Source organism: Leopardus geoffroyi, chromosome D4, assembly GCF_018350155.1.
Source record: "Leopardus geoffroyi isolate Oge1 chromosome D4, O.geoffroyi_Oge1_pat1.0, whole genome shotgun sequence".
Lineage (NCBI taxonomy): Eukaryota > Metazoa > Chordata > Mammalia > Carnivora > Felidae > Leopardus > Leopardus geoffroyi.
Genome location: NC_059342.1, coordinates 86,681,361 through 86,952,600, shown reverse-complemented (window position 1 = coordinate 86,952,600; position 271,240 = coordinate 86,681,361). Strand labels below are relative to the sequence as shown.

Sequence of the window (271,240 nt, the reverse complement as noted above, 5' to 3'; positions counted from 1 at the left end):
TGGTCATGGCTGTCTCACTCAATCTTACAGAGGAGGAAACTGAGGCTTGGAAAGAGATGGGTCTCCTTCAAGGTCACAGTATCCTGACCTGGAGTTCCACTTGGCCTTATTGCTTTCTTCTACTCTAGGTTCTGATACTAATTCATGGCGGCATGCCCCTGCCCGCCTTTGGGTTTCAGTTTCTCTGTTTCTAGAAGGAGAAAGAACATTAATTCAACAAATATTTATTGAACACCTACCAAAGGCCAGTCCCTGTTGTAGGCAGTAGAGATACAGCAATAAACAAGACCAACAATGTCTCCACCCTTACAGATCTTACGTTGGGTGCTGGAGACAGACAGCAAATGAATAACCAGGTGAATGAAATGGTAATAGTGAAAATAGTTTAGACCAATAGTGATGGAAGAAATAAACAGGATGTGAAGAGAGGTACCTGTGTTGGGTGCGCAGGTCTACTTAGCCTGGGAGGAGTTGGGTGGTTCTCTGAAAAGGTGACATTTGAGAAGAGACCTAGATGATGAGAAGGAGCCAGCCACAGGCAGATCAGGAGGGGAGAGCAGGCCAAACTGAATGAACAGCAAGTATAAGGGCCCTGATCCTTGCAAGGCCTTCTTCCGAGAGTGGGGACTTCTTGTCCTAGAGAGTGTCAGACTTTGCCCCAACCCATCAGGGTGCTGGTAAAATTTGGATTTGAATCCAGGACTCCTATCTATCTACCCTATCTATCCCTTTCACACGGAGAGACCAGGGGCCGCAGGCTTAGCCATTCACCTCTGCATTTAAGAAACCTCATTTGGACAGCCCACAAAGAGTCTAGGGAAGAGAGGTCAGCATACCCTGTGCTGCTGGGCATCAGCAGGTCACCCTGTATGTGAATGTGAGGGGTGGGGGTGGGGGCCACTGCTGGGAGGGCAGCGGCCTGGGAATCAGAGACTGTCATTCATTCACCCATTTAATGCCTATTAACTGAGCCAGGGGCTATGCTAGACCCCAGAGATAAAGCAGTAGGCAAAATGAACAAAGTCCTTACCCATATGTGGAAAAAGAGAGACAAAGTATACACAAGCCAATGAATATGACTCTGTCAGATCGTGATGGGTGCTTTAGAAAGTAAGAAAGCTGGGGAAAGTCAGGGGCAGGGGAGTGTTTTTTAGGGTGATGAGCATAAGATTCTGGTACAAATGTAAGCAGAGACCTGAAGGAAGTAAGGAAACGACCCGCGTGGACATCTAGGTGTGGGGGGTGGGGTAGGGGTGGGGGTGGGGGTTCCAGGCAAGCAGAGGAAACTGATCAGACCTTGCCCCAGGAGTCTGGCCTGGGCTTTAGTCAAGCTGTGTGATTCAGGTGCTCACATGCCTCTGGGCCTCAGTTATCTAATCTGGGTAATGGGGATAATGAGAGAATAGAATCCCTGTGAGAGCCTGGCCCTGGCCTGATGCTCAGGAGAACGTTATTAAACCAGTGCTTTGAGCCCTTCTGGCAGCTGGAGCTTCAGCTACCCATGATGCTCATCTTGAACAGCTGCTTAGAGCCAGCCACTTTATGATGTTCTGAGAACCAGAGAGGGCGGAGAGGAAGCCTGGAGTGGGGAGCCATTAGTTTGGGGAGAGGGTGCAGTTTACAGATGTCTGCCCGGAGGGGCACCGTCATGGCTGGGTTGTTTTCCCTAATTACAGTAGTGAAACTTACTGTAAAAGACTTTGCCAAATATTTGAAAGCTTCTGGTCATCCTCCCACCCACAGATAACTGTTATTTATAGTTTTAATTATTATTATTTTACACGGGGGAGAGAGGGGCAGAGGCAGAGAGAGAGAGAGAGACAGAGAGAGAGAGACAGAGGGAATCTCAAGCAGTCTCCCCACTCAGTGCAGAGCCCAGTTTGGGGCTTGATCCCACAACGCTGAAATCATGACCTGAGCTGAAATCAAGAGTTGGATGCTTAACTGACTGAGCCACCCGGGGGGCCCTTATAATTTTTATAGTGTTTATTCTGTGGGTTTTTCCATATATATTCATTTTATTTGACTTTGTTTTTACAGAAATGGGATCATACTATAGGTCTGGTACTGCTGTATCACTGATGCAGCAAGACCAGCTGCTTGGGCATCACCTGGGGTTTGTCAGAAATGTGGAATCTCAGGCTCTACTCATGATCTGTTGGGTCATAACCTGCGACTAACAAGAACCAAGAGCCCGAAAAGATTCCCATTCCTTCCCCAGATACCCTATTCCTTCAACTCCTATTGAAGTTGGGGAAACTCTGATATATATTATTATATGCACCTTGGGATCGGGTGGGGAGTTGGGGGAGGGTTTTAACAAAATCATTCTATGATTTACCTGGAAAAAAGATGTTATATGATTGGGAATTTGGCAAGACATTTTTTTTTTTTTTTTTTTTTTTGTAAAGCATGACAGTGTTGGGGGCTATGTGCTATGGAGGCATTAAAATATATTCCAAAACTGTAATAATTACATTATATGGTAGCATCATGGGGAGAGATGGGTAGATTCCTGGAGCAGAATAGGTCTAGACATAGATCTTTGTGAGTATAAGAGTTCATTACATAATAAAGGTGCAGCTCGAATTAGAGGCAAGAAAGAGGCCTCCAGGTGATGGTACAGCCTCAGACTTCATTTCAGATGCAAGGAGATGGGGTTTCTCTTTTGCCTCAGAGTCTAGTCCACTGGGGGGCTTTGTCAGCAAGGTATTGGTTAAAAGCAATTAACACGAGTCTAGTGCTGAACAGGGTCCCCAGTGAGTTACCAGCCATTATCTTGTCTGGTCTTCAAGGAGTCAGCACAGAGTCGGATACATTTTTAAAAATTCACTCCCTTCCCATGATAAACTCATCCAAACCCATCACAGTAAAGTAGAAAAAAGAAAAGTGAAAGTGCCCCACTACACACATATATTTATTTTTTCCAAAACCAGGATCATAATTGTGTATACGGTTGTGCAACCTGCTGAGTTCACTTCACATCATATTGTTGAGTGTTTACATACCCTTTGAAACATAATTTTTCAAACCAAGTATATATATTTATTTATTTTCAGGAATAGAATTTAGTGATTCATCACTTACACATAACACCCAGTGCTCATCTCAACCAGGTTCCTCCTTAATGCCCCTCATCCCTTTACCCCTTCCTCCCATCTAACACCCCGCTAGCAACCCTCAGTTTGTTCTCTGTATTTAAGAGTCTTATGGTCTGTCTCCCTCTCTGTTTTTATATTATTTTTGCTTCCCTTCCCTTAGTTTCATCTGTGTTTTAAAATTTTTTTAAATGTTTATTCATTTTTGAAAGACAGAGAGAGACAGAGCACAAGCAGGGGTGGGGCAGAGAGGGGAACACAGAATCCGAAGCAGGATCCAGGCTCCAACCTGCCAGCACAGAGCCCAATGTGGGGCTCGAACTCACGAACAGTGAGATCATGACCTGAGCTGAAGCCGGACGCTCAAACGACTGAGCCACCCAGGTGCCCCATATGTTCATCTGTTTTTATCTCCACATCTGAGTGAAATCATATGATATTTGTCTTTCTTGACTGACTTATTTTGCCTAGCATAATACACTCTAGTTCCACCCACGTTGTTGCAAATGGCAAGATTTCATTCTTTTTGATCGTCAAATAATATTCTATTGAATATATATACCACATCTTCTTTATCCATTCATCAGTTGATGGACATTTGGGCTCTGAAAGCATAATTTCTTTTTTTTCAAATTTTAATGTTTATTCATTTTTGAGAGGCAGAGAGCAAGCAGGGGAGGGGCTGAGAGAGAGAGAGAGAGAGAGAGAGAGAGAGAGAAAGAGAGAGAGAGAGAGGAATACAGAATCAGAAGCAGGCTCCAGGCTCTGAGCTGTCAGCACAGAACCAATGTGGGCGGAACCCATGAACAGTGAGATCATGACCGGAGCCAAAGTCCCACACTCAACCGACTGAGCCACCCAGCCGCCCCTGAAAGCATAATTTCTCATGGCTGTATGCCTGCCACTCCTTAAGAGGCAGACCCCATGATTTACCTAGCTGTTCCCCTAAAGTTGATTACTTTCCAGACAGCTATTATCAGTAATGTTTCCATGAATGACCTACTGGCTTTAAAAAGTCTTGTTTCTGATTAGTTTCTTGGGCAAGTTTCCTGCAAGAGGGGTTACCAGGTCAAAGGGCAGAACACGTTCAATAGTCTTGATGGAGAATTTACAGTAGATTTTCAGAAAGATGAATCAACACAGGATCACCAGCATGAACATTATTTTTAGTGTTTTGTTTGTTTTTACTCTGGCAGTTTCTAAACTCACACTGTGTCAAGTGCCAGTATTAAGCATTACATGATATTATCCTCACACCCACCCTGGATGGGAAGAAGAAACGGGCTCAAAGAGGACTCCCCTGTCAATCCGGGTCACCTAACCAGAAGGTAGTGAAGCCCCGATTCAATTTCTCCAACTTCTGCTGGCACTCAGACCAGGTGTCAGCGTGCTTGGACCTGGGTGGAAACCTAAGCGATCTTGACTCGGTTCCTTCTCTCCCTCCCCATTGCCTCTGTCTCGGTTCTCACCAGAGTGAGTTTTCTAATCCAGGCGGATGCGATGCCGTCATACCCTAGCGCTCTCTGCCCTGCGGGGATAAAGCCCAAGGCCAGGCCTTCAAAGCTCCCATGCTCCAGGCTGCCCTTCCACCCAAGGGCGCAACGTCCTGCTAACTCAAGCCACTTTCGCGTCTCTAAATCCAGGCCGAATTAGGCACCTGTGCTGCTGCCTGGGGCTGCAGTGGAGCCGGTCCAGAGCTCTAGGACAGAGCTTGTCACACGACTGCAGGGATTGGCTGACACTCAGGTCTCCGCGCCTAGGCGCGCGGGGCCGGCCTCCAGTCTGTGCGCCTCTAGCGCCACCGTGCGCGGTGTCCGCGCAGAATTGGCGCTTAATGCAAAAGAAGAGGATTGCCCCCGGCGGTTACCTGCATTGACGATTTAGGTAATAGAAAAGCGAAAAAGGATCGCTACTTAGTAACCGCCGGTTGTTTGGCTCAGTGACTCCACGTGGGGATGAGGGAGAGGGGCGTCGGGATGCGGGACTGAGTCGTAATTAAAGGGTCCTTGGGGCAGGACAATTTCAGGATCAGGATGAACGCCGTTTTTAATAATTGAACTCGGCCCTCCTCACCCCCTCCCGAGTCAAATCGAATAAACACCTCCAGACGGACCTCGCCACCCCGTTTTAGGGCAAATTCTTCTGTCCGCTGTGCTGGTCACCCTCTCGCCCGGTCTAGGTCCCCGAATGTGCCGCTGCCGGCTGCACGGCCCCTCCCACCTCAGCCCCGCGCGGGGCCCCAGGATCGCGGGACAGTGGCGGCCGCGGGGAGGTCGGTTGGGGACGGTCCTCCTCGAAGTAGCCCGCGATGTCCCCACCAGACGACAGACCCCTCCGGGCGACAGACGGGCCTCGGGGTCGGAGCCGCGGGTTCCCGGTGCGGAGGATGCGGGGCGGAGGGCCTGAGCCGCCTCGGGCCCCCTCGCTGCTCCGAGCGGCTCCAGCCGCAGCCGAGGCGCCGGGTAAGCGGGTGCCGCCCCCGCAGCGGGACGCGAGCTCAGCGCAGGATCTTGCGCCACGGGCCGCTGCGCCGAGTCCTCCGGTCCCCCAGAGGGCGCTGCTGTGGCCCGGTCAGGCCCCAGCGAAGCGGAGCGCTCGGGCCGCCCCGCCCGTTCTGCCGGTGGGGGCTGCGCGATTGCGGCGGGGGTGAGGGGAAGTGAGGTGCGCGGGCCGAGCGCCGCTTGGGGACGCACGGAAGGGTTTAGGGGCCATCTGGATGGAGGCTGAGGGCGTCGCGCGCAGGTGGGGTAACCGGATTTGATGTGTAAGGCTGGCTCGATCGGCAGAAGAAGGGGTTAACAGAATGGGGAGGGAAGCCTTCCTCCTACTTTGTTCAGAGGCCAAAGCGAATGGTTGGGGGTGCTGTTATTGACACAAAGTAGGCGCGAGGAAGAGGGTGGGGTTGTCGTGGAGGGGGGCTGGCATCGGGACGCGGTGGCGCGAGAAAGGCTGGAGGCGGGGTGGAGGTGCATTTGGGTAGGACGCCCCGGGAAGGACAGAGCCGTGGGAGTAGGGGAGATGGCAGGCGGGGTTGGGCATTTGAGGGAGGGACTGTCGACAGGATTTACGGGAAAGTGGAGGGAGGCGGGGGTTATTGAAAGCGTGAGGGTGCAAATGCGGCGTGCTCTTGGCAGGACTGGGGTGTAGGCAGGCCTGGGGTGTAGCGGTGAAGCTCAGCGGGCAGGTATTTGAGGGCCGTGGGCGGGGGAGGAGGGAAGGAGGGGTCCCGCCTTACTCCGCGCCCTCCCTTCAGCCACCATGTTCAACCAGCAGCAGCAGCTCCAGCAGCTCCAGCAGCAGCAGCTGCAGCAGCAGCAGCTGCTCCAGCTCCAGCAGCTGCTCCAGCAGTCCCCACCGCAGCCCCCCCTGCCCATGGCCGTCAGCAGGTGAGTTCCCCTCTGGAGGGGTGGGCGGCTTCAGTCGCGCCGCTCAGATCCCTGTGGCGGAGACCCCATCCCAGTCCTTTCGCCCGGGGTCGTCCCTGTTTCAGTCCTGGGAGCCATCATCAGTTCCCACCCTAAGAGGTTCCTCTGTCTGCCGTAGAGAGGGGGCAGAGGATGGAGGTGAGGGAAGAGGGAGGGTCCGACTCTCCCGAAGCCCTCTGACAGCCCCTCCCAACACACAGGGGGCTGCCCCAACAGCAGCCACAGCAGCAGCTCCTGAACCTCCAAGGCGCCAGCCCCGCCTCCCTCCTCAACGGCTCTGTGCTACAGAGAGCTTTGCTTCTGCAGCAGTTGCAAGGTATAGCTACTGGCCCCTTCTCACTGCATCTTAGTGGTGGTGCCCTAGCATCCCCCTTTTGCGCTAAATCTCCCCCAGATCCACACGCTAACTCTGAGAGAGAGCTACTCTCAGCGTCCTCGTTTGCCGGTGAGGACACTGAGGCTCCAGGAGGTGGAAGTCCCAAAGTTGCTCAGCTGGATGCGATCACCGAGGTGTGCCCTTGGCCATGGTGCTGACTCTGTGGGCTGTCCTCAGCACCCCTCACTCACATTCAGATTAGAGGAAATGATGGGTGAAAAGGTCTATTTTGACACCCCGCCCCCTGCCCCCACGGCCCATTTGATAGATGAGGAAGTGGAGGTCCAGAGATGGGGGAAGTCATTTGTGCTGGATCACACAGCTAGATTAAAGCCTGAGGCTCCTGACCCCCTGGGTCTCTGAATGGGCGTCTCTAGCCCTGTGTATTAAGCCGGTGCCTTGTCTCAGTTTCCCCATGTGGAGAGCAGTCTCTCAGCTCTTCCTTCTAAGATGCTGCTTCAGATACTTCAGCTCCTTTGGGAGTAATCTTAGGAGCCCAGTGACCTGCGGCCAGCTCAGGTTCAGACCCAGCCCCTCCCAGATGGAAGCTGTGGCTTGCTGGGTGGTCCTTCTGGGCGGGGCACTGTGCTGAGACCTTTACATACACAATTCCTTGACTCTGCTGACAACCCTGGGAGGGAGATACCATGATCCCATTTTACAGATGAAAAAACTGAGACCTAGAGAGGCATCATGTGCCCATGGTCACCCAGGGAGTAGATGTGGATTAGAGGGAGAATTAGAGCCCAGAGCCATGTTCTTAGACACCAGGCTATCCTGCCATCCAGCTGGGTATGCTGCCAGGTCAGAAGATGTGGTGGCTGTCACTCTTCAGCCCTGCCACGTAGGCGGGGATGGTCCTGGAGTTGATTGACAAAGGATCAATGGATAGTTGGAGAGAGAAAACCACACACAGGGACCCACGATGTATACATATGTATGTATCCCCCCTTTTCTTTCCCATTTAAAAAGTCACACTCTTCAAAGAAGAGTGAAAACAAATTTTTGAGAGGACAAGAAAACCCAAATTGTCATAGATAGACTCACTCACCTCCTGAAGGAAAACAACAATAGCAACAACAATAAAAAACACCCGTGAAGATTTTGGTGTATTTCCTCCCAATTTTTTTCTAGGCACAAACTTGGGAATTTGTATATGATTGTGGTTGGTTATTGATGTAAGTGAAAAGCCATATCTTGTTTCTTTTTCATGGAGTAGAATGACTTGGTCATTTACCAGATGATTTGACAGTCTCTGTAAAGATTATTTTTTAACAGCTGTTTTGTTTTGCTCTTGCGTACCTACACTCAGCTGCTTCCTTTTTTTTCCTCTTTTTTCCTTTTTTTTCCCGTATTCTTTTTTTTTTTTTTTTTTTTTTTTTCTGTTTTAAATAACCCTGGGATGAATATCACGTTTGAGACTATTTTCTTAGAGTGGATTCCCAAAAGTGGATGACTGGGTCGGGGGATGGATGTTTTATGGCTCTTGATAAGTATTGCCAACTTGCTTTCCCCAAGGACTGGACCAGTTTGCAATGCCACCAGCCACGTCTGACAGTGTCGGTCTCACCATGCCCACGGCAACCTTGGGTATTATATGCTTTTTATATATATATATATATGTATACACGCATACAACTTACTAACTTGGTTGGCAAAAAAGCTATATCATTAATCTTTCAGTTTACATTTCTTGGCGTGTTAGTGTAGCCAAACGTTTTATATTTGTCTGTTTCAACATTCATATTTCTTTTTGTGACTTGTCCATGTCCTTTGTCCATTTTTCTTTTAGATCTTTTAGATCTCTTGATCTTACTGTTTTTAAGAGCCGGTTGGCTCTCTCCACATATGTGTACATGTATTTGTTTTAATGTTAGGTGAACGCTGACTCTATACCAGGCACACTCGCATATGTCATTGAATCCTCGCAAAACAGTGAATCAGGCACTATTATTATCCCATTGTACAGATGAGGGAACTGAGGCTAAGAAGAGGGAAATGATTTGCTCTAGGCCACAGAACTTGGGCTGTAGGACTCGAACTAGCTCTTACAGCACATCTGACCCACGCTTTCAATCCTGTGCTTCCTGTCCCAGCTTTAGGGCAAGGATTTGAACTGTCTTTTATGGCTCAAACACTTCCTGAGCACTGGGCCTCTGAGTTAGATGAGGTGCCTGCCCTTAAGGAGTTCCCAGTGTGGTTGGGTGGTGGGCAATGGGAAGCAGACAAGGAAATTGTGCAGCTGGTTCTAGAACAGGGAAGGAAGTCTGCCTCTGGGGACACAGGGAAAATGTGGGAAGGTCTCCCAGAGGATAAACACCTAAAGGGAGGCCTGAAGGATGACCAGGAGGTAGTGGGCACTGAACAGCTCAGGCAGAAGGAATGGCATGTGCAAAGGCCCAGAGGCGGGAAGAAACCAGGCTTGTTGAGGTAATGCACAGAAGCCTGTGGCTGAAATGTAGTGGGTACGTGTGGGGGGGAGGAGGGCAAGAAAGGAGGTCTGGGAGGAGGGCAGGGCCAGACCCTGCAAGGTGAGGAATGGGCTTCTCTCCAAGCAGCAGGGAGCTACAGAAGGGTTTAGGCAGCATGGGGAGGGGCAAAGGCAGAATGTGCAGAGATCTTGGGCAAGTTACATCTCTGCTTTGCATCTGTTTTGTCATTAGTAGAGATCTTAATACCTACCCTGATGGTGGCTGGGCCCAGTGACGGAGGCCGCGCATGCAAAGTGCTTAGCAAGTGCCTGGTTCCCAGTAGACTTTTGATGAAGGGGTAGAGGGATGGGGGTAGGAGAGTATTTTATTATTCCAGGGACCAGTCAGTCAACTTGCTGGTTCTCCCTATGGGTCCTGTGCTGGGTCTGTCGCATACCTTAAGGTGTACCCTAAAGCATGCCTGCGGATGAGTGGGGTTGCTGGGAATGCACTGGGAGCATGACCAGGGAGGCAGCCAGGGACCAGGGAGGCATCTGGAGAGGGAGAAGGCAGTGCCTCTCCCCTCCTCAGCTGGAGCAGAAAACCAGCCCTAAGGCCCCCTCACCATTAATGCCCAAGGTGGGGGTGGGCCTCTGGCTCTCATCTCCCTCCCCTGGCTGCCCTTGTATGGGAAGGGTTCCCTTTCAAGTGATCTGTGCTGTTTCCGTGATGCTTTGGGGGGCTGATGCCTGACCCTGGCCTCTACCGTCCAACCATGTTGTTAACCTCTTCTCCCCTCTTCCTGCCTGCAGGTAACCTCCGGGGCTACAACCTGCCAACCCCGAACCTGACAGGCCCCAGCCTCACGGTCCCCCAGCTGGCCACCCCAAATCTACAGCAGTTCTTTCCCCAGGCCACTCGGCAGTCCTTGCTGGGGGCCCCTCCTGTTGGGGTCCCCATAAACCCCTCCCAGATCAACCTTTCAGGGCGGACTCCCCAGAAACAGGCCCGCACCCCCTCCTCCACCACCCCCAATCGCAAGGTGAGTGATGGCTGGGGCGCAGCAGGTGGGGATGGGTGTGGGAAGGTCATACCTGGTATCAGCCTAACTCCAGCCACTCTGGCACACACTGGGCCTTTGGGCAGGTCACATCCCTTTTTGTCCTCGGTTTCCCCATCTGTAAAAAGGGGGAAGGGGTTAGTGAGTTGGACTTGTCTAGTGTTTCCCAAATTTCAGATCTTTGTGACTCTCTGATGGGACTTTTGCCATGTCCAAATGCCACCAATCCTGTTGTTTACCTGATACTTCTCTCTTTGTAAACACACGGAGATACAAATGACCCATAACACTGTATTTGTTTTAGGTGTCCTGTCACAGTTCTTGGTGAACCAGCGCCACCCTATAGAAATAAAACATGAGGCATAAATGGAATTTAAACTTCTTTAGCCATCACATTAACAAAGTAAAAAGAAACCAGTGAGATGAATTTCGGTAACAGATTTGAGTTAACTTCATACGTAAAAAACATGACAACTTCAACCTTCAATCAATATTTTAAGACGCGAATGAGGCGTTTTGCATTCCTTTTTATTTTGTACTGAGTCTCCAAATTCTGGCATGTATCTCCATTTGGCTTGCTACCTTTGGAAAACTCAAAAGCCAGGCTCCCGCGGCCAGGGGTTACTAACTGTAGTAGCTGAGCTTTAAATGAATTCGCTTCTCCTCAGTTACATTTATTTAACAAGGAAACATTATGTCACTACCTGAAATTTCAAAAACAGTCCAAAAGAATTGCTGTACACAGAAGTGAAAGAAAGCAAAGGGTAAAACAACATTACAGGACCCTAAACTCTACAGTGTTGTCATTGGAAGGTTCTGGAGCTGCACTGCCACCTCCTTGGGCCTTGAAGAGGGTGCAAGGCATTAGGAGGAGGCTCACCCTGACATAAGCAGAGTCAGTCCTTGACAGAAGCAGAAAGAGTCGAGGGAATAGCTTCTCTGGGACTGTCGTGTCCCTGAATGTCCCGGCAGCCCCTCACATATGGCACCCTTCTGAGAGCATTCCAGGGGCAGGGATGACACTGCCCTTTCTGGGCTGCTCTCAGGCCAGCCCACATCTGGAAGTGAGGCATTTCCCTCCAGAGAGCGGTCCTGGCCTCCAACCTGCCCATTGGGCCCCTCCTAACATGGTCTGGTCCGGTTTTTACATATGGGAAAACCCATTTTACATATGGGAAAGCTGAGGCTCAGGGAGTATGGTGGAGGCTGCCCCATGCTGCACAGCTGTCAAGACAGACCCAGAGCCTTACAGGACAGTAGGGCCCATGTCATGCAGGGTGAGAGGCAGGTAGTTCTGAAGGGCATGGAGTCCTGATGGGATGCATGTTTCCACTCAGCGCTGGTTCCTCGGGCTTAGGAGGAGGGACAGAGGCTGTGGGCAGGCTCCTGGGACTAACTGGAGTGCCCAGGACCAGCCAGAGCTGTGCATTTATTTAGCAAACATCTGTAAGTCTGGTAGGAGCCCCAGTGGTACAGATGGTGTGACTGGCCTGACCCTCCTTGGAGGTCTTAGCCTGGGGAGGAGGGTATTAGCAGTGGTAAGACGTTAATGCAAATAATGTTCCCACCAGTTAATTCACATTGTGGCAAATGCCACAAAAAGGAAGCCCAAGGTCCTCTGGGCCTGTGTTAAGGGTCTATCTACTCTGGGGTCAGGAGAGCTTCCCGCAAGAAGTGCCTTTGAGGCTCTGGGTGAAGCCCTGGGGCAGGGAGAGACCTAGGACCTTGGGGAACCAGAGAGAAGGCCAGGATGGACGTAGAGAGGGCGAGGAGGCTAGTGGGGAGTTGGCTGGAGGTGGGGGCGTAGGGGCAGAGGGCAGATTGGGTCGGCTTGGGTGAGGAAGGAATACTCTAGAGTCGGAGGACTCACAGGAGGGTTTCAGCCTGAAAGAGACAAAAGACATGATCAGGTGTGCGTGTTAGAAGGACCCTTCCGGCTGCTTTGTGGAGAAGGTGGTTGGGAAGTCAGGCAGCACCATGGGCCCGCCGGGAGGGGGCTCTGTATCCCCCAAATCTGGGTTAACAGCCAGGTAGCCTACACAGGATTCCTGGGGTGCTGAGGATCGTCTCTGGGCAGCTCTTCATCCCCTGCGGGACTGTTGAAGCTGCTCTTGGGCCAGGGGGTTGCTTACGAGGGTGGGTGGCTGGTGTCAAAAACAGTTTCTGAAAGGAAGCAGGATTCTTCTTCTCAGACGGTGCCCGTGGAAGACAAGTCAGACCCCCCAGAGGGGTCTGAGGAAGTTGTCGAGTCCCGAACAGATACACCAGAAGGTAAGGGAGGGAGGCTGCTAGCCCTCTGGGTGGGACACAGGTTGGGGCAGGCAGGTGCAGGGGTCGGTGATGGAGGCAGACCTGGGAGGCAGGGATCTTGGTGTGGGGCGAGCCCAGGCCCCACCTTGAGGGGGGAGCTCCTAGTTTGTGCTGCTCACGGCATTGGCGGTCACTCATCTGCCCTCCGTTCCAGACCAAGATTCCCCACCCTGCCCAGATGGCATCGCTAAAGAGAAACGCACTGTAGCACCTGAGCCCGAGTCTTGTGAGGCATCGGAGCCACCGGCTAAGAGGTCAAAGAGGTAACCGATGCTGAAAACCTTCCCTGGGCCCAGGGGCCCTGTACTCTCATTCTTGCAAAGCCCGGGGGTGGGTGTAGCTGGCGGCCAGGACCCTTTATAGAGAGCTGGAACAAGAAAAGGGCCTTGACCTTTGGCTTGGAGGAAGGTCAAACCCAATTCTGCATCTTACTTGGGAAGACCCCAGGCCAGAGAGTCTCCGGTATCTTCACTGGGCCTGAGTCACCTGGTGGCCAGTTCGGAGAGGTGAACATGTGCATCTGGGACCTCAGAGTGGGCAGAGGATGGGCGGCTTTGCAGGGCCTTGGATACATAATAGCAGGTGGTGGGAGGCGGGGCGAGTGATCCTGCCCATTTATTTAGGTACAACTGGGGCCTGGAGAGCCGGAGGGGCTCGGCCACATGCCCGGCTCGGGCTCGCACGTGCTATAACTAGGACTGAACTTGGGTCTTGGCCTTTTTGAGGAGCCCCTGGGGCCAACTGGGAGACATCGGAAGATCTCTTTCAATCCTCCCTAGCTCGGAGTTGCCCACAGAGAAGGGGGCCCCCGGGCAACTGCAGGCGAAAGTCCAGCCTCAGGCCCGGACCACGGCCCCGAAGCAGACCCAGACGCCTGAGCTGCTGCCTGAGCCGCCGGAAGCCCGAGTGCTGCCACGATTCCAGCCGCGGGTTCTGCAGATCCAGGCCCAAGTGCAGCCGCAGACGCAGACGCAGCTGCAGCCGCAGCCGCAGCCGCAGCCGCCGCCACCCCTGCCTCCAGGGGACACCCAGGCACGGCCCAAACTGCAGAAACAGGCACAGACGCAGACCTCTCCAGACCACTTGGTGCCGCAGCAGGTGCAGAAGGAGGCAGAGCCACAGAAACAGGTGCAGCGCCAGGCACATGCCCAGCCCCCTGGGCAGGTGCAGCCGCAGCAGCTGGCACAGACGCAGACATATCCTCAGGTCCAGCCACCAGAGCAGCCACCAGGACAGCCTCCCGTGCAGCCCCCTGACCGGACTGAGGGGCAGCCTCAGACCTGGCCGCAGGTGTCCATGCCAGCATCGGAGCAAGCACCAGTTCCGGTGCGTTCCACGGTGCCGGAGACACCACCAGATCTGAGAGATGCCGGAGCAGGTAAGTGAGCACTGGCTCCCAGTTGCCCCGTGATGGGACAGTTCTGCCTGGACCCTTTGCCCTTCCCCTGGCATTGTCTCCACCAGAGGCTTCAAGGTCCTGGCTGTGGGTAGAAACGGTAGCTCTCAGGCCCGGATCGCTTTGGGCCTGGGTGGGAGATGGACCCCTCTGTCATTTCAGGCCTGAAGGAGGCCTCGCCAGAGCCAGGAGGCTCCCAGGTCAGCGTGGAGAGCCAGGAGGAGTTGACCAGCGGTCTGGATGTGGGAGAATGTGAAAAAAGGGCAAGAGAGATGCTAGGGGTGGGTAGATACGCTACCGTGGCTGTGTGCTTACCGCGGGGCCCGGCGGCGGGAGGACCCCTTGTGTTTCCCCACCCGTGAAAGGTGACAGCCGCCCTCTGCTGGGGCCGTGGGTTTGATGGAGGGTCGTCAAGCTCCTGTGCTGGTGTGCTGCCTTCACATGCCTTTGCTCTGAAGAACTAGAGGTACTTTTGGTGACAAGTCCCTTCTAACCTGTTCATCCCTGGAATAGAGCCCTTGGTCCCTGACGGGGGAGCATTGCTCTAGTGGAGAGAACACAGAGGGCAGGCCTATGCATGCCATCTGGGTCCCAGCTCTACCTCCTGGTGTGATCGTGGCCAAACCCGTTCCCTTCCTGGTGTCTCCATGTCTCCGTCTGTCATGTGAGGGTGGGGTGGGGTGGACTTCACAGTTGGGTGGGCTTAGGTTTGAGTCCCGGCTGTAGTACTCCTTAGCTCTGTGAGTCTGGGCAGTCACCTGCCAGCTCAGTGCCTCGGTGTCCCCATCTGTGAAGCGGGCTGTCAGGAGGGCCCAGTAAGACCCTGCTCGCGGGTGTTTAGCACAGGGCCGGGCCCGCCGTAGGTGCCCAGCTGGTGGTAGCTCTGCCCCTGTTCCCGGTGCAGGTGTGGGGTGCCGGGGGCTCCCTGAAGGTCACCATCCTGCAGAGCAGTGACAGCCGGGCCTTCAGCACAGTCCCCCTCACACCCGTGCCCCGCGCGGGTGACTCTACCTCCGCCACCCCTGCCTCCGCCAGCACACCCTCGAAGCAGACCCTCCAGTTCTTCTGCTACCTTTGCAAGGCCAGCTGCAGCAGCCAGCAGGTACCTGCCAGCCAGGCCCCGGTACGGGGGGGAGGGCCGGTGGGCAGAGTGGAGGGTGTCTCTGGCGGATGCCCAGGCCTCCCCGAGGCGCCTGAGTGGCCACAAGGGCCCCGTGAGCACCATCCAGGGCAGCTGTGCGTTTGCCCTGAAAACGGTTCTTGACCAGCCAAGAAGTTAGGAATTTAGAGTCTGGCAGACCCGGTATAAATCAGCCCTGACTAGCCGCGTAGACCTCAGAAGGTGAATTCTCCTCTTTGTGACTCCCATTTCCTCATGCATCAGATGAAGAAACGCTTAGAACCCACCTCACCCGGAGGTTCCAAGGATTCAGGGACTTGACATTGAAATCATGAGCCCCAAGCGCCCCCTGGAGCGAGCAGCACGTTAATAACAGCCTTAGGCTCGTAATAATAACAATAATTATTATTACCCTTGCTATTGCTACCTCTGTCATCCGGAGCAGAGCCGTGGGATCCGGAGGTTAATCGGACTGCTCCCTGACTTTGAGGGGCCCACACAGTCTCTGGAAGGAGCAGAAGCTCCGGCTGCTCTGTGCCCACTTGGTGTCTCGGTTCACCATCCTTCTGTGGCCCCCACGGGGCTGTTGTAAGAGAGACGGCTTCGGCAGCGGCAGGGTGGCCATGAAGCCGAGGTTGGAGGCCTCCTCCTCCACCCTTGCCCGCTGTTCCGGGGCTCATTCTTCAGGCCCATCCTTCGCTCTGCTGGCTACAGGAGTTCCAGGACCACATGGCGGGGGCCCAGCACCAGCAGCGTCTGGGGGAGATCCAGCACATGAGCCAAGCCTGCCTCCTGTCCCTGCTGCCCGTGCCCCGGGATGTCCTGGAGAGAGAGGACGAGTGAGTGGGGGATCTCGGAGGCTCCGTACTGGGGGGTAGACAGTCTTGCAGGCCAGGCGAGGCTGGGAAGGGCCCTGAGTCTGCCACCTTCAAGGTCCGCCTTTGGGTTAAGCAATGCCCTCTGCCAGAGGCCTCTCCGCACCATTAATGGTTTAGCCTCGGGCCTCAGTTTTTCTCATCTGTAAAATGGCCTGGTGAAGGATGCAATGTAAGAATTCAAGAACTAGATGGTCTCTTAAGGCTCCATCCAGGCAGGAACAGTGGGACCACCCACATGGGAAGGAAGTGGGTTGTGGCACAGAGCCCTGCTTCTCCGGCATATGTGCTGACCCCAGCTGGGGGGGTGGGGTGGGGGCACACAATGGTGAGGATCGTCACCTTGTGGCCTGAGGTTACAGCTACACTGTGTCACCCCTTTTTCATTGCCATAGGGGCTTCATTGACCCAAAATATGTGCCCTCCTGGAGTCCAAAACTAGCTCTTGGGCTAAGAAGGCCTGGTGGAAGGTACAAGACCTTTCAACACCCTGTGGGCAGTCATGGAGGCCTGCTGGGGGGCTGGGGGGGCGGGGGGGGGGAAAGCAGGTAGGCACTGCCTCGGGCCATGGTGGGGGACATGGGCTCTGTCACAGGAACAGCTGCCCCACAGCTCCAGGTCTCCTAATTGTTCCAGAGAATCTAGAAACCCAGCTTTGTATGTGAAATCTCCCAATTTCAAAATGTTAGCAGCTAGCTCAGAATCAAGATGAAACAAAGCCTATGGAGGCCGAACCAAACTCCTTCACAGGCTGGACAGTCCCCGAGGCAGTGGTTGGGGACTCAGCCTCGAGCGCTTACAGAGGGTCACAGCTTGGAGCTCCCTGTCCGCACGCTCTGGGTGACGGAACCCTCTCTCCAGAGGCAGCGGTGTCTCTGTTAGGTGCTTCTTTGAGAAGAACTTCCCTACATGGTTGTGCAGTATGTTCTTGACCTTTAAACTTCCCCCTGCTTGCGGACCTAGGAATTATACTTAGGTGAAATAATCATAAATACAGGAGGAAGATGACTCACAAAGATGTTCTTTGCAGAGTAATGTAATGGTGACAGATTTTAATTGGAAACTTTCTAGAGTATCGAAACCTGCGGGATTAGTTAGATCAGGCTTGTCCACTTGGTGGAGTGCTTCTAATAAACAGGACAACGGCAGGGAATTCATGAGAACGAGGAAGCAGGTATGATACAACATCAGGTTAGAACAGGTTCAAAACTGCCACGTGCAGAATGAGCCTGGGATCTCGTGGCACAAGAAAAGCAGAAGGATGTGGCCCATCTGTTAACAGGCTTTAGGTGCGGGAGATTCACTGAACTGTCTCCTGATGACGTCATCCCTTGAATCCTGACCTGGCCCCCTGAGGCCAGTCCTTCAGACTGGCTGCCTCTCCTTCCTCCTTGGTTATTATTCTTGTTTAAGGATTCTTCCAGATGAATCTCAGAACCGTTGATAAGTTTCTAAAAAAGCTCCTGTTGGAACTGCATTACATTTATGGGGAGCACCTTGGGAGAGCGGCTGTCTTTCCAACAAGGACAGCATCCCACTGTATATACTCGTTTTGGTTCCGTCACTCAGAGAGCCCCCGCCGAGGCGTTGGTGTAACACCTGCCAGGTCTACTACATGGGGGACCTGATCCAGCACCGCAGGACTCAGGACCACAAGGTATGAGGGCCTGTGTGCTGCGAAGGTACGCACACATCTATCTCCAAGCCCAGGGTTGGGAAGGAGGGAGCTGAGGTTGGGGACGGAAAGACAATTGCACTCTTTATCTCTGGATGGTCATAACTCAGAAGCGTGGCTTCTCGATGTTTCCTCTTTGGGCTTCAGTTTCTCCATTTTTCCAAGTGGGTGAAGCACCATCTCATCCTGTCATTCAGCCACGGGGCTGGTGGGGTCCTCTTGGCGGCTACTCTCTCTCCCCGGCTCGTCTTCTCTCTGTCCTGTTGCCATCTGCCATCCCGTCTTGTAGCCAACAGCACAGGGAGTGGATATGTTTGCCCATGTTCTGGTAAAGGAGCGGGGCACAGCCAGCTGGTTACAGATGTGGTAGTCTGCGGGTGGGAGATGAGATCTCACTGGGCACAGCCTGGCTGCACCCGGGGACACTGCCTGCCACCCACTCGGCCTGCCCTCCTTTCCCCAGATTGCCAAGCAATCCCTGCGACCTTTCTGCACTGTTTGCAACCGCTATTTCAAGACCCCCCGCAAGTTTGTGGAGCACGTGAAGTCCCAGGGGCATAAGGACAAAGCCAAGGAGGTAACCCCAGCTCCCTCACAGGACATGGGCCCAGAGAGGTACAGAGCCTTGGCCAGGGCCACACAGCAAGTTGAGGTTTTTCCCAGCCTGAACTCATACCAGGTCTGGAGGGATTGGGACGCTCAGAGTTGTGGGGTGGGTGGGGTGTGGCGCTTAGGCTGCCCAGAGCTGACCTGAGCCCTGGCCCACTCTCCTGGGCAGCTGAAGATGCTTGAGAAGGAGATCGCCGGTCAAGATGAGGACCACTTCATCACGGTGGACGCTGTGGGCTGCTTTGAGGGCGATGAAGAAGAGGAGGAGGAGGAGGAGGATGAAGAAGAAGAGATCGAGGTTGAGGAAGAATTCTGCAAGCAGGTACTTGGGGGGCGAGGTGGGGTGGGAGGCAGGCTGGAGGCTGGGCTCCCAGCCCAGGCGGGACCTCGCCCCACCTCCTGGGGCCAGGGGGCACAGTGCTGACGTTTGTAGGCACTAACGGGTGCCAAAATTTAGTACAAATAGGACTGTATTCCGTATGGCTAGGTATAAATACACATCACGATGACTGCAGGGCGGCCGGTTACATGGGTGAGGACCTCAAAATCTGGCTGAAATTTTGACCTGCATTGAGGAAGGGAAAGGGCATCTTAGGCCAATAAGGGCACGGAGGGAACTATGCAGGGGACACAGAAGAGTCAGCATAAGGTGATGATGACGATGACACCCATAGCGGACGACACTTTTTGAGCAGTTACCGTGTGCCAGTTATGTACCAAGCACTTTCCTGGCAGAGACGCACCCACTTGGATGTTGGGAAGTGAGATGCCAGAGCCCGTGCTCCTAACACCGCAGCTCCTCTGAGCCACGCCCTGGTGCTTGATGTGGGGATACGTGGGGATTAAGGCCTGGCCCTGCCCTCCCAGAGCTTGCCCCTGTAGTCCGGGGGTGGTGGGGGGGTGGGGAGCCAGGCAAAGGGGCATCGTGAAGGGGCTGTGGATGGAGTGTTGCAAGGGTGGCCTCCAGCCCTATGCAGGTTTGATGTGAGATCGCTTTGTTACTCAGCAGTTGGCCGTGGTATGACCTCAGGCAAGCCCCTCGCCTTCTATGAGCCCCCCCCCCCCCCCCCCCCCCCCCCCCCCCCCCCCCCCCCCCCCCCCCCCGTTTCCTCTGCTTAGAACTAAGAGTCCCAACTCAGGCTCTAAGGAAGGGCCGAAGCCCGGCCTGAGGCGGGGGTGGCAAATGGGAGTGGTTGTCACTCCTGGAAGGCACATTTGTTTGCTTGGTAAGTGGAGGAGGGCGCTACTAAGCATGGTGGGGCTGCTGTGGCTGGAATCAGGCGGCCCCGTCTGGAAGGGGCTCATGTCCGGTAGGTAGGAGGAGGGGTCCTTAGTCATCTGAGCAGGTCACTGCAACATCAGATAGGAATTCAGGAAGCTGGCAGGGGGCTCGTGGTTAGAAATGTCACGAGGGCCTGGGGCCCACCAGGGTTGAATACGCTGCTCCTCCGTAAACCCTGGGCCAGTGAGTTACTGTGCCTGGACCTGTTTCCTCTTCTGTAAAATGAGCGAAGTGTAGAAGGTTGTTATGGAGTTCAGAGACGACACTTGTGATGTGTCGGGCACACCTGGCATGGATTATGGAGGGCTTCCTGGAGGAGGGGACTGATGGAGCTGAACCCAAAAAAGTATAGGTTGGGAAGGGCTCTCTGGCAGGATAGGCATGTGCAAAGGCTCAGAGAATGCCACCCGCAACCTCCTGGGGATCATCCTCCTGGGTATCAAGGGAGTGGTGTCGAAGAGCTCAGGGAAATCGGAACTGAGGCCCACACTTGCCTATTTCCAGGTGAGGTCCAGAGATATATCCATAGAGGAGTGGAAAGGCTCAGAGACCTATAGCCCCAGTACTGCATACGGTAAGACCCAAGCCCTGACCCCGCCTCCCCTTGTCCCACTCAGAGGCTGGGTGAGCAAATGGGCCCCCAGGGAGGGCAGGACACGGGTTGGCCTGGAGGGACGAGTGCACAGATGCTGCCGTCCTACAGGTGTGGACTTCCTGGTGCCCGTGATGGGGTACATTTGCCGCATCTGCCACAAGTTCTACCACAGCAACTCGGGGGCACAGCTCTCCCACTGCAAGTCCTTGGCCCACTTCGAGAACCTGCAGGTGAGCCAGGCTTCCTGCCCCACCTGCCCTGGCTGATGGGTAAGGCCTCAGCCCTGGGGCACAACCCCCCAACAGAAGGCCCTGCCCACAGAGGGAATCAGAACAGGGGTAGTGCCCAGCTCTTTCTGCTGTCCTGGCGGGGGGCGTGGTGGCGGGGGTGGGGGTGGGGGGCGATGCCGAGGGCCAGGCTGTTAGCTCCAGAGCTCTGGCATGGAGAGGCTGAGGACATCTCATAGCATCACACAGTGTGTCCGGTGCAGCATCAGCCGGGCTGGGGAGGCAGCCGCTGGCAGGGAGCGTACCTAATGGGGAGGCAGCCCTGCCTCATCTGCACCCTCTGTGTCCAGAAATACAAGAAGGCCAAGAACCCCAGCCCTACCAGCAGGCCCGTGAGCCGCCGGTGTGCAATCAACGCCCGGAACGCCCTGACTGCTTTGTTCACTTCTGGTGGCCGCGTGCCCACCCAGCCCAGCACCCAGGACACAGCTAAAACCCCCAGCAAGGTGACAGCCCAACCCCCTCCTCCCCCACTTCCCCGGCGTTCAACCCGCCTCAAAACCTGATAGAGGGAGCTCCTCATGCCCATCCCGTCTGGGTCTAGGTCTGCTTTGCTTTTTAGAAGTCTGTGTGGAAATTTTGACATGGTTGGTGTTTTTACTGAAAATCTAATAAAAGAAGGTAGTTTGGCTGTACAGGGCCCACCAGCCTTTCTGTCTGGGTGGACAGGGTGAGGGGGCAACCGTGCCAGCTCTCAGCCAGAACCCACCCTCTTTGGGCACGGTGTGGTGGCCGAGCTGGAAGGCCAAAGACGGGCTCCCTAACCAGGGACTCTGAGGTCACAAGGCACTTCACCTCCCCCAGAGTCTGCTTCCCTCTTGATGAGGTGGTCAGGGCTAGGGAAAGCACCTTCAACTTAGATCTGCCTCAGCCTTCAGAGTCTGGACCCTAGGGGGCAGGTCTTCTTGTTATCTCCAAATTACAAGTGAAGAAACAGGTGAAGAGGCCTAGCAAGGTCAAGTGACTTGCTGAAGGTCATACAACTGGTCCTGGGCCTGAGCTCTGGCTCTGTGCTGGCCTCTCTGTCCACCTGAACCCTGTGGGAGCTTAAGTGCAGGAGTGGGGACCCTCCCCACTCCTCTGGTTCCCCCCCTTGTCAGGCGACCCTAAGATGAATCATCTGTGAACGGGGCCGAGGCTGAGCTGGCTCTTTCCATGGGCTATTTCCCCATTTGGAATGACCCTTAGAGATAGACAGCCAGACCAACCCTGTTATTGGCCAGTGGAGAAGACTGAGGCCAGGAGCAAGAGGATGATGGCCAAGGTTACACAGCATGAATTGCTGTTGGCTGGCTGAGTGAAAGGCCCTAGTACCCAGAGAAGCTGAGTGTATCATATTGGGTCACACAGCGTGTCTGATGGGCTGGGCTGAGGAGGCAGCTGCTGGCCAGGAGTGCACCAGGTGGCGAGGAAGCCCTGCCTCACCTGTACCCTCTGTGTCCAGAAATACAAGAAAGCCAAGAACCCCAGGCCTACCAGCAGGCCCGTGAGCCATCAGTGTATGATCAGTGCCTGGAATGCCTCCACTGACCTGTTCACCGCTAGTGGCCAGTGGGGTCCTCACCCCAGGATACAGAGGAGAGGCACAGTGATGTTGGAGACCCATTTAATGTGGATGCTCAAGGCCTGGGCAAAGTGGGGAGTGTCCTGGAATTGGGCAGGCTGGCAAGGTGGGTGGGTCGCAGGCCCACACCTGACCCCAGGAGGGGACGTCAGGAGTTGGGGGCTGGCCCAGGCATGCCAAAGGAAGTACCAGAAGGGTGGCCTAGGCAGGCAGACCTACTAGAGGGACCTGCAGACCCGCCCTTAAGAAGGTATCTAAGCCAGGTGGTGAGTGCCCAGGCCACAGCCTAGCCCAGGAAGACAGGGTTGGGGCTGGTTGGAGGCTCCCAGAGCCTAGGGACTGGCATCGCTAGGAGCCTCCCCGAGCTGCTGCTGGAACTCAAGGCGTGTCTGCCGGTTGGACTCAAGCAGCTCCTGGAGGCGGGCGTGGAGGTGGTCGTTCTTCTCCTCCAAATGGTCCAAACAGGAGTTGATCTGGTCCAACATGGAGTTGATGGCAGCATATTCTGGGAGCAAGGCAAAAGAGAGCCAAGGTTCTGTGTCTCCTCGGGGCTCACAAACATCCCCACCCACACTGTGTCCCAACCTGGGGGACAAAAGGGCTTTGGGCAAGTCCCTATTCCTTCCTGAGCCTCGGTGTCACCATCAGGAAAATGGGTGGATGCCAAAAGTGAAAGGCTTTGGGGACATAATACCTTAGTGCACCATCCTTTTTTCTATGGTTAGGGTGGTCGGGGGGAGGTCTGCCAGACATTGTCCTGCCAATGCCAGTTTTCTCTCCACTTCCTACATCAGCTGCCTGGAGGTCAGGGCCCACCTTCCCGAGTCGGGCAATCAAAGCCCCAGTCCCCAGGCAGGCTCTACTCTCCAGCCCTTCTGAGGCTCCCTCTGCCCTGAGGGAAAAGAACCTCCCAAGCCCCAAGGCCCCTCCCCCTCCCTAGCCCCGTCTCCCATACCCTTTCCTTTCCTCACCCTTTCCTCACCCGCTTTTGCCCACCTCGGGGCCCCTAAAACATGCTGCTGTTGCCTCTGCCTGCAGGGCGTCCTTCTCCTGTCTTGCTTCCCTCCCCCTCTCCTCCTTCAAGTCTTAGCATGGGTGTTGCCACAGAGAGACCTCCCAATGCCCCAGACGGGATCAAGCCTCTATGTCTGAACTCCTTGCCCTCCACATGCCTCCACTGCCCTCCTTCACCTCTGGCCTGACTGCTACGTGTGCTGCTGTGTCTCCCCGACCAGACTGCAGAACTCTTGAGAGGGGGAATGCTCTTGTGTTCACTGCTGTTCCCCTGACGCCCTCATTGCCACACTATAAGCACTTGTTGAATGAATGAATGCATGAATGAATGAAGCCTCTGACTTTCTAGCCTTTCTGCCTTTGCTCACCTGTCTCTGCCACTCAGAATGCCTCAACCACAACACCTATTCAAGGACCAGCTCAAAACGCCTCTTCTAAGAAGCCTTCCCTGGTGTCCACCAGAAACCATCACTCCCTCCTCCATGGCCACTCCTGACCTGCCTCTCAGCAACACAATGTCCCTTAGGATCCAAGGGCTGGGCCTGTGCCCACTGCGGACCCAGTTCTGAGCCAGCCCATGACTCAGATACACTCAGGTGCCAGCTTGGGACAGAGGGGAAGCAGCTGGCAGTGTTTGGAAAAGGCCAGGGCTGGAGGAGTGTGTCTGGAATATGGGTGCAAGTGTGTCTGCATTCGGGGGGTGGGGGGATGGGGAACCACCATCACCCAGAGCTGGCACACCTCCCAGAGGACAGAGTCCTGGAAAGTCTCTGCTGGATCTTAAGAGTCCAACCCCCTTGTGGTACAGATGGGGAAACCGAGGCCCAAGAAGGAAGGGACCTACCCAGGATCCTCCAGCTGGTTGGTGGCATAGCCAAGATTTAGAGCAGGGGCACACGGGTTTCATCCCGAGCTCTGCTCTGCCCCAGCAAGTGACTGCATCTTTTGGGAAGGGAATAAGGACTGGGTTGTTGTAAGGATTCAAATACATTAAGAACTCAGACAGGGTCTGGCCGCGACAAATACTTAGTCGATGATTATTATCAACACTGCACATTTTGTGTCATGAGACACAGGCCCGAAGCAGGATGGGGGAGGTGTTTCCACACCACTGGGGCCAGGCTTTATCCATGTCAAGGGCACTTCCTAGTTCTAGGCTTTGCCATCTGCCTGGGACAGCCTCCTCCCCACTGCACCAAGTCCTGTGAACCTGCCAACATCTACTCATTGTGACACTTAAGTGGCTTTTCCAGATCACTCCCACCACTGCAGTGGGCTCCATTTGACACATCTGGCCACTGTTGACCTGCGGTGCCTAGGGAAAACTGGCCAGTCCACCATTTGCCACCCTGTGGGAGGCCCTCTACCTTTTTATTAAATGCAGACCCTGGGTGATCAAAGTGTTCTAAAACTATCGTGATGGATGTACAACTCTGAATATCCTAAAACCCACTGACATGTAAAATTTAAATGGATACATTATATAGTATGTGAATTATAGCTCAATAAAGCTGCTATCCAAACAAAACAAAAAGCAGACTCCATACTTATCTCACATTTACTAGGTCCTGTCTTCCGACTTGAGAAACCTATCTTTATTACACTAAAGAGAATAATAACTGCTCACTTGCCTGCTTCGAACCTACTATTTTCCATTTGTTTTTTCATTTAATCCTGACACCTCTCAATGCAGGAGACACATTACTTTACAGATGGGGAAACTGAGGCTCCCAAAGATGAGAGGGGAGCTGATGCTTCTCTCTCCACCACCCATCCGCCCCCTCCCCCGCAGCGCTGTGTAGGTAACAGGCTGCTCGGTAAGCAGGTCGCATTCGCCAAGACTCCAGATCACAGCAAAGGTGGCTGGGGATGCTGACTCAGCAGGGCGGGTTTGCCCACCCAGACAGCCCCTCCCGCTAAGCCAAAACGGCCCACCCGCCCAGCCCCTTCAGGAACTTCCCTCGCCACAGGGGCTGGAGGAAGCGGCTGGAGCAGATGCCAAAAGGGCGAGTGACCCTGAAGCGGTCTCAGTTTCCCCATCTGTAAAACGGGGCCGGTTGCCCGCAGTTCTCCAGTGCTGCGGTTTCCAGGGACCCACTCACTGATGCTCGCCCTGAACCTCCAGCCAGCGCCCGCAGCTGCAACCCACCCAGGAGCGAGGGGTGGGAGGGCTCTGCGGTCCCTTCCATGTCCCCAGTCCGACCCCGATTCTCCTTTCCAGGAGGCAGCCCTGAGAAAGCAAAGGTCGCTTCAGCAGCCCCCCTGGGTCACCTGCTTCCCCGAAGCCGTCATCCTCGCCTTCCACGCCCGCCTCCGCCGGCATGCCCAGGTCCCCGTTGGGGCCCGACATTGCGGGCTCCGGCGCCGCGAGGGCAGCACGACGACGGAACGGGGCGACCGTCGCGCCGAGAGCCGGCGCCGGGCGGAAGGTGGCGGCGCCGGATGGAACGCTGGGCCGGAAGAGTGGCACGGCGCGGCGGAACGGGGCCCGGCACCCGCGGCCCCGCCCCCAAGGCCGGAACCGCGCGGCCCGAGCTCCGCCCCCGCCCCGCCCCGCCGCCAGAACTCCTCCCCTGCCCGCCGTCAGACTCCGCCCTCGCGTCCCGCCCACACTCTGCCTCACAGTCGCGCTCTGAGCCCCGCCCCTCTCCAGGCCGCCGGGCGTGGCTATCCGGGCTGCTGGCTGAGGAGCCTAGGTGGTGGGGGCGCAGGCTCTCAGCTAGGGCGAGCGAGCCCGGCCGAGGGGTGGGGGCAGCCTCCACTGTGCCCTTCCTGCCGGTAGGGACCTGCGAGTTCCTGAGCCGGAGCCTCCGCGTGGGCAAAATCTGAGACGCGTGACTTCTAAGGCTCCCTATGGCTTCGGAAGATAAACGTTCACAGCCTCAGCGAGAGTCAGGGTCTGGGTTGGCACAAGGCTGCGTGCGGCTTCGGGATAAGGTTGGCCATCATCCCCCACCCCTTTTTTACCAGCTGAGAAAGGGAGGCATGCCGAAAGTCACCCACCAAGCAACTGTCGCTCCTGAGCTGGGCCCAGCTCAGCTGGACCCAGTGTGATCCTGGCCAGGGGTCCAGCTGAGCCAGACCCGTGTTCCAGGCGAGAGGGGACTGGGACTCTGCCAGGAGGCCCTATGGAAGCAGCAGCCCGGTCCTGGGCTCACACCGGTAGTTCCTGTGGGCAGGACATCTTGGGATAGGAGTTAGGCTTGTCCATCTGGAGCCTCCACCTTCAGCCTGGCGCTGGCTGTCGGAGCAACCGGACTGTCACTGCTTTCCATTGTTGAGCCTGCGATGTCGGGCCCCAACGGGGACCTGGATATGTCCCAAATGATGACAACGGAGAGGGATCTTCTCTGTCCCAGAAGCTGCCCGGTCATTTCACCTGAGGAAGGTAGAGGTGAGGTTGAGTCCACTGCCTGCAATCAGAGCCACCACGGACTTGCACTCTTGGCAGCCTTGCCTTCTCCCTGAACCGGCTTGAGTGGAGGTGAGGCCTGCATTCAACCAGCGGGCAGGGCTGAGAAAGAGGGCTGGGCATCCGCCTTTGGCTGAGGGGTTAGAGGTCCCCCTTAGGATCAAGCATTTCACCGACCAAGAGAGCGGAGCCCCAAGTGCCCTGCCTGGCATAGAAACACCTGTACCTTCATGTGGCACGCAGGTCTGCAGAGACATGGCAGAAACACAGATCACACACATGGACATGCTGACATAATCCAAACACATTTATCCTTGTAAGCATGACACAGCCAAAGAAAACCACGGGCACATGTTTTTCTCTCAGTTTGAAACCACGCCTGGGATCACAGGCCTTGACTCTATGTGTGAGCCCACAGACCAGGGAGAAGCATGCTGAATCCAGGGCACATGGGATGGGCTAAAAAACCCGGAGAGACAGGCAGTTTCTGAGAAACACGCCAAGGCACGCGCAGGTACACCTACTACGCGGATGCAGCAGGTGGGTGTAAATGCGCATGCGTGGAGCCTGCACAGGGTCGCGTGAGGCCCCAGTCCACCCACCTCCAAGGGCAAGTGAGGGCTCCTGGTTGGAGGCTGCTGTGGTGCCAGGGAGGGCCTGTTCCTTTGCCCACTTCACTCCTGTGGTTAAGGCCCATAAACCGGACCACAGGACAAAACAGCCGCCAGCTCCCGCCAGCGCCGATGGGGGAACGCCGTGTGCCGGGGTGCTGCCCTGCTTCTGGGGTCCCTGTTCACCTCTGTCTCCCTAGCCCACAAGCCCTGCCATCATTCCCTCTCTAAGCCCACTGTGGTGGTCCACCCTCAAAGGTACCTGGATCTTAATCCTGAGAACCTGAGAGCAGTACCTTATGTGGAAAAAGGGCCTGTACAGATGTGATCACATGAAGCGTTTTTATTTATTTATTTATTTATTTATTTAATTTTTTAAGTTTATTTACTTTGAGAGAGAGCATGAGCCAGGGAGGGGCAGAGAGAGAGAGAGAGAGACAGAGACAGAGACAGACAAGCCCAAGGAGGCTCCACTCTGCCAGTGCAGAGCCCAATGTGGGGCTCGAACCCATGTACTGTGAGATCATGACCTGAACTGACCACCAAGAGTTGGGCGTTTAACCGACCGAGCCACCCAGGTGCCCCTACATGACGTGTTTTGAGAGGCGGAGATTACCCTGCATTAGCCAGGTGGGCCCAAAATGTAATCATAAGTGTCCCTATAAAGAGGGAGTCCGAGGGAAATTTGTCTGCAGACAAGAGAGAAGGCCATGTGATGACATCACCAGAGAGAGCGAGAGAGATTTGGAGATGCCACACTGCTGTCTTTAAGGAAGAAAGACCCCCAAGTTAAAGAAGGAGATTCTCCCCAGAGCCTCTGGAGGAAGTGCCGCCCCGCTGAGGCTTTGATTTTAGCTAGTGAAAGTGATTTCAGACTTGGGACCTCTAGAACTGTAACAGAACAAATGCGTGTTGTCTTGAGCTGCCAGTGTGTGATAACTTATAGCAGCAATAGGAAACCAATAAAATCCAGTGACTCCAGGAAGAAACACAAAGCCCATTTGCGTCCTAAGAATTTGATCCTGGAAGACCCAGGAGGCCCCGGGTGGTGGCAGGAAGCTGTAGGCTTGGGCCAAGGCAAAGAAACTGGCTGTTGCCCAAAGTGGAGCCCAAATCCCGGGCGTGCTGGGTGTACCTGCCGCCCCCTCGGCCAGCTAGTGGCGTTCTAGCCAGCAGTCCCTTGGGTGCCCTTCTGTGTCTCTGGACTTGGGCAGAGCCTCCATCCATCCCTCAACCCAGGCTGCAGCAAGCTGGTCTCTTCCTGGATCTGACCCAGACCCCTGAGGCTGTAGCAGTCAACCCTGTCCTGCCCCCTGGAGGCTGAGGCCAGCACTGCTCAGAGCTCTAGTTATCTCCCCACTCCCCCAACCCAAGGGTGAAGGGGTAAGGATGCAAGTCTGTGGGGTGGATAAGCCTGGCTTTCTTCAGAGCCTCGCCCCCTCCAGCCTCTGACCTTGCAAGGGGAGAAGAGACCAGGGAGGGGGTTCAAACGTGTGATGTAGACACAGAGGGGTGGACAGGGGCTGGTCAGGCCCCAGACACAGGCCCGGCCAAATGAGGGGTATAATGCTGGAACCCTTGAGTCTTCTAGAATCTGGATTCCTGGCAGCATATTCATTTTCATCCTTGCCTCCCCTGGCCTTGCCCCAGGTTCTCCAGAGGTCCTCATGGTGGAGGGATGTGGGTGAGGGGCAGCACTCAGAATGTGGTTGGCATGGACACTGACACCCAGCAGTGGGCCCATAGGGGGCTGGCAGAGGGAAAGGGACCACCTCTGGTGACACTCTGTGTCTGGCATGGTATCCAGCTGGGCAACCTTCTGCCTCACCCACTGTGCACCCCTCTATTGCAATCTTCCAACATCCACGGGGTCCTGATAAGGTAGGGGTGACAGCACCTCAGCCCTCCAACCCTCTCCAGCTCCCTGGCCCTGGGCCTCTGCCATTGGACCTGCTTCAGGTGGCTGGACATGAGTGTGAGATGTGCCCCCTCAGTGTGCTGGGAGGCAGGGGCAAGTGAGGGCAGCTGCTGGTCTGGGGCCGGGCCTGGGGTTGGAGCCAGGAGTGTTTAGTCAGAGCTGGACTCTGCTTCTGTGGCCTTCATCCCTTCCAGGGGACCACAATTCCTGGGAGGGATGCTAATAGGAGCCTGCCTTTTGCTCTTTATCCCCCTCAAAGGGCCCAGAAGTCAAGGAGCACAGACTTGGGACCGGGGGGCATGTGTTTATTAGCAACAAGGAGGGGTTCTGGGAATAGGGCAGCCTGGGAAGCAGCTGGTGAGCTGTGCAGTGGGAAGGGTCCCCTGGCTCTCTCACTGGTGTCCAGGCTGGTGGGGGACAGCTGGGCGGTGCCCTGGGCAGAGATTGGTGAGAAGGGGATGGGGTGGAGAGAGCCTGAGGGCACCTGAGAGGGCGTCAAGGGAATAGAGAGGGCAGCAGTGCTGGGCAGGTGGGACAAAGGCAGACCTGGAACCCCCTCCCAGCTGCACCCTGGCTCCCATCAGCCCCCTCTGTAGCCATACTTACCACACACTTGCTCACTTATATATGCACTCATCTGTGGGGGACAGAGTGGTCAGCATGGGCAGGGGTGTGTGTGGGATCCCTGACCTCCAGGACCCCTGCACTGCCCCTGGGCTACCCTGGGCCTCAGCCTGGTCCAGCCACAGAAGCTCTGGGGCTCCTTTCATAGATGGTACAGAAGAGGGTTGGAAGATGGGGCAGGGGACTGGAGGAGAGGCCTGAGGACAAGCAGACCTGGGTGACACACGTTCTCCAAAGGAGGCAGGTGAGGCCCAGCCACACTCCTGTTTGGGCACCAAGCCTTCTGCCTGTTTACCTGCTGAGTCCTGACAGACCCTCAGGCTTTGGGAGGCACCTGCCCAGGCCAGGCTGCCTGAAGACAAGGGTACCTCCTAAGTCAGTGGTGAGCCAGTCCCAGGGCAAAGGGGGAGGTGGCCAGGCAAGGAGACAGAAAGCTTCGCCCCATGCCTGCAATTCTCATGTGGGCAGGCCCGAGCTAGGGTGAGGGAGGAACACTAGGGGCCCAGAACCCTGATTGTGGCAGGGTCTTCCTGAACCTGAAGTGGCTTCTGGGCCTCCAGTGACCACAGCAGGGGCCTTCATCCCTCCTCTCCCCCCTTCCCTACTGAGGCAACATCAGGCCTGGACAGTCCCCATGTGCTCTTCTCTCCCCAGCTGGTGATTACCGATGGGGATTGGGAAGATGATGTGGTCATCGGTGAGGCCCAGGGATTTGGCGAAGCTGATGAAGTTTTCCTTCAGCTCCTGGGTCAGCTCCTTGGTCCTCCCTGTGGCCAAGATGGCTGGTGAGTGGCTGGCGAAAGCTCCATAAATATTGTGGAACCCATGAATGATGCCTCAGACCCCTCCCTCCTGAGGGGTCTGTGGAAAGACCTCTCTCCCGCCTCCCAGGGCTCAGAGTGAAGGGGACCTTGGGGGCTGGGTGTCGTGGGCCTCTTCTCCCCCAGCACAAACAAGAGCCGGGTCCCAGGGGGTAAGACCCACCGTAGAGGGTGACCATGAAGAACTCCCGGTTTTTGTTTTTTTGTTTTTTTTTTTTTTTTTTTTTCAACGTTTATTTATTTTTGGGACAGAGAGAGACAGAGCATGAACGGGGGAGGGGCAGAGAGAGAGGGAGACACAGAATCGGAAACAGGCTCCAGGCTCTGAGCCATCAGCCCAGAGCCTGACGCGGGGCTCGAACTCCCGGACCGCGAGATCGTGACCTGGCTGAAGTCGGACGCTTAACCGACTGCGCCACCCAGGCGCCCCAGAACTCCCGGTTTTTGTAAACTTTCTTGAAGAACACCGTGGCAACCTGGTTGTAGTCTGTGGCCACCACTTGTACAGTGTAACTCTGGATTCCAGGGTAACCTGCATGGTGGACAGTGAGGGATCAGCCCTCCCGGCAGAGGGAGCTGTTGGTTCCTCCCCTGGTACCACAGGATGGTGTCTGTGTGGAGGGGCAGGGAGGTCCTTGCCCCCGGAGACCGACTCCACTCAGGACTCACGCTCAATGTTGCCCAGGTTGAATTGGCCTGGCTGGAAACTTGGGATGAAAGTTGTGATCCAGTGGTCACAGCGCTGTATCCTGTGGAAGCAAGAGATGAGGGGGTAAGAGGGTGACACCCCACCCTGCCACAGCAGGAGGCCCGCACGCCACCCCTCAGGTGGGCCTGTCTCTTCCCCGCTGAGCCCATCCCTGCCTGTCCCTGCCTACTCTGCCCTGAGCCACCTGAGCTGCTCAGACTCTCCCTCTGCATCTACTGTCTTCCTTCTTCGAGGCTGTTTCCCCTTGGTGGCCTTCCCTCCATACTGTCCCCTTCACCCGCAGCATTTGTCTCCTAATTTTTTTTAAATTTTTAAAATGTTCATTAATTTTTGAGACAGAGAGAGAGACAGAGAGAGAGAGAGAGAGAGAGAGAGAGAGCGAGCCTGAGTGGGAGAGGGGGGGAGAGAGAGAGGGAGACACAGAATGCAAACCAGGCTCCAGGCTGTGAACTGTCAGCACAGAGCCCTACACAGGGCTCAAACTCAAAACTGTGAGATCATAACCTGAGACAAAGTCAGAGGCTTACCCGACTGAGCCACCCAGGGGTCCCCTATGCCCTATGCCTATCTTATGGCTTCCTGCTATAACCTCTCCTGGGGGAATCAACAGAGGCTCCAGTCTGCTGGATGCCAAAGACTCCCTTAGCTGCTGGGCCAACCCTGACCTCTCACCTGCAGCCCGTCTGGTCCCCTGGGAACCCAAAGCCGATCTCCCCACACCTGCCCTTCTGCTCCTTCCATGACAGATGCTCTAGCCCCATCCCCAAGTGCCAGAGCCAGAAGCCCAGGGGCGCTGCGGAATCCTTGGCTCTCCTCTCTAGGTCCTAATCTGCCCCTTCTCTGGTCATCTCCCACCTATGACTGATCAGCCTCCTGGGCTGCACACCATCATTCCTCTCTCTGCTACAGCCACACCTGCTCTTCACCAGTACCTGAGGCTCCTGCCAGGGTGGCCACCCCCCCACCCTCCAGACTGCTCATCAGCTCCTGCTCAGGGCGGCCATGAGATGGCTTGCTATTTCTTGAAGAAGTGGCTCTCTCTGACTCAGTCCAGCAGCCCTGCCATAAAGGTCCCAGGTCTCCTGACGCAAGTTGGTTTCTCAAGGCCCAGCCCACAGACCACCTCCCTGAAAGCCCTGGACAAAGCTCAAGGTGGGATTCCAGGCTGGATCCACCGACCCTCCTCCCATTCTAGGACACTCCGAGCTCTCTTTGTCTTGTCACTGATGACCGCTTTTGTCCAACCCCAGTACTGTTTTGTGTCTGTGCTGAAATGACCAAGAAATGTTGATTTAGTAAATGAAAGAAGGAATAAATATAGGGATCCAGTACCCAGCGGTAGGATGAATTATCATCTTTCAGCTATGGCCAGCCCTCGGCTATGACATCAGTCTGCCTCTTAGACCCCCACGGCAGCCCTCTGGGCCCCCCATTTCCCCTAGGAGGTGATGGATCTCACCAGGGCAGGACAAAGGTGACATTGTAGCTGTTGTCTTCGTTCAGCTCATAGGTGATGGTGTACATCTTCAATTGGCTGTGTTTTTCTTTATGAATTTCCTTCCCTGCCAGTCCCAAGATGTACCATTTCCCCTGGAACTACAATGGGGGCTGATGATAGGCAGAGCCAGGAGCAGCCCCAGGGGGCCCTCCTGCTGCATCCCTGCAGGCACCTCTAGGCAGCCTGGGCCTCAACCAGAAGCCCCTCTAACTAGGCTGCTGGGACCCAGCTGGCCACACAGGCTGGGCTGATGAGCCTGGCAGGAGCTGGAGACTATCAGGCCAGGCGGGAGCCCTGAGTGTGTCAGGGACAGGGTGACACTTGGCAAGTGGCCATCTGGCTTCCCTGAGCCTCAGTTTCCTCATCATGTAGAGGGCCTGAAGATGTTCCCCCCTTGCAAGGACTGCAGGGATTATGGAAGAGAGTGTAGACCAGGGGAGTCTGCTCAGCTGACCCTCTTGTCAGCAAGGTTGGGTGGGGATGGGAGCATGGGGTGTGCCTTCCATCAGGGCACCCGAGAGCAGATGGAGCTAAAGCCTGAGCCCATCCTGCCTCTCCTCCCCTCTGTTTACACTCTTCCCAGGGCCTCCCTGCACCCAGACCTCCCAGGCCCCTTACCAGCTCATTTTGGAAGTCAGGTTGCAGAGGGACCCTGTGCAGAGGCGGGGTTGGGATCAGGTTTGGGGTGGAATCCTGGGCCTGGGTCTGCAGGGCCCCTAGCAGGACAAGGCCCAGCCACAGGAGACCTAGGGCCATGACTTCAGGGCTGAGGAAGCTGGCACCACTCCAGATATTCCCTGAAAGAGGAGATGAATGAAGAGCCTTCTGGGGGATGCTATTTATGGTCTCTGTGGCCAATGGCTCAGCCCAGGGTGGAGCGACTTATCCTTTGCCAAATCCTGGAAGGGTGAGACAATTGCCAGCAACTCATGCTGAAGATCATGGCAAGCTCTCTGCTCTTTCCTCCAGGTCAGCATTATGCAAGATGAGGGGCCGTAAGGTCTGGGAGGTGAGAGGGTGCATTCCCCATATCTCCACATCTCTGGCGGGGACTCTCTTCACAGTCTCTTCCCCCTGGTTATCACTGTGTGTGGTCATGGGTCTCTGATCTGGACCAGCTGTCATCTCTGACCTCTAGAAGCCTCTCAGCTGGGGCCTAGGGGCCTGGTGGATTAACTGTGGTAGGGCCCCCTTCCTGCACCTGATGAAAACAGAGAATGCCTCGCATCAACAGAGCCCATGCTGCTTGTGGTTCTCCAAAGGGAAGGGAAGGGAAGGGAAGGGTAGGGAATGGGAGATAGTTGAAAGAGGACATTCCTGGTAGGGAAGGACAGAGTGTGCCCTGTGCTGCTCATGGAGCCCAGATCCTGGCCCTCCCAGGTACCCACCCCAGGCCCTGGCACCCTTCCCCTCCCCTCCCCAGAGAAGGCCTGCTGGGGAGTGCTCCTGATGAGGGAGCATAAGGCAAGCTGAGGGCAGAGCACATGCTAACATGCTCCCCGAGCCAGAGGTGGGATCTGTGTGACATTCCTCAGGCACTCCTGGCTGCCCAAGAACAAAGGAAAGGAAAGAAAACAAAGAGTTAAGTGATAGAAATTACAGTCCTCCATCAGTTTACCTATATCCTAGAAAATTAGGAGGAAAAGGTGATCTTATCAATAGCCTAATCTCTAGCATCCTATACTCAGTTTCCTGGAGCCCAAATATCACCTACCTCCATAGTGATATGGGGAACAAAGGCAAGAAGGAAAAGTCAGATGGCATTAAATTTCATTATGACCTGCAGCCCATTGACAAATACTTGAAGTGCATATTGAGTATAACATTTCTCCAGGAATTCCCTATAGTCTGAATGTTAATGCTTTGCTAGAGGAGAAAACAACCTTAGCTTGACAACAGCTAGACCTCCAGTAATGTGGGAGTCTACTTGAGCATATAAAAAATCCCTTTAGAAAATTCCTCTTGACTTTATCTCCCCCAACCCCATGGTATATAACCAGTCACTCTTCACAACCCCAGTGCAGCTCTTTCTGCCCAAAAGTCCTGTCCCTGTGAATTAACAAAATCATCTTTTTTGCACCAAAGATGCCTCTAGAATTCATTCTTGGTTGTGAGCTCTGAACCCCACCATTCCAAAGCCCCATCATTCCCGTCTTGAGTCAGCCCCTCCCCCTCATCCATGCCCCATTGGCAGGGTGGGCCCAGACCTCAGCTGGCCCCTCAGGAACTTGGCCCCTCCTGTGGGCCCAGTGGTCAGAAACCCGAAGCTGGGCATGCCAGCCACAAATGAGACAGCTTGACATAGCAGAGCTCTGAGGCTACGGTCTCAGCTTCATCCTGGTGGGGGACAATGGGGGACATGCATCCTCACTGTGTGAAAAGGGGTCAGGGGCTAGGGCCCAAGGGGGGCTCTCTACCCTGCTGCTTTGTACACTGAGTAATTTGGGTCACAGTGAATGCAAGGACTCAGCCTCATTCTTGAGAGATCACGGATACCATCAGCTCTCTCTGGCCAGTCTTGGGGTGTGGAGTCCAGGGGCCTAGGCCTGGGCCCCCAGAAGTGTTCCTGCCATGGCTGATCCCAGCTTTGTCATGGAGGGAAGTAGTTTCTTCATGGAGGCTTGGCTGTCCGTGGGAGGCAGTGATGGGTCCCAGCCCTCTGGTGGTGTCTCCTAGGTGTCACCACATGGGCCAGGGCTGACAAAATGCCTGACCTGAGGCTGTCCTGAGGCCTCACTGGCTGCAGATGAGACTCCTGGAGACCTCACGGGCTTTCCACCTGCTACAGGGGAACCAGCTCCCCTAGCCTGGGCTTTGGGTGGTGGGCCCTGAGAGAGAGACTCTGGGTGAAGAGGGAGCATAAGGCAAGCTGAAGGCAATGTACAAGCTAGAACCTCCCCCCTCCCCACAAAAAGGTGGGATACGTGTGATATTCCTCTGGCTGCCCAAGAACAAAGGAAAGGAAAGAAAATAAATGGTTAATGATAGTGATCACAGTCATGCAGGACATGAGTCTCCATCGGTTTACAAATATCTTAGTAAATTATAAGAAAAAGGCAATCTTATCAATAGTCTAGTCTCCAGAAGCCTATAGACTCAGTTTCCTGGAGCCCCTATTAAGACCCTAACCTCCATGGTGATGTGGGGAAGAAAGGCAAGAAAGAAATCGCAGATAAAATTAAATTTCTGATACCCTGCAGACCAGTGACAAATCCTTGAGGCAAATACCAAGTACAACAATGTCTCCAGGAACCCCTACCATTCCTAATATTAATGCCTTACTAGAGGTAAAACAACCTTAGCTTGACAATAGCAAGGCCTCAGGTAGATTAGGAGTCCTCTTTAGCATATCAAAGTCCTTCTGGAGGCCTCCCTTCCTTTTGACTTTACTTCCCCAAACTTCCTAGTATATAACCAGTCACTCTTCACAAAACCAATGCAACTCCTACTGCCCACAGGTCCTGTCCCCGCGATTTAATGAAATCACTTATTTTGCATCAAAGATGTCTTCAAGAATTCTTTCTTGGCTGTCAGCTCTATAATATGCAACCCCCCCCCCCCCCCCCCCCCCGTCCCCTGCCCAGCCTCATCATTTGGCGCCTATATGGGGTTGTGAGTCTTTTCATCTGGACTCTGAGCTTCAGTGCAAATGTGGTGAGTGTTTCTTTTTTCTTCCTTTACTCATATTTCAGAGGCTTTTCAAGGAGAGGAGTCTGGCCTTATTAGAACACTTTCCTGTCTATTGCTCAGGCTGTACTCCTGTAGCCCGTGGCTACTCTATGGGGAGGAGAAAGCCTGCCTTTTGGCTGGAAGTGAGTCCCCAGGCAGGAATGGTAAAAATACCCAGAAACTTGTGCCCTCTCTTTCTTCCTGTCCTTATATATTGTTGTCTGTCGTGGGCATGGAACAGACATCTATATGACTAGCATGGATTCCAATCTTTAGAATATGGCAGAAGTTTCCTCCTCATTGGTCTAACGTGATCCCCTCCACATCCATGGTCTAGTCACTTATGGCTGCGGGACCTCTTCTGTTGCTGGTGAAACCAGTACCTGATTGAATTAAAATGTTCCCCAGCCGGGAACCATTTCCTAGGAAGTTGGAATGTAAAGACTATATGTGTTGGAATGTCACTTGGATCATGATGGGTTTCTGTCTTCACTGTTTTGGGTCAATGTCTTCTGCTAACTATTACTTAAATTACAAAATTGGGCAATTCCCCCTTGTAAAACTTTCCCAGTATTTTCCATGGGTTAAACATGGTGTTTTCTTCAGCCTTCTCAGCAAGGCAAAGTAGGTCCATCTGCTTGCACCTATTTGTAGCCTAGGATACCATGGGAAATCGGAGGGATGCCAGCATCCCTCCCACAGAGGCCCTTAGGGGCTGGTTGGTGATCATAGCAATTTTGTTTGAAGTTTGCCTCAGGTCACTTTGACACCTCAGGGACCTCTGATATATCCTGCGTGTGGGACACCACCTGGGAGTTGGGGGGGGGGATTTTCATGGTAATGGACTTTTTCTACTTTTCTCTCTCTAGGAGGAGGATGGGACCTTCTTCTCAGTCCCCAAGGACCCTCCCTTGGGATGCCTCTTCAACCTGCTAGAAACAATTTGGATTGCAAAATTTAGGAAAGAGGTGATGTCATGTAACACTGCGTGGCCTTAGTAAGTTCTAGCAGTTAGATCTCTTCTGCAGGAAACAGGGTCTATGGATGGAGGCACCCTAGGTCTAGGCCTTCACAGCTCTAAGTGAGGACCTGGGCCAAAAGGCCTGTTGCAGAATGTATTTGCTCTACTGTGTTTGGCTAGTAAACTCCCTCCTGACATAGCGGATGTCCTAACAGGCCTCCTCCTGATGGAACACAGTTGCTAGAGGAAACATAGGCCATCCCTGACAAAGGGGATGCTGACTCTTTCTCTCTGTTCCTCCTCCTAATAGATGTGGGGACCTCTCCCTCATTCATTTCCTGTGTTAATGGCTTTAATTGGAGCCAACTGTGGGTAGTATACCTTGGCACATGGACTTTAAGGAATATCCCCAAACTCCATTTGCTTCAAGGGAAATTCCCTGTCTTCTCTAGCCTGACATAGACTCCTTATTTCCACTTTGGTGGAAAACAAACAAACAAACAAACAAACAAACATGGGGTTTCCTCTTTCCCGGTGACAAGGTTTAGAACCAGGAATCCTTTCTGCCTTCTGGCACTTCCATTCTTCTGCCTGCTTCTCCCCCTCCTCCTGTTTCTGCATCATCTTCCATGCAACCTACATAACTGGCTTCTAGACCATCCTCCACCCTTGATGTCAAGGAGTGATGAGCACCCCCTTGAATCGCCCACTTCAGATTCCCCCATTGGTGTCCCAGGTAAAATTTGACGATGGGGAACAAATTGATCATCCTTTAAGTGAATGCAGGTGGAACATGTTTGGTGTTTAAGCTTATTTAAGTTTGTTGGTTTAACTATGACAGACATGTATTTGGAGTTTTCAGCATTAAATATGAAACTTTTATTCTATCAAGGTTTCCTAAAGGTCAAAGAAGCTCATGTTGTCTCTGTTGCAATTTGTTAGCAAAAAGATGACTTAAAAAAATGGTTAATTTTGTGTACCTCAAAGTTTTCACAGATAATTCTTAAGATAGCTTTCAAAGTATTTCATAATCTGAAACTTGGATAAATGGGATTGAATTTATTGCATATCTAGGTCTTTTCCAAATAGATTGATTACTGAAGCATTGATTACTGAATATAGGTTTGTGCTTTTGACTCCTTATTGCAGAGAAACTAAGAAAATCTGGGTCTATTGGAAAACATGGTTTGTGATTCATTGATTCATGATTTTGCCATCTAAAGAATTCTGGTGTAACAGTTTATGATTGGTTACTAAGTTTTTATTAGAGACTAAGTTTTCTAAGAGTTAAAATTCTGCTAAGTGTACTTAAAATGGATGGAAATAAGGAAAGCAACTCTGTATGTAGGAAAGTGGGAGATATGTAAGAAAGATAAAGAATGGAAATACATTTTTTGTTGTTGAGGGTACAAGAAAGTAATTTTGTCCCAAATGAGACTGGTTGTTTCAAGAAAAATGGTTTGGGCCAAAATTTGAAGGCAAAGGAAAGTTGTAGAAGGTTCATGAAAAGAATCTTTGGAAAGGAATTTTTTTAAATGTTTTTTTTTAAATTTTATTTTATTTTTGAGACAGAGAGAGACAGAGCACGAGCAGGGGAGGGGCAGAGAGAGAGCGAGACACAGAATCTGAAGCAGGCTCCAGGCTCTGAGCTGTCAGCACAGAGCCTGACGCGGGCCTCAAACTCACGAACTGCGAGATCATGACCTGAGCTGAAGTCGGACGCTGAACCAACTGAGCCACCCAGGCGCCCCTGGAGAGGAATTTTATGCGTGGTCAGGATGGACTAAGGTTGAGATGAATGGATTTTATTTTTTTATTTATTAAAAAAATTTTTTTAATGTTTATTTATATTTGAGAGAGAAAGCACAAGCAGGGGAGGGGCAGAGAGAGAGGGAGACACGGAATCCAAAACAGGTTCCAGGCTCTGAGCTATCAGCACAGAGCCTGATGCGGGGCTCAAACTCACAAACTGTAAGATCATGACCTGAGCTGAAGTTGGACGCTTAACCAACTGAGCCACCCAGCTGCCCAGAGATGAATGGATTTTAAAAGTACATGGGCCTAAGGTTGAAATGCTGCTTTTCTCTGTTTTCAAAAGACAAAGTTTTCTGGCATTGTTGATCTGCTCTTGATAAGAAAATGTAAACAAATGTTTTTTTCTCTTTGTCTACTGGGAAGACGAAAGCTTTAGGTTTCCTCTTGATCGAGTCTTTGATTACTTAAGGTTAAAACTTCTCAATGGTAAAGGAGCTAGGTTTTGCTAACAACTATACAGTGCTACATATTTGCCTTTGGAATCTCTTATTGCCATCTTGGTTAAATAAATAAAGTTTTAAAATTTGTAATGATCTATAATCCTATTTAGAATGTGCTGTATAACTTTCTAAGGTTTTAAAATCTTTCCCAAGATTTTGACCAATTAGACCTTTTTATTTGGTATGCTAAGTTACTTGGAAAAGCACTGTCAAATAATGGTAAACCTTAGTTGTATTGCATGGCTAAATGCTGTAACTGCTCAAATATATATACAATTCCTAAAGTTTTAATGTTTTGGTATAAGGTCCTCCCTTGATATCTGATTATTGAAGTGTTATGGGTTACAAAAATAACTGTTTCCTTGTCAATCGCATCATCATGAACTCTCATCAGATCTTTAACAATGTCCATTTCTGAGATCTTGTCATTTTTAATTGTTCTTGTTCTCCCACAAAACGTATTTCATCTTCAAGGAGGTTCATAAAAAGGACTTTTAGGAGAAATACAGGTATTCGACATCTTTAAGATTAAGCTAAAACGGGAAAGAATTTCCAGAACTAAAAAGCTTCGTTCAAACTGAACAAGCATTAGGAACATGGCACTAAATAAACTGAGGAAGATTATAGTTTTTGTGACTCTTGTTTGAAATATTGCTGGTTCTGTGATGTTTCCTCTTCCGGATCAAGGGGATTTTCTCTTAAGATATCTATAATGTACAGAGATGTCATGAAGTTTTCGTTTGTAAACTGAAACATTTAACTTTTCTCTCTCCCTAAACCCTCTGAAATTCAACCACTCTCAGTGAGTCTTCTTTCTTTCATGGCAATTGCAGATATTTGCATAAGTACAGTAAGATTCTTCTTGTAACAGGACACATTTGGAAATACTGGTTGTTTTGCCAAGGCTTTGACTGGAATGTCCTATTTGAGAGAAATGCATAGACCCTGATATGACCAAATGGCTTTAGGGAACTAAGGTTGACTTTATGAAACATGGAGCCATAAAACCCCTTGAAAATGTTGGCCAGGGGCAGCTGGGTGGCTCAGTCAGTTGGACGTCCGACTTGGGCTCAGGTCATGATCTCGCGGTCCATGAGTTCGAGCCCCGTGTTGGGCTCTGTGCTGACAGCTCAGAGCCTGGAGCCTGTTTCGGATTCTGTGTCTCCCTCTCTCTCTGACCTTCCCCCATTCATGCTCTGTCTCTGTCTCAAAAATGAATAAACGTTAAGAAAATTAAAAAAAAAAAAAAAGAAGAGAAAACGTTGGTCAGATACCTTGCTCAGAGAATTCCCAGCAGCTTTACTTCGTGAGTAAAGAATGCCACTTCTGGGCAGGTGCAGGGAACTCAGGATATCTTGGGGACCTTGTGGAGAGAAATTTGCCCAAATCTACAAGTATTGCAAGCCTGTGTGATGCAAATACTTGACTTGGCTTCTGGTCTGGAGAGGCCAATCAGTTCAGTCTCCAGTTCAACCTGGAGATTCCTTATAACAGGTTCCAGCAAAGCAAACTTTAAAAGATCCTTAGGATCAATCACTATTCTAGCTGAGCTTATGTAAATCATTAGGCCAAGTTTGTTAAAACTGGGCTTAATTTGCAAACGAATTAGTCTTGATTTGGCCATCTCTGGAAATGAGGGTTTTTAGACAGAAAAACTATGTTTCTATAACGCAGCTCTCTGGACGTTAAATTCTAGTTCTGATTGTCTTTAGATGTTTGCTGTTTGTCTAAACTAGACACCTTGAGGTAAACTTCAGAAAAATTGTCACAATATTTCATGTATAGAAAATCTTCTGCTTGTTATTCAGTGGAGATAATAATAAATCCCTGTGGGCATAGTTAAAAAGCTGGAAAATGGGATGGATTCCCCCAACAATTGTATGCACAGACTTTCTCACTATAGACCTATGAGTAGATAAAGACTATAGTGCTTTACTATTCACTGGAGGCCAGGTTAATTCCTAAATCTCTAAATATGCCAACCATATCCTCCCTCCACCTGATCTGACAGTTACTAGAAATCCACCCCATATAAACCCTAAAGACCTGGTTTATTTAAAGGATGGAAAGTCTAATACAACAGGGTATTTAACTCCAAAATGGAAGGGTTCCTACTGGGTCTATTATGTACTCCCACTGCAATAAAGTTAGGCACACTTCATGGGCTCCTGTATCTAAAATAAAACCTGTACCCCCTTCACAGGAATTCAACGAGCAAACTAATCTGCCTTCTTATTCCTGTGAACCTGTGGAAGACCTCCAACTTCTCTTAGGATGGTTGTACCTTTCTTTTTCATCCTCTTTTCCCAATTTCTACTAACAGTTCCTTCTTACAATGGGCCATTCAAAAGGATCACCACAGACATTTGAGATATAAGCCAGAAAGACCAATCTGATTCCTGCTGCCTGCTCCCACAAACATCTGAGGATACTTCAAGCCTAACATCTAACAATTCTCACTGGCAGCACTGGGAGACAGTGGGTTTGTAATCTGCTCTAAGCATTAACCTGTATTTTTCTTGTTTCTATAAAAGTACCTCCTATTAATGACGTGCTGGCTTACTAAACAAAACAGAGTCAATATAATGAGTATACACCACCTGTACACAGTTGAGGCCTTAAATGACTCTCAAAATAACATTATATTACTAAATATTAAATAAGTCAAATACAGAAATCAGTTCTACAAAACAGAATAGCATTAGATGTTTTAAGTGCTGCACAAGGTGGAACTTAAACTCTCATAACAACAAAATGGTGTGTATACATTCGGACTACTTCAAAATATTTCTGGATTTCCAACTGACATGAATACTCAAATTGGTGGATTAAACGATCCCTCTCTTACCTTAGCAATTGGTTAAGCTCTCGGTCTGGAGGATTTTTGTTAGCTACCAAAGGACCTTTCATTTGAGCTAATCTGTCTAGTTATTCTACTTATGTTTTGCTGTTTTTCCCCAGGTCTCTCTGCCTGGTGCCAAGATTCCAGCACTACAATAGCTTCAAGCCAAGAGATGATCCTTTCTACTCAAGGATGTTCATACACGTTGTCCACCTTGGGTTCAGCTGCCTCACCTTAGCTGCCCTATATGTTTCCTGATGGACCAATATTGACCCATAGGTAGGGACAGCTCTATGCCCCTACTCAGCAGGATGAAGCTATAGAAGATGAGACCTTCTTCCTACAACAACCTTAAAGACTTAAGGGTCAAAGTTGTTCAGGGGGGACATGATGAGTTAGGGTGGGGCAAGCTGAGGGCAAAACAAGCTGGCACAACCTCCCCTCCCTCCAGGTAGAATAAGTGTATTATTCAAACATTCCTGGCTACACAAGAACAAAGGAAAGGCATCTAAGTGCTTGCCATGGTGATGTGGGAAACTAAGGCAAAAAAAATTAAATCCCTTTACTGCCATCACCCCATTGACAAGTTCTTGAAACCAGCAGAGTGAACTCCCTCTTCAATCTCTGCTGCTTCAATGTTGACATTTTGCTACGGGCAAAGAGAACTTTAGCTCAACATTATCCCAACCTTGAGGATACTGTAAGTCTACTTCCTTTCTCACAATTGCCCCAAGATATATGCTGGCAATCATACTCCAAGCTTATAGCCCCCAATATGCATCTGAAGGGTCTCACCACTGAGGTTTTATTCAATGGTAATAAGTGGTGTTTCCTTAGCAACAGCGAGCCCCTCAAGGTCCTGAAAATCTTGCTTCCAAAATAACTTAGAGACTTTATCCCTGACCCTCTCCCAACCTGAGGGTATATAATCAGTTACCCATCACAACCCCAGTGCAGCTCTTCCTGCCCCTGGGTCCTGTCCCCGTGCTTTAATAAAATCACCTCTTTGCATCAAAAACTTCTTCCAGAAATTTTTCTTGGCCATTGGCTTTGGACCACCGCACCAATCTCCAAAACTTCATCAGTATACATTCTACATTATCACACAAAATTTCTGGATTTCTAACTGACCTGAACACTCAAATTAGTGCTTTAAGCAATCCTTCTTTTCCTTTCATGATTGGTTCAACTTGTGAACTTGAAGATTTTCATCAATTACCAAAGGACTTTCATTTGGGCTGTTCTTTCTTGTTATTCTAATTACATTTGGCTGTTTTCTCCCATGTCTCTCTGCCTTGTGACAAGACTCCATCACTACAATAACTTCAAACCAACAGATGATCCTTTCTTCTTTTTTAAATTTTTAAAAATGTTTATTTATTTTCTAGAGAGAGAGACAGAGCTCAAGAGGGGAAGGGCCAGAGAGAGAGAGAGAGAGAGACACAGAATCCGAAGCAGGCTCCAGGCTCCGAGCTGTCAGCACAGAACCTGATGTGGGGCTCGAACTCACAAACTGTGAGATTGAAAGGGCCAGTCTACATCGGCTGACTCCATCTTGTTCTGTGTCCTTCACCTTGACCACACCTCCTCCCCTTGAGTAATCCCCGCCCCCCCACCTGCCTAACAGGACTCGGACCCTTCCCCAGACAATTGGCTGAGGCCACAGCCATTACCTCACCAACTGCCCCTAGGCCCCAATAAAACCTTTGTCCTTTTGAAACTTGCTCTCTCTCCGGTATCTCACCGCTGGGTTGGTGCAGGTAGGGGATTGAGCTTGAGCTAGCTCGAATAAAGGCTCTTTTGTTTTTGCATCGGACTCAGCTCCCTAGTGGTCTTTGGGGATCACGAATTCTGGGCATAACATTTGGGGGCTCGTCCGGGATCCCCAAGACCCCCGAGGGACGCCCGACCCGGAGAGCCTGACTGGCCATGGTTAGTGTCTGTTTGTTCCGTCTTTTCTGTGTGAGCTCATTTCTGAAATTCTGGTAGTGCTCGACGTGGTCTAAGTGGACGCACTGGAGGACCATGGGCCAGGAGTTTTGGAAGACGTTCCGATCCTCCCTTCTGGAGGGACGTGGAATCCCTTCATCGGTTTTGGAGGGACATGAAATCCCCTCAAAGGTCTGAGACAAGGCAGGTCGCTCCCACTGGTCGGCGTGAGGCCGTCGTCTAGCTTTCGGTTTTGGAGGGACGTGGAATCCCCTCAAAGGTCTAAGCTAGCTTTGAGTTTTGCTTCCATGGAGTTGGAAGACTTTCTAAGGGCCCTCTGTCTGTTTCTGTGTTTCTCTGTTTTGTTCTGTGGACTTACTGGACGGACGATATGGGACAGAATCAGACTACCCCTCTACCTACCCTCTTGGCTTAAGGCCTTCCTAGCCCCACTCCCTCTGGAGCCAAAACCCATTCTTGCTTTGCAGGGGACAAAGAAGAAGGAAAACAAGAAAAGTCTTACCCAGCCTTCAGCACCCCTCTACCTTGTCCTATGGGGGGGACTGAAGAATTTTTTCCTCCCCCGTATAACCCTCCTAGGATGCCGGAAGAACACCATCCTCCCCCTTCGGGGGAGGCAGACGCTGTTCCAAGAGTGGGAGGTGGAAACGCTCCAGTGGGAAGCCCACCCTTTACCAGACAAAGGGCTCAGAGGGAGCAATCCGCCTCCACCGCCGACTCCACTATTCTGCCCCTGCGAACCACTGGACCCCCAACGCGGAGGGGAATCAGCCCCATCACTATTGGCCTTTCACCACTAGTGACCTCTACGATTGGAAAGCTCAGAATCCTAAGTTTTCTGAGAAACTGGCAGGGCTTATTGATTTATTAGACTCTGTTCTTTTTACCCATCAGCCCACGTGGGATGATTGCCAGCAGCTTTTGCAGGTCCTGTTCACGACTGAAGAAAGAGAAAGAATCCTCAATGAGGCCCGAAAACTAGTTCTGGGTGCAGACGGGAATCCCACCACCAACCAGGCTCAGATAGATGCCTCCTTCCCCTTAACTCGGCCCCAGTGGGATTTCAACACGGCAGAAGGTAAGGAGAGGCTCCGGGTCTACCGCCAGACTCTAATGGGGGGGTCTCCGAATGGCTGCTAGAAAGCCAACAAATTTGGCCAAGGTAGGAAATGTACAACAGGGAGAAGATGAATCTCTGGCTGCCTTTTTAGAATGGATCATGAAGGCATTCCGTACCTATACCCCCATGGATCCAGAGGCTCCGGAAAGCAAGGCAGCTGTTATCATGGCCTTTGTAAACCAATCGGCCATAGACATTAGGAAAAAATTACAGAAAATAGATAGACTAGGAGAAAAAAGTCAGCAGGACTTACTGCTGGTAGCCGAAAAGGTATATAATAACTGGGAGCCTCCTGAGAACAAGCAGGCTCGTGCCATGGCGGCTGCCAGCAGTAAGCAGACTTGAGACCTGGCCAGAATACTACTAGCTACCACTGCTGACTCCCCTGAGGAACAAGACCGCCATCTCCGGCAGCTGGCAGACGATGCAAGAAAAGGTAAAGGAACTGCCGGGGGGGGGGGGGGAAGCAGAGGCTGCAGAAGGATCAGTGCGCATACTACAAGGAGATAGGGCATTGGGCCCGAGATTGTCCAAAAAGGGCCGGCAGGAAGGGAAGCAAGACTGATCGAATAAAAGTCCTAGAGCTAGATGAACTAAGTGATTAGGGGAGTCGGGGTTCGGACCTTCTCCCCGAACCCAGGGTAACTCTTAAAGTGGAGGGGACCCCTGTTGACCTCCTTGTCGACACCGGAGCACATCATTCGGTCCTCCGCACCCCACAAGGAAAACTAGCCAGCAAGAAGTCCTGGGTACAAGGGGCAACTGGTATGAGCCAGTATTCATGGACTACCCGAAAAACAGTAGATTTGGGGATGGGCCGGGTATCCCACTCCTTTATGGTAATACCAGAATGCCCCTACCCGCTGTTCGGACAGGACTTACTGACCAAGATTGGAGTTCAGATAACTTTCAGACAAGGGGGGCTTCAGGTCACCGATGGCAAGGGCCACCCCATCCAGGTCCTGACCATGAAACTGGAGGATGAATACCACCTCCACCAGGAGGCGCTCCCAAGAGAGGATAATATAGACAGATGGCTACAAGAATTCCCCTCGGTTTGGGCAGAGATGGGGGGGGGGCGGATAGGACTAGCGGCTCACAGGACCCTGGTCCTGGTAGAGCTCAAGCCAGGAGAGAGTCCTGTAAGGATCAAACAATACCTCATGTCTCAGGAGGCCCGGAAGGAGATCCAGCCACACATCCGGAGACTACGAACCCTAGGGGTACTAGTTCCTTGCCAGTCTGCCTGGAACACCCCCCTACTGCCAGTCAAAAAGCCTCACACAAATGACTACCGACCGGTACAAGCCCTCTGGGAAGTAAATAAGAGGGTCACGGACATACACCCAACTGTTCCCAACCCATATACTCTCATACTCTCTTGAGCTCCTTGGCGCCCTCCAGGGTCTGGTATACTGTACTAGATTTAAAGGACGCCTTCTTCAGTCTGCCGCTGGCATCCCAGAGCCAACCCTTGTTCGCCTTCTAGTGGCATGATCCGGAGGAGGGCTACAGTGGGCAACTCACCTGGACACGGCTACCTCAGGGATTCAAAAATTCGCCCACCATCTTCCACGAGGCACTACACGAGGACCTGGGTGAGCACAGAAGGAAGCACCCTGGCCTCACCCTTCTACAGTACGTACATGACATCCTGATTGCTGCCAGCATGGTCAAAGACTGTGAGCGAGGGACCCAGGACCTGCTGGCTACCCTGGGGGCCTTAGGGTACCGGGCATCCGCAAAGAAGGCTCAGATATGCAGGGAGAGGGTAAGTTACCTGGGATATATCCTGGAGGGCGGACAGCGGCGGTTATCAGATGCCAGAAAAGAAACTGTCCTGAAGATCCCTACTCCCACCTCCCAAAGAGAAGTAAGGGAATTCTTAGGATCAGCCAGCTACTGCCGCCTCTGGGTTCCAGGTTTTGCTGAGATCGCCAGGCCCCTATATGAAGCTACCAAAGAGGGGAAAACATTTAAATGGGCTGAAAAAGAAGAAACTGCCTTTAATAGTTAAAAAAGGCCCTCCTAAGTGCCCCAGCCCTGGGCCTACCAGACATTACGAAGCCCTTCCACCTCTTTGTAGACGAACATAAGGGAATAGCAAAAGGGGTTCTAACTCAAGCCTTAGGCCCCTGGAACCATCCGGTGGCTTACCTGTCCTTGAAACTAGACCCAGTGGCTGCCGGCTGGCCGCCATGCCTAAGAATTATTGCGTCGACAGCACTCCTAGTCAAGGACGCAGACAAACTGACCCTAGGACAGGAGATCTGGATCACGACCCCACACGCCATTGAAGGGGTCCTGAAACAGCCTCCTGATATATGGATGAGCAACACACGTATGACTCATTACCAGAGCCTCCTACTCAACCCTCCAAGAGTGCGGTTCCACCCCAGTGCAGCACTCAATCCTGCAACCCTGCTGCCCGACCCTGACCTAGGTGCTCCACTACATGACTGTGCGGGAATCCTGGAACAAGCGCATGGATTCTGGACAGACCTGACCGACCGGCCCCTCCCTGATGCCACTTGGTTCACTGATGGCAGCAGCTTTGTGCGAGATGGACACAGGTTTGCGGGTGCAGCAGTGGTCACTGAAACGGACACCGTATGGGCCGAGGCTCTACTCTCCAGAACATCAGCCCAGCAAGCAGAGCTCATAGCCCTCACCAAGGCGCTGATGCTGGGAGCTAGAAAACGGCTTAACAACTACCGGACTTGGGAGACCCAGTTTTACCAGACCAGCCCAAATACTCCCAGGAGGAGTTACAGTGGATCAAGAAACTCCCCATGGCCCAGGAGATAAAGGGATGGTGGTATACCCCTAACAAGGAGCTCGTGCTGCCAGACCGGCTCGGAGTCTCAATATTAGAGCACATGCATTGGTCTACTCACATGGGGGCCTGAAAATTAAAAGACTTAATCCGACATGCCAGAATCAAGATTCACCAACAGGACACCAAAATAGAGCAAGTTGTATCTGCCTGCAAGACCTGCCAACTCACCAACGCGAGAGCCACATCAAATAAAAAAAGGAACCAGGTTCAGAGGCACCAGACTGGGAGCCCAATGGGAAGTCGACTTCACTGAAGTCAAACCAGGAAAGTATGGTTATAAATATCTTTTAGTATTTACAGACATCTTCTCTGGCTGGCTGGAGGCATACCCAACCAAGCATGAAATGGCTCAGACGGTGGCTAAGAAGCCACTAGAAGACATCTTACCCAGGTATGGTTTTCCTGCCATGGTAGGATCAGACAATGGACGAGCTTTTATCTCGCAGGTAACACAGGCAGTAGCCAAGGCGGTGGGGGCAAACTGGAAATTACATTGTGCTTATAGGCCCCAGAGCTCAGGACAGGTAGAAAGAATGAATAGAACCCTAAAAGAGACCCTTACCAAATTAACCATGGAGACTGGCAGGGACTGGGTGACTCTCCTACCGTATGCCCTTTACCGGGTTAGAAACACTCCTTACACTCTGGGTTTTACTCCCTACGAGATCATGTTTGGCAGACCACCCCCTGTTATTCCCAACCTTCGAGCTGAACTTCTTGCTGAGTTTAAAGATCAAGAACTTTTTCTTTCCTTGAGAAGGCTCCAGAGGGCGCACGAGGACATTTGGGCGCGCCTCCGTGCCATCTATGAGGCTGGCCCGACCCCGACACCTCATCAGTACAGGCTGGGAGACTGGGTCTACGTCAAGAGGCACCACTGAGAGACCCTCGAGCCGCGTTGGAAGGGACCCTACATCGTGGTGCTGACAACCCTCACCACTCTCAAAGTAGACAGCATCGTGACCTGGGTCCATCACATCCACGGTCGGCCAGCGGACCCCTCCTCGATCCGGAAGGACTTCGTCACACGATGGGCTGTCAGTCGGGACCAACACAACCCACTCAAGCTCAAGCTACAGCGCATTCGACCCACCTAATATTGGTAACTCTGTTAACTCTGCTTGTCATTGCTCCCGGGAGTCCCCACGCCCCCCAAAACATCACCTGGCAGATTATAGACACCAGCTCAGGGACAATACTTAATCAGACCTCCCAGAGCCACCCCAGGGACACTTGGTTCCCAGAACATTGCGTAAACCTCCAAATTCTGTTCCCCTTGTCACCATAAATGCAGCTGGTCCCATGATTGGGTCCGTAAGCTACATGACAGGGGGGAATGAAAGGGCGGGCCTACGCCGGCTGACTCCATCTTGTTCTGTGTCCTTCACCTTGACCACACCTCCTCCCCTTGAGTAACCCCCCCCCCACCTGCCTAACAGGACTCAGACCCTTCCCCGCCAATCAGCTGAGGCCACAGCCATTACCTCACCAACTGCCCCTAGGCCCCAATAAAACCTTTGTCCTTTTGAAACTTGCTCTCTCTGCGGTATCTCACCACTGGGTCGGTGCAGGTAGGGGATTGAGCTCGAGCTAGCTCGAATAAAGGCTCTTTTGTTTTTGCATCGGACTCAGCTCCCTAGTGGTCTTTGGGGATCATGAATTCTGGGCATAACAAGATCATGACCTAAACTGAATTTGGATGCTTAACTGACTGAGCCACCCAGGCGCCCCTACAGATGATCCTTTCTACTCAAGGAGGTTCGTACTCATTGTCCACCTTGGATGCAGCTGCCTCTGCCTTCTGTAACTCTTTTATATGTTCCCCAGCTGATCAATATTGACTCATAGGTAGGGACATCTCTATTCCCTTACTGAGCAAGAAGAAGCTACAGAAGATGAAACCTTCCACCTCCAACTACCTTAAAGAAGTAACGATCAAAACTGTTTATGGGGGATATGATGAGGGAGCATAAGACAAGCTGAGGGCAAAGTACAAGCTAGCATTACCCCTCTCCACCCCAGGTGGGATGTGTGTGACATTCCTCAGGCACTCCTGGCTGCCCAAGAACAAAGGAAAGGAAAGAAAACAAATGGTTAACTGGTAGAGATACCAGTCATGCAGGACATGAGTCTCCATCAGTTTACAAATATCTTAGTAAATTAGAAGAAAAAGGCAATCTTATCAATAGCCTAATCTCTAGAAACCTATAGACTCGGTTTCCTGGAGCCCCCACATCACCCCTCATAGTAATATGGGGAAGAAAGGCAGGAAGGAAATGGCAGGTAATGTTAATTTCCTGATACCCTGCAGCCCATTGACAGATAATTGAGGCTGGCAGAGAAGAACATTTCTCAAGGAACTCCTTACTGTCTTAATGCTAATGCTTTGCTAGGGGAAAAAGTACCTTAGCTGGACAGTAGCTAGGTGCCCAGTATTCTGTAAATCTTCTTTAGCATATGAAAGTCTCTTAGAAAACTTCCCTTGACTTTACCTCTTCCAACGCCAGAGTATATAAGCAGTCACTCTTCATAACCCCAGTGCAGCTCTTTCTACCCATGGATCCTGTCCCTGTGCTTTAAAAAATCCTATTTTTTGCACCAAAGATGTCTTCAAGAAAACTTTCTTGGCGCTTGGCTCAGGACGCCCCCATTACCCCCAAAACTTCATTTCTGGTGAAGTGGGGTGACATAACCTCACACCTGGCCCTCGCTGGGCCTCTGCCATTGACCTGCTGCAGGTGGCTGAACATGGGGGTGAGATGTGCCCCATCAGTGTGCTAGGAGGCAGGGACAAGTGAGGTCAGCTGTTGGTTTGAGGCTGGGCCTGGAGTTGGGAGCTAGAAATGTTCAGTCGGAATTAGACTCTGCTTCTGTGGCCCCCATCCCTTGCTGGGGACCACAATTCCTGGGAGAGATGCTAATAGGAGCCTGCCCTATGTTCTTTAACCTCTCAGAGGGCCCAGAGGTCAAGGAGCACAGACTGGCACCATGGGATATGTGTTTATTTAGCAAACAAGGAGGGGTTCCATTAGTAGGGCAGCCTGGGGAGCAGCTGGTGGGTTGTGCAGTGAGAAGGGTCCCCTGGCTCTCTCAGTGCTGTCCAGGCTGTTGGGGACATCTAGGCGGTGCTGTGGGCAGAGGCTGGTGTGAGGGGGATGGGCTGGAGAGAGCCAGAGGGCACCTGAAAGGGAGTCAAGGGAATAGAGAGGGCAGCAGTGCTGGGCAGGTGGGACAAAGGCAGACTTGGGACCCCCTCCCAGATGCACCCTGGCTCCCACCAGCCCCCACTCCAGCCATACTTACCGCACGCTTGCTCACTTATCCATGCACTGATCTATGGGGGACAGAATAGTCAACATGGGCAGGGGTATATGTGTGCTATCCCTGACCTCCAGGGCCCCTACACTGCCCCTCGGCTGCCTTGGGCCCCAGGCTGGACCAGCCACAGAAGCTCTGGAGTTCCCTTTGTGGATGGTACAGCAGAGGGCTAGATGATGGGGCAGGGACTTGAGGAGAGGCCTGAGGACAAGCACACCTGAGTGACACCTGTTCTCCAAAGGAGGCAGGTGAGGCCCAGCCACAGTTCTGATTGGGCACCAAGCCTTCTGCCTGTTTACCTGCTGAGTCCTGACAGAACCTCAGCCTTGAGGAGGTACCTGCCCAGGCCAGGCTGCCTGAAGACAAGGGTGCCTCCCAAGTCAGTGGTAAGTCAGCCCCAGGACAAAGGTGAGGTGACCCAGGACAAATATGCCTGGGTGGAGGGGGAGGTGACCAAGCAAAGAGACTGAGGAAACATGGCCCCGGTGCTGCAATTCTCATGTGGGCAGGCGCAAGCTTGTGTGAGGGAGGAACACTTGGGGCCCAGAACCCTGGATGTGGCAGGGTCTTCCTGAGCCCAAAGTGGCTCCTGGGACTCCAGTGACTGCAACAGGGGCCTGGGTCACTCCCCTCCCCACTTTACTAGTGAGGAAACATCAGACCTGGACAGTCCCCATATGTTCTCCTTTCCCCAGCTGGTGATTACCGTTGGGGATAGGGAAGATGATGTGCTCATCAGTGAGTCCTAGGGTTTTGACAAAGTTGATGAAGATTTCCTTCAGCACAGGACGCAGCTCCTTGGTCCTCCCTGTGGCCAAGATATCTGGTGAGTGTCTGGTGAAAGCTCCATAAATATTGTGGAATATATGAAAGACACCTCAGACCCCCTCCCCCTGTGGGGTTCTGTGGAAAGACCACTCTCCCACCTCCCTGGGCTTGGAGTGAAGGGCAACTTGGGAGCTGGGTGCGATGGGCCTCTTCTCCCCCAGCATGGCCAAGAGCAAGGTCCCAGAAAGGTTAAGACCCACCATAGAGGGTGATCTTGAAGAACTCCTGGTTTTTGTAAACTTTCTCAAAGAACACCATGGCAAACTGGTTGTAGTCTGTGGCCACCACTCGGACAGTGTAGTTCTTGGTTCCAATGTAACCTGTATGGTGGATGGTGAGTGATCAGCCTGCTCTAGCCAGGCAGAGGGAGCGATTGCTTCCTTCCCGGCCTCCACAGGATGGCGTCTGTGTGGAGGGGCAGGGAGGTCCGTGCCCCAGAGACCCACCCAACTCAGGACTCACGCTCGATGTTTCCCAGGGTAAATTGGCCTGGACGAGAACATGGGACAAAAGTTCTGATCCAGTAGTCACAGGCCTTTTTCCTGTGGAAGCAAGAGATGGGTGGATAAGAGAGTGACAGCCCACACTGCCATAGCAGGAGGCACACAACCCACCCTACATATGGCCCTGGCTCTTCCCAACTGAGCCCACCCTCTCTGTCCCTGCCTATTCTGCCCTGAGACTCCTGCCTGACCTGCCTAGACTCTCCCCCAGCACCTACTCTCCCTCCTTCTTCGGGGCTGTTTCCCCTTGGTGGCCTTCCCTCCATACTCAACCCCAACCTGAGGCATTTGTCCCCTATTCTTTTTTTTTTTTTTTTTTTTTTACTTTTTTAAGATGTTCATTAATTTTTGAGAGAGAAAGAGAGAGACAGAGCTCGACCAGGGGAGGGGCAGAGAGACAGGAAGACACAGAATACAAAGGAGTCTCCAGGCTCTGAGCAGTCAGCACAGAGCCCGACCGGGGTTCTAACTCAAAAACTGCAAGATCATGACTCAATGCAAAGTCAGATGCCCAACCAACTGAGCAACCCAGGTGCCCCTGTCCCCTATTCCTATCTTGCAGCTTCTCGCTGTAACCTTGCCAGGGGAATCACCACCGAGGCTACAGTCTGCTGGATGCCAAAGACTCCTTTAGCTGTTGGGCCAACATCTGGTCCCCTGGCACTCCAGAGCCGATCTCCCAACACCTGCCCTTCTTCGGATTCTTCAATGACAGATGCTCTATCCCCATACCCAAGTGCCAAATCCAGAAACCCAGAGAAGCTGAGTAAGCCTTGGCTCCCCTCTCTAGGTCCTAATCTGCCCCCGCTCTGGTCATCTCCCACCTATGACTGATCAGCCTCCTGGGCTGCACACCATCATTCCTCTTCCTGCTGCAGCCACACCCACTCCTCACCAGTACCTGAGGCCCCCACCACTGTGGTCACCACCCCTCTCCAGACCACTCATCAGCTCCTGCTCAGGGCAGCCATACAATGGCTTGCTGTTTCTTTCTTTCTTTTTTTTTTTTTTTTTTAAATTTTTTTTTCAACGTTTATTTTATTTTTGGGACAGAGAGAGACAGAGCATGAACGGGGGAGGGGCAGAGAGAGAGGGAGACACAGAATCGGAAACAGGCTCCAGGCTCTGAGCCATCAGCCCAGAGCCTGACGCGGGGCTCGAACTCAGGGACCGCGAGATCGTGACCTGGCTGAAGTCGGACGCTTAACCGACTGCGCCACCCAGGCGCCCGCAGGCTTGCTGTTTCTTTAAGTGGTGGCTATCTCTGACTCAGTCCAGCAGTCCTGCCACGAAGGTCCCAGGCCTCCTTCTGACACAGGTTGGTTCCTCAAAGCCCAACCCACAGTCCACCTCCCTGGAAGCCCTTGAGAACATCCTAGGTGGATCTAGCGACCCTCCTCCCATTCTAGGTCACCCCTGTTCTCTTTATCTTGTGTCCTGATGTCTGTCTGTGTCCATCCCCAGGATTGTCTTCTGTCTGTGCTGAAGTGACCACAAAATGTTGATCCAGTGAATGAGAGAAAGTTAAATGCAGACATCCAGTACCCAGTGGTAGGATGAATGATCATCTTTCAGTTTTGGTCACCCCTCGGCTATATCATCAATCTGCGTCCTGGACCCCCACCACAGCCCTCGAGGCCCCCCATACTTCCTAGTTGCTGGTAGCTCTCACCAGACCACGGTAGAGGTGACATTGTAGCTGTTGTCTTCTTTCAGCTCGTAGGTGGTGGTGTACATCTTAAACTGGCTGTGTTTTTCTTTATTAATTTCATTGCCTGCCAATCCTATGATGTACCATTTTCCCTGGAACTACAATGGGAGCTGATGATAGACAGAACCAGGAGCAGCCCTAAGGGGCCCTCCTGCTCCATCCCTGCAGGCACCTCCAGGCAGCCTGGGCCTCAACCAGAAGCCCTTCTAACTGGGCTGCAGGGACATAAACATACAGGCTGTGCTGATGAAGCAGCAGGAGCTGGAGCCATCAGGCCAGGTGGGAGCACTGAGTGTGTCAGGGACAAGGTGACCCTTGGCAAGTGGACAGCTCACTTCCCTGAGCCTCAGTTTCCTCATCATGTAGAGGGCCTGAAGATGTTCCCACCTGGCATGGACTGGGGGGATTATGGAAGAGAGTGTGGACCAGGGGAGTCTGCTCAGCTGACCCTCTTATCAGCAAGGTTGGGTGTGAATGGGAACATGGGGTGTGCCTTCCATCAGAGCACCCGAGGGCAGACTGAGCTAAAGCCTGGCCCATCCTGCCTCTCCTCCCCTCTGTTCACACTCTTCCTGGGACCTCCCTGCAGCTGCCACTCCAGGCTCCTTACCTTCTCATTCTGGAAGTCAGGCTGCAGAGGGATCCTATGCAGAGGCGGGGCTGGGATCAGGTTTGGGGTGGAATCCTGGGCATGGGTCTGCAGGGCCCCCAGCAGGACAAGGCCTACCCACAGGAGACCTAGGGCCATGACTTCAGGGCTGAGGAAGGTGGCACCACTCCAGATATTCCCTGAAAGAGGAGATGAGTGAGGAGGCTTCTGGGGGATGCTATTTATGGTCTCTGTGGCCAATGGCTCAGCCCAGGGTGGAGCGACTTATCCTTTGCCAAATCCTGAAGGGTGAGGCAATTGCCAGCAGCTCGTGCTGAGGATCATGGCAAACTCTCTGCCCTTTCCCTCAGGTCAAGATTATGCAAGATGAAGGGCAGGAAGGTCCATGAGGCTGGAGGATGCATTCCCCATGTCTCCACATCTCTGGCAAGGACACTGATTCCCTCCACACTCTCTTTCCCCTGGTTAGCACTGTGTGTGGTCATGGATCTCTGATATGGACCAGTTGTCATCTCTGACCTCCAGGAGCCTCTCAGCTGGGGCCCAAGTGCAGGGTGGGCTACATGTGGTGGGGTCCCCTTGTTGTACCTGATGAAAGCAGAGAATGCCTTGTGTCAACAGAGCCCATGCTGCTTTGTGGTCTTCCAAAGGGACAGGGAAAGTGGTGCAGCTGAAAGTTGACATTCTTCGTAGGGAAAGACAGAGTGTACCCTCTGCTGTTCATGAAGCCCAGATCCTGGCCCTCCCAGGGACCCACACCAGGCCTTGACAAGGGTGAAAAACCCTTCCCCTCCCCCTACCACCAAAGGTCTACTGGGCAATGTTTGTGATGAGGGAGGATAAGGCAAGTGGAGGGCAAAGCACACGCTAGCATACCCCTCCCCCCAGGGGATATGTGTGACATTCCTCAGGTACTCCTGACTACCTGAGAACAAAGGAAAGGAAAGAAAACAAATGATTAAGTGATAGACATCACAGTCCTGCAGGATGTGAGTCTCCATCAGTTTACCTATGTCCCAGTAAATTAGGAGAAAAAGGGAATCTTATCAATAGCCTAATCCTCAGAAACCCATACTCAGTTTCCTGGATACCCACATCACCTCCCACCTCCCTTGTGATATGGGGAACAAAGGCAAGAAGGAAATGGCAGATGGCATTAAATTTCATTATGAACTGCAACCCATTGATAAATACTTGAGGCAAATATGGAGTATAACATTTCTCCAGGAATTCTCTACTGTATTTATGGTAATGCTTTGCTAGAGGAGAAAACAACCTTAGCTTGACAATAGCTAGGCCTCCAGTAATGTGTGAGTTTTCTTGAGAATATTAAAATCTCTTTACAAACTTCCTGTTAACTTTATCTCCCCAACCCCAATGTATATAACCAGTCACTCTTCACAATCCCAGTGCAGCTCTTTCTCCCAAGAGTCCTGTCCCCATGCTTCAATAAAACCACCTTTTGTGCACCAAAGATGTCTCAAGAATTCTTTCATGGCTGTCAGATCCAAAGCCCCACCATTCCAAAGACACAACATTCCCACGTTAAGTCAGTCCCTCCCCCTCATTCATGCCCCATTGGTAGGGTGGATCCAGACCTCAGCTGACCCTAAGGACTTGGCCCCTCCTGTGGGCCCAGTAGACAGAAACCCCAAGCTGGGCATGGCAGCCACAAATGAGACAGCTTGACAGAGCAGATATCTGAGGCTTTGTCCCAGATCTATCCTGGTGGAGGACAATGGGAGACGTGCATCTGCATGTGTGAAAAGTGATGGTGGCTGGGGCCCAAGGTGGGGGGTCTCTACCCTACCACTCTGGACACCAGGGACCTTGGGTCACAGTGAGTGCTAGGACTCAGCCTCATTTTTGGGAAACCACTGATACCATCTGCCATCTTTGTCCATAGTCTTCAACTGTGGAGCCCAGGGGCTAGGCCTGGGCCCCCCAAAAGTGTTCCTGCCATGGCTGATCCCAGCTTTGTCCTGGAGGGAAGCAGTTTCCGCATGGGGGATTAGCTGTCCATGGGAGGTCTGATGAGTCCCAGCCCCCGGGCAGTGTCTCCTAGATGTCACCACGAGAGTCAGAGCCGTCAAATGCCTGATCTGAGGCTGACCTTAGGTTCTTCCTGGCCTCAGATGAGACTCGCAGAGACCTCATGGGCTCTTCCACCTGCTTCTGGGGAACCAGCTCCCCTAGCCTGGCCTTTGGGTGGTGGGCTCTGAGTGAAGCGACTCTGGGTGAAGAGGGATCATCAGGCAAGCTGAGGGCTATATATAAGCTAGAAACCTCTCTGCCATGGTGGGATATGTGTGACATTCCTCTGGCTGCCCAAGAACAAAGGAAAGGAAAGAAAACAAATGGTTAACTGATAGAGATCATAGTCATACAGCACATGAGTCTCCATCAGTTTACAAATATCTTAGTAAGTTAGAAGAAAAAGGCAATTTATCAATAGTCTAACCTCCAGAAGCCCATAGACTCAATTTCCTGGAGCCCCTATTAAGACCCTAACCTCCATGGTGATGTGGGGAAGAAAGGCAAGAAGGAAATGGCAGGTAAAATTAAGTTTCTGGTACTCTGCAGCCCAGTGACAAATACTTGAGGCAAATACAGAGCACAACATTTCTCCAGGAACCCCTACCATTCCTAATGTTAATGCCTTACTAGAGGTAAAACAACCTAGGTTTGACAATAGCAAGGTCTCAAGTATCTTAGGAGTCCTCATTAGCATGTCAATGTCCTTCTGGAGGCCTCTCTTCAGTTCGTCATTACTTCCCCCAATTTCATAGTATATAACCAGTCACTCTTCATAACCTCAGTGCAGCTCTTTCTGCACACGGGTCCTGTCCCCGTGCTTTAATAAAATCACTTTTTTTTTTTTTTTTTTTTTTTGCACCAAAGTTGTCTTCAGTAATTCTTTCTTGTCTGTTGCTCTGGAACCCGCCATCCACCCCACTCTAAAACCTCAGCTTTTGGCGCCAATGTGGGGGTCTGAGTCCTTTAATCTGGTCCCTGAGCTTTGGTGCAAACTTGGTGAGTACTTTCTCTTTTCTTCCTTTACTCTTATTTTAGGAATTTCAAGGAGTATGATCTTATTGCAACACTTTCCTGTCCATTGCTCAGTCTGTAATCCTCTAGCTCGTGGTTACTCTATGGGGAGGAGAAAGCCTGCCTTTCGGCTGGAAGTGAGTACCCAGGCCAGAATGGTAAAAAAGACCCAGAGTCTTGTGCCCTCTCTTTATTCCTGTTCTTATACATAGTTGTCTGTGTTGGACACGGGACAGCCACCTAAGTGACTAGCACAGATGCAAATCTTAAGACTCCTGTGTGAGGTTTCCTCCTCATTGGTCTAAAGTGATCCCATCTACATCCCTGATCTAGCCACTTCTGGCTGTAGGCCCTCCCCTGGAAACCCATAGAACTAGTAACTGATTGAATTTAAACACAACTGGGGACCATTTCCTAGGAAGTTGGCTGAAAGACTGTATGTGTTGGCATGTAGATTAGATCATGATGGGTTTCTGCCATCACTGTTTTCAGTCAATGTTCCTTATTAACTACTACTTAAAGTACAAAATTGGGCAATTCCCCTTTGTAATACTTTTCCAGTGTTTTCCATGAGTTAAAAATGGTGGTTTCTTCAGCCTTCTCAGCAAGGTCCATCTGCTGACACCTATTTGTAGCCTAGGATGCAATGGGAAAGTGGGGGGATGCCAGTATCCCTCCTACAGAGGCCCTTAGGGGCTGGTTGGTGATCATAGCAATTTTGTTCAAGGTATGCCTCGGGTCACTTTGACACCTCAGGAACCTCTGATATATCCTGCACGTGGGATGCCATCTGGGAGGTGGGGGTGATTTTCATGGTAATGGACCGTCTCTGCTTTTCTCTCTCTAGAAAGAGGATGGGAGCTTCTCATCAGTCCCCAAACTCTCCCTTGGGATGCCTTTTCAACCCACTGGAAACAATTTGGGTTGCAAAATTTAGGAAAGGACTGATGTCCCCTAACATTGCATGACCTTAGTAGAATCCAGCAGTTAGATTTCTTCTGCAGAAAACAGGGTCAATGGACGGAGGTACCTGAGGTCTAGGCCTTCACAGCTTTAAGGACCCGAACCAAAAGGCCTCTTATAGAATGTATTTTCCCAAATGTGTGTGGCTAGTAAACTCCCTCCTGGCATAGTGGATGTCCTAACAGGCCTCCTGATGGAACTCAGGTGCTAGAAGAAACACAGACCATCCCTGACAAAGGGCATGCTGACTCTTTCTCTCTGTTCCTCCTCCTAATAGATGTGGGAGGCTCTCCCTCACTCATTTCCTGAGTTAATGACTATATTTGGAGCCAACTGTGGTTAGTCTACCTTGGGCAGGGACTTAAAAAATATTCCCTTTAGGCAAATATTCCCTTTAGGCAGCTGCCTAAAGTCCCTTTGTTTCGGGGAAATCCCCTGTCTTCTCTAGCCTGACATAGATTCCTTTATTTCCACTTTGGTGGAAAACAAACAAACATGGGGTCTCTTCTTTTAGAGCTGACAAGGTTTAGAACCAGGAATCCTCTTTCTCTGCTGTTCTGGCACTTTACCTCTTCTTCCTCCCTCTCCCCTTCTTCCTGTTTCTGCATCACCTTCCATGGGATGTACATAACTGGCTTCTATACCACCCTCCCACCCTCAATGTCAAGGAGCAATGAGCACCCCCTTGGATCGCCCACTTCAGATTGCCCCACTGGTGTCCCAGGTAAAATGTGACAATGGGGAACAAATTGTCCTTTAAGCAAATGCAGGTGGAATGTTGTTTGTGGTTAAGCTTAAGTTTATTGGTTTAACTAAGACAGACATGTGTTTAGAGTTATCAGAATTAAATATAAAACTTTTTTTTCTACCAACGTTTCCTAAAGGTCAAATAAACTCATGTTGTCTCTGTTGCAATTTGTTAGCAACAAGATGACTTAAAATAAAGGGTAATTTTGTGTATCTCAAAGTTTTCATGTATAATTGTTAAGATAGCTTTCAAAGTTTGGTAATCTGACACTTGGATAAACGGGATTGAATTCATTGGATATCTAGGTCTTTTCCAAATAGAATGGAGTGCTAAAGCATTGATTACTGAATGTAGGTTTGTGCTTTTGACTTCTTATTGCAGAGAAACTAAGAACATTTGGGTCTATTGGAAAACATGGTTTGTGATTAATTGATTCATAAATTTGCTTTCTAAAGATTCTGGTGTAACAGTTTACAGTTGGGTATACTTAGTCTCTGCTGGAGACTAACGTTTCTAAGAGTCAAAATTCTGCTAAACATAATGAGGACTGATGGAAATAAGAATAGCAACTGTATATGTAAAAAAGTAGGAATGTGTAAAAAAAGAGAGGAAAAAAGGAAATACATTTTTTATTGCAGGTAAAAGAAAATAGTTTTGTCCTAAATGAGACTGGTTTGGAGAAAAATGGCTTGGGGAAAAATCTGAATGAAACAGAAAGTTGTAGAAGGTTCATGAAGGGAAATCTTTGGAAAGGAATTTTACATGTGGTTGGATAGACTAAGTTGCAAAGAATGGATTTTTAAAAGTACACTTGTATAAGGTTGAAATTCTGCTTTTCTCTCTGTTAAAAGACAATTTTTTTGGATTGTTAGGCTCTTGATAAAATAATGTACAAAGGATTGTTTTCTCTTTTGACTTCTGGGAAAACGACAGCTTTAGGTTATGTCTTTATCAGGTCTTTGACCACTTAGTTAAAATTTCTCACTGTTAAAGGACCTAGGTTTTGCTAACAACAATATAACCCTACATATTTGTTTTTGGAGTCTCTTATTGCCATCTTGGTTAAATAAATACTTTAAAGCGTTAAGATTTGTAATGATCGGAATCCCATTTCAGATGTGCTCTATCACTTTCTAAGGTTTAACAAATGACCCAGGGTCTCAATTGTAAAGAAAGTCTTTTTGATCAAGGAGGACTTTTTATTCGGTATGTTAAGTGAAGACCCTGTTAAATCGTCATAAACCTTAGGTGATATTGTTTGGGCAAATGCTGGAACTGTTCAAATGTATGTGAAATTCCTAAATCTCTAAATGAATATGCAAAATATATCCTTCTTAAACCTGATCTGACAGTTATACTACCATATAAACCCAAAATACCTGGTTTATTTAAAGATTTAAAGTCCAATACAACAGGGGATTTAACTCCAAAATGAAAAAGCCCCTACTGGGTCATATCATGTACTTCTACTGCAAAAAAAAATTTAGAGGGGCACAGTTCATGTGCTCTTATATCTAAAATAAAACCTGTACCCTCTACAGGGGAAATCAATGAGCAAACTAATGAGCCTTTTTATTCCTGTGAACCTGTGGAAAATCTCAAACTTCTCTTAGGATGGTTGTACCTTTCTTTTTCATCTTCCTTTCTCAATTTCTACTATCAGTTCCTTCTTACAATGGGCCTTTCACAAGGATCACCACAGACATTTGAGTTACAAACCAGAAAGATCAATCTTATTTCTACTGCCTGCTCCCACAAGCATTCAAACCTAACATGTAAAATTCGTGCTGGCAGCACTGGGTTTGTAATCTGCTCTAAGCATTAACCTGCATTTTTCTTGTTTCTATAAAAGTACCTCTTATTAATTACCTGCTGGCTTACTAAACAAAACTAATACACCACCTGTTATACAGTTAAGGCCTTAAATGACTCTCAAAATAACATTATATTACTAAACACTAAAATAACCCAAATGGATAAAACACTTCTACAAAACACACAGAATGGTGTTAGATGTTTTAAGTGCTGCACAAGGTGGAACTTATATTCTCATAAGAACAAAACGGTGTGTATGAATTCTGGAGTACTTCAAAAATATTTCTGGATTTCTAACTAACATGAATACTCAAACTGTCGCATTAAATAACCCCTCTTTTTCCTTTAGTGATTGGTTAAACTCTTGGGCTGGAGGATTTTTGTTAGCTACCAAAGGACTTTTCACTTGAGCTAAGCTTTCTAGTTATTCTACTTATGTTTTGCTCTTTTCTCCCATGTCTCTCTGCCTGGTACCAAGACTCCATCACTACAATAACTTCAAGCCAAGAGATGATCCTTTCTACTCAAGGAGGTTAATACACATTATCCACCTTGGGTTCAGCTGTCTCACCTTAATTACCATTTTTGTTCTCTGACCGGCCAATATTGACCCATAGGTAGGGATGACTCTATGTCCCCACTCAGCAGGAAGAAGCTACAAAAAATGAGACCTTCTACCTTCAACAACCTTAAATATTTAAGGGTCAAAATTGCTCAGGGGGGATATGATGAGGAAGTGTGGGGCAAGCTGAGGGCAAAACAGGCTGGCACATCCTCCTCTACCACCACCCCAAGTAGAATATGTGTGATATTCAAAGACTTCTGAGGGCTCAACAACAGAGAAAAGGTGTTTAAGTGCTTGCCATGGTGATGGGGGAGTAAGACAAATGAAAAATTAAATGCCTTTACTGCATTTACAAGTCCTTGAAACCAGCAGAGTGACCTCCCTCTAGGATCTCAGCTGCTTTGATGATGACACTTTGCTAGGGGCAAAGAGAACCTTAGCTCAACGTTATCCCAACCTTGAGGGTCCTGTAAGTCTACCTCCTTCTTTCAACTGCCCCAAGATATATGCTGGCAATCATATTCCAAGCTTATGGCCCCTGATATGCATCTGAAGAGTCTCATGATTGAAATTTTATTCAATGGTGATAAGTGGCATTTGCTACCAACAGTGAGCCCCCTCAAATTCCTGGAAACCTTGCTTCCCAAATACCTTAGAGACTTACTCTATTCCTGACCCCCTTCCAACCTAAGGGTATATAATCAGTTGAACATCACAACCCCAATGCAGGTCTTCCTGCCCATTGTTCCTGTCCCTGTGCTTTAACAAAATCAATTTTTTTTCCCACCAACGACGTCTTCCATAAATCTTTCTTGGCCGTCGGCTCAGGACCACCCCACCAACACCCCAAAACTTCATCAGTATACATTCTAGACTATTGCACAAATATTTATGGATTTCTAAATTACCAGAATACTCAAATTGGTGCTTTAAAGAATTCCTCCCGTTCCTTTCATGATTGGCTAAACTCCTGGACTTGAGGATTTCCATCAATTACCAAAGGGCATTTATTTGGGCTGTTCTTGTTATTCTAATTACATTTGGTTGTTTTCTCCCCTGTCTCTCTGCCTGGTGACAAGACTCCATCACTACAATAACTTCAAGCCAACAAATGATCTTTTCTACTCAATGAGGTTCATATTCATCGTCCGTCTTAGACCCAGCTGTCTCTGCCTTCTGTAACTCTTCTATATGTTCCCCAACTGATCAATATTGACTCATAGGTAGGGACATCTCTATTCCCTTACTGAGCAAGAAGAAGCTACAGAAGATGAAACCTTCCACCTCCAACTACCTTAAAGATGTAAGGGTCAGAATTGTTTATGGGGGATATGATGAGGGAGCATAAGACAAACTGAGGGCAAAGTACAAGCTAGCATTACCCCTCCTCACCCCAGGTGGGATGTGTGTGACATTCCTCAGGCACTCCTGGCTGCCCAAGAACAAAGGAAAGGAAAGAAAACAAATGGTTAACTGATAGAGATCACAGTCATGTAGGAAATGACTCCCCATCAGTTTACAAATATCTTAGTAAATTATAAGAAACAGGCAATCTTATCAATAGTCTAACAACCAGAAACCTATAGACTCAGTTTCTTGGAGTCCCAACATCACCCCTCATAGTATTTTGGGGGAAGAAAGGCAAGAAGGAAATGTCAGGTAACATTAAATTTCCTGATACCCTGCAGCCTATTGACAAATACTTGAGGCTGGCAGAGAAGAACATTTCACCAGGAACTCCCTACTGTCTTAATATTGATGTTTGCTAGAGGGAAAAAAACCTCAGCTTGACAATAGCTAGGCCTCCAGTATTCTGTAAATCTTCTTTACCATATGAAAATCTCCAAAAACTTCCCTTGACTTTACCTCCTCCAAAGCCAGAGTATATAACCAGACACTCTTCACAACCCCAGAGCAGCTCTTTCTGCCCATGGGTCCTGCCCCTTACTTTAATAAAATCACTTTTTTGCACCAAAACATCTTTAAGAATTCTTTCTCTGTCCTTGGCTCCAGACCCTGCACCATAGCCCTAAAACTTCATCACTGGTGAAGTGGGGGTGACAGCACATTGACCCCCCAACCCTCTCCAGCTGCCTGGCCCTGGCTGGGCCTTTGCCATTGGGTTTGCTGCAGATGGCTGGACGTGAGTGTGAGATGTGTCCCCTCAGTATGCTAGGAGGCAGGGGCAAGTGAGGGCAGCTGCTGGTCTGGGGCTGGTCCTGGAGTTGGGAGCTAAAAGTATTCAGTCAGAGCTGGAGACTGCTTCTGTGGCCTCCATCCCTTGCTGGGGACCACATTTCCTTCCTAATAGGAGCCTGCCCTTTGATTTTTTTCCCTCTCAGAGAGCCCAGAGGTCAAGGAGCACAGACTGAGAGCCAGGGGACATGTGTTTATTTAGCAAGGAGGGAGGGGGTTCATGAGCAGGTCAGCCTGGGGAGCAGCTGGTGGGCTGTGCATTGAGAAGGGTCTCCTGGCTCTCTCAGTCGTGTCCAGGTTGGTGGTGACAGCTGGGCGCTGCCCTGGGCAGAGGTCAACGTGAAGAGGATGTGGTGGAGAGAGCCAGAGGGCACCAGAGAGGGAGTCAGGGCAATAAAGAGGACAGCAGTGCTGGGAAGGTTGGACAAAGGCAGACCTGGGACCCCCTCCCAGCTGCACCCTGGCTCCCATCAGCCCCCACTCCAACCATACTTACCACACACTTGCTCACTCATCCATGCACTCATCTGTGTGGGACAGAGTGGTCAGCATGGGCAGGGGTGTGTGTGGGATCCCTGACCTCCAGGACCCCTGCACTGCCCCTGGGCTACCCTGGGCCTCAGCCTAGTCCAGCCACAGAAGCTCTGGGGGTTCCCTTCGTGGATGGTACAGCAGAAGGCTGGATGATGGAGCAGGGACTGGGGGAGAGGCCTGAGGACAAGCAGACCTGGGTGACACCCGTTCTTCAAAGGAGGAAGGTGAGGCCCAGCCAAGTTCCTGCTTGGGCACCAAGCCTTCTGCCTGTTTACCTGCTGAGTCCTGACAGACCCTCAGGCTTTGGGAGGCACCTGCCCAGGCCAGGCTGCCTGAAGACAAGGGCACCTCCTAGGTCAGTGGTGAGCCAGTCCCAAGGCAAAAGGGGAGGTGGCCAGGCAAGGAGACTGAGGAAGCTTCGCCCCATGCCTGCAATTCTCATGTGGGCAGGCCCGAGCTAGGGTGAGGGAGGAACACTAGGGGCCCAGAACCCTGATTGTGGCAGCGTCTTCCTGAAACCACAGTGGATCCTGAGACTCCAGTGACCATGGCAGGGGTCTGCATCCCTCCTCTCCCCCCTTCCATAGTGAGGCAATATCAGGCCTGGACAGTTCCCATACGGCCCTCTCCTCTCTCCATCTGGTGATTACCAATGGGGATAGCGAAGATTATGTGGTGATCTGTGAGGCCCAAGGATTTGGCGAAGGTGATGAAGTTTTCCTTCAGCTCAGGGGTCAGCATCTTGGTCCTCCCTGTGGCCAGGATGGCTGGTGAGTGGCTGGTGAAACTCCATAAATATTGTGGAATCCATGAACGATGCCTCAGACCCCTTCCTCCTGAGGGGTTCTGTGGAAAGACCCCTCTCCTGCCTCCCAGATCGGGGGTGAAGGGCACATTGGGGGCTGGGTGTCACGGGCCTCTTCTCCTCCAACATGACCAAGATCCTGGTTCCAGGAGGGGCAAGACTCACCATAAAGGGTGATCTTGAAGTACTCCTGGTGTTTGTAAATCTTCTTGAAGAACACCATGGCAAACTGGACGTAGTCTGTGGCTGCCACTCGTAAAATGTACCTCTGGATTCCAGTGTATCCTGTATGGTGGATGGTGAGATCTCAGTCTGCCCTAACTGGGCAGAGGGAGCTATTGATTCTTCTCCCGTCTCCACAGTATTGCTTCTGTGTGGGGTGACAGGGAGGTTCATGCCCCTGAGGACCCACCCCATTCAGGACTCACGCTCAATGTTGCCCAGGGTGAATTGGCCTCGCCACAAAGTTGGGATGAAAGTTCTGAGCCAGTGGTCACAGGTCTGGTTCCTGTGGAAGCAAAATATGGGTGGGTGAGAGGGTGATAGCTCACCCTCCCACAGCAGTAGGCTTGCACCCCACCCCAGAGATGTGCCTGGCTGTTCCCCACTGACCCATCCCTGCCTGTCCTTGACTACTGTGCTCTTACCCACCTGACCTGCTCAGACTCTCCCTCCACACCTCCTGTTCTTCCTTCTTCGGAGCTGTTTCCCCTTGGTAGCCTTCCCACCATACTGTCCCTGCCAACCAAGGCATTTGTCCCCTATTTTTTTTTTTTTTTTTTTTTAGATTTTCATTAGTTTTTGAGAGAGAGTGCACGTGCATGAGCAGGGAAGGGCAGAGAGAGGGGGAAACAGAATCCAAAGCAGGTTGCAGGCTCTGAGCTGTCAGCACAGAGTCCAACGTGGGGCTCAGACCCACAACCCATGATCATGACCTGAGACAATGTCATACTCTTAAACAACTGAGCCACCCAGGCTCCCCTGTCCCCTATTCTTATCTTGTGGGCTCCTGCTTTAAACTCTCCTGGGGGAATCACCATTGAGACTCCAGTCTGCTGGATGCCAAGACTCCCTTAGTTGTTGGACCAAACCTGACCTCTCACCTGCATCCCATCTTCCTTGGCACCTCAGAGCCGATCTCTCCACACCTGCCCTTCTTCTGCTCCTTCCATGGCAGATGCTCTAGCCCCATCCCCAAGTGCCAGAGCCAGAAACCCAGGGGTGCTGCATAATCCTTGACTCCCCTCTCTAGGTCCTAATCTGCCCCTGCTCTGGTAATCTTCCACCTATGACTGATCAGCCTCCTGGGCTGCACACCATCATTCCTCTTCCTGCTGCAGCCACACCCGCTCCTCACCAGTACCTGAGACCCCCTCCACTGTGGTCACCCCTCTCTCCAGACCACTCATCAGCTCCTGCTCAGGGCAGCCATGCAATGGCTTGCTGTTTCTTGAAGTGGCTCTCTCTGACTCAGTCCAGCAGTCCTGCCACGAAGGTCCCAGGCCTCCTTCTGACACAGGTTGGTTCCTCAAGGCCCATCCCACAGACCACCTCCTTGGAAGCTCTTGACAAAGCCCTAGGTGGGATTCTAGGCTGGATCCAGTGACCCTCCTCCCATTCTAGGACACCTATTCTTTCTTTGTCTTGTTTCCTGATGACAGTCTGTGTCCATCCGCAGAACTGTCATGTGTCTGTGCTGAAGTGACCACGAAATGTTGATCTAGTGAATGAGAGAAGATACAAATACAGGGATCCAGTACCCAGCGGTAGGATGAATGATCATCTTTCAGCTTTGGTTGCCGCTCGGCTATGTCATCAGTTTGCCTCTTGGACCCCCACGGCAGCCCTATAGGCCCCCCATGTTCCTGTAGGAGGTGGTGGTACTCACCAGGCCAGGGTAGAGGTGGCATTGTAGCTGTTGTCTTCATTTAGCTCGTAAGTGGTGGAGTAAATCTTAAACTGGCTGTGTTTTTCTTTATTAAATTCACTCCCTGCCAGTCCTAAGACATACCATTTTCCCTGGAACTACAATGGGGGCTGATGATAGGCAGAGCCAGCAGCAGCCCCAGGGGGCCCTCCTGCTCCATCCCTGCAGGCATCTCTAGGCAGCCTAGGCCTCAACCAGAAGCCCCTCTAACTGGGCTGCTGGGACCCAGACTGGCCACACAGGCTGGGCTGAAGAAGCTAGCTGGAGCTGGAGCCATCTGGCCAGGGGGGAGCCCTTAGTGTGTCAGGGACAGGGTGACACTTGGCAAGTGGCCAGCTGGCATCCCTGAGCCTCAGTTTCTTCATCATGTAGAGGCCCTAAAGATGATCCCATCTTGCATGGACTGCGGGGATTATGGAAGAGAGTGTGGACCAACATAGTTGTGCTCAGCTGACCCTCTTGTCAGCAAGGTTGGGTGGGGATGGGGTCATGGGGTGTGCCTTCCATCAGGGGACCCGAGGGTAGACTGAGCTAAAGCCTGAGCCCATCCTGCCTCTCCTCCCCTCTGTTCACACTCTTCTCAGGGCCTGCCTGCAGCTGCCCCTCGGGGCCCTTACCTGCTCATCCTGGAAGTCAGGCTGCAGAGGGACCCTGCGCAGAGGCGGGGCTGGGATCAGGTTTGGGGTGGAATCCTGGGCCTGGGTCTGCAAGGCCCCCAGCAGGACAAGGCCCAGCCACAGGAGACCTAAGGCCATGACTTCAGGGCCAAGGGAGCTGGCACCACTCCGGATATCAGCTGAAAGAGGAGGTGAGTGAGGAGGCTTCTGGGGGGATGCTATTTATGGTCTCTGTGGCCAATGGCTCACCCCAGGGTGGAATGACTTATCCTTTGCCAAATCCTGGAAGGGTGAGGCAATTGTCAGCAACTCATGCTGAAGATCATGGCAAGTTTTCTGCCCTTCCCCCCAGGTCAGGATTATGCAAGATGAAGGGCAGAAAGGTCCAGGAGGCTGGAGGATGCATTCCCCATATCTCCACATCTCTAGCAAGGACACTGATTCCCTCCACACTCTCTTCTCCCTGGTTAGTACTGTGTGAGGACAAGGGTCTCGGATCTGGACCGGCTGTCATCTCTGACCTCCAGAAGCCTCTCAGTTGGGGTCAAGTGCAGGGTGGGGTAACTGGGGTGGTACCCCTTTTCTGTATCTGATGAAAGCGGAGAATGCCTCATATCAACAGAGCCCATGCTGCTTTGTGGTTCTCCAAAGGGACAAGGAAAGGAGGGGAGGTGAAAGAGGAGGTTCCCAGCAGGGAAGGACAGAATGTACCCTGTGCTGCTCTTGGAGCCCAGACACTGTCCCCCGCAGGGACCCACCCTAGGCCGTGGCACAGGGTGAGACACCCTTCCCCTCCCCCATCTCGAAAGGTGGACTGGAGAGTGTTGATGAGGGAGCACAAGGCAGGCTGAGGGCAGAGCACATGCTAGCATGCTCCCTGAGCCCCAGGTGGGATCTGTGTAATATTCCTCAGGCACCCCTGGCTGCCCAAGAACAAAGGAAAGGAAAGAATACAAATGGTTAACTGATGGAGATCACAATCTGGCAGGATGTGAGTCTCCATCAGTGTACCTATGTCCTAGTAAATTAGGAGAAAAAGGGAATCTTATCAAAAGCCTAATCTCCAGAACCTATATTTAGTTTCCAGGAGCCCTATTGTCACCCCCCCCCCCACCAGTGATATGGGCAACAAAGGCAAGAAGGAAATGGCACATGGCATTAAATTTCATTATTACCTATTGACAATTCTTTAAGAAAATATGGCGTGTCCCATTTCTCCAGAAACTCCCTACTGTCTTAATGTTAATGCTTTGCTAGAGGTGAAAACAACTTTAGCCTGACAACAGTTAGGCCTCTAGTAATTTGCGAGTCTTCTTGAACATATGAAAATCCCTCTAGAAACTTCCTCTTAACTTTATCTCCCCCAACCCGATGGTATATTGTTACAGAACCAGGCTGGAACGCTGGTGGAAAAACCAAGTGGCACTCAGAGATCTTGGTGGATCAAAGATTTATTTAACAACTGCGGTCTTGGAGGAGACTGTTTCTCCAAAGATCTGAGCCCTGAATGCCAGTGGGGAGGGCAATTTATAGTTATCAGCCTCCATATTTGTGTGTGTGTGTGTGTGTGGGGTGGGGGGTGTTTTGCACACAGTAAACGAAAGAAGAAGAACCGGGAGGAGGGGTCTCTAAGCTAGAGACCAGAGTTTGTTTTCGCTCCATTGGCCATCTTTGGCATACTTTATTCACTTCTCCAACATTTCCCCCTTGATGCCTTTAAAAAAAAACTTTTAGTAGGCATCACCTTTCAGTTTTACAGGTTGGTACTCTTAGAAGGCTAAGATATGTGCAGTAGTTTGGTGAGCAACAGTGTTTTCAATAAAATGTACCACAGCATTCAGTATACAGGGGTCGATGGATACAAGTAAAATTATGGAGAGGAGGGGCCCCGCCAGGGCAGGAAGCCAGGATGCCCAATCCGTGAGATCCCATCCTTTCCATTGATTAGTACTTTTCTGTTGTCTATGTTGAATTCTTTCCTTGAGTTCCTGAACCTTAGTTGTAACTATTCCTGACTGGTTTATAAAATAACAACATTCCTCCCCCAGAAAGATGCAAGTCCCTCCTTTTTCTAAAGTGAGGAGGTCGAGGGCTTGCCTATTTTGGAGGGTCACTGCTGCCAGAGAGTTTATTTGGCTTTGTAAGTTTACCAGAGAATCTGCCACCCGTTCCATGTCTTCATTTATCTCTTGAGATAGTCTATGGTACAGTCCTACGGATGAACCTGTGCCCCCTATTCTGGTTCCTATTCCTGTCACAATTCCTGCGCCTATCAGAATGGGTAGCAGGATTGCCCGTTTAGCCCGGAACTTGGGGCTAAAGGCTGTTAGGAGCTGATCTTCAGTGTACACGGATATCTCTGGGGTTAGGAAGAGGAAATAACATCTGAGTCCAGTTGGCCTCTAAGCATCGGTAGGCTGAATTAGAGGTCAAAGGGATAGGAGTGGCTAAGTAAGCCCTCCGGCTGAGCGGCAAGCACATCCAGCAGGTTTGGGTGTGATTATCTATTTTATGGAGGAGTTGTAGAGTAGTGTTGGCCCAACGCTGGAGTGGGGAATTGGTAAGCATCTGATTGAAGGCTGAAAGGTCAAACCTTGGTAGGCTGTCAGGGGAGTGGTCACCTTTATGGCTTATATTACCCTACCCTTATATTACCTTTATGGCTTATAATACCCTATATTACCCTATATTACCCTACCCTATAAAGTTATCCTTTATAACTTTTTGAAGGGCCCTGTCTGGCATCCCTCCCCCATCCGAGATCCCTCATTGAGGAAGGTAAGTGTAGCAAGCTCGCTTCCCTCTCTGGAGGCCTTTGTTGTGACATGGGTCCCTGACATTTTGGGTTATCTCTACAGTCCAATACTTAGTCCTTGGGGCACCAGGTGACTGACAGAGAGTGCGTGTTTTTCCCTTGTAGCAATCTTTGTGGAGGGAGGTGAAGGTGCTGAATGCCCTTGACCCTCTTATTGTTATATAACAATCCTAGGGGCAAAGTGGGTAAGTGGCAATTGTGAGGGTGAGAGAGGTTACCATAATATACAGGCAATACTTAATAATCCTCCCATCCAGAGGAGGTATGTGAGACCTGGCATGGATCTTTTTAAAAAATTTTTTTAATGTTTATTTATTTTTGAGAGAGAGCATGAGCAGGGGAGGGGCAGAGAGAGACAGAGACACAGAATCCAAAGCAGACTCCAGGCTCTGAGCTGTCAGCACAGAGCCTGTTGTGGGGCTCGAACTCATGAACCATGAGATCATGACCTGAGCTGAAGTCAGCTACTTAACCAACTGAACCATCCAGGCGCCCCTGGCATGCATCTTTTGTCCCATGTCCAGCTTGTTAGTGCAGTCTCTATCAGCCCAACAGTAAGAAGTAAGATCAGGACTATGACACCAGTAAGGGGCAAGGGCTAGCAGAGTTGCATCCAGACCCCCAGCTAGGTTCACATGTTGATTCCTCAAGCTTCTGCCATGTGCAGGCCAGCCATCTTCCGGGTGTGGCTGGATCAGGGCTGGAGGTCTCAGGGGCCAATTTCCCTTTTGAGGGTCAGTTTAAGTAGGTTGACTGGATCTGGATCACTTCACCAGGTTGTGGGTTATTCTGAGCTGGCCCTCTTAACTCTGGAGTGATGGACCCATGGGGCAATACCTGAAACTTTAAGGGCTGTAGGAATTGTTAGAATGACAGTAAGAGCCCAGTCCACTGTGGTCTAAGAGGTTCCCTCTTCCAATCTGTGCACAGAGTCTCCTGGTTGAAAGAGGTGAACGGGGGTCCCTAAAGAAATTGGGGCCCTCTCTATGGTGTATCTCTGTAACTTATTTAGGACTGCCCCCAAGGTCTGGAGCTATTCTCTTATTCCTTTGTCTCCAATCTGGTGTAGGTATCCTGGGAGTTTTCCTAAACATGGGGAGGGGGTCGCTCATAAAATAACTCAAAAGAGGAGAATCTTAGTGCCCCAGGTGTGCATCAGGCACACAGGAGGGCCAGCAGCAGTAAATCTGGCCATGGGAGATTAGTCTCTTGGTGGAATTTAGCCAGGATTTCCTTGAGGGTGCGATTCATCCGCTCTACTTTCCCTGAGCTCTGGGGTCGGTAAGCAGTGTGCAGTTTCCAGGTAATGTTGAGGGACTTTGTTAGGATTTGTATAATGTCTGCCACAAATGCAGGCCTGTTATCACTGTGTATGGTTAAGGGTAGACCAAATCGAGGCGCAATCTCCCATAGAAGAGCTTTGGCCACCTCGCGGCTTCGTTCCATTCTGGTCAGGAATGCGTCGACCCATCCTGAATATGTGCAGATTATTACAAGGAGGTACCTGAACCCTTTATTTGGTTGTATGTCAGTAAAGTCCACCTCTAAGTCTTTGAAAGGAGTGACCCCCATCCTTTGCGTACCAGGCAGGGGCCATGGGGCAGACCAAGCATTGTTTTTGGCACACGTTACACATTATTCACTGACGCCTGGCATAATACCAGAGGCTGGCTGATATAGTAGTTCTTTTTGAGGAGGGCCTCTAGTGCAGTTTTCCCTAGGTGTGTGAGTTGGTGATATTCCTTGACTAGGTGTTTTCCCATAGATGACAGGACAAAGATGTGTCCATTTGGCATGACCCACCATCCCTCTTTGCTTAGTGTGCCCCCTTCTGTCGAGGCCCAACTTCTTTCATTGTTTGTGTACAGGGGTGGGGAGGCTTCCCTGTGGGGCGCAAGAGTCATAGTGTAGGTAGAAGCTTTGCCTGGGTCACCACAGGCGGCCGCTCTGGCTGTTTTGTCAGCCAGGTGATTTCCTTGGTTATGGGGTTGTCTCCTTTCTGACGTCCCTTACAGTGTAAGATAGCTACCTTGTCTGGCAGCCATACAGCCTCAAGAAGCTTTAGTATTTCTTCCTTGTTTTTGATAGTTTTCTTTGCAGCAGTAAGGAGGCCTCTTTCTTTATGGATGGCCCCATGTACATGCACAGTAGTGAAGGCATACCGGGAATCAGTGTAGATGTTAACTCGTTTACCTTTGCTAAGGATGAGGGCTCGGGTTAAGGCATACAGTTCAGCTCGTTGTGCTGACCATCCTTTCAGCAAGGCCTTGGCTTCCAGAACTTCGGTGGTTGTGGTTACCACATATCCTGCTCTTCGGTTGCTCTCTTGTAAATGCTGTTCCCATGGCTGAACAGGGTGATTTCTGGGCCTGTCATAGCTTGGTCTTGGAGGTCCAGGTGGCTGGTGTAGACTTCATCCACTACTTCGAAACAGTCATGGTCGGGTTCTCCCTCCTCCGTGGGAAGGAAGGTGGCCAGGTTTAGTGTTCTTACTGTTTTGAGAGTGACACTTGGGTTTTCATAGAGAAGGCCTTGGTATTGTGTCAGCCGAGAATTGGAGAGGAAACGATATCCTTGGGTGCTCATGAGGGACATGACCGCGTGTGGGACCTTAACATTAAGTGTTTGTCCCAGTGTGAGTTTGTCTGCCTCTTTGATGAGCAGGACTGTGGCTGCCAGAGCTCTGAGGCACCATGGCCATCCTGCAGCCACAGGATCAAGTTTTTTTGACAGGTAGGCCACTGGCCATTGCAAAGGCCCCATGCTCTAAGTGAGCACTCCAAGGGCTATTTTGTCCTTTTCACGTACGAAGCTGTTAAAGGGCCTTTCTATGTCAGGCAAACCCAGGGCTGGGGCTTGTCCCAGAGCCAACTTTATTTCTGTGAAAGCAGCCCTTGCCTCCTCAGTCCATGCGAGGGGCTCCCGGTCTGTTCCTCCCAACAGGTCATAGAGGGGCCTCGCTCTGGCTGAGAATCTGGGAATCCAAATGCAACAGAACCCTGCGGCCCCTAAAAATTCACTCAAGCCTCATTTTGTTTGGGGCTGTGGCAGTGTGGTGATAACTTTCTTCTTTTCCGGTCCTAGTTCTCTTTTTCCTTTTGTGAGGAGGAAGCCTAAGTATCAGACCTGCTGCTGACAAATCTGTGCCTTTTTCCAATGCCCAGTACCCCAAGTAGGATAGGAGCTGCAGGAGAGCCTTAGTACCTTTCATAGTCTTCTTGGGTATCACTGGCAAGGAGGAGGTAGTCTACATATTGGAGGAGGACACACCCTGTGGTTTTCCTCCGAAAGTTGGTGAGGTCTGCAGTTAGTGCTTCCCCAAAAAGAGTGGGCAAGTTCTTGAAATCTTGGGGAAGTCGTGTCCAGGTCAGCTGCATCTGGCGCCCTGTAACGGGCTCAGTTCATTCAAAGGCAAACAATGGTTGATTTTGAGGAGCCAGGTGGAGGCAGAAGAAAGCATCCTTTAGGTTGAGGCATGTAAACCATCTGGCTAACTCTGGAATTTGGCTGAAGAGAGTATACGGGTTTGGAACCACTGGGTGTAAGGAAACAGTCACTTTGTTAATGGCCTTCAAATCCTGTACTGGTCGGTATTCTCCTCCTGGCTTCTTGACTGGCAAGAGCAGGGTATTCCAAGCCGACTGGCACTCAACTAGAATACCTGCTCCTCTGAGCTTGGTCAGGTGCTCTTATATACTCATTCTAGCCTCGAGTGGAGGGGGGTAGTGCCTTTGTCTCTGAGGTTGGGCTCTGGGGATCAGGTCAACAATGATGGGGGCCTGACTCTAAGCTAGTCCAGGCGGGTTATCTTCAGCCCATATGGAGGGGAATGTAAGCCTGAATTCTGAGGGGCTACAGGGTAGGGCCTGGGTGCAGAATAGTCTCCATTCTTCTTCCCTTGGCAGGGTAATCACCAAGACCCGGGTTTCCTTCTGCCTTGGGTTTAATTGGAGGCTAGTGTGTCCAGTGGGTTCAAAAGTTATCTGGACCCCAAGTTTGGAGAGAAGATCTCAGCCCAGGAGAGGAATTGGGCAGTCAGGTAAGTAGAGGAACTCATGCCAGACCTTGTGACCCCCAAGTTCACATTGTTGAGCTTTACAGAAGGGCTGCTGGATCTCCCGTGTCCCAGTAGCCCCAAGTATGGTTGCTGTCTTTTGGCTTAAGGGCGCCACCGGGGAAGTAACAATGGAGTATTCAGCCCCAGTGTCAACCATGAAAGTTATTGTTCGCCCCCCTACCTTCATTTCGACCGTGGGCTCATGGGAGCCAAGCGAGAAAGAGCCCGGTCCCCCTTAGTCCGATTCTACCCCGGCCAGACCAACGAGGTTCTGGCCTCAAGGTTCTTCCCAATATCATCTGGGTTTTGAGGGTCCCTTCCAATTCAGACATTCATTCTTCCAGTGTCCCTTCTCTTTGCAGTATGCACATTGGTCCTTTGCTAAGGGGGCTCTGGGCTTTCCCCCTTTTGGTGATTGGTGTCTTCCCATCTTTGCAGCATCTGTTTCTTTTAGTGCTGTTGTAAGGGTGGCCTTCTTTTTTAGTCTTCTCTCCACTTCTCTTTCGGCTGTGACTTCTCTGTCATGAAAACATTATTGGCGACCTCTATCAGCTGAGTGATATTCATCCCAGCAAAGCACTCCAACGTCTGGAGTTTTCTTCTGATATCTGGGGCAGCCTGTGCCACAAAAGAGGTATTTACCATCTGTTGACTTTCTGGTGCCTCGGGGTCAAACAGCGTGTATACATGATATATTTTACATAATCTTTCTAGTAGTCTCTGGGAGACTCCCCAGGATGCTGTGTGACTGACGCTATTTTAGTCATGTTCATGGGCTTTTTGGCTCCAGCTCAGACTCCCCGAAGGAGGCCTTCCTGGTATCGTTGGATGTGGACCTGTCCTTCTTCTTTCAACGTTTATTTATTTTTGGGACAGAGAGAGACAGAGCATGAACGGGGGAGGGGCAAAGAGAGAGGGAGACACAGAATCGGAAACAGGCTCCAGGCTCTGAGCCATCAGCCCAGAGCCCGACGCGGGGCTCGAACTCACGGACCGCGAGATCGTGACCTGGCTGAAGTCGGACGCTTAACCGACTGTGCCACCCAGGCGCCTCCAACCTGTCCTTCTTCTATGGTGAAATCCCATGTTGGGCATTCTTCAGCCGCGGCAGCTTGAGCCCAGACATCAGGGTCATTGATCCCCGGAGGTGTGTGATCTTCTAGGTGCTGTCGTGTTTCTCTCATTCTTCTTCTTTTTTCTGTATTAAACAGAGTATGGAGTAACCCTTGACAATCTTCTCAAGTTGGTCAGTGGGTCTGGAAGAGGGACTCCATCAAGTCGACTATTACTTGTGGCTTTCAGAGTATGATGGAGTGTTGTGTTTCCAATCGAGGAGGTCAGTTGTAGAGAAAGGTTAATAATACATCATGAAATAGCTGGGCTGGACTGTTCCGTTCACATTCTCTTTCAGGCTCTCTTGTCTCCCTTACAGGCATTTGGAGAGCGTTAGGTCTGGGTCTGGGGCACAGTCTGGCTGCTGGCCCCTGTGGGGGAGGGTTCTCTGAGTCTGAGAGGGGCAGGGAGATGGGCGGCAGGGCAGAGCAGCAGTGACTGCTGCCACTGTAGAGAGACAGACTGGGGAGGAGTTTCAAGCTCAGGGGGAAGGGGGAGGCAGCTTGAAGAGTTATAAGGAGGTGGAAAGACAATATCTTCCTCCATGTCTCCTTTAAATATTAGAGGAGTGGTGGGTCGCTTCTTTGGCTCCCTGGGTGAGCCTCCAGATAAAGTGGCTAAAACCTTTGCCTGGCTCTGTTTGCTAATGATGAATCGCACCCAAGTTGGGGGATTTGGGGCAATTTCAAGCCAGGAGTTGATGTATGGAAGTTGATCAGGGTGGCCTAGGTTCCCAGTGACTATTAGCTAAACCTGATGCACTATTTGAGCATCTAATGTCCCTTATGGGGGTCATCCTACACTAAATATGGGCCATCCTAGTTCACAAAAGGTCCTTAACTTCCTGGGTGTCATTTTCACCCCATAATTGACTGAAAATCCCTTTTTAAAATTTTTGAGCATGACCTCTAAAATCGTAGGCTTATGCTGTTTGATCCCTTATTAATTTCTTTCTTGTATTTGGTGTCACAAAGACAAAGGGAGGGTATCCCCTCGGATGAGAGGACCAATCAGATACCCCTCTGGTCGTGTTCCTGAGGGAAACTTTAGGTGAGGTTTGGCCGTAGCAGACTCAGCTTTGTGACTTGTGATAGGAATCTGATCCAATACCGCCCTAGACCTTATATTCTCACCACAACACAGGAGAGCCCATTCAGACTCCGTAGACTTTTGGGGACCTTAAGGGTGCCCGTCCATGGAGCCACAAACTCGAACTCGACTGGCAAGCCTGGCTGAGCCACACATTCTCTCTCTCTCTCTCTATCTCTCTCTCTCTCTCTCTCTCTCACACACACACACACACACACACACCAGAGTCCATTACATTCCCTCCCACAAAATTTTTTACCTGTGAGACCTATTAAGGCCTCCAGGGATTGACGAGGTCCCCCTTCCACCCTTTTGGGTGGGCCTGACTTTGGGGCCCCAGCCTTACTGGTTCCAACATTGGGTCCAGGTCCTCACCTACCAGGTCTCTGAGTCTGGTGGGAAGAGTGGAGAGGGGACCAGCCTGAGGCAACCGAGCAGGAGACTGCCAAAATTCAAGTAGTGTGCTCACTCTTCCTTGCAATCCCTCATTCTGTCACTGCCTCGCTGTTCTCCCAAACCGGTGGCAAAAATGGGCCAGTGCGTTTGGGTTTCCTGGTCAGGGAATCAAGTATGTTATGGAACCAGGCTGGAACGCTGACGGAAAAACCAAGCGGCACTCGGAGATCTTGGTGGATTGGAGATTTATTTAACACTGATGGGCTCAGAGGAGACCGTTTCTCCAAAGATCTGAGCCCCAAATGTGAGTCAGGAGGGTAATTTATAGTCGTCAGCTTCCATATCTGTAGGGGTTTTCACGCGTGCAGCAAACAAAGGAAGAAGAACCCGGAGGAGCCGTCTCTAAGCTAGAGACCAGAGTCTGTTTTAGCCCCATCAGCTATCTTTGGCATACTTTATTCACTTCTCCAACAATATAACCAGTCACTCTTCACAACCCCTAGTGTAGCTCTCTTTCTGTCCAAAAGTTCTGTCCCTGTGCTTTAACAAAATCACCTTTTGTGCACCAAAGATGTCTCAAGAATTCATTCTTGGTTGTGAGTTTGAACCCCCACCATTCCAAAGCCCCATCATTTCCACCTTGAGTCAGCCCCTCGCCTCATCCATGCCCCATTGGTAGGGTGGACCCAGACCTCAGCTGACCCCTAAGGGACTTGGCCCCTCCTGTGGGCTCAATGGACAGAAACTCCAAGCTGGGCCTGCCAGTTGCAAATGAGACAGCTTCACAGAGTAGAGCTCTGAGGCTATAGTCCCAGCTCCATCCTGGAGGGGGTCAATGGGGGCCATGCATCTGCAGTGTGTGAAAAAGGGTGGGGGTGGTGGTCCCCCAATGGGGGCTCTCTACCCTTGCCACTCTGTATCTGAGAACTTTGGGTCACAGTGAGTGCAAGGACTCAGACTCGTCGTTGGGAGACTGCTGATATCACCTGCCATCTCTGGCCATAGTTTTGGACTATGGAGCCCAGGGGCCTAAGCCTAGGTTCCATAAGTGTTCCTGCCATGGCTGATCCTAGCTTTCTCTAGGTGGGAAGCAGTTTCCTCATGGGGGCTTGAGTGTCCATGGGAGGCAGTGATGGATCCCAGCCACCAAGCCATGTCTCCTAGATGTCACCACGAGGGCTGGAGCTGACCAAAGCCTGAACTGACGCTGACCTGAGGGCTCACTGGCCTCAGATGAGACTCGCAGAGACCTCATGGGCTCTTCCACCTGCTTCTGGGGAACCAGCTCCCCTAGCCTGGCCTTCGGGTGGTGGGCACTGAGAAAAGAGATTCTGGGTGAGGAGGGACCATATACCAAGGTGAGGGCAAAGAACAAGCTTCTAGCTTGTACCCCCTCTCCTCAAGGTGGGATATGTGTGACATTCCTCTGGCAGCCCAAAAACAAAGGAAAGGAAAGAAAACATATGGTTAACTGATAGAGATCACAGTCATGCAGGACACAAGTCTCCATCAGTTTACAAATATCTTAAAAAATTAGAAGAGGGTTGCCTGGGTGGCTCAGTTAGTTAAGCGTCTGACTTCAGCTCAGGTCATGATCTCACCGCTCGTGAGTTCGAGCCCCACATCGGGCTCTGTGCTGACAGCTCAGAACCTGGAGCCTGCTTCCAATTCTGTGTCTCCCTCTCTCTCTGTCCCTCTCCCACTCAAGCTCTGTCTCTTTCTCTCAAAAATAAACTTGAAAAATTAAAAAAAATAGAAAAAAAGGGCAATCTTATCAATAGTCTAATCTCCAGAAGCCTACAGATTTAGTTTCCTGGAGCCCCTATTAACACCCTATCCACCATCGTTATGTGGGGAAGAAAAGGAAGAAGGAAATGGCAGGTAAAAGTTAAATTTCCTGATACTCTGCAGCCCAGTGACAAGTACTTGAGGCAAACACAGAGTACAACATTTCTCCAGGAACCCCTACCATTCCTAACGTTAATGCCTTACTAGAGGTAAAACACCCTTAGCTTGACCTCAGGTATCTAAGGAGTCCTCGTTAGTATGTCAAAGTCCTTCTGGAGGCCTCCCTCCCTTTTGACTTTACTTCCCCAACTTCATAGTATACAACCTCAGTGCAGCTCTTTCTGCCCATGGGTCCTGTCCCCATGATTTCATAAAATCACTTTTTTTGCACCAAAAACATCTTTGAGAATTATTTGTTGCCCATCGGCTCTGGAAGACCCCCACTGCCCTCCCCCCTCTAAAACCTCATCTTTAGCGCCCAATGTGGGGGTCTGAGTCTTTTCATCTGGACCTTGAGCTTTGGTGCAAATTTAATAAGTACTTTCTCTTTTCTTCCTTTATTCTTATTTTAGGAATTTCAAGGAGTATGATCTTATTGCAACACTTTCCTCTCCATTGCTCAGTCTGTAATCCTCTAGCCTGTGGCTACTCTACGGGGAGAAGAAAGCCGGCCTTTTGGCTGGAAGTGAGTACCCAGGTCAGAATGGTAAAAATACCCAGATACTTGTGCCCTCTCTTTCTTCCTTTCCTTATATCTTTTTGTCTGTCCTGGGCACCGGACAGCCACTTATGTGACTAGAACCGCTACCAATCTTAAGACTCCAATGTGAGGTTTCCTCCTCGTTGGTCTTACGTGATCCCCTCCAAATCCCTGTTCTAGCCATTTCTGGCTGTGGGACCTCCCCTGTTGCTGGTGAAACCAGTACCTGATTGAATTAAAACTCAACTGAGGACCATTTCCTAGGAAGTTGGCTCTAAAGACTGTAAGTGTTGGAATGTCACTTAGATCAAGATGTGATTCCGTCTTAACTGTTTTTGGTCAATGTTCTCTACTACTACTTAAATTACAAAATTGGGCAATTCCCCCTTGTAAAACTTTTCCAGTGTTTTCCAGGGGTTGAAAACGGTGGTTTCTTCAGCCTTCCCAGCAAGGCAAACTAGGCCCATATGCTGGCACCTATTTGTGGCCTAGGATGCAATGGGAAAGCAGAGAGATGCTAGCATCCCTCCCACAGAGGGCCTTAGCATCTTGTCAGTGATCAGAGTGATTTGGTGCCAGGTACACCTCGGGTTGCTTTGACACCTCAGGAACCTCTGATATATCCTTCACAGGGGACCCCACCTGTGAGTTGGGTGGGATATTTTGTGGTAATTGACCTTCTCTACTTTTCTCTCCCTAGGAAAAGGACGGGAGCTTCTCCTCAGTCCCCAAAGACTGTCCCTTGGAATGCCTTTTTAACCCACTGGAAACAATTTGGATTGCAAAATTTAGGAAAGGATTGATGTCCTGTAACTGTGCATGGCCTTAGTAGGATCTAGCAGTTAGATCTCTTCTGCAGGAAACAGGATCAATGGACAGAGGTACCCTAGGCCCAGGTCTTCACCTAAGTCAGGACCAGGACCAAAAAGCCTCTTGCAGAATGTATTTGCCCTAATGTGTTTTGGCTAGTAAACTCCCTCCTGACATAGTGGATGCCCTTTTGGCCTCCTCCTAATGGAACTCAGGTGCTAGAGGAGACACAGGCCATCCCTGACAAAGGGGATGCTGACTCTCTCTGTTCCTCCTCCTAATAGATGTGGAGACCTCTCCCTCATTCATTTCCTGAGTTAACAGCTAAAATTGGAGCCAACTATGGTTAGTCTACTTCGGGATGTGTGCTTTAAAGAATATTTCCAAGCAGTTGCCCAAACTTCCTTTGTTGCTGAGAAATGTCGATCTGTACATAGACTCCCTATTTCCACTTTGGTGGAAATCAAACAAACAAACAAACAAACAAACAAACATGTGGTCTCCTCTTACCCAGCTGACAAGGTTTAGAACCAGGAATCTTCTTTCTCTTCCTTCTGGCACTTCACCTTTTCTGCCTTCCCCTCCCCCGTCCTCCTGTTTCTACATCACCCCCTGTGTGACCTACATAACTCGCTTCTATACCATCCTTCCACCTGCGATGTCAAGAAGCAATGAACACCTCCTTGGAGCACCCACTTCAGATTCCCCCACTGCTGTCTCAGGTGAAAAAGGGAAAATGGGGAACAAACTGATTGTCCTTTAAGTGGACACAGGTGGAACTTATTCAGTGTTTAAGCTAATTTATGTTTGTTGGTTTAACTAAGATAGACTTGTATTTAGATTTATCAGCATTAAATATGAAAATTTTTTTCTACCAAGGTTTCCTAAAGGTCAAAGAAGCTCATGTTGTCTCTGTTGCAATTTGTTAGCAAAAAGATGACTTAAAACAAAGGGTAATTTTGTGTATCTCAGAGTTTTCGTGGATAATTGTTAAGAGAGTTTTCAGAGTCTTTGGTAATCTGACACTTGGATAAACGGGATTGAATTCACTGGATATCTAGGTCTTTTCCAAATAGAATGGAGGGCTAAAGCATTGGTTACTGAATGTAGGTTTTTGTTTTTGACTTCTTACTGCAGAGAAACTAAGAACATTTGGGTCTATTGGAAAACATGGTTTATGCTTAATTGATTCATGAATTTGCCATCTAAAGGATTCCGGTGTAACAGTTTACAAATGGTTACTACTTAGTCTCAGCTGGACACTAAGGTTGCTAAGAGTCAAAATTCTGCTAAGCATAATTAAGACTGATGAGGGGCGCCTGGGTGGCGCAGTCGGTTGAGCGTCCGACTTCAGCCAGGTCACGATCTCGCGGTCCGTGAGTTCGAGCCCCGCGTCAGGCTCTGGGCTGATGGCTCAGAGCCTGGAGCCTGTTTCTGATTCTGTGTCTCCCTCTCTCTCTGACCCTCCCCTGTTCATGCTCTGTCTCTCTCTGTCCCAAAAATAAATAAACGTTGAAAAAAAAAAAAAAAAAGACTGATGGAAATAAGGAAAGCAACTCTATACGTAAAAAAAAATAGGAATGTGTAAAAAAGAGAGAAGGAATGGAAATATATTTTTTTTCTTGCAGGTAAAAGAGTAATTTTGTCCTAAATGAGACTGGTTTGGAGAAAAATGGCCTGGGACAAAATTTGAATGCAAAGGAAGGTTGTAGAAGGTTCATGAAGGGAAATCTTTGGAAAGGAACTTTATGTGTGGTTAGGACAGACTATGTTGCAATGAATGGGTTTTTAAAAGGACACTCGTAAAAGGTTAAAATTCTGCTTTTCTCTCTGTTCAAAAACAAAGGTTTTTTTTGATGGTTCGGCTCTTGATAAAATAATAATAATAATAATATAGAAAGGTTTGTTTTCTCTTTTGTCTGCCAGGAAAACCACAGCTTTAGGTTTCATCTTTATCATGTCTCTGATCATTAGTTAAAACTTCTCACTGTTTAAAGGAGCTAAGTTTTGCTAACAACTATATCACCCTACATATTTGCCTTTGGAATCTCTTATTGCCATCTTGGTTAAATAAATATTTTAAAGCCTTAAGATGTGAAATGTTCTCTAATCCTATTGCAAATAGCTGTATAACTTTCTACAGTTTAACAAACTTCCCAGGACTGAAACTGAAAAGAAAGTCTTTTTGACCATGGAGACCTTTTTATTTGGTATGTTAAGAGAAAAGCCCTGTTAAATAAGGTACAAATTAGATGATATTGCTTGGCTAAATGGTATAACTGTTCAAATATATATGCATTTCCCAAAGTTTTAATATAGTTTGGTAATAAGGTTGTCAATTGACATTCTGATTATTAAAGTATCATGTATCACAGATAACCGAATTTCCTTGTCAATTGTATCATAACGAACTCTCATCAGATTGTTAACCATGTCCATTTTTGAGTTTTGTCACTTATAATTATTGTACTTATTCTCTTACAAAACATGTTTCCTCTTCCAGGAGATTTATGAAAAGGGCTTTTAGGATAAATTCAGGTATTTGACAGCATTAAAATCCTAAAACTATAATAGGTAAGAATGTCCAGAACTAAAAAGCTGCATTTGAACTGAACAGTTAGTAATATGGGACTAAATGAACTGAGAAAGGTTATAGTTTTTGTGACCCTTGTTGAAAACATTGCTGGATCTCTAATGTTTGCTCTTCCAGATTAAGGAAACCTTCTCTTAAGATATGTATAATGTACAGAAATGTGATAAGATATCCCTCTGTAAATAAATTGAAACATCTAACTTTTCTCTCTACCTGAATGAACCCTCTGAAATTCAAAAAGTCTCAGTGAGTATACTTCCACAGCCATCATACTTACCTGCGTAAGTTCAGTGAGAATCTGTTCTCCCTGTAACAGTACACCATTGGAAATAATGTTTTTTGTTTGTTTGTTTGTTTGTTTAACAAGGCTTTGGCTGGAATGTTCAATTTGAGAGACATGATTAGACCTGATATGACCATGTGGCTTTAAGGAACTAAGGTTGACTTTATGAAACATGGAGCCAATAAAGCCCCTTGGAAATGTTGGCCTGATGCCTTCCCAGCAGACTTACCAGATGAGTAAAGAATGTCACTTCTGGGCAGGTGCAGGGACCTCAGGATATCTTGGGGACCTCCTGGAGAGGAATTTGCCCAAATCTACAAGTATTGCAGGCCTGTCTGATGAAAGTACTTGGCTTGGCTTCTGGCCTGGAGAGGCCAATCGGTTCAGTCTCCAGTTCAATCTGGAGATTCCTTATAAAAGATTCCAGCAAAGCAAACTTTAAAGATTCTTAGGATCAATCACTATTCTCGCTGAGCTTATGTAAATCATTAGGCAAAGTTTCTTAAAACTGGACTTGTTCTGCAAACGAATTAGTCTTAGTTTGCTATCTGTGGAAATGAGGGTTTTTAGAGAGAAAAACTACGTTTCCATAACGCAGCTCTCTGGATGTTAATTTCTAGTTCTGATTGTCTTTAAATGTTTCCTGTTTTCCTAAACTAGACACCTTGAGCTAAACTTCAGAAAAATTGTCACAATATTTAATGTATAGAAAATTTTCTGTGCTTGTTATTCAGTGGAGACAATAATAAGTCCCCATGGGCATATGATTATTTAAATAACTGGAAAATGGGATGGATTCCCCCAATAATTGTATGCAAAGATTTTCTCACTGTAGACCTATGAATAGATAAAGACTATAGTGCTTTATTATTCACTGGAGGCCAGGTTAATTCCTAAATCTCTAAATATGCCAACCATATCCTCCCTCCACCTGATCTGACAGTTGCTAGAAACCCACTCCATGTAAACCCAAAACACCTGGTTTATTAAAGGATTGAAAGTCTAATACAGCAGAGGATTTAACTCCAAAATGGAAGGACCCCTACTGTGTATATTATATACTCCCACTGCAATAAAGTTGGAGGGGAACACTTCATGGGCTCCTCTATCTAAAATAAGACCTATATCCCCTTGCCAGGAATTCAATGAGTAAATGAATCTGCCTTCTTATTCCTGTGAACCTGTGGAAGACATCAAACTTCTTTTAGGATGGTTGTACCTTTCTTTTTCATCTTCCTTTCCCAATTTCTACTAACAGTTCTTTCCTGCAATGGGCCATTCAAAAGGATCACCACAGACATTTCAGTTACAAACCAGAAAAATCAGTCAGATTCCTGCTGCCTGTTCCCAGAAGCATCCGAGGATGTTTCAAGCCTAATATCTGAAAAATCTCACTGGCAGTACTGAGAGACACTGGATTTATAATCTGCTCTAACCATTAACCAGTATTTTTCTTGTTTTTATAAAAGTGCTGTTTTTAATTACCACCTGGCTTACTAAACAAAACAGAGTCGAGATGATGGCCATACACCATGTGTTACACAGGTAAGGCTTTAAATGACTCTCAAAATACCATTATATTACTAAATACTAAAATAACTCAAATTCATAAAACGCTTCTACAAAACAGAATGGCTTTAGATGTTTTAAGTGCTGCACAAGGTGGAACTTATACTCTTATAAGAACAAAATGCTGTGTATACATTCCACACTACAACAAAAATATTTATGGATTTCTTACTAACATGAATACTCAACTTGGCACATTAAACAATCCCTCTCTTCCCTTAGTGATGGGTTAAAGTCTTGGACTGGAGAATTTTTGTTAGCTTTGTTAGGACTTTTAATGAGAGCTAATCTTTCTAGTTATTCTACTTAGGTTTTGCTGTTTTCTCCCAAGTCTCTCTGCTTGGTACCAAGACTCCATTACTACAATAACTTCAAGCCAACACATGATCCTTTCTACTCAAGGTGGTTCATACACGTTGTCCACCTTGGATTCAGCTGCCTCACCTTAACTGCCCTGTATGTTCCCTAAGGGACCAATATTGACCCATAGGTAAGGACAACTCTATGCCCCTACTCAGCAGAAAGAAGCTATAGAAGATGAGACCTTCTTCCTTCAACAGCCTTAAGATATAAAGGTCAAAATTGTTCAGGGGGGGGGATATGATGAGGGAGCGTGGAGCAATCTGAGGGCAAAACAGGCTGGCATATCCCCTTCCCCCAGGTGGAATATGTGTGGTATTCCTCAAACACTCCCGGCTACCCAAGTACAAAGGAAAGGTGTTTAAGTGCTTGCCATGGCGATGTAGGAAACTAAGACAAATGAAAAATTAATCCTCTTTCTGCCTACAGCCTATAGGCAAGTCCTTGAAAACAGCAGAGTGACCTAACTCTAGGAGCTCAGCTGCCTCCTTAATGACCCATTGCTAGGGGCAAAGAGAACCTTAGATTACCATTATCCCAGCTTCCAGGACCTGTAAGTCTATTTCCTTGATCTAAACTGCCATGAGTTATATGCTGGCAATCATATTCCAAGTTTATGACCCTGATATGCTGAAGGGTCTCATGACTGAGGTTTTATTCAATGGTAATAAGTGGTGTTTCCCTAGCAACAGGGAGCCCCTCAAGGTCCTGGAAACCTTGCTTCCAAAATACCTTAGAGACTTAATCTATCCCTGATGGGTAGGGATATATACTATATAATCAGTTACCCATCACAACCCCAGTGCAGCTCTTCCTGCCCCTGGGTCCTGTCCCTGTGCTTTAAAAATCATCTTTTTGCACCTTTTTGCAACTTTGGTGCACCTTTTGCACCAAAGACATCTTCAGGAATTCTTTCTTAGCTGTTGGCTCTGGACCACCCTACCAATACCCCAAAACTTCAATACACATTATAGATTATCACACACATATTTCTGGATTTATAACTGACCTGAATACTCAAATTGGTGCTTTAAGCAACCCCCCTCTTTCCTTTAATGATTGGCGAAACTTCTGGACTTGAGAATTTTCATCAATTACACAGGACTTTTTTTGGACAATTCTTTTTTCTATTCTAATTATGTTTTGCTGTTTCTCCCATGTCTTTGTCTGGCAACAAGACTCCATCACTACAATAACTTCAAGTCAACAGATGATCCTTTCTACTCAAGGAGGTTCATACTCATTGTCCACCTTGGATGCGGCTGCCTCTGCCTTCTGTAAGTCTTCTATATATTCCCCAACTGATCAATATTGACTCATAGGTAGGGACATCTCTACACCTCTACTGAATAAGAAGTTACAGAAGATGAAACTTTCCATCTTCAACAACCTTAAAGATGTAAGGGTCAAAATGGTTTAGGGGTGTTATGTTGAGGGAGCAAAAGTCAAGCTGAAGGCAAAGTACAAGCTAGTATTACCCTCCCCCCACCCCAGGTGAGATGTGTGTGACATGCCTCAGGCACTCTTGGCTGCCCAAGAACAAAGGAAAGGAAAGAAAACAAATGGTTAACTGATAGAGATCCCAGTCATGCAGGACATGAGTCTCCATCAGTTTACAAGTATCTTAGTAAATTAGAAGAAAAAGGCAATCTTATCAATAGCCTAATCTCTAGAAACCTATAGATTCAGTTTCCTGGAGCCCCCACATCACCCCTCATAGTAAATAATATGGGGAAGAAAGGCAAGAAGGAAATAGCAGGTAACATTAAATTTCCAGATACCTTGCAGCCCATTGACAAATAATTGAGGCTGGCAGAGAAGAATATTTCACGGGGAAATCCCTACTGTCTTAATGTTAATGTTTTGCTAGAGGGAAAAATGTCTTAGCTTGACAATAGCTAGGCCTCCAGTATTCTGTAAATCTTCTTTAGCATATGAAAATCTCTTAGAAAACTTCCCTTGACTTTACCTCTTCCATGGCTGTGGTGTATAACCAGTCACTCCTCACAGTCCCAATATAGCTCTTTCTGCCCATGGGTCCTGTCCCTGTGCTTTAATAAAATCACATTTTTGAACCAAAGATGTCTTCAAGAATTCTTTCTTGGCCCTTGGCTCCAGAACCCCCCCATCACCCCAGCACTTCATCACTTGTGAAGTGGGGGTGCCAGCAACTCAGCTCCCCAACCCTCTCCAGCTGCCTGGCTCTGGCTGGGCCTCTGCCATTGGACCATTCAACTGGTGGCTGAATATGGGTGTGAGATGTGAGATGTGGCCCCTCAGTGTGCTAGGAGGCAGGGGCAAGTGAGGGCTGCTGCTGGTGTGCGGTTGGGCCTGGAGTTGGGAGCTAGAAGCGTTCAGTCAGACTGGGCTCTGCTTCTATGGCCTTCATCCCTTTCTAGGGATCACAGTTTCTGGGAGTGATGCTAATAGGAGCCTGCCTTTTGCTCTTTTCCCTCTCAGATGGCCCAGAGGTCAAGGAGCACAGAATGGGGACTGGGGGACATATGTTTATTTAGCAACCAAGGAGGGGTTCTGTCAGCTGGGCAGCTGGGGAGCAGCTGGTGGGCTGTGCAGTGAGAAGGGTCCCCTGGTTCTCTCAGTGGTTTCCAGGCTGGTGGGAAGAGCTGGGCGGTACCCTGGGCAGACAGCAGTGGGAGGGGATGGGATAGAGAGAGCCAAAGGGCACCTGAGAGGGAGTCAGGGGAATAGAGAGGGCAGCAGTGCTGGGCAGGTGGGACAAAGGCAGACCTGGGACCCCCCCTCCAGCTGCACCATGGCTCCCATCAGCCTCCTCTGCAGCCATACTTACCGCACACTTGCTCATTTATCCATGCACTCATCTGTGGGGGACAGAGTGGTCAGCATGGGCAGAGATGTGCTTGTGGGATCCCTGACCTCTAGGGCCCCTGCACTGCCTCTGGGCTGCCTTGGCCCTAGGTTGGCCCAGCTACAGAAGCTCTGGGGATCCCCTCACGGATGGTATAGCAGAATGATGGATGATGGTGCAGGGGACTGAGGGAGAGGCTTGAGGACAAGACCTGGGTGACACCCATTCTCCAAAGAAGGCAGGTGTGGCCCAGCCACAGTTCTGATTGGGCACCAAGCCTTCTGCCTGTTTGCCTGCTGAGTCCTGACAGACCCTCAGCCTTGGGGAGGCACTTGTGCAGGCCAGGCTGCCTGAAGACAAGGGCGCCTCCCAAGTCAGTAGTGAGCCAGCCCCAGGGCAAAAGGGAGGTGGCCCAGGAGAAATGAGCCTGGGCAAAGGGAGAGGTGGCAAGGCAAGGAGACTGAGGAAACTTGGCCCCAGATGTGTAATTCTCATGTGGGCAGGCCTGAGCTATTGTGAAGGAGGAATATTTGGGAACCAGAACCCTGGGTGTGGCAGGGTCTTCCTGAACCTGAAGTGGCTCCTGGGGCTCCAGTAACTGTAGCAGGGACCTGGGTCCCTCCTCTACCCCCTTCCCTAGTGAGGCAACATCAGACGTGGCTAGTCCCCAAGTGCCCTTCCTCTCTTCCCAACTGGTGACTACCGATGGGGAGAGGGAAGATGATGTGGTCTTCAGTGAGTCCCAGGGATTTGGCGAAACTGATGAAGATTTCCTTCAGCACAGAAGGCAGGTCCTTCTTCCTCCCTGTGGCCAATATGGCTGGTTAGTGGCTGGCAAAAGTTCCATAAGTATTGTTGAACATGTGAATGAAACCTCAGACCCCTTTCTCATGAGAGGTTCTGTGGAAAGACCCCTGTTCCACCACCCAGGGACTCAGAGTAAAGGGGATGTGAGGGCTGGATGTGATGGGCCTCTTTTCCCCCAGCATGAACAAGAGCCAGGTCTCAGAGGGGGTAAGACGCACCATAGAGTGTAACCTTGATGTACTCCTGGTTGTTGAAAACTTTCTTGAAGTACAGTATGGCAAACTGGTTGTAATTTGTGGTCACCACTTGGGTAGTGTAGTTCTGCGTTCCAGTGTAACCTGCATGGTGGATGGTGAGGGATCAGCATGCCCTGGCCAGGCAGAGGGAGCTATTGCTTCCTCCCTGGCCTCCACAGTTTGGTGTCTGCGTGGAGGGGCAGGGAGGTCTGGGGCCCTGGAGATGCACCCCACTCAGGACTCACGCTCAATATTGCTCAGGTTGAATTGGCCTAGATGCAAATTTGGGATGAAAATTTTGGTCCAGTGGTCACAGCTCTGGTCCCTGTGCAAAAAACAGATGGGTGGGTAAGAAGGTGACAGCCCACCATGCCACAGCAGGAGACCCGCACCCCACTCCTGGTATGGGCCTGGCTCTTTCCCACTGAGCCTATCCCTGCCTGTCCCTGCCAACTCTGCCCTGAGTCACCTGACCTGCTCAGACTCTCCCTCCAGCACCTGTTGTCCTTCCTTCTTCTGGGCTGTTTCCCCTTGGTTGCCATCCCTCTATAATGTCTTCCTCCACATGTGGCATTTGTCCCTTATTCTTTTTTTTTTTTTTAACTTTTTCTAGATGTTCATTTTTGAGAAAGAGAGAGACAGAGCAAGAGTGGAGGAGGGGCAGAAAGAGAGGGAGACACAGAATCCAAAGCAGGCTCCAGGCTCTGAGCTGTCAGCACAGAACCCTATGCGGGGCTCAAACTGACAAACTGTGAGATCATGACCAGAGACAAAGTTGGACACTTAACCAATTGAACCACCCAGGTGCACCTGTCCCCTATTCTAATCTTGTAGGCTCCTGCTGTAACCTCTCCTGGGGGAATTACCACTGAGGCTCTAATCTGCTGGATGCCAAAGACTCCCTTAGTTGTTGGGCCAACCCTGACCTCTCACCTGTGTCCCATCTGGTCCCATAGCACCCGAGGCCTGATCTCCCCACACCTGTGTTTCTTTCTTCTGCTCTTTCCATGACAGATGCAAGAGCCCCACCCAAGTAGAGGGCCAGAAAGTGAGAGGAGCTGGATAATCCTTGGCTCCTTTCTCTAGGTCCTAATCTGCCTCCACTCTGGTACTCTGGTCATCTCCCACCTATGACTTGATCAGCCTCCTGGGCTGCACATCATCATTCCTCTTCCTGCTGCAGCCACACCCACTCCTCACTGTGGCCCCCCAACACTGTGGTCACTGCCCCTCTCCAGACCACTCATCAGCTCCTGCTCAGGGCAGCCATGAGATGTCTTGCTGTTTCTTGAAGAAGTGGCTCTCTCTGACTCAGTCCACCAGCCCTGTCATGAAGGTCCCAAACCTCCTTCTGACGCAGGTTGTTTTCTCAAGGCCTGATCCACAGATCACCTCCCTGGAAGCCCTTGACAAAGCCCTAGATAGGATCCCAGGTTGGATCCAGCAACCCTCCTCCCATTCTAGGATACCCCGAGTTCTCTTTGTCTTGTCACTGATGACCACCTTTGTCCATCCCCATTACTGTTCTGTGTCTGTGCTGAAGTGACCAAAAAATGTTGATCTAGTGAATGAAAGAAGAAATAAATACAGGGATCCAGCATAGGATGAATGATCATCTTTCAGCTTTGGTCACCCCTTGGCTATGTCTTCAGTATGCCTCTTGGACTCCCAAGGCAGCCCTCTAGGCCCCACATGTTCCCCTAGTAGGTGGTAGCTCTCACCAGACCACGGTAGAGGTGACATTGTAGCTGTTGTCTTCGTTCAGCACATAGGTGGCAGTATACATCTTCAACTGGCTGTGTTTTTCTTTATTAAATCCGTTCCCGGCCAATCCTAAAACGTACCATTTCCCCTGGAACTACAATGGGAACTGATGATAGGCAGAGCAAGAAGAAGCCCCAAGGAGGCCTCCTGCTCCATCCCTTCAGGCACCTCTAGGCAGCCTACCATGAACAAGATGTCCCTCACCTGGGCTGGAGGAACCCAGACTGGCCACACAGACTGCTCTGATAAAGCCAGGAGAAGCTGGAGCCCATCAGGACAGGCTGGAGCCCTGAGTGTGTCAGGGACAGGGTGACACTTGGCAAGTGGCCAGCTGGTGACCATGAGTCTCAGTTTTCTTATCATGTAGAAGGCCTGAAAATGTTCCCACCTTGCATGGACTGGTGGGGATTATGGAAGAGAGTGTGACCCAGTGCAGTTCAGTTCAGCTGACCCTCTTGTCAGCAAGGTTGCATACCGATGGGGGCATGAAGTGTTCCTACCATGAGGGAACCCAAGGGCAGACTGAGCTAAAGCCTGAGCCCATACTGCCTCTCCTCTCCTCTGTTCACACTCTTTCCAGGGCCTGCCTGCAGCTGCCCCTCCAGGTCACTTACCTTCTCATTCTGGAAGTCAGACTGCAGAGGGACCCTGAGTAGAGGTGGGGCTGGGATAGGGTTTGGGGTGGAGTCCTGAGCTTGGGTCTGCAGGGCCCCCAGCAGCGCAAGGCCCAGCCACAAGAGACCTAGGGCCATGACTTCAGGGCCAAAGAAGGAGGCAACATTCCAGGTGTTACCTGAAAGGGGATGAGTGAGGAGCCTTCTGGGGGGATGCTATTTATGGTCTCTGTGTCCAATGGCTCACCCAGGGTGGAGCGACTTATCCTTTGCCAAATCCTGGAAGGGTGAGGCAATTGCCAGCAACTTGTGCTGAGGATCATGGCAAGCTCTCTGCCCTTCCCCTCAGGTCAGGATTATGCAAGATGAGGGGTAGGAAGGTCCAGGAGGCTGGAGGATGTATTCCCCATATCTCCACATCTCTGGCAAGGACACTGACTCCCTCCACACTCTCTTCTCCCTGGTTAGCACTGTGTGAGGACAGTGGTCTCTGATCTGGACCAGCTGTCATCTCTGACCTCCAGGAGCCTCTCTCTGGGGCCCAAGTGCAGGGTGGGGTAAGTGTGGTGGGACCCCCATCCTGCACCGGATGAAAGCAGACAATGCCTCAAACCAACAGAGCCCAAGCTGCTTTGTGCTTCTCCAAAGGGACAGGGAAAGGGAGGCAACCCAAAGGTACATTCCTGGTACGGAAGGACAGAGTGTACCCTGTGCTGCTCATGGAGCCCAGATCCTGGCCCTCCCAGGGACCCACCCTAGGCCGTGGCACGGGGTGAAAAACCCTTCCCCTCCCCCTACCACTGAAGGCCTACTGGGGAATGTTCCTGATGAGGGAACATAAGGCAAGCTGAGGGGAAAACACATGCTAGCAGGCTCCTCTCCCCCCAGGTGGGATCTGTGTGACATTCCTCAGGCACTCCTGGACACCCAAGAACAAAGGAAAGGAAAGAAATCAAATGGTTAAGTGATAGAGAACACAGTCCTCCATCAGTTTACCTATGTCCTAGTAAATTAGGAGAAAAGGGGAATCTTACCAAGAGCCTAATCTCCAGAAAACTACACTCCATTTCCTGGAGTCCAAATATCGCCCTCCCTCCATAGTCATATGGGGAAAAATGGCAAGAAGAAAATGGGAGATGGAATTAAATTTCATTATGAGCTGCAGCCCATTTTGACAAACACTTGAGGCACACACAGAGTATAACATTTCTCCAGGAATTCCTTACTGTCTGAATGTTAATGCTTTGCTAGAAAGCAAAACAACCTTAGCTTGACAACATCCAGGCCTCCGGTAATGTGGGAGTCTACTTGAGCATATGAAAATCCCTTTAGAAACTTCCTCTTGACTTTATGTCCCCCAACCCCATGGTATATAACCAGTCACTCTTCACAACCCCAGTGTAGCTCTTTCTGCCCAAGAGTCCTGTCCCCGTGTTTTAATAAGATCACCTTTTCTGAACCAAAGATTCCTCAAGAATTCTTTCATGGCTGTGAGCTTTGAATCCCCACCATTCCAGAGCCCCATCATTCCCACCATGAGTCAGCCCCTTCCCTCCTCCACGTCCCATTGGCAGGGTGAACCCAGACCTCAGCTGGCCCTAAGGGACTTGGCCTCTCTTGTGGGCCCAATGAACTGAAACCCCAAGCTAGGCATGCAGCCACAAATTGGACAGCTTGCCATAACAGAGCTCCGAGGCTACAGTCTCTGTTCCTTCCTGGTGGGGGACAATGGGAACATGCATCTGCACGGTGTGAAATGGGGTGGGGGGCTCAGGAACCAAGGAGGGCTCTCTACCCTGCTGCTCTGGACACTGGGTACTTTGGGTCACAGTGAGTGCAAGGACTCAGCCTCATCCTTGAGAGATCACTGATACCTTCTGCCATCTCTGGCCATAGTCTTGACTGTGGAGCCCAGAGCTAGGACTGTACCCCTAGAAGTAAGCTCCTGTCATGGCTGATCCTAACACTGTCCTGGAGGGGGAGGGGCAGTTTCCTCATGGGGACTTGGTTGGCCATGGGAGGCAGTGAAGGGACCCAGCCCCCAGGGCAGTATCTCCTAGATGTCACCTCGAGGGCCAGAGGTGATGGAATGCCTGACGTGATGCTGACCATAGGGCTGACAGGCTTCAAATGACACTCCCAGAAACCTCATTGGCTCTGTCACCTGCTGGAGGGGAACCAGCTCCCCTCACATGGGCTTTGGGTGTGGACCTGGAGATAAGTTGACTCTGGGTGAATAGGGAGCATTATGTACAAGCTAGAACCCCCCAGCCCCCACTCTCAGGTGGGATATGTGTGACATTCCTCTGGCTGCCCAAGAACAAAGGAAAGGAAAGAAAACACATGGTTAACTGATAGAGATCCCAGTCATGCAGGACATGAGTCTCCATCAGTTTACAAACATCTTAGTAAGTTAGAAGCAAAAGACAATCTTATCAATAGTCTAGCCTCCAGAAGCCTATAGACTCAGGTTCCTGGAGCCCCTATTAACACCCTCCCCACCATGGAGTTGCAGGAAGAAAGGCAAGAAGGAAATGGCAGGTAAGATTAAATTTCCTGATACCCTGCAGCCCAGTGACAAATAATTGAGGCACATACAGGGTACAACATTTCCCCAGGACCCCCTACCATTCCTAATATAAATGCCTTACTAGAGGTAAAACAACCTAAGCTTGACAATAGCAAATCCTAGGGTAGATTAGGGGTCCTCTTTAGCACATCAGACTCCTTCTGGAGGCCTTCTTCCCTTTTGACTTTACTTCCCCCAACTTCCTAGTATATAACCAGTCACTCTTCCCAACTTCAATGCAGCTTTTTTCTGCCCATGGGTCCTGTCCCCATGTTTTAATAAAATCTTTTTTCATTTTTCACCAAGACATCTTCAAGAATTCTTTCTTGGCTGTCAGCTCTGGAACCCTCCCCACCCCACTCAATAACCTCACCATTTGGCCTCCAATGTGGGGTGTGGGTCTTTTCATCTGGACTCAGAGCTTCAGTGCAAACTTGGTGAGTACTTTCTCTTTGCTTCTTTTACTCTTATTTCAGGGGCTTTTCAAGGAGTCTGGTCTTATTAGAACACTTTCCTGTCTCCATTGCTCAGGCTGTACTCCTGTAGCCCGTGGCTACTCTATGGGGAGGTGAGAGCCTGTCTTTTGGCTGCAAGTGAATCCCCAGGCCAGAATGGTAAAAAGGCCCAGAAACTTGTGCCCTCTCTTTATTCCTGTCCTTATACATGGTTATCTGTGTTGGGCATGGGACAGCCAGCTAAGTGACTAGCACAGATGCAAATCTTAAGACCCCTGTGTGAGGTTTCCTCCTCATTGGTCTAAAGTATCCCATCCACATCCCTGGCCTAGCTGCTTCTGGCTGTGGGCCCTCCCCTGCAAGCCCGCAAAGCCAGTACCTGATTGAATATAAACTCAACTGGGAACCATTTCCTAGGACATTGGTTGTAAAGACCATTTCCTAGGACGTTGGCTGTAAAGTGTTGGAATGTCACTGAGATCATGATGGGTTTCTGTTCACTGTTTTCAATGTCCTCTACTAACTACTAATAAAGTAACAAAATTGGGCAATTCCCCCTTGTAAAACCTTTCCAGTTATTTCCATGGGTTAAAAATTGTGGTTTCTGCAGCCTTCTCAGCAAGGCAAACTAGGTCCTTCTGCTGGCACCTATTTGTAGACTAGGATACAATGGGAAAGTGGGGGGGACACCACCATCCCTCCTACAGAAGCCCTTAATGGTTGGTGATCATAGCAATTTGGTTCAAGGTATGCCTCAGCTCAGTTTGACACCTCAGGAACCTCTGATACATCCTGCATGGGTGATGCCACCTGGGAGTGGAGATGGGGGGGGGGGTTGGATTTTCGTGGTAATGGACCTTCTCTACTTTTCTGTCTCTAGGAGTAGGACAGGAGCTTCTCCTCAGTACCCAAGGACTCTCCCTTGGGATGCCTTTTTAACCCACTGGAAACAAATTGGATTGCAAAATTTAGGAAAGGGTTGATGTCATGTAACTGTGTATAGCCTTAGTATGATCTAGCAGTTAGAGGTCTTCTGCAGGAAACAGAATCAATGCACAGGGGTACCCTAGGTCCAGGCCTTCACAGATCTAAGTCAGGACCTGGACCAAAATGCCTCTTGCAGAATGCACTTGCCCAAATGTGTTTGGCTAGTAAACTCCCTCCGGGCATAGTGGATGTCCTAACAGGCTTCCTCCTGATGGAACTCAGGTGCTAGTGGAAGCAAAGGCCCTCCCTGACAAAGGGGATGCTGACTCTTTCTCTCTGTTCCTCCTCCTAATAGATGTGGGAGTCTCTCCCTCATTCATTTCCTGAGTTATCGGCTATAATTGGAGCCAACTGTGGGTAGTCTACCTTGAGACGTGGACTTTAAAGACTATTCCCAAGCAGCTGCCCAAACTCCCTTTGTTTCAGGGAAATCCCTTGTCTTCTCTAGCCTGACATAGACTCCCTATTTCCACTTTGATGGAAAACAAACAAACAAACAAACATGGCATCTCCTCTTTCCCAGCTGACAAAGTTTAGAACCAGAAATCCTCTCTCTCTGCCTCTGGCATTTCGCCTCTTCTGCCTTCCCTTCTCCCTCCTCCTGTTTCTGCATCACCGTCTGTGTGACCTACATAACTGGCTTCTATACCATCCTCCCACCCACGATATCAAGGAGCGATGAGCACCCCTTTGGATCACCCACTTCAGATTCCCCCACTGCTGTCCCAGGTAAAATGTGACAATGGGGAACAAATTGATGGTCTTTTAAGTGAACGCAGGTGGAACGTATTCGACGTTTAAGCTTATTTAAGTTTGTTGGTTTAACTAAGATAGATATGTATTTAGAGTTATCAGCATCAAATATAAAACTTTATTCTACCAAGGTTTCCTAAAGATCAAATAAGCTCATGTCTCTGTTGCAATTTGTTAGCAACAAGATGACTTAAAATAATGGTTAGTTTTGCGTATCTCAAAGTTTTCATGGATAATTGTTCCTTTTTTTTTTTTTCAACGTTTACTTATTTTTTTTTTGGGACAGAGAGAGACAGAGCATGAACGGGGGAGGGGCAGAGAGAGAGGGAGACACAGAATCGGAAACAGGCTCCAGGCTCTGAGCCATCAGCCCAGAGCCCGACGCGGGGCTCGAACTCACGGACCACGAGATCGTGATCTGGCTGAAGTCGGACGCTTAACCGACTGCGCCACCCAGGCGCCCCTCATGGATAATTGTTAAGAGAGCTTGCAAAGTCTTTGGTAATCTGACACTTGAGTAAATGGGATTGAATTCATTGGATATCTAGGTCTTTTCCAAATAGAATGGAGTGCTAAAGCATTGATTACTGAACATAGATTTGTGCTTTTGACTTCTTAATACAGAGAAAGTAGGAATATTTGGGTCTTGGAAAACGTGCTTTGTGCTTAATTGATTCATGAATTTGCCATCTAAAGGATTCTGGTGTAACAGTTTAGAATTGGGTCCTACTTAGTCTCAGCTGGAGAGTAAGGTTTCTAAGAGTCAAAATTCTGCTAAACATAATTAAGACTGATAGAAATAAGGAAAGTCACTCTATATGTAAAAAAGTAGGAATGTGTTAAAAAGATAGAAGGAATGGAAATGTATTTTTTGTTTTAGTAAGAGAAAGTAATTCTGTCCTAAATGAGACTGGTTTGGAGAAAAAGGGCTTGGGAGAAAATTTGAATGCAAAGGAAAGTTGTAAAAAGTTCATGAAGGAAATCTTTGGAAAGGAATTTTACGTGTAGTTAGGACAGACTAAGTTGCAATGAGTGGATTTTTAAAAGTACACTGGTATAAGGTTGAAATTCTGCATTTCTCTCTGTTCAAAAGACAAAGTTTTTTGATGGTTCGGATCTTGATAAATAATAATAATAATAATAATAATATACAAAGACTGTTTTCTGTTTTGTCTGCCGGGAAACCACAGCTTTAGGTTAGGTCTTTAGGTCTTTATCAGGTCATTGATCGCTTAGTTAAAACTTCTCACTGTTAAAGGAGCTAAGTTTTTCTAACATCCGTATAACCCTACATATTTGCCTTTGGAATCTCTTATTGCCATCTTGGTTAAATAAATATTTTAAAGCGTTAAGATTTGTAATGATCTGAATCCCATTTCAGATGTGCTCTATAACTTTCTAAGGTTTAACAAACTTCCCAGGAATTAAATTGTAAAGAAAGTCTTTGTGACCAATGAGGGCTTTTTATTAGGTATGTTAAGTGGAAACCCTGTTAAAGAATGGTAAACCTTACTTTATATTGCTTGGGTAAATGTTGTAACTGTTCAAAGATATGTGCAATCCCTAAAGTTTAATATGTTTTTGTAATAAAGTTGTCACTTCACATTCTGATTATCAAAGTGTTGTGTATCACAGAAATAACTGAATTTCCCTATCAATTGTATCATAACGAACTCTCATCAGATTGTTAACCATGTCCATTTGTGAGTTTTGTCACTTATAATTATTGCATTTATTCTCTTTCAAAACGTGTTTCCTCTTCAAGAGGATTTATAAAAAGGGCATTTAGGACAAATTCAGGCATTTGACAGCTTTAAAATCCTAAAACTAAAACAGGTAAGAATTTCCAGAACTAAAAAGCTGCATTTGAACTGAACAACAGTTAGTAATATGGGACTAAATGAACTGAGAAAGGTTATAGTTTTGGTGACTCTTGTGGGAAACATTGCTGGCTCTCTAATGTTCGCTCTTCCATATTAAGGAAACTTTCTCTTAAGATATTTATAATGTACAGAAATGTGATAAAATATTCCTCTGTAAATAAATTGAAACATCTAACTTTTCTCTCTACCTGAATGAACCCTCTGAAATTCAAAAAGTCTCAGTGAGTATACTTCCACAGTCATCATACTTACGTGTGTAAGTTCAGTGAGAATCTATTCTCCTTGTAAAATCGAAAATACTATTTATTTTACTACGGCTTTGACTGGAATGTCCTATTTGAGAGAAATGCATAGACCCCAATATGACCATATGGCTTTAGGGAACTAAGGTTGACTTTATGAAACATGGAGCCAATAAAGCCCCTTGGAAATGTTGACCTGATGCCTTGCTTACAGAGTTCCCAGCAGCCTTACCAGGTGAGTAAAAATGTCACTTCTGGGCAGGTGCAGGGACCTCAGGATATCTTGGGGACCTTGTCGAGGGGAATTCGCCCAAATCTGCAGGTATTGCAGGCATGTTTGATGCCAAGTATTTGGCTTGGCTTCTGGCCTGGAGGGGCTACTGAAAATTCAATGTAGATTCTTTATAAAAAGTTACAGGAAAGCAAATTAAAGAAGATCTATATGATCAATCACTATTTTAGCTGAGCTTATGTAAACAATTAGGGAGAGTTTATGAAAACTGGCCTTGTTTTACAAGCAAATTAGCCTTGATCTGGCTATCTGTGGAAATGAGGGTGTTTAGAGAGAAAGAAATTGTTTCAGTAACTCACTGTTACAAACGTTAAATTCTGATTGTCTTTAAATGTTGTTTGCCTAACTGGACAATGTGAGGTAAACTTCAGAAAAATTATCATAATAGCACAGGTATGGACAACCTTTTTGCTTCTTATTCTGTGGGAATAGTAACAGGACCCATTGGGCATACAAGCATTTGAGCAACTGGAAAGTGGGGTGGACTCCCCCAATTGTATATGAAAAGTCTTTTCTCACTGTAGACCTATCAACAGATAAAATATATTGCTTTATTCAGTCATTCATTTGAGGCTCAGTTAATTCATGAATTTCTAAATAAATATGCAAAATATATCCTTCCTACACCCGATCTGACAGTTACTAGAAACCCACCCCATATAAACCCAAAACACCTGGTTTATTAAAGGGTTGAAAGTCTAATACAGCAGGGAATTTAACTCCAAAATGGAAGGGCTCCTACTGGGTCATATTATGTACTCCCACTGCAATAAAGTTAGAGAGGAACACTTCATGAGCTCCTGTATCTAAAATAAAACCTGTACCCCCTTCCCAGGAATTCAATGAGCAAACTAATGTGCCTTCTTATTCCTGTGAACTTGTGGAAGACCTCCAACTTCTCTTAGGATGGTTGTACCTTTTTTTTTTTTTTTCATCTTCTTTTCCCAATTTCTACTAACAGTTCCTTATAACAATGAGCCATTCAAAATGATCACACAGACATTTGAGTTACAAACCAGAAAGACCAGTTTGATTCCTGCTCCCTGTTCTCACAAGCCTAACGTCTAAAAAAATCTCATGGCAGTACTAGGAGACACTGGGTTTGTTATCTGCTCTCACCATTAACCTGTATTTTTCTTTTTTCTATGAAAGTACCTCTTTTTAATTACCTGCTGGCTTACTAAACAAAACTAATACACCACCTGTTACACAGTTAAGACCTTAAATGACTCTCAAAGTAACATTATATTGCTAAATACCAAAATAACCCAAATGCATAAAACACTTATACAAAACAGAATGGCTTCAGATGTTTTAAGTGCTGCACAAGGGGAACTTAAACTCTCATAAGAACGAAATGGTATATATACATTCCAGACTAGAACAAAAAATTTTCAGGATTTTAACTGACATGAATACTCAAATTGACACATGAAACAATTCCTCTCTTTCCTTTAGTGATGGGCTAAACTCTTGGACTGGAGGATTTTTGTTAGCTACCAAAGGACTTTTCATTTGAGCTAATCTTTCTAGTTATTCTACTTATGTTTTGCTATTTTTCCCCAAGTCTCTCTGCCTGGGGCCAAGACTCCATCACTGCAATAACTTCAAGTCAACACATGATCCTTTCTACTCAAGGTGGTTCATACATGTTGTCCATCTTGGATTCAGCTGCCTCAACTTACTGCCCTGTATGTTCTCTAAGGGACCAATATTGACCCATAGGTAGGGACTACTCTATGCCTCTACTCAGCAGGAAGAAGCTAAGGAAGATGAGACCTTCTTCCTTCAACAACCTTTAAGATATAAAGGTCAAAATTTTGGGGGGGAGATATCATGACAGATCATGTAGCAAACTGAGGGCCAAACAGGTTGGCACATCCCCCCTCCCCTAGGTGGAATATGTGTGGTATTCCTCGAACGAACACTCCTGGCTACCCAAGAACAAAGGAAAGGCATTTCAGTGCTTGCCATGGTGATGTAGGAAATTTAGGCAAATGAAAAATTAAATCCTTTTACTGCCTACAGCCTGTTGGCAAGTCCTTGAAACCAGCAGTGACCTCCCTTAGGAGCTCAGCTGTCTCATTAATAACACTTTGCTAGGGGCAAAGAGAACCTTAGCCCAACATTATCCCAACCTCCAGGATCCTGTAAGTCTATTTCCTTTATCTCAACTGCCCCAAGGTATATGCTAGCAATCATACTCCAAGTTTATGTCCCTGATATGCATCTGAAGGTTCTCATGACTGAAATTTTATTCAATGGTAATACGTGGTGTTTCTCTAGCGACAGGAAGCCCTTTAAGGTCTTGGAAACCTTGCTTCCAAAATACCTTAGAGACTTATTCTATCCATGACACCCTCCATCCTGAGGGTATATAATCAGTTACCCATCACAGCCCCAGTGCAGCTCTTCCTGCCACTGGGTCCTGTCCCTGTGCTTCAATAAAATCACCTTTTTGCACCAAAGACATCTTTAGGAATTCTTTCTTGGAGGTCAGCTTTGGACAACCCACCACCACCCCAAAACTTCATCAATATACATTCTAGATTATCACAACATATTTCTGGATTTCTAACTGACCAGAATACTCAAATTGGTGCCTAAAACAATCCCTCCCTTTCTTTTAATGATTGGTTAAACTCCTGGACTTGAGGATTTTCATCAATTACAAAGGACTTTTATTTGGGCAATTCTTTCTTGTTATTCTAATTACGTTTTGCTGTTTCTCCCTTGTCTCTCTGCGTCATGACAAGACTCCATCACTACAATAACTTCAATCCAACGGATGATCCTTTCTACTAAAGGAGGTTAATACTCATTGTCCACCTTGGATGCAGCTGCCTCTTCCTCTGTAGCTCTTCCATATGTTCCCCAACTGATCAATGTTGACTCATGGATAGGGACATCCTATGCCCCTACTGAGCAAGAAATAGCTACAGAAGATGGGACTTCCACCTTCAACAACCTTAAAGATGTAAGGGTCAAAATTGTTTAGGGGTGATATGATGAGGGAGAATAAGGCAAGCTGAGGGCCAAGTACAAGCTAGTATTACCCCTCCCCCCACCCCAGGTGAGTGGTGTGTGACATTCCTCAGACACTCCTGGCTGCCCAAGAACAAAGGAAAGAAAACAAATGGTTAACTGATAGAGATCCTAGTCATGCAGGACATGAGTCTCCATCAGTTTACAAATATCTTAGTAAATTAGAAGAAAAAGGCAATCTTATCAATAGTCTAATCTCCAGAAACCTATAGACTCAGTTTTCTGGAGCCCCCACATCACCCCTCATAGTAATATGGGGAAGAAAGACAAGAAGGAAATGGCAGGGAACATTAAATTATCAGATACCCTGCAGCTTATTGACAAATAATTGAGGCTGGCAGAGAAGAACATTTCACCAGGAACTCCCCACTGTGTTAATGTTAATGCTTTGCTAGAGGGAAAAATACTTTAGCTTGACTATAGCTAGACCTCCAGTACTCTGTAAATCTTCTTTAGCATATGAAAATCTCTTTAAAAACTTCCCTTGAATTTGCCTCCTCCAAAGCCATAGTGTATAAACAGTCACTCTTCACAACCCAAGTGCAGCTCTTTCTGTCCATGGGTCCTGTCCTTGTGCTTTAATAATAAAATTACATTTTTGCATCAAAGACGTCTTCAAGAATTCTTTCTTGGCCTTCTGGCTGGCCCACTGCCACTGGACCTGCTGCAGGTGGCTGACATGGTGTAAGATGTGAAATGTGGCCCCTCAGTGTGCTAGGAGGCAAGGGCAAGTGAGGGCAGCTGCTGGTGTGGGGCTGGGCCTGGAGTTGGGAATGTTCAGCTAGGAGTGTTCAGTCAGACTGGACTCTGCTTTTGTGGCCTTCATCCCTTCCAGGGGACCAGAGTTCTTGGGAGTGATGCTAATAGGAGCCTGCCTTTTGCTCTTTTCTCTTAGAAGGCACAGAAGTCAAGGACCACAGAATGGGAACTGGGGGACATGTGTTTATTTAGCAACCAAGAAAGGGTTCTGTCAGCTGGGAAACCTGGGGAGCAGCTGGTGGGCTGTGCAGTTAGAGAGTCCCCTGGCTCTCTCAATGGTGTCCAGGCTGGTGGGGACAGCTGGGCGGTGCCCTGGATACAGGCCGGTGGGAGGGCATGGGGTGGAGAGAAAGCCAAAGGGCACCTGAGAGGGAGTCAGGGGAATAAAGAGGACAGCAGTGCTGGGCAGGTTGGACAAAGGAAGACCTGGGACCCCGCTCCAGTTGCACCATGGTTCCAATCAGCCTCTTCTGCAGCCATACTTACCGCACACTTGCTTACTTATCCATGCACTCATCTGTGGGGGACAGAGTGGTCAGCATGGGCAAGGATGTGTTTGTGGGGTCCCTGACCTCCAGGGCCCTTGCACTGCCTCTGGGCTGCGCTGGGCCTCAGCCTAGTCTAGCCACAGAAGCTCTGGGGCTTCTTTCACAGATGGTGCAGCAGAGGGCTGGATGATGGGGCAGGGACTGGAGGAGAGGCCTAAGGACAAGCAGACCTGGGTGACACCCATTCTCCAAAGGAGTCAGGTGAGGCCCAGCCACACTCCTGTTTGGGACCAAGCCTTCTGCCTATTTACCTGCTGAGTCCTGACACACCCTCAGCCTTTGGGAGGCACTTGCCCAGGCCAGGCTGCCTGAAGAAAGGGCACCTCCCAAGTCAGTAGTGAGCCAGCCCCAGGGCAAAGGGGGAGGTGACCCAGGAAAAACTGGCCTGGGTGGAGGGGGATGTGGCCAGGTCAGGAGAATGAGTTAACTTGGCCCCAGGCCTGCAATTCTCAAGTGGGCAGGCCTGAGCTCTTGTGAAGGAGGAATACTTAGGAACCAGAACCCTGGGTGTGGCAGCATCTTCTGGAACCTGAAGTGGCTCCTGGGGCTCCAGTGACCACAGCAGGGGCCTGGGTCCCTCCTCTCCCCCCTTCCCTAGTGAGGCAACATCAGGCCTGGACAGTCCCTATGTGCCTTTCTCCTCTGCCCAGCTGGTGATTACCATTGGGGATAGGGAAGATGATGTGGTCGTCGGTGAGGCCCAGGGATTTGATGAAGCTGATGAAGATTGCCTTCGGTACAGAAGGCACCTCCTTGGTCCTCCCTGTGGCCAAGATGGCTGGTTAGTGGCTGGTGAAAGCTCCATAATGATTGTCGAAGGCGTGAACAAAGACTCAGATCCCTTCTTCATGAGGGGTTCTGTGGAAAGACCTCTCTCCCGCCTCCCTGGGGCTCAGAGTGGAGGGAACCTGGGGGCTGGATGCGATGGGCCTCTTCTCCCGCAGCATGAATAAGAACCGGGTTGTACCAGGTGTAAGACCCACCATAGAGGATGACCTTGATGTACTCCTGGTTGTCATGAACTTTCTTGAAGTACAGTATGGCAAACTGGTTGTAGTCTGTGGTCACCACTTTTGAAGTGTAGTTCTGGATTCCCGTGTAACCTGCATGGTGGATGGTGAGGGATCAGCATGCCCTGGCCAGGCAGAGGGAGCTATTGATTCCTCCTCAGACTCCACTGTTTGGCATCTATGTGGAGGGGCAGGGAGGTCCGGGGCCCCTGAGATGCACACCCCACTCAGGACTCACGCTCAATGTTGCCCAGGTTGAATTGGCCTAGACGCAAATTTGGGAGGAAAATTTTGGTCGAGGGATGACAGGTCTGGTTCCTGTGGAAGCAGGAGATGGGTGGAAAAGAGGGTGACAGCCCACCCTGCCACAGCAGGAGACATGCACCCCACCCCTGGAATTGGCCTGGCTCTTCCCCACTGAGCCCATCCCTGCCTTTCCCTGCCAACTCTGCCCTGAGTCACCTGACCTGCTCAGACTCTCCCTCCAGCACCTGTTGTCCTTCCTTCTTCTGGGCTGTTTCCCCTTGGTGGCCTTCCCTCTCTACTGTCTTCCCCCACCTGAGGAATTGTTCCCCCTTTTTTAAAACTTTTTTTAGATATACATTAATTTTTGAGAAAGAGAGAGACAGAGCAAGAGATGGGGAGGGACACAGAGAGAGGAAGACACAGAATCCAAAGCAGCGTCCAGGCTCTGAGCTGTCAGCACAGAACCCGACCCAGGGCTCAAACCCACAAACCCTGAGATCATGACCAGAGACAAAGTTGGACGCTTAAACAACTGAGCTACCAGGTGTCCCTGTTCCCTATACTTATCTTGCAGGCACCCGCTGTAACCTCTCCTGGGGGGAATCACCACTGAGGCTCCAACCTGCTGGATGCCAAAGACTTCCTTAGCTGTTGGGCTAAACCTGACCTTTCACCTGCATCCCATCTGGTCCCCTGGCACCCCAGAGCCAATCTCCCCACACTTGCCTTTCTTCTGTTCCTTCCATGACCGATGCTCTAGCCCCATCCCCAAGTGCCAGAGCCAGAAACCCAGGGGAGCTGGGTAATCCTTGGCTCCCCTCTCTAGGTCCTAATCTGCCCATGCTCTGGTCATTTCCCTCCTATGACTGATAAGCCTCCTGGGCTGCACACCATCATTCCACTCTCTGCTACAGCCACACCTGCTCTTCACCAGTACCTGAGGCTCCTGCCAGGGTGGCCACCCACCGGCCCCCCACCAGACTGCTCATCAACTCCTGTTCAGGGCAGCCATGAGATGGCTTGCTATTTCTTTTTTTTTAAATTTTTTTTTCAACGTTTATTTATTTTTGGGACAGAGAGAGACAGAGCATGAACGGGGGAGGGGCAGAGAGAGAGGGAGACACAGAATCGGAAACAGGTTCCAGGCTCTGAGCCATCAGCCCAGAGCCTGATGCGGGGCTCGAACTCCCGGACCGTGAGATCGTGACCTGGCTGAAGTCGGACACTTAACCGACTGCGCCACCCAGGCGCCCCCTGGCTTGCTATTTCTTGAAGAAGTGGCTCTCTCTGACTCAGTCCAGCAGCCCTGTCATAAAGGTCCCAGGTCTCCTGATGCAATTTGGTTTCTCAAGGTCCAGCCCACAGACCACCTCCCTGGAAGCCCTGGACAAAGCTCAAGGTGGGATTCCAGGCTGGATCCACCGACCCTCCTCCCATTCTAGCACACCCCGAGCTCTCTTTGTCTTGTCACTGATGATCGCTTTTGTCCAACCGCAGTACTGTTTTGTGTCTGTGCTGAAATGACCAAGAAATGTTGATTTAGTAAATGAAAGAAGGAATAAATACAGGGAACCAGTACCCAGTGGTAGGATGAATGATCATCTTTCACCTTTGGTCACCCCTTGGCTATGTCTTCAGTATGCCTCTTGGACTCCCAGGGCAGCCCTCTAGGCCCTACATGCTCCCCTACTAGCTGGTGGCTCTCACCAGGCCACAGTAGAGGTGACATTGTAGCTGTTGTCTTCGTTCAGCTCGTAGTTGGCAATGTACATCTTCATCCTCCTGTGCTTTTCTTTATTGAATCCGTTCCCTGCCAATCCTAAGAAGTACCATTTCCCCTGGAACTACAATGGGGGCTGATAATAGGCAGAGCCAGGAGCAGCCCCAGGGGGCCCTCCTGCTCCATTCCTGCAGGCACCTCTAGGCAGCCTGGGCCTCAACCAGAAGCCCCTCTAACTGGGCTGCTGGGACCCAGCTGGCCACACAGGCTGGACTGATGAGCCTGGCAGGAGCTGGAGCCCATTAGGCCAGGCAGGAGCCCTCAGTGTGTCAAGGATAGGGTAACACTTGACAAGTGGCCAGCTGGCATTCCTGAGCCTCAGTTTCCTCATCATGTAGAGGGCCTGAAGATGTTCCCACCTTGCATGGACTGCAGGGATTATGGAAGAGAGTGTGAACTAGGGGAGTCTGCTCAGCTGACCCTCTTGTCAGCAAGGTTGGGGTGTGGATGGAGGCACGGGGTGTGCCTTCCATCAGGGCACCAGATGGCAGACTGAGCTAAAGCCTGAGCCCATCCTGTCTCTCCTCCCCTCTGTTGACACTCATCCTGGGACCTCCCTGCAGCTGCACCTCCAGATCACTTACCTGCTCATTCTGGAAGTCAGGCTCCACAGGGACCAAGAGCAGAGGCGGGGCTGGGATCAGGTTTGGGGTGGAATCCTGGGCATGGGTCTGCAGAGCACCCAGCAGGGCAAGGCCCAGCCACAGGAGACCTAAGGCCATGACTTCAGGGCCAAGGAGGCAGGCACCACTTTCAGTTTCCCTGAAAGAGGGGATGAGTGAGGAGCCTTCTGGGGGGATGCTATTTATGGTCTCTGTGTCCAATGGCTCACCCAGGGTGGAGCGACTTATCCTTTGCCAAATCCTGGAAGGGTGAGGCAATTGCCAGCAACTTGTGCTGAGGATCATGGCAAGCTCTCTGCCCTTCCCCTCAGGTCAGGATTATGCAAGATGAAGGGCAGGAAGGTCCAGGAGGCTGGAGGATGCATTCCCCATATCTCCACATCTCTGGCAAGGACACTGACTCCACACTCTCTTCTCCCTGGTTAGCACTGTGTGAGGACAGTGGTCTCTGATCTGGACCAGCTGTCATCTCTGACCTCCAGGAGCCTCTCTCTGGGGCCCAAGTGCAGGGTGGGGTAAGTGTGGTGGGACCCCCATCCTGCACCAGATGAAAGCAGACAATGCCTCAAACCAACAGAGCCCAAGCTGCTTTGTGCTTCTCCAAAGGGACAGGGAAAGGGAGGCAACCCAAAGGGACATTCCTGGTACGGAAGGACAGAGTGTACCCTGTGCTGCTCATGGAGCCCAGACCCTGGCCCTCCCAGGGACCCACCCTAGGCCGTGGCACGGGGTGAAAAACCCTTCCCCTCCCCCTACCACCGAAGGCCTACTGGGGAATGTTCCTGATGAGGGAACATAAGGCAAGCTGAGGGGAAAACACATGCTAGCAGGCTCCCCTCCCCCCAGGTGGGATCTGTGTGACATTCCTCAGGCACTCCTGGACACCCAAGAACAAAGGAAAGGAAAGAAATCAAATGGTTAAGTGATAGAGAACACAGTCCTCCATCAGTTTACCTATGTCCTAGTAAATTAGGAGAAAAGGGGAATCTTACCAAGAGCCTAATCTCCAGAAAACTACACTCCATTTCCTGGAGTCCAAATATCGCCCTCCCTCCATAGTCATATGGGGAAAAATGGCAAGAAGAAAATGGGAGATGGAATTAAATTTCATTATGAGCTGCAGCCCATTTTGACAAACACTTGAGGCACACACAGAGTATAACATTTCTCCAGGAATTCCTTACTGTCTGAATGTTAATGCTTTGCTAGAAAGCAAAACAACCTTAGCTTGACAACATCCAGGCCTCCGGTAATGTGGGAGTCTACTTGAGCATATGAAAATCCCTTTAGAAACTTCCTCTTGACTTTATGTCCCCCAACCCCATGGTATATAACCAGTCACTCTTCACAACCCCAGTGTAGCTCTTTCTGCCCAAGAGTCCTGTCCCCGTGTTTTAATAAGATCACCTTTTCTGAACCAAAGATTCCTCAAGAATTCTTTCATGGCTGTGAGCTTTGAATCCCCACCATTCCAGAGCCCCATCATTCCCACCATGAGTCAGCCCCTTCCCTCCTCCACGTCCCATTGGCAGGGTGAACCCAGACCTCAGCTGGCCCTAAGGGACTTGGCCTCTCTTGTGGGCCCAATGAACTGAAACCCCAAGCTAGGCATGCAGCCACAAATTGGACAGCTTGCCATAACAGAGCTCCGAGGCTACAGTCTCTGTTCCTTCCTGGTGGGGGACAATGGGAACATGCATCTGCACGGTGTGAAATGGGGTGGGGGGCTCAGGAACCAAGGAGGGCTCTCTACCCTGCTGCTCTGGACACTGGGTACTTTGGGTCACAGTGAGTGCAAGGACTCAGCCTCATCCTTGAGAGATCACTGATACCTTCTGCCATCTCTGGCCATAGTCTTGACTGTGGAGCCCAGAGCTAGGACTGTACCCCTAGAAGTAAGCTCCTGTCATGGCTGATCCTAACACTGTCCTGGAGGGGGAGGGGCAGTTTCCTCATGGGGACTTGGTTGGCCATGGGAGGCAGTGAAGGGACCCAGCCCCCAGGGCAGTATCTCCTAGATGTCACCTCGAGGGCCAGAGGTGATGGAATGCCTGACGTGATGCTGACCATAGGGCTGACAGGCTTCAAATGACACTCCCAGAAACCTCATTGGCTCTGTCACCTGCTGGAGGGGAACCAGCTCCCCTCACATGGGCTTTGGGTGTGGACCTGGAGATAAGTTGACTCTGGGTGAATAGGGAGCATTATGTACAAGCTAGAACCCCCCAGCCCCCACTCTCAGGTGGGATATGTGTGACATTCCTCTGGCTGCCCAAGAACAAAGGAAAGGAAAGAAAACACATGGTTAACTGATAGAGATCCCAGTCATGCAGGACATGAGTCTCCATCAGTTTACAAACATCTTGGTAAGTTAGAAGCAAAAGACAATCTTATCAATAGTCTAGCCTCCAGAAGCCTATAGACTCAGGTTCCTGGAGCCCCTATTAACACCCTCCCCACCATGGAGTTGCAGGAAGAAAGGCAAGAAGGAAATGGCAGGTAAGATTAAATTTCCTGATACCCTGCAGCCCAGTGACAAATAATTGAGGCACATACAGGGTACATTTTCCCAGGACCCCCTACCATTCCTAATATAAATGCCTTACTAGAGGTAAAACAACCTAAGCTTGACAATAGCAAGTCCTAGGGTAGATTAGGGGTCCTCTTTAGCACGTCAGACTCCTTCTGGAGGCCTTCTTCCCTTTTGACTTTACTTCCCCCAACTTCCTAGTATATAACCAGTCACTCTTCCCAACTTCAATGCAGCTTTTTTCTGCCCATGGGTCCTGTCCCCATGTTTTAATAAAATCTTTTTTTTTTTCACCAAGACATCTTCAAGAATTCTTTCTTGGCTGTCAGCTCTGGAACCCTCCCCACCCCACTCAATAACCTCACCATTTGGCCTCCAATGTGGGGTGTGGGTCTTTTCATCTGGACTCAGAGCTTCAGTGCAAACTTGGTGAGTACTTTCTCTTTGCTTCTTTTACTCTTATTTCAGGGGCTTTTCAAGGAGTCTGGTCTTACTAGAACACTTTCCTGTCTCCATTGCTCAGGCTGTACTCCTGTAGCCCGTGGCTACTCCATGGGGAGGTGAGAGCCTGTCTTTTGGCTGCAAGTGAATCCCCAGGCCAGAATGGTAAAAAGGCCCAGAAACTTGTGCCCTCTCTTTATTCCTGTCCTTATACATGGTTATCTGTGTTGGGCATGGGACAGCCACCTAAGTGACTGGCACAGATGCAAATCTTAAGACTCCTGTGTGAGGTTTCCTCCTCATTGGTCTAAAGTATCCCATCCACATCCCTGGTCTAGCTACTTTTGGCTGTGGACCCTCCCCTGCAAGCCCGCAAAACCAGTACCTGATTGAATATAAACTCAACTGGGAACCATTTCCTAGGACGTTGGCTGTAAAGACTGTATGTGTTGGAATGTCACTGAGATCATGATGGGTTTCTGTCTTCACTGTTTTCAATGTCCTCTACTAACTACTAATAAAGTAACAAAATTGGGCAATTCCCCCTTGTAAAAGTTTTCCAGTGTTTTTCATGGGTTAAACCAGTGGTTTGTTCAGCCTTCTTAGCAAAGCAAATTAGGTCCTTCTGCTGGCACCTATTTGCAGCCTAAGATGCAATAGGAAAGTGGGGAGGTCAGCTTCCATCGGCCCTTAACTGCTTGTCGGTGATCATTGCGATTTGCCTCCAGGTACGCCTTGGGTCACTTTAACACCTCAGGAACCTGTGATACACCCTGCATGGGTGATGCCACCTGGAAGTGGGGGTGGGGAGGGTGGATTTTCGTGGTAATGGACCTTTTCTGCTTTTCTGTCTCTAAGAGTAGGACGGGAGCTTCTCCACAGTCCCCAGTGACTCTCCCTTGAGATGCCTTTTTAACCCACTGGAAACAATTTGCATTGCAAAATTTAGGAAAGGACATATCCCATACCACTGCGTGGCCTTAATAGGATCTAGCAGTTAGATATCTTCTGTAGGAAACAGGGCCAATGGATGGAGGTACCTTAGTTCCAGGCCATCACAGCTCTAAGTCAGGACCTGGACCAAAAGAATGTGTTTGGCTAGTAAACTCCTTCCTGATATAGTGGATGTCCTAACAGGCCTCCTCCTGATGGAATTCAGGTGCTAGAGGAGACACAGGCCATCCCTGACAAAGGGGATGCTGACTCTTTCTCTGTGTTCCTCCTCCTAATAGATGTGGGGGCCTCTCCTTCATTCAGTTGCCAAGTTAACAGCTATAATTGGAGCCAACTGTGGGTAGTCTACTTTGGGATGTGGACTTTAAAGAATATTCCTAAGCAGCTGCCCAAACTCCCTTTGTTTCAGGGAAATCCCTTGTCTTCTCTAGCCTGACATAGACTCCCTATTTCCCCCTGGGTGAAATCAAACAAACAAACAAGCAAACGAACAAACAACATGGCATCCCCTCTTTCCCAGCTGACAAGGTTTAGAATCAGGAATCCTCTTTCTCTGCCTTCTGGCACTTCACCTCTTGTGCCTTCCCCTGTCTCTCCTCTTGTTTCTGCATCACCCTCTGTGTGACCTACATAACTGGCTTCTATACCATCCTCCCACCCGCGATGTCAAGGAGCGATGAGCACCTCCTTGGATCGTCCACTTCAGATTCCCCCATTGCTGTCCTAGGTAAAAAAGTGACAGTGGGGAACAAACTGATTGTCCTTTAAGTGAATGCAGGTGGAACGTCTTCAGTGTTTAATTTTATTTGTGTGTTAGTTTAACTAAGACAGACATGTATTTAGAGTTATCAGCATCAAATACAGAACTTTTATTCTGCCAAGGTTTCCTAAAGGTCAAATAAGATCATGTTGTCTCTGTTGCAATTTGTTAGCAAATGATGACTTAAAGGGTAATTTTGTGTATCTCAAAGTTTTCATAGATAATTGTTAAGAGAGCTTTCAATGTCTTTGGTAATCTCACACTTGAATAAATGGGATTGAATTCGCTGGATATCTAGGTCTTTTCCAAATAGAATGGAGTGCTAAAACATTGATTACTGAACATAGATTTGTGCTTTTGACTTCTTATTGCAGAGAAACTAGGAATATTTGGGTCTTTTAGAAAACATGCTTTGTGCTTAATTGATTCATGAATTTGCCATCTAAAGGATTCTGGTGTAACAGTTTAGAATTGGGTCCTACTTAGTCTCAGCTGGAGACTAAGTTTCTAAAAGTCAAAATTCTGCTAAACATAAAAAGACTGATGGAAATAAGGAAAGCAACTCTATATGTGAAAAAGTATGAATGTGTAAAAAAGAGAAAAGGAATGGAAATATATTTTTTGTTGCAAGTAAAAGAAAGTAATTTTGTCCTAAATGAGACTGGTTTGGAGAAAAATGGCCTGGGACAAAATTTGAATGCAAAGGTAAGTTGTAGAAGGTTCATGAAGGGAAATCTGTGGAAAGGAATTTTATGTGTAGTTATGACAGACTAAGTTGCAATGAATGGATTTTCAAAGGTACACTGTTATAATGTTGAAATTCTGCTTTTCTCTCTATTCAAAAGACAAAGTTTTTTTGGATTGTTCGGCTCTTGATAAATAATAATAATAATAATATACAAAGGATTGTATTCTCTTTTGTCTGCCAGGAAAACCACAGTTTCAGGTTTTGTCTTTATCAGGTCATTGATCGCTTAGTTAAAACTTCTAACTGTTAAAGGAGCAAAGTTTTGTAACAACTATATAACCCTTCATATTTGCCTTTGGAATCTCTTATTACCATCTTAGTTAAATAAATAATTTAAAGCTTTAAGATTTGTAATGATCTGAATCCCATTTCAGATGTGCTCTATAACTTTCTAAGGTTTAACAAAATTCCCAGCATTTAAATTGTACAGAAAGTCCCTTTGACCAAGGAGAACTTTTTATTTGGTATATTAAGTGAAAAGCCCTGTTAAATAGTGGTACACCTTAGGTGACATTGCTTGGGTGAATGTTGTAACTGTTCAAAGATATGTGCAATTCCTAAAGTTTTTTTTTAATTACTTTTTTAAAATTTACGTTCAAGTTAGTTATCATATAGTGCAACAATGATTTCAGGAGTAGATTCCTAATGCCCCTTACCCATTTTGCCCATCCCCCCTCCCACAATCCCTCCAGTAACCTTCTGTTTGTTCTCCATATTTAAGAGTCTCTTATGTTTTGTCCCCCTTGCTGTTTTCATATTATTTTTGCTTCCCTTCCCTTATGTTCATCTGTTTTGTATCTTAAAATCCTCATATTAATGAAATCATATGATATTTGTCTTTCTCTGACTAATTTCTCTTAGCATAATACCCTCTAGTTCCAGCCACCTAGTTGTAAATGGCAAGATTTCATTCTTTTTGATTGCTGAGTAATACTCCATTGTATCTATATACCACATCTTCTTTATCCATTCATCCATTGATGGACATTTGGGCTCTTTCCATACTTTGGCTATAGTTGATACTGCTGCTATAAACATTGGGGTGCATGTGCTCCTTCGAAACAGCATACCTGTGTCCCTTGGGTAAATACCTAGTAGTGCAATTGCTGGGTTGTAGCATAGTTCTATTTTTAATTTTTTTGAGGAACCTCCATAATGTTTTCCAGAGTGGCTGCACCAGTTTGCATTCCCACCAGCAGTGCAGAAGAGATCCTCTTTCTCTGCATCCTCGCCAACATCTGTTGTTGCCTGAGTTGTTAATGTTAGCCATTCTGACAGGTGTGAGGTGGTATCTCATTGTGGTTTTGATTTGTATTTCCCTGATGATGAGTGATGTTGAGCATTTTTCATGTGTCAGTTGGCCACCTGGATGTCTTGTTTGAAGAAGTGTCTATTCATGTCTTTTGTCCATTTCTTCACTGGATTATTTGTTTTTTGGGTGTTGAGTTTGATAAGTTCTTTATAGATTTTGGATACTAATCCTTTATCTGATAAGTAATTTGCAAATATCTTCTCGCATTCCATCGTTGCCTTTTAGTTTTGCTGATTGTTTCCTTCTCTGTGCATAAGCTTTGTATTTTGATGAGGTCCCAATAGTTCATTTCTGCTTTTGTTTCCCTTGCCTCTGGAGACGTGGTGAGTAAGAAGTTGCTGTGGCCAAGGTCAAAGAGGTTTTTGCCTGCTTTCTCCTCAAAGATTTTGATGGTTTCCTGTCTTACATTTAGGTCTTTCATCTATTTTGATTTTATTTTGGGGTATGGTGTAAGAAAGTGGTCCAGGTTCATTTTTCTGCATGTCACTGTCCAGTTTTCCCAGCACCACTTGCTGAAGAGCCTGTCTTTATTCCTTTGGATATTCTTTCCTGCTTTGTCAAAGATTAGTTGGCCATATGTTTGTGGGTCCATTTCTGAGTTTTCTATTCTGTCCCATTGACCTGAGTGTCTGTTTTTGTGCCAGTACCATACTGTCTTGATGATTACAGCTTGTAATACAGCTTGAAGTTCGAATTCCCAAAGTTTTAATACATTTTTGTAATAAGGTTGTCACGTGACATTCTGATTATTAAAGTGCTATGTATCACAGAAATAACCAAATATCCTTGTCAAATGCATCATAACGAACTCTCATCAGATTGTTAACCATGTCCATTTTTGAGTTTTGTCACTTATAATTATTGTACTTACTCTCTTGTAAAACGTGTTTCCTCTTCCAGGAGATTTATTAAAAGGGCTTTTAGGACAAATTCAGGCATTTGGCAGCTTTAAAATCCTAAAACTAAAATAGGTAAGAATGTCCAGAACTAAAAAGCTGCATTTGAACTGAACAACAATTAGTAATATGGGACTAAATGAACTGAGAAAGGTTATAGTTTTTGTGACCCTTGTTGAAAACATTGCTGGATCTCTAATGTTTGCTCTTCCAGATTAAGGAAACCTTCTCTTAAGATATGTATAATGTACAGAAATGTGATGAAATATTCCTCTACAAATAAATTGAAACATTTAACTTTTCTCTCTACCTGAACCCTCTGAAATTCAAAGTGTCTCATTGAGTATACTTCCACAGCCATCATACTTACCTGTGTAAGTTCAGTGAGAATCTGTCCTCCTTGTAAAAGACACCATTGAGAATACTGTTCATTTTACCAAGGTTTTGTCTGGAATGTCCTATTTGAGAGAAATGCATAGACCCTGATATGACTATATGGCTTTACGCAACTAAGGTTGACTTTATGAAGCATGGAGCAAATAAAGCCCCTTGGGAATGTTGGTCTGATGCCTTGCTTACAGAGTTCTGATCAGACTTACCAGATGAGTAAAGAATGTCACTTCTGGGCAGGTGCAGGGACCTCAGGATATCTTGGGGACCTCCTGGAGAGGAATTTGCCCAATCTACAAGTATTGCAGGCCTGTCTGATGGAAGTACTTGACTTGGCTTCTGGCCTGGAGAGGCCAATCAGTTCAGTCTCCAGTTCAATCTGGAGATTCCTTATAAAAGGTTTCAGCAAAGCAAACTTTAAAAGATCCTTAGGATCAATCACTATTCTTGCTGAGCTTATGTAAATCATTAGGCAAAGTTTCTTAAAACTGGACTTGTTTTGTAAAGGAATTAGTCTTGATTTGGCTTTTTCTGGAAATGAAGGTTTTAGAGAGGAAAAACTATATTCCCATAATGCAGCTTTCTGGATGTTGAATTCTAGTTCTGATTGTCTTTAAATGTTTGCTGTTCGCCTAAACTACACAACTCGAGGTAAACTTCAGAAAAATTGTCACAATATTTCATGTATAGAAAATCTTCTGTGCTTGTTATTCAGTGGAGATAATAATAAGTCCCCATGGGCATATGATTATTTAAATAACTGGAAAATGGAATGGATTCCCCCAATAATTGTATGCAAAGATTTTCTCACTGTAGAACTATGAGTAGATAAAGACTATAGTGCTTTACTATTCACTGGAGACCAGGTTAATTTCTAAATCTCTAAATATGCCAACCATATCCTCCCTACACCTGATCTGACAGTTACTAGAAACCCACCCCATATAAACCCAAAAGACCTAGTTTATTTAAAGGATTGAAAGTCTAATACAACAATGGGTTTAACTTCAAACTGGAAGAGCCCCTACTGGGTCATATTATATACTCCCACTGCGATAAAGTTGGAAGGGAACACTTCATGGGCTCCTATATTTAAAATAAAACCTGTACCCCCTTCACAGGAATTAACAAGCAAACGAATGTGCCTTCTTATTCCTGTGAACCTGTGGAAGACCTCATATTTCTCTGAGGATGGTTGTACCTTTCTTTTTCATCTTCCTTTCCCAGTTTCTACTAACAATTTCTTCTTACAATGGGCCATTCAAAAGGATCACCATAGACATTTGAGTTACAAACCAGAAAGACCAATCTGATTCCTGCTGCCTGTTCCCACAAGCATCCAAGGATGCTTCAAGTCTAACATCTAAAAAATCTCACTGTCAGCACTGAAACACACTGGGTTTGTAATCTGCTGTAAGCATCAGCCTGTATTTTTCTTTTTCCTATAAAAGTACCTCTTTTTAATTACCTGATTGCTTACTAAACAAAACAGAATCTATATGATGGCTATATACCACTTGTTACACAGTTAAGGCCTTAAATAACTCTTAATATTATATAACTAAATACTAAAATTGATAAGGAAAAATCTGTTATAAGATGGCCTACATGACTCATAGGGGAATTCCAATCCCCGATGGAAGACTCTCCTTCTGAGTTTTTCTTCCCACCCAGCTTGCTGCATTCACCAAATTACTACTAATGCAGAATGCGGAAGGAACAGACTATAAATTGTCCCCTCTGCTTATGCTCTGGACTCAGACCTCTGGAGAGTTATCTCCTCTGAGCCCACTGGTGTGAAATAAAGCTCTTGCCTTCCAAGATCTCTGAGGGCCATTTGGTTCTTCTGCTGGGTGATCCAGACCACTTTCCATAACATTTGGTTCCCTGACCAGGAAACCCAACTGCACTGGCCCATTGTTGCCACTGGTTTGGGAAAATAGCGAGGTGGTGACAGAATGAGGAATCGCAATGGAGAAGGCGTGCCCTGCCTGATCTTCTGCAGTCTCCCACTCAGTCCCCTCAAGCTGGCCCCACTCTGCCATTTGCCAGATGCGAGGAGACTTGGCAGATGAGGACCTGGACCTGACATCAGATACCGGTAAGGCCTGGGACCCAATTCAGTCTGGCCCACCTATAGTGGTAGAAGGGGGACCTGATCACGCCCCAGAGACCTCAGTGGTCTCACAGGTAGGAATTGTGGTATGGTGCCCCAATTCAGTCCGAGACCTGACTGAAGAGGGACCTGGTCATTCCCTGGAGACCTCAGAGGTCTTACAGGTAAGGAGCCCCAATTCAGTCTTCTGCCCCATAAGGGTGGAAGGGGGACCTGATCACTCCCCGGAGACTTCAGTGGTCTCACAGGTAGGAATTCAGTCCGACCCACCCACAGGGGTGGAAGAGAGACCTGATCAATCCCCAGAGACCTCAGGGGTCTCACAGGTAGAAATTCTGTGGGAGGGAATGTAATAACCTCTGGTGTCTATGTGAGTGTGAATGTGTGACTTGGTCTGGCTTGCCTGCTGAGTTCAATACTGTGGCTCCACAGGTGGGCACCCTTAAGATCCCCAAAAGCCCACGGAGTCTGAATGGGCCCATCTGCAATTCCGTGGTGAACGGCACACAGATTATGGTGGCATTGGAATAGTTTCCGATTGAAAGTCACAAAGCTGAGACTGCTACGGCTAAGCATTACCTAAGTTCCTTTGGGACATAGCCAGATGGGCATCTGACTGGTCTCCTCATTAGAGGGGGCACTCCTACCCTTCTGTCTGTCTTTGTGACTCTGTCTCACAGGAACATTATGGGGTCAGAACAGAGCAAAGAAGGGGTTTTCGGGAGACTATGGAATTAAGATACCCCCCGGCAAGTTAAGGAATCTATGTGAGTTAGAATGGCCCACTTTTGGTGTAGGATGGTCCTCAGAGGGAACCTTAGATGTCCCAACGGTCCTCTGCATCTGGCATGTTGTCACCAGAGACCCAGGTTATCCTGATCAGTTCCTGTATATCGATTCCTGGTTAAAGATTACCCAAACCCTACCCCCTTGGGTGAAATTTACCTGCAACAAACAGGAACAGGCTAGGGTCTTAGTCACTTTGACAAAGTGGCTCAAGGAAGGTCAACAGAAGTCCTGACCTCCACAAATTCTTGCCAGTGATCCAGAGGAAGAACCAATCTTGCCCTCACGATATTAATCCCCCAGTTCCTGATACTCTGTCACCTTCAGTCTCCCCACCACCTCTGGACTTGGAAGATCCTCTCTCCCCCAGACCATTGGCCAGATTGTGCCCTCAGCCAGGTGCAGGCAGTCTCCAGATGCCAGTCCACAGCCACCAGTACCAGAGGCTCTCCTCCGGGGGATCCGAGCAGGGACAAAGAAGCCCACTAATATGCTCAGCAGCAAGGAGAATCCCCCAGGGATTACTATGAGATGCTATGCAAGGCTTACACCCAGTTTGACCCTGAGGCACAAGAGAGCCACCGCAAAAGGATGGGGAGGAAGGTCCAGCCACCAAAAGGGAGGAGGCCCAAAACCTCCTTAGCAATGGATAAGTGCGCCTACTGCAAGGAGAAAGGACATTAAAAGAATAAATGTCCCAACCGGGGAAAGTCCCAGAAACCCAGCCGACATGCACAAGAACCCTGCAAAAAAGACCTCATAGGCCTAGCAGGAATAGATTCAGATTGAGGGGGACCAGGGTTCTTCTTGGCCCCTATGAGCCCATGGTCAAAATAAAAGTAGGGTATCAAACTATGATGTTTGTGTGAACTCAGGGGCCACACGGTACAACATGAGTTCCTCTACCTACCTGAGTGCCCTATCCCTCTCCTTAGCCAGGATATACTCTCAAAGCTGGGGGCCCAAGTAACCTTTGAGCCAACAGGATGCACCAACCTCTGATTGGATCCAAGTGGAGGCTATTCTGCACCCAGGCCCAACCAAGTGGCCCACCCAAATTCAGGACTGCCTTCCCCACTGTATGGGCCGAGGACACCCCCCCTCCCCGGACTCGCCCACAAGGGGCCCCTGTCATTGTAGATTTAATCCCAGGGGCTCACCCACAGAGACAGCGGCAATAACCCCTCTCACAAGAGACAAGGGCAGGCATCCAAGAACACCTGACCAGACTCAAAGAAGCAGCCATTCTGGTTGAATGTCAACCACCCTGGAACACTCTGCTCTTGCCAGTCAAGAAGCCAGTAGGAGGGTACCGACCAATTCAAGCTCCTTGCACCCCGTGGTCCCGAACCCTCCTCAGCCATATCCCAGGCTCTACCAGATGGTTTACTTGTCTAGACTTAAAGGATGCCTTCTGCCTCTGCTTGGCCCCCCAGAGCCAACATTTGTTTGTCTTCAAATGGACTGAACCAGACCCAGGGTATCAGATGCAACTGACTTGGACACACCTCCCACAGGGGTTTAAAAATTTGCCTCCCTCTTTTGGGAGGCACTGGCCAGAGATTTTGCCAGCTTTCCAAGGGAGGTCACATGCTGCACCTTCTCCAGTATGTAGATGACTTCCTCATTGTCAGCTATACCCAAGAAAATTGTACAGCGGGAACAAGAGCCCTCCTCCAACTCCTGTCAGACTCAGGGTATCAGGTCTCATGAAAACAAGGTACAGATCTGCCAACAGCAAGTCCAACCCAAGGAAAAAGAGCACCAGGGCCAGAGAGAAAGAAGGTCATCACCTCCCTACCTCAGCCCCAAACTAAGAGGGGGCTACAAGAATTCCTTGGGGCTGCAAAATTCTGCCAAATCTGGATTCCCAGATTCTCAGCAATAGCAAGACCCCTCTATAATCTCTTGGTAGGACTGAATTGAGAACCACCTGTCTGGACAAAGGAGGCTAAAGCTGCATTCCTAGAGATAAAGGCCACCTTGGGGCAGGCACCAGCCCTTGGCCTGCCGAATATAAAAAAGCCTTTTAATCTCTTTGTGCATGAGAAGGAAAAGGTCACCCTTGGGGTTCTCACACAGACCGTTGGACCTTGGCAATGGCCAGAAGAGGCTGGACCCAGTGGCGGCAGAATGGCCACTATGTCTTAGGGCACTAGCGGCCACAGTTCTGCTCATTAAAGAGGCAGATAAACTCACCCTGGGACAAGAACTAAATGTCAAGTTTCCTCATGCTGTCATGTCTCTCATGCCTCTCCGACTTTTGTCTAGAACAATACCAGGGGCCCCTCTGTGAGAATCCATGGGTCCCTCTTAAAATAGTGCACTGAACCCTGCAACTTTCCTACTTTCTGAGGAAGGGAAACCAGATCATGACTGTTCTGAGGTGACGGATAAAGTATTCGCAAGCTGCCCAGATCTGCATGACCAGGCAGATCTGTATGACCAAAACCCAGACCTCACCTTGTTCAGTGATGGTAGCAGTTTCATCACAGAGGGCATTCAAAAGGCAGGGTATGCCAATGTTTATAGCAGCACTCTCAATAGCCAAATTATGGAAAGAGCCTAAATGTCCATCAACTGGTGAATGGATAAAGAAATTGTGGTTTATATACACAATGGAGTACTACATGGCAATGAGAAAGAATGAAATATGGCCCTTTGTAACAACGTGGATGGAACTGGAGAGTGTGATGCTAAGTGAAATAAGCCATACAGAGAAAGACAGATACCATATGTTTTCACTCTTATGTGGATCCTGAGAAACTTAACAGAAACCCATGGGGGAAGAGAAGGAAAAAAAAAAAAAGAGGTTAGAGTGGGAGAGAGCCAAAGCATAAGAGACTCTTAAAAGCAGAACAAACTGGGGCGCCTGGGTGGCGCAGTCGGTTAAGCGTCCGACTTCAGCCAGGTCACGATCTCGCGGTCCGTGAGTTCGAGCCCCGCATCAGGCTCTGGGCTGATGGCTCGGAGCCTGGAGCCTGTTTCCGATTCTGTGTCTCCCTCTCTCTCTGCCCCTCCCCCGTTCATGCTCTGTCTCTCTCTGTCCCAAAAATAAAATAAAACGTTGAGAAAAAAAAAAAAAAAACAGAACAAACTGAGGGTTGATGGGAGGTGGGAGGGAGGGGTGGGTGGGTGATGGGTATTGAGGAGGGCACCTTTTGGGATGAGCACTGGGTGTTGTATGGAAACCAATTTGACAATAAATTTCATATCTTGAAAAAAAAACAAAAACAAAAACAAACAAACAAAAAACCAAAAGGCGGGGTATGCAGTGATATGCCTTAATCCGAGCCCTCACCATTAGTAAGGACAAGCAAGTCAACTGACTCCCAGTACACCTTTGCTACTGTACACATACATGGGGCAATCTACAAAGAGAGGGACCTCCTCACCATGGTGGAGAAGACCATCAAAAGTGAGGAGGAAATATTAAAGCTCCTCGAGGCCTTCTGGCTTCCAAAAAAGTTGCAGTTCTACACTGCAAAGGACACCAGAAGGGAGATGACCCTACAGCACAAGGAAATCGTCTAGCAGACAAAGCAGCCAATATAGCAGCTAATAAGGAAGTAGACATAGCTCCCTCCCTTATCCATGCTGTGACCCCCACCAGGAGTTCAAAGAAGAAGTTGTCCCCCAGTTAGGCTTACCAGCCACAACCTATAGCAATAATGGGCATGCATTCGTGGTGGACTGCTTACTGGCCTCAAAGCTCAGGAAAAGTAGAGCAGATGAATTGCACCCTTAAGGGAACCTTAGCCAAGTTCTGTCAAGAAACAGAACCTCCCATGGCCGGACCTGTTGCCCCTGGCCCTCCTGCATGCCCATTACACACCAGGAACCCAAGGTTTCTCCCCTTTTGAGTTAATATATGTGAGGCCCCCTCCATGTCTAGGGAGCCTCCCAGGAAGGGAATAAGAGAACAACTTCAAGCTTTAGGGGCCACCCTAAATGAGTTACAATGATATACCATAGAGAGGGCCCCAATCTCTTTAGGATCTCCTGTACACCCCTTCTCACCAGGGGACTTGGTCTAGGCCAAAGACTGGAAAAAAGACCCTCTCAAACCACAGTGGACTGGGCCTCATACCATTATCCCGACCACCCCTACTGCCCTCAAGGTCACAGGTATCACTCCAGAGTCAAGAGGGCCAATCCTGAGGAGCCCAGACTTGGAAGACTGACCCAAGTCTGATCAGCCCTGCTCCGGCCACATCCCAGAAGCTGGCTGCTCTATGGATGGCAGAAGCTTGAGGAATCACTGGTCCAATAAAATAAATACACTGTCTTTACTCTTTGCCATCGGATTGGCAGAGGTTGCCCCAGAAAGCTGGGGAAACAGTGAGAGGTTCCTGTTTGCACTCACCTTCCTCTTATGGATAGGATGTTTCGTTGGTATTGATTGCCTCTAATCTGGGCCCCATTTGTAAGAGCAGGGCACCTTCAGTGGAAGAATCTGGGGGGCTTAAAAGCTTAAATATGGTGTAACCTCTTTCAGTCTACTGGTTTGCCTGCCAGTAGGGAGGTTCCTAATGCCATTTTGGGAAGTGTTTGCTCTGATGTATGTGCCTCAAACGTCAGGAAAAATATTAAATAATTCTGAGGATAAAAGTTGGTGCTTAGATTAACCTTCAGCTCTAAGGCCCAGGCTAAACGAGTGATGTTACTACCCGTCCTCCTAGGGGCAGGGATAGCCATGGGGATAGGGAGTCGCATAGGAGACATAGGCTCATCTGTGGGACTAACGAGTGGCCAACTCCCTAGTGTCCATAGAGAGCCAAATAAGTTCCCTGGCAGGGGTTGCCCTCCAGAACAGACAGGCACTAGACCTCACTGCTGAAAAAGGGGGCACCTGTATCTTCCTCAGAGACCAGTCAGACATAGTCACAACCAAAGTCAGGGAACTAAGGAAAAGGACAAGCCATTAATAAATGAAGATGATGCCCTTTAATACAGCCTACATCTGTTTAAAGGGGTATCAAAGGGGGGGGGGGAATGATAGGGAAAAATCTGTTATAAGATGGCCAACAGGGCTGATAGGTGAATTCCAGTCCCCAACTGAAGACTCCCCTTCTGGGTTTTTCTTCCCACTCAGTTTGCTGTGCACACCAAATTACAACTAATGCAGAAGTAACAGACTATAAATTGTCCCCTCTGCTTATGCTCTGGACTCAGACCTCTGAAGAGTTATCTCCTCTGGGTACACCGGTGTGAAATAAACCTCCTGCCTTCCAAGATCTCCAAGTGCTGCTTGGTTCTTCTGCTGGGTGATCCAGACCACATTCCATAACAAAATAACTCAAGTGCATAAAACACTTATACAAAACAGAATGGCATTAGATGTTTTAAGTGCTGCACAAAGTGGAACTTATACTCTCATAAGAACAAAACGCTGTGTATACATTCCAGATTACAGCCAAAAATTATTCTGGATTTCTTACTGACATGAATACTCAATTTGGCACATTAAACAATCCCTCTCTTTCCTTAGCGAGTGGTTAAACTCTTAGGCTGGAGGATTTTTGTTAGCTACCAAAGGACTTTTCATTTGAGCTAATCTTTCTAGTTATTCTACTTATGTTTTGCTATTTTCTCTCATGTCTCTCTGCCTGGTGCCAAGACTCCATCACTACAATAACTTCAAGCCAAGAGATGATCGTTTCTACTCGAGGTGGTTCATATACATTGTCCACCTTGGATTCAGCTACATCACCTTAACTGCCCTATGTTCCCTGATGAACCAGTATTGACCCATAGGTAGGCAATTCTATGCCCTTACTCAGCAGGAAGAAGCTAAAGAAGATGAGACCTTCTTCCTTCAACAACCTTAAAGATATAAGAGTCAAAATTGTTCAGAGGAGATATGATTGAGGAGCGTGGAGCAAAATGAGGGCAAAACAGGCTGGCATATCCCCCCTCCCCCAGGTGGAATATGTGACATATTTCTCACACACTCCTGGCTACCCAAGAACAAAGGAAAGGCATTTAAATGCTTGCCATGGTGATGTAGGAAACCAAGGCAAATGAAAAATTAAATCCTCTTACTGCCTACAGCCTATTGGCAAGTCCTTGAAACCAGTAGAGTAACTTCCCTCTGGGATCTCAGCTGCCTCATTGATGACAGTTTGCCAGGGGCAAAGAGAACCTTAGCTTAACATTATCCCAACCTCCAGGATCCTGTAAGTCTACTTCCTTTATCTCAACTGCCCCAAAGTATATGCTAGCAATCATACTCCAACTTTATGCCCCCCCCACCCACCATATGCATCTGAAGGGCCTCATGATTGAGGTTTTATTCAACAGTAATAATGGTGTTGCTCTAGAAACAGCTCGTCCCTCAAGGTCATGGAAACCTTGCTTTCAAAATACCTTAGAGACTTATTCTATCCCTGATCCCCTCCCCACCTGAGGGTATATAATCAGGTACCCATCACAACCCCAGTGCAGCTCTTCCTGCCCCTGGGTCCTGTCCCCGTGCTTTAATAAAATCACATTTTTACACCAAAGATGTCTTCAAGAATTCTTTCTTGGCCTTTGGCTCCAGACCCCCAATCACCCCAAAACTTCAATTCTGGTGAAGTGGGGGTGCCACCAACTCAGCCCCCCCAACCCTCTCCAGCTGCCTGGCCTTGGCTGGGCCTCTGCCATTGGACAATTCAGCTGGTGGCTGAACATGGGTGTGAGTTGTGCCCCAGCAGTGTGCTAGGAGGCAAGGGGAACTGAGGGCTGCTGATGGTCTGGAGCTGGTCTTGGAGTTGGGAGCTGGAAGTATTCAGTCTTCTGGCTTCTGGCCTTCTGTGGCCTCAATCCCTTTCTGAGGATCACAGCTCCTGGCAGTGATGCTAATAGAAGCCTGCCCTTTGATCTTTTTTCTCTCAGAAGGCCCAGAGGTCAAGGAGAACAGAATGGGGACCGGGGGACATGTGTTTATTTAGCAACCAAGGAGGGGTTCTGTCAGCTGGGCAGCCTGGGGAGCAGCTGGTGGGCTGTGTTGTGAGAAGGGTCTCCTGGCTCTCTCAGGGCTGTCCAGGCTGGTAGGAACACTTGGGCAGTACCCTGGGCAGAGGTCGGCATGAGAGGATGGGGTGGAGAGAGCCAGAAAGCACCTGAGAGGGAGTCAAGGGAATAGAGAGGGCAGCAGTGCTGGGCAGGTGGGACAAAGGCAGATTTGGGACCCCCTCCCAGCTGCACCCTGGCTTCCATCAGCCCCCTCTCCAGCCATACTTACCGCACCTTTGCTCACTCATCGATGCACTGATCTGTGGGGGACAAAGTGGTCAGCATGGATAGGGGTGTGTGTGTGTGGGATCACTGACTTCCAGGGCCCCGGCATTGCCCCTGGGCTACCCTGGGCCTCAGCCTAGTCTAGCCACAGAAGCTCTAGGGGTTCCCTTCATAGACGGTACAGCAGAGGACTGGATGATGGGTCAGGGGGCTGGAGGAGAGGCCTGAGGACAAGCAGACCTGGGTGACACCCATTCTCCAAAGGAGGCAGGTGAGGCCCAGCCACACTGCTGCTTGGGCACCAAGCCTTCTGCCTGTTTACCTGCTGAGTCCTGACACACCCTCAGCCTTGGAGAGGCACCTGCCCAGACCAGGCTGCCTGAGGACAAGGGTGCCTGCCAAGTCAGTGGTGAACCAGCCTCAAGGCAAAGGGGAAGTTGGCCCAGGAAAAACAGGACTGGGTGGAGGGGGAGGTGACCAGGCAAGGAGACTGAGGAAACTTGTCCCACGTGTGCAATACTCATGTGGGCAGGTCTGAGCTAGTGTGAGGGAGAACACATGGGAACCAGGACCCTGGGTGTGGCAAGGTCTTCCTGAACCTGAAGTGGCTCCTGGGGCTCCAGTGACCACAGCAGGGGCCTTCATCCCTCCTCTCCCCCCTTCCCTAGTGAGGCAACATCCAGCCTGGACAGTCCCCATGTGCCTTTCTCCTCTGCCCAGCTGGTGATTACCATTGGGGATAGGGAAGATGATGTGCTCATCGGTGAGGCCCAAGAATTTGGCAAAGATGATGAAGATTGCTTTCACAGGAGGCAGCTCCTTGGTCCTCCCTGTGGCCAAGATGGCTGGTTAGTGGCTGGTGAAAGCTCCATAATGATTGTCGAACACGTGAACAAAGACTCAGACCCCTTCCTCATGAGGGGTTCTGTGGAAAGACCTCTCTCCCGCCTCCCTGGGGCTCAGAGTGAAGGGGACCTGAGGGCCGGATGCGATGGGCCTCTTCTCCCCCAGCATGAACAAGAGCCGGGTCCCACCAGGTGTAAGACCCACCATAGAGGATGACCTTGATGTTCTCCTGGTTGTCATAAACTTTCTTGAAGTACAGTATGGCAAACTGGTTGTAGTCTGTGGTCACCACTTGTGCAGTGTAGCTCTGGATTCCAGTGTAACCTGCATGGTGGATGGTGAAGGATCAGCGTGCCCTGGCCAGGCAGAGGGAGCTATTGATTCCTACCCGGACTCCACAGAATGGCATCTGTGTGGAGCAGCAGGGAGGTCTTTGCTCCCGGAGACCCACCCCACTGAGGACTCACGCTCAATGTTGCCCAGGGTGTATTGGTCTAGATGCAAATTTGTGGTGAAAATTTTGGTCCAGTGGTCACAGCGCTGGTCCCTGTGGAAGCAAGAGAAGGGTGGATAAGAGGGTGACAGCCCACCATGCCACAGCAGGAGACCCGCATCCCACCCCTCAGTTGGGTCTGGCTCTTTCCCGCTAAGCCCATCCCTGCCTGTCCCTGCCAACTCTGCCCCGAGACACCTGACCTACTCAGACTCTCTCTCTGCACCTACTGTCCTTCCTTCTTCTGGGCTGATTCCCTTTGGTGGCTTTCCCTCTATATTCTCTCTCCCACCTGAAGCATTTGTCACTTATTCTTTTTAAAAAAAAAAAAAAAACTTGGGGCGCCTGGGTGGCGCAGTCGGTTAAGCGTCCGACTTCAGCCAGGTCACGATCTTGCGGTCCGTGAGTTCGAGCCCCGCGTCAGGCTCTGGGCTGATGGCTCAGAGCCTGGAGCCTGTTTCCGATTCTGTGTCTCCCTCTCTCTCTGCCCCTCCCCCGTTCATGCTCTGTCTCTCTCTGTCCCAAAAATAAATAAACGTTGAAAAAAAAAATTTAAAAAAAAAAAACTTTTTTTAGATGTTCATTAATTTTTGAGAAATAGGGAGACAGAGCATGAACTGGGGTGTGGGTGGTAGCGGAGAGAGAGGAGGACACAGAATCCAAAGCAGTCTCCAGGCTCTGAGCTGTCAGCACAGAGCCCAACACAGGGCTTGAACCCACAAAGTATGAAATGATGACCTGAGTCAATCTCAGATGCTTAACCAACTGACCACCCAGGCACCCTGTCACCTATCTTATGTTGTGGCTTCCTGCTGTAACCTCTCCTGGGGAAATCACCACCAAGGCTCCAGTCCGCTGGATGCCAAAGACTCCCTTAGCTGTTGGACCAAACCTGACCTCTCACCTGCATCCCATCTGGTCCCCTGTCACCCCAGAGCCAATCTCCCAGCATCTGTCTTTCTTCTGATCCTTCTATGACGGATGCTCTAGCCCCATCTCCAGGTGCCAGAGCCAGAAACCCAGAGAAGCTGGGTAAGACTTGCTTCCCCTCTCTAGGTCCTAATCTGCCCCTGCTCTGGTCATCTCCCACCTATGACTGATCAGCCTCCTGGGCTGCACACCATCATTCTTCTCCCTGCTACAGCCACACCTGCTCTTCACCAGTACCTGAGGCTCCTGCCAAGGTGGCCACCCCCCCACCCTCCAGACTGCTTATCAGCTCCTGCTCAGGGCAGCCATGCAATGGCTCGCTGTTTCTTGAAGAAGTGGCTCTCTCTGACTCAGTCCAACAGCCCTGCCACGAAGGTCCCAGGCCTCCTTCTGATGCAGGTTGGTTCCTAAGGCCCATCCCACAGACCATCTCCCTGGAAGCTCTTGACAAAGCCCTAGGTGGGATTCTAGGCTGGATCCAGTGACCCTCCTCCCATTCTAGGACACCTATTCTCTGTCTTGTTTCCTGATGACAGTCTGTGTCCATCTGCAGAACTGTCATGTGTCTGTGCTGAAGTGACTGAGAAATGTTGATCCAGTGAATGAAAGAAGGAATAAATACAGGGATCCAGTACCCAGTGGTAGGATGAATGATCATCTTTCAGCTTTGGTCACCCCTTGGCTATGACATCAGTCTGCCTATTGTACCTCCACAGCAGTCCTCTCAGCACCCCATGCTCCTCTAGGCAGTGGTTGTTCTCACCAGGCCAGGGCAGAGGTGACATTGTAGCTGTTGTCTTCATTCAGCTCGAAGGTGTCGGTATACATCTTCAACTGGCTGTCTTTTTCTTTATTAAATTCGTTCCCTGCCAATCCTAAGACGTACCATTTCCCCTGGAACTACAATGGGGGCTGATGATAGGCAGAGCCAGAGGCAGCCACAGGGGGCCCTCCTGCTCCATCCCTGCAGGCACCTCTAGGCGGTCTGGGCCTGTAACATAAGTACCTCTAATGGGACTGCAGGGACGCAGACTGGCCACACAGGTTGGGCTGGTGAGCCTGGCAGGAGCTGGAGCCCATCAGGCCAGGCAGGAGCCCTGAGTGTGTCAGGGACAAGGTGACCCTTGGCAAGTGGCCACTGGCATCCCTGAGCCTGTTTCTTCATCATGTAGAGGGCCTGAAGATCTTTCCACCTGGCATTGACTGTGGAGATTTTGGAAGAGAGTGTGGACCAGGGGAGTCTGCTCAGCTGACCCTCTTGTCAGCAAGGTTGGGTGTGGATGGGGGCATGGGGTGTGCCTTCCATCAGGGCACCTGAGAGAGCAGACTGAGCTAAAGCCTGAGCCCATCCTGCCTCTCCTCCCCTCTGTTCACACTCTTCTCGGGGGTCTCCCTGCAGCTGCCCCTTCAGGTTACTTACCAGCTGTTCCTGGAAGACAGGCTCCACAGGGACCCAGAGCAGAGGAGGGGCTGGGATCAGGTTTGGGGTGGAGTCCTGGGCCTTGGTCTGCAGGGCTCCCAGCAGGACAAGGCCCAACCACAGGAGACCTAAGGCCATGACTTCAGGGCCAAGAAGGCAGGCACCACTTTCAGTTTCCCTGAAAGAAGGGATGAGTGAGGAGGCTTCTGGGGGGATGCTATTTATGGTCTCTGTGGCCAATAGGTCACCCCAGGGTGGAGCAACTTATCCTTTGCCAAATCCTGGAAGGATGAGGCAATTGCCAGCAACTCGTGCTGAGGATCATGGCAAGCTCTCTGCCCTTTCCCTCAGGTCAGAATTATGCAAGATGAGGGGCAGAAAGGTCCAGGAGGTGGGAGGGTGCATTCCTCATATCTCCACATCTCTGGAGGGGACAGTGACTCCTTCCACACTCTCTTCCCTCTGGTTAGCACTGTGAGTGGTCAGGGGTCTTCGATCTGGACCAGCTCTCTGACTGCCAGGAGCCTCTCAACTGGAGCTCAAGAGCAGGGTGGGGTAAGGGTGGTGGGACCCCCTTCCTGCACCTGGTGAAAACAGAGAATTCTTCACACCAAAGGAGCCAATGTTGCTTTCTGGTTCTCCAAGGGGAACAGAAGTGGAGGCAGCTGAAAAGGACATTCCTGGCACGAAGGACAGAGTGTACCCTGTGCTGCTCATGGAGCCCAGATCCTGGCCCTCCCAGGGACCCACCCCAGGCCCTGGCACAGTGTGAGACACGCTTCTGCTCCCTGCACCTCCCAACAGCTCACCTGGGAATGTTCTTGATGAGGGAACATAAGGTAAGCTGAGGAGAAAACATATGCTAGCATCCCCCTCCCCCTAGTGGGATCTGTGTGACAATCCTCAGGGGCTCCTGGCTGCCCAAGAACAAAGGAAAAGAAAGAAAACAAATGGTTAGCTGAGAGAGATTACAGTCCTGAAGGTCATGACTCTCCATCAGTCTACCTATGTCCTAGTAAGTTAGGAGAAAAAGGGAATCTTATCAATAGCCTAATCGCCAGAAACCTATACTCAGTTTCCTGGAGCCCCAACATCACCCTCCCTCCCATAGTGATATGGGGAACAAAGGCAAGAAGGAAATGGCAGATGGAATTGAATTTCATTAAAACCTACAGTCCATTGACAAACTTGAGGCACATACAGAGTATAACATTTCTCCAGGAATTCCTTACTGTCTGAATGTTAATGCTTTGCTAGAGGGTTAAACAACCTTAGCTTGACAATATCTAGGCCTCCAGTAATGTGGGAGTCTACTTGAGCATATGAAAATCCCTTTAGAAACTTCCTGTTGACTTTATGTCCCCCAACCCCATGGATTATAAGCAGTCACTCTTCAAAGCCCCAGTGCAGCTCTTTATGCTCAAGACTATTGTCCCTGTGCTTTAATAAAATCACCTTTTTTGAACAAAGGATGTTCCAAGAATCCTTTCATGGCTGTCATCTCTGAACCCCCACCATTCAAAAGCACCCTCATTGCCATCAAGAATCAGCCCCTCCCCTCCTCCATGCCCCATTGGCAGGGGAACCCAGACCTCAGTTGGCCCCTAAGGGACTTGGCCCTTAGTTCCTTCCTGGTGGGGGACAATGGGGACATGCATCTGCACTGTGTGAAGTGGGGTGGGGGGGGCTGGCGCCCCAAGGGGGGCTCTCTACCCTGCTACTCTGGACACCGGGAACCTTGAGTCACAGTGAGTGCAAGGACTCAGCCTCATCCTTGAGAGATCACTGATTTCATCTGCCATCTCTGGCCATAGTCTTGAACTGTGGAGCCCAGGGATAGGACTGAACCCCCAGAAATGTTCCTGCCATGGCTGATCCCAGCTTTGTCTGGGAGGGAAGCAGTTTCCTCATGGGAGCTTGGATGTCCATGGGAGGCAGTGATGGGCCCCAGCCCCCAGGCAGTGTCTCCTAGATGTCACCACCAGGGCCAGAGCTGATGGAATGCCTGACCTGAGGCTGACCTGAGGGCTGACTGGCCTCAAATGAGACTCCCAGAGACCTCATTAGCATGTCTACCTGTTACAGGGGAACCAGCTCCCCTAGCCTGGGCTTTGGGTGGTTGGTCCAGAGAGAAGGAACTCTGGGTGAATAGGGAGCATAATATACAAGCTAGAGCCCCCCACCCCCCATTCTCAGGTGGGATATGTGTGACATTCCTCTGGCTGCCCAAGAACAAAGGAAAGGAAAGAAAATACCTGGTTAACTGATAGAGATCCCAGTCATGCAGGACATGAGTCTCCATCAGTTTACAAATATCTTAGTAAATTAGAAGAAAAAGACAATCTTATTAATAGTCTAGTCTCCAGAAGCCTATAGACTCAGGTTCCTGGAGCCCCTATTAACACCCTCCCCACCATGGAGATGCAGGAAGAAAGGCAAGAAGGAAATGGCAGGTAAGATTAAATTTCCTGATACCCTGCAGCCCAGTGACAAATAATTGAGGCACATACAGGGTACATTTTCCCAGGACCCCCTACCATTCCTAAATATAAATGCCTTACTAGAGGTAAAACAACCTAAGCTTGACAATAGCAGGTCCTAGGGTAGATTAGGAGTCCTCTTTAGCACGTCAGACTCCTTCTGGAGGCCTCCTTCCCTTTTGACTTTACTTCCCCTAACTTCCTAGTATATAAACAGTCACTCTTCCCAACTTCAATGCAGCTTTTTTCTGCCCATGGGTCCTGTCCCCATGTTTTAATAAAATCTTTTTTTTTTTTTTTCACCAAGACATCTTCAAGAATTCTTTCTTGGCTGTCAGCTCTGGAACCCTCCCCACCCCACTCAATAACCTCACCATTTGGCCTCCAATGTGGGGTGTGGGTCTTTTCATCTGGACTCAGAGCTTCAGTGCAAACTTGGTGAGTACTTTCTCTTTGCTTCTTTTACTCTTATTTCAGGGGCTTTTCAAGGAGTCTGGTCTTATTAGAACACTTTCCTGTCTCCATTACTCAGGCTGTACTCCTGTAGCCCGTGGCTACTCTATGGGGAGGTGAGAGCCTGTCTTTTGGCTGCAAGTGAATCCCCAGGCCAGAATGGTAAAAAGATCCAGAAACTTGTGCCCTCTCTTTATTTCTGTCCTTATACATAGTTGTCTGTCCTGGGCACAGGACAGCCAACTAAGTGACTAACATGGCTGCCAATCTTAAGACTCCTGTGTGAGGTTTCCTCTTCATTGGTCTAGCGTGATCCCATCCACATCCCTGGTCTCACTAGTTCTGGCTGTGGGACCTCCCCTAGAAGCCTGCAAAACCAGTACCCTGATGAACTGGGGACCATTTCCCAGGAAGCTGGCTGTAAAGACTGTATGTGTTGGCATGTAGAGTAGATCATGATGGGTTTCAGTCTTCACGGTTTTTTGTCAATGTCCTCTATTAACTAGGACTTAAATTACAAAATTGGGCAATTCCATCTTGTAAAACTTTTTCAGTATTTTCCATGATTTAAAAATGATGTTGTCTTCAGCTTCTCAGCAAGGCAAACTAGGTCCATCTGCTGGCACCGATTTGTAGGCTAGGATGAAATGGGAAAGTGGGGGGGGGGGGGGAGACACCACCATCCCTCCTACAGAAGCCCTTAAAGGCTGGTTGGTGATCATCGAGATTTGCTTCGAGGTACGCCTCTGGTCACTTTGACCCCTCAGAAACCTCTGATGTATCCTGCACGGGTGCTGCCACCTGGTGATTGGGCGGGATTTTCATGGTAATGGGCCTTCTCTACTTTTCTCTCTCTAAGAAGAGGATGGGAGCTTCTCAGTCCCCAAGGACTCCTCCTTGGGATGCCTTTTTAACCCACGGGGAACAAATTGGATTGCAAAATTTAGGAAAGGGCTGATGTCATGTAACTGTGTATGGCCTTAGTAGGATCTAGCAGCTAGAGCTCTTCTGCAGGAAACAGAATCAATGCACAGGGGTACCCCAGGTCCAGGCCTTCACAGATCTAAGTCAGGACCTGGACCAAAAGCCTCTTGCAGAATGCACTTGCCCAAATGTGTTTGGCTAGTAAACTCCCTCCGGGCATAGTGGATGTCCTAACAGGCTTCCTCCTGATGGAACTCAGGTGCTAGTGGAAGCACAGGCCCTCCCTGACAAAGGAGATGCTGACCCTTTCTCTCTGTTCCTCCTCCTAATAGATGTGGGAGTCTCTCCCTCATTCATTTCCTGAGTTATCGGCTATAATTGGAGCCAACTGTGGGTAGTCTACCTTGAGACGTGGACTTTAAAGACTATTCCCAAGCAGCTGCCCAAACGCCCTTTGTTTCAGGGAAATCCCTTGTCTTCTCTAGCCTGACATAGACTCCCTATTTCCACTTTGGTGGAAATCAAACAAACAAACAAACATGGTGTCTCCTCTTTCCCAGCTGACAAAGTTTAGAACCAGAAATCCTCTCTCTCTGCCTCTGGCATTTCGCCTCTTCTGCCTTCCCTTCTCCCTCCTCCTGTTTCTGCATCACCCTCTGTGTGACCTACATAACTGGCTTCTATACCAACCTCCCACCCATGATATCAAGGAGCGATGAGCACCCTCTTGGATCGCCCACTTTAGATTCCCCCATTGGTGTCCCAGGTAAAATGTGACAATGGGGAACAAACTGATTGGCCTTAAAGTGAACGCAGGTGGAACGTATTAAGTGTTAAAGCTTATTTAAGTTTGTTGGTTAACTAAGATAGACATGTATTTAGAGTTAGCATTAAATATGAAAATTTTTTTCTACCAAGGTTTCCTAAAGGTCAAAGTCATGTTGTCTCTGTTGCAATTTGTTAGCAAAAAGATGACTTAAAATAAAGGGTAATTTTATATATCTCAAAGTTTTCACGGATAATTGTTAAGATAGCTTCCATAGTCTTTGGTAATCTGACACTTGGATAAATGGGATTGAATTCACTGGATATCTAGGTCTTTTCCAAATAGAATGAATGGGGTGTTAAAGCATTGATTACCTAATATAGGTTTCTGCTTTTTTTTTTTTTTTTAATTTTTTTTTCAACGTTTATTTATTTTTGGGACAGAGAGAGACAGAACATGAACGGGGGAGGGGCAGAGAGAGAGGGAGACACAGAATTGGAAACAGGCTCCAGGCTCTGAGCCGTCAGCCCAGAGCCTGACGCGGGGCTCGAACTCAGGGACCGCGAGATCGCGACCTGGCTGAAGTCGGACGCTTAACTGACTGCGCCACCCAGGCACCCCTATAGGTTTCTGCTTTTGACTTCTTATTGCAGAGAAACTAAGAACATTTGGGTCTATTGGAAAACATGGTTTAAGCTTAATTGATTCATGAATTTGCCATCTAAAGGATTCTGGTGTAACGGTTTGCAAATGGTTACTACTTAGTCTCAGCTGGACACTAAGGTTGCTAAGAGTCAAAATTCTGCTAAGCATAATTAAGACTGATGGAAATAAGGAAAGCAACTCTATATGTAAGAAAGTATGAATGTGTAAAAAAGAGAGAAGGAATGGAAATATATATTTTTGTTACAGGTAAAGGAAAGTAATTTTGTCCTAAATGAGACTGGTTTGGAGAAAAATGGCCTGGGACAAAATTTGAATGCAAAGGAAAGTCATAGAAGGTTCATGAAGGGAAATCTTTGGAAAAGAATTTAAAAAAATTTTTTTTAATGTTTATTTATTTTTGACAGAGAAAGAGACAGAGCATGAGCTGGGGAGGGGCAGAGAGAGAGGGAGACACAGAATCCGAAGCAGGCTCCAGGCTCCAAGCTGTCAGTACAGAGCCTGAGGTGGAGCTCGAACTCACAGACCGTGAGATCATGACCTGAGCCGAAGTGGGACACTCAACCGACTGAGACACCCAGGCGACCCTGGAAAGGAATTTTATGTGTGATTATGACAGACTATGTTGCAGAATGGATTTTTAAAAGTACACCAGTATAAGGTTGAAATTCTGCTTTTCTCTCTGTTCAAAACACAAAGTTTTCTTTGGATTGTACGGCTCTTGATTAAGAAAATAAATAAAAATAGTATACAAAGGTTTGTTTTCTCTTTTGTCTCCTGGGAAAACCACAGCTTTAGGTTTGTCTTTATCAGGTCATTGATCATTCAGTAAAAACTTCTCACTGTTAAAGGAGATAAGTTTCGCTAACAAGTATATAACTCTATATATTGCCTTTGGAATCTCATATTGCCATCTTGGTTAAATACATAATTTAAAGCTTTAAGATTTGTAATGAACTGAATTCTATTTCAGATGTTCACTATAACTTTCTAAGGTTTGACAAACTTCCCCGGATTTAAATTGTAAAAAAAGTCTTTTTGACCAAGGAGGTCTTTTTATTTGGTATGTTAAATGAAAGTCCTGTTAAATAATGATACACCTTAGGTGGTATTGCTTGGGTAAATGCTGGAACTGTTCAAATGTGTTTGCAATTCCTAAATCTCTAAATGAACATGCAAAACATATCCTACCTAAACCTGATCTGACAGATATTAGAAACCCACACCATATAAACCCAAAACACCTGGTTTATTTAAAGGATGGAAAGCGGGGCGCCTGGGTGGTGCAGTCGGTTAAGCATCCGACTTCAGCCAGGTCACGATCTCGCGGTCCGTGAGTTCGAGCCCCGCGTCAGGCTCTGGGCTGACAGCTCAGAGCCTGGAGACTGTTTCTGATTCTGTGTCTCCCTCTCTCTCTGCCCCTCCCCCGTTCATGCTCTGTCTCTCTCTGTCCCAAAAATAAATAAACGTTGAAAAAAAAAAAATTAAAGGATGGAAAGCCTACTATAACAGGGGATTTAACTCCAAAATGGAAGGGCTTCACTGGATCATATTATGTACTCCCACTGCAGTAAATTAGAGGGGCACACTTCATGGGCTCCTATATCTAAATAAAACCTGTATCCCCTTCCCAGGAATTCAATGAGTAAACTAATCTGCCTTCTTATTCCTGTGAACCTGTAGAAGACCTCAGACTTCTCCTAGGGTAGTTGTACCTTTCCTTTTCATCCTCCTTTCCCAATTTCTACTAACAGTTCCTTCTTACAACAGGCCATTCAAAAGGATCACCACAGATATTTGAGTTAAAAACCAGAAAGACCAATCTGATTCCTGCTGCCTGTTCCCAAAAGCATCTGAGGATGCTTCAAGCCTAAAATCTAAAAAAAAAAGCTCACTGGCAGTACTGGGGAGACTGGGTTTGTAATCTGCTGTAATCACTAACCAGTATTTGTCTTGTTTCTATAAAAGTACCTCTTATTAATTACCTGATGGGTTACTAAACAAAACAGAGTCAATATGATGGTTATACACCACGTGTTACACGATTAAGGCCTTAAATGACTCTCAAAATACCATTATTTTACTAAATATGAAAATAACTAAAATGCATAAAACACTTCTACAAAACAGACTGGCAATAGATGTTTTAAGTGCTACACAGGGTGGACGTTATATTCTCATAAGTACAAAATGCTATGTATACATTCCACACTATTACAGAAATATTTCTGGATTTCTAACGACAAGAATACTCAAATTGGCACATTAAACAATTCCTTTCTTTCCTTTAGTGATTGGGTAAACTCTTGAACTGGAGGATTTTTGTTATCTACCAAAGACTTTTCATTTGAGCTGATCTTTCTAGTTATTCTACTTACGTTTTGCTGTTTTCTCCCAAGTCTCTCTGCCTGGTGCCAAGACTCCATCACCACAATAACTTCAAGCCAAGAGATGATCCTTTCTACTCAAGCAAGTTCATACAACGTTTTCCACCTTGGATTCAGCTGCCTCACCTTGACTGACCTATGTTCCCCTATGGACCAATAGTGACCCATAGGTAGGGATAACTCTATGCCCCTACTCAGCAGGAAGAAGCTATGGAAGATGAGACCTTCTTCCTTCAACAAACTTAAAGATTTAAGGGTCAAAGTTGATCAGGGGGGATATGATGAGGAAGTCTGAGGCAACTGTGAACAAAACAGGCTGACAACCCCCCCCCCCACCCCGTGGAATATGTGACATATGTCCCACACATTCCTGGCTACCCAAGAACAAAGGAAAGGCATTTAATTGCTTGCCATGGTGATGTAGGAAACTAAGGCAAATGAAAAATTAAATCCCCTTACTTCCTGCAACCCATTGACAAGTCCTTAAACCAGCAGTGACCTCCCTCTAGGATCTCAGCTGCTTTGAAGATGACACTTTGCTAGGGGCAAAGAGAACCTAAAGTCAACATTATCCCAACCTCCAAGATCCTGTAAGTCTACTTCCTTCTCTCAACTACCCCGAGGTGTATGCTGGCAATCATACTCCAAACTTATGGCCCCTGATATGCATCTGAAGAGTCTCATGAGTGAGGTTTTATTCAACTGTAATAAGGGGTGTTTCCCTAGCAACAGTGAGCCCCTCAAGGTCCTGGAAACCTTGCTTCCAAGATACCTTAGAGACCTACTCTATCCCTGACCTCCTCCAATTTGAGGCTAAATGTAATCAGTTACCCATCACAACCCCAGTGCAGCTTTTCCCACCCATGAGTCCTGTCCTCATGCTTTAATAAAATCACATGTTTGCACCAAAGATATCTTCAATAAATATTTATTGGCCCTTAGCTTGGGAGCCCCCCATCACTCCAAAACTTTATCACTGGTGACAGAGGGGTGACAGCACCTCAACCCACCCCCCAACCCTCTCCATCTGCCTGGTTCTGGCTGGACCTCTGACATTGGACCTGCTACAGGCAGTTGAACATGGGTGTGAGATGTGCCCCTTCGGTGTGCTAGGAGGCAGGGGCAAGTCACGACTCCTGCTGGTCTGGGTCCGGGCCTGGATTTGGGAGCTAGAAGTGTTCAGTCAAAGCTGGAATCAGCTTCTGTGGCCTCCATCCCTTGCTGGGCAACACAATACCTGGGAGTGATGCTAATAGGAGCCTGCCCTTGATTCTTTTCCCTCTCAGAGAGCCCAGAGTTCAAGGAGCACAGGTTGGAGTTCGGGGGACATGTGTTTATTTAGACAGTAATGAGGGGTTCCATTAACAGGGCAGTCTGGGAAGCAGTGAGCTGGTGGGCTGTGTAGTGAGAATGGTCCCCTGGATCTCTCACTGGTGGTGTCCAGAGTGGTGGGGACAGCTGGACAATGCCCTGAGCAGAGGTCGACATGAGGGGGATGGGGTGGAGAGAGTCAGAGGGCACCTGAGAGGGAGTCAGGGGAATAAAGAGGTGCTGGGCAGGTGGGACAAAGGCAGACTTGGGACCCCCTCCCAGATGCACCCTGGCTACCATCAGCCCCCTCTCCAGCCATACTTACCGCACCTTTGCTCACTCATCGATGCACTGATCTGTGGAGGACAAAGTGGTCAGCATGGGCAGGGGTGTGTGTGTGGGATCCTTGACCTCCAGGGCCCCTGCACTGCCCCTGGGCTGTCCTGGATCCAGTCACAGAAGCTCTGGGGCTTCCCTTCAGGGATGGTACAGCAGAGGACTAGATGATAGGGAAGGGGACTGAGGGAGAGGCCTGAGGACAAGCAGACCTGGGTGATACCCATTCTCCAAAGGAGGCAGGTGAGGCTCAGCCAAGTTCCTGCTTGGGCACCAAGCCTTCTGCCTGTTTACCTGCTGAGTCCTGACACATCCTCAGCCTTGGGGAGGCACCTACCCAGGCCAGGCTGCCTGAGGACAAGGGCACCTGCGAAGTCAGTGGTGAGCCAGCCCCAGGGCAAAGGGGGAGGTGGCCCAGGACAAACAGGCCAGGCAGGGAGGAGGAAGAGGGAGAAATGACCAGACAAGGAGACTGGGGAAGCTTGGCCCCAACTGTGTAATTCTCATGTGGGCAGGACTGAGCTATTGTGAAGGAGGAAACTTGGGAACAAGAACCCTGGGTGTGACAGGGTCTTCTTGAACCCAAAGTGGCTCCTGGAGCTCCAGTGACTACAGCAGGGCTCTGCCTCTCTTCTCTCTCCCCTTCTCTAGTGAGGCAACATCAGGCCTGGGCAGTACCCATATACCCTTCTCCTGTCACCAGCTGGTGATTACCAATGTGGATAGGGAAGATGATGTGCTCATCGGTGAGGCCCAGGGCTTTGGCGAAGCTAATGAAGTTTTCCTTCAGCTCATGGGTCAGCTCCTTGGTCCTCCCTGTGACCAAGATGGCTGGTGAGCGGCTGGCGAAAGCCCCATAAATATTGTGGAACCCATGAATGATGCCTCAGACCCCTCCCCACCTCTCTTTTCACAGACCCCTCTCCCACCTCCCAGGGCTCGGAGTGTAGGTAACCTTAGGGGCTGGGTGTTGTGGGCCTCTTCTTCCCCAACACAAACAAGAGCCAGGTCCCAGGGGGTAAGACCCACCATAGAGGGTGATCTTGAAGAACTCCCGGTTTTTGTAAACTGTCTTGAAGAACACCGTGGCAACCTGGTTGTAGTCTGTGGCCACCACTCGTACAGTGTAGCTCTGAGTTCCAATGTAACCTGCATGGCAGACACTAAGGAATTAGCCTGCCCTGGCCAGGTAGAAGGAGCCATTGCTTCCACCCCGACCTCCACAAGTTGGCATCTGTGTGGAGGGACAGGAAGGTCAGTGACCCTGGAGACCCAATCCACTCAGGACTCACGCTCAATGTTGCCCAGGGTGAATTCGCCTGGCTGTGAACTTGGGATGAAAATTCTGAGCCAGTGGTCACAGGTCTCGTTCCTGTGGAAGCAAGAGATGGGTGGGTAAGAGGGTGACAGCCCACTGTGCCACAGCAGGAGCCTCACTCCCCACCCCTCAGATGGGCCTGGCTCTTCCCCACTGAGCCCATCCCTGCCTCTCCCTGCCAACTCTGCCCGGAGCGACTCTGACCTGCCCATACTCTCCCTCCCAGCACCTACTGTCCTTTCTTCTTCTGGGCTGTTTCCCCTTGGCAGCCTTTGCTCCATACTTTTCCTCACACCAAGGCATTTGTCCCATATATATATATTTTTTTAATTTTAACATTTTCATTAATTTTTGAGAGAGAGAGAGAGAGAGACAGAGCAAGAGGTGGGGAGGAGCAGAGAAAGGAGATACAGAATCCAAAGCAGGCCCCAGGCTCTGAGTTGTCAGCACAGAACCCGACGCAGGGCTCACACCGACAAACCATGAGATCATGACCTGTGGCAAAGTTGGACGCTTAACCAACTGAGGTACCCAAGTGCCCATGTCCTCTATTCTTATCTTTCGGGACCCCGCTATAACCATTCTTGGGGGAATCACCACCAAGGCTCCAGTCTGCTGGATGCCAAAGACTCCCTTAGCTGTTGGGCCAACATCTGGTCCCCTGGCACTCCAGAGCCGATATCCCAACACCTGCCCCTCTTCGGATCCTTCAATGACAGATGCTCTAGCCCCATACCCAAGTGCCAAATCCAGAAACCCAGAGGAGCTGGGTAAGCCTTGCCTCCCCTCTCTAGGTCCTAATCTGCCCCAAACTCTGGTCATCTCCACCTATGATTGATCAGCCTCCTGGGCTGCACACCATCATTCCTCTCCCTGCTGCAGCCATACCCACTCCTCACCAGTACCTGAGGCCCCTGCCACTGTGGCCACCCCCCCACACACACACACTGCTCATCAGCTCCTGCTCAGGGCAGCCATGAAATGGCTTGCTGTTTCTTGAAGAAGTGGCTCTCTCTGACTCAGCCCAGCAGCCCTGCCATGAAGGTCCCAGGCCTTCTACTGACGCAGGTTGGTTCCTCAAGGCCCATTCCATAGACCACCTCCCTAGAAGCCCTTAAGAATGTCCTAGGTGGGATTCCACGCTAGATCCAGTGACCCTCCTCCCATTCTAGGACACCCTGCTCTCTTTGGTAGAGAGTCTCTGTCCATCCTCAGTACTTTACTGTGTCTGTGCTGAAGTGACCAAGAAATGTTGATCTAGTGAATGAAAGAAGGAATAAGCACAAGGATCCAGTACCCAGTGGTAGGATGAATGATCATTTTTTCAGCTTTGGTCACCCCTTGGCTAAGACATTAGTCTGCTTCTTGGACCCCCAGGGCAGTCCTGTGGGTCCCCCATGCTCCCTTAGGAGGTGGTGGCACTCACCAGGCCAGGATAGAGGTGACATTGTAGCTGTTCTCTTCGTTCAGCTCGTAGGTGGTGGCATACATCTTCAAGTGGCTGTGTTCTTCTTTATTAAATGCATTCCCTGCCAATCCTACGATGTACCATTTCCCCTGGAACTACAGTGGGGGCTGGTGATAGGCAGGGCAAGGAGCAGCCCCAGGGGACCCTCCTGCTCCATCCCTGCAGGCACCTCTAGGCAGCCTGGGCCGCAACCAGAAGCCCCTCTAACTGGGCTGCTGGGACCCAGACTGGCCACACAGGCTGGGCTGATGATCCTGGTGGAGCTGTAGCCCATCAGGCAAGGCAGGAGCACTGAGTGTGTCAGGGACCAGGTGACCCTTGGCAAGTGGCCAGCTAGCTTCCCTGAGCCTCAGTTTCCTCATTATGTAGAGGGCCTGAAGGTGTTCCCACCTTGCAAGGACTACAGGGATTATGGAAGAAAGTGTAGACTAGGGGAGTCTGTCTACTCAGCTAACCCTCTTGTCAGCAAGGTTGCATGTTGTTGGAGGTTTCAGGTGTGTCTTCCATCAGGGCACCAGAGGGCAGACTGAGCTAAAATCTGAGCCCATCCTGCCTCTCCTCCCCTCTGTTCACACTCTTCTCAGGGCCTCCCTGCACCTACCCCTCCAGGACCCTTACCAGCTCATTTTGGAAGTCAGGTTGCAGAGGGACCCTGTGCAGAGGCGGGGCTGGGATCAGGTTTGGGGTGGAGTCCTGGGCCTGGGTCTGCAGGGCCCCCAGCAGGGCAAGGCTCAGCCACAGGAGACCTAAGGCCATGACTTCAGGGCTGAGGAAGCAGGCACCACTCCAGATATTCCCTGATAGAGGGGATGAGTGAGGAGGCTTCTGGGGGGATGCTATTTATGGTCTCTGTGGCCAATGGCTCACCCTAGGGTGGAGTGACACATCCTTTGCCAAATCCTGGAAGGGTGAGGCAATTGCTAGTATCTCATGCTGAAGATCATGGCAAGCTTTCTGCCCTTCCCCTAGGTCAGGATTATGCAAGATGAGGGGCAGAAAGGTCCATGAGGCTAGAGGATGCATTCCCCATATCTCCACATCTCTGGCAGGGACAGTGACTGTCTCCACAGTCTCTTCCCCCTGGTTATCACTGTGTGTGGTCAGGGGTCTGTGATCTGGACCAGCTGTCATCTCTGACCTCCAGGAGCTTCTCTGCTCTGGCCCAAGTACACGGTGGGGTAAGTGCGGTGGGGCCCCCTTATTGCACCTAATGAAAACAGAGAATGCCTCCCACCAACAGAGCCCATGCTGCTTTGTGGGTCTCCAAAAGGAAGGGAAGGGGACTCAGCTGAAAGAGGACATTCCTGGTAGGGAAGGACAGAGTGTACCCTGTGTTGCTCATGGAGCCCAGATCCTGGCCTTCCCAGGTACCCACCCTAGGCCTTGGCACAAGGTGAGACACGCTTTCCCTGACCCCACAACCAAAGACCTACCGGGGAGTGTTCCTTATGAAGGAACATAAGGCAAGCTGAGGGCAAAGCACATGCTAGCATGCCTCTTCCCCCAGGTGGGATATGTATGACATTCTTCAGGCACTCCTTGATGCCCAAGAACAAAGGAAAGGAGTGAAAACAAATTGTTAGCTGATAGAGATCACAGGTTTGCAGGACTTGAGTCTCCATTAATTTACCCTTGTTCTAGTAAATCAGGAGAAAAATGGAATCTTATCAATTCCCTCATCTCCAGAAACCTATACTCAGTTTCCTGGAGCCCCAGTATCAACCTCCCCCTTATAGTGATATGGGGAAGAAAGGCAAGAAGGAAATGGCACATGGCATTAAATTTCATTATGACCTGCAGCCCATTGACATATACATGAGGCAAAAATGGAGTGTAACATTTCTCCAGGAATTCCTTACTGTCTTAATGTTAATGCTTTGCTAGAGGGCAAAACAACCTTAGCTTGACAACATCTAGGCCTCCAGTAATGTGCAAGTCTTCTTGAGAATATGAAAATCCCTTTAGAAACTTCCTCTTAACTTTATCTCCCCCAACCCATGGTATATAACCAGTCACTCTTCACAACCCCAGTGCAGCAGCTCTTTCTGTCCAAGAGTCCTGTCCCCATGCTTTAACAAAATCACCTTTGGACTGCAAGCTGTATTACAAAGCTCTAATCATCAAGACAGTATGGTACTGGCACAAAAACAGACACTCAGATCAATGGAACAGAATAGAGAACCCTGAAGTGTACCCACAAACATATGGCCAAGTAATCTTTGACAAAGCAGGAAAGAATAATATTCAATGGAATAAAGATAGTCTCTTCAGCAAGTGGTGCTGGGAAAACTGGACAGCAACATACAGAAAAATGAACCTGGATCACTTCCTTACACCATACCCCAAAATAAACTCAAAATGGATGAAAGACCTAAATGTAAGACAGGAAACCATGAAAATCCTTGAGGAGAAATCAGGCAAAACCCTCTTTGACCTTGGCCACAGCAACTTCTTACTCAACATGTCTCCAGAGGCAAGGGAAATAAAAGCAAAAGTGACCTACTGGGACCTCATCAAAATAAAAGCTTCTGCACAGCAAAGGAAACAATCAGTAAAACTAAAAGGCAACGATGGAATGCGAGAAGATATTTGCAAATTACTTATCAGATAAAGGATTAGTATCCAAAATCTATAAAGAACTTATCAAACTCAACACCCAAAAAACAAATAATCCAGTGAAGAAATGGGCAAAAGACATGAATAGACACTTCTTCAAACAAGACATCCAGGTGGCCAACTGACACATGAAAAAATGCTCAACATCACTCATCATCAGGGAAATACAAATCAAAACCACAATGAGATACCACCTCACACCCGTCAGAATGGCAAACATCAACAACTCAGGCAACAAAAGATGTTGGCGAGGATGCAGAGAAAGAGGATCTCTTCTGCACTGCTGGTGGGAATGCAAACTGGTGCAGCCACTCTGGAAAACAATATGGAGGTTCCTCAAAAAAATTAAAAATAGAACTACCCTATGATCCAGCAATTGCACTACTAAGTATTTATCCAAGGGATACAGGGATGCTGTTTCAAAGGAGCACATGCACCCCAATGTTTATAGCAGCACTATCAACAATAGCTAAAGTATGGAAACAGCCCAAATGTCCATCAATGGATGAATGGATAAAGAAGATGTGGTATATATGTATGCATATACATATACATATGTGTGTGTGTGTGTGTGTGTGTATACACACAATGGAGTATTACTTGGCAATTCAAAAAGAATGAAATCTTGCCATTTGCAACTACATGGATGGAACTAGAGGGTATTATGCTAAGCAAAAATTAGTCAGAGAAAGACAAATATCATATGACTTCACTTATATAAAGACTTTAAGATACAAAACAGATAAACATAAGGGAAGGGAAGAAAGAATTATATAAAAACAGGGAGGGGGACAAAAACTTGAGAGACTCTTAAATATGGAGAACAAACAGAAGGTTACTGGAAGGGTTGTGGGGGGGGATGGGCTAAATGGGTAAGGGGCATTAACAAATCTACTCCTGAAATCATTATTACACTATATGCTAACTAACTTGGATGTAAATTTTAAAAATAAATTAAATTAAAAAAATTTTTTTAATCACTTTTTGTGCACCAAAGATATCTCAAAAATTCTTTCTTGGCTGTCAGCTCTGAATCCCCACCATTCCAAAGCCACATCATTCACCATTCATACCTTGAGTCATTGCTCCATTTCATCCATGCCCCATTGGCAAGGTGAACCCAGACTTCAGCTGGCCCCTAAGGGACTTGGCCCCTCCTGTGGGCCCAGTGGACAGAAAGCCCAAGCTAGGCATGCCAGCCACAAATAAGACAGCTTGACAGAGTAGAACTCTGAGGCTAAAGTCCCGGTTCCATCCTGCTGGGGGACAATGCGAACCATGCATTTGCACTTTGTAAAAAGGGGTGGTGGGCTGGGGCCCCAAGGGGGGCTCTATACCCTGCCTCTCTGGACACCAGGTACTTTGGGTCACAGTGAGTGCTAGGACTCAGCCTCATCCTTGAGAGATCAATGATACCACCTGCCATCTCTGGCCATTATCTTGGACTGTGGAGCCCAGGCTAGGACTGGACCCCCAGAAGTGCTCCCGCCATGGCTGATCCCAGCTTTGTCCAGGAGGGAGGCACTTTCCTCATGGGGGCTTGGCTGTCCATGGGAGGCAGTGATGGGTCCCAGCCCCTGGGCCGTGTCTCCTAGATGTCACCAAGTTGGCCAGAGCTGGCGGAATGCCTAACCTGAAGCTGTCCTGAGGGCTCACTGGCCACAGATGAGACTCCCAGAACCTCAATGGCTCTTCCATCTGCTGCAGGGGAACAAGCTAGCCTAACATGGTCTTTGGGTGGTGGGCCCTGAGAGAAGGGACTCTGGGTAAAGAGGGAACATAAGGAAAACTGAGGGCAATGTACAAGCTAGAACTCCACCCCCCCAGGTGGGATATGTGTGACATTCCTCTGGCTGCCCAAGAACAAAGAAAAGGTAAAACACACACACACACACACACACAAAAAAAAAAAAACAAAACAAATGGTTGACTGATAGAGATCCCAGTCATGCAGGACATGAGTCTCCCATCAGTTTACAAATATCTTAGTACATTATAAGAAAAGGCAATGTTATCAATAGCCTGACCTCCAGAAGTCTATAGACTCAATTTTCTGGAGCCCTATTATCACCCCCACCCCCATGGTGATGCAGGGAAGAAAGGCAAGAAGTAAATATAAGGTAAACTAAATTTCCTGATATGCTGCAACCCATTGACAAATAATTGAGGCAAGGACTAGAACAACATTTCTCTAGGAACCCCTACCATTCCTAATACAAAAGCCTTACTAGAGGTAAAACAACCTTAGCTTGACAATAGCAAGGCCTGAGGTGATTAGGAGTCCTCTTTAGCATATCAAAGTCCTTCTGGAGGCCTCCCTTCTTTTTGACTATACCCCCCTCTAACTTCATAGTACGTAATCAGTCAGTCTTCACAACCAGAGTGCAGCTCTTTCTGCCCATGGGGCCTGTCCCCTTCCTTTAATAAAATCACTTTTTTTGCACCAAACACATCTTCAGGAATTCTTTCTTGGCTATTAGCTCTGGAACAACCCCCCCCCCCCCCACACACACACACACACACAGACTATAAAACTTTTATCATTTGTCTCCCAATATGGAAGTGTCAGTCTTTTCATCTGGACTCTGAGCTTCGGTGCAAACTTGGTTCCTTTACTCTTATTTCTGGGGCTTTTCAAGGAGTATGGTGTTATTGGAACACTTTCCTGTTTATTGTTCAGGTTATAGTCCTCTAGCCCATGGCCACTCTACGGGGAGGAGAAAGCCTGGCTTTTGTCTGGAAGTAAGTGTCCAGTCAGAAAAGGCAAAATGACCCAGAAACTTGATGCCCTCTCTTTATTCCTATCCTTATACATAATTGTCTGTTTTAGGCACAGGACAGTCACCTAAGTGACTAGCATGGCTGCCAATCTTAAGACTCCCGTGTGAGGTTTCCTCCTCATCCAGCTAATGTGATCCCCTCCACATCCCTGGTCTAGCCAGTTCTGGCTGTGGGACCTACCCTGGGTGCCGGCAAAACAAGTCCTGATTGAATTAAAACCCAACTGGGAATGTTTCCTACGAAGTCGGCTCTAATGATGTTATGTGTTGGAATGTAGGTTAGATCATCATGGGTTTCTGTCTTCACTGTTTTCAGTCAATGACCTCTGCTAACTACTACTTAAATTACAAAATTGGGCAATTCCCCCTTGTAAAACTTTTCCAGTGTTTTCCATGGGTTAAAAACGGTGGTTTCCTCAGTCTTCTCAGCAAGGCAAACTAGGTCCATCTGCCCACACCTATTTGTAGCCTAGGATGCAATGGGAAAACAGGGGGACACTAGCATCCCTCCTACAGAAGTCCTTAGCAGCTGATCATAGCGAATCAAGGTATGCCTCAGATCACTTTGACACCTCAGGAACCTCTGATATATCTTGTGCCTGGGATGCCACCTGGGAGTTGGGGGGCGGGGGGTGTGGATTTTTGTGGTAATGGACCTTCTATACTTTTCTCTCTCTAGGAGGAGGATGGGACCTTCTCCTTGGTTGCCAACGACTCATCCTTGGGATGCCTTTTCAACCCACTGGAAACAATTTGGATTGCAAAATTTAGGAAAGGACTGATTTCCTGTAACACTGCATGGCCTTAGTAGGATGAAGAAGTTAGATCTCTTCTGCAGAAAACAGGGTAAGTGGACGGAGGCACCCTAGTTCCAGGCCCTCACAGTTCTAAGTGAGGACCCAGACCAAAAGGTCTGTTGCAGAATGTATTTACCTTGAGGCGCCTGGGTGGCTCAGTTAGGCGACTGACTTCAGCTCAGGTTATGATCTCACAGTTTGTGAGTTCAAGCCCCCCATCAGGCTCTGTGCTGACAGCTCAGAGCCTGGAGCCTGCTTCGGATTCTGTGTCTCCCCCTCTCTCTTCCCCTCCCCTGCTCATGCTGTGTGTGTGTGTCTCTCAATAATAAATAAATGTTAAAAAAAACTTTTTACAGAATGTATTTGCCCAAATATGTGTGGCTAGTAAGCTCCCTCCCAACATAGTGGATGTCCTAACAGGCCTCCTCCTGATGGAACTCAGTTGCTAGAGGAAATACAGGCCATCCCTGACAAAGGGGATGCTGACTCTTTCTCTCTGTTCCTCCTCCTAATAGATGTGGGGGCCTCTCCCTCATTCATTTCCCTAGTTAATGGCTATAATTAGAGCCAACTGTGGTTAGTCTATCTAGGGGCAGGGACTTGAAGAATATTCTCCAGCAGCTGCTGAAACTCCCTTTGTTTCAGGGAAATTCCCTGTCTTCTCTAGCCTGGCATAGACTCCCTATTTCCACTTTGGTGGAAATCAAAATAAACAAACAAACAAACATGGCGTCTCCTCTTTCCCAGATGACAAGGGTTAGAACCAGGAATCCTCTTTCTCTGCCTTCTGGCATTTTGCCTCTTCTGCCTTCCCCTCCCCCTGCTCCTTTTCTGCCTCACCTTCCTTGTGACCTAAGTAACTGGCTTCTATACCATCCTTCCACCCACATGTCAAGGAGCAATGAGCACCCCCTTGGATCGCCCACTTCAGATTCCCCCACTGCTGTCCCAGGTAAAATATGACAATGGGGAACAAATTGATTGTCTTTTAAGTGAACGTAGGTGGAACGTATTTGACGTTTAAGCTTATTTAAGTTTGTTGGTTTAGCTAAGATAGATATGTATTTAAAGTTACCAGCATCAAATTAAAACTTTATTCTATCAAGGTTTCCTAAAGATCAAATAAGCTCATGTCGTCTCTGTTGCAATTTGTTAGCAACAAGATGACTTAAAATAATAGTTAATTTTCTGTATCTCAAAGTTTTCACGGATAATTGTTAAGATAGCTTTCCTAGTCTTTGGTAATCTGACACTTGGATAAATGAGATCGAATTCACTGGATATCTATGAGATTGAATTCACTGTCTTTTCCAAATAGAATGGAGTGCCAAAGCATTGATTACTGAACATAGATTTGTGCTTTTGACTTCTTATTGCAGAGAAAGTAGGAATATTTGGGTCTATTGGAAAACATTTTTATGCTTAATTCATTCATGAATTTTCCATCTAAAGGATTCTGGTGTAACAGTTTACAAATGGTTACTACTTAGTCTCAGCTGGACACTAAGGTTGCTAAGAGTCAAAATTCTGCTAAACATAATTAAGACTGATGGAAATAAGGAAAGTCACTCTATTGTGGGAGAAGTGAATAAAGTACACCAAAGACGGCTGATGGGGCTAAAACAAACTCTGGTCTCTAGCTTAGAGACCCCTCCTCTGGGTTCTTCTTCCTTTGCTGCATACACGAGCCCCCTGCCCCCCCCCCCGCCAAATATGGAGGCTGATAAATATAAATTACCCTTCCCACTCGCATTTGGGGCTCAGATCTTTGGGGAAACCACCTCCTCTGAGCCCGTGGATGTTAAATAAATCTCTGATCCACCAAGATCTCTGAGTGCTGGTTGGTTTTTCCACCAGCGTTCCAGCCTGGTTCCATAACAAATTTGGTTCCCTGACCAGTAAACCCAACCACGCTGGCCCATTGTTGCCACCGATTTGGGAGAACGGTGAGGCGTTGATGGAATGAGGGATTGCAAGGAAGAGTGAGCGCCCTGCCTGAAGTTTGGCAGTCTCCTGCTTGGTTGCCTCAGGCCAGCCCCCGCTCTGCTGTTCCCGCCGGACTCCAGGAAACTTGGCAGGTGAGGACCTGGACCCAAGGTCGGAACCGGTAAGGCTGGGGCCCAATCTAGTCAGGCCCACTCACAAGGGTGGAAGGGGGACCTGATCAGTCCCTGAGACTTCAGAAGTCTCACAAGTAGGGATTCTATGGGAGGGAATGTAATAACATCTGGTGTGTATGTGAATGTGCCACTCGGTCTAACTTGCCTGCTGAGTTCAATTCTGTGGCTCCACGGGCGGGTGCCCTTGGGGTCCTAGGGGCCCATGGAGTCTGAGTGGGCCCATCTGCAATTCCATGATGGATGACACTTGGTCTGTGGCAATATCAGAGTGGTTTCTGATCGTGGGTTGCAGGGCTGTGACCTGTGGGGCTGAGCGTCACCTGGGTTCCTTCAGGACATGGCCAGGCAGGCATCTGGCTGGCCTCCTCATTGGAGGGGGTGCCCCTGTCCCTCTGTCTTTGTGACTCCGCCTCAAGGGAGCATCATGGGGTTGGGACGGAGCAAGGAGAGCCAGGCAAAGGTTTTAGCTGCTTTACCCGGAGACTTACCCAGGGAGGCAAAGAAGCAACCCACCACTCCCCTAGTGTTCTGCCTCCTCATGACTCATTAGGCTCCCTCTCCCTTTCCCTGAGCTTGAAACTCCTCCCTTGTCTGTGTTGCTGCCACCAGGCTCAGGCCCTCTCCAGATGCTGGTCCACATCCACTGCTATCAAGAGGCTCTCCAAGGGATCAGAGCAGGAAGCCGAGAAAGCCATAAATATAGACCTACTTCAAGGGGAAAGGACTTAAAAAGAATAAGTGTCCCAACCAGGGAAAGTCCCAAAACCCCAGCCGAAATCAGGAGGAACCTCAAGAAGGGGACCTTATAGTCTAGCCGAGATAGAACCAGACTAAGAGGGGACACTGACTCTCTCTCCCTGTTCCTCTGCTAAATAGAGGTGAGGGATTCTCCCTCATTTCCCAGGTTAATGGCTGTGATTAGAGCCAACTGTGGTTAGTCTACCTCGGGACAGGGACTTTAAGGAATATTCCCAAGCAGTTGCTGCTTCTGCCTTCCCCTCCCCCTCGTGTTTCTGCGCCAACTTGGGTGTGGCCCTATACCATCCTCAGTGTCTCAGGCACCATTGGTTCCTCCTCCCACCCTCCAAGTCAAGGAGCAAAGTCCACCCCGCCCCCCCCCCTTGGACCACCCATTTCAGATATCTCCACTAGTGCCCCAGATGAAAATTGACAATGGGAAAAAATTGATTGACTTTTAGGTGGACGCAGGTGAAACATATTCGATGTTTAAACTAATTTAAGTTTATTGGACCTGTCTTTAAAGTTATCAGCAGGGGCGCCTGGGTGGCGCAGTCGGTTAAGCGTCCGACTTCAGCCAGGTCACGATCTCGCGGTCCGTGAGTTCGAGCCCCGCATCGGGCTCTGGGCTGACGGCTCAGAGCCTGGAGCCTGTTTCCGATTCTGTGTCTCCCTCTCTCTCTGCCCCTCCCCCGTTCATGCTCTGTCTCTCTCTGTCCCAAAAATAAATAAACGTTGAAAAAAAAATTAAAAAAAAAATAAAGTTATCAGCAAAGATCAAATAAGTTCATGTTATCTCTGTTGCAATTTGTTAATGATAGTTCATTTTTTCTGTCTCTAAGTTTTCATGGGCAATTGTTAAGATAACTTTCAAGGTCCTTGGTAACCTGAAACTTTCCAAATAGAATGGGATGCTAAAGCTTTGATGATTGAACACAGATTTGTGTTTTTAATTTCTTATTGCTGAGAAATTTAAGGCTTTTCAGATCTATTGGAAAACATGCTTTGTACTTAATTGGTTCATGAATTTACCATATAAAAAAAATTCTGGGAGCACCTGGGTGGCTCAGTCAGTTGGGCATCCAACTTGGACTCAGGTCATGATCTCATGGTTTGTGAGTTTGAGCCCAACGTCAGGCTCTGTGCTGGCAGCTCAGAGCCTGGACCCTGTTTCAGATTCTGTCTCCCTCTCTTTCTGCCCCTCCCCCAGTTGTGCTCTGTCTCTCTCTGTGTCTCAAAAATAAATAAATGTAAAAAAAATTTTAAAATTCTGATGTAAACACCTCTCAATTGGTTACTAAGTCCTCAATTGGAGACTAACGTTTCCTAAGAGTTAAAATTCTGGTAAATGTACTTAAGACTGATGAAAATAAAGAAAACAAACCTGTATATAGGAAAATAGGAGGTATATAAGATATAAAGAATGAAAATACACTTTTCTTGAGGGTAGAAGAAAGTAATTTTGTCCTAAGTGAGACTGGTTATTTGGGGAAAAAATGGCTTTGGGACAAAATTTGAAAGCAAAAAAAAGTTGTAGCAGGTTAAGATGAATGAAATTTTAAAAGTACCCTGGTATAAGGTTGAAATTCTGCTTTTCTCTCAGCTCAAATGACAAGTTTTCTTGAACTGTTGATCTGCTCTTGGTAAGACAATGCAAACAAAGGCTTATCCTCCAGGAAAATAAAAGTTTTAGGTCTCATCTCTATCAGGTCTTTGATTACTTAGTTAAAACTTCTCAATGTTGAAGGAGCTAGGTTTCAATAACATGTGTATAATGCTAGACATTCACCTTTGGGATATTTTATTGCCACTTTGGTTGAATAAATAAAATTGTAAGATTTGTAACGATCTGTAATCCTATTTAGGATGCACTTATGACTTCTGGGTTTTTAACAAACTTCTCAGGATTTAAATGGTAAATAAAGTCTTCTTGACCAACTAGGTCCTTTTATTTGGGATGCTAAGTTACTTGGAAAAGCACTGTCATACAATGGTAAACCTTAGGTTGTATTGCACAGGTAAATGCTGTAACTGCCCGAATATATGCAATTCCTAAAGTTTTAATGTTTTGATATAAGGTCATCACTTAATATTCTGATTACTTGAGATGTTATGTGTCACAGAAATAACTGAATTTCTTTGTCAATTGCATCATAATGAACTCTCATCAGATCTTGAATGATGTCTATTTCTAAGATTTTGTCATTTATAATTGTTCTTATTCTCTCACAAAACGTGTTTCTTCTTCAAGGAGATTTATAAAAAGGGTTTTGGGGATAAATACAGGTATTCAGCATCTTTAAGATTAATACTAAAATGGGTAAGAATTTCCAGAACTCAAAAGCTGCATTCAAATTGAACAAAAATTAGGAACATGGGATTAAATAAACTGAGGAAGATTATGGTTTTGTGATTCTTGTTAAAAATATTGCTGGTTCTCTAATGTTTTGTCTTCCAGATTAAGGAAACTTTCTCTTAAGATATCTATGATATACAAAAATGTCATAAAATATGCATTTATAAACTGAAACATTTATCTTTTCTCTCTACATAACTCCCCTGAAATTCAAAACTCTCAATGAGTATTCTTTCTTTCATGGCAATTACAATTGCTTGCATAAGTTCAATAAGAATCTGTTCATCTTGTAACAGGTCACCATTGGAAATACTGGTTATTTTACCAAGGCTTTGACTGGAATGTCATATTTGAGGATGACATTCATAGACGCAGATATGACCAGACAGCTTTAAGGGATTAGGGTTGGCTTTATAAAACATGGAGCCATAAAGCCCCTTGGAAATGTTGGCCTGGTGACTGACTTACAGAGTTCCCAGCAGCCTCACCAAGTGAGTAAAGAAGGTCACTTCCTGGCATGTGCAGGAACCTCAGGATATCTTGGGGACCTTGTGAAGAGGAATTCGCCCAATTCTACAGGTATTGCAGGCCTGTCTGATGGCAAGTATTTAACTTGGCTTCTGGCCTGGAGAGGCTACTAAAAGTTCAACCCAGAGATTCCTTATAAAAGGTTCCAACAAAGCAAACTTTAAAAGATCCTCATGACTAATCGCTATTCTTGCTGAGCTTATGTAAATAATTAGGCCAGATTTGTTAAGACTGGATTTGTTCTACAAATGAATTGATCCCAATTGGGCTATCTCTAGAAAGGGGGGATTTTTAGAGAAAACAACTATGTTTCAACAATGTACCACTATGGATGTTAAATTCTAGTTATGATTGCCTTTAAATGTTTGTCGTTTGCCTAAACTAGACAACTTGACGTAAACTTCAGAAAATTGTCACTGTATTTCGTGTATAGACAATCTTCTGTGCTTGTTATTCTAGGGGATAATAATAAGACCCCATGGGCATGATTATTTAAACAACTGGACAGGATGGATCTCTAAATATGCAAACCATATCTTCCCTAAACCTGATCTGACAGTTACCAGAAACCCGCCCCTTTTGAAGACTTGGAGGTGGACTTTACTGACATATAACCAAATAGAGGATTCAGTTTCAGGTATCACCCCATGGATCCATCACTCCAGAGCTAAGACAGTAACTCAGAGGAACCCTCAACCTGGCGAAGTGATCCAGATCCAGTCAACCCACTTAAACTGACCCTCAAAAAGACACTGGCCCCTGAGATCTCCAGCCCTGCTCCAGCCACACCCCAGAAGCTGGCTGGCCTGCGCACGGCAGAAGCTTAAGGAATCAACATGTGGACTAAGCCCAGGGGTTTGGAAGCAACTCTGTGAGCCCTTGCCCCTTACTTGTGTCATAGCCCTGATCTTACTTCTTACTGTTGGGCTGATAGAGACTGCACTAACAAGCTGGACATGGGACAAAAGATGCATGCCAGGGGCGCCTGGATGGTTCAGTTGGTTAAGTAGCTGACTTCAGCTCAGGTCATGATCTCACGGTTCGTGAGTTCGAGCCCCACAACAGGCTCTGTGCTGACAGCTCAGAGCCTGGAGTCTGCTTTGGATTCTGTGTCTCTGTCTCTCTCTGCCCCTCCCCTGCTCATGCTCTCTCTCAAAAATAAATAAACATTAAAAAAATTTTAAAAAAAGATCCATGCCAGGTCTCACATACCTCCTCTGGATGGGAGGATTATTAAGTATTGCCTGTATATTATGATAACCTCTCTCACCCTCACAATTGCCGCTTACCCACTTTGCCCCCAGGATTGTTATATAACAATAAGGGGGTCAAGGGCATTCAGCACCTTCACCTCCCTCCACAAAGATTGCTACAAGGGAAAAACACCCACTCTCTGTCAGTCACCTGGTGCCCCAAGGACTAAGTATTGGACCATAGAGATAACCCAAAATGTCAGGGACCCATGTCACAACAAGGGCCTCCAGAGAGGGAAGCGAGCTTGCTACACTTACCTTCCTCAATGAGGGATCTCAGACGGGGGAGGGATGCCAGACAGGGCCCTTCAAAAAGTTATAAAGGATAACTTTATAGGGTAGGGTAATATAGGGTATTATAAGCCATAAAGGTAATATAAGGGTAGGGTAATATAAGCCATAAAGGTGACCACTCCCCTGACAGCCTACCAAGGTTTGACCTTTCAGCCCTCAATCAGATGCTTACCAATTCCCCACTCCAGCGTTGGGCCAACACTACTCTACAACTCCTCCATAAAATAGATAATCACACCCAAACCTGCTGGATGTGCTTGCCGCTCAGCCGGAGGGCTTACTTAGCCACTCCTATCCCTTTGACCTCTAATTCAGCCTACCGATGCTTAGAGGCCAACTGGACTCAGATGTTATTTCCTCTTCCTAACCCCAGAGATATCCGTGTACACTGAAGATCAGCTCCTAACAGCCTTTAGCCCCAAGTTCTGGGCTAAACGGGCAATCCTGCTACCCATTCTGATAGGCGCAGGAATTGTGACAGGAATAGGAACCAGAATAGGGGGCACAGGTTCATCCGTAGGACTGTACCATAGACTATCTCAAGAGATAAATGAAGACATGGAACGGGTGGCAGATTCTCTGGTAACCTTACAAAGCCAAATAAACTCTCTGGCGGCAGTGACCCTCCAAAATAGGCAAGCCCTCGACCTCCTCACTTTAGAAAAAGGAGAGACTTGCATCTTTCTGGGGGAAGAATGTTGCTATTTCATAAACCAGTCAGGAATAGTTACAACTAACGTTCAGGAACTCAAGGAAAGAATTCAACATAGACAACAGAAAAGTATCAATCAATGGAAAGGATGGGATCTCACGGATTGGGCATCCTGGCTTCCTGCCCTGGTGGGGCCCCTCCTCTTCATAATTTTACTTGTATCCATTGGCCCCTGTATACTGAATGCTGTGGTACATTTTATTGAAAACACTGTTGCTCACCAAACTACTGCACATATCTTAGCCTTCTAAGAGTACCAACCTGTAAAACTGAAAGGTGATGCCTACTAAAAGTTTTTTTTTTTTTTTTAAGGCATCAAGGGGGAAATGTTGGAGAAGTGAATAAAGTATGCCAAAGATGGCTGATGGAGTGAAAACAAACTCTGGTCTCTAGCTTAGAGACCCCTCCTCTGGGTTCTTCTTCCTTTGTTTACTGTGCGCAAAACCCTCCCCCCCTTGCAAATATGGAGGCTGATAACTATAAATTACCCTTCCTGCTGGCATTCGGGGCTCAAATCTTTGGAGAAACCGTCTCCTCTGTATCCGCCGGTGTTAAATTAATCTCTGATCCACCAAGATCTCTGAGTGCCAGTTGGTTTTTCCACCAGCGTTCCAGCCTGGGTTCCGTAACACTCAAGGTGGTTCATACACGTTGTCCACCTTGGATTCAGCTGCCTCACCTTAACGGCCCTATGTTCCCTGATGGACCAATATTGACCCATAGGTAGCAAAAACTCTATGTCCCTACTCAGCAGGAAGAAGCTACAGAAGATGAGACCTTCTTCCTTCAACAAACATAAAGATTTAAGGATCAAAATTGTTCAGGGGGGATATGATGAGGGAGGGTGGAGCAAGCAGAGGGCAAAACAGGCTGGCATATGCCCCTTCCCCCAGGTGGAATATGTAGCACATTTCTCATACACTCCGAGCTACCCAAGAACAAAGGAAAGGCATTTAATTGTTTGCCATGGTGATGTAGGAAACTAAGGCAAATGAAAAATTAAATCCCCTTATTGCCTACGCCTATTGGCAAGTCCTTGAATCCAGCAGAGTTGCCTCCCTCTGGGATCTCAGCTGCCTCATTAATGACACTTTGCCAGGGGCAAAGGGAACCTTAGCTTAACATTATCCCAACCTCCAGGATCCTGTAAGTCTACTTCCTTTATCTCAACTGCCCCAATGTATATGCTAGCAATCATACTCCAAGCTTAAGGCCCCATGTTATGCATCTGAAGGGTCTCATGATTGAGGTTTTATTCAACAGTAATAAGTGGTGTTTACTAGCAACAGCTGTCCCCTCAGGGTCCCAGAAATGTTGCTTCCAAAATACCTTAGAGGCTTGCTCTATCCCTGACCCCCTCCCCACATGAGGGTATATAATCAGTTACCCATCACAACCCCAGTGCAACTCTTCCTGCCCCTGGGTCCTGTCCATGTGCTTTAATAAAATCACATTTTTGCTCCAAAGATGTCTTCTAGAAACTTTCTTGTTCATCAGCTCCAGACCACCCCGTCAAATGCAAAACTTCATCAGTATGCATTCTAGATTATCACACAAATATTTCTGGATTTCTAAATGACCGGAATACTCAAACTGGTGCTTTAAATAATCCCTCCCTTTCCTTTCATGATTGGTTAAACTCCTGGACTTGAGGATTTTCATCAATTACCAAAGGACTTTTATTCGGGTTGCTCTTTCTTGTTATTCTAATTACATTTGGCTGTTTTCTCCCATGTCTCTGCCTGGTGACAAGACTCCATCACTACAATAACTTCAAGTCAACAGATGATCCTTTCCACTCAAGGAGGTTCATAATGGTTGTCCACCTTGGATCCAGCTGCCTCTGCCTTCTATAGCTCTTCTATGTGTTCCCTAAGTGATCAATATTGTCTCATGGGTAAAGATATCTCTTCACCCCTAAAGAGCAAAAAGAAGCTGCAGAGATGAGTCCTTCCACCTTCAACAATCTTAAAGATGTAAGGGTGAAATTGTTTATGGAGAATATGATGAGGGAGCATAAGGCAAGCTGAGGGCAAAGTAAAAGCTGGCATTACACCTCCCCTAACCCCAGGTGAGATATATGTGTGTGATATTCCTCAAGCACTCCAGGCTGCCCAAGAACAAAGGAAAGGAAAGAAAACAAATGGTTAACTGATAGCGATCACAGTCATATAGGACACGAGTCTCCATCAGTTTACAAATATCATAGAAAATTAGAAGAAAAAGGCAATCTTATCAATAGCCTAATCTCCAGAAAGCTATAGACTCAGTTTCCTGGAGCCCCCACATCACTCCTCCATAGGAATATGGGGGAAAAAAGGCAAGAAGAAAATGGCAGGAAATATTAAATTTCCTGATACACAGCAGCCCAGTGACAAATACTTGAGGCTGGCAGAGAAAAACATTTCACCAGAAACTCCCTACTGTCTTAATGTTGATGTTTGCTAGAGGGAAAAATACCTTAGCTTGACAATAGCTAGGCCTCCAGTATTCTGTAAATCTTCTTTAGCATATGAAAATCTCTTAGGAAACTACCTTGACTTTACTGCCTCTAACTTGAGTATATAAGCAGTCACTCTTCACATCCCCAGGGCAGCTCTTTCTGCCCATGGATCCTGTCCCCGTGCTTTAATAAAATCACATTTTTGCACCAAAGATGTCTTCAAGAATTCTTTTTTGGCCTTTGGCTGTGGAACCCACCATCACCCCAAAACATCATCACTGGTGAAGTGGGGGGTGAGAGCACCTTGGCCCCCAACTCTCTCCAGCATCCTGACCCTGGCTGGTCCTCTGCCATTGGACCTACTGTGGGTGGCTGAACATGGGTGTGAGATGTGCCCCATCAGTGTGCTAGGAGGCAGGCGTAAGTGAGGGTGCTGCTGGTCTGGTGCTGGGCCTAGAGTTGGGAGCTAGAGGTATTCTGTCAGAGCTGAACTCTGCTTCTGTGGTCCCCTATCTTCCTGGGACAACACTTCCTGGGAGTGATGCCATTAGGAGCCTACCCTTTATTCTTTTCCCTCTCAGAGGGCCCAGAGGTCAAGAAACACAGAATGGGGACCAGAGGACATGTGTTTATTTAGCAAGCAAGAGTGGTTCCATCAGCAGGGCAGCCTGGAAGCAGCTGGTGGGTTGTGTAATGAGAAGGGTCCCCTGGCTCTCTCAGTGGTGTCCAGGCTTGTAGGTACAGCAGGGCAGTGCCCTGGGCAGAAGTCGATGAGAGGTGGATGGTGTAGAGAGAGCCAGAGGACACCTGAGAGGGAGTCAGGGAATAAAGAGGACAGCAGTGCTGGGCAGGTGGGACAAAGGCAGACCTGGGACCCCCTCCCAGCTGCATCCTGGCTCCAATCAGCCTCCTCTGCAGCCATACTTACCGAACGCTTGCTCACTTATCCATGCACTGATCTGTGGGGGAATGAGTGGTCAGTATGGACACGGGTGTGTGTGTGGGATCCCTGACCTCCAGGGCCCCTGCACAGCCCCTGGGCTGCCCTGGGCCCCAGGCTGGTTCAGCCACAGAAGCTCTGGGGGTTCCCCTCAGGGCTGGTACAGTAGAGGGCTGGATGATGGGGCAGGGACTCAGGAAGAGGCCTGAGGACAAGCAGACCTGGGTGACCCCTGTTCTCCAAAGGAGGCAGGTGAGGCCCAGCCACAGTTCTGATCGGGCACCAAGCCTTCTGCCTGTTTACCTGCTGAGTCCTGATAGACACTCAGCCTTGGGGAGGCACCTGCCCAGGCCAGGCTGCCTGAAGACAAGGGTGCCTCCCAAGTCAGTGGTAAGTCAGCCCCAGGACAAAGGTGAGATGGCCCAGGACAAACACACCTGGGTAGAGGGGGAGGTGGCCAGGCAAGGAGACTGAGGAAACTTGGCCCCATGCCTCCAATTCTCATGTGGGCAGGCCCGAGCTAGTGTGAGGGAGGAACACTTGGGTCCCAGGACTCTGGTTGCAGCAGGGTCTTATTTAATGTAAAGTGGCTCCTGGGGCTCCAGTGACTACAGCAAGGACCTGCATCCCTCCTCTCCCCCCTTCCCTACTGAGGCAACATCAGGCCTGGACAGTCCCCATATGCATTTGTCCTCTCCCCAGCTGGTGATTACCTATGCGGATAGGGAAGATGATGTGGTGATCTGTGAGGCCCAGGGATTTGGCGAAGCTGATGAAGTTTTCCTTCAGCTTAGGGGTCAGCTCCTTGGTCCTCCCTGTGGCCAAGATGGCTGGTGAGTCACTAGCATGAGCTCCATATATATTGTTGAAAGCATGAACAAGGTGTCAGACCCCCTCCTTATTGAGGGGTTCTGTGGATGACCACTCTCCCACCTTCCGGAGCTCCATAAATATTGTGGAACCCGTGAACGATGCGTCAGACCCCTCCCTCCTGAGGGGTCTGTGGAAAGACCCCTCTCCCGTCTCCCAGGGCTCAGAGTGAAGGGGACCTTGGGTTGGGTGCAATGGGCCTCTTCTCCCCCCAGCATGACCAAGACCTGGGGCCCAAAGGAGGTAAGACCCACCATAGAGGGTGATCTTGAAGTACTCCTGGTTTCTGTAAATTTTCTTGAAGAACAACATGGCAAACTGGATGTAGTCTGTGGCCGCCACTCGTAAAACATACCTCTGGATTCCAGTGTACCCTGCGTGGTGGATGGTGAGATCTCAGCCTGCCTTGGCTGTGCAGAGGGAGCTATTGACTCTTCCCCTGCCTCCATAGGATGGTGTCTGTGTAAAGGGGCAGGGAGGTCCATGCCCGCGAGGACCCACCCCACTTAGGACTCACGCTCAATGTTGTCCAGCTTGTATTGGCCTCGCCGCGAAGTTGGGATGAAAATTCTGAGCCAGTGGTCACAGGTTTGGTTCCTGTGGAGGAAGAGATAGGTAGGTAAGAGGGTGACAGCCAACAGTGCCACACACCTATTCTTATCTTGCGGGATCCCACTGTAACCTCTCCTGGGGTAAATCACCACTGAGGCTCCAGTCTGCTGGATGCCAACACTCCCTTAGCTGTTGGGCCAACCCTGACCTCTCAGCTGCATCCCATCTGGTCCCCTGGCACCATAGGATCAATCTCCCAACATCTGTCTTTCTTCTGCTCCTTCTATGACAGATGCTCTAGCCCCATCCCCAAGTACCAGAGCCAGAAACCCAGAGGAGCTGGGTAAGCCTTGCCTCCCCTCTCTAGGTCCTAATCTGCCCCCACTCTGGTCCTCTCCCACCTATGACTGATCAGCCTCCTGGGCTGCACACCATCATTCCTCTCCCTGCTGCAGCCACACCCACTCCTCACCAGTACCTGAGGCCCCCACCACTGTGTTCACTGCCCCCTCCATACTCCTCATCAGCTCCTGCTCAGGGCAGCCATGCAATGGCTTGCTGTTTCTTGAAGAAGTGGTTCTCTCTGACTCAGTCCACCAGCCCTGCCACGAAGGTCCCAGGCCTCCTTCTGATGCAGGTTGGTTCCTCAAGGCTCAGCCTACAGACCACCTCCCTGGAAGCTCTTGACAAAGCCCTAGGTGGGATCCCAGGCTGGATCCAGTGACCCTCCTCCCATTCTAGGACACCTATTCTCTCTTTGTCTTGTTTCCTGATGATGGTCTGTGTCCATTCCCAGGACTGTCTTCTGTCTGTGCTGAAGTGGCCGAGAAATTTTGATCCAGTGAATGAAAGAAGGAATAAATACAGGGACCCAGTACCCAGCGGTAGGATGAATGACCATCTTTCAGCTATGGTCACCCCTCGGCTATGACATCAGTCTGCCTCTTGGACCCCCACGGCAGCCTTCTAGGTCCCCCATGTTCCCATCGAAGGTGGTGGTACTCACCAGGCCAGGGTAGAGGTGACATTGTAGCTGTTGTCATCATTCAGCTCATAGGTGGTGGCGTAAATCTTAAACTGTCTGTGTTTTTCTTTATTAAATTCATTCCCTGCCAATCCTAAGATGTACCATTTCCCCTGGAACTACAATGGGGGCTGATGATAGGCAGAGCCAGGAGCAGCCCCAGGGGGCCCTCCTGCTCCATCCCTGCAGGCACCTCTAGGCAGCCTGGCCCAGAACCAGAAGCCCCTCTAACTGGGTTGTGGGCACCCAGACTGGCCACACAGGCTGGGCTGACGAACCTGGCAGGAGCTGGAGCCCATCAGGCCAGGCAGGAGCACTGAGTGTGTCAGGGAGAAGGTGACCCTTGGCAAGTGGTCAGCTGGCATCCCTGAGCCTCAGTTTCTTCATCATGTAGAGGGCCTGAAGATGTTCCCATCTTGCAAGAACTTCAGAGATATGGAAAAGAGTGTGGACCAGGGGAGTCTGCTCAGCTGACCCTATTGTCAGCAAGGTTGGTGTGGATGGGGGCACAGGGTGTGCCTTCCATCAGGGCACCTGAGAGAGCAGACTGAGCTAAAGCCTGAGCCCATCCTGTCTCTCCTCCCCTCTGTTCACACTCTTCTCAGGGCCTCCCTGCACCTGCCCCTCCAGGACCCTTACCTCCACATTCTGAAAGTCAGGCTGCAGAGGGACCCTGCGCAGAGGCGGGGCTGGGATCAGGTTTGGGGTGGAGTCCTGGGCCTGGGTCTGCAAGACCCCCAGCAGGACAAGGCCCAGCCACAGGAGACCTAAGGCCATGACTTCAGGGCCAAGGAAGCTGGCACCACTCCGGATATCAGCTGAAAGAGGAGGTGAATGAGGAGGCTTCAGGGGGGATGCTATTTATGGTCTCTGTGGCCAATGGCTCACCCCAGGGTGGAGCGACTTATCCTTTGCCAAATCCTGGATTGGTGAGGCAATTGCTAGTATCTCGTGCTGAAGATCATGGTAAGCTTTTTGCCCTTCCCCCCAGGTCAGGATTATGCAAGATGAGGGGCAGGAAGGTCCAGGAGGCTGGAGGATGCATTCCCCATATCTCCACATCTCTGGCGGGGACAGTGACTCCCTCCACACTCTCTTCTCCTTGGTTAGCACTGTGTGAGGACAGTGGTCTCTGATCTGGACCAGCTGTCATCTCTGACCTCCAGGAGCCTCTCAGCTGGGGCCAAGTGCAGGGTGGGGTAACTGGGGTGGCATGCCTTTTCTGTATCTGATGAAAGCGGAGAATACCTCACATCAACAGAGCCCATTTTGCTTTGTGATTCTCCAAAGGGAAGGGAAGGAGAGGCAGCTGAAAGAGGACATTCCTGGTAGGGATGGATAGAGTGTACCCTGTGCCGCTCATGGAGCCCAATCCTGGCCCTCCCAGGGACCCATCCCAGGCTCTGGCACAGGGTGAGACACCCTTTCCCTCCCCCCCACCACCAAAGGCCTACTGGGGAGTGTTCCTGATGAGGGAGCATAAGGCAAGCCGAGGGCAAAGCACATGATAACATGCCCCTCCTCCCAGGTGGGATCTGTGTGATATTCCTCAGGTACTCCTGACTGCCCTATAACAAAGGAAAGGAAAGAAATCAAATGGTTAAGTGATAGAGATCACAGTCCTGCAGGACGTGACTCTCTCCATGTCCTAGTAAATTAGGAGAAAAAGGATATCTTATCAATAGCTGAATCTCCAGAAACTTATAAACTTATAAAGCCCAAATATCACCCTCCCTCCATAGTGATATGGGGAAGAAAGGCAAGAAGGAAATGGCGCATGGCATTAAATTTCATTATGACCTGCAGCCCATTGACAAATACATGAGGCAAAAATGGAGTATAACATTTCTCCACGTATTCCCTAGTGTCTGCATGTTAATGCTTTGCTAGAGGACAAAACCACCTTAGCTTGACAACAGCTAGGCCTCTGGTAATGTGCCAGTGTTCTTGACCATATGAAAATCCCTTTAGGAACTTCCTCTTGACTTTATGTCCCCCAACCCCATGGTATATAACCAGTCACTCTTCACAACCCCAGTGTAGCTCTTTCTGCCCAAGAGTCCTATCCGTGTCCTTTAATAAAATCACCCTTTGTGCACCAAAGACATCTGAAGAATTCTAGGCTGTGAGCTCTGAATCCCCACCATTCCAAAGCCCCACAATTCCCATCTTGAGTAAGCCCCTCCCCTCTTCCATGTCCCATTGGCAGGGTGAACCCAGACCTCAGCTGGCGCCTAAGAGACTTGGCCCCTCTTGTGGGCGCAGTGGAGAGAAACCCCAACTTGGCATGCCAGCCGCAAATGAGACAGCTTGACAGAGCAGAGCTCTAAGCCTATAGTCCCAGCTCCATCCTGGTGGGGGTCAGTGGGAAACATGCATCTGCACTGTGTGAAAAGAGGTGGTGGGCTGGGGCCCCAAGGAGGGCTCTCTACCCTGCCACACTGGACACCAGGAACCTTGGGTCACAGTGAGTGTTAGGACTCAGCCTCATCCTTGAGAGATCACTGATACCATCTGCCATCTCTGGTTATAGTTTTGGGCTGTGGAGCCCAGGTCCTTAGGCCTGGACCCCAGAAGTGTTCCTGCCATGGCTGATCCCAGCTTTGTCCTGGAGGGAAATAATTTCCTCATGAGGGCTTGGCCATCCCAGTCCTTGCCCAGTCCGTGGGCAGTGTCTCCAAATGTCACCACAAGGGCCAGGGCTGACAGAATGCCTGATCTGAGGCTAACCTGAGGGTCACTGGCCTCACATGAGACTCCTGGAGACCTCATTGGCTCTTCCACCTGCTGTAAGGGAACCAGCTCCCCTAGCGTGGCCTTTAGGTGGTGGGCCCTGAGAGAAGAGACTCTGGGTAAAGAGGGAGCATATGGCAAGGTGAGGGCAATGTAAAACTAGAACCCCCTACACCTCCCCCCACCCCCTGTGGGATATGTGTGACATTCCTCTGGCTGCCCAAGAACAAAGGAAAGGAAACACATGATTAACTGATAGAGATCCCAGTCATGCAGGACATGAGTCTCCATCAGTTTACAAATATCTTAGTAAATTAGAAGAAAAAGGCAATCTTACCAACAGTCTCATCTCCAGAAGCCTATTGACTCACTTTCCTGGAGCCCCTATTAACACCCTACCCTCCATGGTGATGTGGGGAAGAAAGGCAAGAAAGAAATGGCAGATCAAATTAAATTTCTGATACCTGCAGCCCAGTGACAATTCCTTGAGGCAAATACCAAGTCCTGTCTCCAGGAATCCCTACCATTCCTAATGTTAATGGCTTACTAGAGGTAAAACAACCTTAGCTTGACCGTAGCAAGGCCTCAGGTACCTTAGGAGTCCTCATAAGCATGTCAAAGTCCCTCTGGACACCTCCCTCCCTTTTCACTTCCCACAACTTCATAGTATATAGTCAGTCACTCTTCACAACCAGAGTGCAGCTCTTTCTGCCCATGGGTCCTGTCCACGTGCTTTAATAAAATCACTCTTTTTTGCACCAAACGCGACTTCAAGAATTCTTTCTTGGCCATCGGCCCTGGAACCCCCTGCCCACTTCACTCAAAAACCTCATCTTTTGGTGTCCTATGTGGGGGCCTGAGTCTTTTCTTCTGGGCCCTGAGCATTTGTGCAAACCTGGTGAGTACTTTCTCTTCTCTTCCTTTACTTTTATTTCTGGGGCTTTTCAAGGAGTATGGTGTTATTGGAACACTTTCCCATCCATTGCTCAGTCTGCACTCCTCTAGCCCATGACTACTCTATGGGGAGAAGAAAGCCTGCCTTTTGGCTGGAAGTGAGTCCCCAGGCTAGAATAATAAAAATAGCCAGAAAATTGGGCCCTCTCTTTCTTCCTGTCATTCTATATTGTTGTTTGCCTTGGGCACGGAAAGCCACCTAAGTGACTAGCATGTGAGGTTTCCTCCTCATTAGTATAACGTGATCCCTTCCACATCCCTGGTCTAGCTGTTTCTGGCTATGGGACCTCCCCCGTTACTGTTGAAAACAGTACCTGATTGAATTAAAACCCAACTGGGGACCATTTCCTAGGAAGTTGGCTGTAAAGGCTGTATGTGTTGGAATGTCACATGGAACATGATGAGTTTCTGTCTTCATTGTTTTTGGTCAATGTCTTCTACTAACTACTACTTAAATAGAAAATTGGGCAATTCTCCCTTGTAAAACTTTTCCAGTGTTTTCCATGGGTTAAAAACGGTGGTTTCTTCAGCCTTCTCAGCAAGGCAAAGTAGGTCCATCTGCTGGCTCCTATTTGTAGCCTAGGATACAATGGGAAAGCGGGGGAGGGGGGTACCAGCATCCCTCCTACAGATGCCCTTAGTATTTGGTCGGTGACAATAGCGATTTGGTTAAAGGTACGCCTCGGGTCACTATGACACCTCAGGAACCTCTGATATATCCTCTGCAGAGGACACCACATGGGAGTTTGGGGGGCATTTTTTTGTGGTAATGGATCTTCTCTACTTTTCTGTCTCTAGGAGGACAGGAGCTTGTCCTCAGTCCCCAAGGACTCTCCCTTGGGATGTCTTTCAACCCACTAGAAGCAATTTGGATTGCAAAATTTAGGAAAGGACTGATGTCCTGTAACATTGTGTGGTCTTGTATGATCTAGCAGCTAAATTTCTTCTGCAGGAAACAAGGTCAATGGATGGAAGTACCCAAGGTCCAGGCCTTCACAGATCTAAGTCAGGACCCGGATTGAAAGGCCTGAATGAATTTGCCAAAGGCCGGATTGAATGTATTTGCCCAAATGTGTTCGGCTAGTAAACTCCCTCCTGACATCGTGGATGTCCTAACAGGCCTCCTCCTGATGGAATTCAGTTGCTAGAGGAAACAGGCCATCCATGACAAAGGGAGATGCTGACTGCTTCTCTGTTCCTCCTCCTAATAGATGTGGGGGCCTCTCCCTCATTCATTTCCTGATTATCGTCTATAATTGAAATCAACTGTGGTTAGTCTACCTCAGATTGGGGACTTTAAAGAATATTCCCAAGCAGCTGCCCTTCTCACTTTGTTTCAATGAAATCCCCCAACTTCTCTAGCAAGACATAAACTCCCTATTTCAACTTTGGTGGAAATCAAACAAACAAAAAGACCAAAAAAAAAAAAAAAAAAAAAAAAGGGATCTCCTCTTTTCCAGCTGACAAGGTTTAGAACTGGGAATCTTCTTTCTCTGCCTTCTAGCACTTCACCTTTTCGGCCTTCCCTTCTCCCTCCTCCTGTTTCTGTATCACCTTCCGTGTGACCTACATAACTGCCTTCTATACCATCCTCTCACCTCGATATCAAGGAGGGATGAGCACCCCCTTGGATCACCCACTTCAGATTCCCCCACTGCTGTCCTAGGTAAAAAAGTGACAATGGGGAACAAACCGTCCTTTAAGTGAACGCAGGTGGAACATATTCGGTGTTTAATATTATTTAAATTTGTTAGTTTAACTAAGATAGACATGTATTTAGAGTTATTGGCATCAAATACGAAACTTTTATTCTGCCAGGATTTCCTAAAGGCCAAATAAGCTCATGTTGTCTCTGTTGCAAATTGTTAGCAACAAGATGACTTAAAATAATGGTTAATTTTGTTTATCTCAAAGATTTCATAGACAATTGTTAAGACAGCTTTCAATGTCTTTGGTAATCTGACACTTGAATAAATGGGATTGAATTCACTGGATATCTAGGTCTTTTCCAAATAGAATGGAGGGCTAAAGCATTGATTGCTGAATATAGGTTTCTGCTTTTGACTTCTTATTGCAGAGAAACTAAGAACATTTGGGTCTATTGGAAAACATGGTTTATGCTTAATTGATTCATGAATTTTCCATCTAAAGGATTCTGGTGTAACAGTTTACAAATGGTTACTACTTAGTCTCAGCTGGAGACCAAGGTTGCTAAGAGTCAAAATTCTGCTAAATGTAATTAAGACTGATGGAAATAAGGAAAGCAACTCTATATGTAAAAAAGTAGGAATGTGTAAAAAAGAGAGAAGGAATGGAAATATATATATTTTTGTTGCAAGTAAAAGAGTAATTTTGTCCTAAATGAGACTGGTTTGGAGAAAAATGGCTTGGGGTAAAATTTGAATGCAAAGGAAAGTCGTAGAAGGTTCATGAAGGGAAATCTTTGGAAAGGAATTTTATGTGTGATTAGGACAGACTATGTTGCAGAATGGATTTTTTAAAGTACACTGGTGGGGCGCCTGGGTGGCGCAGTCGGTTAAGCGTCCGACTTCAGCTCAGGTCACGATCTCGTGGTCCGTGAGTTCGAGCCCCGCGTCGGGCTCTGGGCTGATGGCTCAGAGCCTGGAGCCTGCTTCCGATTCTGTGTCTCCCTCTCTCTCTGCCCCTCCCCCGTTCATGCTCTGTCTCTCTCTGTCTCAAAAATAAATAAAAACATTAAAAAAAAAATAAAGTACACTGGTATAAGGTTGAAATTCTGCTTTTCTCTCTGTTCAAAAAACAAAGTTTTTTGGACTGTTTATCTCTTGATACAAAGAAAAAATATACATATATATGTATGCATGTATACAAAGGATTGTATTCTCTTTTGTCTGCTGGGAAAACCACAACTTTACGTTATGCCCTTATCAGGTCTTTAATCACTTAGTTAAGATTTCTCACTGTTAAAGGAGGTTAACTTTTGCTGACAACTATATAACCCTACATATTTGCCTTTGGAATCTCTTAATGCCATCTTGGTTAAATACATAATTTAAAGCTTTAAGATTTGTAATGATCTCAACCTCATTTCAGATGTGCTCTATACTTTGTAAGGTTTAACAAACTTCCCAGGATTTAAATTGTAAAAAAGTCTTTTTGACCAATGAGGACTTTTTATTTGGTATGTTAAGTGGAAGCCCTGTTAAATAATGGTAAATCTTAGGTGATACTGCTTGGGTAAATGCTGGAACTGTTCAAATATATGTGCAATTCCTAAATCTCTAAATGAATATGCAACACATATCTTTCCTAAACCTGATCTAACGGTTGCTAGAAACCCACACCATATAAACCCAAAACACCTGGTTTATTTAAAGGATTGAAAGTCTAATACAACAGTGGGTTTAACTTCAAACTGGAAGAGCCCCTACTGGGTCATATTACAAACTCCCACTGCAATAAAGTTAGAGGGGCACACTTCATGGGCTCCTATATCTAAAATAAAACCTGTGCCCCCTTCCCAGGAATTCAACGAGCAAACTAATATGCCTTCTTATTCCTGTGAACCTGTGGAAGACCTCCAACTTCTCTTAGGATAGTTGTACCTTTCTTTTTCATCCTCTTTTCCCAATTTCTACTAACAATTCCTTCTTACAATGGTCCATTCAAAAGGATCACCACAGACATTTGAGATACAAGCCAAAAGACCAATGTGATTCCTGCTGCCTGTTCCCAGAAGCATCTGAGGATGCTTCAAGCCTAATGTCTAAAAAATCTCACCGGCAGCACTGGGAGACACTGGGCTTTTAATCTGCTCTAATAATTAACCTGTATTTTTCTTTTTTCTATAAAAGTATCTCTTTTTAATTACCTGATTGGTTACTAAACAAAACAGAGTCAATATGATGGCTATACATCACCTGTTACACAGTTAAAGAATTAAATGACTCTCAAAATACCATTATATTTATGGTAAATACTAAATAACTCAAGGGGCACCTGGGTGGCTCAGTTGGTTAAGCATCCGACTTCGTCTCAGGTCATGATCTCATGGTTTGTGAGTTCAAGCCCCGCATCATGCTCTGTGCTGACAGCCTGGAACCTGCTTTGGATTGTGTGTCTCCTTCTATCTCTGCCCCTTCCCCACTTGTGCTCTGTCTCTTTCTGTCTCTCAAAAATAAATAAATGTAAAAAATTTTTTAAAATCAAATAAAATAGCTCAAATGCATAAAACACTTCTACAAAACAGAGTGGCATTAGATGTTTTAAGTGTTGCACAAGGTGGAACTTAAACTCTCATAACAACAAAACACTGTATATACATTCCGGAGTACCTCAAAAATATTTCTGGATTTCTAACTATCATGACACTCACACTGGTGTATTAAATAACCCTTCTCTTTCCTTTAGTGATGAGTTAAACTCTTGGACCGAAGGATTTTGGTTAGATCCCCAAGTACTTTTCATTTGAGCTAATCTTGCTAGTTATTGTACTTGGTTTTACTGTTTTCTCCCACGTCTGTCTGCCTGGTGCCAGATTCCATAACTACAATAACTTCAAGCCAAGAGATGATCCTTTCTACTCAAGGATGTTCAAACATGTTATCCACCTTGGATTCACCTGCCTCACCTTAATTTCCCTTTTTGTTCCCTGACAGGCCAATATTGACCTATAGATGGGGACAACTGTATGCCCCTACTCATCAGGAAGACGTTACAGAAGGTGACACCTTCTTCTTTCAACAACCTTAAAGATATAAGCGTCAAAATTGTTCAGAGGAGATATGATTAAGGAGCGTGGAGCAAAATGAGGGCAAAACAGGCTGGCATGTCTCCCCTCCCCCAGGTGGAATATCTGACATATTTGTCACACACTCCTGGCTACCCAAGAACAAAGGAAAGGCATTTAAATGCTTGCTATGGTGATGTAGGAAACTAAGGCAAATGAAATGCCTACAGCCTATTGGCAAGTCCTTTAAACCAACAGAGTAAACTTCCTCTGGGATCTCAGCTGCCTCATTAATGACACTTTGCCAGGGGCAAAGAGAACCTTAGCTTAACAGTATCCCAACCTCCGGGATCCTGTAAATACTTCCTTTATCTCAACTGCCCCAAGGTATATGCTGGCAATCATACTCCAAGTTTATGATCCCACAATATGCATCTGAAGGGTCTCTGGACTGAGGTTTTATTCAACAGTAATAATGGTGTTTCCCCAGCAACAGCTAGCCCCTCAAGGTCCTGGAAACTTTGCTTCCAAAATACCTTAGAGACTTACTCTATCCCTGACCCCCTCTCCGCCTGAGGGTATATAGTCAGTTACCCATCACAACCCCAGTGCAGCTCTTCCTGCCCCTAGGTCCTGTCCCCACGCTTTAATAAAAATCACCTTTTTGCACAAAACGTCTTCCAGGAATATTTCTTGTCCATTGGCTCCAGACCACCACACAGAAAAACCCCAAAACATCACCAGTATACAAGCTAGATTACCACACAAATATTTCTGGGTTCTAACTGACCTGAATACTCAAATTGGTGCTTTAAACAATTCCTCACTTTCCTTTCATGATTGGTTAAACTCCTGGACTTAAGGATTTTCATCAGTTACCAAAAGACTTTTATTCGGGCTGCTCTTTCTTGTTATTCTAATTACATTTGGCTGTTTTCTCCCCTGTCTCTCTGCCTGGTGACAAGACTCCATCACAATAACTTCAAGCCAACAGATGATCCTGTCTACTAAAGGAGGTTCATACTTATTGTCCATTTTGGATCCAGCTGTCTCTGCCTTCTGTAACTTCTTATACGTTCCCCAACTGATCAATATTGACTCATAGGTAGGGACATCTCTACTCCCCTACTGAACAGGAAGAAGCTATAGAAGATGAGACCTTCCCCTTCAACAACCTTAAAGATGTAAGGGTCAAAATTGTTTAGGGGTGATATGATGAGGAAGAATAAGGCAAGCTGAGGGCAAAGTACAAGCTAGCATTACACCTCCCCCCACCCCAGGTGAGATGTGTGTGACATGCCTCAGACACTCCTGGCTTCCCAAGATCAAAGGAAAGGAAAGAAAACAAATGGTTAACTGATAGAGATCCCAGTCATGCAGGACATGAGTCTCCATCAGTTTATAAATATCTTAGTAAATTAGAAGAAAAGGGCAATCTTATCAATAGCCTAATCTTCAGAAACCTATGGACTCAGTTTCCTGGAGCCCCCACATCACTCCTCATAGTAATATGGGGAAGAAAGGCAAGAAGGAAATGGCAGGTAACATTAAATATCCTGATACCCTGCAGCCCATTGACAGATACTTGAGGCTGGCAGAGAAGAACATTTCTCAAGGAACTCCCTACTGTCTTAAAATTTTTTTTTTTTTTCAACGTTTTTATTTATTTTGGGGACAGAGAGAGACACAGCATGAACGGGGGAGGGGCAGAGAGAGAGGGAGACACAGAATCGGAAACAGGCTCCAGGCTCTGAGCCATCAGCCCAGAGCCCGACGCGGGGCTCGAACTCCCGGACCGCGAGATCGTGACCTGGCTGAAGTCGGACGCTTAACCGACTGCGCCACCCAGGCGCCCCTCCCTACTGTCTTAATGTTGATGTTTGCTAGAGGGAAAAATACCTTAGCTTGACAATAGCTAGGCCTCCAGTATTCTGTAAATCTTATTTAGCATAGAAAATCTCTTTTAAAACTTCCCTTGACTTTACCTCCTCCAAGGCCATAACATAACCAGTCACTCTTCACAACCCAAGTCCAGCTCTTTCGGTCCATGGGTCCTATCCTCGTGCTTTAATAAAATCACATTTTTGACCCAAGTACATCTTCAAGAATTCTTTCTTGGCCCTTGGCTCCAGACCCTTCCATCACCCCACCCCTATCACCCTCCATCACTGGTTAAGTGGTGGTGAGATCACCTTGGCCCCCCAACTCTCCTCAGCTGCCTGGCCCTGCCTGGGCCTCTGCCATTGGACCTGTTGCAGGTGGCTGAACATGGGTGTGAGTTGTGCCCCAGCAGTGTGCTACAAGGCAGGGGCAAGTGATGACTCTTGCTGGTCTGGGGTTGGGCCTGGAGTTGGAAGCTAGAAGGTTCAGTCAGAGCTGGACTCTGCTTCTGTGGCCTCAATCCCTTTCTGGAAACCATATTTCTTGGGAGTGATGCTAATAGGAGCCTTTGCTTTGTTCTTTTCCCTCTCAGAGGGCCCAGAGGTCAAAGAGCACAGACTAGGGACTAGGCGACACATGTTTATTTAGCAAACAAGGAGGGGTTCCATGAGCAAGACAGCCTGGGGAGCAGATGGTGAGCTGTGAAGTGAGAAGGGTCTCCACATCTCTCAGTAGCGTCCAGGCTGGTGGGGACAGCTAGGTGGTGCCCTGGACAGAGATTGGAGGGAGGTCAATGGAGTAAACAGAGCCGGGGCACCTGAGAGGGAGTCAAGGGAATAGAGAGGGTAGCAGTGTTGGGCAGGTGGGACAAAGGCAGACCTGGGACCACCCCCCAGCTGCACCCTGGGTCCCATCAGCCCCCTCTGCAGCCATACTTACCACACACTTGCTCACTCATCGATGCACTGATCTGTGGGGGACAGAGGGGTCAGTATGGACAGGGGTGTGTGGGGGGGTCCCTGACCTCCAGGGCCCCTGCACTGCCCCTGGGCTACCCTGGGCCTCAGTCTGGTCTAGCCACAGAAGTTCTGGGCCTTCCCTTCATAGACGGTACAGCAGAGGGCTGGATGATGGGGCAGGGACTCGGGAGAGGCCTGAGGACTAGCAGACCTGGGTGACACCTGTTCTCCAAATGAGGCAGGTGAGGCCCAGCCATGGTCCTGATTGGGCACCAAGCCTTCTGCCTGTTTACCTGCTGAGTCCTGACAGACCCTCAGCCTAGGGGAGGCACCTGCCCAGACCAGGCTGCCTGAGGACAAGGGCGCCTGCCAAGTCAATGGTGAGCCAGCCCCAGGGCAAAGGGGGAGGTGGCCCAGGACAAACAGGCCAGGCAGGGAGGAGGAAGAGGGAGAAATGGCCAGGCAAGGAGACTGGGGAAGCTTGGCCCCAGATGTGTAATTCTCATGTGGGCAGGACTGAGCTATTGTGAAGGAGGAATATTTGGGAACCAGAACCCTGGGTGTGACAGGGTCTTCTTGAACCCAAAGTGGCTCCTGGAGCTCCAGTGACCACAGCAGGGCTCTGCCTCCCTCCTCTCCCCCCTTCCCTAGTGAGGCAACATCAGGCCTGGACAGTCCCCATGTGCTCTTCTCTCCCCAGCTGGTGATTACCGATGGGGATTGGGAAGATGATGTGGTCATCGGTGAGGCCCAGGGATTTGGCGAAGCTGATGAAGTTTTCCTTCAGCTCCTGGGTCAGCTCCTTGGTCCTCCCTGTGGCCAAGATGGCTGGTGAGTGGCTGGCGAAAGCTCCATGAATATTGTGGAACCCTTGAATGATGCCTCAGACCCCTCCCTCCTGAGGGGTCTGTGGAAAGACCTCTCTCCCGCCTCCCAGGGCTCAGAGTGAAGGGGACCTTGGGGGCTGGGTGTCGTGGGCCTCTTCTCCCCCAGCACAAACAAGAGCCGGGTCCCAGGGGGTAAGACCCACCGTAGAGGGTGATCTTGAAGAACTCCCGGTTTTTGTAAACTTTCTTGAAGAACACCGTGGCAACCTGGTTGTAGTCTGTGGCCACCACTCGTACAGTGTAGCTCTGGATTCCAGGGTAACCTGCATGGTGGACAGTGAGGGATCAGCCCACCCTGGCCAGGGAGAGGGAGCTATTGCTTCCTCCCCTGCCTCCACTGTTTGGCATCTGTGTGGAGAGGCAGTGAGGTCCTTGCCCCCGGAGACCCACTCCACTCAGGACTCACGCTCAATGTTGCCCAGGTTGAATTGGCCTGGCTGGAAACTTGGGAGGAAAGTTCTGATCCAGTGGTCACAGAGCTGGTTCCTGTGGAACAAGAGGTGTGTGGGTAAGAGGGTGACACCCCACCCTGCCACAGCAGGAGGCCTGCACACCACCCCTCAGATGGGCCTGTCTCTTCCCCGCTGAGCCCATCCCTGCCTGTCCCTGCCTACTCTGCCCTGAGCCACCTGAGGTGCTCAGACTCTCCCTCTGTACCTGCTGTCCTTCCATCTTTGAGGCTGTTTCCCTTGGTGGACTTTCCTCTACACTGTCCCCTTACCCAAGGTATTTGTCTCCTATTTTTTTTTTTTAACTTTTTAAATGTTCATTAATTTTGGAGACAGAGAAAGAGAGAGAGAGAGAAAGAGAGAGAGCCTGAGTGGGGGAGGGGGGAAAGAGGGAGACACAGAATGCAAAGCAGGCTCCAGGCTGTGAGCTGTCAGCACAGAGCCCTACACGGGGCTCAAACTCAAAACTGTGAGATCATGACCTGAGACAAAGTCAGAGGCTTACCCGACTGAGCCACCCAGGGGTCCCCTGTCCCCTATGCCTATCTTGTGGCTTCCCGCTATAACCTCTCCTGGGGGAATCAACAGAGGCTCCAGTCTGCTGGATGCCCAAGACTCCCTTAGCTGTTGGACCAACCCTGACCTCTCAGCTGCATCCCATCTGGTCCCCTGGGAACCCAGAGCCGATCTCCCCACACCTGCCCTTCTGCTCCTTCCATGACCGATGCTCTAGCCCCATCCCCGAGTGCCAGAGCCAGAAACCCAGAGGAGCTGGGTAAGCCTTGCCTCCCCTCTCTAGGTCCTAATCTGCCCCTGCTCTGGTCATCTCCCACCTATGACTGATCAGCCTTCTGGGCTGCACACCATCATTCTTCTCCCTGCTACAGCCACACCCACTCCTCACCAGTACCTGAGGCCCCTGCCACTGTGGTCACCACCCCCTCCATACCGCTCATCAGCTCCTGCTCAGGGCAGCCATACAATGGCTTGCTGTTTCTTGAAGTGGCTCTCTCTGACTCAGTCCACCAGCCCTGCCACGAAGGTCCCAGGCCTCCTTCTGATTCAGGTTGGTTCCTCAAGGCCCATCCCACAGACCACCTCCCTGGAAGCTCTTGACAAAGCCCTAGGTGGGATTCTAGGCTGGATCCAGTGACCCTCCTCCCATTCTAGGACACCCTGTTCTCTTTGTCTTGTTTCCTGGTGACGGTCTGTGTCCATTCCCAGGACTGTCTTCTGTCTGTGCTGAAGTGACCGAGAAATGTTGATCCAGTGAATGAAAGAAGGAATAAATACAGGGACCAATTGCCCAGCGGTAGGATGAATTATCATCTTTCAGCTTTGGTCACCCCTTGGCTATGTCATCAGTCTGACTCCTGGACCCCCATGGCAGCCCTCTAGGCCCCCCATATTCCCATAGGAGGTGGTGGCTCTTACCGGAGCAGGGTGGAGGTGACATTGTAGCTGCTGTCTTCTTTCAGCTCGTAGGTGGTGGCATACATCTTGAACTGGCTGTTTTCTTCTTTATTAAATGCATTCCCTGCCAGTCCTACGACGTACCATTTCCCCTGGAACTACAATGGGGGCTGATGATAGGCAGAGCCAGGAGCAGCCCCAGGGGGCCCTCCTGCTCCATCCCTGCAGGCACCTCTAGGCAGCCTGGCCCAGAACCAGAAGCCCCTCTAGCTGGGCTGCTGGGACCCAGACTGGCCACACAGGCTGTGCTGATGAAGCCAGCAGGAGCCATTAGGCCAGGAGGGAGCCCTGAGTGTGTCAGGGAGAAGGTGACCCTTGGCAAGTGGCCAGCTGGCTTCCCTGAGCCTCAGTTTCCTCATCATGTAGAGGGCCTGAAGGTTTTCCCACCTTGCAAGGACTGCAGGGATTTTGGAAGAGAGTGTGGACCTGGGGAGTCTGCTCAGCTGACCCTCTTGTCAGCAAGGTTGGGTGTGGATGGGGGCATGGGGTGTGCCTTCCATCAGGGGACCCGAGGGTAGACTGAGCTAAAGCCTGAGCCCATCCTGCCTCTCCTCCCCTCTGTTCACACTCTTCCCGGAGCTTCCCTGCAGCTGCCCCCCACTCCCCAGGCCTCTTACCAGCTCATCCTGGAAGTCAGGCTGCAGAGGGACCCTGAGCAGAGGCGGGGCTGGGATCAGGTTTGGGGTGGAGTCCTGGGCCTGGGTCTGCAGGGCTCCCAGCAGGACAAGGCTCAGGCACAGGAGACCTAGGGCCATGACTTCAGGGCCAAGGAAGCTGGCACCACTCCGGATATCAGCTGAAAGAGGAGGTGAGTGAGGAGGCTTCCGGAGGGCCCCTTTTATGGTCCTGCTGGGCAATGGCTACCCCAGGGTGGAGCAACTTATCCTTTGCCAAATCCAGGAAGGGTGAGGCAATTGCCCGCAAATCATGCTTAAACTTTTGGCAAGCTCTCCGCTCTTTTCCCCAGGTCAGTATTATGCAAGATGAGGGGCAGGAAGGTCTGGGAGGTAGGGAGGGGGCTTTCCCCATATCTCCACATCTGTGGCAGGGACAGTGAGTCCTTCTACACTCTCTTCCCCCTGGTTAGCACTGCGTGTGGTCAGGGGTCTCTGATCTGGACCAACTGTCGTCTCTGACTGCCAGGAGCCTCTCTGCTCTGGCCCAAGTGTAGGACGGCGTAAGTGCAGTGGGGTCCCCTTCCTGCACCTGATCAAAGCAGAGAATGCTCACATCAACAGAACCATGCTGCTTTGTGGGTCTTGAAAGGGAAAGGAAGAGAAGAGAAGGGGAGGGAAGGGAAGGGAAGGGAAGGGAAGGGAAGGGAAGGGAAGAGAAGGGAAAGGAAGAGAAGGGAAGAGAAGGGAAGGGAAGGGAAGGCAGCTGAAAGAGGACATTCCTGGTAGGGACGGACAGAGTGTACCCTGTGCTGTTCATAGAGCCCAGTTCCTGGCCCTCCCAGGGACCCACCCCAGGCCCTGGCACAAGGTGAGACACCCTTTCCCTGACCCCACAACCAAAGGCCTGCTGGGGAGTGTTCCTGATGAGGGAGCATAAGGCAAGCCAAGGGCAAAGCACATGATAACATGCCCCTCCTCCCAGGTGGGATCTTTGTGACATTCCTCAGGCACTCCTGGACACCCAAGAACAAAGGAAAGGAAAGAAATCAAATGGTTACATGATAGAAATCACAGTCCTCCCTCAGTTTACCTATGTTCTGGTAAATTAGGAGAAAAAGGGAATCTTATCAGTAGCCTAATTTCCAGAAACCTATACTCAGTTTCCTGGACTCTGAACATCACCCTCCTCTCCATAGTTATACGGGGAACAAAGGCAAGAAGGAAATGGGAGACTGGGGCACCTGGGTGGCTCAGTCAGTTGAGCCTCCGACATCAGCTCAGGTCATGATCTCATGGTTCATGTGTTCAAGCCCCGTGTCGGGCTCTGTGCTGACAGCTTGGAGCCTGGAGCCTGCTTCAGATTCTGCGTCTCCCTCTCTCTCTCTGTTCCTCCCCTGCTCTCACTCCGTCTCTCTCTCTCTCAAAAATAAATATTAAAAAAATTTTTAAAAGAAGGAAATGGGAGATAATTTCTTTATGATCTGTAGCCCATTGACAAATTCTTGAGGCAAATATGGAGTATAATATTTTTCCAGGAATTCCCTACTGTCTCTTGACCAGAGGAAAATCCCTTTAGAAACTTCTCTTGACTTGATCTCCCCAACCCCATGGTATCTAACCAGTCTCTCTTCACAACCCCATGCAGCTCTTTCTGCCCTAGAATCTTGTCTCTGTGCTTTAATAAAATCACCTTTTGTGAACGAAAGATGTCTCAAGAATTGTTTCTTGGCTGTCAGGTTCAAAGTCCCGCCATTCCCATCTTGAGTCAGCCCCTCCCCATCTCCATGCCTCATTGGTAGGGTGAACCCAGACCTCACCTGGCTCCTAAGGGACTTGGTCCCTCCTGTGGGCCCAGTGGACAGAATCCCCAAGCTGGGCATGCCGGCCATAAATGGGACAGCTTGACAGAGCAGAGCTCTGAGGCTACAGTCCCAGTCCCATCCTGTGGGAGGACAATAGGGGACATGCATCCTCACTATGTGAAAAGGGGTGAGGGGCTGGGGCCCCAAGGGGGGCTCTCCCTGCTGCTCTGGACACCGGGAACCTTGGGTCACAGTGAGTGCTAGGACTCAGCCTCATCCTTGAGAGGTCACTGAGAGGTCACCTGCCGTCTCCAGCCATAGTCTTTGGCTGTGGAGCTCAGGGGTTTATGCCTGGGCCCCCAGAAGTGTTCTCGCCGTGGCTGATCCCAGCTTTGTCCTGGTGGGAAACAGTGTCCTCATGGGGGCTTGGCTGTCCATGAAGGTAGCGATGGGTCTCAGACCCTGGGCAGTGTCTCCTAGATGTCACCAAGAGAGCCAGCACTGACAGAATGCCTGACCTGAGGCTGTCCTGAGGGCTCACTGGCCTCAGATGACACTCCCGGGGATCTCAGGGGCTCTTCCACCTGCTACGGAGGAACCAGCTCCCCTAGCATGGCCTTTGGGTGGTGCACCCCGAGGGAAGGGACTCCGGGGGTACTGAGGTGGTGAGTAGGGGATGGCTTCCACCTCCCTGAAACCAGAAAGGCCCCCAAGGGATCCCTGCCCCCTCAGGCCTGTCAGGGTGATGAAGGCAGGAAGTGAGAATGAGCAAAGCTTTGGGGTATGATGTTGCCATCAAAGCCCAAGTGCCCTCGAAGGCACCAGTGGCCACCCCCCACCCCCCGTCATCTCCACTTACAGTTCCGTGAACTCCACCCCTGCTCCTCTCCTTGACCTTAGAAGGTATCTCTGAGTTTGCATGACTTCTAGATGTAGATGGCTAGAGCTCCAGAGAATTTTTTTTTTTTAAGTTTAATTAGTAATTTCAAGAGAGATAGAGACAGCACAAGCCAGGGAGGGACAGAGAGAGAGGGAATCCCAAGCAGGCCCCCCACTGTCAGCACAGAGCCCGACGGGCAGCTCCATTTCACGACCATGAGATCATAACCTGAGCCGAAACCAAGAGTCAGATGCTTAACCAACTGTGCCACCCAGGCGCCTAACTAGGGGAGAGGCAGTGCTCTGGATCACCAAGGAGTCACTGGACAGAATATTCTAGACTTGAAATGTCATGAGGTAGAATGGCCAATGCTCCTTTGGTATTAATTCACACCTCTGCTCCCCAGGGTATGAACTAGGGAGGGGTTAGGGCCCGGTCTGCAGCCTGAGAAAACCAGGGTCAGGTGCAGGAAGGGACAAGGCCCAGCTCATGGGCCCCCGTTTGAAACCTGACTCTCCTAGGTGCTGCCCACCCGCTGCCAGTTTTCCCCTCTGTAAAGACAGCTGCAGACAAACCATAAGAGACTCTTAAATACAGAAAACAGGGGTGCCTGGGTGGCGCAGTCGGTTAAGCGTCCGACTTCAGCCAGGTCACGATCTCACGGTCCGTGAGTTCGAGCCCCGCGTCAGGCTCTGGGCTGATGGCTCAGAGCCTGGAGCCTGTTTCCGATTCTGTGTCTCCCTCTCTCTCTGCCCCTTCCCCGTTCATGCTCTGTCTCTCTCTGTCCCCAAAATAAATAAACGTTGAAAAAAAAAATTAAAAAAAAAATACAGAAAACAAACTGAGGGTTGCTGGCAGGGTGTCGGGCATTAAGGAGGGCCCTTGTTGGGATGAGCGCTGGGTATTATATGTAAGTGATAAATCACTAAATTCTATTCCTATATTATTACACTATATGTTAACTAACTTGGATTTAAATTTTAAAGAGAGAGAGAGAGAGAGAGAGAGAGAGAGAGAGAGAGAGAGAGCTGCCCTGCAAATTCTGTGAGGTGTTGAAAAGAAAACCATAGGGGCGCCTGGGTGGCGCAGTCGGTTAAGCGTCCGACTTCAGCCAGGTCACGATCTCGCGGTCCGTGAGTTCGAGCCCCGCGTCGGGCTCTGGGCTGATGGCTCAGAGCCTGGAGCCTGCTTCCGATTCTGTATCTCCCTCTCTCTCTGCCCCTTCCCCGTTCATGCTCTATCTCTCTCTGTCCCAAAAATAAATAAACGTTGAAAAAAAAAAAAAAAGAAAAGAAAACCATAGGCCCAAAATGGATTCACTTATGTTAAGGGCCCCGTCTCTGCGAGCTAAGACCTAATACCTAATCTCACTGCAGTTTCGGTCCCCCTGCCCCCACCATGTAACCTTTAACTGGTTGGAATGGAATTTCCTGGTCAGCACAATGAAACTTACTGATAGACCCTTCCCGTTTCCGATAGGAGGGTAACCTTGCCTAAAACAATGGATTCTTTGATAATAATTTCCTTTTCTCTATTCCTTCTCTACCTTTAAAAAACCTTTCCTTTTCTGCAGCTCAACAAAGCTCCTCTCTGTCTATTTACTAGATGGGATGCTGCCTGACTCATGAATCATTCAATAAAACCAATTTGATGTTTCAAATTACTCAGGTGAATTTTTGTTGTTTAACGGAGGCCACGCACACACACACACACACACACCCACACACACACAGGGTGTCTCTACACAAGGCCATCTTGGAGTTTCTGATCAAACCCATTCTCCTCTCTGTGTTGGCTCCAGGCCTATCTCAGGCCCACTGGCCTTGTCTCTCTGTTCTCATCTCTGTGTGGTCTGGTCTCAGCTGACACCTGGTGATAGCCATCTTATCACCCCTTCCTCACCTAGCTGCCTCTGCCCTCCTCCACTGGCTCAGCCCAGGAGCCAAGGGAAGGGAGAAGAGTGAAGGGGATGAGGCCTGTCCACGGATTTGAGGCTTAGCAGTGTGTAGTATCCCAAGCATACTTTGTGGGGGCCCAAGGACAGTCATGGTCATGGCCGGGCCAGAGATCAAGCCAAGCTATGGTCAATCCCAGCCAACAAGATGTGGGTACTGGGCTGGTTGGAGCTGGAGGGGTGGGGACCAGCTGGGGGTACCCATTGCATTTAGCCTTAGGAAGGGAAGAGTCCTGCGGGCTGGGCTGGGGATAAAGGTAGAGTTCTGCCTCCCCTCCTCAGAGTCCAACAGGGCTGTGGGGGGAGGGTCAGCTCACCATGCACACCCGCCTCATGTCAGTTGAGACTCAGCACTCAGAGGGATGGCAGAGGACCATGGTGTGGACTCAGGCCAACTCCAAGGGCTCCAGGGTAGACAGGACCCTGAAGGCCACACTATTCACCCGTGTGAACCTATAACAAGCTACACAGAAGCCTGGGGGCCAAGCCCCTCCTGGGAGAGGCCAGGACTGGGCCTTCTAACCCAACCTCTGGGTCTCTACAGTATAGCAGAAACTTAAAAGGCATCCACACCTAGGTTTCTCTGTGGCAAGAAGCCAGGAGAACTCCAGCTGCTCCAGACCTTCCCCACTGTCTCTGGAAGGTGGTTCTCCCCACTCCACATACCCAAGAGGAGAGGCTCCAAGGGACTGCAGTGGCCTGTCTTCCCATAGAGGTGCCCAGGCCCCACCCCTTGGATGATTGGGTCACCCCAATCACCCAGGGGAGCAGCAAAATGCTCTCTGGCAGTTCCTGCACCTCAGGAATCCCGTCCAACCCCCCGGACTGGTTTCTAGAAGACTGTGAGCAATGTCCAGCCCAGCCCATGTTCGAGACACAAGCAGTCCTCTCTCCCCTGCTTGAAGGCTGGGCAGGCCATCCCCAGGGGAAGGGGACAACTGGACTTCTCAGAGCCCAGGACCACACCTGGGAGGAGCCTCCAAAGGAGATGCCCCCTGGAGGCCAGTCTCGGCAGCAGGAACTCTTGGTGTCCACCGATGAGCCCTCCTTGCTCACTGCAGGTCCAAACACACTGGAGGGGGAAGGCCTGCTCCTCCAGAGCCTTGGCTTGAGTTTCTAGTTTTCAGGAGTTTTCCAACTCCCACGTCTCACCTGTCATTCTAGGGCTCACCAGGGGGCCTCAAGGATCTCCCAGCTCCTGCCCCTTCCACAGTTGGGGACCGTGCCTATGGAAAGGCTCTGAAAGGCAGTCCCTCCCTACCTCTCCCATAATACACCCACTGGGTTCCTCCCTCTGCAAAGGTCCTTTGGGCTCACAGGGCAGTGGGGAGCGGGCCCTGCCATACAAGGTCTGGGCCTTGTCAGTCTGGGCCTTAGGTACCTGGCCCAAGCACGCCTCCTAGCTGGATACTCCTGCCTTTGACTCCAGGACCTGAACTCCCATGCAGGCTAGAGGGCCTATGAAGACCACAGTGGGGACTAGAGGCCACTGCCCTGGGCAGGGTCTGCGGTGGACATCCCAGTGCTTAGTTTATCAGGTCTGTGGCTGAGCCTCTCCCTCAGGGAAGGGGGTCACGAGCAAGGTTGTGACAGGCAGTAAGGACAAGGCCAGACCCCCAAGGGAGAGTACATCCAGCTTTAAAAGAAGGGGCTAACTTGGGATCAGTGGAGAGTGGGGTGAAGGGCCAGGAGGCTGGAGCAGGGGGTGGAAGAAATGCCGAGAACATGCACTGAATCCTCTGCAGAGGCCAGAGTACAGAGCACAGGTCTGGGTGCCTCCCTCTGGGCCCAGCATCCTTCAGGTCTTGGGTGGGCACTGGCCTCCCACCAAGGCAGTGCAGCTGCAAGCATCCCTCCCTAATTGTTTAGCCAGGTCAGCCAGGACTGGAGTTTCCCATGGCCCGTACCCCTTGGTCCCCATTTACGGGACCGAAAGCTTAAGTCATAACCAGCCCCCCGAATTCGTATGTTGGAACCTAATCTTCGGTGTAGTATTTGGGAGTGGGGGGGAGGGCCTTTGGGAGGTAATTAGATAATAGGGGTGGAGCCCTTGGGAATGGGATTAGTGCCGTTGTAAGAGACCCCAAAGAGCTTCCTCGCCTCTTCTGCCAATGTGCACAGTGAGAAAGCGGTCATCTATGAACCAGGAACCGGCCCCTCACCAGACACTGAATCTGCCAGTGCCTTGTGGCAATGCCTTCCCAGCCTCCCGAACTGTGAGAAATAAATTTCAAAAAAATTTTCGAGGGGCACCTGGGTGGCTCAGTTGGTTAAGCATCCAACTTCAGCTCAGGTCATGATCTCACGGTTCAGGAGTGCGTTAGAGCCCTGCATCGGGTGAGCTCATGCCCCGCTCTGGGCTCCACCCTCTGCACTCCCTCTCCCTCTCCCTCTGCCCCTTGCTCACTCTCACTCTCTCGCTCTCAAGACTAAATAAATAAATAAATAAATTTACTTAAATAAATTTTTATTTGAGTAAAGCTGACACACAATGTTACATTAGTTTCACGTGTACAACACAGTGATTCAATGTCTATAAATTACCTTATGCCCTCAAGTGCAGCTACCACCTGTCACCAATCTGTCGCCATGCAAGATCATGGACTCTAGTCCCCATGCTGCCCTTGAGAAATAAATTTCTGTTGTTTATGAGCCACCTGGTCTGTGGTATTCTGTTAAGAGACTGAGATAGTCACCTCCCCATGCAGCTGGATATCCCTGTCCTGGGCCACCTTCCCTCCAATGCCCCTGGAGACCCATCTTGGGCCACCTCTTCCCCCACATCCTTTGGTCTCCTGTTTAGCCATACCCTTGACCTTCTCTCCAGAGCACCCTCTCCAAACAGTGAATTTCCTGCTTTTAGGATCTTCTGGAGAGGATGCTTATTTCCCAATCATCAAATTACTGCAAAAAATCACCACGAACTTTTTAGGTTAAATTAACACATTCCAAAGGCCAGAATCGAAAATCAGAAGTTCACTGTGCTGGGGTGCCTGGGTGGCTCAGTAGGTTAAACGTGGACTCTTGGTTTCGGCTCAGGTCATGAGCTCACAGTTCAGTAGTTCGAGCCCTACATTGGGCTCCGCGCTGATGGTGCAGAGCCTGCTTGGGATTCCCTCTCTTTGCCGCTTCGTTGCTCTCTCTCCCTCTCAAAATAAATGGTCTTAGAAAAGAAAAATAAAAAGTTCACTGTGCCAAATCAAGGCGTGGGCAAGGTCGCACTCCCTCTGGATGTTCCAGGCGGCTATTCCCCTTCTGGTTGCTGCTGGCCTTTGTTGGCTTGCGGCCCCACTGATCCAACCTCTGCCTGTCTTCCCATCACCTTCTCCACTGTGTGTGTAATCTCACTCGCCTCTCTTCTGAGCACACTCGTGATGACAGGTAGGGCCCACCCAGATAATCCGGGATGACCTCCTCCTGTCACAATCCCATCTCATTCAAAAGGTGGAACAACAAGAGGCAAAGAAGGAAGGAAAGAAAGTAGAAGAAGGAAAAGAAGGGAAAGGCCAATCATTAGTTTTGAATACCTGTCTTCTACTATTAAAACATCCGCGAGTTAGGAGAATCATTTTCTTCTTCTCTTAGACATTTGAAAACCGAATGCACTCTGGGTCATAGGAATCCGGGGTGGGAGGGCTCTGCGGTCCCTTCCATGCCCCCAGCGCGGCCCAGATTCCCCTTCCCAAGGAGGCAGCCCTGAGAAAGCAAAGGTCGCTTCAGCAGCCCGTCCGGGTCACCTGCTTCCACGAAGCCGCCGTCCCCGCCTTCCGCGCCCGCCTCCGCCGGCCCGCCCAGGTCCCCGTCGGGGCCCGACATCGCGGGCTCCGGTGCCGCGGCGACCATCCAGCCGACAGCCGGTGGCGGGCGGAAAGTGGGGGCGCCTGACATAACGCGGAGCGCGGAGAGCGAGATCAGGCGAAAGAACGCCACGGCACCGCCATGTCCGCGCAGCACCAGCCCCGCCCTACTCCCGCCAGACTCCGCCCTTCACGCCCAGCGTTCTGTCCCGCCGCAGCCCAGCTCTCGCGCTTTCTTCCGCGAGCCAAGCTCTGTCCCCGCCCCGCCGTCAGACTCCGCCCCTCCCCGCCCACAACGTGACCCGCCTTTCGGATGGCAGCCTATTCTCCAAGCCCCGCCCCTCCCCCGGGTGCCGGGCGGGGCCATCCGGGGCTGCCCGCCGAGAAGCCTAGGTGGTGGGGGGCCGGACCCTCAGCTATGGCGAGCGAGCCCCGCAGAGGGGCAGAGACAGCCTCCACTCAGCCCCTCCGGCCGCTGGGGACCTACGGGTCAGTCAGTGAGCCGGCGCCTCCACAAGGGCGAAATCTGAGACACGTGGTTTCTAAGGCCCCTTACGTGTATGGAAGAATTTATGGTTCGGGACGCAGAAGAAACCGTGCAGTAGCGCGGGAGGGCAGAAAAAGCCAGGATTGGGGCACCAAGTCCGGTCCGGCTGTTTCCGCGGCTCTCCTGGACCCAATGCTGTGGCCCTTTTTCTGACACTCTGAAGGGTTCAGTGTCTTTCGATTGGGTGCATGAGGTAGAACTTAATAAACACACATTCCGGAAGACCCTGGGATCCGAAGGCCACACGGCGAGTTCCTGCATTCGGCTCGGGGTCACCACCGAGACCAGTTATATCTCATGTTCAGAAGTCGGGCCTTTAGCGACTTCCATACATCCCAGGGTGTGTTTCAGCGGCTCTGATGGGTGCGTGGAAACTGGGCGCCCGGGACGCAAGCCCATTCCCTCCAGAGTTGTCCTTCCCCGCTCGGCGTCACTGTCACCCCTAGCAACCCTCCCGCGACGGAGACCCGTCCCTTTAAAAGGAGCCTGAGCCCCGGAGGTCTTCGTTTCGCGCGCCCGCCCGCGGCGCCGGCGGAGCGAACATGGCCCAGGTTGCGCGGGCGCTGTGGCCGGTCCCGCACGCTCTGGCCTGGAGGCTGGGCGGTCGCCTCCAGTCGGCACTCCCCGCGCAGAGCCGGGCCGGCTTCGCAGGAGCGGCAGGAGGCCCGGGTCCCGCTGCTACCGCCCGCAAGGGGAGCCCGCGGCTGCTGGGGGCGGCGGCGCTGGCCCTGGGGGGCGTCCTGGGGCTGTACCACACCGCGCGGTGGCACCTGCGCGCCCAGGACCTCCGCGCAGAGCGCTCTGCCGCGCAGGTAAGCCCGGGCCGGATCGAGCCGCGGGTGGGGGTGCTGGGGGGCAGCAACGAACTTCGGGACTTCTGGCGGGGTCAGGTATCGCCTCCTCCGTCCGTTCGTGACCTTGGGCGACTGACTTGGTTTTAAGTCTCTGAGCCCTTAGCGTCCTCATCTGTGAAATGGGGTCGCTACTAATGCCTGCTAACTAGAATTGCTGTCTTTGCCCTAAAGTCGTTTTCTAACGTGTTTTTAGACTTTTTAACGGAAAGCTTTGGAGATCACAAGAAAGGGAAAGAAAGCTTGCGGAGTTTATTATTTTCCATACTTTTTTTGTCATTTGTCATTTGGAAAGTAATAAACGTTCCCTAAACCCTTCCACTGCCTTCAGATCCTAAAGCTGTGTATTTATTAGTGTTAGTGTTTTTAGGGAGCCGATGACCCTTAGATGCCAGGCCCCCGGAGACAGAGAGGGACAGGGAGGTGTCCCATAGCCGAGTGGTGGCCCAGCTGCCCTCACAGTGCTCCATACACATCACCAACACAGCCTTTCTCTGCCGTGGCACCCACCATCCATCCACAGATGCCCCTTTTCTGGACCCAGGAGAGCAGGATGGTGGGAGGGGAGTGGCCTTCTCTGTATCTCTCTGCCCACCCCCATTGGCCAGCTGCAGTTTCCCATCTGAATGGTGAGGAAGGTGGACTGCCGCTGTGGCTTTCCAACATGAATATGCAGCGGCAAAAACTCATACCGGGGGCTGCCGAACATGCAGATCCAGGGCCGAAGCCCAGCTACAACCTTCCCCACTTGGAGATCTGAGCTAGACCCCACTCTGACAAGTGCTGGGCTCCGCCCCCTCACCCAGAGTCCCTTGGGCTGAGGGAGTGCGGTGGGCACTCCAAGTTGAAACAATTGCTCTGCATCTCGGGTGGCACACCTGGGAATGTCTGATGTCCCCTTGGGATAGGAGGGAGAGGAGAGGTAACTAATGTTGAACAGAGACGGGGAGATGCTTCCTCCCCATACTTCCTACCTCGCGGGGGAGGGGGGGGGGCCGCTGGATGGGCGCTTGAGGCTGGACTGCCCACTGCATGAGCCTGCTCCCCACCTCCCTGTGCCTCCCTTTCTCTCTGCCACCTATCCCCGTTCCTCCTGATGTTCCCTAGAAGTCATCCTAGAAGACTCCCTTGGGAAAAGTTTGCTTGGGGGTGGGGCCTGGGCGCCAGGCTTCAGAAGCCCCTCCTCCCTCTGCTCCCCACCCAGCTCTCCCTGTCCAGCCGCCTGCAGCTGACCCTGTACCAGTACAAAACGTGTCCCTTCTGCAGCAAGGTCCGCGCCTTCCTCGACTTCCATGCCCTGCCCTACCAGGTGGTGGAAGTGAACCCCGTGCGCAGGGCCGAGATCAAGTTCTCCTCCTACAGGAAGGTGCCCATCCTGCTGGCCCAGGAAGGAGACAGCTTGGTGAGCCTCAGGGAGCGACCCCCCATGTCCTGGGTTTTCCTGGAGTACCTCCGAGTTAGGCCCTGCTGTGCAGCTCTGGAAAAATGTGGGGTCTTTGGACCTTGCTGAGGATTATGAACCAGCTGGGCCAAAGGAGTCAGAGCATCACGGAACTCAACAGTGAGCTCTGAAACCCGGGTGGTCTGGGCTCAGGGTGGGGCTTTGTCACTCCCTGGTTGTGTGACTAAGGGCCAGTCACTTAGTCTCTCTGGGCTTGCTTGTTCGTTAATCAAAGGAGGACGATACTCTCGGGTGGTAGGAAATGGTTGGCACAGTGCTTGGCTCCTAGCTTGTAGCTTCTAGAGTCCACCCTGCCCCCCACTGTCTGGGAGGCCGGACAGGCGAGTGGGGAGGTCCAAGATGTTAGGTCCTCCCCATACCCTCCTTCCCTTCAGTCACACTTGGGCCTCCCGTACCCAGGCCCTTACCCTCCTCCCTGAGGATGGGGACTAGGTCCTTGGGGAGGAGAAAGCTCAGAGTGGACATCAGTTTGGGGGACGAACCCCCAGGAATGGATATAAACAATGCCAAGCTTCCCCCCGACCAGTTTCCTCCAATGCCTGGGGGTTTGTTTTAAGAGGACCCTGGTGACCCTGCTGGTGGCCAGACAACCCCTACCCACGCCCCCAATTTAAACCAACCTCTCGTTCTTCAGCAACAACTGAACGATTCCTCTGTCATCATCAGCGCTCTCAAGACCTATCTGGTGTCGGGGTAAGGAGCCCCTCAGAGGCCCAGTCTGGGGTCACATTTCATCCCTTTCGTCTCCAGGGAGGCCTCACCTGGGTTCCTACAGGGGCGCAGGGTCGGGCTGCTGCCCGGGTTTCCAGAATGAGCCATGGGCTTTTTACTCTGCGATACCCCCTTCCTTTCCTCTGCACGTCTCCCTCCACCAGGGAAGCGCCTCTGGTGTTTGCCCCAAGTCCCTCTTGCTGCAGGACCTCCTGTGGCGCCCACGAGAGGGTGGAAAGTTTTGCGGGTTGGTGGCGGTTCCATCCCGGAGCTGGGTCAGGCTGGGGTAGATCCTTACCCTGAGGAGGTCACGGCTCAGCCCCCGCGGAGGAAGAACTCCTTGGGATGAGACTCTGGATGTCGTCTCCCAAAGGCAGCCCCTGGAAGACATCATCACCTACTATCCACCCATGAAGGCCGTGAACGACCAGGGCAAGGAGGTGACCGAATTCTGCAACAAGTATTGGCTCATGCTGGATGAGAAGGAGGCCCAGCGAATGTATGGCGGGAAGGAGGCGAGGACGTAAGTGAGGCCGGCGCAGGTCCCAGGAGGTGGCAAGGGCGGGGCCTTCCCAGAGGGGACAGGCTGAGCGAGACGCTGTAAGGGGGGAGCACTATGGGAGACCAGGAGGGCTGGGGCCACGGCCAGGGCTGAGTCTCCTTAAGGACCTCCTGCTCGGGCCTCAGCTTCCCATCCGCACGCTGCGCGGTCTAGACGGTGTACCTGCTCCCGCGCCTCCCAGGCCCCAGGCTTCCTGAAAGCCCACCTGGCCTGCCCTCTGTCCCCACTTTGTCCACAGGGAGGAGATGAAGTGGCGGCAGTGGGCAGATGACTGGCTGGTGCACCTGATCTCCCCCAACGTGTACCGCACTCCTGCTGAGGCCCTGGCCTCCTTCGACTACATTGTCAGGGAGGGCAAGTTCGGGACAGTGGAGGGTGCCGTGGCCAAGTACATGGGTGCAGCTGCCATGTACCTCATCAGCAAGAGGCTTAAGAGCAGGTGATGATGGTGTGTGTGTGTGTGTGTGTGGCCTGCTGTCTCTCAGTCCCTAGTATAAACCAAGTCAGGACTCGAACTCAGAACTTCCAGTTGCCTCCACCACCCCAGGGGAAGCAGGACTGGCCTCAGAGTCCAGAGCCGGGTGCCTGCCTTCTGCCTTCTTCTGTTTCCTTCTCTATGGTCGGGTCTCTTTCCTCCTCTGCCCACGGCCTCCCTGTCTGGGACAGATGATGACTGATTTTTGCAGGGGTGATGCCCCTCGGGGGAGCAGCCCTGCCCCCCCCCCCTCCCCGCGAGCCTTGCTGCTGTCGCAACCTGGGCTGAGGTTTGGAATTCGCCTGATGGACTTCCCCCTTCCCCACCCAGGCACCACCTCCAGGATGACGTTCGTGAGGACCTCTATGAGGCTGCCAACAAGTGGGTGGCAGCCGTGGGCAAAGACCGGCCCTTCATGGGGGGCCAGCAGCCAAATCTGGCTGATCTGGTGAGTGTGGTGGTGGCAGGGGGTGCCCAGACCCGAGGGGCCTGTCTGGGCAGAGAAAGCCCGGATGTAGGCGATACCTGCATCTCAACAGCTCTCCCACTCCGGAGGCACCTGGCTCCCTGCAAGGAACTGTCTTGATTTACATAACTGACAGGTTCAGAGGAGGGGTTGGCTTCAGGCCCAGCTTGATCAAGGGGCCCAAATGGTATTAGGTCTCAGCCTCTCCTGTTTCATCTCAACCCCATGGGGTTGGCTTTAGCTTGAGGCAGGCCTGGGTCCAGCGCTCCAAGCTTGCACCCAGCAAAAGTCCCGGGACAGTCTCTTGTTGGTCTGTCTTCAATGCCAAGCCTTGAAGCCGTCCTTCAAGCCAAGGTGGAATATGTTGATTGCCAGGTCCGGGTCTTAGAGCTGGGTGTGTGTGTGTGGGGCGGGGGGGGGGGGGGGGGGGTCCCCTCTCCTCAGCACATTTTCCCAAAGGAATCTCTGGAGGTGAAGGTTCTTGCCCAGATGTGGGGTGTGGGTGAAGGGCAGGCAAAACCTATAGAAATCCCACACACTTCACTCAAAGCCCCAAGTGCAAAATTGGCTGTTTAGTGAGCGCTTTCAGAGAGGAGAGGTGACGGGCCCCAGGGCACACAACTGGTGGAGGACAGGGCAGCTCTGGACACCCCCTCTGTACCCACCCCCAGGCAGTATACGGCGTGCTGCGCGTGATGGAGGGCCTGGAGGCTTTTGACGACCTGATGCGTCACACCCACATCCAGCCCTGGTACCTGCGGGTAGAGAAAGCCATTGCTGAGGTCCCCCAGTGACCTGAGTGTCCCGGGAGGGGTGCGAGACAGCGGAAGACGCCAGCTGCCAGGACCAGGACCATGGGGTCAGCACCTGGTGATGCTGTGCGCTGGGGGACAGGATCGTTCTGCATCTTGCCCACCCCCCCCCCCCCCCCCGGCCTCAACGTTCTAGCATCGGACACCTGCTGAGGCCGTGGGACGCTGGGGGACAAAACCCAGGTTTGATTTCTGTTCGTAGTCCCCCTGAGGGGCACCCCAGCCCCAAGGAGCCAGCCCACCCCTGCCTCCCGTCCTGGGCCTCCCTACTTTCAGCCATTCTCGGGGGCTCTCAGTGGCTGCTGTGTCCACACCTTGTGGGTGGGGATTGGGTCGGGCTCCTGCCCTGGACGGGGGAAGTGGGAATAGTCCGGTTCGCAGAGGATTTCATCCCTGGCTCCTCTTGGCTCCTGCCCTTCCCAAGTGCCCCCGAGACTCTGTGTCATGTTGGCAATAAAGAAAAGGTTTGCGGCTGTCGTGGAGATCTGTGGCGAAATGCTGCGTGGGAGGCTTCAGAAGGAGGCCGTGTCCAGCCCTGGTGGTAACGGCTATCTGTCCAGTGCCTTCTAGGTGTCAGGCCTGGGGTGAAGGACTTAGCAGGCTTTGTGTCACATAAACCCTGGCACGCCACCACAGGATAAGCAGCAGGGAGGCTTGAGGTGTCCCAGGGCACGGGTCCAGCTCTGCCCCTCGCTAACTGTGGGACTTTGGGCAGTGGCGCCCCTCCCTGAGCCTCAGTGTCCTCATGTGTCGAGTGAGCATAATGATAGTCTCCACCTCGAGGGGAGGTGGTGAGGGTTTGATGGGGAGGTGCAGGTCAAGTGTGGAGAAGGACACCCGGCTCAGAGCAGGGGCTGGACGGATCTCATCCTGCTCTACACATCAGGAGAGAAGGTTCCAAGAACACTGTCCCTTTCAGGGCCCTCTGAGGCAGGTGGGCACCCAGGCTTCACTTCACAGGTAGGGGACTCTGGAACCAGGGGTCTAGAGGGAGAAGCCAGCTCTAGGAGCAATGGTCGGGGGGGGGGGGGGGGGCGGTAAATGAGTGGCGCCCCCTTCTGAGCAGAGCACCCTGGTTGGGGGTCCCCATTCCCCTGGTTTCAGCAAATGAAGAGCACAGTGGCCTCCCCAGGCCAGACAGGTGGCTAGTGGGCAGAACTCTACTCCCTAGGCCCTCCCTGCCGGGGCAACTGGGCAACCCCTTCCCCCAGATCCCCTCAGGAGAGTTTTAAAATTTTATTTTCTTTATTAATTTTTTTAAAACGTAAAAATAATTTGGGGCACATGGGTGGCTCAGTCAGTTGAGCGTCCAGCTTCGGCTCAGGTCATGATCTCACTGTTTGAGAGTTTGAGCCCCGCATCAGGCTCTGTGCCGACAGCTCAGAGCCTGGAGCCTGCTTCCGATTCTGTGTGTGTGTGTGTGTGTGTGTGTGTGTGTGTGTCTCTCTCTCTCTGCCCCTCCCCCACTCGCAATCTGTTCCCCTCTCTCTCTCTCTCTCTCAAAAATAAACATTTAAAAAAACATAAAAAGAATTCATGTGCCTTGTGATGGCAGACATTGAAATAAGAGGCCTGAGGAGCATTCTGGAGGCAAAACAGCCTAACATTTGGAAGCAGTGGCCTCAGTCTCTCCTGCAGAGCTGGTCTGCTACCTGCTTGTTCTCGTTCCCGTCACAGGCTTCTGTCCTTGTCAGCACATGTGACGCTGGCTTGTTCTTCACAGCTGCAGAGTGCTCACTGCATGGATAAGCCATAGCCCACTGGCCAGGCCAGCTCCCCTTCCTGTCTCCTGGGAGTGCCTCTCCTGTGGGAGGAAGGAGAGAAGCCAAGGCCGGAGGCCACATCAGTCTGTGGCATGAGGCCACCTCCAAGAGCCACCCTTGTGTCCAGAATACTGTTCCTCTGAATCAGGCCTTAAGTCCTCAAAGGCCTTTGCTCCAGGGACCCGGGCCTGCGGATCCCAGAGCCTCCCTCAGGCAGGATAGGAACTAGGCCAGCAGCGCTGTGGGTCCCCCAGGGAGGGCCTTCCCTGCATCCCTGTCCCTCTTCCCATCTCTTCACAGACAGCCTTTTCCTGCCACCCAGCTGTCCGTGACGCCGTGGCCAGGGGAGGGTCTCACCGCCCACATCTCCACCCTATGCCCCCTGCCCCTTCTCTCCTGCTCAGCCCAGGGATTGTGTCTCCCAGCCCAGGCTTCCCCACTTGAGGCCTGGTCTGGCTAAGGAGGCTCAGGTACAGGCCAGGCCCCAGCTTCCAGCTACCTTCTCCCTGTTTTCACAGATTCAGATATTTTCTTCTGTCTCTGCATTTCACAGAGACAGGGACCTGGGACCCTGGGGACAGGGACCTGGCTGGGGGCTTTTTCCCTGGGGCCGCTGCAGGCCGAAAGGCACCCACCGGCACCCTCCACACCCTCCTCCACTGACTGGTCACCTTGATGAAAAGGCCAAGGACGATAGTAGCTAGACCTGTTCCCTGCGACTGAGGCTGGAGAATGGCCAGTCAACCCAAGGCCACCGTGGGACACCAACTGAGCGTGCTTCTTCCCCTGAGTATCCTCCACCGCAGGTGACAACCCTGCCTCAGTTTTCCCAAATGCTCCTTGGCCAGCCCCTGGGTATATTTTCCCATAACCACCAGAGGGCAGTAGAGGATGCGAAACAGGGCCTCATGCTGCCACCTCGTGACCAGCTTCAGAATCGCATCTCTTGTCTGGCTGGTCTTTGTTATCCAGCGACTCTTGGCTCATCTATAAAAATGCGTTGAGCAGGTAAGGGTCCGAAAATGGGCAGGCAGGAAAAGCCACACCTCTCGGAGGAAAGGGCCCCGAGCCAAGAACCTCTGCCCCGTTTTGGTCAGGCTCAGATCAGGGCAGATGCCCTGTGGCCTTGATGACAGCAGAAGGCCTGAGGTGGGAACCTTGTCACTACCTGCTGTGACCTTGGACGAGCCCTCGGAGGTCAGTTAACCTTCGTGGGGTTGATGTGGTTGGAGATGGGAGCACTACACAGAGTCGGCGTGCACAGTTGACATGTGATGGGCGTTTTATGCAGCCGGTGGGGTCTGCTGGCCTCAGAACACTCTCTGTTCCCAACCGGGCTTTTAGGTCAAGAGCTCCGGGAAATAAGAAGAGTCGTGAGAACAGCGAGATCCTTCTGCCCTGGGAGTCAGGGAGGTCTCTGGGGAGGATAAGCCACAGCTGGGGCTTCAAGAGTCAGGAGGATTCCGGTTTGCTTTTTTTGTTTGTTAGGCTGTTAAATTTTAAAATTTCACTTTGATTATGCAAATGATGAATGTTTACTGTACATAAATAGAACTTTCAGATAAGCAAAAAGTTGATAGCAATTATTCATGGTCCCACCAACCTGGAGATATGAGCGCTCAAAATTGTTTTGGAGTACAGCCTTCTAGATTATTTTTTATGTAGCCCACATATAGTGCATATGTGTGTGTGTGTGTGTGTGTGTCACACACACAGATAGGTATAGATAAAATTTATATTTTATAAATAAATATCAGCTAAATGGGGCCTATTTTATGGCAAGGATTGTTTTGAGCACTCTCCATACTTTACCCCATTTAAGCTTTGCTACCCCACGTTACAAATGAGGAAACTGAGCCATCAGAGAGGTTAGGTGACTGGCCCAGTGTCACACAGAGCTAGTGGGTGGCAGAGGTGGGATCTGAACCCAGGTCTGGCTCCAGAATCTGTAATCTTTTTAGGTACGTACGTATGCATGTCTGTCTGTCTGTATGTATTTTAATGTTTATTTTTTGAGAGAGAGAGACAGAGACAGAGTGTAAGCCAGGGAGGGGCACAGAGAGAGGGAGACACAGAATCCGAAGCAGGCTCCAGGCTCCGAGCTGTCAGCACAGAGCCCGACAGGGGGCTTTAAACCCACGGACCATGAGATCATGACCTGAGCCGAAGTTGGACACTTAACCAACTGAACCACCTAGGTGCCCCTCTTTTTTTTTTTTTAAGTTTATTTATTTTGAGGGGGAGAGAGCGAGTGTGAGGGGAGGAGCAGAGGGAGAGGGAGAGAGCATCCCAAGCAGGCTCCTCACTGCCAGTGCAGAGCTGCATGTGGGGCTTGAACTCATGAACTATGAGATCATGACCTGAGCCGAAACCTAGTCGGACACTTCACTGACAGAGCCACCCAAGTGCCTCCCCCGAATCTGCGATTTTTTTTTTTTTTTTTTTTTTTTTTTGAGAGAGAGAGGGCCCAAGTGAGCAAGGCGCAGAGAGAGAGGGAGAATCCCATGAGGGGCAGAGGGAGAGAGGAGCGAGGCTCACCTGAAGCGGGGCTTGTGCACACCCAGTGGGGAACTCAGACTCACAAACCGTGAGATCATGACCTGAGCCAGTCAGATGCTTAACCAACTGAGCCACCCGGGCGCCCCAGAATCTGTGATCTTAACACAGTGCCTTCTCCTGTCTCTCTAGGTAAGTTTTCATCTTTGAGAGCCAGAGAGAGACAGAGCGCTACTGGGCTGGGTGGCAGGGCCGGGGGCAGGGGGGGGGGGTGGTGAGAGAGAGGGAGACACAGAATCCAAAGCAGGCTCCAGGCTCTGAGCTGTCCACACAGAGCCCGACGTGGGCTTGAACTCACTGACTATGAGATCATGACCTGAGGTGAAGTGGGACGCTTAACCGACTGGGCCACCCAGGTGCCCCAAGTTTTTCCCTTTTTTAAAGTAAAAATTCAGATCGTGAACATATTCCGGGTCAGTAATTGCTCTACAAGTCTGATGGCTGTGTAGTCCTCCACAGTAGCCACCTTCCGTGGGAATGACTGTTCCCTAATTTACTTCACCAGTCCAATGGGAAGGATTTTGAGGGGTGAGGGGCAGAAGGGTGTAACAGGGAACAGGGTTTGCAGTGGGGGAGGGGCTGGTGGATTGAGTAATGGCCCCCAAAGGTGTCCAGGTCTTTGTCCCGGGAACCTGTGGCTGTTACCTCATGTGCTCAAGGGAATTTGTAGATGTGATTAAATTAGTGATTTTTGAGATGAAGGGATTTTCCTAGATGGGGCCTCAGGATTGGGCCCTAAAGGTAACACGATCACAAGTGTCCTTGTAAGAGGGAGGTGTGACTCCAGAAGAGAGGAGAAGGAAGCAGAGGCCAGCGGGGGCGGGGGGACATTCGAGAAAGCTCGACCAGCCAAGGGATGCCGAAGCCTCCAGAACCGGAAGGAGCCAAGAGGCGGGCTCTCCTCGGGAGCCTCCAGAAGGAAGCAGCCCTGCGGGCATCTTGATTGCAGCCCAGTGAAATAGAGATCGGGCTTCCAAGCATCTAGAACCGTGAGAGAACAGATGAGATGAATCTGTCATAAGACACCACGCTTGTGGCACTTTGTAACAACAGCTATAGGACACTAATACATAGGATAGAAGCCAGTGTGGCCTGGGAAGAGAATCGGCTACCGGGAGGAGCCTAGTGACCTCGGGCAAGTCCCTTGTCCCGTCAACTCTGTGAGCTGAGAGGTGGGGCTGGGCTGTGTGGTGCGGCGGGGGCGGAGCCACTGAGGGGTGGAGCCAGCCCCCTCGGTCTTCAGCATCTACGTCTGCTGTGGGGAGATGACAGGTCGTGTTGATGGGCAAATGGTCAAAAGAGATGGCTCCTGGGTGGCCGCCCCAGCCAGCTTCGGTTCCAGGAAGCTCCGAGCAGGAGGCCCAGCTCAGTCTTGCCCCCCTGGGGGAACTGCGGCAGGCCTCTGGCCCTCCCCCTGCCTCAATTTCCTCATTCTTGGTTCTTACCTGGCCTAGCCCATTGTGTCCCTCCTGCTGGCCCTTCCTAGCCAGCCCTGGCCAGCCAGTGTGACCAGGCCTGGCTGGTCTGCTCCGGCCTCCTCGTCAGCCCTGGAGGGCAGGGACCAAGGTTCACACCTGGGCAGCTGGGCCCAGCACACAGATGCTCCCCTCTGCCTTCCCCTACATTCCAACCTGCTCAGACCAATGAGATCTGGATGGGGGGGCGGCCCGGCCGGGAGCCAAGGTTGAGAACATGGCTTCAGAGTGAACGAGCTGGTTTGAATCTCACTTCAACATATACTTACCCTGTGTATGAACCCAGACAAGTTCCTTCTCACTCGAAGCCGTCAGGAAGGTTCTGTGCCCATCTTGCTTGTGAGGAAACTGAGATTCAGGGAGGCATGAGATTTGCCCAAGATCACATCACCAGGTGCTAGGATTTAAGCACAGGCTTGCCCAACAAGTCCCAGGTTCTCTGTGGCCTCCAGGCTCAGGAGAATAACCAGGGACCGGGTGCCACCTGTCTGGAGTCGAGACAGAGTGCTCCTGGATGAAAGTCCCCACGGGTGGGTCGCAGCATGGTCCCTGTCCCATGGGCCTCCTGGCAGGCAGCCCCAGCAGAGCCCAGGGCTCAGCTGACGTGCATTTGAGGCCCTGTCAGCTACTCACAGTGAGGCCTTGGGCAAGTCATTTTTCCTCCAGCCTTAGTTTCCTCATCTGTAGAATGGGGCCATGGTGGCAGAAACACCTCCTAAGACCACTGAGGGCTAAGTCCTGTGTGTGCAGCGCTCCAGCTGATGCCCTCAGGATTAGAGCTGGAAGGGTCTATCTAGCCTCAGGAGGGAGACGGGTAGAGGAATCACCAGGCCCTGCAGCACAAATTGCAACCCCCACCCCACCCCCAGGTTGGGTTTCTTCAGATGCCAGAGACCCCAGGCCTGCACGAGCCTCCCAACACTGGAGGCTAGAATGACAAGCGTTGAGGGGGTTACTTACTGTGTGTTTGGCTGGGGAAAGGGAGCTGTTTTTTAAGGACCAGTCTTGTCTTTTCCTGATCTCATTTCAACGTCTTTTTGTTATTATTATTATTTTTTTAATGTTTATTTTTAAGAGAGAGAGGGAGAGGGAGAGAGAGAAAAGGAGACACAGACTCCGAAGCAGGCTCCAGGCTCCGAGCTGTCAGCACAGAGCCCGACGCGGGGCTCAAACTCAACAACCATGAGATCATGACCTGAGCCACAGTTGGACGCTTAACCGACTGAGCCGCCCAGGCACCCCTAATTTCAACTTCCTTTTTAAAAGAATTATCATTGGGGCACCTGAGTGGCTCAGTCGGTTAAGCATCCAACTCTTGGTTTCAGCTCAGGTCATGATCTCACGGTTCATGAGTTTGAGCTCCAAATTGGGCTCTGCATTGACAGTGTGGAGCCTGCTTGGGATTCTCTCTCTGCCCCTTGCTTGCTCTCTCTCTCTCTCTCAAAAGTAAATAAATAAATAAATATTTAAAACGATTATCATTGAGGGGCACCTGGGTGGCTCAGTCAGTTTAGCATCTGACTTGATTTTGGCTCAGGTCATGATCCCAGGGTCATTGGGATCAAGGCCTGAATCAGGCTCTGAGCTGAGCCCAGAACCTGCTTGAGATTCTCTCTCCCGCTCTGCCCCTGCCCCTGCTAGTGCACATACACCCACTCTCAAAAAATTTTTAAAATGAGTATTTTTAAAATTTGAGTATAGTTGACACAATGTTAAATTTCATACCAATTTTATTTTTATAATTGACGTCTCACATTTTTTTTTTTTTTTTTTTTTTAATTTATTTTTTTTTTTTTCAACATTTATTTATTTTTGGGACAGAGAGAGACAGAGCATGAACGGGGGAGGGGCAGAGAGAGAGGGAGACACAGAATCGGAAACAGGCTCCAGGCTCTGAGCCATCAGCCCAGAGCCCGACGCGGGGCTCGAACTCACGGACCGCGAGATCGTGACCTGGCTGAAGTCGGACGCTTAACCGACTGCGCCACCCAGGCGCCCCATGTCTCACATTTTTTTAAACAATTTGCTTTCTTTTCTTTTTTTTTTTAGAGAGAGAGGGCACCAATGAGCAAGGGTGGAGAGAGAGAATCCCACGGGAGGCAGAGAGAGAGACAGAGAGAGAGAGAGAGAGAGAGAGAAGCAGGGCTCGTGTTCACCCGAAAGCGGGATTCAAGCTCACGGACGGTGAGATCATGACCCGAGCCGAAGTCAGATGCTGAAGCAACTGAACCACCCAGGCGCCCAAGATTTGATTCTTAAGTAATCTCTACACCCAGCCTGGGGCTCAAACCCACAACCCTGAGCTCCGGAATCGCACACTCCATTGACTGAGTCAGCTAGGCCCGCCCTCACCACCCCCCCCCCCCCCCCCCCCCCCCCCCCCGTCCCTTTCCAGCTTTCTAACAGCCCTTCCAGGCAAGTCTTAATTCTTTTTATCTAATGGACAGACAGGCTCAGAGAGGTGCTGTGACTCTCCCAAGGCCAACCTGGGCCACACTGGGGCAGGGATTTCCACTGTCCTGCTGTCAACCCATGAAAAGTCAGACAGGCTTTCTATATTTGTTCCCTATTGCTGCTGTAACAAATTAGCACAGACATAGTGACTTAACCAATATAAAAGTATTACCTTGCAGTTCTGGAGGTCAGAAGTCTGAAATGCGTCTTACTAGGCTAAAATCAAGCAGGGCCGTGTTCCATTCCTTGCCTCTTCCAACTCCCAGGGGCCACCCACATTCCTTGACTCGTGGCCTTGACAACGACCTTGGGCCGAGTCCTTCCTGTGCTGGCTCCCTGACTCTCCCTGATCCCCCATTGAAGGACCCGTGTGATTACATGGGGCCCACCTGGGTAATCCAGGATAATCTCTCTATTTTAAGGTCAGCTGATTAGCAACCTCGATTGCCCGGTGCAATGTAACCTAATTCACAGGGTGTGGGAATTAGGACAGGGACCTCTTTGGGAGGGGGCATAGTTCTGCCTACGGCACTCGGGAACATTTGGTTGGGAGCGCAGGTTCTGGGTGAGGGGACCCACTTGCCAAGACCTACTGGTCAGGAAATGGTTTATGCCCGTTACCCTGGCAATGAACAGCTGAAGCAGGTGCCATATTAGTTTCCCAGCTGCTAACAAATCACCACAAACTTGGATGACCTCGAACAACAAAAATTCATTCTCTCATAGTTCAGGAGGCCCAGAGTTTGCGATCCAGCTGTTGGCAGGGTTGGGTCCTTCTGGACAGTCTGAGGGAGAAACTGCCTGCCACTCTCTTTGCCTTGGGTGGCCCCCTGCAATCCGTGGCATTTCTTGACTTGTAGATGCATGCCCTGTGGTCACATGGCCTTTTACCTCTTTCTGGGCATGTCTGTCCAAACTCCCCTGTTCTATAAGGACACTACTCATTGGGCCTGGGGCTCACCATAATCCAGGTTCTGTTCTTTAATAAAAATTTTTTAATGTTTGTTTTTGAGAGAGAGACAGAGTGTGAGCGGGGGAGGGGCAGAGAGAGAGGGACACAGAATTCGAAGCAGACTCCAGGCTCTGAGCTGTCAGCACAGATCCCCCACACGGGGCTCGAACCCACCAACTGTGAGATCATGACCCGAGCCGAAGTCGGATGCTTAACGACTGAGCCACCCAGGCGCCCCCACTATAACCCACTTGATTACATCTGCAAAAGTCCTATTTCCAAATAAAGTGACATCCTGAGGTTCCCAGGGGACATGAATTTGGGGGGGGATGCTATTCAACCCAGTACAAGTGGTATATACCAGTTTCAAAAATGGGCACACTTCCGTGCCTCCCTACAGCCTCTGAATGCCACAGCCCCCTGATGGAGTCCCCAAGCTGCTTCATCCTGTCCCCTGCTGCCCTGACATACCTGGGGCCATCAGGGACAGAGTGTGGATTGTTATTTAATGAAAATGGTACCAGGCACGGTCTTAAGTGCCGGAGATAATGCTACAAATGCATTCCGTGCCCCAGAGGGCCTCACCCTCTCCCGGGGAGACAGGCGGAAAGCAAATCGAGAACATCAGGCAGGGCCCCACAACGTCTCTGTGTGCCAGCTGGGTGGGAATGAGCGGTGAGGCTGGGGAGGGGCACCCAGGGCAGTGGACGATGGCACTGCAGCACCCGGAGGGGCTTCAGGGGCAGGGAGTGACCAGCTCTGCCCAAGAGACTCAGAGGAGGCCTGAGGAAGAAACATCAGTCTCAGGGGGCTCTGGTGACCTGTGCAGAGCACCCCCAATCCCATTTTAAAGAGGGAGTGCCTCCGAGAAGCCCGGAGAGGGTAGCTTTCTCATTTCCTCTGATGAGAAAGGTGGATTCTTTCTCGGACGTGCAGTTGCCCCCCCACCCCCCCAGCCCCTACCAGAAAAAAGTCACGTGGCTCCATCATCAGCTTTGAAACAACTTTATTAGAAGGCTGTTTTAAAGGACAACTTCCAATTCTGTCTTAATTTGCTTTTTCACAAATTCCAGTTATCCCTAGATTTAGATAAAACAGTAATTTTTGCATTGATCTTTGCATCCTATTTGAATTGTCCTCACCAGGCCTTTCTGGTGGAACAGAAGCGCGACCGTGAAGTCGCCAAGTTGACCAGCATTGCTGAGCAGGAGTGGTGGGGGGGAGGGGGGGCCTGGGGGGGGAGGGAGCCCACTTCACAGGCGGGGGCGGGGAGCTGGCCGCCCTCTCCTGGAGCCCCCACCCCAAACTCACAGTGATAGGCCCCTCAGCGCCTAGTCAGTCTAAAGGCTGAAACAAGAGATCCTCCCAGCCCAAGAAATGATCTGGACTTCCACGCTCAACGGAGTGGAGATTTCTGCCACTCTTCCTGCCCCCGGTCAGACCCTCAGATCCTAAGGCTCTTCCTGGGTGCAAGCCCTGCTCCAACCTGCCAGGAGCCACCTCCCCATGACCAGGGCCCTCCCGCCCTGACCTTTCTTCTGTCGCCAGTTCCGAGGCATTTCTTTGGACAGACTTGACGACAGTGCGGCCAGCGGCGGGAAGGGTCACTCCCACGGCCCCTCCTTCCTCTCCCCACCCCACCTGGAGGGTGCTGGGAAGGTACAATCAACCACGAACATAAATATGAATACAAAATGAACTTGAAAATGACAGGCTATTAATTAAACAAATCTATAAAAATAGTTAGGACAGAACTCTGTTCAAATAAATATGAAATAAATAGGCTCCAAGCACTGTGACGCCCTGCATCGGTGGAATGTGAGGCTGGTCCCACTTTGCCCCGACTGGGATTGGACACGAATCCCCAGGGGGCGTCAGAAACAGACTTTAATGCAGTCGGCCAGGCTTTCTACCCCCTTTGTCTTCCCTCTGGAAGCACAGAACTTGCACATTTGTCCAGTGTGCCCTTCTGAACAAAACCCTTTTCCCAACGATACATAATTAAGGCCTTTAAAAACCTTTTCCTTCTCTCCCCAGGACGCGCGGACCCCCGGCAGCGGCTCCCCTTCCCGCAGCTACATGATGCCTCACCGCTCTCACTCCAGAGCAGGGGACGGGGGTTGGTTCTGAGTTGGTGTCAGTCCCGACGGAGTCTGGGGCCAGCTCAGAGCACCAAGACACCCCGGCAGCAGGAGCAGAGGCTTTCTGCGTTGCAGGACCCAGCACGTGCCTTCCGTGAAGCCATGCACCAGGATGCCAGGCGGCCAATGGCGGGGCGTGGCCTTGCCCCCTGCATGCACACGCACACCCAGGTGCCCGTCTGTTGGTGAGCTCGGAAGCCAACAGCAGGGCTCAGATGAGGGTGCGCACAAAAGCCAGACTCCTCCCTCTTCCCGGCACAACCTGGCCAGAGGGGACACCGTGGGCCAGGAAGCCAGGTGTGAGGTCCCCACGGACTGAGGCGAGAGGAGCAAGCAGTAACATGGGGAGTGGGCTGGTAGCCCTCCTCCTACCATATTAACACAGCAGCGAGGAAGGAAGGAAGGCGGGCGTGGGGTAGGCGCCCAGCAGGCCAAGGGGGCAAGGCCCGCAGCTGGTGGTCTGGCTGCAAGATGGAAGAACCAAGCCGGTTCCGAGCCCTGCTATCTCGGCAGGCACCGCAGGAAGCGTCCTGTCCCTGTGTGCGTGTGCCTGTGTCCTGCTACCCCCCCCCCCGCCGGAGCAGACGTGACAGTTGGCCAGGGTCAGCGGGACACAGCCGGTGAGCCTGCCAGGCCTTCCCCTACTCCCTTGCGGGCGCACCCCAGGCTTTTCACAGCTTGGCTTCAGTCAGCTTAGTGTTGGCACATTCACAGAATGAGATGGCTAAACATCCCGGGGCTGCGGGCCCAGGATCCGTGAGTCTGCCGAGCGAGGCGGGGTCGCACCCCCGTCCCATCACCGCGACTGCACGCCCAGGGTGATCTTCAGGTTCTCGTAAACCACGTAGCTGATGCTCACAGCTGGGATCACCTTCATGAAGTTGGGGGCCAGCCCCCGGTACAGGCCAAAGGCGCCCTCGGTCCGCAGGATCTGTCTGAAGAGGCTGCTCATGGTCACCTCCGGGGCGCCCTCGATGGAGGCTGTAGCGAGAGAGGCACCCATCAGAGGCTTGCCAGCTCCTCCCGAGAGCCTGACCTGCCCTGGGAGATGGGCCCCTGGGCACTGGCCCAGGACCAGCATTACCTTGGGCCTGCATCCGGGTCCTGACCAGGGCCAGTGGGTAGCTGGCCAGCTGACCACAGGTGCTGGACATGGTGCCACAGGCCAGGAGCACAAATACGCCAGGGTCGGCGCTGTTTACCGCATAGCGCTGCAGCCAGGCGTTCTTGAGCGTCTGAAAGGGGAAAGGGGAGCAGGGATGAGCCCAAGTGCCTCTGAGCCTCACAGAGACCTTGTGAGGCCACAAGAGACAGGGGCGCTGGGGGTGGGGACACAGTTATTGGATCCACACAGGAGGCACTTCCTTGTCACATGGGATCCTCGAGGCTACTGTAACCTGATTCGCTTTTGGCCTGCCTGCCCTTTGTTTCTGCCCTCACTGGGGGCTCCTGGATAAGACTGGGAGCAGGGATGACGCAGGGGCAGCAGCACCTTCCCTACACAGAGAGCCTGACTCCTGGGGTCTGAAGTCTTCCGGGGGCACAGTGGACCCCCACAGAGTTGTGCTCTGACAACGTGCCCACTGAATCCCTGAGGGCGTAGGACTTGGGGGCTGCAGTGTGACAGGAGACCCTTGCAATGACTTGATGACTCTGGGAGGAGACACTGGTGTTCTTTGTCGCAGTCATCCCCAGTGTCTTTCAGGAAGTGTGACAACAGATGGGGGGGGGGGGTCCTGGCTACTAGGGGTTCCTCACCTCGTAGACGGCTAGGTCTATCCCAGCGTAGGGGATGATGCCCAGCATGTTGGGAACATAGCCTTTGTAGAAGGCAGCCATCCCTTCTCTGGCCAGAATCTTCTTGGCACAGTCCAGCATGCCCGAGTACTGGCCTGTCTTGCGCAGGGCCATCCGGGTCTTCAGAACCTGGAGAACCCAAAAGGAGCGACGGGAGGGTGAGCATGGCCCCCTCCTCGCCCTCAACCCCACGCACACTGCTTGTTCTAAGAGGCTCTACCACATACCAACGTGGCCCTCACCTCCATTGGATAGATGCTACTCTGCGCGATGGCCCCAGCCAAGGACCCTGCCACAAGTCTCTCGTGAATCCTCAGAGTCTCCTGGTCACTCCCCACAAGACGCTTGATCTAGAACAGAGAGCAAATGGACTGATACACCCCAGAGATCAGCGCACTGGCCCCTACCCCACCGTTCCTCCCAGAGCCAGTCAAGTTTAACCAAGACCCGGTGTCCCTGGCACCTGTGACACCGCCCCAAAATAGAAGGAACTGACCCACAGTGGAGCTGGCAGCAGGGTGGGGGCTGGACCCAGCCGCCTGCCCCGCCCTGCTGTCCCCAGTGACTGGCTCCAAGTTCCAGGGCATCAGCAGGGCAGGGGCCTCAGCCCAGGGAAGCTGGGTCCTCACCTGTTCATAGGCCATGAATTTGATGGCCGACTCAGGGGCAATTTTGAGGACATTGATGCCGTTGCCCCGCCAGAGGGATTTGGCCCCACCTTCTCGAATCATCTGGGTGAACCCGCCCACGATGCACATGTTGTTGCTTCGGGAAGCGTGGACCTGAGGAGGGAAGGACAAGCGGTCAGAAAGAACCCTGCGGCCAGAGGGCTGCCACTGATGGACAAAGAGGCTCTATCACAGGCCAACACACCGAGGTCAGCGGGCAGCTCTCTGTTTCTCGGTTTTCAGAAGGGTAACGCAGCACCGTGACAATCAAACACGGCTACCCCAGCTCCTCCTGCACCCACTGTGTGCCAACATTGTGCTACACACCTGCACAATGACTACCTTAAAACGTTTCTTGGGGCGCCTGGGTGGCTCAGTCGGCTAAGCGTCCGACTTCGCCCCAGGTCATGATCTCACGGTTCGTGAGTTCAAGCCCCGCGTCAGGCTCTGTGCTGACAGCCTGGAGCCTGGAGCCTGCTTTGGATTCTGTGTCTCCCCCTCTCTCTGCCCCTCCCCAGCTCATGCCTGCACTCTGTCTCTGTCAAAAATAAATAAACTTTAAAAAACAATTAAAAAAAAAAGTTTCTTGAACTGAGCTTTTTCTTATCGCAAAATTTCAAACACATACAAAAATGCACAGAGGTATCATGGGCTTTCGTGAGCCCATCATCAGCTTCAACAAGCATGAAACCACGGCCACTCTACATCTGCGTGCACTCCCCACCCCCACCTGTTGGATCGCTTTAAGGCACATCCCAGGCACAATCATTCCACCCACGCACCGCTTTTCATCCCTACCGCGTTCCTGGGAATTCAGTTAAGAAACACAAATCGATGAGGCAATTTGCTGGAGCCCCTTGGTTTTTTTTTTTTAGAGGACCTGGACGTCCCGGCACTAAAGTGACTTGCCCAAAGTTCCACGGCTCTGAGGATGGGGGACCCCCTAAAGCTCTTCTCCTCACGCCATTCCGCCTCCCCACTTGGGCACAAGAAGGGAGTTCACATTTAACAGGCTTCAAACCAATTCAGGCTCAGTAGGGCAAGGAGGGGGGCGCGGGGGAGGAAAGGATGGCACCTTTTCTGAGCCCTGCTCAGAAACACAAGTGTCAGCACACAAGCAAGGGGACGAGCAGGTGACTGGCCATATTCAGGTGACACTGAAGTCCAACAGGGCGTCCTCGTGCAGGTCGATTTCACAACCCTGTCCCTGACACGGGCCTAGCTTATCTCTGCCCTGTGGACGTGGAGTCAGGCACCCGGCCAAGGTAAAGGTCTCCCGGCCAGGTGGGGGTCCACTTACTCCGACCCTGTGTGATGTCTATGCAAGACGCACCCAAGGAAACAGGTTCCTGTCACACCCGGTTCTTGGTGGCCTCACTTGCCCCCATCACGGCCCTGTAACGTGACCCCTGGCTTGCTTGACCCAGATAAAATGAGATAAACTATGTGCAAAAGGGTACCTCGATCTGGATCTTATGCTACCCTGTCTGAGCAGTAATTCCGATCTAATTTAATGGGTTAGAAAACTGTAAGCCAAACAGGGTTATACAAAGGAGGGGAAAACCAACCCGCTGAGGAACCAGGGGATAGAACCCAGGCAGTCTGAGGCCTGCTTCCCCACATACCTGCATAAGCACCTTGAGTCTGTCCAGGGGTGCCGTGCAAGTTCTGGACACGGCCCCTGCCCCACCTCCAGCCACGAGGTGTCTCCACCACATCCCCGTCTGCCTCTCCTCCACTGTGAATTCGTCGGGGACCGTCAGATTCTCACCCACATCGAAGATCTGCGAGGAAGACCAACAAAGATAAAATAAGCAGGCTCCTGACTCTCGTGGCCAAGCTGCTGGCAGACAGCTAGGTCCATAACGTTCCACCGTCTAGAAGGGCCGAGCCCGAGGGGCCACATAGATAGTGAGAATGCCAAGGGCCCAGGGTCGGAGACGGGTGTGCCCCTCCCCCTTCACCGTGTGAAGGTGGCACAGCTCCGATCCCTGTCGGAGCCGTGCAGAGGCCCAGGGATAGAATCTGAGAGCGCAGCTGGAAGAAAGCAGTTATAAAACCACTTGGACGGCTTTTCAGATACTGCCCCTGGCTCCTGTAAGAATGGCTTACAGAGGCATTTCAGCTGAGGATCACCAGACTGCCTGTACTGAAAGGGTCAAGTCAGGGGTAAAAATTCTTCTGAAACCCGATGTGTAACCAGATCACGCTGGCAGAACATTGTGCAAGGGCCTCAGCAAATATCAGAGGGGTTGCGATGCCTACGTAATGGCCTCTCTCCTGGGCGGCATCTTGCCGAGTCCGCACCAGCTCTGCTCTGACGCCTGGAGCAGGGCACCTAACTTCCCCCATTGAGAGCCAGGCGCGCCCTGAGGGTGAGGCCCTGACCTGGACACAGTGGGAGACAGATTGGAGGCGAACCCCAAGCGAAGGGGCTCGCAGGCGGGGCACCAACATGGCCACGACCAGGGAGGTGTGGGTCTTCCTGAACAGCGGCGCTGACAGGCGTGAAGGAACACTATGAACAGGACCGTGGGGATGTTTTCTTTTGATAGAGAGAAAGGACACAAAAAGTGGGGAGGGGGGGAAGACACTTAATGGCTCTGTATTTGTTCTCTGTACAGTGTCCCCCGCCGCCCAAGGCACACTCCGGCTTTGGGAGAATAAGCCGGATCGGGGAAGGGGTGTTTGGAGTGGACCCTGAAGAACAGGCGGTGTGTGGGGCAGGAGGGCACCCCTGGCAGAGGGAACCCATGTCTGGGGAACGGCTGCGTTGGCCGGTATGGGGGAACGGAGGGTGCACGTGGAGGGCTCTGGGGGGCCGCCGGCGGAGTGAGCAGGAGGCAAGCCAAAAACCCCGCCCTCACCCCCACGCCGGGGTGGGGGCTGACGCCACACGAGGGGACCCTTGAACGGAAGAGGCGGAAAACGCCTCGGGGGACAAGGGACTCACCGTGGAATGCTTCCAGTACAGGATGATCTCGGGGATGTTTTCCACGGGATGCAGAAGGTGGTAGTCTCTCCACTCGTTCCAGTCGATGGTCATCGTGCCGTTTTTATCCATGCTGCAAGACAAACGCACGGTCGGTTTCCCCCGGTAAACAGGCCCGCGTGCCAGCTGCACATCCCCCCTCCAGGCGAGCCAGGGGCAGGCGCGGGGCCACTGACGAACCCACAGGAGGTGCCTCTGCCCCAGTGAAGAGGCGAGGTGGCTCCACACCCCACTTTGCACAAAAACGGGAATTATCGTGGCCCACAAGAACCCCGTTCCGATCAGGCACAGAGGTCAAGGAGGGAGGCAGTCACCAGGGTGACACGGATACTTACTAGGTGACAGGGCCCCAGAAGTGGCCCGTTCGTATTCTGACAGACAGACAAAGGAGGATGCAGAGGAGAGAGGAGAAACACAGATAAGTGCTCGGAGCAGATGTTAGTGAAGCAGACACACGCCACGGCACAAACGCCCAGGGAGCGGTATGAGAGGCAGCTGGCCCTGACCAGCCCCTTCCGGCCCCGGGGATCTGGAAAAGGCGCAGGCAGGACGGGAAGCCGCTCCTAACGCAAACCTGCATGACTTCCTGGCGCAAACCTGCATGACTTCCTGGCAGAGTCACTACGCTAACCCCCCAGGACCAGGGCTCCCCTGTGAGCCGTCTCGGGGCAGCACGTCTGAGGACAGGGGGGAGAAAAGTCGGCCTTCTCAGGAAGAAGTCCACCGTAAACAGGCTGCCCAAGCCCCTTCCCTGCCAGGCAGTGCTTGCCTTTCACCCACTTGAAACGCCCCCAGCTAGTCTTTGGTCTTCACGGGCCACCGGTGAGCGGGCACGCTTCCAAGTGATTTGTGACCCTAGCCTGGAACCCGGGGAGCAGCGGCTCTCGGGGAGAGGCTACCTGGGGCTCGCGTCAAACCATCAGAAGCCAAAGTTCAGAGAAACAGGGTCAGTACAGTGAAGGGCACCACAGAGTTGGTCGGAGAACGCCTTTCTTTCGTCACACGCTTGTTAAACCAAACGCGGAGGCTGACGAAGCGCTCACCTCTTGAGAATTTTTTCTGCCTGCTGTTCGGAGATCTTGACTCCCAGGTCCCGCAGGGACTGCATGATCTCCTGAGCGTCGATTCGTCCTGCAACAACAACAAAGGCTTCAGCCGGGGGCCGGGCCCCGCGAGAGGCCTGAGACCCGGGGCAGCCAGTGGCTCTGGAAGCAACGCTCACCATCATTCTTCTTGTCCAAACTCTTGAACACCAGCCTCAGCTTCTTCTCATGATCTTGCAGATAATGGACAAATTCTTCAAAGTCGAGTTGCCCGTCGAGGTCTTTATCTCCAGCTTGCACGATTTTCTACAAAACAAAAGGAAGGTTTGGTCCATTAGCTCGCGCACCAGCTCTCCCTTGTCCCTCACGGTGCCCCGTCCCCAGGAAACAACTGTGCCAGCCCACGAACAGAACAGAGGTGGCCCCAAGGACCTGAGATGCTTCCCTTGCTCTACTCCCAGAGCCACCATTCAGACTCCTGGGGGCTGGCCAGAATCCAAGCAAGAGCGCATCCTGCTTCCCTCACAAGCAAAGAGGGAAAAGTACACCCAGGAGAAGCCCTTCCGCAAGAGGCTAACAGTGGCGGGCTTGGCACTTTCTCATCCCGAGTGTCCTGAAGACTAACTTGTTGTACCCCAGGATCAGCTGCGTGGCTCCCCGGCAGCACTGTCCCTGGCACCAGGCCTCAGCCTGCATGCTCTCTGCCCAAATGTAGAGACGGCCCTGGGCGCTCCAGATTCCCCCAGCAATGCTGTAGCCTGCTCTTTATCCCTACAAGTGGCACTGGCCCAAGAACAAATGGGTGACCACGGTAAAGGTATGGGGCAGAGCTGGTCCCTGCCAATGCCTGCTTGCCGGAAACACTGCCAGAGAACCCTGGTATGAGCCAAGGGGGTACTATTCTGGGGCTTGGGCTTAATGGCACCGCCGGCCTCTGATCCCAGGTGACATAACTGACCTCAGCTCCCTCAACGAGGTACCAAAAGGCAGGCCAGCTCTTCTTAGTAGTTTAGTGACCCAACAAGGCTTGAAGAGACCCCGTTCCTTAACAGCACTCTGTGCCTGCCCTTAGAGGTGATTCTTGCTCAGCAGCTGCCGTTGGTTTTGGATGCCCAGCACCTGGAAATTCTCCCCAGACCAGTGAGCACTTGGCCTGTGCCATAGGGCCTGCTAAATTAGCTTTACTTCTAGTAACCTGCTGAACCCTCTCAAGCAGCTCTAGGAGGCAGGTACTGTCATTTCCCCCGTTTTACAAAAAAAGGAAACAGAAGCTCAGGGAGGTTAAGTAATTTATCCAAGGTCACACAGTTAGGGAAGTGGTGGGCGGGATTCAAGCTGGGCCTGCTGGACTGCAGAGCCACCTCCCTAGAGATCCTGCTGCCGCCCTAAAAGTCAATCTCAAGAAGGTGGGGGACACACATGAGTCACTGCAACCTAGCAACACCCCAAAATCTAGACCGAGAATCCCCTAAGGAAAATGGTTATAATCTTCCTGTGTTGCCCAATTTTCTCAGTGAGAAACACATTCACCATTCACAAACCAATATGGCTTTGAAAGTCTCTGAGCCAACGGGTTAGGAAATGGATGGACCATTGGGCGACCTGGTGCCCTCCAACGATTACAATCAGGGTTACTCTCCGAACTAGCTGATGGCTCTTTGCGACCGCTCAGCCACTAAGGGTGCTAGGAGGAGGCCTGGACAGATACCATGTCACCTAACATGATCCAAAGAACAACTCTGGGGGTGTGGCTGGAATGTGAGACAGATGCTGGTACATATTTTATCTGTTATCTGGAGTTAACTTCCTGCGGACATTTGGGCTCTCAGCCAAGAATGGTACGAATTACATATAGGGTTATCAGTCTAGATTTATGACAAATGGAAATAGACTCTAGGAGGCTTTGGCATCTGGGCTGTTCTGCCACCAACGCAATCCATGTGCCTTGGTGTGGGGGGTGCCTTGTGATACAGAAAGCCCAAGGTTGTGTTCATGGCAGCTGATTTCAAGATATCTTCAAAGTCATTGGTTCTACCTCAGAACTACTGGGCCTACTTTCTGGCTCCTTCCTAGGATATGCTAATCACCACCCCTGGCACACCATCCGACCTCCACTGCCATCAGGAGCACTGAAGGGACAGCATGAGATCTAACAGAGAAGTCAGGATGCCCCTTCAGGAGGCAGGCAACCCCCACAGGCCGCGTAGCCATCTCCCCGTCTTTAAAATGTAACTGATTTCTGCTGCCTCCCTGCTCCCAAGGGAACTCTCCCCCTTCCCAGGGCACAGCACCCCCGGCTCCGACCTCTGTAACACGACTTCCAACTCCTGGGCCTCCAACAGGAGCTTCTCTGCCTATCCGTCCCTCCGTTCCCCCAGCTCGGAGAAACAGCCCCACAGCATGTGGGCTGTGCCCCCATCCCCGCCCGCCCTGTACTTCTCCGGAACTACCCCCCCACCCCCCTACCCCCGGCAAGAGAACTCCTTTCCATCTCCCACAAGTATCTTCCCGGTAATTCCGGCCTTCCTTGGAAGTCACATGAAAGCCAGTCATTCCCGTGACGTGACATCGCCCTTTCCCGGCTGCAGCCGCAAGAACTTGCACATTTCACACATTCTTTCCCCCACGGCAGCGGGGAGACCGGGCAGTTAGCGCACGCGCACCGTCTACCACCACGCGCGCATTCATTCACTCCGCCGGCCCCAAGGCCGCACAGACCTGCTTCCACTGGCGGTAGGTGGAGAACTCCTGGGAGGGGATAAAGACGCTGAGTTTGAAGATGGACTTCAGCTCGGCGGGAAGCCCCTTGGACTCGAAGTACTGGAATTCGGTCTGGGTCTCCCCGATGAGCGGCACGTAGAGGCACAGGCAGAGCATGCTGACGGGGAGCCGGGCGCGCCGCCGCCTGCGAGCCAGGGAATGCTTGCCGGCCGGGCACACACGCAACAGATCTGCCGGGGCGCAGCTGTCATTGGCTGCTCAGGCCCTGCCCTTTTACTTAATTGAGAAAAGCCTGCCCACAGGAAGCCCTGCCCACAGCCAATGAGCACCGGCCCCCGCGAGGAGGCGGCGATTGCTCAAGCGGAGGCGTGTAAAGATCAGGACTGACGTCACCTGCGCCCCGACTTAACTCTTCGCCAGCGGGCCGCGAGAGCTGTCGGTCGGAGCGAACCTTCACCCTGCGCTGCCAAGCCCGCCAGATGAACAAACAGCCTTCAGCATGTTTTTGCACAAGGTCCCCAAACGCGTCACACAATACAATGGTTTTCTCCCCTTTAGTAAATCATTCCCGACAGAAAAAGAAGCGGCTGTACAGACTGGGTCGATGCTAACTGGAAATGGGTCTAGTTCAGCTGTGAGGATAGCAGTTGGCAGGAGCTGCCCGAGAGCCGGCTGCGCAGCCATCCTGGAAGCGGCCCCATCGCGGGCTCACTCATCCGCAAGGGGGCTGCCCCTGGGCAGGCTGTGCCCTGGACTCAGAGTGCCTTAGTCGCGCCACCTTCCGGCTGGCTCCAGTGACCTTTTCCAGGCCACTCTGCAATGGGAGCACCTCAGAACCAACCCATTCCCCTGCAGGCTTCCTCCTGGGGGTCCTACAAGCACCGGGGAGCTGACATGATGGGGGCGGAAGGGATCCCAGCTAAAGATCGTTGTGCTGAAGGACTTCCCAGGAGCATCAACCTGGGGTCAGCCAGCCCCTCACTGAAGACTCCAGATGGCCTTCAGGGCCCACCCTCAGAATACTTCAAAGTTCGGATAGTCCTAGCTTTCTGGCCTAGCTCTGTCCTATTCAAGAGGAAAGTTTTAATTTTTAAATTAATTAAAATGAAATTAAAAAAATTCAGTTCCTCAGTTGTGTGACCACATTTCAAGTACTCCACAGCCACGTGGACTCACTGAGCATTTCCATCCCACAGAAAGTTCTGTCGGGCACACAGCTCCAGAAGATCCCTTTTAGGCGAGGATAAGGGGAAAACCTCAGGTCCTGGAAGGTCAGGTTTGGGTCATCAGTTAAGGGCGATCCATCCTCTTGAGGCCGGCCTGCCACCTCCACATCATCACCTTCCCCAAGGAGAAGTGTCAGAGACTCGTGCTGCGGAGGCAGACCACATCACAGAGATGTTCCTTCTATAGTGCGCCATTTCCTAATATAGACTAAATCTCACTACCAGGATGGATAAAAATGGATGGTTATTATTTGGAAATCACAAAAGTAAAAGGAATTTTATCAACTCACTAAAAAGCTTTTTGTTAAGAACTAGAAAAAAGAATTTTAAGATAAGATGGGGTGCCTGGCTGGCTCAGTCAGAAGAGCATGGGACTCTTGGTCCCAGGGTCATGAGTTTGAGCCCCACGATGGGTGTAGAGATTAAATAAATAAGGCTTAAGAAAAAATAAGATGTTAATGCTTACATGTAGCATTATGAAACATTTTAATAACTTATATGACATCTCAGCCCCTCTAAAAGAGACCTGATGATGAGTCTGTAATGACAGGTCTTGGACTACACTGGAGAGGATCTGATGAGGAATCCAGAGGCAGCTTGGATTATCCAGAAGATTTCTGTTCAGCCTCCACCTAAATCCATGGCACTCAGCTACCTCTAGAATTGCGCCATCTAGAATTTCTGGTTTGGGCTATTTTCACATACAACTTATCTCTGCTACTGGGGTCCCTGAAGGCAGACTATTGTTTTGAACCTTTGTACCTTGACTTGGTCACGGAGGGTGCTGATATAAATAGCATGATCACTCGTGATGAAGACCTCAAGTGTGTTTTTCTGAGTGTCTGCAAACATAGTCGTTGGGGTATTTCATCCACCTCAACAAGATCGTGTATCATTATTTTTATTTTAAAGGAGGCTCACACTTATAGGGGTGCCTGGCTGGCTCAGTTAGTAGGGCATGTGACTCTTGATCTCAGGGTTGTGGGTTTGAGTGCCGTGTCGGGTATAGAGATTACTTAAAAACAAAAACTAAAAAAATAATAATAATAAAGGAGATTCACATTTATAAATACAGGAGCTAAATTTTGAAATGCTGATCTTCCTTTGTTAAATTATTCATGTTCGCCTCTGAAATAAAAATAAGTTACAGACATATGTTGAAATATCTCATTTCTTGATGACTGCAGTCATTCCAATATGGTTTTTTTTTTTTTTTTTGAGAGGGCACACGAGCAGGGGAGAGGGGCAGAAGGAGAGAGAGAGAGAATCTTAAGCAGGTTCTATGCTCAGCACAGAGCCCGACAAGGGGCTCAACCCTATGACCCCGGGATCATGAGCTGAGCCAAAATCAAGAGGTGGGACGCTCAACCAACGGAGCCACCCAAGCGCCTCTAATATAGCAAATATTTTGGTTGAAAAAATGAGTTGTTCAACTTGGGAGATGTTCATTTTCTAACAAGTAAATATAACTGTACTACGGAATTTTTCTTTGTGTACTATCGAGTTTCATCATGTATTTACGGAACATGCGAAAATGTTCAAAAACAATACCAAATAAAAGGAAACCCATATTCTATATTTTAGGGAAAAACTGATTAAAGCATTACCAGATAACAGCAACTGTTTTCTAGGGAAAAAACAACAACAGGACGAAATCTCCTTGGTTATAACAGAGCTTGTTACTCCACAGCCCAATGGTATCATGGGGGTCAAGAAATGTTCTCTGAAAAGCTCTGCATGTGCTTATCAAAATGTTATTTTCCAATGCTAATGTTAACCCTATTCCAACGCTGATTTAAAAAAAGGGTTCCAACGTATTTTTATTGTGCAACTGTGAAGGAGTCCAACAGAATGTTTTCATTAGACAAACTGGAATTGGGTGTTTGCTTACTTATTTAAACCAGCCCTCCTCTTGAGTCCCACAGGTCAGGCAGAGTTGCACTGTCACACAGAAACTGGAAATCCCACCCAAGTGAGCCAATCTCGAAGCACCTGGGATGCAAGGTAAGTGCTCTACCCCTGGGGTTACAGACGGCGGGGCCCAGAGGGGCTCTGGGGTCACCCCCTTAATCTCTGAGATGAGCAAACAGACCTGGAGAGGCGCCCTGGTTCGCCTGGGGCCCAGAGCCTGTTGGCGGTAGGGCTGGGCCTCGCCCAGGACCCAGCTCTTGTTACACCCACGGAAAACAGCGCCCAAACCTGACGCTGCCAGGAAGAGATTTTAGAACTCAGTTTCCAAAGAAAGCCTGTACGCCTGACACGGAGAATTACAGTACGCAATGCTTCATACTGGAAGGTGGCAGGTGTGTGGGAAAGGTGTGTGACCTGAGCGAGTTCAGGCTTAGGCTTAGCTTTAAAAAAAAAGAAAAGAAAAAGCAAACCCAAAACCGATCTGTGTGAAAGCTTCTGAACGCATACCGGGGAAATACAAATATGGAAGACTGAAGCAGGGCTCGTGTTCCGATCCTCCTGAGTCACACCGGCTCACAGCGTCACGTGCCACCCCTCTCCCCGTCCTGCCATCTACCATTTTTTGCTCTTTGGACTTATTTGAGTTTTGTGGCCCAGATCTACTTTTGCGGGCCTCTTCTGGTGTCCGTTCCTGTAACAAGTGGCATGCAAAGCCAATGACAGCAGCTCTGGATCCCTTAGGGTCTAGCAGTCTCAGGTTCCATTTCATCTGTAAAGTAGAAGTTCCTCTCCCCAGCATCCTGTTCTCCTGGAGTCTGCCAACGCCACTAGAGGCTGTCTGTCCCTGTTCTACTGCTCTGGTTCATGCCCCCAGAACAGATGCTTCCTGTAAGCGCTGAATACCGTGAGTAGGAGAAGAGCAGGGCAGGTAGAGTGCCTCTGGGAGTGGAGCATTAGGTCATAAAGTATCTCTCCCTCTTCTGCAATGACTCAGACCTGGCCAAAAATATTAATGTGCAAAGGAGCCCCGCCAGCATCCAGCCTGCTCTAGCCCCACCCACCCGTAAGGTTCTCGAACCTCATTTGCTGCTGTGGCTGGGAGTGTCATTTGATGATCAGGTTGCCATGACAGCCCAGGGTAGCTGGGTTTCCAATGAAACCTGCCTGCACTTGGCAATTAGACACACAATAGGCAAAATTCTCTGAGCTTCTGAGGAGCCGGCCCCTCAGGATTTGCGAGCTTGAATGGCCCTGAGGGCGCCTCTCTCGCGCCACACTAAATGGCTTTCTTCTCCAACTGCAGATTAACTGTTAAGACAAAGATAAAGGGGCAAACTGGAACAGCTCCTAGAAGAAAAGCCTGCAGGAACCTGACTCCCTAGCAGACAGGGGGAAGTGACAGCACAACAAAAGTAGTGGGAACTGAGAAGCTGGGGAAGTGAGAAGCTGAGGTCCCATCGGTCAGGCATCGCGAACCCCAAACCCCACCTTCAGGAGTCGCTGCACTGGCCAAGGACACACGCTGCAGAAACACTATTCTGTCCGTTTATCTGCAGCAATGCTCCTGCTATTCCCAGTTCTCAGTTTACCTGCTTTTCAAGAGTCCACACTACCCAGATGTGCTTGCTTTCTTGCTTCACACCAAACTGGCTGCTCTGTCTCCCCCCTGGGGCTGCCCCCACCCCCAGCCAGCTGATCTGTCTCCCTCTTGGAGAAAGGGAAAGGTGTGGGTCTCTGGCTGGGCCCCGTGACCCCACCCCCTGGCCCCACTGGCAGGCCAGGAATTAAGCTGTTCAGAACAGAAAGTCCTGACATGAGGCCACCCAGGGGCAGGGCTGGCAATAGGTGCCAGGATGAGTTTGGGAAATGGAGCAGTTAATTATTAAAGTCCAAAGTAGGTGAATTTAAAAGGGAGCCAGCCAGTCTCTTAATCCCTTGGCCATCAGGCAAGCAGGTCTGTAGATTAAAAAAAAAAAAAAAAAAGGTTTGGGGCGCCTGGGTGGCTCAGCCGGTTGAGCGTCTGACTTCAGCTGAGGGCATGATCTCACAGCTCCTGAGTTCGAGCCCCGCATGGGGCTCTGTGCTGACAGCTCGGAGCCTGGAGCCTGCTTCGGATTCTGTGTCTCCCTCTCTCTCTGCCCCTAACCCACTCGCATTCTGTCTCTGTCTCTCTCAAAAACAAATAAACGTTAAAAAAACAAAAAAGGTTCTCACAAAGGAGAGCGCCACCGCCATTTCTGAGCTCGTCCAGGATGATAGAAAGGTAGAAAGAGACGGGGCTCGAAGCACGCCGCAGGCGGAACACGGACTCTGAGGCCCCTGCCCACCAGGACAAGCCCGTGGCCTACAGAGGCTTCTGCTCAAAGCTTGCACCTAAATGCCAGCAGGAGCTGTTGTCCCTCCCACTTGGCAGAGAAAAACCCAACATTTAATTCTCTGATACAGCAGTTCAATTCAAACAACATTTCTGGGGAATCTACAATGTGCCAGACACAGGGCAGAATCTCCTTCTCTCTTCTGGTTGATTTTTATCCTGAGAAAGGAGAACAGATTCAAAACAACCACAACTCAGGAGGTCAGCAAGGCTGCTCCTAACGCAGGCAGGAGAAATCCCAGGCAAGCTGCACTTTCCATTCTAATCCCAAGAATGCACCTTGGTCCTGTTAAAACTGCTTTCTTCAGGGAAAGCGAGGCCAAGTACAAGGCAAAGTTCCATACAGATTTCGGGGTGAAATCTCACCTCTACCCCTCTGGAACTGTTGAATCCTGGGTAAATTATTCAGCCTTTCTGCATCTCCGTTTCCTCATCCATGAAATGGGGGTGCTACAACTTACCTTGGCTCTTGTGAACATGAGGCGAGGTGACCCACACTCACAGCACCAGATGGGACAGATGGCCCTGGGAGACCCGCAGACCCGCGAGGGGACCGGCCTCTGCACCTTGGGACTCCAGCCTCTCCTGACTCCTCCTTCTCCTCCCTTCCTTACAGACCCAAAGGTCTGACCTTAGGGATGCAGGACAGGCTGGCCCTCCCCAGCTCCAAGCAGTCTGGTTCAACTTTAAAGGTCCTCCCTGCATTGTTCAGACAAGCTAAGACACAAGACAGCGTGATCGTTTGTGTGATCGTTTGTCTCTTCCTTTCAAACGGCTTTCTGGGACCAAAATGACAAATCCTAAGGTAAATCCTCTATGGCCTTCAACCTTCCTTCCCCAAATGGCCACACTGAGCCGGTCATGATAGGGTGATAAAGCTTTTACCGTGGCCACAGGAAGATTCTAGACTGGAGACTTGGGTTTCTTCATTGTCTAACACTTCTCCCCAGGCCCCAATACCAAAGTGATTGATTTCTAAGTCCTCTCTTCCTCCCCACACTCCAGTTTTCTCCAGGGAACCGATCCTAGAACAGCCCCTAAAGTAGGAGGTCCTCTTGAGGTTGCCATTACCTTAGGAAATTGCTCTGCAGGTCCGACCACCAGCAAAATGGTGGGTCTCTTTTCCGTGGCCTCAGCCCTTCCGTCCTGTTTCCCCAAAAAGCTTGACATCTGGTCTCCCCGAGCTGGAGCCGGGGTGCCTCTGACTTCATTATCCTTCCCCTCTCTGGAGCCTTGGCACCCAGCCCTAGGGAGAAAGCTGGACAGAAAAGGCCACAGCATCTGCAACATCACGGCTTCCTCCCAGTGTCGCCGGCGGTTGACTGTTCCACTTGTGAGGAGGGATGTGACCACAATACCAAAGATCTCTGGCTACGCGGCTGCTCGGAAGACTAGCCTGGGGGGCCTGTGAGGCTGAAAGCTCGGCATGCAGTGGCTGTTTCCTGCTTTTTCAAATTTCCTAGCACTGCTGTCCTGCCTGGCCTGAGAAGGGGCTCCCTCTAGGAAGAGCCCTGCCGCCCCGAGCTGCTGGCGTTGAGACAGAGCAAGCAGACGGAGCTACTTCAATAAAAACTCACTCTTGCAGATGGATGGTGATCGAATGTTTGGCTTTTTTCAAAAAGCTAAAAGCAATAGCCCAACAGATCTCTCCTGGAGGCAGAAGCAACTCGGAGGTCCCAATTATTCAGCAGTCCTCGCTCAACTAATGATCATCACACGAGCCAGGACCCGGACCCGAGCACCCCGTCTGCGTCTGCAATCTCACTGCAGCAGGGCGCGGCCAATCACCTCTGCCGACACTACCGAGTTCATTATCCCAACCAGCAACGGCCCTCCAATCACAGGCGGCCGATTCCCTGCATGCGGCCGGCAGTTCTGCAGGGAGGTGCTGATGGCAACAGCCAGATGAGCCTCCCATCTCGCAGGACCCTCCCGGTGCTGCACCCACCCACCCCCCCCACCCCCGCGGGAGCCCAACTTCCTCCTCTCCGCCTGCTTGTTTCCGGGATGACTTTCACCATCAAGGTTAACACGATCAATACACCTTGGCAACACCTCCTGACACATCTAGCAACGCTCTTCGTTGCCCCATTAGCCGGTTCTCTCCAACTGCCGAGCACAACGCACGCCATACCGGCTACTCACTCTCCCATGTCTTCCTCTACACCACGAGCTGCTTAAGGACGGGGGCCAAGTCACACATCTTTCTCCCTCTAGTACCCAGAACCAGGCACAGATGAAGTCTGTAGACTGGAGGGAGTGGATGATCATGAATAAAAGTGAAGTTACATTTGCTTACTTAAATGTTTCTCAATTTACTAGCCAACATAAGCAGTGACCAGTACCCCCCCCCCCCCCCCCCCGGCAAAGCGACGCTTTGATAATGGTGTTCACAACCATTCTTTTAAAAACACAAGCGTGAGAAAATTTTCATGAACTGTGTTGGGGAGAGTGTACGGAAACACGCACCCTCACACGCTGCCGTGAGCGTGTAAATCAGTACAACCTCTCCCACGAGGAAGTTAGTCATGGCTTCCAACATGTCAAAAGCACAAATCCTTTGATACAGCAATTCTGCTTTAAGAGGCGACTGGGTGGCTCAGTCGGTTGAGCGGCCGGCTTCGGCTCAGGTCATGATCTCACGGTCTGTGAGTTCGAGTCCCGCATCGGGCTCTGTGCTGGCAGCTCAGAGCCTGGAGCCTGTTTCGGATTCTGTGTCTCCCTCTCTCTGACCCTCCCCCATTCATGCTCTGTCTCTCTCTGTCTCAAAAATAAATAAACGTTAAAAAAAAATTTAAAACAATTCCGCTCTTAGCGATTTATCCTGCGGATACATTTGCACCTACGGGAAATCACATACCCATATATGATATATGTGTGATACATATACATGTAAGGATAAAATCTGAGGATATATAGATTTTTTGCAGCTGTGTTTATAATAGTACAAGTTTGGAAACAACTTCCAGGTCCTTGACAAGAGGAGCAGGTACATAAGATTCAGGCACACCCACACCTATCCAACTGTTATTAAGACATTTCTACCTACTGTTATGGAATGGCTTGAACATATCTTTTTAAATGAGAAAAGCAAGGTGCAGAAGAAAGGGGGTAATACGCTGCCATTGATTTCTCAGTGTGTATATGTGACAAATTATCTCTGGAAAGACACATTAAAAATTAAAGAGGGGCGCTCTTTTTAAATATTAATAAATATTAATAAAAATTAAATGCGTGTTCTCTCAAAAACGAATAAACATTTAAAAAAATTGAAGTATGGTCTGGGGCACTTGGGGGCTCAAGAGGAGAAAGGCAGGTGGTTTATTTTCACTAGATATCCTTAGAGCTTGTGAAACTGAATCATGTGCATGTTATGACCACACACACACGTGCATATGTATGTAACTACAATTGTTTAAAAAGAAAACGCGAGAAGCGAAAGCAAGATGGCCAAGCTTGCTCTGAAAGCTGAGGGGCCTGCATCAGTTGCCTTCTCACTGGAAACACGGACCAACCTTATTTTGAAGCAGTTTTGTGTGTTGACTAGATGTATAGTCTTTGGAGCCAGACCCTACATGTGAATCCAGGCCACCCCTTACTAGTCGCGTGAATAATGTTGGTCAAGCTACTTTAGCTCTCTGTGCTTTAATATCTGTGCAAAATGGAGATGGTAAAAGAACTGTATTATTACTTCACAGAATTTGTTAACCATGAAATTAGATAATTAGCTCTCGGGACATCTGGGTAGCTCAGTCGGTTAAGCGTTTGACTCGATTTCAGCCCAGGCTATGATCTCAAGGTTCGTGAGATTGAGCCCTGCATCCAGCTCTGTGCTGAGTGCATATCCTGCTTGGGATTCTCTCTCTTCCTTTCTCTCTGCCCCTCCCCTGCTCACGTGGTCTCCCTCTGTCAAAACAAGTAAATCAACGTTTAAAAAATGTATCTATAAAGCATGTATAAACAGTACATGCTATTTTATTTTTTAAAAGATATTATTTTTAAGTAATCTCTACACCTACTGTGGGGCTCGAACTCACAACCTCGAGATCAAGAGTTGTGCACTCCACTGCGTAAGCCAGCCAGGCACCCTCACACTAGCTATTTTATTGACAGAAAGTGATTGCGAGTTCATGAAATTAATAGTTTTAATACTGAAGAAGAATCAGTCCAGAGCCCCAAACCCTCAACAAATTAGTAATCCTTTAATGAAGATGAATCTTGTTTTTAGGCACAAGGGGTCTGTCGAATTGGACATAGCAGTGTTTTGGGCCCCCATGTGCAAACACAAGAGAAATCGCTTATGTAATAGATTACTGGCGTTTCATTTTATGGGCTCTTCCATCCCACAGAACTGAGCAAAAACTCTAGGGCTTTCCAGCCCAGATGGAATAACAGGGACTGATTCATCTTTCTGCCAACAGGCAACGAGACAGTGACTCCTGAGAGATCCACACAAATGAGGCAAGCCCTACAACCTGCCCCAGCTTCATGGCTGGAGTTACCAGGCTGTGATGCAGGGAGAAGGCACCCAGGTAGAGCCCAGCAATCTCCCCATGCTGAAGGCAAGCAGCTGGGGGGCCAGGAAGGTCAGGGCAGCTACAGCAGGACCAAGGACCGGGGAGGAAGGAACTGCACAGACAGTGAGCTCTGGGGAGCTGCTGAGGGCCCTCCTAGAGTCATGCAGCCTGCCTGTGAGGACACTGCCTGAGGGTGGGAAAAGAACCATTCAAAGGCATCCTGTTCCCACAGGACAGAATAGAAACCCTCACAATATAGGGAGGTTTGGGAAGGGAGCCCCAGAATGAAGCTCAAAAATATTCACAGTAATATGAGATTATCCAGCACCTAGTAAAATAAAATCCAATGAAAAATTAACAGGAATGCAAAGAAACAGGAAAAAATGACCCATATGGAGGATTGAAATCAATCAGTTGAAAGTGACTCAGAAATGACATGTATGATAGAACCAGTACACAAGAATACTCATAGGGGCTGGGTGGCTCAGTCGGTTGGGTGTCCAGCTTCGTCTGGGGTCATGATCTTGTGGTCTGTGAGTTCGAGGCCGGCGTCAGGCTCTGTGCTAATAGCTCAGAGCCTGGAGCCTGCTTCGGATTCTGTGTCTCCCTCTCTCTCTCTGCCCCTCCCCTACTCACGCTCTGTCTCTCTCTCAAAATTAAATAAACATTTAAAAAAAAGGAAAAATAAAAGAAAAAAGAAAAACACACTGGATGGTTTTAGCAGCAGATTAGACGATGCAAAATAAAAGAATAAATGAGCTTGAAGACACAGCAATCGAAACTTTCCAAAACGAAAGAGAGGGAAAAGGCAAACCAAAAATGAACAGAGCATCAGTGAGCTGTGGGACAACCGCTAACAGGTTAATATGAACCAGAGTTCATGAAGGCAGGGACAGAAAAAACATTTAAAGAAATAATGGCTACATTTTTCCCAAAGTCATTGAAAACTACAAATCCACAGATCGAAGAAACTCAACAAACCCCACGGATAAGAAATATAAAACAAACAAACAAACAAACAAACAAACAAACTACATTCAGGCACATCAAATTAAATTTCTGAAAACCAGTGATAAAGAGGAATATCTTAAAAGCAGATACAGAAAAAAAGATCCAATACATACAGAGGAACAAAGATAAGAATATCTGGGGACTTTCCCATCAGAAACTGTTAACCCAAAAAAACACCTACTGAAAGGATGGCAAAATAAAAACTTTTCAGACTTATGAAAGCTGAAAGATTTTCTCACCAGCAGATTTGCGTTACAAGAAATATTAAAGGAGTCCTTTAGGTAGAAGGAAGATCTAGATTTATGCAAAGGAATGAAGAAGACCAAAATAGTAATTGTATAGGTAAATATAAAGGACTTTGTTCTTATTATTTAAATCTCTGTAGGGGCGCCTGGGTGGCGCAGTCGGTTAAAGCGTCCGACTTCAGCCAGGTCACGATCTCGCGGTCCGTGAGTTCGAGCCCCGCGTCGGGCTCTGGGCTGATGGCTCAGAGCCTGGAGCCTGTTTCCGATTCTGTGTCTCCCTCTCTCTCTGCCCCTCCTCCGTTCATGCTCTGTCTCTCTCTGTCCCAAAAATAAATAAACGTTGAAAAAAAAAATTAAAAAAAAATCTCTGTAAAAGATAAATTTAAAGCAAAAACAAAACAATGTATCGCGGCTGATGACATATGTAGAAGTAAAAATATATGAGAACAACAGCCCAAAAGCTAGGAGAATAGAAATAAAAGTATGGTTGGCCCTTGAACAATGCAGAAGGTTGGGGATCCAACCCTGAGCAGTTAAAGATCCACTTTTGGGGTGCCTAGGTGGCTCAGTCGGTTAAGTATTCGACTTCCGCTCAGGTCATGATCTCGCAGTTCATGATTTCAAGTCTGGGGTCCAGTTCTGTGCTGGCAGTGCGGAGCCTGCTTAAGATTCTCTCTCTCTGACCCTCCGCACCCTCTCTCAAAATAAATAAATAGGGGCGCCTGGGTGGCGCAGTCGGTTAAGCGTCCGACTTCAGCCAGGTCACGATCTCGCGGTCCGTGAGTTCGAGCCCCGCGTCAGGCTCTGGGCTGATGGCTCAGAGCCTGGAGCCTGTTTCCAATTCTGTGTCTCCCTCTCTCTCTGCCCCTCCCCTGTTCATGCTCTGTCTCTCTCTGTCCCAAAAATAAATAAACGTTGGAAAAAAAAATTAAAAAAAAAAAAATAATAAATAAATAAACTTAAAAGAAAAATCCACTTTTAGGGCACCGGGGTGGCTCAGTCGGTTAAGCAACCGACTCTTGATTTCGGCTCAGGTCTTGATCTCATGGTTTGTGAGTTCAAGTCCCACATCTGGCTCTGTGCTGACAGTGCGGAGAGCCTGCTTGAGATTCTCTCTCTCCCTCCCCTTCTCTCTCTGCCTCTCCCATACTCTCTCTCTCTCAAAATAAGTACAATAAATTTTTCAAAAATCCACTTTCGATTCCCTAAAAACATAGTAAGTCTACTGTTGACCAAAAGCCTTACCGATAACATCAACAGTTGATTAACACATATTTTATATATGTATTATATACTGTAGTGTTACTAAAACTAGAAAAAGCAAATGTATTAAGAAAATCATAAGGAAGAGAAAATATATTTACAGTACTGTACTGTATTTATTTTTTAAAAATTCATGTAGAAGTAGACCACCGCAGTTCAAATTCATGTTGTTCAAGGGTCAGATGTATACTAAGATTCCCCCCCCCCACCCCTTTTAAGTTCGTTTATTTATTTCGAGAGAGAAAGAGAGAGGAAGCACGGGCACAAGCGGGGGTGGGGCAGAGAGAGAGGGAGAGAGAATCCCAAGCAGGCTCCACGCTGTTAGCGCTGAGCCCAGTGTGGGGCTCCATCTCATGGACAGTGAGATCATGATCTGAGCTGAAATCAAGAACTGGATGCTTAACCAACTGAGCCACCCAGGCCCCAAAGATTCTTAAAGTATTTAAAGAATTTTTTTTCACGTTTATTTATTTCTGAGAGAGAGAGAGACAGACAGACAGAATGGGAGGGGCAGAGGGGCAGAGAGAGAGGGAGACACAGAATCCGAAGCAGGCTCCGGGCTCTGAGCTGTCAGCACAGAGCCCGATGAGGGACTCAAATCCACAAACCGTGAGATCATGACCTGAGCTGAAGGCCGGTGGGTAACCTACTGAACCACCCAGGTGCCCCTCTTCAACTATTTTTTTTTTTTTAATTTTTTTTTTTTCCAACGTTTATTCATTTTTGGGACAGAGAGAGACAGAGCATGAACAGGGGAGGGGCAGCGAGAGAGGGAGACACAGAATCGGAAACAGGCTCCAGGCTCTGAGCCATCAGCCCAGAGCCTGACGCGGGGCTCGAACTCCCGTACCGCGAGATCATGACCCGGCTGAAGTCGGACGCTTAACCGACTGGCCACCCAGGTGCCCCACAACTATTTAATATAATATCAGTTAAGTTAGGCTGTGGTAGGTTAAAAATGTATGTATATTACAATCCCTAAAGCTACCATTAGAAAGAGAGTTACAGCTAGTAAGGCAACAAAAGAGACCCAATGGAATCATAATACTCAACTGACCCAAAAGAAGGCAGAAAAAAAGAGAAGAGTAGATGGCACACATAGAAAACAAATAGCAAATAAAAAGGTGGTAGATTCAGGGGCGCCTGGGTGGCTCAGTCAGTTAAGCGTCCAACTTTGGTCCAGGTCATGATCTCACAGTTCATGAGTTCGAACCCCGTTATCAGGCTCTGTGCTGACAGCTCGGAACCTGGAGCCTGCTTCAGATTCTGTCTCCCTCTCTCTCTGCCTCTCCCCCACTCGTGCTCTGTCTCTCTTTCTCTCTCAAAGATAAATAAACGTTAAAAAAATAAAAATATATATATAGACCTAAAAATAGGTTAAAAATAAAAGAATGGACAAAGATATACTGTACCATGTTCATATTAATCCAAAGAAAACTGGAATGGCTACATTACATTAGACAAAGTAGATTTCAGAGCAAAGGATGTTATGGTGGGCATTTCATAATAACAAAAGGGTCAATGCGTCAAGAGGACATAAGAACCCTAAATGTTTCTGAATCACATTGTAGAGCCTCAAAATACATGAAGCAAAACCAACAAAAGCGTAAGGAAAAGGAGACAAATGCACCATCATAATCAGAGATCTTAACACCATTCTTTCAGTAACTCGTAGAACAAGTAGACAGAAAATCAGCAAGGGCACAGAAGGCTTGGTTGGGCAACATTATCAACCACCTTGACCTAACTGGCATTTATAAAACACTCTACCCATCAAGACTGGAATACACATTCTTTCAAAGTATCCACAGAACAGATTCTGGCTCACAAAACAAGTCTCACTAGATTTAAAAGGGTTCAGCTTGTACCAAATATGTTTTTTGACCATAGTGGAATCAAATTAGAAATCAATGGCAGTGGGGCGCCTGGGTGGCGCAGTCGGTTAAGCGTCCGACTTCAGCCAGGTCACGATCTCGCGGTCCGTGAGTTCGAGCCCCGCGTCGGGCTCTGGGCTGATGGCTCAGAGCCTGGAGCCTGTTTCTGATTCTGTGTCTCCCTCTCTCTCTGCCCCTCCCCCCGTTCATGCTCTGTCTCTCTCTGTCCCAAAAAAATAAATAAAAGTTGAAAAAAAAAATTTTTAAAAAAAGAAATCAATGGCAGAAAGATACCTGGAAAACACCTAAACATTTGGGAACAACGTAACACAACTCTAAATAATCCATGGGTCAAAGGAGAGCTCAAAAGAGAAATGACAAAGTATTGGGGCACCTGGGTGGCTCAGTCGGTTAGGTGTCTGACTCTTGATTTTGATTCAGGTCATGATCTCACAGTTTGTGAATTTGAGCCCCGCGTTGGGCTCCGCGCTGACAGTGCAGAGCCTGCTTGGGATTCTCTCTCTCAAAATAAAAAATTTTTTAAAACTTAAAAAAAAAAAAAGAAATGAGGAAGTATTTCAAATGGTGTGAAAGCAGAACACACAAAAAATCTGTAGGATGTTGCCAAAGCAGTACTTAGATGGGAAAGCCCATACTAGAAAAGAAAGGCCTCAAATCAGTGACGTCGACTTCCCTCTCAAGAAAGCAGAAAAGAACAAAATAAACCCAGACTAAGCAGAAGGAAATAATAAAACTAGGCAAGGGAGGGGCACCTGGGTGGCTCAGTCGATTGGGCATCTGACTTCGGCTCAGGTCATGATCTCACAATCCAGGGAGTTCGAGCCCCGTGTCGCGCTCTGTGCTGACAGCTCAGCCTAGAGCCTGCTTCGAATGTTGTGTCTCCCTCTCTCTCTGCCCCTCCCCTGCTTGCACCCTGTCTCTTTCTAAAATCAATAACCACCGCCAAAAAAAAAAAAAACCCAAAAAACAAAAAACAAAAACCTAGGCAAGGGAGAGACAACGCCTTCTTTATCTTAAAATCTGCACCTAAGACAGATCAATGAAAATTTGTTCAATTGCATACTTTGCCAGTATTTTTATTTTAAAGCACTTTCTCTTGTATCTTTGGTTTCCTTGTGGGTTAATGTGGTACATTGCTCTCCTTATATCACACATCATCACCGAAACCAGGGGTACCTGGTGGGCCAGTAGTTTCTTTTGGGTTACATGCAATTCCTATAATCCAATTCTTCCACACTTAGCTTTCTTGGGTAAGAGAGCTCACCCATATCCAGAGACCGGGCTAGCAAGTATAACCCTCCCATAATTATTGCTTATACACATCAACAGAACCTTGTGAAGATGGGGCTAATCACCAGCAGCAGAAGTTACCCACTCTTCCAAGAATCCAGAAAACCAATTGTGCTGGATAAAAACAGGATCTCCCATACTTTTCAAAGAAAACAGATTCCAATGGAATCGACGCCCCCGTGGGAGCCCATTCCAAATTATCCTAAGGAACTGCCCAGGGTGCAAAAGGCCCCGAGAGCAGGGCACAGAAGAACAGCTAGAGATTTCCGAGGAGTCTTATAACAAGGCAGAGAGGGATTTCCCACGACTGACTCCAGAGCCACGTTCCACGTCTGTGTCTACCAGTTTATCTAGTACCTATCTTAGCATTATTTACCATTCAGAACAGCTGTTGTCAAAGGGAAGCCTATTAACACTTTTTTTTAACTGAAAAATGAAGCCAGATTTTATTTGACAGAAAGCCAGACCGATTTGCCTTGAAAATGAGGACTGGCTTGGCCAAGTGGGTTATATGGAGACGACGAGGCGGAGCCAGGCACTTGCCTCCTTTGGCATCCGTGAAACCAAGGCATCGAAGATGACAGTTCTGTAGTGATGACAAAGGTGAAATCCCCCAGTTTATTTCCATTTTAGGAAGTAAAACCAAAAATTCTAGCTTTGGCGAGAAAAAAAAAAAAAAAAAGTCCCCGAAGGACACTCCTTTGACTGTGGGAAAGCGAAGTGCACTTCTGGAGAAAACTCCTGGGAGGGCTTCTGTCTACTCCTGGTGAACAGCCAGTCCCCACTGAGGCCCCAAGTTCAAGGTCAATGCCTACGAAGATGTCTTTTTCTCTTCTCTAAAAGAAAGTTAGAGGCGTACAAGATTAACCCGATTTTCAAGCATAGGATTTTGAGATGTGACACGTAAACTAAAGGTCTATGGAAGCAAGAGATCACGTGGAAACATGGCATAATATTTCTGGGGTGTGCTTTTAGAAGGGCAGGATTCTCCTTGCGGCAAGCGTTAAGGGGGAGGGGCAGGATGCGGTACTGAGGCCAGCCAGTGAAAACCCAATCACCCAAAATGATCAGAAATTTCTCAACCAATCCAAACTTGATCAGTGGGAGCCAAACCCATGGGCACATGCTCAGTCAAATTTCTGCACCCACTTTATCTTTATCCACACCTTCTCTTCTCCCACTCAAAAAGGCAAACCAGCGGATTTATTATTGAAGCAACATTAAATGTTTTCAGTTTCTTAAAACTGATTTCAGGATCACAGACTCAAACGGAGATTGGATGAACGGTGCAAAAATAGCTCTCCCCAGCTGCTTGCTCTGTACCGAGTGAGGACTGCAGAGAAGAGCCAGGACAGGGGTGTGAAACCCAACCACCCGCTGCCTTCAGCAAAGACACTGCTTGAGGTGTGAAGGACAGCCTTGGGAATTCTGTGTAAGCCTAACTGGTTTATACCCAACCAGTTCTTAAGAAACAATTCAGAAAAGGCATATTTTAGCTATAGATTTATTAGATGCTACCTCTTATATTGGTTAAAGAAACTCTAGCAAAAGTAATAGCATCTCCCATGTGAATGAATGAAATAAGGAGTTAACTGCATCCATAAATGCATTGTCACTAAGGGGTGCTCCAGGGACCTTACCTTCCCCCCTTTAGTGCATCTGTTGACCCTGGACAAGTTGTATTAGCCTCTCTGGGCTGCCAAGAGGGGAGACCGAACTGGACAAACCTTGAAAACCTTTCCAGTTCCAACATCGCATGGATTCAGACTCAGCCTAAAGGCATTAACCAAAAGGAGAAGCAGGTTTTGCACACGCGGGATGGGGGTGGGTGGGGGTGGGAAGGCCAACAGATTAATGAAGGTGGGGGCTGTAGCCGGCTGGTTTTAACCAACAGGACTATTCAACTTTGTCACCCACAGCCAAGATTTCACAGTTTGTGCTCGTTCTAAACTATCCTCTGCCCGCCTCTTTTCACCATTGGCATTTCAATGGCCTTTGAGAGTTTTCCAACACAATATAGGTGGTTTTCTTTGTGTTTTGGTAAGAAGAGTCGCACATCAGACTCCAGCCGAGGAGGGAGGGCTGGAGGAAAGAAGGCATGAGGCCAGGGGTTGTTGGGGACAACGTGGAAGGCTTCACAAAGCAACAGCAGGAACAGGGACAGCCACCATCTCCAGTTTCCCCTTTGGTCCTAGAAAATGAGTCATGACTCACCTCCTTTTCAAGCTTCCTGGCCTAGAGTTTAAAGCAGATAAGAATCTCCTTAAGCTCTACCTTTGTATTCATTTATTTATTTTTTATGAAACATTTTTTTTAAAGTTATTCAGTCCTGAGAGAGGGAGACAGAGTGGGAGCAGGGGAGGGGCAGAGAGAGAGAGAGGGAGACACAGAATTCAAAGCAGGCTCCAGGCTCTGGGCTGTCAGCACAGAGCCCGACCCGGGGCTTGAACCCATAGACTGCGAGATCATGACCTGAGCCGAAGTTAGACACTTACCGACTGAGCCATCCAGGCACCCCAACTTGGAAGGTACACCTTTAAGACAGAAATTTCTCCTTTTTTTTTTTTTTTTTTTTCCCCTTAAGGTATTGTGTTGAGTCTTTTATATCTCATACTTAGGAAGAGTGTACCTATCATTTTAGTCACTCCTTTCTGGGCACCATCAGGGGTCCTAAAATGCTGAGCGGGTGTTATAGGCAGATGCGTCAATGTCATGAACTGGGAAAATAAAAGTTGCAAAGCCTTGAGGTCTAGTGAAGTATCCACAGCCACGGAAGCAAGGAGGCAGCGCATGCTAAGCTAAATTAGGCGGAGTCAGAATCCTGCACTCTGCTACTGCCTTTGCCTTAAGCCAGCCTGACCTCTGAGTCTCAGGCCCGCTTTTGCAAAATAACGAGGTTGGCGAGCTTATCGCCAAAGGTTTGAAGTCAGCTCCACTTGAGCTTCCATTTTCACAAATTCCAAGTGAACTTCAGACGTCAGAGAAGGCCATCCATGGCTCACGAGGCGGGCAAAAGGCTTGTGAGAGCCCATAAGGGCCCAGTGCCATCCAAGGGAACATCTGGGCTAAAAAGACTTCCTTAGGTGTAGAGTGAGTCTACCATTTCAGTAACTTCTTAAGAGATTTCCTGCCAGCAGGGTTTCTTTGTTTCCATCTTCCTCAAGTCTGGCGGGCCCAGCAACCCACATTCCTTCTCGAAAACAGAAGGCCCTCTCAGCTGAGAGGAAGGAGAGCTGGGTGCTATACAACCTTAATTACCGATGTCCCCAGACATTCTCTTTCCTTCTGTTCCGCTCTTCACCTAGGCAATCTGGGAGACACTGTAGATGACTACAACCAACGCTGGGCATCTTATTTTCAAAGACTCAGTGGACGAGAAAGTTACTTTGTGTTGAACACCTAGGTATCAGACACTCTTCTAGGCTCTTTATATACTTTATCTAATTCAATCGCACAACAACCTTAGGAAATAGGTATTCATACCGCCATGTTTCTGATAGGGAAACTGAGGCGCGGAGAAGTTGAGGGATGTGTTCAAGGTCACACGGCTAGCAGGCAGCAGAAACAAGTTTTGCACCCAGGTTTTGTACCACAAATCCTGTGCTGGGCTTTTTGTTGTTGTTGTTTTTAAGTTTATTTATTTATGTAACTAATCTCTACACCCCACGTGGGGCTTGAACTCCCAACCCCAAGATCAAGAGTTTCATGCTCTTCCAACTGAGCCAGCCAGGCGCCCCTGTACTGAGTTTTTGAAAACAGTTTTATTGAGATAAAATCTGCACACCATACAAATCACCCATTTATACAATTCAGTGGTTTTTACTGTATTCACAGATAGGTGCAACCATCACCATGGTCAACTGTAGAACATTTTCTCACCTCAAAAAGAGCCCCCAAGCCCTTTGGTTATCATCTTCTTATCTCTCCGTTCCCTTCCCCTCCCAGGCCAAGGCAACCACTAGTCTACTTTCTGTCTTTATAGCTTTCCCTATTCTGGACTTTCGTATAAATGGATCACATAATACATGGTCTCTGTGACTGGCTTCTTCGACTTGGTGCAATGTTTCCGAGAGGAGTCTGTACTCCCATGGTATCCTGCCTCAGATGAGGGACCCCGAAAGGTACAGAGAGCATATCAAGAAATGCATGATAAAACCTGCCTTTAGCAGCAGCAGAGATTATAGAAAGATAAGACAGCTGTTTTCAAATACTTAGAGTCCTTGGATCACTTGGGGCAAATGGGTAGCATTTGCAGATGCAAGCAGACTGTCTGACATAAGAAAGAACTCACAATGACCCGTCCACAATGGAATGAGCTGGACGGCCGTCTACGAAGGATGCCATAGGAGGAAAGCTCCCCACACTAGGTGGGGAGGCTGGCCTCTGATGGCCAGTGACCCTCCCAAGACTAAATTCTTTGATTCTGCCAAATTCACATTAGTATAAGAAGAAATGGTTAAAAATGAAAAGTCTGCCCAGATTTAGGTTAATGAGACTAGTCCAAATGGATAAGTAGAGTTGTGTTCACCAGATTCACCTTGAGGCTGTACTCAGCAGGACTGGAAATGAATACCAGCAAAGTTACCGTTTCTCTCAGTCCCCTGTGGTTTCTGTGAGGCTCCAACAATGAATGACTCTTTGAACATCAAAGGAATCCAGCTGCAGATCCAGATGAGGCCCACTCTGGTATATTCCTGTTTTATCATTTGGTCTTAGGATCGGGGTACCTCATTCCACCTTTCCAAATGGTAATGAATTAAAAAAAAAAAAAAAAAAAAAAAAAACCTTCTAGTTGACTTGATAATTACTGCAAGCCAGGAACCAATTTTGCAACAATAAAACACAATCAGTTTAATATACGAATCCAATCCAATCTGCAAATAGCATTTTTCTTTTTCTAATGGGCCATTATATCATATTATATTATATTATATTATATTATATTATATTATATTATATTAAATGTTGTCCATCCCCTTTCTACGATAAGGCTCTTTCTTCTGCAGATGATCTCATCTAAGTCTGGCTATTTAGGTAAATACCTTCCTCACAAAAGGCCAAACATTTAAAAGGTATAGAGTTCGGGGCACCTGGCTGGCTCAGCGAGAAGAGCGTGTGACTCTTGAACTCAGGGCTATAAATTCAAGCCCCACATTGTGTGTAGAGATTACTTAAAAATAAAACCTTTGAAAGAGAATAAAGTAAAAGGTATAGAGTTCAACAGTACCTTCTGGGATTAAGCAATACCAACTTAACATTGGTAATCTTCTATTCAATTATTTCAAGTCAACAGATATTGCCTCACTACACGCCGCTCAGGTCAAGGGGAGAATTAGGGCAGGGTGGATTCTCAGTTTTGGATAGGATAATCTCTGGATAATCTTGAAATCTATTTGGGGAATAACAGATGTGGTTCTAAATGGATCTCTCCTCATCTTTTGTGGGCCCGGGACGGAACTCTCTGTGTGTCCCTCGGAAACTGGTAGAGTTAGAGAGGAGTGGAGTAGGAATCAGAAGACAGTTCCAGTTGCTTCTCTGGCGTAATTCCTCAGTGGCCAAATGGTCTTTTCGGACCTCTGTTCCTTGCTCTGTAAAATGGGGTGAAAACATGGTCTTGCTTCCTTCACCACGTCATTGTGGAGCTCAAACTCCATGGCGCATATGCCAGTCTTTTGAGTGAGCAAACTCAACAGGTCTTCTGGAATCCTCACCTGCATGAAACACCAGTCCCTTAAGAGGGCCCACAAGCCTCAGCTGAAGGGACAACTGTTTCCATGTCACCCAGTTTGCGTTCTCTAATTGGCTGCCTGAGCTCTAACCGAGGTTTCAAATTTGTTTTAAAACAAAGATGGTGTTTGGTCACATGCGACTGCCGAAATAGGCAATCTATAATTAGCTCCAGCTGAAGCCTCATCTCCCAAAGTCACTACTGTTGTCGTCATCCCTTTTCTTTCTTTAACAAGCCCTGCCCCTCTTTTGTCCTAGGACGGGCTTCTGGCTCACATGCCCTTTACAAAGAAGATTTCCCTGGCTGGCTGCCATGGGTTTCTCTGCCCACTTCCATTTTAAGTTATTTTCCCTCAGCTGTCCCAATTTCTTCTGAAATAAAGGCAGGTGCCAACAAACAGCTGGTTCGTGTCTAAAGAAAACTTGGCTTGACCTGTTGTAAGCCAGCAAGAGGCTTTGTGTAGTCACATGGCCTGGGTTCACCACCACCCACTGATAAGCACTCACAGTGGATTCCTGCACAAACCCTTGCATCTCAGACTGGCCCCCTGGGTCACGTGAAGAAGCTACCAAAATTTGATATGGTGTTTTCCAATGCCCCGTTTCGGACAGAAGGGCCCCCAAATTCTCTTCTGGTTTTGCTAGCTCTGCAAAACTGCAACACCGTTTTTTCTGTATGTAGCTAATACGGATAGAATTTCAACAGGAAGTGGTATGGGGGGAGTTCACGAGGGAGTATGTCTTCCTGTGGCCCACTTATTTACAAAAAAAGGAGGTTCTCTAATACTTCAACCATTTGCCACAGGATTAACTTGGATGTAAGTGGCTCTTGGATGTAAGTGGTAACTTGGATGTAAATTGGTTCATTCTGTGTGTCTCAAGCTGAAAGAGTTGTAGAAATAGAGTTCACACTAAATCTACACACCAAAAGAGTAATAAGGAATTGTTCCATGCCACAGAACTGAGATAAGTCAGAGTCCAAGATTTTAGAGCCAATGTGACCCCAAGGGGCAAAGCTCCCTTTGGTTAATTGAAAAAGTTTTCTTTTAACACCTGAAAGAAAAATGGTCACTTTCTCCTTATATGCCCTTACAAATTTACTACCAAAAAAAAGATGAGCATCAATATCAGATGTATCATGAATTACAGTTGTGGCACAAAGCATGGCATAAAAATATTGAGTAACTCCTGCAGCCAGATGCCCTCGATGTGCCTGGCAACATATGTCAGGTGGGTAGGTTCACAAAAGCAGAAAGGTTCACACAGGCTCACACTTCACTGAGCCCAGACCCTCTGAGTTTAGCCATCCTGTCTTTCCAAGTGACTTATTCATCAGATATGTATGGGAAAATATCTAGCTCACAATGCCATTTTGTGTAAAACTCAGAAGAAGAAAAAAAACTTAAACTGGTCTCTAAGCCTCTTGGACTTACCCAAAGATTCTATCTTGCACATTGTTACTTTTGGTCTTCCTAGGCTGATCCCAAGTGGGTTAAATACCTTAGATGTTGATCCAATATACTGTGGGCAGGAGTTAAAAACACCTTACAGATACCCACCCAACCAACAAATGGACTTAATTCACTGGTGTATTATCAGACTTTTTTTTCATACTTGGCTATGAGAGATTCTCCAGTTGTTTTACGTGCAAATGGTCCAAACAAACTAAACTCACAAGAGAAACAGGTTACTAGGTAAAGCACTCGGAAGTTCTAGTCCAGGCTGGAAATCAGGTTAAGCCACACTGAATCAAACACTTGGGAAGAGTGCCTGAGACTACCAAGTCAGGCCGGGCAGGGAAAACACCATGAGAGACAGATGGGGAAGGGACAGCCTCTGCTTGAGGTTCTTATAAAGAAAGGACAGCACTTTTCCTTATGGCCCCCCATCCATCTTCTGTCCCCCCATCCTCCTTGGCCAAAGCCCACTCCAGAACAGGAATAACAACATCCTAGGTTTGCAACACTTTCACTTTTAGGAAGACTTTCCCCCCAGATTCTTTCACTCTAGATCACTATCCCATCTTCTGGATAAGCACGTCAATGGGGATGAGCCTAAACAATGAGAACTGTCAGTCTTCACCCACATCCTCACAGAGCTGCCTCAAACCCCAGTTCCCATTTTTTCTAACTCCCACATGCTTCTGAGAGGAACCAGATCAGGGCCCACGGCTGGCATGGAAACGAGAAGGGAAGGGAGGGGTGCCGCTGGAGGATGGATGAAATAGTCTATGGGGGGTAGGGGAGAGCATCAAGCTTAGCTTGGAAGGTCAGTGGGTGACAAAAGGCGACTCCCGAGACTTGGCCTTCTACTCTGGGGAAAGCCTAAGTAAAAAGGGCTATTGCCCACCAGACAGCCCCAGACGGTGCCCACCCGTGCCCACGGAGAGGCTTTCCCCCTGGCCCTAGCACCCACAGAGGTCAAGAAGCAGCTCCACTCCCACCAAGGCACAAACTGGGTGTTCTACCCAGCCCAACAGGCGGTCCCCCAGACCTGCCACGCTCCCAGGGGCTGCTCAAGAAGCCGGGCTGTTCAGACCTGTCACCAAGCAGCCCAGATCTGTCACCCCGAGCCCCCGGAGCTGCGGCGCGAAGAAGCCCCCTCCCAGACCGCGCGGACTGTGCGCGCCGCCTACCCGAAGCTCGCCCTCGGTGCGGTGCAGTCCCAGGCGCTGCAGTCCCACGGCCAAGTCGTTGACACACAGGCCGCCGTCACGGTTGACGTCGAGGGTCTGGAAGAGGCTCCACAGGCGCAGCCGGTGGTCCGGGCCCCCGCAGACGGCACCGCCGCACGGGTCCACGGACGCCGGCGACGAGGCGGACGACGAGGCGGCGGTGGCGGCGTCCGGCGGCGGGGAAGCCACGCAGCGGCACAACACACTGCTCACCATCGGGCGCGAGACAGGGGCGCCGGGCGCGAGGCGGGGGCGGCTGGCCGGCGGGGAGAACGCGGAAGACACGCTGGAGTCCCCAGACCGCGAGCGCGGGATGGAAGAAGCCGGCAAAGGGGGCGGGAGGGGCCGCTTCCGGGAGCCCCGCCCCGCCGCGCGCCGCCTTGTTGGCCACGCCCCCAGGAGCGCCGTGAGCCAGTCACAGGCCCCGACGGCCACCTGGGCGGGGCGGAGCCTCCCCGAGGACCGCGCACGCCGCGGGCACTGCGCGTATCAATGGAGAAGGCGGAGCGATCCCTGCTCAGCCTGCGGCCGATTCAAATTGAAAGAGGTGGGGATTGGCTGAGCTGGGCCAGAGAGAGGAAATCACGCCGTGATAGGCAGAAGTTATGTGACTAGCAGGCGGAAGGCCCCGTGTCCAATTTCCATTGAGAAACGCTGTTTAGGCTGAGGAATCGTAAGGCTGGGAGGAGCGGTCATGTACGGAGATATCGTAGTCTCGGGTGGGAAGTAGGATTTGTGTGAAGAGCACTTGTGAGCTGAGGCTGCAAGGCAGAGTTGGCCCCCGTGAGTAGAATTAAAAATTAATTGGCCAGTGGCTCAAGGCCAAAAGCACTAGGTATCCTCAGGAGGCCGGGTTTTGGTAATCGAACTCCCTAAACCACCAATAAAATAGCTTAATTTAACGGCGTTTAATAGTCGTAATGCTGACGATTGAAGGACAGAACGATTTTCCAATGGAAGTGAATAAAGGCAGGTGGGCGGAGCGCTCTGTAGCGACAGACCAATGATCAGGCCAATTCCAGCAAATAGGCGTGTCCTTTAGCTGAGCGACAGATCACAAGAACCAGTGATCGACGTGATGCCTGAGCCGCGGCCAACCAGGAGGGCACGTTCCCCGGGAGAAGGTCTGGGAGGCGGGAAAAGGGGAAGTGGGCGGATCTCCGCACGCCCCGGCGGAAGAGGCAGATTCAGGAAGCCATTACGCAGCTGGCTGGCAGCGGCCGGGCCGGTCGGGGCTGGGCCCTACGCACTTTGCGTAGCGAGGGGGGTTACCAAAGGCCTGGTGCTTGGCCTTGGGCAAGCCCGGTCTATCCCCTGTAGGGGGGTGGGTGAGAGGCGAGGCTGAGGAAGAAGAGAAGGGGAATTGGGGCGGCTGGGGGGATTATAATTTCTTTAAAAAGGGAGGGTGGGGAGAGGCCATGGCCGTCCCAGCCAAGAAGAGGAAGATGAACTTCTCTGAGCGAGAGGTGGAAATCATCGTAGAGGAGCTGGAACTGAAGAAGCACCTGCTGGTGAACCACTTCAACGCTGGGGTCCCTCTGGCTGCCAAGAGTGCGGCCTGGCACGGCATCTTAAGAAGGGTCAACGCGGTGGCCACCTGCCGCAGGGAGCTGCCTGAGGTCAAGAAGAAGTGGTCTGACCTCAAGACCGAGGTCCGTCGCAAGGTTGCCCAGGTCCGGGCAGCGGTGGAGGGTGGCGAGGCCCCAGGGCCCACTGAGGAGGATGGAGCCGGTGGGCCTGGGACAGGTGGTGGCAGTGGCGGCGGTGGCCCAGCTGTAGCCCCCGTCCTGCTCACCCCCATGCAACAGCGCATCTGCAACCTGCTGGGCGAGGCTACCATCATCAGCTTGCCCAGTACCACAGAGATCCACCCCGTGGCCCTTGGACCCACAGCCACTGCAGCCGCAGCCACGGTCACCCTGACACAGAGTGAGTGACCTCTCCCGCCCAGTCCGTCATGCATAAATGGGAAGGGCCAGCCAGAGCTGGGGCAGCCCGGGGAAGGTTGGCCGCCAAGGGTCAAAGGTCAGATGGGAGTCTTGGAAGACCACCCGGCCTTCCAAGAGCTCCGCAGACAGAAGTGATCATACTCTCTTTGGGACTTCCTCAGCACACAGTCTGGACTTCTGATGGGCTGGATTGCTCTCAACTGTTTTGCCATCATTCGTGTCCATGACTGACTGAACTCTGTGGTCCTTGAAGACAGAGACCATGTCTGTATCCCCACGGGACTTATCACAGGGCCTGGCACATAGTAGGCAGTCAGGACATACTTGTCGAATGGACAGGTAGATGGGAATAACAATACCCAAGTAAGGCATCGATTCTGGACAAAGACGTTCTGGGTTTTCAGTGTGGCAAACGTTCATCAGGCGTTGCTCAGAAACCTCATGGTTCCTAGCGTTAATCTGTTCGTTCACTCCTCAAACACCAGCACTTACTCCATTCAAACATTGTGCTTGGCACCGGGATTTGGATTCCCAAGGTGTTTAAAATATAGGCCAGCTATATTCTAGTAGGACAGATAAGACACACATGAATAACCGTAGTGTCAGTCAGGAGAACCTAAGGACTCAGAAGGAAGGGGCCTCCTGATCGGGGTGGGGACCCAGAGCTGATGTTGGCACTGAAGGATAGAGAAAATTGACCTTTCCCACAGGCGCGGAGGCCCAAACAGCCCACCCGGAATTCCTTCAAAGGTTCTCAGCTATGAATGACGATGGTTTGGTTGGATTTTTCAGTTCAGATAAGGGTTTGTACCAGTGACCGTGAACTGCTTGTTTGTGCTGGGCTATTGGCCTGTATCAGTCAGTGATCTTCAGTGGGGCTCTGGGGAATTGGGTGTATGTGTGAGTGCCATCCCCCCTGCAGCCATATTTTCTAAGGATAGCAAGGTGGGAAAGAGGATCGAACACTAGTCTAAAGCAGTTGCTGCTCTAGAACAGGAAGGACCTCTAGGTATTCCTTTGGCCAAGGAGACAGGAGGCATTTATTGGGCACTTCAGCAACTGCTTGGCCATAAAAGAAGGAGGGAGATAAGGCGAGTGTGGCTGCAAACGCTTCAAGCAGAGTCCCACCCAAGATGGCTGCTGCTGAGTGCTGGCACTGGAGAGCCTGTGGCCCTGCCTTTATCGGCCGGAAGCATCCCAGTGCGGTGGTTCTGAGCAAGTTGGACTCCGGAGTTAGGGAGACCTGGGCTTGCTTCCTGGGCCTGTTGAATAAACTGTGTAACCTTGGGCGAGTACTCCACGTTTTTGAGTCTGTTTCCCCATCTCCAAAACGGAACACGACAGTGCCTGCCTCTCTGTGTCATTCTGAGGATTCGTCGAGCTAACGCGTGCAGAGGGCTTAGCACGGTGCCTGGCACATAGCAGGCGCTCTGTGCACCAGCATTGTTATCAGCATCTTTGCTTTTGCCTGATCTGGGACTGGTCCTGTGGTTACCAAGTAGATTCTAAACGCTTTAGATTCTAGATTTATGCAAGAAGAGCTCTAAAGCCAAAGGACCTGAATTCCCCCAGGATAGGGCTTAACGGCCTCCTCCCTGCCCTGTGTGGCCAGCTTCATTCTTTCCAGAAGGTGACCTGCCACTGCCTTTGCTCTTTCTTCCCCCACAGTCCCCACGGAGACCACCTACCATACGCTGGAGGAGGGAGTGGTGGAGTACTGTACCGCTGAGGCGCCCCCACCCCTGCCCGCCGAGGCCCCCGTGGAGATGATGGCTCAGCACGCTGATACCTCGGTCAAACCCCAGGCGCTCAAGAGCCGCATCGCCCTCAACTCCGCCAAGCTGATCCAGGAGCAGCGAGTTACCAATCTGCACGTGAAGGAGATCGCCCAGCACCTGGAGCAGCAGAACGACCTGCTGCAGATGATCCGCCGCTCCCAGGAGGTCCAGGCCTGCGCCCAGGAGCGCCAGGCCCAGGCCATGGAGGGCACCCAGGCAGCGCTGAGTGTCCTCATCCAGGTCCTCCGGCCCATGATCAAAGATTTCCGCCGCTACCTGCAGAGCAACACGCCCAACCCCACTCCCGCCTCTGACCCTGGACAGGTGGCCCAGAACGGGCAGCCCGACAGCATCATCCAATGAGGACGGGGGTGGCGCCAGCCTTCTGCTCTGTTTGGATGACGTCACTGTGGTCTTGTACGTGGGTTCTGTGACTGGCCACGTGGACAGCTCTCTCTTTGATAGACTGTTAGGGGTCCGCGGTTTCGGAGGAGTGAGGGAGACCGAGAAGAACTTGTTGGGCTCCTGGGACCCGCACTCTCTTACCCTCACCACTTGAGCTGCCTGGCTGACAGCCTGAAGATTGGTTAGGTGGGCGGTGGGCGCTGGTGAGGCTCCACACCTTGTCATGAGCCAGGGCTTGGGACACGACCCAGACCCTGTCTAGGACAACTGTAAGGGAGGTTCTCACTGGGGGCTGTCTCCCAGCCGGGGTCTGTGCTGAAATTCTCCCCCCTCCCCCCACCCCCCCCAACCCAACCCAGTGTCATCGTTTCGAATAAGATGTCAGTGGTGCTGGCAGTGACACAATACCTTCTTCCTCCCTAGGGAGGCAGAGTGACTAGGCCTGAAGAGGAAACTCCACCCTTTTCTCCTTTGCACTGTGCCTCAGTTCTCAGGGGATTCTAGTCAATCTGTGCTCTCCCCACCCCCCACCCCAGCCCGGGCCTGACAGGGGCCCCCTTGGTATATACCCTGAGCTGCCTCTGCATTACACCCAGGATGGGGCCCGCTGGGCTCAGGGATGCCGGGTGCAGTGAGGACAGCTTGGCCACCGTCTTGTCCTCCACTGCATCCCTGGGCAGCCCTTTAGTGGTTTGTCATGACAGCTCTTGACTCAGGTCGGGCATCAGGCTTTAGGTGCTGTAAATTCGAGAGAAAACAGACCCGCGTGGAAACGTGTTGTCCCCGCCCCCCCCCCCCCCCGCCCCTGCAGTGAATCTGAGGTGACCGGTTGGCTTCTTCCAGAAGGCTTGCTTCAAGCCAGTTGTCTTTATTCTGTACCACGGACCCCTTCTGGGAAAGGGTCGGGGGGGGGGGGGGGCAGCTCTGGCCACACCCTTCCTCCTTTCCTCTGTACTGACTCCACGATTCTGAAACTCATTGTGGGAAAAAGCCTCCTCAGCATCACGCCCCGGACTCCCTGTCCCATTATTCAGCGCCTCGTGTTCCTGCGGGACTCCCACTGCCTGGCTGGGCGAATCTGAAGGCCTGATTGGCCCCGAGTGTCTGAGGTGGGAGAGCCAGAGCTGACCTAAGACGCGGGACCTTTGACTTCTGTGCTCGGGGAAGAGCAGACCGACCTCAGAGTGCGGAAGGAGGTAGTGTTCCCTGTTCCGTCTTGACGCTCTGTCACCTTCTGTAGGGAGTTTACCCAGATGGCATTTGTCTGTTTCATTTTCAGAATCGCCATCGATCACCGAGACACTCGCATCTCCCCAGATCATTCCCCGGGATTGCCATTTTGCTGCCGGTGCCTTGGCCACGCGTGACCAACGGTTGCAACTCGAGGCTCCGGATCTCAGCTAAACCATGGAGGTGCTGCGCTTCTGGGCACGTACGTTTGGAATTGCTTGCTCTGCGGTTGCAATCACCGGAAGATGCTCCCAGAGATGGTCGGGAGGTGACCGCAGTACAGTGTGGTCCGCCCAACCCTGTGGAGCACGGGTGCAGCGTCGGCTACAGAGCAATGGAGAGGAATCAGGCTGGTGAGGGGGTGAATGGCGGAAAGAAAGCTCTGCGGGCTGGAAAGCAGCAGCCCCTGGCAGCCCGGGCACGCTCCCTCCATGGAGCCCGACAGCCCTGGCCGGGAAGCTGTGGAGACTTCCTGAGGACTTGCCACTTGGTTTGGTTTTTCTCTGGGGTTGGCAACCTGAGCCAGTATTGGATCTGTTCCAATTGGGTATAAGGAGGAATCCTGGATCACTTAAACTGACTGCTTCTTTCCAGGTCATAATTTTAAATTAAAAAAAAATGTATCACTTTTTTTTTTTTACACATATCCGTGTCTTTATTGGTCATAGGTGGAAGAGATATGGGCTGGCAGAGAGCAGGGGCTGGCACAGTATGGCCCAGAGGTCATATCTGGCCCACCACCTGTCTTTGTAAATAAAGTTTTATTGGACACAGCCACAACTCTTCATTTACTGAATGTCTGTGGCAGGTTTTGTGCTACAACAGCAGAGCTGAGCAGTTGTGACAGAGACATCTGGCCCACAAAGCCAAAAATATTTACTCTCCTTTATGGAAAAGTCTGCCTATCCTTGGTTTAGGGCAATGTTTCAGACGACTCTGGATGAGAATTACTTGGGTAAACATATCCCAAACCTGACCCCACGTAAAACCTAAAAGAGACTCCTGGAAGGAGAGCTCTAAGAATCTGCTTTGTAAACAAGCTCTCTGGGTGATTCTGGTATTTCCTGAAGGTTACAGATGAACTTTGCTAGAAGACTTAATCTCAGCTGGAATCACAGATCATGGAATCACGGAGCACGCTTCAGTGAGGGTGGTTCTCAGGAGTTGCTGCTGACAGTTGAGAAGTCCTGCCGAGCACATATTCTCACTTAAGAGTGGCCTTAATTCTGGGGGCGCCTGGGTGGCGCAGTCGGTTAAGTGTCCGACTTCAGCCAGGTCACGATCTCGCGGTCCGTGGGTTCGAGCCCCGCATCAGGCTCTGGGCTGATGGCTCAGAGCCTGGAGCCTGTTTCCGATTCTGTGTCTCCCTCTCTCTCTGCCCCTCCCCCGTTCATGCTCTGTCTCTCTCTGTCCCAAAAATAAATAAACGTTGAAAAAAAAAATTAAAAAAAAAAAAAAAAAAAGAGTGGCCTTAATTCTGGAGGGAGCCCAGCCTTCTTGGATGTAGTTATCAGTCTCTCCCATAGTTAGTAATAATAAAAACAGAATTAACCAAGCCCCTGCTCTGTCTAGGCATTACCTCATTGGCTCCTTGCAATAGCCCCACGAATTAGGTAATAATACTGTTCTCAGTTTGCAGATGAGGACACTGAGGATCAGAGAGGTTAAGCCATTTGCTGAAAATCACACAGCTACCTGATTCTCTGGGGTGGCCTATGCTCTTAACTCTTGTTCTTCACCATGCTAATCTTGCTGCCATTCAGATGTGAAATCACCTAGAGACCATTTGAGCCTAACCTTGAGAAGTCTCTAGGTCAAATGAGGAGGCCTAGGAGGCACGATGTGCTAAATTGTTCTTGGCACTTGAAAGAGAAACACAATGACCTCTCTTATTCTCTGCAGGCTTTGGACGTTCATATTAAGAGGGAAAGGGGGGGGCGCCTGGGTGGCGCAGTCGGTTAAGCGTCCGACTTCAGCCAGGTCGCGATCTCGCGGTCCGTGAGTTCGAGCCCCGTGTCAGGCTCTGGGCTGATGGCTCAGAGCCTGGAGCCTGTTTCCGATTCTGTGTCTCCCTCTCTCTCTGCCCCTCCCCCGTTCATGCTCTGTCTCTCTCTGTCCCAAAAATAAATAAACGTTGAAAAAAAAAAAAAAAAAGAGGGAAAGGGGTGGTTTAACAGAATTAAACCCACCTCACCTTGATGCTGCTACTGGAGAACTGTCACTTACCTTGGGGGTGACTGTTTTGGAGTCCTTCCTGAAATGTGGGAGATCATCCAACCCACTGAAACTTACCGGTTCAAGGAGTGGAGACCTTTTACGTTTTAAACCATTTTGATGGCAATCTTTCAGAAAGGTGTCCTTTGTGAACTGTAGTTTGCCCAGCAGGACCAAGGGGCCAGAAAAAAGCCCCTGGGCTCAGGCAGGTTCGGGCTGGAGCTGGGTTCCACTATTTACTCACTGTGTCTCTTAACGTTGCCGGACCTCAGTTTTCTCAGTTCTAAAGCGGGGATGATGAATTACAGTCCCCACGTGCTGGGGCTATTATGCGGTGTTATTCAATGGAAATGGCTACTATTTATTTTCTGTTGCAATTTTTAAGTTTATTTCTTTATTTACTTATTTTTGAGAGAGCTAGCAGAAGCGGGGGAAGGGCAGAGAGAGAGGGGGACACAGAATCCCAAGCAGGCTCCCCGCTGTCAGCACCGTGAGATCATGACCTGAACTGAAATCAAGAGTTGGACACTTAACCGACTGAGCCGCCAGGTGCCCCAAATAGCTACTGTTTATTGAGCACTTACCATGTGCAGACACTGTCCTAAGCACTGTAAGTATTAACCCATCATGAGATCAGGTCCATAACACTTAGCGTGTGCCTAGGACGTGACGTGTGCTCAATAAATACTGGCTGCTGTCATCATTATTGCAGTGACTTGATACTCCAAAGGGGTAGCTAGTGAGTCTTGAGATCACAATGGGAGCTTTGTCAAAAGTGGTTTGAGCGTAAAACAACAAGCATTTATTTGTTTGTGATGTTGCAGTATGAGCGGGGCTCAGAGGGAACAGCTTGTCTCTCTCAGTGTCTGCTGGGGCACCCTCCACTTCCAAGAGAGCTCACGCACATGTCTCACAAGTTGATGATGGACGTGGGCTGGGAACTCCATCCTCTCCAGGGGCTTCTCCACGTGGCTGCTTGGGCTCCCTCACAGCATGGTGGCTGGGGTTCCAAAAACGAGAACCGGAAGCTGCCTGTCCTCTGAAAGATTAGATTTCCATCTGGCACAGCAACACTTCACTTTTTCTCTTGGTCATGCAGTCACCTGGTAGCCCAGGTTCAAGGGGATGAAGGAAGAGACTCCGCCTCTTGATGGAGCTGTGGCTCTCGCAGACGGGGAGGGGAGGAACGGATGGAGGCCATCTCTGGAATCAAGCTAACTTGCTCTTTTATAAATGGGGGTCAGGACTCCTGACCCATGAAAGACAGCCTCTCCTCCACATTCCAGCATTCTACCAGTCAGGAGGGAAGGGAGCTCCCCAGAGTTTGAAAGAGACCCTATTGAACCTATTTTCAATTTCCTGTAGCTTTGAGCCAAGAGATTAGAAGCAAAAACCCTTGGCAGGTGGCAGTGCGGCGGGGCGGGGGTGGGGGGGAGGGTGTACTTTGGCTCCTTCTACCGTGGAAGTCTTTGCACATTAGAAAGGGGCCCATCTGTGCAGACCTGCTCGGAGATCTCCCTGAAAAAGACTTCCTGACCCCTGGGGAAATTCCAGACAATTGGTCAGGGCTGGAGAGAGTGGCAAGGTGCTTGCGGAGAGGAACAGGCAGAGACAAACCCACTCTTTTAATTAGAGAAGATGAAGGGAGCCTGGGTGGCTCAGTCGGTTAGGCACCCGACTTCAGTTAAGGTCATATCTCACGGCTCTGGGTTTGAGCCCCGTATCCGGCTCTCTGCTGTCAGCACAGAGCCCGCTTTGCATCCTCTGTCCCCTTCTCTCTCTGCCTCTCCCCCCACCTCTCTGTCTGTCTGAATGAATGAATAAATAAATAAATAGAAGATGAGCTGAAGTTGGCATGGCTGGAATGTGTGGGTTCTCTGTCAAATCTGGGCCATCAACCTTCTGTGCCCCACCTCTTCCTTGGCCAACTCCTGGGTGGCCCTTGGGGCTCAGCCTGGATATCACTTCCTGGGTAGGCTCCCCCACTGCTGTGCACCCCCATGGCTCCCCACACCATTCTCCCTAACTCTAGTCCACATGGACTCTCTTGTTTTCCAACAGTCCCCTCACTGGGAGCCACTCGGTTTCAGCAGCCTTGTCCACTTTGTTCCTGGCTTAGCCCAGCTCTGAGAATGGCACCCTCACTCCCCAGCTGCCCGAGCTAGAAGCCCAGGTGACATCCTTGTTTCCTCCCGTGGCCTCGCCCCTCACATCCTCCAGTTGTTAAGGCTGCTTCTAACCCTCAAATCTATCCACCTGTCTCTCTCTCGCCTGGGTTACCCACAGCAGCCTCCCTGCTTCCACACCCTTCCAGAGTCTTCAGAAGTAAATCAAACCAGGCCACTCCCTGTTCTATTCTTTCAAGGACTTCCCTTAACTCTCAGGCTGAAGTATAAGCTCCTGCATGTGACCTACAGGGGCCTTTCATGGTCTGATGCTGCCTCCCATCTTGTACTTCATTCCAGCCACCGTGAAAGTTTACTTCCTTATTGTGAGAAGTAAGCGATTCATTGTTAGAAATACCAAAGAAAAGCTGTGCTGTCTGATTAACAATAGGATTACAACATATTGGAAATATGTACGAACCCCTCCCCGCTGCACAATGGAATCCCACACCCTTAGATGCTTTACTTCCTGGTTCTTCCCCTTTCCACTTTGGGGGCTTATGTTTCATGGGCTTTGCAATAAGTGTGCGCCAAAGGACTTCAGTTCTTCCTGTGTCACCTCAAGGAATGTACATTTGTTCCAGTCAGACTGCTTTTTGCCTTACACGGGCATAGACGACACCCAGGTAAGGCTGTGACCTCTGCAGTACTCAGCCAATGAGGAACCAGGGGAGGGACTTGCCTCTGTAGTACTCAGCCAATGAGGAACCAGGGGAGGGACTTCATGCTAGGAGATAAATTGTCTGCTGTTGCCTCCTGGAGTGTCTGTCCATCAGACACCAGCTCTTGCGAGAACGCTGATTAAAGCTTCGCTTCACTGTGCTCCGAGTCTCCGCGTCCCTCCTTTGATTGGGTCAGCGGGCTTATTTCTCACATTTGTCCATTGATTATATCTCAATAAAGCCGGAAGGAAAAATAAAGTTTACTTCCTTAAAAATGTCAGGCTCTTTCTACCCTCCAGACCTTTACCTTTGCTATTCCTCTTAATCAGAACAACTTTCTTCCTCATCACTTTCCTAATTTCTATTCATCCTTCACATCCGGCTTGGGTGTCACTTCCTCCAGGGAGTCTTCTTGAGTCACACCCTGTGCTTTCTTTCTCACCTATTTATCGCATTGTAGTGCAATAGCATGTTTAAAAGTCTGGGCCCTGCTGTAGAAGGATTTCTCAACCTCAACATGGTTTTTTTGTTTTGTTTTGTTGTTTTTTTATTTTTTATTTTTGAGAGAGAGGAAGGGTGCAAGTGATGGAGAGAAGAGAGGGAGAGAATCCCACGAGGGGCAGAGAAGAGAGAGAGAAGCAGGGCTCACCCGAAGCAGGGCTCATGCTCACCCTTTGAAGGGCTCATGTTTACCCAAAGCGGGGCACGAGTTCACCCGAAGTGGGACTCGAACTCTCAAACCAAGAGATCGTGACCTGAGCTGAAGTCAGATGCTTCACTACTGAGCCACCCAGGTGCCCAGCATGATTGTTTTCTGGGACTGGATCATTCCTCAGGGGGGCCAGCCTATGTGCTGTAGGCTGTTTAGTGGGATCCTGACCTGTGCACACTAGATGCCAGTAGCACATCCCATTCGGTGGTGACAGTCAGAACTGTGTCCAGACATTGCTAAATTGCCCCCCACCCTGTGCAAAATCTCCCCCCAGTTAAGAACAACTGCCCTATGGCAACAGCATCAGTTTTCTTTTTAAGTTTATTTGTTTATTTTGAGTGAAAGAGAGAGAGAGAGAGACATGGGAGGGCAGAGAGAGGAGAGAAAGAGAATCCCAAGCAGGCTTCACACCGTCAGCAGAGAGCTTGATTGAGGGGCTCAAACTCACGACCCATCAGATCATGACCTGAGCCGAAACCAAGAGTCAGAACATCACTCTTCTTCATAGCTACTTTTCAAGCACATGGGGCAGCTCACCAACAGGTATTTGACAGACTTTTTATTGCAAGCGTCAACCGAATTGAACAGTGGCAGCATTTCCCATGAGATGTTTTGCATTTGACGGATAAAGAGACTAAAGCAAGACTCACCTGATGGCATGCAATTTGTAAGTGGTGGAGTTGGGAGTCCACCCCAGGTGTGCCTGGCTACACAGCCTCCTCTTTGTGAGTCAATCTCCCGTGAGCATGTGAGCGTGAATCAGCCTTCTGGAGCTGTGGCTTGGACCCCGGTCTTGTGACAGGTGCATCAGGAGCTCTGCCCTGAGAGGACACACCCCACCTGAGTGCTGTGACCTTGGGCAGATCCCATCACACCACCTGGCTGTGGGGTTTCTCCTCCTGTGCAACCCCTGCCTGCGGGGTGTGGGGGGGAGATAATGAGAAGATTAAGTGAGGAAACGAAGCAGATGAATCATGTGATGGCTGTGCACGGGCCGGGAGGAGCCCCAGGGCTCCACGCAGGACCTAGGTCGTGGCGGGCAATAGATAGGAGGACATCAAGAGGCAGGAAGGGGCTCACCTAAGGACCCCTCTCAGCACGTTCTCCAAGGATTCTAATCCCAGGGTCACAAACTCAGGCCTACAACCACTCAGATAAGAGTCCTCTGGCTCAGTTAACAAGTCCCCTGCCTGCTTCCACATCGGGTTGGCTGGATGGAGGCTGAACTCGGCCTCAGGCAGGTCTGACAGTCAGGAATGTGGGCCCATCCTGCCAGATATTTCCTTTTTACAAAAACAGCCAGAAATCTGGGCTTTCATGTGCAATCTCCCCGTTTAAACATATACTGACTACTAAATATTTGTACACTCTGTGCAAGCCAAACAAAACACACCTGTGGGCTAGAGTCAGCCCACAGAAATCAGCTTGTGAGCTCTGTACTTCACCCTTTGGGGCCAGCTTGTATCCCTTGGGAAGGGCCAGAGGAAGGCAGCTGTAGGCAGAGGTTGGTAAGCCGGAGGCCTGGGTGCCAAATTCTTGTTTCTCTCCATGCGTATGACAGGGTTGTCCACCCTAGCTGGAATGATGCCTAGGGTGAACCCCCCCCCCCTCCGGGCCACCCCTCCTTTGCCCAGGCTGGGCCTGACTCACTGGGAGGATCTGGGTTGGGCTCTTTGCTTGGCTGGAAGCTGAGTCAGTCTTGACTTGTGGTAATGACATTCACATGCCACCTGCCTGTCAAGAACCAAGCACAAATGGGGACCAGCCATTGCAGGGGATCACCAAGGAGGCTGAGGCTGGCAGAAATCGTTTCCAGGCAGGCCTCCAACCGGGTCCTGTCCAGATGGGAGGTTGGGCCAAAAGACATCCATGATCTCTTCGGGTTGTGTTTAGTGCCCGCTCAGCACCCAGGGTTCTTCTTGGTTGCAGCACTCTGGTTTGGTCCTGTGTACGCAACCCTCTTCCATTTGATTCCATGCAATATGAGGGAGGGATCCCAGTACGGGCTTCCGCGGTAGGACTGTGGCCCAGAATTGGTCCAGGAGAGCAATGCATCCCTCTGTCCGCAGTGATTGGTTAAGGGTGAGCACGTGACCCACCTGAACCTAGGAGAGTCTGCCCCCAGGAGGTCACCCCAAGGAGAAAGTGCACCTATTAACGAAACCAATCCGGGAAAGGCTCAGCAGAAGGTGGAACAAGATTTCAGTTGGGGTTTCAGGACTTCAATCCGGCAGTTCCTGGAACAATGATCTACCCTCAGGATCCAGTCACAGCACCTGCAAATCTCCAGGTTTGCTTCCTCCATTTTAAGCAGGTGTCTGTCATTAGCAGCTGGGAGACCTAAGGGTCCCACCCCGAGGGTTCGCGATTCAGATTCCAGGTCCAAATCCCTTCGGAGTATCTGCCTAGAGTAGCTGTTTCTCAAGCTGTAACCCGAGGAGTTTGCGCTTTAGCTGTTAAGGCACATTGCTGAGCCCCCGTCCCGACCAACGGAAACGGATCCCAGGGTGTCGGCTGCGAGTGGGGTGGGTGAGCATGTTTTACAAGCTCCTAGGTGATCTTAAGGCTCAAGTTTGAGAGCACTGGCCGACCTCAGCTCTACCTTTCCTCTCTCCTCCCTCCCCGTCCGAACCAGGTGATCCCGCCCCTCTGGCCACAGCTGATTGGATGAAGAGACGATACCCGTCCGAACCGAGCCAATCAGTTTGCTTTCCCCCAAACACGGAACTGGGGTTTAGGAACCCACTGAGTCTTGGAGGCTGTTTAAACCTCTTTCCCCAACCCACACCAAGAAGTGGAAAAGGTAGCTCAGCAGAGGCAGGCGAAGGAGGGAACAACTGAGAAGAGGCAGGACGTAAGTGACCAAGGTTCCATAACGTTCCTCATCCCCATCTCCGCCTCGCGAGCCCCCCCCCCTTTGCCACTGACTGCGGGACCCCTGTGTTTTTACAGACCCTTTCACTTTTTGCAGTGGGTAACTAACTCGAGTGATGTCTGTTATTTGTAACCAAGAGACCCTTACCTAAGAATCAGTTTATTTCTGAAGATCTCGGTTTCCTTATCTGTAAAATGACCAACATTTTGTGATTCAGGACACCCCCTCCCCATATGTAGCAGGTGCTCACAGAAGAGGCCCCCCTTAAACGATTCCTTCCTTCAGGTAAGGTCTTGGTAACGTGGGGTATAGGTGGCAGAGAGATTTTGCTGCAACAGTGCTTCTCGAGCTCTGGTGTGCATTGAAATGACGTGGAGTCTGTCTAAAATACAGGTTCCTGGACCCCACATGTGACCGCTGTGATCATCGGGTAGGTCTGGTAGGGCCCAATTATCTCTCTCTATTTTACAGTTTTTTTAGGTATAACTGACATACAGTAAACTCCATATGTTTAACAATTTTTAAAATTTAATTAAAATTTTTTTTTAGTAATCTCTACATGTACCCAACTTGGGGCTCAAACTCAGGACCCCAAGATCAAGTGTTGCATGCTCTTCCCGCTGAGCCAGCCAGGCGCCCTTAACAATTTAATGAGTATGTATGTATATCTGTAAAACCATCACCACAATTAAGACCATGAGAACTGCCATGAAAATCTCCATCACCACCAAGTTTCTTGGTATCTCTTTATAATCCTCCCTTCTTCCCCGCTGCCTTCCACTGCTTCCCCAAGCAACCACTGGTCTGCTTTCTGTCCCTATAGATAGTGTGCATGTTCCAGAGTTTTACCTAAATGAAATCATGCGGCCTGTACATTTCCTTTGTCTGGCTTTTTTCACTCAGCCGAAGTATTTTGAGATACGTGCATGTTGATGCGTTTATCAATAGCTCACTCTTTTATTGCGGAGTAGGATATGCTATAATTGATTTATCTAATCATATACTAATGGACACTTGAGTTTCCAATATTTAACTATCACAAATAAAACTGCTGTGAACCCTTCTGTACAACTCTGTAGGTACAAATGCTTTTGTTCCCTGGGATAAATACCTAGGAGTGGAATGGGGCACCTGGGTGGCTCAGTCGGTTAAGGTCCAACTTCAGCTCAGGTCGTGATCTCACGGTATGTGGGTTCCAGCCCCGCGTCGGGCTCTGTGCTGATGGCTCAGAGCCTGGAGCCTGCTTTGGATTCTGTCTCCCTCTCTCTCTCTCCCTGCCCCTCCCCCCGCTTGCGCTCTCTCTCTCACACACACACAAATAAATAAACATTAAAAAACTTTAAACCGGGGGCGCCTGGGTGGCGCAGTCGGTTAAGCATCCGACTTCAGCCAGGTCACGATCTCGCGGTCCGTGAGTTCGAGCCCCGCGTCGGGCTCTGGGCTGATGGCTCAGAGCCTGGAGCCTGTTTCTGATTCTGTGTCTCCCTCTCTCTCTGCCCCTCCCCCGTTCATGCTCTGTCTCTCTCTGTCCCAAAAATAAATAAACGTTGAAAAAAAAAATTAAAAAAAAAAAAAAAAAAAAAAAACTTTAAACCGAAATACCCAGGAGTGGAATGGCTGGATCCTACGGTTGGTGTATGTTTAATATTTTAAGAAACTGCCAAACTGTTTTTCAAAGTGAATGCATTGTTTTACCTTTTCCCACCAACCGTGTACGACAGTTCCAGTGGCTCCCTATTCTTACCAACGTTTGGTGGGGTTTACATCTTGACCATTCTAGTAGGTGTGAAGCGGTACCTCGCTATGGTTTGAATTTGTATTTCTCCAAGACGAATGGTGTGGTTGCTTGCCGTCTGTAGATTTTCTTGATGGGGTGTCTATTCTATTTAAATAGTCTTCTTATTAATAAGCGTTTAGAGTTCTTTATACATCAGATACAAGTCCTTTGCTAGCTCTTACTTTTGCAAATATTTTTCCCCCAGTGTGTGCACGCCTTCTCGGTTTTGTGACAAAGGCTGTATGTAGATTACTTCGATACACATGAAGTCTGAGAACCCCTCCTCGATGACAAACAGTGCAAATTCAAACATTAACGAGAGGGGCTGGACTATCCAAGTAGCAAAAATTACGAAAAGAGAGCTCTCAGGCATTACTGGTGACAGACAATGGGGGGAACACCCTTTATTCTCCTTTACAAGGAGTGGTAATTGGTGCAAAATCCTGGGAGGACTATTTGCTGATAGTTCATCAAAACTCTTTAACGTTTATTTATTTTTGAGACAGAGAGAGACAGAGCATGAACAGGGGAAGGGCAGAGACAGAGGGAGACACAGAATCTGAAACAGGCTCCAGGCTCTGAGCTGTCAGCACACAGCCCGACGCGGGGCTCGAGCTCACGGACCGTGAGATCATGACCTGAGCCAAAGTCGGACGCTTACCGACCAAGCCACCCAGGCGCCCCATCATCAAAAATCTTTAAATGCAGGTTTCTTTGACTGGGAGGTCAGTGGGACTGGAATTTGACCCATCCCTGGCAGGGTGGCCAGAGGAAAGTGCAGTGCAGGTCTCACTCAATTACCTCAAGAGTCTGGGTCCACTTGTGAGCCTGGCGTGACCTTGGAAGGCTCCAAGATTCAGTTTTAACCAACCACTAGTGCAAATTGGGAAACAGGGATACCTGGCTGACACAGCTACCCGGGGCCTAAGAAGCGACAGCCCTTTGCCCTCCACACGTCAATAGTGTCCCTGGGATTGGGGGGTGGGGTGGGGCTTTGGCTAAGGCTGAGCCAGGACTGCTCCAGCTGGGTGCGAGAAGGGAGCTGGGGGCCTGGAGGTCTGAGGTCTAGATTAGTCCCTGTTCTACTGTGCCACTTAGGGCCAGCCTGTTCCCTTTCCTAGGCGACAGTCTCCTCAGCTGGACAGCGTGGAGGTGGATGAGATAGTCCCCTCTGTCCCCTCCAGCAAGGAGTGAAAGCGTGAGTGCTAGAACCAGCCAGACCTGAATTCCATTTCTGTCTCCAGTGCTTTCTGTGACTTGGCATGTTGCTTAACCCCTTTTTTTTTTTTTTTTGTTTTGTTTTGTTTTTTAATTTTTTTTTTTTCAACGTTTATTTATTTTTGGGACAGAGAGAGACAGAGCGTGAACGGGGGAGGGGCAGAGAGAGAGGGAGACACAGAATCGGAAACAGGCTCCAGGCTCTGAGCCATCAGCCCAGAGCCTGACGCGGGGCTCGAACTCACGGACCGCGAGATCGTGACCTGGCTGAAGTCGGACGCTTAACCGACTGCGCCACCCAGGCACCCCTGCTTAACCCCTTTGTACCTCAGTTTCCATCTCAACTTAAAGTCCTGCAATGGCTTCCCATTGTGCTTTGGGAAAAGGCCCTCGTGATCTGTCCCTTCCCACCTCTCAGCTCTAGTTCCCGCTACTCTCACTCTCATTCATCACACTCCAGCCACACTGGAGCCCCTAAACTCCGCCTCCTGACCCCAGGGCCTTTACACATGCTGTTGCCTCTGCCTTGCATGCCTTTGGCTCTCTCCCTACCTAGGTCCTGTTCATTTATCAGAGCTCAGATGCCACTTCCTCGGGGAAGCCCTCCCCGACCCCAGACCCAGTCACGCCTACTGCTTCTCCTTCTCATAGCACAACTGTGGCCAGTAAGTAGTTATCTCTGCGTGATTATTTGTCTGATGTCTGTCTCCCAGTGGCATTGTGAGCTCCCTGAGAGCAAAAACGGGACAGTCTTGTTTGGGCCCCTTGCACAGGCCTGGCAAAATTACAGGCACCCCAGTAATTGTGTTAAACTAGTGCTGACACCATTCTTCATCCATTCTAAGATGCGTGTCCCTCCGCATTTAAACATCTCTGAGGGGCGCCTGGGTGGCTCAGTCGGTTGAGCATCTGACCTCGGCTCAGGTCATGATCTCATGGTTCATGGGTTCGAGCCCCGCATCGGGCTCTGGTCGGGCTCTGTGCTGACAGCTCAGAGCCTGGAGCCTGCTTCGGATTCTGTGTCTCCCTCTCTCTCTGCCCCTCCCCCGCTCGTGCTCTGTCTCTCTCTCAAAAATAAACATAACAAATTAAAAATAAAATAAACATCTCTGAAATCAGAACGTATTTCACAAGTGCAGTTAACAGTAGCACCCATGACATATTTGTCAGTGCCTATGGAACAAAACTGTAGCTTGGAAGGACATCTCGAGACAAGAATGACATGCTCGGAAGAAAATCTGTGTCACCCATGCTCTTCATGACACAGGACAGTGTTGTCTGGAACGACACAGACCTCAGTGACTCTGAAGGAAAAAGTGAAGCAGAAAAGTTAGACGCTACATGTGCAAAAGTTTCAGGAATATCTTCACTAAATTATTTTGATCATAGGTATGCACAATAGTGATATGGTAAAAAAAAAAAAAAGTCTAAAAGAGCACCTTCAGTAAATAGAAATGACATTTCTAAGTGGTGAGTGCTGTGTTATATTTTACTTGGTAGTGCTTTTTTCCTTTTTAGTGGCACAAAAACGAAGGCTGCGTCTTTCAACTGAGGCCGTCTTAGATTTGATTCAATACTGCAAGCTGCTACCTTGACGGGACTGTGGGGCAATTCCAGCAGAGACCGGAGGAGGGCGCAGAGCCCTGGGTGGCCACAGGGGGCGCTCGGTTCCCAGGCGCCTTCCGAGTCCGAAGTTTGAGGAATCTGGGGTCGGAGAAGCCGGGCGGTGTGTCGTTATCCATCTGTCCTGTAGATGGCGCTAGAGAACCGCAATCAGGCGCAGCTCTGGGTGTAGCCCAGAGAGTTCTAGGCTGAAGGAAGGCCTCAGGAGTGTCCTGTTCAGGCAAGGAGTAGGCTCTCTTGCCACCCCAGGGAGAGGACATAGCCAATTCTACCAGCCCATCTAGCCCAGAGGCAGCTCGGGGTGTGGAGAGAGCTTAGGAACAGAAATGGGGAGCCCTGCCTTGTCTGGGCAAGCTGTGTGATTTTGGTTCCCCTTTCCTTTCTGGCCTCAGTCTCCCTCCCATGCAGTGAGGGTGTGAGAGCCTGCCAGACCTGACCCCTGACAGTAAAGGTCTGCAGTGGCTCAAAGACATCCACCGGCTGCCACTGGCTTACCTGCCAAAGCCCTGGGACAGCCCTCTCCCTATCTGACCTTGCCACCTCCCGCTCAGGTCAGAAAGCTTCCCTTCTCCCTGGATTGGGAGAAGAGATTCAATGGCTTTCCCAAGACTACAGAACTGTGAGTGGTGGGAGCCAGGAGTGAAAGCTGGGTCTGCTCGCTCCTTCTACCGTGACCATCTGACATCCTGTGATGGAAGGGGACACAAAAGGCAAGACAGGAGTGAACTTCCCACCAAAGAAAGAAGCTAAGACATGTTCTTTGGCAAGATGATGGATCAATCATACATGCCTAAATTTGTCTCCCTACTAAAGCCACTTAAGTAAAGAGATTTTTTTTTTTTTTAAGCCATTGATTTCTCGGAAAAGACACAGAAAGCACAAACTGTGAAAACTTGATAAAGTAGAATCTACCAAAATGTAAAACTTTGGCTCGTCAAAAGTCGTCGTTAAGAGAATGAGCAGGCAAGACACAGACTGGGAGAAAAATATTTACGATACGCATCTCTGACAGAGGACTTGTATCCAGAGTATACAAACAATGCCTACAACTCAATAATAAGACAAACAGCGCAACCTAAAAATGGGCAAAATATCTGAACAGTTACTCCACAAAAGAAGATGTACAAATGGCCAATAAGCCCATACGAAGATGTTTAACATCGTTAGTCATAAGGGAAGTACAAATCAAAACCACGTCGAGAGCCTCCACCTGCCCACTGGGTTGGCTACACTTAAAAAGACGGATAATTCCAAGTGTTGGTGGGTGTGGATCAACTGGGTCTCTCACATCCTGCTGGTAGAAATGCGAACGGGGCAGGGGGCGGGGGGCTCAGTTAGTCGAGCTCACTCTCGATTTCGGCTCAGGTCATGATCCCAGAGTCATGGGGTCGAGCCCCGCGTCAGGCTCTGTGCTGAGCGGCGGAGGCTGCTTAAGATTCTCTCTCTTCTCCTGCTGCCCTCTCCCCGACTTGCACTCTCTCTCTTAAAAAAAAAAAAAAAAAAAAAAAAACGCAACAGAAAAAGTAAAATTGGGAACACCACTTTAGAAAACAATCTTGCAGTTCTTCTAAAATGAAATCTACCCTTCCTGCACACCCAGGCAATCCACTCTTGGGTATTGACCTGAAAGGAATGAAAACCTATGTCTGCCCAAATGCTTGTTCCGGAGTGTTCATGGCAGCATTATTCACAACAGGCCAAAACTAAATCTATCCAGTGAGTTGTGTAAAAAAGCGCATAGATCTGAAGCGTGATGAGTGGTTTAACCCCAAACTGCAACACTGCTTCCACAGTGGATGATGGGGGGGGGGTGTGTGTGGAAATGGGGGTGATGCAGGAGCGCGAAGTCCTTTGTCCTAACAGGTAGTAGGCAGGTAGTATAGGGGAGACAGGGAGACAGGGTAGAGAGTAGATGATGGCTAAAATTAATGTATCAAAAGATAGCCGTAAGTGCTTATTACTTGGAAAGAAGAGAGGTGTAAGTGCTAGAAAAAACCAGCAACGGTGGTTGCGTTTGGGGAGATGGGGGGGAGGGGAGACAGGGAGGGGCAGACAGGAAACCGCTGTGTCTTGTTATCCCCCTTCAGCACGTGCTGATTTTGCTCTCTGTGCACACGCTGCGTTTCACTGAGTCTGAGATGCCCATTTATTTACATTTTAATATCTTTAAAATGAAGATCTGTCTTCTTAAAATCAACGGTGCACCTGACAGCTGTAATTGGCAGTGTTTTTCGTTTCTTGATGGTGCATACGTAAGGGTGCATGTTACAGTCGGTGAGGTCTTAGATTCACTGAAGTATGGCGTTCGTTTTATCTTACTTGTTGGTTTATCTTTAGGTAAACTCTACACCCAACGTGGGGCTCAAACTCACGACCCCCAAATCAAGAGTTTCATGCTCTATCAACTAAGCCAGACTGGTGTGCGTGGGTTGTTTTTTTTTTTTTTTTTTTTTTAAGTTTATTTATTCTTGAGAGAGAGAGAGAGAGCATATGCAAGCAGTGGAGGGGCAGAGAGAGAGGGAGAGAGAATCCCAAGCAGGTTCAGCACTGTCAGCACAGAGCCTGATGCGGGGCTCGATCTCATGAACCCTGAAATCATGACCTGAGCTGAAATCAAGAGTCGGACACTTAACCGACGGAGCCACCCCGGCGCCCCTGGCATTCTTTTTATAAAGAATTATTTTTAAAAGTGAACCAATTGGAACAGCTACTGTTTAGTGAGCTCCTACTGTGGGTCAAGCACTGTGCTTCCTGCTTTTACTTCGTATTCTCAACAACCCTGGCTTACGGTTCAAGTTTTTGAGAAGAGGAAATTGGGGCTCAGAGAGGTTAAGTGACTTCCTTAATGTTACCCAGCCGGTAGGCGATAGACACAAGTCAAAACCGAGGGGCCGTCTGACTCCTGAGTACGTCGCCTCTGTTTTGATTAGCTCGAAAGAGCTCTATCTGTGGTCCCTCTGGCTGAATGGTCCAGAGAGTGACAGGGATTTGCTCAAAATCACACAGCAACAGTAAGGCTGAGTTGGGCCTCGACCTGAGCCTTTGAGCCCCAATCCAGTGTCCTTCTCTTGACCCTGGCCCCTCCCTCCCTTTCTGTCACCACAATGCTCAGGACACCACCAAGAGCTCCTAAATGCGGGCAACACTTAGGGGGCCAAGCAGAGGCCTGGGAGGTGGGGGGCTCCGCAACCCTGTGGCCTGTGAACATAGCTGTGAACACCTGGGTCAGCAGCTGGGCAAGACTGGCCCCAGGACAGGACAACCCCCCCTCTCCCCCCCAGGAGGAGCCTGAGGTCACCAGTGTGGAGGGAAACTGTGAGGAGAGACCAGGGTCTTGTCTGGAAGCTGGACTTGCCCGGGGAGCTCACTCTTTTTTTTTTTTTTTTTTTTAAAGTTTTTTTTTTTTTTTTAACGTTTATTTATTTTGGGGACAGAGAGAGACAGAGCATGAACGGGGGAGGGGCAGAGAGAGAGGGAGACACAGAATCGGAAGCAGGCTCCAGGCTCCGAGCCATCAGCCCAGAGCCTGACGCGGGGCTCGAACTCACGGACCGCGAGATCGTGACCCGGGCTGAAGTCGGACGCTTAACCGACTGAGCCACCCAGGCGCCCCAAGGGAGCTCACTCTTTTAATGCGATGGTATCTTTGGGGTGGCTGGGGCACAGGGTTGCTGGCTCTGATAACAACGGGGACGGGGATAAAGCCAGCCAAGTCGTCTGTGGGCTTTGCCTCTCCATTTACTGACCGTCTCACCAGCCCCCCTAACGGAGGCCCAGAGAGGTCAAGCCCTGCATTTGCAGTCACACAGCCAGGCGCCTGTCTGACTCCTGACCCTTAGCAGCGCTGCTTCTCCCACGGCGTTTACATCGATCTGACGGTACGTGTCTACTTGGGGCACCAGCCCTGTAAAGACAAACCCACATCCTGTTTTCTGGTTCTGCCTCAAAGATACGAATTTTTGATAGTGGGGCATCAGGAGCTAATCTCTCACGTAAAGCCCTGCCTCCTCTTTCCTTCCTCTCTCCCCCGTCCCCGACTTGCACATGGCCGTGGCCTGCCTGTGGCTTTTGCAGTGTTTCCAGTTTCCACACCTCATGTCTCAGAGCCTCACTTTCCTTTTCTGTCAAATGAGAGGAAGGACGAACCTGACTCCATAGGGTGTTTTTGGAGATTAGCCGAGATGTGTTCCGTGCCTGGCATTATGCCTGGTGAGGGTCTGGGAGGAGAGTCTTAGGAATCGAGGACATGGATGTGCCCCTGGTTCTGCTACTGACTAGCTGTGCAGCTGGAGGCAAGCCGTGCCACTCTGCACCTCCGTTTTCCCCATCTGTGTGATGGGGGCTGTGGCCCATTTCATTTACCTAAGGCAGATTCCGGATGAGACTGACCTTACTGTAGCTCACCGTCATTTTCACCACTCAGTTTCACTGACCCTCTTCTCCCATCAGAAAAGTCCAGCTAGAAAGTTCATACCAAGGCTCCTCTGTTCCCAAGGGGGCCAAGAATCTTCATGGGACTGAGCCGAGTGATGCTTCATCTGCAGAGCGGGCTCAAGGACTGCACATGCCTCACTGCAGTGTGGGGAGAAGTCAGTGAGTGATGCACATAGATAGTCCAGGGGCAGATCATCTGGCAGAAGACCTCCCTTCCACACGAATCCAAGACACGTGAGCAAGGATGTTCACTGCCGCAGAATTTGCAATGGAGAGAAGTGGAAATCGCCTCGTTCTTCTGTATGCACCTACGGGGGCAGACCCCAGATAGCCCAGTGTTCCTCGATGCCTGGGATTCTCGGCCTTGGGAAGCCCCTCCCACATGTACCAGAGTTGGGCTGAGAGACCAGTGGCAGAGTGGCCTGCCATTGTGGAACGTCACCTCGTGACAATGTGGAACCATCATACATGACCAGGTTATGAAAGACTGCCACTTCTATCTTGGGTTTTCTGCTTACTCTGGGGAAGCAGCCATCACGTCACGGGGACACTCAGCCGGTGGCGAGAGACCCACGGGACTCAAGTCTCCAACTGTAGGCAGCAAGGAACGAAGGCCTGTAACAGTCAAAGGAGGGAGGCTGGAAGCCGCTCCTCTGGCCCCTTCAGAAGACAGCAGCCTCCAGGAGCCTGGGTGGCTCAGACGGTGGAGCATCTGACTCTCGATTTCAGCTCAGGTCAGTCTCACAGTTTGTGAGATTGAACCCCACGTCCAGCTCTGGGCGGACAGCATGGAGTCTTCTTGTGGTTCTCTCTCTCCCTCTCTCTCTCTGCCCCTCCCCCACTTTCTCTTGCTTTCTCTTTCTCTCTTTCTCTCTCTCAAAATAAATAAATAAACTTGAGGAGGAGGAGGAGGAGGAGGAGGAGGGGGAGGGAGAGGAGGAGGAAGAGGAAAGAAGACAGCAGCCTCAGCCAATAACTTTCTGCAACCCCAGAGACCCGGAGCCAGAACAACCCAGTTGAGTGACTGCCAGATTCCTGACCCTCAATATCTCTCCCATAATAAATGTTTGTTGTTCTAAGCTGCTGACTTTTGGGAGAATTTGTTATACAGCGGTAAATAACTAATACGGGGCCCCATAAAATATATTTATTCATGTGTTACAGAATGCCAGACCAATGTGGAGAAGAATGAGATAGATCCCTGCATCCAAACATAGAAAGATATCCAAGGTACGCTGCTAAGGAGATCTTGCAGAACAATATATATCAATGGATGCTTTTTGTATAAAAATATGCTGTTATGGCACAGCAAAAAAAAAAAAAAATCTGGGAGAATATCTAAACTATTAATAGTAGTTGTTTCTCCTTGAAGAGCAGGGGGGGCACACTGAGGGACTTCATTCATTTCTGTGAGGTTTGAACGTTTTATGATGTCTTAATTTGGTAAACCAGTGGAAAAATACAGCTTTTAAAAGATTTGCCTGGGAAGAGCCTGGTAGAAAAACATAACAAATCAACTTAAACAACCAACAACCCATGAAATCTCAGTGTTGTAACAGATGAGGAATTAATTTTGTGGTCTTTTTTTTTTTTTTTTTTAAGTTTATTTAGAGAGAGAGAGACCACGCAAGTGGGGTAGGGGCAGAGAGAGAGAGAGAGAGAGAGAGAGGGAGAGAGAGAGAACCCCAAGAAGGCTCCATGCTGCCAGCACAGAGCCCAACATGGGGCTTGAACTCATAAAACCATGATATCGTGACCTGAGCCTGATGCTTAACCAACTAAGCCACCCAGGGGCCCCAAATTTCTTAGTCTTGTAAAGTTCAATCATCAGCTGGGAGGGAAGGGTGGGAAGGACTTTCCTCCACGGAGCTCTCCAGGTTTCTGGCTGATGGGGACTTTGCTGTTTTTACATGTGGCTTCCTAGGTGGCCCTGGGCATAGATAGACATCCGGCTGGCAGAAGGGGGAAGTGAGAGGGTAGGTAGAGGATGAAGTAGGTTTTTGGTGCGACAGGTCTGAAATGATGCTCAGTCACATCTGCCCACGTTCCATTTGGCCGAAATTCAACCACCCTCTGGCCACGGCTCCTACTTGATGACCTCAGGGTCATCTACCCCTTGCCCACCACCCAGGTTGACTGTCCACTTTCATTGTGTTCTTCTATCTGAGAACCTTCTTTTCCCCCAAGGTTTTATTTTGAATCACGACACCCACCGTGGGGCTTCAACTCCCAACCCCAAGATCAAGAGTCACACGCTCCACTGACTGAGCCCGCCGGGCACGCCCCCTATCTGAGAGCCTTAGCCACAGGAATCTTAAGGCAAGGCCTCCTCCTTCTCCAGAGGCTGCTGGCCACCCAGAGGAAGGAAGTGCTGATACAGCACATTCTGGAAGTGTTAACTCTGCTGAGGGTGGCTCAGCCTGTCCAGTGTGGTCCGTCAGTCAGGAACACGACCTTCGACCTGGTGCCCCTCCCGTCTCCCCCTCCCAGGGGCAGGGCCCATCACCTAGGGTGGAGCTGTTTGAGGATGAACCCAGGGTCATGGAGCCCCAGGAATTGTTTGCAAACTGCTGTGTGCATCCGTGCGAATCTGCAAGCCAGCACTGCCAAGGTCAAGAAGTATGATGACGGGTGTTCCCCGTGCCCCGCCCTACACCAAACACTGTGCTGAGGGCCTGCCCCACGGAAGTGTGTGGGACCCTCAAGCTACGCTCTGAGGAGCCCCCAGATGGGCAAACTGAGGCTCAGAGAGGTGACATCATTTACCCAAGGTCACACAGCTTCTACGGGGTAAGGCTGGGAAGAGAGCGTAGGCAGGTCTGCCTGACTCCGAGACTAGTGTTTCTTTTTTCTTTTTTCTTTTCCTAAGAGAGAGACAGAGTGTGAGTGAGGGAGTGGGGAGGGGCAGAGAGGGAGACACAGAATCAGAAGCAGGCTCCAGGCTCTGAGCTGTCAGCACAGAGCCCGATGCAGGACTTGAACCCATGAACCGTGAGATCATGACCTGAGCCGAAGTTGGACACTCAACCAACTGAGCCACCAGGCACCCCTCTTTTTTTAAAGTAAGCTCTACACCCAATGTGGAGCTTGAACTCATGACCCTGAGATCGGGAGTCCCATGTTCTACTGACTGAGCTAATCAGGCACACCCAAAGCCAGTGTTTCTAATCCTTCCTCTACGTAGGCAATCAGGGTCAGTGTCTCCCAGTTGATGACATTTGAACTGAGGCCTGAATGATACGGAGTCAGCAGCAAAATGAGACGATGTGGGGAAAGACATAACAGGCAGAGAACTGGCATGTGCAAATGCCCCGAGGCAGGCATGGGCAAGGACGGGGGGGGGGGGGGTCTGGTGTGATCAGGGGTCTGGAAAACAAGGGGAAGGGGAACGTGGAGAGTGAACTCAGAGAGTGAGTGGGGACACCCTGAGGGCCTTGCAAGCCACAGTAAGGAGTTTTGATTCTACTGGAAGAAGAGTAAGACCTTGGAGGATTGAAAAAGCCAGTGATACTTTCCAAACTGTGGTCTTGAGGAATGTTAAGTTTTGAACTATTTCAATATTCTAGTAAAATCGCCAGCCTCCATACTTGACCACATGGAGCCTGGTCTGTGTTAGCATTTCTGCTTGTGTCCGAGCCAAGTAGGACTATGTCAAGGACCCCAGGCCAGTGAAAAAATAAATAGAGAAGAGAGGGCAACTGTATTAGTTATCTATTGCTGTCTAACATATTGACCCCCAAAACTCAGCACCAGAAAACAACAAACATTTATCATCCCATGGTTTCTGTGGGTTAGGAATCCCCAGCTCAGAGTCTCTCACCAAACTGCAGTCGAGGTTCTGGCAGGGGCTGGGGACCCATCCAAAGGCTCAAATGGGGAAGGACTTGCTTCTTAGCTCCCTCACCTGATTTTCGGCAGCATTCAGTTCCTGGATGGCTGTTGGCCAGAGGCCTCCCTCTCCATCACCACGTGGCCCTTGCCATAGGGCAGCTCACCACATGGCAGGGGGGTTCATCAGAGCCAGCAAGTAAGAAAGCCAAAGGGGCGAGCAATATGGAGGACAGCGTCTTTTTGTAAGCTAATCTCAGAAGTGATATCCCATCACTTTTTCCTTAATAAACTTAAAAAAAAATGTTTGGGGGGGGCGGCGCCTGGATGCCTCAGTCTATTAGGCATCTGACTTCAGCTCAGATCATGATCCCTCGGTTCATGAGTTTGAGCCCAGCATCGGGCTCTGTGCTCACAGCTTGGAGCCTGGAGCCCGTTTTGGATTCTGCGTCTCCCTCTCTCTCTGCCCCTCTCCCCCTCGTGCTTTCTCTCTCTCTCTCTCTCTCTCTCTCTCAAAAAGAATATATATTAAAAAATAAAAAATAGGGGCACCTGGGTGGCTCAGTCAGTTAAGCGTCCAACTTCAGCTCAGGTCATGATCTCACAGTCCGTAGGTTCGAAACCTGCGTCAGGCTCTGTGCTAACAGCTCAGAGCCTGGAGCCTATTTCGGATTCTGTGTCTCCCTCTCTCTCTGTCCCTCCCCTGCTCATACTCTGTCTCTCTCTGTCTCAAAAATAAATAAAAACATTAAAAAAATTAAAAATGAATAAAAATAAAAAATAAAAATAAAAATTTTGGAATGTTACGATTTCCAGAAAAATTGCAAAGAGAATACAGAGAGTTTCTGATGACCCCCCCCCCACACACACACACCCAGTTTTCCCTAACGTTATCATCTTAATTCACCATGAAACATTTGTCAAGAGAAACCAACTCTGGTACTTTATTGTTTAAGTTTTATTTTCGAGAGAGGGAGAGAGCGTGAGTGGGGGAGGGGCAGAGTGGGGGCAGAGGATTCGAGGCAGGCTCTGAACTAACAGCAGCGAGCCCGATGCAGGGCTCGAACCCACGAACCACAAGATCATGACCTGAGCTAAAGTCAGACGCTCAACCGACTAAGCCACCAAGGCGCCCCTGGTATGTAGTTATTGACTAGATTCTAACACGTATTCATATTTCACTCATTTCTCATTTCCAGGATCCAACTGAGGATACAAGACAGCATTCTGTCACGTTCCCTTGATTTTTTTCTGTCTTTGACAGTTTCTCAGTCTTTGCTTGCTATTTGTGACTTTGGGTTTTGAGGAGCACTGGCCAAGCACCTTGTAGAATGTCCCTCAACTTGGGTTTGTCTCTGTTTTTCTCATGATTATGTTGGGGTTATGAATTTAGGGGTACACTCAAAGGGGTGCAGAATTAAAGTCCACCTCCTGGGAGAAGTATCTTCAATCATTTGGAATTCTTCTCTAAAGAGGATTTGTCCCTTCTCTCCCATTTACGTGTTTCTTCAGTTATTTACTTAAATCAGTATGGACTTATGCATGTTTATTATATGCTTTGAGTTATAATGCAATACTGTCTTATACACTTTGTTGCTTAAATTGTTCAGCTTTGGGGTGCCTGGGTGGCGCAGTCGGTTAAGCATCCGACTTCAGCCAGGTCACGATCTCGCGGTCCGCAAGTTTGAGCCCCGCGTCGGGCTCTGGGCTGATGGCTCAGAGCCTGGAGCCTGTTTCCGATTCTGTGTCTCCCTCTCTCTCTGCCCCTCCCCCGTTCATGCTCTGTCTCTCTCTGTCCCAAAAATAAATAAACGTTGAAAAAAAAATTAAAAAAAAAAAAATTGTTCAGGCTTTGACCATTGGCAACTCTATCATGGTGGCTCCTGTGTCCCTTTAACCTGCCCTGTCCTTTTGGTTTTTTTGAGCATTTCCTTGCTTTCTGGCACTACCACATGCCCCAGCCTCATATTTTCCCTGTCTTAACCTTAGATTCAGTCATTTTTTAAAGGAGCCCTGATTACTGTTATTGGAGAGTAGTATTTAGAAACCAAGATCTGGGTCCTGGGTTTTAGTGGTTGTTGCTGGTAGGGTGTCACTGCTTCTAAGCCCTCTCAGCCATCCCGTGACTTTCGCTGGGTCCATTCATCAAAAGCTGATCCCTGAAGGAGGGACCTGGGTGGCTCAGTGGGTTGAGCATCCGACTTCAGCTCAGGTCGTGATCTCACGGTTCGTGAGTTCGAGCCCCACATAGGGCTCGCTGCTGTGAGCACAGAGCCTGCTTTGGATCCTCTGTCCCCCCCCCAGCCCTCTGCCCCTCCCTCGCTCTCTCAAAAATAAAACAACAACATCACAACAACGTAACATAACATAAACAACAACACCAAAAGCTGATCCCTGGACTCAGCCCGCTCTCAGGGGGAGGGGATTACACCGAGGCACGAATACCAGGAGTTGGGCATCACTGGGGGCCATTTTCAAGGCTGTTTTCTGCAGTGACTAATGCCAACACTGTTAATTGCGAAGGTCAGGAGCAACGCTCACGTGCATTGGCAGCAGACGGGCAGGGACGCAGTGCAACTGTGAACAGGAAAGGGGAAGCCCTTTCCCTGTCCTTATGAAGTGATCTCTAAGATCCTGTTAAGTGCAAATAGCAGGGAGCAGAGCCACGGATGTGGCGTGAGACTTTCCTCTTTTTAATGAGAGAAAACACAATATACGCTCTGACTCCTAGAAACTCCTAACGCTCACTTCTAGGGAAGAAGGGTAGGAAATGTACCTATATCTCTGCCTATCATCTATTTAGCTAATATCTATCTATCTAATTACAAAAAAAAAATTGGAACAGGGGCACCTGGGTGGCTGAGTCAGTTAAGTGACTGACTCTTGGTTTCGCTCAGGTCACGATCTCACAGTCGTGGGATTGAGCCCCACCTCAGGTTCTGCGCTGGCAGGGAGCCTGCTTAAGTTTCTCTGTCTCTGTCTCTCTCTCTCTCTCTCTCTCTCTCTCCCCCCTCCCCCATGCACACGGTGCGTGCATGTGCGCTCTCTAAATTAATTAATTAATTAATTAATTAATTAAAATTTTGGAACAATGTGCAAGTATTATCTGTTCCAAAAATTAAAGTAAAAGTAAAAAAAAAAAAAAAAAAGGTGCTGTTATGCCAAGTGAAGGACAAAAGGTGATGATTTCCTTGTGGTTTGGAAAGAGAAAAGTGGTAGGCAGGCCAAGGCCCCCTGGGGAACACAGGGGCTGAACTCAGCACCGTTGGGGGCAACCTCATTCCCACAAAACATCATTGCCTGTCAACAACAACATCACGTTCAGTGTGTGCAGCAGAGCGAATGTTATTCTTGTAGACTGGTTTGTGCTTAATTTGTAGCTGTGCGGTGTAGCGGCCAAGAATACAGGACTCAGGAGCCTGGCCGTGTGTGTGTGTCTAAATCCCAGCTCGGCCGTTTCCGAGCTGCGTGACCGCGGGCAAACAACTCACCTCGCTGAGCCTCAGTTTGCTCTCCTGTAAAATGGGGACAATAGTAGTCCGTACCTCATAGGTGGAGGTAAGGATCCAGTGAGTGAATACATGTCAGGTGCACAAAGCAGGGGCTCAGTAAATGTGAGCTTGTATGGTTATCAAGTTCACACATATTTAGGAAACAGAATAATTGAAATAGCCTGTGTCACCTCTGGAGCTCTGAGAGATTTTCCCCTCTCAGATGGGCGTTTATGTTATTCTAGCTGGAGGAACATTGGCCTACATATGGCCCATGCCCAGCCCAGCCCTGTTCACATGGTCTGCCCTCTCCCCAGTTCCCTCTCCTCCCCCAGCCCAGACTGAGATGTGAGCTGGGCAGGGCAGGGCGGGTCTGTTGGCTCTGGTAACCCTGCCGTCTAGTCTGGCGCCTGGCACAGACAAGGGTTCTGTAACCATTTGGTGAATAAATGAACGCAAAGCAGGCACGAGTGAATGGAAACTCCAGCAGAGCACACATGACCGTGTTACTGAACTTGCCCTCAGGTGATCAGGGAAGGCTTCCCGGAGGAAGTACGTGTGTGTTGGGGGGTGGCGGTGAGGGGGTGTTCTAGGCAGAGGGGACAGCGTGTACAAAGGCTCAGAGACTAGGCGGCCTTCTCTTCCTTTGGGCAACTGAAAACAGGCTAATCCAGGTGGAAGTCAGAGGGTGAGGGCAGGAAGTGGCAAGGGAGGGGTGGGCAGGCAGGTGAGCAGGGCCCAGATCACTCACTGTCCTGAGGAGGCTGGAAAGCAGGGACCCCCCCACCGGCCGAACCAGTGCTCCTGGGCTGCGTCAAGTTGCTTCCTGTTTTGGGGTCTCAGTCCTCTCATCTGTGAAATGGGTACTGGGATCTTAGGAGGGTGAGCACCACATGGGCCCACAGTGTGCCCCTGGAGCCTGGTGGTAGAGACCATCTGCCGGTCAGCAGGACAACCTGGCAGAAGGTGTCACCTCCTTAAAACGTTCCTAACCTTCAACTCGGCTGTTCCTTTTCTCAGAACTTGCCCTGAGATAATTTAGGACTTGTGACAAAGCTGGCTCAGAAGATGTTCATCAGAACACGGCCTGGAAAGGGAGAACAGTGGGAAGCAGCCAAAGTGCCCAGCATCAGGTGAATGAACGCTACACTAGCCAGAATCCTGCTGCAAATTCCTGACGATGTGCAAAGGTCTTCATGGCCCATTCACAAACATTTTTATTGCAAAAAAAGGACATCTCACTTTGAAAATATTTAAGCCCTAAAGAAAAGTATAAAGTAAACGCCAAAAGGTCCCCCTTTGTCAGCCCATTTCTATTTCTATTAGTTTTTATTTTTTTAAGTTTATTTATTTATTTTGAGAGAAGGAGAGTGCAGGAGGGTCAGAGAGAGAGGGAGAGAGAGAGACAGAGAGAGAGAATCCCGAGCAGGTTCCGTGCTGTCAGCGCAGAGCCTGATGCAAGGCTTGAACTCATGAACTGTGAGATCATGACATTAGCTGAAACCAAGAGTCGGATGCTTGACTGACTGAGCCACCAGGCACCCCAGCCCATTTCTACTCCTGAAAGTTAAGCACCATCAGCAGTTTCTTGAACGGTCTTTCAGATTCGCATCAATGTATATACAAACATATAAACATACATGTGTGTATTATCCAACATACACGTGAGATGATATTTTAGTAAAGGTGTGCAGTTTCGTTTTTTTTTTTTTTTACATTTATTTTTGAGAGACAGAGCACGAGCGGGGGATGGGCAGGGAGAGAATGGGACACAGAATCCGGAGCAGGCTCTAGGCTCTGAGCTGTCAGCACAGAGCCTGACGCAGGGCTCGAACTCACCAACCCCGTGAGATCATGACCGGAGCTGAAGTCGACGCTTAACCGACTGAGCCTCCCAGGCGTTCCAGATATGCACAGTCTCTTAATAAAAATATTACCTAACTACATGTATTGTGCTAGGTTATTACTGGGGTAGCCCCCACCGCATCTTGTCTCCCAGCATCCATGCCCTGGATGTGGGCCCCTCTCACGCCGACTTTGGACCTGACCATGTGACTTGCCTTAGACAAGGGGACATGAGCAAGCATGATGAAAGCTGAGGCTTGGTAAGCCCTTGCACTTGGAAGCTTGGCCTCTTGAAATACCCCCGGGATCCAGCCGCTGTACAGAAGCTCAGAGTAGATTGCAGAAGGATCAAGGGCACCCAGGGCAGGCCCTGGTAGGTGGGAGGCCATCTCGGAAGCTCCAGCCCAGCCACACGGCCAGTTGAGCACAACCATATGAGTGAGTCTTGCTGACCCCTTGTGGAACTGAAGAATGGCTAGTTTCTGGACGGTTTGTTACTCAGCAATTGATAATAGATGGTTCTGCAACTTTAAAAGAATCTTAACAATACATGGGGCGCCTGGGTGGCTCAGTCAGTTGAGCGTCCGGCTTCGGCTCAGGTCATCATCTCGCGGTCCGTGAGTTCGAGCCCTGCGTCGGGCTCTGTGCTGAGGGCTCAGAGCCTGGAGCCTGCTTCTTGTTCTGTGTCTCCCTCTCTCTGCCCCTCCCCTGCTCATGCTCTGCCTCTCTCTCTCTCTCAAAAATAAATAAACATTACATAAATTAAATAAATAAATAAAAGAATCTTAACAATACATACATCTATCATGAACGTCCTCCTGTGTCAGTTCATGTGGATGAGCTCGTTCTTTCTAATGCCTGCGTCATTTTCCATGGGGTCAATGAAGCATCATTTTCTTTCCCTTCTCCTATGGATGGATGTTCTTTGCCCTGACAAATAGTGCTACCTCCTTGTGTGAATATCGTTGGTAACTGACATTAGCGTGCTTTTAAGATAAATTCCCAGAAGTGGAATTGCTGGGTCAAAGGGTATGCATTTTAAAAGTTTCAGGGTGGCTCAGTCGGTTGAGCGTCCAGCTTTGGCTCAGGTCATGATCTCACGGTTCGTGAGTTCCAGCCCCGCGTGCGGCTCTGTGCTGACAGGTCAGAGCCTGGAGCCTGCTTCAGATTCTGTCTCCCTCTCTCTGCCCCTCCCCTGCTCACATTCTGTCTTTCTCTCTCAAAAATAAAATAAAACATTAAAAACAATTTAAAGTTTTCACAGATATTGCTGGGATACCTGGGTGGCTCAGTTGGTTAAGTGTCCAACTCTTGGTTTCGGCTCAGATCGTGATCTCACAGTTCGTGGGTTCAAGCTCCACCTCAGGCTCCATGCCAACGGCACAGAGACTGCTTGGGATTCTCTCTCTCCCTCTGTCTGCCCCCCCCACCCCCACTCTGTCTCTTTCTCTCTCTCTCTCTGTCTCAGGATAAATAAACTTAAAAAGATTTTTTTTTTAATTAAAAGTTTTCACAGATGTTGCTAAAGTCACCCTCCAAAATGGTCGCTACGGCTGCAGGGAGCAGAGTCTGGGGCCCCAGCCCTCACCCCCGCCCCCCCTCCTCCCACCAGTTCCTTCCTCTTCTGTCGAGGCAGCTGTGCTCAGCACATCCTCTTTCAGCGCTGCCCTTGAAGGCGCTTCCCCAGCAGACCTGCCTCATGGATAGGCCCAAGTTCCTCCAGCCTTGACCCCTACTCCCAGTGACTCTTTGTCTCCAGTGGGCCCCGGCCCCAGCCCCGCCTTCTGCAAAGAGAGGAGCCTTCCACGTTCACCTTTTGACTTTGGATAAACCCTTGATCTTCTCTCTCTCTTTTTTTTTTTTTAAATTTAATTATTTAAATTTATTTTTAATTATTTTTTAAATTTACATCCAAATTAGTAGGCATATAGTGCAACAATGATTTCAGGAGTAGATTCCTTAGTGCCCCTGACCCATTTAGCCCATCCCGCCTCCCACGACCCCTCCAGTAACCCTCAGTTTGTTCTCCATATTTATGAGTCTCTTCTGTTTTGTCCTGCTCTTTTTTTTTTCTTTAATGTTTATTTTTTGAGAGAGAGAGAGACAGAGAGTGGGCGGGGAAGGGGCAGAAAGAAAGGAAGACACAGAATCCGAAGCAGGCTCCAGACTCTGGGCTGTCAGCACAGAGCCCGACACGGGGCTCGAACCCACGAAGCAGGAGATCATGACCTGAGCAGAGGTCGGACACTTAACCAGCAGGGCCACCCAGGCACCCCAACTCTTGATCTTCTCTGGCTGCGGGTGATAACCATGCCGACCTTTTGGGCTCCGTTGTTTACTCCTTCAGCAAATGGTAATTTATTTATTTATTCTTTCAGGAAGTGATTATTCCTTTACTCATTCATGCATTCATTCTTTAAACCAACACTTATTTAGTCGTTTGTTTGTTCATGCCTTCTGCAAACATTTATCATTCTGGCCTCGTGGCCCCCATGATGCAGGGGGAGGCACAGGTAGCTACACAGGTATGTATTTTTATGTACTTGTATATGGGGCTGTGTCTTCTGAAATCAAGTGCAAGTACACAGGGACCTGTGTACACGGGTGAGGCAATTAGACCACCATCTTGAGATGGGAGGATGTAGGGGCCAAATGGGTAGAGACCAGGGTAGCTGGATTCCCGGTGGGCGGAGTGGCTTGTACAAAGACCCTGAGGTACAAGGGGCCTGTCCCATTCCTTTCGGGGACAGAAAGAAACTGAGGGCACAGCGAAGGAAAGAGATTCCTGATGAGGCCCCGGGGGTCAGCAGGACCACACATGCAGGGCCTTGTGGGTCACAGTGGTGACTTTTAACCTAAGAGCACTGGGGAGTCATTGACAGGATGGTAAGACTATTAAATGGGATTCATTATGCAAAGCTCTTAACCTGTGGTTAATGCTCAATGCACATTGCTTTATTATTATGTGATGATGATGATGATGATGATTTTAAACTTTCTCTACCCTCTGGCCAGAGAATTCCCTTTGATCCCAAGAGGCCCTGACTAGTCTGGACCAGCTGTGTTCCTTGACTGGGAAAGACTCCAGAATTAGCCCCAGTGTTTTTAGGAAATGGTATCCACATCTAGAGATCATTAGTAACTTGCCCCAAGGTCACCTAGGGAGGCAATGCTGGAATTTGAACCCAGCTCTCTGACTTCAAGCCTAGTTCTCTTTCACCCCATCCCTACTGCTAAAAGCAAGCTCTCACCACCTGCTTGCCCTGCTTGAAACCCTCAATGGCTCCACACTGCCTCCAGAATACCCACAGCCTGGCCTTCAAGGGCCCCTGTTCAGGGTTACCTCTCTCTGTCTCCTGCCATTAACCCACACCAACGCAAAAAGTATTGTTCGATATTCCCCAGAGGCCACAAGGAAGCCTGCCACTACCCATTTGCTGGTGCCATTCCCCCCACGAATTCAGGGAGTGGGGGCACTCCAATCCCTTCTCTAGTCATTCTGCTCCCCATGGAGCCCACCTGTCCTCCTGGATTCATTTCCTCTGGCTGCTGTAACAACTTACCACACACTTAGTAGCTTAAAACAACACAATTTTTTTAAATGTTTATTTTAGAGAGAGAGAGCGAGAGCAGGGGAGGGGCAGAGAGAGAGAGGGAGACACTGACCCCCTCAAACCCACGAACCATGAGATCATGACCTGAGCTGCAGTCGGATGTTTAACTGACCGAGCCACCCAGGCGCCCCAGTATGTTTAACATTTTAAGAAACTACCAAACTGTTGTTTAAAATCATTATACCACTTTATGGTCCTACAAGCAGTATATAGGGATTTCCGATGACTCTACATCTTTGCCAA

General features: G+C 49.9%; 11 protein-coding genes and 2 long non-coding RNA genes across 44 annotated transcripts; 4 read left to right on the top strand and 9 right to left on the bottom strand.

Moving 5' to 3' along the window:
- The first annotated feature begins 5,391 nt into the window (after positions 1–5,391).
- CIZ1 (CDKN1A interacting zinc finger protein 1) lies at positions 5,392–24,625 on the top strand. 16 transcript variants are annotated; one of them, XM_045467492.1, is made up of 17 exons: positions 5,392–5,560; positions 6,352–6,484; positions 6,724–6,839; positions 10,123–10,352; positions 12,548–12,641; positions 12,835–12,943; positions 13,460–14,058; positions 14,239–14,357; positions 14,981–15,178; positions 15,911–16,035; positions 17,641–17,728; positions 18,210–18,323; positions 18,525–18,677; positions 20,142–20,211; positions 20,341–20,462; positions 20,810–20,965; positions 23,483–24,625. In XM_045467492.1, the coding sequence occupies exons 1-17, from the start codon at positions 5,407–5,409 to the stop codon at positions 23,591–23,593; spliced, it is 2,691 nt and encodes an 896-aa protein (XP_045323448.1). In that variant the 5' UTR covers positions 5,392–5,406; the 3' UTR covers positions 23,594–24,625. The 16 variants fall into 16 exon arrangements, with proteins under 16 accessions (XP_045323448.1, XP_045323441.1, XP_045323449.1 ...); XM_045467490.1 differs by lacking the exons at positions 5,392–5,560; positions 20,810–20,965; positions 23,483–24,625 and adding exons at positions 5,711–5,840; positions 8,418–8,489; positions 21,964–23,445 and having other exon boundaries at positions 15,884–16,035; XM_045467489.1 differs by lacking the exons at positions 5,392–5,560; positions 20,810–20,965; positions 23,483–24,625 and adding exons at positions 5,727–5,862; positions 8,418–8,489; positions 21,964–23,445 and having other exon boundaries at positions 15,884–16,035.
- Positions 22,109–25,599, bottom strand: BBLN (bublin coiled coil protein). The gene is made up of 2 exons (XM_045467514.1): positions 25,369–25,599; positions 22,109–22,588 (listed from the first exon to the last, which is right to left on the bottom strand). The coding sequence occupies exons 1-2, from the start codon at positions 25,445–25,447 to the stop codon at positions 22,416–22,418; spliced, it is 252 nt and encodes an 83-aa protein (XP_045323470.1). The 5' UTR covers positions 25,448–25,599; the 3' UTR covers positions 22,109–22,415.
- A 3,731-nt stretch (positions 25,600–29,330) lies between these two features.
- LOC123592473 (neutrophil gelatinase-associated lipocalin-like) lies at positions 29,331–55,494 on the bottom strand. 5 transcript variants are annotated; one of them, XM_045467503.1, is made up of 7 exons: positions 55,297–55,494; positions 54,648–54,784; positions 52,935–53,014; positions 52,673–52,792; positions 30,328–30,429; positions 29,645–29,675; positions 29,331–29,522 (listed from the first exon to the last, which is right to left on the bottom strand). In XM_045467503.1, exons 1-6 carry the CDS (start codon positions 55,432–55,434, stop codon positions 29,656–29,658), a joined length of 597 nt encoding a protein of 198 aa, XP_045323459.1. In that variant the 5' UTR covers positions 55,435–55,494; the 3' UTR covers positions 29,331–29,522; positions 29,645–29,655. The 5 variants fall into 5 exon arrangements, with proteins under 5 accessions (XP_045323459.1, XP_045323460.1, XP_045323461.1 ...); XM_045467504.1 differs by having other exon boundaries at positions 29,331–29,471; XM_045467505.1 differs by having other exon boundaries at positions 29,331–29,459.
- A 9,316-nt stretch (positions 55,495–64,810) lies between these two features.
- Positions 64,811–68,740, bottom strand: LOC123592478 (neutrophil gelatinase-associated lipocalin-like). The gene is made up of 7 exons (XM_045467509.1): positions 68,515–68,740; positions 67,859–67,995; positions 66,399–66,478; positions 66,136–66,255; positions 65,816–65,917; positions 65,128–65,158; positions 64,811–64,954 (listed from the first exon to the last, which is right to left on the bottom strand). The coding sequence occupies exons 1-6, from the start codon at positions 68,650–68,652 to the stop codon at positions 65,139–65,141; spliced, it is 597 nt and encodes a 198-aa protein (XP_045323465.1). The 5' UTR covers positions 68,653–68,740; the 3' UTR covers positions 64,811–64,954; positions 65,128–65,138.
- A 19,838-nt stretch (positions 68,741–88,578) lies between these two features.
- Positions 88,579–92,530, bottom strand: LOC123592479 (neutrophil gelatinase-associated lipocalin-like). 2 transcript variants are annotated; one of them, XM_045467510.1, is made up of 7 exons: positions 92,336–92,530; positions 91,679–91,815; positions 90,203–90,282; positions 89,940–90,059; positions 89,618–89,719; positions 88,897–88,927; positions 88,579–88,773 (listed from the first exon to the last, which is right to left on the bottom strand). In XM_045467510.1, the coding sequence occupies exons 1-6, from the start codon at positions 92,471–92,473 to the stop codon at positions 88,908–88,910; spliced, it is 597 nt and encodes a 198-aa protein (XP_045323466.1). In that variant the 5' UTR covers positions 92,474–92,530; the 3' UTR covers positions 88,579–88,773; positions 88,897–88,907. The 2 variants fall into 2 exon arrangements, with proteins under 2 accessions (XP_045323466.1, XP_045323467.1); XM_045467511.1 differs by having other exon boundaries at positions 88,579–88,723.
- Positions 92,531–103,485: 10,955 nt separating this feature from the next.
- LOC123592480 (neutrophil gelatinase-associated lipocalin-like) lies at positions 103,486–107,661 on the bottom strand. The gene is made up of 7 exons (XM_045467513.1): positions 107,489–107,661; positions 106,832–106,968; positions 105,117–105,196; positions 104,852–104,971; positions 104,530–104,631; positions 103,807–103,837; positions 103,486–103,684 (listed from the first exon to the last, which is right to left on the bottom strand). The coding sequence occupies exons 1-6, from the start codon at positions 107,624–107,626 to the stop codon at positions 103,818–103,820; spliced, it is 597 nt and encodes a 198-aa protein (XP_045323469.1). The 5' UTR covers positions 107,627–107,661; the 3' UTR covers positions 103,486–103,684; positions 103,807–103,817.
- A 5,164-nt stretch (positions 107,662–112,825) lies between these two features.
- Positions 112,826–116,122, top strand: LOC123592482. The gene is made up of 3 exons (XR_006709793.1): positions 112,826–112,966; positions 114,239–114,248; positions 116,111–116,122. It is a non-coding gene; the product is annotated as an uncharacterized LOC123592482 (long non-coding RNA).
- Positions 116,123–125,370: 9,248 nt separating this feature from the next.
- Positions 125,371–176,434, bottom strand: LOC123592472 (neutrophil gelatinase-associated lipocalin-like). Of its 4 annotated transcripts, none has more exons than XM_045467502.1 (7): positions 176,164–176,434; positions 128,717–128,853; positions 126,998–127,077; positions 126,735–126,854; positions 126,416–126,514; positions 125,689–125,719; positions 125,371–125,566 (listed from the first exon to the last, which is right to left on the bottom strand). In XM_045467502.1, exons 1-6 carry the CDS (start codon positions 176,299–176,301, stop codon positions 125,700–125,702), a joined length of 594 nt encoding a protein of 197 aa, XP_045323458.1. In that variant the 5' UTR covers positions 176,302–176,434; the 3' UTR covers positions 125,371–125,566; positions 125,689–125,699. The 4 variants fall into 4 exon arrangements, with proteins under 4 accessions (XP_045323458.1, XP_045323457.1, XP_045323456.1 ...); XM_045467501.1 differs by lacking the exon at positions 176,164–176,434 and adding an exon at positions 129,374–129,562; XM_045467498.1 differs by lacking the exons at positions 125,371–125,566; positions 125,689–125,719; positions 126,416–126,514; ... (1 more) ...; positions 126,998–127,077; positions 128,717–128,853 and adding exons at positions 172,405–172,546; positions 172,718–172,748; positions 173,449–173,550; ... (1 more) ...; positions 174,031–174,110; positions 175,508–175,644 and having other exon boundaries at positions 176,164–176,399.
- On the bottom strand, positions 158,725–162,346 carry LOC123592474 (neutrophil gelatinase-associated lipocalin-like). Its single transcript, XM_045467508.1, has 7 exons — positions 162,142–162,346; positions 161,485–161,621; positions 160,444–160,523; positions 160,181–160,300; positions 159,770–159,871; positions 159,045–159,075; positions 158,725–158,923 (listed from the first exon to the last, which is right to left on the bottom strand). The coding sequence occupies exons 1-6, from the start codon at positions 162,277–162,279 to the stop codon at positions 159,056–159,058; spliced, it is 597 nt and encodes a 198-aa protein (XP_045323464.1). The 5' UTR covers positions 162,280–162,346; the 3' UTR covers positions 158,725–158,923; positions 159,045–159,055.
- A 9,219-nt stretch (positions 176,435–185,653) lies between the features above and the next one.
- PTGES2 (prostaglandin E synthase 2) lies at positions 185,654–190,964 on the top strand. 3 transcript variants are annotated; one of them, XM_045468221.1, is made up of 7 exons: positions 185,654–185,955; positions 187,199–187,396; positions 188,091–188,149; positions 188,541–188,690; positions 188,968–189,168; positions 189,535–189,652; positions 190,342–190,964. In XM_045468221.1, exons 1-7 carry the CDS (start codon positions 185,686–185,688, stop codon positions 190,462–190,464), a joined length of 1,119 nt encoding a protein of 372 aa, XP_045324177.1. In that variant the 5' UTR covers positions 185,654–185,685; the 3' UTR covers positions 190,465–190,964. The 3 variants fall into 3 exon arrangements, with proteins under 3 accessions (XP_045324177.1, XP_045324178.1, XP_045324180.1); XM_045468222.1 differs by having other exon boundaries at positions 185,655–185,955; positions 187,304–187,396; XM_045468224.1 differs by lacking the exon at positions 187,199–187,396 and having other exon boundaries at positions 185,655–185,955.
- A 4,201-nt stretch (positions 190,965–195,165) lies between these two features.
- Positions 195,166–198,980, bottom strand: LOC123592835. Its single transcript, XR_006709959.1, has 2 exons — positions 198,903–198,980; positions 195,166–196,764 (listed from the first exon to the last, which is right to left on the bottom strand). It is a non-coding gene; the product is annotated as an uncharacterized LOC123592835 (long non-coding RNA).
- A 1,691-nt stretch (positions 198,981–200,671) lies between these two features.
- SLC25A25 (solute carrier family 25 member 25) lies at positions 200,672–235,538 on the bottom strand. 7 transcript variants are annotated; one of them, XM_045470390.1, is made up of 11 exons: positions 235,139–235,499; positions 208,503–208,629; positions 208,324–208,411; positions 207,616–207,651; positions 207,242–207,353; positions 205,914–206,072; positions 204,250–204,402; positions 203,863–203,970; positions 203,582–203,749; positions 202,908–203,058; positions 200,672–202,804 (listed from the first exon to the last, which is right to left on the bottom strand). In XM_045470390.1, the coding sequence occupies exons 1-11, from the start codon at positions 235,391–235,393 to the stop codon at positions 202,620–202,622; spliced, it is 1,542 nt and encodes a 513-aa protein (XP_045326346.1). In that variant the 5' UTR covers positions 235,394–235,499; the 3' UTR covers positions 200,672–202,619. The 7 variants fall into 7 exon arrangements, with proteins under 7 accessions (XP_045326346.1, XP_045326347.1, XP_045326353.1 ...); XM_045470391.1 differs by lacking the exon at positions 235,139–235,499 and adding an exon at positions 217,627–218,332; XM_045470397.1 differs by lacking the exon at positions 235,139–235,499 and adding an exon at positions 217,017–217,049.
- A 219-nt stretch (positions 235,539–235,757) lies between these two features.
- NAIF1 (nuclear apoptosis inducing factor 1) lies at positions 235,758–241,312 on the top strand. Its single transcript, XM_045470398.1, has 3 exons — positions 235,758–237,106; positions 238,795–240,505; positions 240,589–241,312. The coding sequence occupies exons 1-2, from the start codon at positions 236,596–236,598 to the stop codon at positions 239,265–239,267; spliced, it is 984 nt and encodes a 327-aa protein (XP_045326354.1). The 5' UTR covers positions 235,758–236,595; the 3' UTR covers positions 239,268–240,505; positions 240,589–241,312.
- The last annotated feature ends 29,928 nt before the right edge of the window (positions 241,313–271,240 follow it).

What these genes read in the sequence shown, in the direction of transcription:
- SLC25A25 (XM_045470390.1), bottom strand. Translation starts at nt 235,393, where the DNA reads ATGGTGAGCAGTGTGTTGTGCCGCTGCGTGGCTTCCCCGCCGCCGGAC. An exon ending in TTTGGACAAGAAGAATGATG is followed by an intron (nt 208,412 to 208,502) that starts GTGAGCGTTGCT and finishes TTGTTGTTGCAG; the next exon opens with GACGAATCGACGCTCAGGAG. An exon ending in TAGACCTAGCCGTCTACGAG is followed by an intron (nt 203,059 to 203,581) that starts GTGAGGAACCCC and finishes TTCCCCTTTCAG; the next exon opens with ACGCTCAAGAACGCCTGGCT.
- CIZ1 (XM_045467485.1), top strand. Translation starts at nt 5,407, where the DNA reads ATGTCCCCACCAGACGACAGACCCCTCCGGGCGACAGACGGGCCTCGG. An exon ending in CCGGCTAAGAGGTCAAAGAG is followed by an intron (nt 12,944 to 13,459) that starts GTAACCGATGCT and finishes AATCCTCCCTAG; the next exon opens with CTCGGAGTTGCCCACAGAGA. An exon ending in CCCACTTCGAGAACCTGCAG is followed by an intron (nt 20,463 to 21,963) that starts GTGAGCCAGGCT and finishes CTCTGTGTCCAG; the next exon opens with AAATACAAGAAAGCCAAGAA.
- LOC123592478 (XM_045467509.1), bottom strand. Translation starts at nt 68,652, where the DNA reads ATGGCCTTAGGTCTCCTGTGGCTGGGCCTTGTCCTGCTGGGGGCCTTG. An exon ending in CTGACTTCCAGGATGAGCAG is followed by an intron (nt 67,996 to 68,514) that starts GTAAGGGCCCCG and finishes CCCCCATTGTAG; the next exon opens with TTCCAGGGAAAATGGTATGT. An exon ending in CACCCTGGGCAACATTGAGC is followed by an intron (nt 66,256 to 66,398) that starts GTGAGTCCTGAA and finishes TCCACCATACAG; the next exon opens with GATACACTGGAATCCAGAGG.
- PTGES2 (XM_045468221.1), top strand. Translation starts at nt 185,686, where the DNA reads ATGGCCCAGGTTGCGCGGGCGCTGTGGCCGGTCCCGCACGCTCTGGCC. An exon ending in AAGACCTATCTGGTGTCGGG is followed by an intron (nt 188,150 to 188,540) that starts GTAAGGAGCCCC and finishes CGTCTCCCAAAG; the next exon opens with GCAGCCCCTGGAAGACATCA. An exon ending in GGCGGGAAGGAGGCGAGGAC is followed by an intron (nt 188,691 to 188,967) that starts GTAAGTGAGGCC and finishes CTTTGTCCACAG; the next exon opens with GGAGGAGATGAAGTGGCGGC.
- LOC123592480 (XM_045467513.1), bottom strand. Translation starts at nt 107,626, where the DNA reads ATGGCCTTAGGTCTCCTGTGGCTGGGCCTTGCCCTGCTGGGTGCTCTG. An exon ending in CTGACTTCCAGAATGAGCAG is followed by an intron (nt 106,969 to 107,488) that starts GTAAGTGATCTG and finishes CCCCCATTGTAG; the next exon opens with TTCCAGGGGAAATGGTACTT. An exon ending in CATCTTCCCTATCCCCAATG is followed by an intron (nt 103,838 to 104,529) that starts GTAATCACCAGC and finishes TGTCCCCCACAG; the next exon opens with ATGAGTGCATGGATAAGTAA.
- BBLN (XM_045467514.1), bottom strand. Translation starts at nt 25,447, where the DNA reads ATGTCGGGCCCCAACGGGGACCTGGGCATGCCGGCGGAGGCGGGCGTG. An exon ending in TGACGGCTTCGGGGAAGCAG is followed by an intron (nt 22,589 to 25,368) that starts GTGACCCAGGGG and finishes CCTTGCTCCCAG; the next exon opens with AATATGCTGCCATCAACTCC.
- LOC123592473 (XM_045467503.1), bottom strand. Translation starts at nt 55,434, where the DNA reads ATGGCCCTAGGTCTCCTGTGGGTAGGCCTTGTCCTGCTGGGGGCCCTG. An exon ending in CTTCAAGATCACCCTCTATG is followed by an intron (nt 30,430 to 52,672) that starts GTGGGTCTTAAC and finishes TCTTGGCCACAG; the next exon opens with GGAGGACCAAGGAGCTGACC. An exon ending in CATCTTCCCAATCCCCATCG is followed by an intron (nt 29,676 to 30,327) that starts GTAATCACCAGC and finishes TGTCCCCCACAG; the next exon opens with ATGAGTGCATATATAAGTGA.
- LOC123592472 (XM_045467500.1), bottom strand. Translation starts at nt 176,301, where the DNA reads ATGGCCCTAGGTCTCCTGTGCCTGAGCCTTGTCCTGCTGGGAGCCCTG. An exon ending in CTTCAAGATCACCCTCTACG is followed by an intron (nt 173,551 to 173,767) that starts GTGGGTCTTACC and finishes TCTTGGCCACAG; the next exon opens with GGAGGACCAAGGAGCTGACC. An exon ending in CATCTTCCCAATCCCCATCG is followed by an intron (nt 138,714 to 173,448) that starts GTAATCACCAGC and finishes TGTCCTCCACAG; the next exon opens with ATCAGTGCATCGATGAGTGA.
- LOC123592479 (XM_045467510.1), bottom strand. Translation starts at nt 92,473, where the DNA reads ATGGCCCTAGGTCTCTTGTGGCTGGGCCTTGCGCTGCTGGGGGCCCTG. An exon ending in CTGACTTCCAGAATGAGAAG is followed by an intron (nt 91,816 to 92,335) that starts GTAAGTGACCTG and finishes TTCCCATTGTAG; the next exon opens with TTCCAGGGGAAATGGTACGT. An exon ending in GTCACCTCTACCGTGGTCTG is followed by an intron (nt 90,283 to 91,678) that starts GTGAGAGCTACC and finishes TTTTTTGCACAG; the next exon opens with GGACCAGAGCTGTGACCACT.
- NAIF1 (XM_045470398.1), top strand. Translation starts at nt 236,596, where the DNA reads ATGGCCGTCCCAGCCAAGAAGAGGAAGATGAACTTCTCTGAGCGAGAG. An exon ending in CACGGTCACCCTGACACAGA is followed by an intron (nt 237,107 to 238,794) that starts GTGAGTGACCTC and finishes CTTCCCCCACAG; the next exon opens with TCCCCACGGAGACCACCTAC.
- LOC123592474 (XM_045467508.1), bottom strand. Translation starts at nt 162,279, where the DNA reads ATGGCCTTAGGTCTCCTGTGGCTGGGCCTTGTCCTGCTGGGGGTCTTG. An exon ending in CTGACTTTCAGAATGTGGAG is followed by an intron (nt 161,622 to 162,141) that starts GTAAGGGTCCTG and finishes CCCCCATTGTAG; the next exon opens with TTCCAGGGGAAATGGTACAT. An exon ending in GTCACCTCTACCCTGGCCTG is followed by an intron (nt 160,524 to 161,484) that starts GTGAGTACCACC and finishes CTTCCTCCACAG; the next exon opens with GAACCAAACCTGTGACCACT.